This window comes from Salmo salar, chromosome ssa25, assembly GCF_905237065.1.
Source record: "Salmo salar chromosome ssa25, Ssal_v3.1, whole genome shotgun sequence".
Lineage (NCBI taxonomy): Eukaryota > Metazoa > Chordata > Actinopteri > Salmoniformes > Salmonidae > Salmo > Salmo salar.
In genome coordinates, this window is record NC_059466.1 from 3,969,191 (window position 1) to 4,257,548 (window position 288,358).

Genomic DNA, 288,358 nt, shown 5'->3' on the forward strand with positions numbered 1-288,358 from the left:
GTTGTTTGTTTTCATTTTTGGTTGGTGGTCTGTACAGGGTTTATTTTGTCCTTCCTGTTGTTAGGGTTTGCCCAACTATTTGTTTGCATAACCTATATAATATACCAAAAAAGCTATGCTATAATATTAAGTTTATACTCTATATGATAAGAGCATACTGCTGTGTGAGAGGAAGGGGCTCATGGGATGGTGAGTCATATGGAAAGAATGCAGATGCTGTAAATCAGGGATGTGGAAGAGCTTGTTAAAAGATAACGGCGAAATGTATATGCGGAGGGGTGTCGGGGTTTTAGAGAACTGTGCATAAGCGAAGTCACAAGATAAATCGACTGCCAAAGATAATAACTACGCCCGGCAACAGGAGGCGTCTCGAGGTTGGGACCAACCTGCACGCCAACGGTAGGATAAGTAAGTTTAAACCACGCTCATTCTCCCTCTGACAGGCCTGCAGTGATCGGGAACTATCTCTGTCAGAGTATTTAATGAGAAGCAAAGGATGTGTAACTCAGTTCTCTGTCTGCCCTGCGTGGTGACACAGCGACCCCGTATATACGAACATCATATTTACCATAAATGTGTTTGCATTAATTAAAGTACAAAGAAATCAGAAGTTACTATGTGCTGACTATTTTGTTCTGATACCAGATTCGAATTGACGCGACCTAACACTGTTGCTCTGGCTTCTACTCTCCTGTCACTTGGTCTCCATTTCTTTCTCTTAAATTGCTTCCAGGTACCGTGGGAATCCGATGGGCCTCTTACCTTTATAGTATTTTGTGTATGAACCTTTATTAGTTATGGTTTTTGACAAGGTGTATTGGTGTGGTTGTGGGTTTTGTTTTCAGGGCTTTGTTAGTTCCTGATTTTCATAGGATGGGGTGTTACACCCCCTCGGTTTCCTTGCCTCCTTCTCTGTGTTTGTGTTTATATTTGCAGATTGGGGACAGGTGGAGCTGATTGGGTCGTTATTAAGGTGACAAGTTGCACCTGGGTTTGGGATCAACTAGGTGATAAAAGGTCCTGATGCCCAGTCCTGCCTCTCTCTCTCTCTCTCTCCACAAGCACCATTTTGTTTTGTGATCTGGTTGATTGTTTTTGATTAGGTGCACCTTTAACACTTACACACATTTTACCTTCATCCATGCATTTCCATTACATCCCTCACATGCCTACATTCACAAGTTAGTTTTCTTGTTCAAATCTAGGCTAAGCACTATGCCTCACAACATCCCTTATTGTACAAGTAATATCCCTCCCAGGAACACTGTACGTCTGACTCAGATATGATACTCCCCATCGCTTTATTAACACGGTTAGCGCAAAATCTTATCAGTATTCCATAAACTTAAAGGCTTAAAATTTTCCAGCTTCTCCCTGCTCAATTTGTTTTATAATATTTAACGATCTTGTGGACAATGATTCTGGAACTACCTGTGCCCGTTCCATGTACACGTCCAACAATACAGGTGCTAAATTATCCACAAATTGATGATAACTCACTTTTCAGCCCATCTGACCCCAGACTTTTTTTTTCTCCCTATTACTGGCCAAGACAGCCTCCCGTATCTCAATCACCGTCATATCGTTGTCATACATTTTTCGTTCAGCATCAGATAATTTAGCATCAATAAAACCTAAAACCTCCACACTACAGCCTTGATCGCCACCCCCCATTGCCCCCATACATGCACTCTTTTCAAAGTTATGTACAGCAGCCTGAGCTTCCATAAAGCCTGCCACATCATAACCCTCCACCGTGTCGACTTTTTTCCAGCTCAATGTCAAGTCGTTTATTCAAAGCTATACGCTCCCTCTTTAAAATAAAATTTCTCTGTCTTGAATAGTCAACACTCAACCCTCTAATCTTCTCGTTTAGACCCTCCCACCACAATCCAATATAAACACGTTTAAAACAATCGTCAATCATATTAATATATATTTCTTTTTTAGTAGCTCAGCATTCAAACACCGTACACCACCCCCTCTAGTAGGCACACTATGACCCAGCAGGAACCCAAGAGAGGGGTGATCACTTAAAAAATTTAAATCATACCAAATCTTGTGAACATATTGCACCACATTTACAGCCGCTAAACAATAATCAATGCGGCTTTGCCTGAGACCGTTTTAAAACAACCTGCCTCCTTGAGAAAGCTCTCACCTGGATGTATACCCCGACATGCATCACTCAATGATCCTTCATTACCCCCAGCAAGACTAGCCTAGACGGATCAGAGCACAACAATGTACTCCTTGACGTGTCCAGTTTAGTCAAACGAATGTTAAAATCCCACAACCAATATACAGTTACACACACAATGTTGCTCAAGTGACTGAAAAATCACGGCTCGGTCAATCTCATTATTAGGTGCATAAACATTCAAAAGCCTACCCTTACCCGTGTGCACTTCCCTAATATTCTGCACACTATCCCGCTTAATTAAAATAGCAACCCGACACGTCCTCTCCCTACCATTTATTAAAATAAAGCAAATCCATCCACCGCTTTCTTACTCCATCCATCATACTGTCAGTCCAGTATCTCTTGAAGACATAAAATACCAGCCTGAAGTAGGCTTACTGTCTGGTCTAACTTTTCCATATGTCGTAGTCTCATTAATATTGACAGATAACGCTCACCATGAGTTGGAGTATGATGTTTATTGTACCCATCATACGGACTGCATCTGAAGCTGCTGTTTTGGCAGATGAGTACAGTTGAAGTCGGAAGTTTACATACACCTTAGGCAAATACATGTAAACCCAGTTTTTCACAATTTCTGACATTTAATCCTAGTAAAAATGTCTTTGGTCAGTTAGGATCACCACTTTATTTTAAGAATGTGAAATGTCAGAAAAAATAGTACAGATTCATTTCAGCTTTTATTTCTTTCATCACATTCCCAGTGGGTCAGAAGTTTACATACACTAAATTAGTGTTTGGTAGCATTGCCTTTAAATTGTTGAGGACAAACATTCCGCTAGCGGAACCCCGTTCCTGGTAATGGCACAGGGGTCTTGCTCCTTTCCCTTCCCTCACCTTCTTCATAATGTCATCATGCTTCTCCTCCACATGAAACATCACATCAAATGCTTTCTCCATCGGGTTTCCTTGAAGGCAGAAAACATCTTTGACCTGTAGTTTTAGGCACCCAATCAGGATATTTCTCCCAAACGTCTCTCTTCCCCACGGCTCCATCTCCTTTTCCGTCCATGAAAACCTCACCGTGTTGGCCAAACCAATCCCTGGTACTGCTCTGCTTGATTTTTCCTGCTTCATCTTTTTCCAAAAACAGCTCTCTTGCACAAGAAGCCAAAAAAATGGAAAATCGGAAAATCCGATTCCCTCCAAAAAATAATGAAAAAAAAATCCTCCCTCCTGCCTTCCTTCGACCTTCTGGCTCAGCGGGCTTTGGGGCACCTCGGTACCAAGCTTGATCTGAGCCAAAAGGCCGAGAAGCGATAACCCACAAATTGACCCCTGCACCCGCCGGGCCCCCGGGGGCCTCGGCAGACCTCATAGGTTTGGCAAAAGTTGGCTCCTCCTCACCCAACGCTTCCCTGGTGACAGGCGGGTGTGTTTTTTTTAAAAAGTCGCTAATGCGTCGTTAGGTCACTAGCTCTTTAATCCTAGTGCGACTATTTGTTCAATGCCCGGCAAATACACCAGTCATCGTCGGGCTTGAACTCAATTGCCCGAGCGACTACTTTGAGTGGAAAAAATACGCCGGTCGGTCAGCCGGCTTCAAGTCAAACGGCTGAGCAAAAAGTCTCGGCGTCATCTCTGTCAATTTCTCTTGAAACAAGATACCGGGCTCTGCCAGAAGCAAAGCCCTTCCAAAAATACGTTGAACTCGTAAGTATTCCTCTCCACGGAAGTCTTTAGTAAAAGGCGAAAGGCTTGTGCGTAATGAAGAGAAACCAGAGTCGTATGGAAGTCAGAGGTCGGGGCCCGAGACACACACGGTGCACTCTAGGCCGGGTCCCCGAACCCACTCTTCCAAGTTTTCGAGGGCTGTGGGTAAAAAGTCACAGACAGACAGACAATCCTGGTGAAGTGATTGTATTTTTTGGGGGGGCTCAAAAACACACACACACACACACACAATCCTGGTGAAGTGATTGTATTTTTGGGGGGGGCTCAAAAACACACACACACAATCCTGGCCAATCTATTTTTATAAAATGGCGGGAAAACGGGGGACCCCCATGAAGGGGGCTTCGCAATTGTTTCAGTTTGGATGATTCTTCTTTTTTCATTCCTTCTCTTCTTCTGCTAGCTGTTTTACATAGCTTGGTGTATTTCTTTTTCCTTGACAATGGGAGAAAAGTGTTGCACCGTTCCCGGAGGTACTGCAATACCGGGTCAATGCGTGGAGCGGACGGAGCAAGCCCCATTTCCGACTCCATGTTCGAAAAATCCATTTAATATGTAGTCCCCCGATGGGGGACGTATCAGATATTAAACTGATAAGAACAGATTTTTTAGATTTTTTTTATAAAATATATTTATTACGTTCAATGCCTTTCAATACAAAACCATATATCAATCAAAAATCATAACTAGGCATTTTACTTATAACACAATCCGGAAAACCCAAAACAATAAATCAGGGAAACATCTTCCCTCCCTTTCCTACTTACAAACCAAAACCATACCCACACCAAAAAATTCAAAGAAAAACTCACCCCATCCCGACCGACGGGGACGCCTTCTCCACTCCTGACGCTCCCCCGTCGGCCTCCATCCCCTCTCCCCTGGATACAGAAACAATGCCTGGTAGCCGCACACTCTGTGTCATTTGCCCCCCACTTAAATCCACCACCCTACTTTCTTCTGGACTCAGCCCCGAGCACCCCATGCCCCCAAACAGAAAACTTTCTCCTTCCTCCATCCCCCAACCCTGGCCATGCCTGGGAGGTCTAGCTCCGCAAGGGGTGTAAACGAACATGAAGGAGAGGGAGCCCACGAGGGCCCTAAAACCTCTCCCCCCTGCTCCCCCACACCCCCCTTTTTACCACCCTTCCTCCTCCTACTGTCCGGTCGCTCCCACTTCTTTGGCCTCTTTATAGGTGGAGGACGCAGCCAGGGAACATCCCTGTTTGCGTCCGACAGCGCCCCCCTCGCTTCGTTCATATTGTCCGGCAACCCCCCCACCATCTCCCTCAGCTCCTCCACCCGTGATCTCACCTCTTTACTGTCCCCCCACTCCTTCACTCCTTCTCCTACTGGTCCCGCCACCACTGCCTTCTCTTTCTCCTCCCTTTCTGTCTCTTTCTTCTCCACCACCTTCTTCCCTGTCTCCTTCCTTTCTGTCTCTTTCTCCTCCACCACCTTCTTCCCTGTCTCCTTCCTTTCTGTCTCTTTCTCCTCCACCACCTTCTTCCCTTTCTGTCTCTTTCTCCTCCACCACCTTCTTCCCTGTCTCCTTCCTTTCTATCTCTTTCTTCTCCACCGCCGTCTTCCCAGTCTCCTTCCTTTCTGTCTCTTTCTCCTCCACCACCTTCTTCCCTGTCTCCTTCCTTTCTGTCTCCTTCTTCTCCACCGCCTTCTTCTCTATCTCCTCCCTCTCTGTTTCCTTCTCCGTCTCCTTCTCCACCGCCTTCTTCTCCGACCCCTCCACTCTCTTATCTCCTTCCTCCTCCTGCTCCTTCTCTCCTTCAGCTTCCTGTTCCTCCTCTCCTTCATCCTCCCGCCCCTCCGATTCCACCATGTCCACTTCTTCCTTTTCCTCTTCTGCTCCTGCGGTCGCTCTTTCCTTCTCCCGCCGTGCGTCCCTTTCCTCCGTGCCTGTTCCTGGCTCTTTGTCCCCTCCTCTTCTACCCCCATCCCCGGCTCTCGCTCCCCCCCCAGCTGCAGACGCGTATGACCTCTGACGCGCCGGGCATTCACGCCACAGGTGCGTAAGCATGCCACACCCGTGACATGCCTTCGGCGCGTCACAGTCCCTTGCCTCGTGCTCCGTAGATCCACAATACCTACACTTCTTTGTGCTGCACGAGGCGAGGATATGACCATAGGCCATACAACGCCTGCAGAACGGGGGCTGACGTGCATAATACAACGTCCCCCTGTCAGCCCCCAGGGAGAACATCGCCGGAGGATGGAGGTATCCACCCAATCCTTCCGGGTCCTCTCTTAGGAGGGCCTGGAACCCCCTCCTCCCAGTCCAAAAGCCCAGGGAATCTTTGAGGTGCCTTCCTGAGGAGACACCATCCATGTATCTCCACAGAAAGGCCCTCACCTCCTCATCCTTAACGTAAGGGTTGTAAATATTTACATTTACAACCCGGAAATTACTCCTCGCCAAGCTGGTTACGACGTAGAGCGACATCGGCCTCTCCGCTTCCACTTCTCTCACTTTTCTTAAAATGTCATCGTGCTTCCCTTCTGTTTGCAGTGCCAACTCATACGCTCCTTCCAATGGGTTGTCTTGAAGGCAGAACACATCCTCCACCTTCAGTGCCAGGATCCCAATCACAATGTTCCTCCCAAATGCATCTCTGTCAAACGGCTCCATCGTCTTATCCCTCCAAGCAAAGCGTATCGTATTCGCCTGGCCTGTCCTAGGGACAGGCCTCCATGAAAGACTTTGCGCCATCTCCGCAAGGAGCTTGACGCACTCTACTCAGCTCTCGCTCTCTGAAAAAACTGAAAAGAGAGGCAAATAAAACCGACCGTAAAACAAACCAAAAACAATAAACTTTCCTCCCTCCGGCCTTCCTTCGACCTTTTGGCTCAGCGGGCTTTAAGACACCTCAGTGCCAAGCTTGTGCAATACCGGGTCGATGCGTGGAGCGGACGGAGCAAGCCCCATTTCCGACTCCCTGTTCGAAAAATCCATTTAATATGTAGTCCCCCGTATCAGATATTAAACTGATAAGAACAGATGATGATTAAAAGATTTTATTACTGTTCAAAAACATAAGCATAATGAACAAACCATCAACAATCATAATCATCACTTCCATTAAACTCAACACAAGGCATTTGAAATTTCAAAACAAATGAAACCCAAATTACAAATCAGGGGAGCATCTTCCCTCCCCCTCAACACCCACATAAACTAGATTCCTAAATCTCTATATCTCCCCATACCTATCTTATTCCTTTTCCCTATTCCCTTTACCACAGTCCTAAACCCCCCTTCCACCTCTCCCGGGCTGCATGCTGCCCCCACTTCCTCTCCTCCCTCTTCATCCTCCCCCTCACATTTTCTTCCACCCTCCTCACTATCCCCTCCACTCCCCAATCTCTCCCTGTCTTTACCATGTTCTGTCTGGCTTCCCACAGCCCCCGTTTAAAGAGGCTTATGAGAAGCCATAGTAGAAATCTGTCCCTTTCCGTCCCCCTCGCTCTCCCTACTCCTCTCTCTACCCGAGCCCACGACAAAATAAAATCCCCTCTTACCTTACCTAACAACACCCGTGCCCTAGCCCACACTACTCCGGCAAAGGCACAGTCCCAAAAGGCATGGCGCACTGTCTCCTCCCCACCACAAGATGGTCTTGGGCAGGTGGGGGATCGCGCCAAGCTATGCCGGTACATAATGGAACGCACCGGCAAACACTTATGGAGGCTCAACCAATTCAGGTCCTTGAGCCTGTTGTCCAGACCCCGCGCCTGCACTCCCTCCCAGACCACTTCCGGGATACCCGCAACTTCAACCTCGGGGTGCGCACGTAACCACTTGGCCGCGTGACCAAAGTGCCACGGCAGCTGTTCCGCCCGAGGACCCGTGTTAGACCACACCATTACGCTTCTCGCCTGGTATGAGAAGAACACCCGCAGGAGGTAACCGGACGGATGTACTACCGGATGAGCAAGCTCTGTCAACAAAAAAGAAACAAAAATTGAGTCCAGCTTGAGGGGGAAGTGTGGTACCCCCCTACCTCCCTCCCCGATGGGGCAAAGCATGCGTGCCCTGGCGACCCACTCGTACCTGCCACCCCACATGAACTGAAACACTAGCCTCACTAGAGGCCTCCTCAGACAAGCCAGCAATGGGTAGATGTACGCCAAATATAAAAGAGACGGCAATACATCCACCTTGAGGACCAGGACCTTGCCTACAAAAGACAACGACCTAGCCCTCCACATCGCTAGCTTCCTCTGTACCACTGCGATGCCCATGTTCCAGTTCAGCGTCGCTGAGCCGGAGGTCTCAAAATGAACCCCGAGAATCTTCAGGGCCCCGTTACAGAGAGAACCCCCCGGCACATCCGTCCTACCACGCCATCTTCCGAAAAACTTAACGGAAGACTTTGCGTGGTTAAGAACCGCTCCCGACGCTCGGGTGAAGTCCCCAATAATGGCAAGGGACCTTGTCAAGCACGAGTCCTTGCAAAGCAGCAAGGAAGTGTCGTCGGCGTACTGCGTCACCTTAACGCGCAGACCGCCACTTCCAGGGATTAACAAGCCTTCCACCCCTGTGACTGCCCTAATGGCAGCCCCCAGAGGCTCCATGTACAGAACGAAGAGGAGAGCCGAGAGCGGGCACCCCTGCCTGACCCCTGACGAGAGGTCAAAAACGTCACCCATGTGACCGTTTACGCTAACCCGGCACCCCGCTCCGACATATAAAGTACGGATCCATCCTATGAACTTTTCCCCAACTCCTAATCTACCTAACACTCTGAAAAGAAAATATCTATTCACGCGATCAAAGGCTTTCGCCTGATCAAGCGCTGCTACCATTAAAGGCAGACCTCTATCTTCTACCCAAGCGATGGAGTCCCTAATCAACTGCAGGTTCCACCTAATAGAGCGGCCCTCTACCCCGCACGTCTGATCCTCATGAACGACGTAGGGAAGGGCTGTGCGCAACCGATCCGCTAGGACCTTTGCAAGTAGCTTGTAGTCTACACACAGCATGGTCAATGGCCGCCAGTTGCCTAGGTCTGTGGCGTCCCCCTTCTTGTAAAGAAGTGACAGCACACCGACGGTCATCGATCCCCCCGGGAACCCCGTCTCGAGAATGGCCTTCAAGACTTCGAGGACCACCGGTCCAAGTATCCCCCAAAACTTGAGGTAAAACTCGGCCGGCAGCCCATCCATCCCAGGTACCTTCCCTTTTCCCATCCTCCTAAGGGCGCTCTCAACCTCTTCTAGGGAGATCTGAGCCTCCATCGCTTCTCTAATGTCCTCCGGCAATCGCCGGGACAAGTGTTCTAAAAACACATTTCCCTGCTCTACATCTACTTCCCTCTCCTTAAAGAAACTTCGGAAATGATCAGTTGTTACTCTGACCATCTCCTCCGGCTCTCTAGCTACACTACCATTTTCTTTCCTAACCCCGTACATTACCTTTCTACTCTGTCTATCCCTAACCGACTTAACCTCTCTCGAATTCGTCCCACCTACGTAACAGCCACGGCTATCCTGTGGCGCGATTTTCAAAACCTTAAAAATCCTATTACTTCAATTTCTCAAACATATGACTATTTTACAGCCATTTAAAGATAAGACTCTCGTTAATCTAACCACACTGTCCGATTTCAAAAAGGCTTTACAACGAAAGCAAAACATTAGATTATGTCAGCAGAGTACCAAGCCAGAAATAATCAGACACCCATTTTTCAAGCCAGCATATAATGTCACCAAAACCCAGAAGACAGCTAAATGCAGCACTCACCTTTGATGATCTTCATCAGATGACAACCCTAGGACATTATGTTATACAATACATGCATGTTTTGTTCAATCAAGTTCATATTTATATCAAAAACCAGCTTTTTACATTAGCATGTGACGTTCAGAACTAGCATACCCCCGCAAACTTCCGGGAATTCGCTAACATTTTACTAAATTACTCACGATAAACGTTCACAAAAAGCATAACAATTATTTTAAGAATTATAGATACAGACCTCCTCTATGCACTCGATATGTCCGATTTTAAAATAGCTTTTTGGTGAAAGCACATTTTGCAATATTCTAAGTACATAGCCCAGGCATCACGGGCTCGCTATTTAGACACCCGGCAAGTTTAGCACTCACCATAATCATATTTACTATTATAAAAATTTCATTACCTTTTGTTGTCTTCGTCAGAATACACACCCAGGACAGCTACTTCAATAACAAATGTTGGTTTGGTCCAAAATAATCCATCGTTATATCCGAATAGCGGCGTTTTGTTCGTGCGTTCCAGACACTATCCGAAATAAAGAAGTGTCACGCGCTTGGCGCAATTCGTGACAATAAAATTCTAAGTATTCCATTACCGTACTTCGAAGCATGTCAACCGCTGTTTAAAATCAATTTTTAGCATAAGCTAGTGTCTCTTGATGGGCCACTTGAGAAAGGCGATAATGTGTTTCAGCCTGGGGCTGGAATGACGACATTCTGTTTTTTCCCGGGCTCTGAGCGCCTATGGACGACGTGGGAAGTGTCACGTTAGAGCAGAGATCCTTAGTAAATGATAGAGATGGAAAAGAAGTTCAACAAATGGTCAGACAGGCCACTTCCTGTAAAGGAATCTCTCAGGTTTTGACCTGCCATTTGAGTTCTGTTATACTCACAGACACCATTCAAACAGTTTTAGAAAATTTAGGGTGTTTTCTATCCATATGTAATAAGTATATGCATATTCTAGTTACTGAGTAGGAGTGGTAACCAGATTAAATCGGGTATGTTTTTTATCCAGCCGTGTCAATGCTGCCCCCTAGCCCTAACAGGTTAAAGAACATTGTGGAACAAGTCTCGTTATGTTCTAAAAAGCCGCTATGCGCACGCTCCAGGAAAGCTCGAGCCTTCCGCTCCTGCAGCTCCCTGAGTTGCGCCTTCAGGGCAGTGGATCTCTCCCAGTCGACCGACCCGCCGAGGTTGCCTGCCTCGTACTCGAGTTCGAGCAACCTATGGATATGATCCACCTCCCTCCTTTCCTCCCTTTTTCTCCTCTTAATATCCTATAATAAAGATCCTAATCCTTACCTTGACTAAGTCCCACCACTCCAATACCCCCTCGCACATGGACCGGAGGCCCTCAAGCCCCCGAAACACACCAATAAAGGCATTAACAAAGGCTTGCTCATCCAGCACCTCCCGATCTAACTTCCAATACCCCCTACCGAAGAGGCAGACTGGAGAACTCACCTGCAGGAGCACCCCGTCGTGATCTGAAAAGAACACAGGCAACAGCCGACCAGACAACTGACCCAAGTACCTGGATAGAAAAATATAGTCAAGCCTCCGCGCAACCCCCCTGGAGTTGCGCCAAGTGGGACCGGCCATTTTCGGAGCAGTGTGCAGGCCACCATCAACCAGACCATGGCAAGCCATTAGCCCGGTGATGGCGCCTGCACTGCTGTCCCCCCTACCCCTAAATCTATATTAAAGTCCCCCCTATCACCAACTGCCTATTTGTGACACACAGGGGTGTCAGACAGTCCACCATCTCCCTCCTGTCTGCCGCCACCTGTGGTCCGTACACCCCAACTAATCTATACCTACAATCTCTTAATGTGACATCCACCCCCAAAACCCTCCTCTGCATAACAACAAAAGTATCTTCAACCTTTACCTCCCCTATTCCCAAACAAGATCCCTACCCCCGAAGAGTGAACCCCCCCTATACCCCAAACTGATTCCCCTTTATCCCACTCCCTCTTAAACCTCACAACATCCCCCCCATCCCTTAGGTGAACCTCCTGTAAAAAACAAAAATCAAACCCCACACCCTCTAAATAACTAAACACCGCCCTTCTTTTTATCCTATCCCTCAAACCCCTTACATTTAAACTAACAAAAGTAATTTTATCCATAATGAAAACATTAACAACAACCTACTAATAACAAAAAACAAAACAAGAGGCTCACCCGATGCTCCCCCGCTCCATCTCCTCCGACAGGGAAGCAAAAATGCTCCCCTCGTCCGAAGGATACAGATCCTCCTCAGATGAGCCCACCTGCTCGCACACAACTTGGGACACTCTGTCTCCCCCTTCCTCTAAGACCCCCAAGTCATCTGCCCATGAAGCCGGGAAAGGGTTGGGGATGGAGGTTTCTGGCATCTCTGAACAGCCTTGCGACCCTCCATCCCCAGGATGCAGAGATAGAGTAGAGGTCGTCATGTCCATTTCCTCTAGGGGTAAAGGGAGGGATGAGTCCTGTGAGGACAGGGGGGCCACTTCAGCGGCACTGTCTTTAACCCCCATCGCACGCTTGCCTGCCCCTTCCCCTATGTCTCCCACCTCTTTCTGCACATCACCCTTCCGCTTCGTCCTCTTCTTCTTGCCGACGTAGGGTTCCTGCTCCAGTTCCGGGATCACCCTCCCTACTGACGATTCCTTCCCATCCTGCCCGAGTTCGAGCGGCACACCAGAGTCTGAGGCCCACTCCCCTGCCCTTGACCCCAACACCGGAAGATTTTCCACCATTTCTACCAGGGCCCCAAGCCCCTCCACCCCATCAAGTAATGATCCCATGCTCTCCATTCCTCCACCCGCCTCCTCCACCTCCGGCTTCTGGATAGCGGACCCCTCACCTCCTTTCACTGACGGCCCTGATGCCACCTTATTCCCGGCCCTTGCACGTGGAGTGGGCGTTGGTGAGGATGGTCTCTCCTGCACCTTCTTCTCTGGGTCTTTCTTGCTAGACCCAGGGTCCCTTCTTTGCAGATGTTCCCCCACAGAGTCTCCTCCTTCCTTTCTGCCTGCCGTCGCCTCGGCATATGACTGCCGACGGGACGGACAGTCCCGGAACAGGTGCAGCCTACTACCACACCCGTGGCACTCCTTTGGCTCCCTACAGTCCTTTGCCTCATGCTCCCCCGATTTGCAAAACCTGCATCTACCTGTACTGCAGGCAGCTGTAACGTGCCCATACTCCCTACATTTCTTACAGAAAGGGGGTTGACGGGTGTAAAAGAGCATCCCCCTGTCCGAAAGCAGAGAAAAGACCGCCGGGGGATGTAGGAAGCCATCAAACCCTTCCTTATCCGGCCTAAGGAGCACCTGGAACTGACGGCGGCCATTCCAGAATCCCAAAGAGTCCTTCACATATCTTGCCCCTGACGTGACGTCACAAAAACGGCCCAGAAATGCCCCTATGGCGATATCCGTTACATGAGGATTGTACATATGTACATTAACCTCTATGGGCTAGGTGGGACGCTAGCGTGCCACCCGTGGTGCACTCCATCAACAGCAGGTGCATTTCAAGAGCGGCAAATTTGAATCCAAATAAATGTCAAAATTCAAATTTTTCAAACATACAACTATTTTACACCCTTTGAAAGATAAACATCTCCTTAATCTAACCACGTTTTACGATTTCAAAAAGGTTTTACGGCGAAAGCATAAATTTAGAGTATGTTAGGACAGTACATTTACAAGAGTTGTGTGTAATGTTTTGTCAATTCAAAGACAGGGTCACCAAAACCATAAAACCAGCTAAAATGATGCACTAACATTTTACAATCTCCATCAGATGACACTCCTAGGACATTATGTTAGACAATGCATGCATTTTTAGTTCTATCAAGTTCATATTTATATCCAAAAACAGCGTTTTACTATGGCATTGATGTTGAGGAAATCGTTTCCCTCCAATAACCGGCAGTCAAGTCAGCGTCACAAATTAAATAATTAAAATTAGAAAACATTGGTAAAATATTATATTGTCATTTAAAGAATTATAGATTTACATCTCTTGAACGCAATCAACTTGCCAGATTTAAAAATAACCTTACTGGGAAATCACACTTTGCAATAATCTGAGCACTGCGCCCAGAAAAATACGCGTTGCGATACAGACTAGACGTCATGTTGGGGAGATCTAAAATCGAAAATACTATGTAAATAATCCATTACCTTTGATTCTCTTCATCAGATGTCACTTCCAGGTATCACAGGTCCATAACGAATGTAGTTTTGTTCAAAAAAGCTCATCATTTATGTCCAAAAATCTCCGTCTTGTTAGCACATGATCTAAGCCAGCCGGACTTCTCGTCATGAACGAGGGGAAAAAATATATTTACGTTCGTTCAAACATGTCAAACGTTGTATAGCATAAATCATTAGGGCCTTTTTTAACCAGAACATGAATAATATTCAAGGTGGACGAATGCATACTCTTTTATAACGTATTGGAACGAGGGTACCCAACATGAACTCGCGCGCCAGGAGTCTAATGGGCCATCATCGTTCCATGGCTCTTGTTCGGTCAGATCTCCCTCCAGAAGACTCAAAACACTTTGTAAAGGCTGGTGACATCTAGTGGAAGCAATAGGAAGTGCCAAAATATTCCTCAGCCCCTGTGTTTTTCAATGGGATAGGTTTAAAGGTAATACAACACATCAGGTATCCACTTCCTGTCAGAAAATGTCTCAGGGTTTTGCCTGCCAAATGAGTTCTGTTATACTCACAGACACCATTCAAACATTTTTTGAAAATTTAGGGTGTTTTCTATCCATATGTAATAAGTATATGCATATTCTAGTTACTGGGTAGGAGTGGTAACCAGATTAAATCGGGTATGTTTTTTTATCCAGCCGTGTCAATACTGCCCCCTAGCCCTAACAGGTTAATAGTTCTGAAATTGGTCTTAGACAGACATGTTACATTGAAAAAGGACAATGGCTTCTCTCCAGCAGCCGCTTTGGCTCTGTCCATTATAATGTCGCACATACCTTCTGTATGAAAGGTCACGTCATATGCTTCCTCCATAGCATTTCCCTGCAGACACATAACCTCTGGGACTTTGACTTTCAGGGCCCCCATCAAAACGGTTCTTCCAATGGAATCTCTGGGCAAGCGTGTATCTTCTTCCTTCTTCCAAGCGAAACGGATTGTGTTCTTAAGTCCAGTCCTGGGGACCGACCCTGCGCTGCTGTTGTTCGCCATCTCCTCACGGAAAAAAACGAAAACCAAGTTGAAAAAAAAATAACTGGCTTTCCTTCTTACTCCCTCCGGCCTTCGACCTTCTGACTCAGCGGGCTTTGGGGCACCTCGGTACCAAGCTTGATCTGAGCCAAAAGGCCGAGAAGCGATAACCCACAAATTGACCCCTGCACCCGCCGGGCCCCCGGGGGCCTCGGCAGACCTCATCGGTTTGGCAAAAGTTGGCTCCTCCTCACCCAACGCTTCCCTGGTGACAGGCGGTTGTGTTTTTTTTTAAAGTCGCTAATGCGTCGTTAGGTCACTAGCTATTTAATCCTAGTGCGACTATTTGTTCAATGCCCGGCAAATACACCAGTCATCGTCGGGCTTGAACTCAATTGCCCGAGCGACTACTTTGAGTGGAAAAAATACGCCGGTCGGTCAGCCGGCTTCAAGTCAAACGCCTGAGCAAAAAGTCTCGGCGTCATCTCTGTCAATTTCTCTTGAAACAAGATACCGGGCTCTGCCAGAAGCAAAGCCCTTCCAAAAATACGTTGAACTCGTAAGTGTTCCTCTCCACGGAAGTCTTTAGTAAAAGGCGAAAGGCTTGTGCGTAATGAAGAGAAACCAGAGTCGTATGGAAGTCAGAGGTCGGGGCCCGAGACACACACGGTGCACTCTAGGCCGGGTCCCCAAACCCACTCTTCCAAGTTTTCGAGGGCTGTGGGTAAAAAGTCACAGACAGACAGACAGACAATCCTGGTGAAGTGATTGTATTTTTTGGGGGGGGGCTCAAAAACACACACACACACACACAATCCTGGTGAAGTGATTGTATTTTTGGGGGGCTCAAAAACACACACACACACACACACACACACACAATCCTGGTGAAGTGATTGTATTTTTGGGGGGGCTCACAAACACACACACACACACAATCCTGGTAAAGTGATTGTATTTTTGGGGGGGGCTCAAAAACACACACACACACACACACACACACACACACACACAATCCTGGTGAAGTGATTGTATTTTTTGGGGGGGCTCAAAAACACACACACACACACACACACACACACACACACAATCCTGGTGAAGTGATTGTATTTTTGGGGGGGGCTCAAAAACACACACACACACACACAATCCTGGCCAATGTTTTTTTTTTTTTAAGTAAAATGGCGGGAAAACGGGGGACCCCCATGAAGGGGGCTTCGCACTTGTTTCAGTTTGGATGATTCTTCTTTTTTCATTCCTTCTCTTCTTCTGCTAGCTGTTTTACATAGCTTGGTGTATTTCTTTTTCCTTGACAATGGGAGAAAAGTGTTGCACCATTCCCGGAGGTACTGCAATACCGGGTCGATGCGTGGAGCGGACGGAGCAAGCCCCATTTCCGACTCCCTGTTCGAAAAATCCATTTAATATGTAGTCCCCCGATGGGGGACGTATCAGATATTAAACTGATAAGAACAGATATTTTTTTTAGAAAAAATAATTTATTACATTCAATGCCATTCATTCTTACAAAATCATACATTCATTCAAATTCAAATCGTACTGGCATTTTTAAATTATAATGTAATCCAAAACAAAAACTCAGGGGAGCATCGTCCCTCCCCGTCATCCTACACACTAACCTTCCCTATCTCCCCGTCCCTAATCTAAAATATCCCCAGCCCTAATCCCCCCTTCCATCTCTCCCGGGCAGCGTGCTGCCCCCACTTCGTCTCCTCCCTCTTCATCCTCCCTCTCAAATCTCCTTCCACCCTCCTCACTATTCCTTCCACCCCCCAATCTCTCCCTGTCGTGACCATGTTCTGCCTGGCTTCCCACAGCCCCCGCTTAAAGAGGCTCATGAGAAGCCAGAGCAGAAACCTATCCCTATCCGTCCCCCTCGCTCTCCCTACACCTCTCTCTAACCTAGCCCAAGTCGGTACAAAATCCCCTCTAACCCTTCCTAACAACACCCGTGCCTTCGCCCATACTACTCCGGCAATGGCACAGTCCCAAAAGACATGGCGCACAGTCTCCTCCCTGCCACAAGAAGGTCTTGGGCAGGTGGGGGATCGCGCCAAGCCATGCCGGTACATGGTGGAGCGCACCGGCAAACACTTGTGGAGGCTCAACCAATTCAGGTCCTTGAGCCTGTTGTCTAGACCCCACGCCTGGACTCCTTCCAAGACCACCGCCGGGATGCCCACCACAGGTGCCGGACTTACTGCCCGTCTGACCTCCTCGTACAGGTGCCTGTGATCTAAACCTACTCGGGCGACTTCAACCTCGGGGTGTGCACGCAACCACTTGGCCGTATGGCCAAAGTGCCACGGCAGCTGTTCCGCCCGAGGACCCGTGTTAGACCACACCATTACGCTTCTCGCCTGATACGAGAAGAACACTCGCAGGAGGTAACCGGACGGGTGTAGTACTGGCTGAGCAAGCTCCGTCAACAGAAAAGAAACAAAAATTGCGTCCAGCTTGAGGGGGAGATGTGGTACCCCCCTACCTCCCTCCCCGATGGGACAGATCATGCGTGCCCTGGCGACCCACTCGTAACTGCCACCCCACATGAACTGAAACACCAGCCTCACTAGAGGCCTCCTCAGACAAGCCGGCAATGGGTAGATGTACGCCAAGTACAATAGAGATGGCAATACATCCACCTTGAGAACCAGGACCTTGCCCAAAAAGGACAAAGACCTAGCCTTCCACATCGCTAGCTTCCTCTGTACCACTGCGATACGCATGTTCCAGTTCAGCGTCGCTGAGCCGGAGGTCTCAAAATGGACCCCGAGAATCCTCAGGGCCCCGTTACAGAGAGACAACCCTCCGGGCACATCTGTCCTACCACTCCATCTTCCGAAAAACTTAACGGAAGACTTCGCATGGTTAAGAACCGCCCCGGACGCTCTGGTGAAGTCCCCAATGATGGCAAGGGACCTTGTCAGGCACGAGTCTTTGCAAAGCAGCAAGGATGTGTCGTCGGCGTACTGCGTCAACTTGACACGGTGACCGCCACTTCCAGGTATAAGCAAGCCCTCCACCCCTGTGTCTGCCCTAATGACAGCCCCCAGAGGCTCCATGTACAGAACGAAGAGGAGAGCCGAGAGCGGGCATCCCTGCCTGACCACAGACGAGAGGTCAAAAACGTCACCTAAGTGACTATTTACGCTAACCAGGCACCCCGCTCCGACATATAATGTACGGATCCACCCTATAAACTTCTCCCCAAATCCTAATCTACCTAACACCCTGAATAGAAAGGATCTATTCACGCGATCAAAGGCTTTCGCCTGATCCAGCGCTGCTACCATTAAAGGCAGCCCTCTGTCTTCTACCCAAGCGATGGAGTCCCTGATCAACTGTAGGTTCCACCTAATAGAGCGGCCCTCTACCCCGCACGTCTGATCCTCATGGACGACGTAGGGAAGGGCAGTGCGCAACCGGTCCGCTAAGACCTTTGCTAACAACTTATAGTCTACGCACAGCATGGTCAACGGCCGCCAGTTGCTAAGGTCTGTTACTTCCCCCTTCTTGTAAAGAAGTGACAGCACACCAACAGCCATTGATCCCCCCGGGACCCCCGTCTCAAGGATGGCCTTCAAGACTTCGAGGACCACTGGTCCAAGTATACCCCAAAACTTGAGGTAAAACTCGGACGGCAGCCCATCCATCCCAGGCACCTTCCCTTTTCCCATCCTCCTGAGAGCGCTCTCAACCTCTTCGAGGGAGATCTGAGCCTCCATCACATCTCTAATGTCCTCCGGCAATCGCCGGGACAGGTGTTCTAAAAACACATTTCCCTGCTCTACATCTATTACCCTCTCCTTAACCTCTTGGGGCTAGGTGGGACGCTAGCGTGCCACCTGTGGTGCACTCCATCAACAGCAGGTGCATTTCAAGAGCGGCAAATTTGAATCCAAATAAATGTCAAAATTCAAATTTTTCAAAAATACAACTATGTTACACCATTTGAAAGATAAACATCTCCTTAATCTAACCACGTTTTACGATTTCAAAAAGGTTTTACGGCGAAAGCATAAATTTAGAGTATGTTAGGACAGTACATTTACAAGAGTTGTGTGTAATGTTTTGTCAAGTCAAAGACAGGGTCACCAAAACCATAAAACCAGCTAAAATGATACACTAACCTTTTACAATCTCCATCAGATGACACTCCTAGGACATTATGTTAGACAATGCATGCATTTTTAGTTCTATCAAGTTCATATTTATATACAAAAACAGCGTTTTACTATGGCATTGATGTTGAGGAAATCGTTTCCCTCCAATAACCGGCAGTCAAGTCAGCGTCACAAATTAAATAATTAAAATTAGAAAACATTGGTAAAATATTATATTGTCATTTAAAGAATTATAGATTTACATCTTTTGAACGCAATCAACTTGCCAGATTTAAAAATAACCTTACTGGGAAATCACACTTTGCAATAATCTGAGCACTGTGCCCAGAAAAATACGCGTTCGCGATACAGACTAGACGTCATGTTGGGGAGATCTAAAATCGAAAATACTATGTAAATAATCCATTACCTTTGATTCTCTTCATCAGATGTCACTTCCAGGTATCACAGGTCCATAACGAATGTAGTTTTGTTCAAAAAAGCTCATCATTTATGTCCAAAAATCTCCGTCTCGTTAGCACATGATGTAAGCCAGCCGGACTTCTCGTCATGAACGAGGGGAAAAATATATTTCCGTTCGTTCAAACATGTCAAACGTTGTATAGCATAAATCATTAGGGCCTTTTTAACCAGAACATGAATAATATTCAAGGTGGACGAATGCATAGCCTTTTATAACGTATTGGAACGAGGGTACCCAACATGAAGTAGCGCGCCAGGTGTCTAATGGGACATCACCGTTCCATGGCTCTTGTTCGGTCAGATCTCCCTCCAGAAGACTCAAAACACTTTGTAAAGGCTGGTGACATCTAGTGGAAGCAATAGGAAGTGCCAAAATATTCCTAAACCCCTGTGTTTTTCAATGGGATAGGTTTAAAATCAATACAACACATCAGGTATCCACTTCCTGTCAGAAAATGTCTCAGGGTTTTGCCTGCCAAATGAGTTCTGTTATACTCACAGACACCATTCAAACAGTTTTGGAAACTTTAGAGTGTTTTCTATCCATATATAATAAGTATATGCATATTCTAGTTACTGGGTAGGATTAGTAACCAGATTAAATCGGGTACATTTTTTTTATCCAGACGTGCAAATGCTGCCCCCTAGACCCAACAGGTTAAATAAACCTCGGAAATGATCAGTTGTCACCCTGACCATCTCCTCCGGCTTTCTTACTATACTGCCATTTTCTTCCCTAACCCCATGCATTACCTTCCTACTCTGTCTGCCCCTAACTGACTTAAAGAACATAGCGGAACAAGTCTCATTGTGTTCTAAAAAGCCATTATGCGCACGCTCCAGGAAAGCTCGAGCCTTCCGCTCCTGCAGCTCCCTGAGCTGCGCCTTCAGGGCTGTGGATCTCTCCCAGTCAATCGACCCACCGAGGTTGCCTGCCTCATACTCAAGTTCAATCAACCTTTGGATACGATCCACCTCCCTCCTTTCCTCCCTTTTTTCCCTCTTGCAATATCCTATTATAAAGGCCTTAATCCTTACCTTAACTAAATCCCACCACTCTAACACCCCCTCGCACATGGACCGGAGGCCTTCAAGCCCCCGAAAGAAACCAAAAAAGGCGTCGACGAAAGCTTGCTCCTCCAGCACATCCCGATCTAACTTCCAGTACCCCCTACCGAAGAGGCAGACTGGCGACCCCACCTGCAGGAGCACCCCGTCGTGATCTGAGAAGAACACAGGCAGCAGCCGCCCAGACAACTGACCCAAAGACCTAGATAGAAAAATATAGTCGAGCCTCCGCGCAACCCCCCGGGAGTTGCGCCATGTGGGACCAGCCATTGTCGGAGTAGAGTGCAGGCCTCCATCAACCAGACCATGGCAAGCCATTAGCCCGGTGATGGCGCCTGCACTACTATCATCCACTAACCCTAAATCTATGTTGAAATCCCCTCCTATCACCAAGTGCCTATTTGTGACACACAGGGGCGCCAGACAGTCCACCATCTCCCTCCTGTCTGCCGCCACCTGTGGCCCGTACACCCCAATTAACCTATATCTACCCTCCCTAAATGTTACATCTATCCCTAAAACCCTCCCCTGCATTATGACAAAAGTGCTCTCAATTTTAATTTCCCTATTCCCACACAAAATTCCTACCCCTGTTGAGTGCACCCCTCCTATACCCCAATACGAATCTCCCTTATCCCACTCCCTCCTAAATCTATTTACATCCCCTCCATCCCTCAGGTGAACCTCCTGTAAAAAACAGAAATCAAACCCCACACCCTCTAAATAACTAAAAACCGCCCTCCTCTTAACAAAATCCCTTAATCCCCTTACATTTAAACTAAGAAAAGTAACAGAAAGATTTATTTATAAATAAAACAAAGAAACCCTCACCCCCAAAACACACAAAAATAAAAAGGAGGCTCACCCGATGCTCCCCTGCTCCATCTCATCCAGCGGGGACGTCCTCTCCTTTCCTGACGCCCCCCCGTCTTCCTCCATCTCCCCAATCCAGGATGCAGGAATGGTGTTGGCCACCCAAATCCTCCATTTCCCCTGCCTCCCCGCTGGCTGGGCAGAAAAAAGGGGACCCTTCATCACCAAAAAGGGACCACAGCACCCCAGTCCGCAGCTCCTGAGCCCCTCCCGGGAGATCCAGTTCCCCCAGCGGTCCAGTGACAGTGAAATCCAATGAGGAAGCTGAGGTTTCCCCCTCCTTCCCTCCTTTTTTTCCCATTGCTCTCTTGGCCTCCCCTTCCCCCCCCCAGTGCTCTCCTTCTTGTCTTCCATGGCACGCCTCTTCCCTTTCTTCTTCGGTGTGGGTGGCAAAGGGGAGACATCGCCCCCCCTCCCCCCCAGCTTCTCCACCATGCCCCTCATCTCCTCCACCAGGGCACTTGACATATCACTGTCTCCCCACTCCTTCCCTCCACCCCCCTCCAAATCCCCCCTCTGGGCCTGTCTCCGTGTCCTTCTCCACCTCCTCTCTCACCGTTGTCTTCGTCTCCTGCCTCTCCACTCTCTGGCCTACTTCCTCTTTGTGACCCTCCTCCCCATCTGCTCCGGCCTTCTCGCTCCTTTGCCCCTCTTCTCTAGGGGCCACCTTCTCCTCCCGTGCTGTCTCTCCATCCTGGCCCGCTCCGTCGTCCTTGTCCTCTCTACCCCCATCCCCTGCTCTCCCTCCAGCTGCAGACGCGTATGACCTATGACGAGCCGGCAATCCCGCCACAGGTGTGCCGACGAGCCACACCCGTGGCAAGCCTTAGGCTCGTCACAGTCCTTGGCCTCATGCTCAGCTGATCCGCAGAATCTGCACTTCCTAGTGCTGCACGAGGCCACGGTATGACCGTAGGCCATACAACGCCTGCAGAATGGAGGCTGACGGGCATAAAATAACTGTCAGCCCCCAGGGAGAACATTGCAGGGGGATGGAGGTAGCCTCCCAAACCCTTAGGGTCCTCCCTGAGCAAGGCCTGGAATCCTCTCCTCCCATTCCAGAAGCCCAGGGAGTCCCTGAAGAGCCTTGCTGAGGATACACTGTCCATATATCTCCCCAGAAAGGCCCTCACCTCTTCGTCCTTGACATGCGGGTTGTAGAGGTTAACAGTCACCACCCTGAAGTTGTTCCTTGCCAGGCTTGATACTTCGTAATGGCACATCGGATGATCTCCTCCCAACTCTTTCACTTTTTTCAAAACCTCGTCGTGTCTTAGCTCAGTGTAGAAGGTCACGTCAAAAGCTCCCTCCATCGGGTTCCCCTGGAGGCAGAAAACGTCTTTCACGGCCAGCTTCAATGCTCCCATCAGTACAGTCCTTCCGAAGGTTTCTCTCCCGGCTGGCTCCTGCTCCTTATTCCTCCACGCAAACCGAATCGTATTTGCCAGTCCCATCCCTGGGACTGACCTGCTGGCTGGATTGCGCGCCATCTCCTCCTCGACAATGGCGCGCTCAAAAGAATTTGTTGGAAAAGTTTCCAAACAAAACTTACCGCCCACCAGCCTTCGGCTTTTGACTAAGGGGTTACGGCACCGCAGTACCAAACTTGAACTTAGCCAAAAGGCCGACAAGCGATAACCCACAAATTGACCCCTGCACCCGCCCGGGCCCCGGGGCCTCGGCAGACCTCATCGGTTTGGCAAAAGTTGGCTCCTCCTCACCCAACGCTTCCCTGGTGACAGGCGGGTGTGTTTTTTTTTTAAAGTCGCTAATGCATCGTTAGGTCACTAGCTCTTTAATCCTAGTGCGACTATTAGTTCAATGCCCGGCAAATACACCAGTCATCGTCGGGCTTGAACTCAATTGCCCGAGCGACTACTTTGAGTGGAAAAAATACGCAGGTCGGTCAGCCGGCTTCAAGTCAAACGCCTGAGCAAAAGTCTCGGCGTCATCTCTGTCAATTTCTCTTGAAACAAGATACCGGGCTCTGCCAGAAGCAAAGCCCTTCCAAAAATACGTTGAACTCGTAAGTGTTCCTCTCCACGGAAGTCTTTAGTAAAAGGCGAAAGGCTTGTGCGTAATGAAGAGAAACCAGAGTCGTATGGAAGTCAGAGGTCGGGGCCCGAGACACACACGGTGCACTCTAGGCCGGGTCCCCGCGGGTGGTCCCCGAACCCACTCTTCCAAGTTTTCGAGGGCTGTGGGTAAAAAGTCACAGACAGACAGACAGACAGACAGATAGACAATCCTGGTGAAGTGATTGTATTTTGGGGGGGCTCAAAACACACACACACACACAATCCTGGTGAAGTGATTGTATTTTTTTGGGGGGCTCAAAAACACACACACACACACACACACACACACACACACACACACACACACACAATCCTGGTGAAGTGATTGTATTTTTTGGTGGGGGCTCAAAAACACACACACACACACACACTCCTGGCCAATGTTTTTTTTTTTTTAAGTAAAATGGCGGGAAAACGGGGACCCCCATGAAGGGGGCTTCGCACTTGTTTCAGTTTGGATGATTCTTCTTTTTCATTCCTTCTCTTCTTCTGCTAGCTGTTTTACATAGCTTGGTGTATTTCTTTTCCTTGACAATGGGAGAAAAGTGTTGCACCGTTCCCGGAGGTACTGCAATACCGGGTCGATGCGTGGAGCGGACGGAGCAAGCCCCATTTCCGACTCCCTGTTCGAAAAATCCATTTAATATGTAGTCCCCCGATGGGGGACGTATCAGATATTAAACTGATAAGAACAGATTTTTTTTCTTTTGGAAAAGTTTTATTGTCACAGTTCCTTTAAAAACAGCTCATATTTATATTTTTACATCATTTATACACAAACAAACAGCATGGAGGCATAAAACACAGCATTTGAATTACATTTGAATTTGTTAAAAAGTACATGTTGTTTACACCAATAAAAACAACCATTAATGAAAGTACTTTTCGTTGTATAAAACATCAAATCTGTAAAAGCCATTTAAAATGTGTACAAATGATTTAAAAAAGAAAAACATTTTTAAGACATAAAAATGTATTTAAAAAGTCACTTGTTAAAAAGCTGTCTTCGGTCCCTTGTACAGGAGCGGGGTGAGTCCTTATCAAACTTGCCTCCTCCTGCTCTTCCGAATCGATCACCGTCCCGTCCTTCGGGGCCCAGAGGAGATACCTCCCCTAGGTGCATCGCCCTAGGCGCCGCAGCGCTGTCAGGCCGTGGCCGCAGGGACCTTGGGTGTTGTGGGGGACCCTTCGCCTGGGGTCGAGGCCCCCTTCCTTCTGTACCACCCCAGGGCTTCTGTGGCTACCATGGCCACTGCCTGGGGGTGGTGTTGACCTGTTTCGCTACCAGCAGATTGCGGGAGGACCACAGTGCTGCCTTCAGACACGTGAGGGTGGGCCAGAGCTTGGTGAAGGCCTTTGGTGGAATAGGGGCCTACTTCCTTCCAGTTCTGCACTCCCAGAGCAAGTGCCTCACCGACTCCTCTTGGCCACAGCCTGGTCGGGGCACGCGGATGTCCTCGCCATGCCCCGGGAGTGCATGACGGCCCTGACCGGGAGGATCTCATGGGCGACCATCCAGGACAGGTCCCGGTGCTGATTCAGGAGAGCAGGATGGGCCACATTACGCCAAACCGTTGTGGGCTCGCCTATAGCAAGCCCGCGCACTGGACACACTGGTTCCCGATCCTGCACAAGAGAGAGAAGAGAGCGATGTTTAGTTAAAACTGTGACTGCTTCTTTTTCCAATTTAAAATGTCTTAAAAACTTCTGGAGCTGGGCGTAGTGTGTGGGAAGCAGGAAAGAGACTGGGGCTCGCAGGTCGACTGGGATCAGCCTCAGAGACCTGAGGTAAGATCCCAGCCAGAACCTTGCGAGGGCCTGGGTCTTATTGGTGGCCGGGGAGGTGGCAAGAGTAAGATGTAACGCTGTGTAGCGGCTGCCCAGGAACAAGTAGAGGTCAGGCAAGCCTTTCCTCCCCTTGGACCTGGGCCTCTTGACCACCTCCCTCCTCAGCCTCTCCCACTTGCACCCCCCACAAGAAGTAAAACAGCATCCGCTCCAGGGCTAAAAGAGTTCTCCTAGGGGGATAAAAACAGAACTGATTAATAAAAGCACAGGTAAAATCACTGCTTTAATGATTAAAACCTTGCCCTCAAAAGTCAGCTGTCGTAGTCCCCAAAATCCCAGTCTCTGTCTTACTGTCCCCAGGATCCCACTCCAATTACCTCTCCCTCCTCCCTCCCTGTCAAACTTTACCCCGAGTACCCTTATGTCCGTCGTTTTCACAGTCAGTGGTAGTCTGGTCAAGTCTGGGTCTGCCCACGGTCCGAAAAATTGGGCCTCTGTCTTGTCTCTGTTCAGTCTCGCCCCAGAGGCTCGTCCGTACCAGTCAGTCCTGTCCAGGGTCCTGTCGACGGATAAAAGGTCGGTGCATAAAATGTTGACGTCGTCCATGTAAAAACGCACTTGGCGGTCATCCCCCACTCCCCGGGATACCCACCCCACTGATCCGTTGGTCCCTTCTCAAGACCTGTGCCAGTGGTTCAATGCCGGCCACAAACAGAAGGGGAGATAACGGACAGCCCTGACGGACGCCGCAGTGTACTCCCACTGCTTTTGACAGATGCCCATTTACAAGGATTTTGCTGGTGATATCCCCGTACAGCAGTCCCACCCAAGCTAAAAACCTGTCCGGAAACCCATTTTTGCAGTACCTTAAAGAGGTACTGGTGCGAGACCCGATCAAAGGCTTTTTCAAAATCTAAATTTAGGACTACAAGCCGCATGTTTCTGTCTCTCGCATAACAGATGGCATCTCGGATCAGTATCAGGCTGTCCGTGATCTTCCTTCCGGGAATGGCACAGGTTTGATCCGGGTGGATCACCTCCCCTAAGACAGAAGACATTCTGAGTGTTAAAACCTTGGTAAAAAGTTTACAATCAAAATTTAAAAGGGTTATCGGTCTCCAGTTCTTCAGGTCCGTCCTGTCGTTTTTCTTATATAAAAGAGTCACGATCCCCACTCTAAAACTGTCAGGTAGTCTGTCGAGGTATTCAAAGTCAGTAAAAACAGTCAGAAGTTCATCGGCTAAAACATCCCAAAAGGTCAGATAAAACTCCAAAGGGAGGCCGTCCTCCCCGGTGATTTACCCCTCTTAAAATGTTTCAGTCCTTGGTCAATTTCTGTCCTCGTCAAGTCTTTTGTCAGGTCGTCTGTGTTGGGTAAAATCTTGTCAATGTATGTTAAAACGTCCCCCATGGTTTCCTCACATACAACTTTTTCCCCAAACAGTTCCCCATAAAAATCCTCGACTACTTCTTTCATTCCCTCTGTGTCTGTTTTTAAAAACCCATCTTTATTTTTTTAAACCTGTCATTGTCCTACCCTTACTAACTATTTTCTTAAAAAGTACCTTGTACACTTCTCCCCCTCTTCTAATTCCCTCTCCTTACTTCTTAAAATAACCCCCTTACTTTTCTGTTCAGCTAAAAGTGCCATTTCCTTTTTACTTCTTTAATTTCATAGTTAAAATCAAAGCCCTGTTGGCCAAGGTTAAAATATCTTTCCAGTCGCTTTTGCAGTCCCACCATGCGTCTATCTTTTTCTTTGCTTTTCTTCTTTCCTATCTCTCTAAAGAAAGTCCTCGTCCTACCCTTCACCATTTCCCACCATTGTGCTCGTGTGTCAAAGAAGTCCTGTAGCGTCTGCCACTGGCTGAACTGCTCCCTGTACTGGCTAACTACTCTATCATCTTCTAAAAGGGAACAGTTCAATTTCCAGGGCCCTCTTCCCACAGTCACACCCGAAGTTAGTGAAAGGGTGCACGTCAGCATTACGTGATCTGAGAAAAAGGCAGGGGTTATTCTAGCATCAGTTGGGGGGCAGTCCCGGGTAAACAGATAGTCAATGCGAGAGGCTCTGGTGCCGTCACCACTGGTCCAGGTGAAGCCCTCCTCTCTTGGATGCAGGGTTTTAAAACAGTCAGTCAGTTTAAAATCCCTGCACAGCCCTTGCAATAAAACACTTGACCTATCTACCTTAAAATCCTCTCCCGCCCCTCTCCTGTCTGCTCTATTTAAAACACAATTAAAATCCCCCCCCACCACTAGAGGATCCCTCCCTAGCATGTGGGACTGCAAGTCTTCTAAAAGTGCGCACCGGTCATGTTTATCGTTAAAACCATACACATTTAGCATGTTAAAATCCCTCCCCATAAAAGTACAATTGGCTAAAAGAGCGCGCCAACCTACCACCACCGTGCTCCCCCTCACCACCACATGTGGGGTCTTGATTAAAATGGCAACACCGTCATTTTTATTAAAATTTGAGCCACTCCAAATGGAGGGCCCATGCTGCCACTTGTCCTCCCATTTCCTATAAGAGGATAAAAAGGGTAGACCACACTCCTGTAATAAAAACACATCTGAATTAAACCTTTCTAAAAAGGATAAAACCGACTGTGCTCTTATTTCTGTTTTTATACTTCTCACATTTATAGTGGTGATGTTAAAAGCCATAAAAGGGTGAGTAAAAACAATGCTAAATGAAAAGGCATTTAAACAGTTGAAAGGAGGTTATTTTTCTGGTACTTCCTCTCTCTCCCGCCGGGGTAACGGGGGATGGCAGGGAGAGGAGGTTAAAACCGGACTTAAAAAGGAGATTGTGTTGGGGGAGTTGGGGGGGAAGGTTCTGTGTTCTTCCTCCCCCTGGGAGCTCTCCCATTCCACCTTGCCCTTTTTCTCATCGCCTTGTTCGGGGTCGGAGAGCTCCTCCGCATTTCTTTTTCGTGGGGGGAGGTGTTCCTCCAGAATCTCCACCCCCTCTCCCATATCTCTTTCCGACACAGTCTCCATACTGTCTGACCCACTTGGGGAGTTCTCACTCAAGATCTCTCCGGGGCCGTCTTTCTCGGCCCTTTCTCCTTCAGGGGTCACATTAATCTGGGGCAGGGGGATTGGGGGGGGTTGTCCTCTCCTCCCACTTTTTCCACCACTGCACCTTCCGCGCCCTCCACTACCACCAGCTCCACCACTACATTCTCAACCACCACCGGCTCCACCACCACCTCCTCGGCAACTGCCGTTCCCTCCCCTTGGCGCTCAGAAGTCCGGTCCGCGGCCGCCGTCTCCCTCTCCCTCCTTTCGGCCCTGACCTTATTGGCCCAGGAGAAGGGGCAGCCGCGGATGAGGTGGGACCGCTCGCCACAGAGGTTGCACGACCTTCCGTTCGTGCACTCCTCATAGCGGTGGCCCACCTCCCGGCACTTCATGCAGACGACCTTTTTACAGGCCTCTGCCAGGTGGCCATGTTCACCACACTTACGGCACAGCTTGGGCTGGTCCTGGTAGTGAACATGGCCTCTATTCTCTCCGAGGACTATGGTGGATGGGATGGCTTTCAACCCACCATAGCCCCCAGGGTCCTCCCTCTGCTGGACAGTCACCCTCCAGGCCCCTGTCCAGATCCCATCGGGATCCTTCACCTGGACCAAGGGCCCCTTCACGTTGCAGTACCTGCCCAGCCATACTGCAACGTCCTCCGGCTGTACGGTTTCATTGTACATACGGATAATAACGGTTTTAATGCTATTATCCGTCAGCTTGGTCACCTCAAACATGGCTGTGAGGGACCCCTGGATGTTCAGGGAGTTCTGGAGTTGCCCCCAGAACTCCCGCAGGAAGCTGGCGTTGGCAAAACTGACATCGAAGCCCTTCCCATAGGGAAGGGCTAAGATGCAGTTTACCTGCGAGGAATTTTCTGGAGAAATCCAATCGGGATAACTCCATTATTTTCCCTCCCTTTAAGAGGAGGCGCACTGCATGGTGCCTCCTCATGCCAACCTGTGCTGCTGACATGATGGAGGCCCACTCCCTTTACAGCCCAACACCGGTAAAAAAGGGGGGGAGGGGAAGGGAAAAAAGGGAGGGAAAGGAAGGGGGGGGGGGGGGTTGGGAGTGGGGGTTGGGAAGAAGGAAAGGGGTGTAAGACACCCGAGAAAGCTGGCGGGCTCGGCCAGACTAAGCTAACCGGGCCTACCAGCACCACGGGACACACAACAACCTATCTAGCACAGCACCAAACTAATCTTATTAACAATGGGAAGGAACACTAGGAGGGGAATTTTTTGTTTTATATTTTCCACAAGAGGGGGAGGCACAAAAGGGAGAGACAAAAATAAACCACACAACCAAACTAAGGCTAGAAAGCTAGCAGGCCCCGCCAGCAGGCCAGGCTAAGCCTACCAGCTGGCAGGCCCACCAGCCAAGAGGCCTTACAACAAAAACAAACACGGCACACCAACCAAAAGGGAAGACAAACTAGGGGGTAAGACTAACAATGCACAAGACTAACAAAACAAATTAATTAAAGTAAAAGGGGAACAAGGGGGGTAAGGGAGAAAAAAGGACACACTGACTAACAAACACCTGCCCAAACTTGAGGGACACGAAGGCTAGCAGGCCTCACCAGCAGGCCAGGCTATGCTAACCAGCTAGCAGGCTAGCCAGCAAAAGGTCCCTCAGTTGGCAACACAAATAACAAGAAACAGAAAAAAACTAAGGATACAAAGGGGATGGGGGTAAAGAAAAAAAAAAACAGTCAAACAATGCCTGCCACGCCTAAGGGGCCGGGAGGCTAGCAGGCCAAGCTAAAGCTAGCAGGCCGACAAGCCAGAAAGCCACCCCAGCTAGCAGACAACACACAACTGAAGACAATGGGAGGAGCTAAGGAGGGGACTATAGGATACACAGGGGAGGAGAGATGCAAAACAGGACAAGCAGGGGAAAAACACAAATAAATTAAATAACTAAGGAAAAAAGACCAGAGGGCCTTTAAACTCACCCTACAGGTGCTGGTGCACCTGTAGTCCACCACCAAAACCACCACCTAACCCAGGACAAAGAATAAACAAGGGTGAGACAAAAAAAACAACAATAATGACAATAAATAATGATTTGACAAAAATAAATAACACAATTTCCCGGGCGCCCTCCGGCCTACGATCGCTTCTCTGATCAAGTGCAGCACTGACAAGGTAACTACACTTGATCTGAGCCAAAAGGCCGAGAAGCGATAACCCACAAATTGACCCCTGCACCCGCCGGGCCCCCGGGGGCCTCGGCAGACCTCATCGGTTTGGCAAAAGTTGGCTCCTCCTCACCCAACGCTTCCCTGGTGACAGGCGGGTGTGTTTTTTTTTTAAAGTCGCTAATGCATCGTTAGGTCACTAGCTCTTTAATCCTAGTGCGACTATTAGTTCAATGCCCGGCAAATACACCAGTCATCGTCGGGCTTGAACTCAATTGCCCGAGCGACTACTTTGAGTGGAAAAAATACGCAGGTCGGTCAGCCGGCTTCAAGTCAAACGCCTGAGCAAAAAGTCTCGGCGTCATCTCTGTCAATTTCTCTTGAAACAAGATACCGGGCTCTGCCAGAAGCAAAGCCCTTCCAAAAATACGTTGAACTCGTAAGTGTTCCTCTCCACGGAAGTCTTTAGTAAAAGGCGAAAGGCTTGTGCGTAATGAAGAGAAACCAGAGTCGTATGGAAGTCAGAGGTCGGGGCCCGAGACACACACGGTGCACTCTAGGCCGGGTCCCCGGGTGGTCCCCGAACCCACTCTTCCAAGTTTTCGAGGGCTGTGGGTAAAAAGTCACAGACAGACAGACAGACAGACAGACAGACAGACAGACAGATAGACAATCCTGGTGAAGTGATTGTATTTTTGGGGGGGGCTCAAAACACACACACACACACACACAATCCTGGTGAAGTGATTGTATTTTTGGGGGGTCAAAAACACACACACACACACACACACACACACACACACACACACACACACACAATCCTGGTGAAGTGATTGTATTTTTTGGGGGGCTCAAAACACACACACACACACACACACACACACACAATCCTGGTGAAGTGATTGTATTTTTTGGGGGGCTCAAAAACACACACACACACACACACACACACACACAATCCTGGTGAAGTGATTGTATTTTTTGGGGGCTCAAAACACACACACACACACACACACACACACACACACACACACACACACACACACACACACACACACACTCCTGGCCAATGTATTTTTTTATTTTTTATTTTTTTAAAGTAAAATGGCGGGAAAACGGGGGACCCCCATGAAGGGGGCTTCGCACTTGTTTCAGTTTGGATGATTCTTCTTTTTTCATTCCTTCTCTTCTTCTGCTAGCTGTTTTACATAGCTTGGTGTATTTCTTTTTCCTTGACAATGGGAGAAAAGTGTTGCACCGTTCCCGGAGGTACTGCAATACCGGGTCGATGCGTGGAGCGGACGGAGCAAGCCCCATTTCCGACTCCCTGTTCGAAAAATCCATTTAATATGTAGTCCCCCGATGGGGGACGTATCAGATATTAAACTGATAAGAACAGATGATGATTAAAAGATTTTATTACTGTTCAAAAACATAAGCATAATAAACAAACCATCAACAATCATAATCATCACTTCCATTAAACTCAACACAAGGCATTTGAAATTTCAAAACAAATGAAACCCAAATTACAAATCAGGGGAGCATCTTCCCTCCCCCTCAACACCGACATAAACTAGATTCCTAAATCTCTATATTTCCCTATCTCCCCATACCTATCTTATTCCGTTTCCCTATTCCCTTTACCACAGTCCTAAACCCCCCTTCCACCTCTCCCGGGCTGCATGCTGCCCCCACTTCCTCTCCTCCCTCTTCATCCTCCCCCTCACATTTTCTTCCACCCTCCTCACTATCCCCTCCACTCCCCAATCTCTCCCTGTCTTTACCATGTTCTGTCTGGCTTCCCACAGCCCCCCGTTTAAAGAGGCTTATGAGAAGCCATAGTAGAAATCTGTCCCTTTCCGTCCCCCTCGCTCTCCCTACTCCTCTCTCTACCTGAGCCCACGACAAAATAAAATCCCCTCTTACCTTACCTAACAACACCCGTGCCCTAGCCCACACTACTCCGGCAAAGGCACAGTCCCAAAAGGCATGGCGCACTGTCTCCTCCCCGCCACAAGATGGTCTTGGGCAGGTGGGGGATCGCGCCAAGCTATGCCGGTACATAATGGAACGCACCGGCAAACACTTATGGAGGCTCAACCAATTCAGGTCCTTGAGCCTGTTGTCCAGACCCCGCGCCTGCACTCCCTCCCAGACCACTTCCGGGATACCCACCACAGGTGTCGGACACCCTCCCTGTCTGACCTCCTCGTACAGGTGCTTGTGGTCTAAACCTACTCGGGCAACTTCAACCTCGGGGTGCGCACGTAACCACTTGGCCGCGTGACCAAAGTGCCACGGCAGCTGTTCCGCCCGAGGACCCGTGTTAGACCACACCATTACGCTTCTCGCCTGGTATGAGAAGAACACCCGCAGGAGGTAACCGGACGGATGTACTACCGGATGAGCAAGCTCTGTCAACAAAAAGAAACAAAAATTGAGTCCAGCTTGAGGGGGAAGTGTGGTACCCCCCCTACCTCCCTCCCCGATGGGGCAAAGCATGCGTGCCCTGGCGACCCACTCGTACCTGCCACCCCACATGAACTGAAACACTAGCCTCACTAGAGGCCTCCTCAGACAAGCCGGCAATGGGTAGATGTACGCCAAATATAAAAGAGACGGCAATACATCCACCTTGAGGACCAGGACCTTGCCTACAAAAGACAACGACCTAGCCCTCCACATCGCTAGCTTCCTCTGTACCACTGCGATGCCCATGTTCCAGTTCAGCGTCGCTGAGCCGGAGGTCTCAAAATGAACCCCGAGAATCTTCAGGGCCCCGTTACAGAGAGATAACCCCCCGGGCACATCCGTCCTACCACGCCATCTTCCGAAAAACTTAACGGAAGACTTTGCGTGGTTAAGAACCGCTCCCGACGCTCGGGTGAAGTCCCCAATAATGGCAAGGGACCTTGTCAAGCACGAGTCCTTGCAAAGCAGCAAGGAAGTGTCGTCGGCGTACTGCGTCACCTTAACGCGCAGACCGCCACTTCCAGGGATTAACAAGCCTTCCACCCCTGTGTCTGCCCTAATGGCAGCCCCCAGAGGCTCCATGTACAGTACGAAGAGGAGAGCCGAGAGCGGGCACCCCTGCCTGACCCCTGACGAGAGGTCAAAAACGTCACCCATGTGACCGTTTACGCTAACCCGGCACCCCGCTCCGACATATAAAGTACGGATCCATCCTATGAACTTTTCCCCAAATCCTAATCTACCTAATACTCTGAAAAGAAAAGATCTATTCACGCGATCAAAGGCTTTCGCCTGATCAAGCGCTGCTACCATTAACCTCTATGGGACCGGCGGGACGAATTCGTCCCACCTACGTAACATCCACTGCCAGCCTGTGGCGCGATTTTCAAAATCTTCAAAATCCTATTACTTCAATTTCTCAAACATATGACTATTTTACAGCCATTTAAAGATAAGACTCTCGTTAATCTAACCACACTGTCCGATTTCAAAAAGGCTTTACAACGAAAGCAAAACATTAGATTATGTCAGCAGAGTACCAAGCCAGAAATAATCAGACACCCATTTTTCAAGCCAGCATATAATGTCACCAAAACCCAGAAGACAGCTAAATGCAGCACTCACCTTTGATGATCTTCATCAGATGACAACCCTAGGACATTATGTTATACAATACATGCATGTTTTGTTCAATCAAGTTCATATTTATATCAAAAACCAGCTTTTTACATTAGCATGTGACGTTCAGAACTAGCATACCCCCGCAAACTTACGGGGAATTCGCTAACATTTTACTAAATTACTCACGATAAACGTTCACAAAAAGCATAACAATTATTTTAAGAATTATAGATACAGACCTCCTCTATGCACTCGATATGTCCGATTTTAAAATAGCTTTTGGTGAAAGCACATTTTGCAATATTCTAAGTATATAGCCCAGGCATCACGGGCTCGCTATTTAGACACCCGGCAAGTTTAGCACTCACCATAATCATATTTACTATTATAAAAATGTCATTACCTTTTGTTGTCTTCGTCAGAATGCACACCCAGGACGTCTACTTCAATAACAAATGTTGGTTTGGTCCAAAATAATCCATCGTTATATCCGAATAGCGGCGTTTTGTTCGTGCGTTCCAGACACTATCCGAAATAGTAAAGAAGTGTCGCGCGCTTGGCGCAATTCCTGACAATAAAATTCAAAGTATTCAATTGCCGTACGTCGAAGCATGTCAACCGCTGTTTAAAATCAATTTTTACGTCATTTTTCTCGTAGAAAAGCGGTAAAATTCCGACAGGGAATCTCCTTTTCGGCAAACAGAGGAAAAAATCCCAAAGGCGGGGCGGTCGGGGTCACGCGCATAAGCTAGTGTCTCTTGATGGGCCACTTGAGAAAGGCGATAATGTGTTTCAGCCTGGGGCTGGAATGACGACATTCTCTTTTTTCCCGGGCTATGAGAGCCTATGGACGACGTGGGAAGTGTCACGTTAGAGCAGAGATCCTTAGTAAATGATAGAGATGGCAAAGAAGTTCCAGAAATGGTCAGACAGGCCACTTCCTGTAAAGGAATCTCTCAGGTTTTGACCTGCCATTTGAGTTCTGTTATACTCACAGACACCATTCAAACAGTTTTAGAAAATTTAGGGTGTTTTCTATCCATATGTAATAAGTATATGCATATTCTAGTTACTGAGTAGGAGTGGTAACCAGATTAAATCGGGTATGTTTTTTATCCAGCCGTGTCAATGCTGCCCCCTAGCCCTAACAGGTTAAAGGCAGACCTCTATCTTCTACCCAAGCGATGGAGTCCCTAATCAACTGCAGGTTCCACCTGATAGAGCGGCCCTCTACCCCGCACGTCTGATCCTCATGAACGACGTAGGGAAGGGCTGTGCGCAACAGATCCGCTAGGACCTTTGCAAGTATCTTGTAGTCTACACACAGCATGGTCAATGGCCGCCAGTTGCCAAGGTCTGTGGCGTCCCCCTTCTTGTGAAGAAGTGACAGCACACCGACGGTCATTGATCCCCCGGGAACCCCGTCTCGAGAATGGCCTTCAAGACTTCGAGGACCACCGGTCCGAGTATCCCCCCAAAACTTGAGGTAAAACTCGGCCGGCAGCCCATCCATCCCAGGTACCTTCCCTTTTCCCATCCTCCTAAGGGCGCTCTCAACCTCTTCTAGGGAGATCTGAGCCTCCATCGCTTCTCTAATGTCCTCCGGCAATCGCCGGGACAAGTGTTCTAAAAACACATTTCCCTGCTCTACATCTACTTCCCTCTCCTTAAAGAAACTTCGGAAATGATCAGTTGTTACTCTGACCATCTCCTCCGGCTCTCTAGCTACACTACCATCTTCTTTCCTAACCCCGTACATTACCTTTCTACTCTGTCTATCCCTAACCGACTTAAAGAACATTGTGGAACAAGTCTCGTTATGTTCTAAAAAGCCGCTATGCGCACGCTCCAGGAAAGCTCGAGCCTTCCGCTCCTGCAGCTCCCTGAGTTGCGCCTTCAGGGCAGTGGATCTCTCCCAGTCGACCGACCCGCCGAGGTTGCCTGCCTCGTACTCGAGTTCGAGCAACCTATGGATATGATCCACCTCCCTCCTTTCCTCCCTTTTTCTCCTCTTAATATCCTATAATAAAGATCCTAATCCTTACCTTGACTAAGTCCCACCACTCCAATACCCCCTCGCACATGGACCGGAGGCCCTCAAGCCCCGAAACACACCAATAAAGGCATTAACAAAGGCTTGCTCATCCAGCACCTCCCGATCTAACTTCCAAAACCCCCTACCGAAGAGGCAGACTGGAGAACTCACCTGCAGGAGCACCCCGTCGTGATCTGAAAAGAACACAGGCAACAGCCGACCAGACAACTGACCCAAGGACCTGGATAGAAAAATATAGTCAAGCCTCCGCGCAACCCCCTGGAGTTGCGCCATGTGGAACCGGCCATTTTCGGAGCAGTGTGCAGGCCACCATCAACCAGACCATGGCAAGCCATTAGCCCGGTGATGGCGCCTGCACTGCTGTCCCCCCTACCCCTAAATCTATATTAAAGTCCCCCCTATCACCAACTGCCTATTTGTGACACACAGGGGCGTCAGACAGTCCACCATCTCCCTCCTGTCTGCCGCCACCTGTGGTCCGTACACCCCAACTAATCTATACCTACAATCTCTTAATGTGACATCCACCCCCAAAACCCTCCCCTGCATAACAACAAAAGTATCCTCAACCTTTACCTCCCTATTCCCAAACAAGATCCCTACCCCCGAAGAGTGAACCCCCCTATACCCCAAACTGATTCCCCTTTATCCCACTCCCTCTTAAACCTCACAACATCCCCCCCCATCCCTTAGGTGAACCTCCTGTAAAAAACAAAAATCAAATCCCACACCCTCTAAATAACTAAAAACCGCCCTTCTTTTTATCCTATCCCTCAAACCCCTTACATTTAAACTAACAAAAGTAATTTTATCCATAATGAAAACATTAACAACAACCTACTAATAACAAAAACAAAACAAGAGGCTCACCCGATGCTCCCCCTGCTCCATCTCCTCCGACAGGGAAACAAAAATGCTCCCCTCGTCCGAAGGATACAGGTCCTCCTCAGATGAGACCACCTGCTCGCACACAACTTGGGACACTCCGTTTCCCCCCTTCCTCTAAGACCCCCAAGTCATCTGCCCACGAAGCCGGGAAAGGGTTGGGGATGGAGGTTTCCGGCTTCTCTGAACAGCCTTGCGACCCTCCATCCCCAGGATGCAGAGAGAGAGTAGAGGCCGTCATGTCCATTTCCTCTAGGGGTAAAGGGAGGGATGAGCCCTGTGAGGACAGGGGGGCCACTTCAGCGGCACTGTCTTTAACCCCCATCGCACGCTTGCCTGTCCCTTCCCCTAAGCCTCCCACCTCTTTCTGCACATCACCCTTTCGCTTCGTCCTCTTCTTTTTGCCGATGTAGGGTTCCTGCTCCAGCTCCGGGATCACCCTCCCCTACTGATGGTTCCTTCCCATCCTGCCTGAGCTCCAGCAGCACCCCAGAGTCTGAGGCCCACTCCCCTGCCCTTGACCCCAACACAGGAAGGTTTTCAACCATTTCTACCAGGGCCCCAAGCCCCTCCACCCCATCAAGTGATGAGCCCATCTCCTCCATTCCGCCACCCGCCTCCACCTCCGGCTGCTTGATAGCGGACCCCTCACCTCCTTCCACTGACGGCCCTGATGCCACCTCTTTCCTGGCCCTGGCTCGTGGAGTGGGCGTTGGTGAGGACATTCTCTCCTGCTCCTTCCTCTCTGAGTCTTTCTCCCTAGACCCAGGGTCCTTTTTCTCCAGTTGTTCCTCCGCAGAATCCCCTCCTTCCTTCCTCCCCGCCGCCGCCTCGGCATATGACTGCCGACGGGACGGGCAGTCTCGGAACAGGTGCAGCCTACTACCACACCCGTGGCACTCCTTCGGCTCCCTACAGTCCTTTGCCTCATGCTCCCCCGATTTACAAAAACGGCATTTCCCCGTACTGCAGGCAGCCGTGACGTGTCCATACTCCCTACACTTCTTACAAAAAGGGGGTTGACGTGTGTAGAAAAGCATCCCCCTGTCTGAGCCCAGTGAAAAGACCGCCGGGGGATGGAGGAATCCGTCTAAACCTCCTTTATCTGGCCTCAGCAGAACCTGGAACTGGCGGCGACCATTCCAGAACCCCAACGAGTCCTTCACGTACCTCGCCCCAGACGTCACGTCACAAAACCTACTCAGGAAAGCCCCTATTGCTATGTCCGCAACATGCGGATTGTACATGTGTACATTGATTGTCCTGAAGTTTGTCTTTGCCAGGCATGTTATGTTAACCTCTTGGGGCTAGGTGGGACGCTAGCGTGCCACCTGTGGTGCACTCCATCAACAGCAGGTGCATTTCAAGAGCGGCAAATTTGAATCCAAATAAATGTCAAAATTCAAATTTTTCAAAAATACAACTATGTTACACCATTTGAAAGATAAACATCTCCTTAATCTAACCACGTTTTACGATTTCAAAAAGGTTTTACGGCGAAAGCATAAATTTAGAGTATGTTAGGACAGTACATTTACAAGAGTTGTGTGTAATGTTTTGTCAAGTCAAAGACAGGGTCACCAAAACCATAAAACCAGCTAAAATGATACACTAACCTTTTACAATCTCCATCAGATGACACTCCTAGGACATTATGTTAGACAATGCATGCATTTTTAGTTCTATCAAGTTCATATTTATATACAAAAACAGCGTTTTACTATGGCATTGATGTTGAGGAAATCGTTTCCCTCCAATAACCGGCAGTCAAGTCAGCGTCACAAATTAAATAATTAAAATTAGAAAACATTGGTAAAATATTATATTGTCATTTAAAGAATTATAGATTTACATCTTTTGAACGCAATCAACTTGCCAGATTTAAAAATAACCTTACTGGGAAATCACACTTTGCAATAATCTGAGCACTGTGCCCAGAAAAATACGCGTTGCGATACAGACTAGACGTCATGTTGGGGAGATCTAAAATCGAAAATACTATGTAAATAATCCATTACCTTTGATTCTCTTCATCAGATGTCACTTCCAGGTATCACAGGTCCATAACGAATGTAGTTTTGTTCAAAAAAGCTCATCATTTATGTCCAAAAATCTCCGTCTCGTTAGCACATGATGTAAGCCAGCCGGACTTCTCGTCATGAACGAGGGGAAAAAATATATTTCCGTTCGTTCAAACATGTCAAACGTTGTATAGCATAAATCATTAGGGCCTTTTTTAACCAGAACATGAATAATATTCAAGGTGGACGAATGCATAGCCTTTTATAACGTATTGGAACGAGGGTACCCAACATGAAGTAGCGCGCCAGGTGTCTAATGGGACATCACCGTTCCATGGCTCTTGTTCGGTCAGATCTCCCTCCAGAAGACTCAAAACACTTTGTAAAGGCTGGTGACATCTAGTGGAAGCAATAGGAAGTGCCAAAATATTCCTAAACCCCTGTGTTTTTCAATGGGATAGGTTTAAAGTCAATACAACACATCAGGTATCCACTTCCTGTCAGAAAATGTCTCAGGGTTTTGCCTGCCAAATGAGTTCTGTTATACTCACAGACACCATTCAAACAGTTTTGGAAACTTTAGAGTGTTTTCTATCCATATATAATAAGTATATGCATATTCTAGTTACTGGGTAGGATTAGTAACCAGATTAAATCGGGTACATTTCTTTTATCCAGACGTGCAAATGCTGCCCCCTAGACCCAACAGGTTAAAGGCAGCCCTCTGTCTTCTACCCACGCGATGGAGTCCCTGATCAACTGTAGGTTCCACCTAATAGAGCGGCCCTCTACCCCGCACGTCCGATCCTCATGGACGACGTAGGGAAGGGCTGTGCGCAACCGGTCCGCTAAGACCTTTTCTAACAACTTATAGTCTACGCACAGCATGGTCAACGGCCGCCAGTTGCTAAGGTCTGTTACTTCCCCCCTTCTTGTAAAGAAGTGACAGCACACCGACAGCCATTGATCCCCCCGGGACCCCCGTCTCAAGGATGGCCTTCAAGACTTCGAGGACCACTGGTCCAAGTATACCCCAAAACTTGAGGTAAAACTCGGCCGGCAGCCCATCCATCCCAGGCACCTTCCCTTTTCCCATCCTCCTGAGAGCGCTCTCAACCTCCTCGAGGGAGATCTGAGCCTCCATCACGTCTCTAATGTCCTCCGGCAAACGCCGGGACAAGTGTTCTAAAAACACATTTCCCTGCTCTACATCTATTACCCTCTCTTTAAATAAACCTCGGAAATTATCAGTTGTCACCCTGACCATCTCCTCCGGCTTTCTAACTATACTGCCATTTTCTTCCCTAACCCCATGCATTACCTTCCTACTCTGCCTGCCCCTAACTGACTTAAAGAACATAGCGGAACAAGTCTCATTGTGTTCTAAAAGCCATTATGCGCACGCTCCAGGAAAGCTCGAGCCTTCCGCTCCTGCAACTCCCTGAGCTGCGCCTTCAGGGCTGTGGATCTCTCCCAGTCAATCGACCCGCCGAGGTTGCCTGCCTCATACTCGAGTTCAATCAACCTTTGGATATGATCCACCTCCCTCCTTTCCTCCCTTTTTTCCTCCTGCAATACCCTATTATAAAAGCCCTAATCCTTACCTTAACTAAATCCCACCACTCTAACACCCCCTCGCACATGGACCGGAGGCCTTCAAGCCTCCGAAAGAAACCCAAAAAAGCGTCGACGAAAGCTTGCTCTTCCAGCACCTCCCGATCTAACTTCCAGTACCCCCTACCGAAGAGGCAGACTGGCGACCCCACCTGCAGGAGCACCCCGTCGTGGTCTGAGAAGAACACAGGCAACAGCCGCCCAGACAACCGACCCAAAGACCTTGATAGAAAAATATAGTCGAGCCTCCGCGCAACCCCCCGGGAGTTGCGCCATGTGGGACCAGCCATTGTCGGAGTAGTGTGCAGGCCTCCATCAACCAGACCATGGCAAGCCATTAGCCCAGTGATGGAGCCTGCACTACTATCCCCCCTACCCCTAAATCTATATTAAAATCCCCTCCTATCACTAAGTGCCTATTTGTAACACACAGGGGCGCCAGACAGTCCACCATCTCCCTTCTGTCTGCCGCCACCTGTGGCCCGTACACCACCACTAATCTAAATTTACAATCTCTTACAGTGACATCCACCCCCAACACCCTCCCCTGCATAACCACAAAATAACCCTCCACCTTTACCTCCCTATGCCCACACAAAATCCCTACCCCGATGAGTGCACCCCCTATACTCCAAACCGACTCCCCCTTGTCCCACTCCCTCCTAAACCTACTGATATCCCCTCCATCCCTCAGGTGAACCTCCTGCAAAAAACAAAAATCAAAACCCACACCTTCCAAATAACTAAAAACCGCCCTCCTCTTAACAAAATCCCTTAATCCCCTTACGTTTAAACTAACAAACGTAAAATTTAACCCCATGAATAATTATAATAAATAAAACAAATCAACCTTTACTCAAGAAAAAAACTAAACCCCAACAGAAAAACAAAAACAGGAGACTCACCCGATGCTCCCCTGCTCCATGTCTACCGGCGGGAACGCCCGTCCGTACACCCGACGTGTCCTCCATTTCACCAACCCAGGATGCAGGAATGGTGTTTGGCACCGGGGTGCCCTGCATCCTGGGTCTACCCGCACACTCCTCCCCCTCCCCAGCGCTATAGCTGGTCTGAAAGAGAATAGGGGAGACGGAGTCCCCAAACAAAAAACTCCCCACCTCCTCATCCACCCAGCCCTGGGCCTTGTTAGGTGGGTCCCCCCCCACCAGAAGTTGAGGGTTTGGGGAATCCAGCGGCAACCCAGAGGTCTCTCCCGCCCCCATCGGTCTCTTGGCCTCCCTCTCACTGTCAGCCAAACGCACCCTCCTCTTCGCCCTCTTCTTTGGTGATGGTGGTAGAGGAGAGATACCCCCCTCTGTCCCCGCCAGCTCCTCCACCATACCCCTCATCTCTTCCACCAGGGCACTTTCCCCCCACTCCCGCCTCCCCCCCTCCTCCTCCTCCTCCACTGGTCCTTCCACCGTCTCCTTCGCCACCACCCCCCCCTCGCGCTCTTCTCTCTCAGGCTCCTCCACTCTCTTGCATTCCTCCTCCTCCTCTCTTCCCAGTTCTTTTGCTCCCGTTCCTTCCTTGTCTGCCTCCACTCCTGTTGCCGCTCCTTGTTCCTCCTCCTTCCTTGTGGCCTTCCCCTCGGGGCCTGTGCTCACGTCCTGAGCCGGCCTTCCATCCCCTCCTCTTCTTCCCCCATCCCCCGCTCCTGCTCCCCCCCCAGCTGCAGACGCGTATGACCTCTGGCGAGCCGGGCACTCCCGCCACAGGTGTGCAGACGAGCCACACCCGTGGCACGCCCGGCACGTCGCAGTCCCTCGCCTCGTGCTCTCCAGATCCACAAAATCTGCACTTTTTTTGTACTGCACGAGGCGAGGGTATGGCCGGCCATACAACGCCTGCAAAACGGGGGCTGACGTGCATAAAACAACGTCCCCCTGTCAGCCCCCAGGGAGAACATAGCGGGGGATGGAGGTAGCCACCCTGTCCCTTTGGGTCCTCCCCTGAGTAGGGCCTGGAACCCTCTCCTCCCATTCCAAAACCCCAGGGAGTCCCTGAGGAGCCTTGCTGAGGATACCTTGTCCATATACCTCCCCAGAAAGGCCCTCACCTCTTCGTCCTTGACATGGGGGTTATAGATGTTTACGGTTACCACCCTGAAATTATTCCTCGCCAAGCTTGTGACCTCGTAATGGCACATCGGCCTTCCAGCTCCAACTTCTCTCACCTTCTGCATGATCTCATCATGTTTTTCTTCATTGTAAAAAGTCACATCATAAGCGGCTTCTGTGGGATTCCCCTGGAGGCAAAAAACGTCTTTAACCTGTTAGGGCTAGGGGGCAGCATTGACACGGCTGGATAAAAAACATACCCGATTTAATCTGGTTACCACTCCTACTCAGTAACTAGAATATGCATATACTTATTACATATGGATAGAAAACACCCTAAATTTTCTAAAACTGTTTGAATGGTGTCTGTGAGTATAACAGAACTCAAATGGCAGGTCAAAACCTGAGAGATTCCTTTACAGGAAGTGGCCTGTCTGACCATTTCTGGAACTTCTTTGCCATCTCTATCATTTACTAAGGATCTCTGCTCTAACGTGACACTTCCCACGTCGTCCATAGGCTCTCATAGCCCGGGAAAAAGAGAATGTCGTCATCCCAGCCCCAGGCTGAAACACATTATCGCCTTTCTCAAGTGGCCCATCAAGAGACACTAGCTTATGCGCGTGACCCCGACCGCCCCGCCTTTGGGATTTTTTTCCTCTGTTTGCCGAAAAGGAGATTCCCTGTCGGAATTTTACCGCTTTTCTACGAGAAAAATGACGTAAAAATTGATTTTAAACAGCGGTTGACATGCTTCGACGTACGGCAATTGAATACTTTGAATTTTATTGTCGGGAATTGCGCCAAGCGCGACACTTCTTTACTATTTCGGATAGTGTCTGGAACGCATACGAACAAAACGCCGCTATTCGGATATAACGATGGATTATTTTGGACCAAACCAACATTTGTTATTGAAGTAGACGTCCTGGGTGTGCATTCTGACGAAGACAACAAAAGGTAATGACATTTTTATAATAGTAAATATGATTATGGTGAGTGCTAAACTTGCCGGGTGTCTAAATAAGCGAGCCCGTGATGCCTGGGCTATATACTTAGAATATTGCAAAATGTGCTTTCACCAAAAGCTATTTTAAAATCGGACATATCGAGTGCATAGAGGAGGTCTGTATCTATAATTCTTAAAATAATTGTTATGCTTTTTTGTGAACGTTTATCGTGAGTAATTTAGTAAAATGTTAGCGAATTCCCCGTAAGTTTGCGGGGGTATGCTAGTTCTGAACGTCACATGCTAATGTAAAAAGCTGGTTTTTGATATAAATATGAACTTGATTGAACAAAACATGCATGTATTGTATAACATAATGTCCTAGGGTTGTCATCTGATGAAGATCATCAAAGGTGAGTGCTGCATTTAGCTGTCTTCTGGGTTTTGGTGACATTATATGCTGGCTTGAAAAATGGGTGTCTGATTATTTCTGGCTTGGTACTCTGCTGACATAATCTAATGTTTTGCTTTCGTTGTAAAGCCTTTTTGAAATCGGACAGTGTGGTTAGATTAACGAGAGTCTTATCTTTAAATGGCTGTAAAATAGTCATATGTTTGAGAAATTGAAGTAATAGGATTTTGAAGATTTTGAAAATCGCGCCACAGGCTGGCAGTGGATGTTACGTAGGTGGGACGAATTCGTCCCGCCGGTCCCTTAGAGGTTAAATGGCTGTAAAATAGTCATATGTTTGAGAAATTGAAGTAATATGATTTTGAAGATTTTGAAAATCGCGCCACAGGATGGCAGTGGCTGTTACGTAGGTGGGACGAATTCGTCCCGCCGGTCCCATAGAGGTTAACCGCCAGCTTCAATACCCCCATCAGGATCGTCCTCCCAAAGGTTTCTCTCCCGGCTGGCTCCAACTCCTTATCCCTCCATGCAAACCGTACTGTGTTTGCTAGAGCCATACCAGGAACCGACCTGCTGCTTGAATTCCGCGCCATTTTTCTTGATAAATGCGCTCAAAAAAAATTTGGAGGGAAAATTAAAAAAGTTTCCAACCCAAGAAAACTCTCCTCCCTACCACCTTCGACCTTCTGACTCAGCGAGCTCTGGGGCACCTCGGTACCAAGCTTGATCTGAGCCAAAAGGCCGAGAAGCGATAACCCACAAATTGACCCCTGCACCCGCCGGTCCCCGGGGCCTCGGCAGACCTCATCGGTTTGGCAAAAGTTGGCTCCTCCTCACCCAACGCTTCCCTGGTGACAGGCGGGTGTGTTTTTTTAAAAAGTCGCTAATGCGTCGTTAGGTCACTAGCTCTTTAATCCTAGTGCGACTATTTGTTCAATGCCCGGCAAATACACCAGTCATCGTCGGGCTTGAACTCAATTGCCCGAGCGACTACTTTGAGTGGAAAAAATACGCCGGTCGGTCAGCCGGCTTCAAGTCAAACGCCTGAGCAAAAAGTCTCGGCGTCATCTCTGTCAATTTCTCTTGAAACAAGATACCGGGCTCTGCCAGAAGCAAAGCCCTTCCAAAAATACGTTGAACTCGTAAGTGTTCCTCTCCACGGAAGTCTTTAGTAAAAGGCGAAAGGCTTGTGCGTAATGAAGAGAAACCAGAGTCGTATGGAAGTCAGAGGTCGGGGCCCGAGACACACACGGTGCACTCTAGGCCGGGTCCCCGCGGGTGGTCCCCGAACCCACTCTTCCAAGTTTTCGAGGGCTGTGGGTAAAAAGTCACAGACAGACAGACAGACAGACAGACAGACAGACAGATAGACAATCCTGGTGAAGTGATTGTATTTTTGGGGGGGGCTCAAAAACACACACACACACACACACACAATCCTGGTGAAGTGATTGTATTTTGGGGGGGGGCTCAAAAACACACACACACACACACACACACACAATCCTGGAGAAGTGATTGTATTTTTTGGGGGGGGGCTCAAAAACACACACACACACACACACACACACACACACACACACACACACACACACAATCCTGGTGAAGTGATTGTATTTTTGGGGGGCTCAAAAACACACACACACACACACACACACACACACACTCCTGGCCAATGTTATTTTTTTTACATTTTTTTAAAGTAAAATGGCGGGAAAACGGGGGACCCCCATGAAGGGGGCTTCGCACTTGTTTCAGTTTGGATGATTCTTCTTTTTTCATTACTTCTCTTCTTCTGCTAGCTGTTTTACATAGCTTGGTGTATTTCTTTTTCCTTGACAATGGGAGAAAAGTGTTGCACCGTTCCCGGAGGTACTGCAATACCGGGTCGGTGCGTGGAGCGGACGGAGCAAGCCCCATTTCCGACTCCCTGTTCGAAAAATCCATTTAATATGTAGTCCCCCGATGGGGGACGTATCAGATATTAAACTGATAAGAACAGAATTTTTTTTTTTTTTTTTTTTATTAATACAAAAATTTACAATTTACTGTGACATTCTTTTTCCATCAATACTTTCCCAGTTTCATGCAAGTTTTACACTTCCCCAAATTCCTTTACAAAAGTCTTCCCCATACACGTGTTTGTCCATTTCAATCACATTTCTTAACTTCCATACAAACAAATAAAAGGCATCTGCTGGTACCGTTGTATCTTTCTCCTTTTTAATACAAACATTTCTTTTTTCCCACAGTACCAGCTTCCCCAAACTGATCATACTCCACACTGCTCTAAACTCTTTCTTTGGCAATGTTAGGATCTCCTCTCCATACACAATATTCTTACCATTCAAAACAATATTGTTGCAGACCATGTTAATGAAAGGTGCGCACTTTCCCCAGAAATCTTTTGCAAAACCACACTCCCAGAATACATGCATTACTGTTTCGCTTTTTTGCACCTGGGGCACTCTGCGTTCACTGCACAGTTGTGTCTATACATCCTCTCCTTTACGGCCAACCTATTTAAAGCACACAGCCATCCCAAATCCTTGCACTCATTATCCATCCATTTTGGTTGTATCCCCTCCCAATTAACTGCTTTCAAATCAGCCTCATATCTCTGCTCCCAATTTTCCCTTATAATTTCATACATTTTCCTGTGGTCTAATAAGACCTCTCTTTCCATTTCCTTTATGTGTATTTTCAGAAATGATATGGCCTGCGTGTAATACTCAGGTTTTACCTCTGCATTCGGAACCCTGTTGTCCCAAGGTAACATCCCTCTTAAAGTAGACCCGAACCACATCCTAACAAAGAAAAATGATTTATGCTGTATTCCTTTCAACAAAGTTTTACACATCTGATTGAGGAAAAGACAATCCAGTTTCACCGACAAACATGGGATGTCTCTCCCTCCCTTTGATACTTTCCTATACATCATCTCTCTCTTTACGCTTTCATATGAGCCACCCCATATAAATGAAAATATCAACCTTGTCACAACGATTTTACTCCTGGCATTGATTGGGAACACCAGTGCCAGGTAAATTAAAGTTGGTAATATATCTGTTTTTATTGCCATAATCTTTCCGCTGATCGTTAACCTTCTGCTTTTCCACATGTTGAGTTTTACCTTTACTTTTTCAATCTTTCCTTCCCAATTTTCTTTTATTCCGTCCTTTTGAAAGAAATACACCCCTAATATTTTTAACCCATCTTTACAGACAGTTATGCCTCCCTTGCCCTCTGTTCTCCCTTCCCAGGCGCCACAGTACATCATAGAAGACTTCCCCAAATTAATTTTTGACCCCACTGCTTCTCCATAAGTTTTCAACAGTATGATCGCCCTGTCTATCGCCCGGTCAGAGCATAGGAACAAAGTGGTGTCGTCTGCATACTGGGCGATTCTAACCCTTTCTCCGTTACTCCCTGGGATATGCACCCCGTCTATACCTTTATCGTTCCTTATCACATTAGCTAGTGGTTCAGCAAATAGCACGTACAGTAGTGGTGACATTGGGCACCCCTGTCTCACCCCACCTTCTTGAAGTACCGGTTTGCTGAAAAACCCGTTGATTTGCACTCTACTGTATGCTTTATTATACATTGTCTTAATCCAATTAACAAAAATCGTGCCACAATTCATTCTTTCTAGAATTGAGAACAGGAAGTCATGACTGACCCTGTCGAAAGCCTTCTCCTGATCAACGTTCAACACACACAAAGGTAGGTTTCTGTCTTTGGCCCAAACGATCACATCCCTGGTTAACTGTAGGTTGTATGTTGCGGACCTATTCATAACCCCGCATGTCTGGTCTTCATTAACCAGGCTAGGCATCACCTCTTTCAGTCTATTTGTTATTACTTTCCCCAAGATTTTGTTGTCCACATTTAGCAAAGTAATGGGCCTCCAATTTTTAAGAGCTCTTTTTCTCCCTTCTTGTATATTAAGCTTACTACACCAGACCTCATAGATTCCGGCATCATCCCATCGACCAAGATCTCTCTATACACCTCCAGTAAGTCCTCACCTAGGATTCCCCAAAAACAACAGTAAAATTCTTTTGGTAATCCATCACACCCGGGAGTTTTATCAGCTTTCAGAGATTTCAATGCCTCCTCTATTTCCTTTTTGGATACTTCTCTTTCTAAATTTGTTCTTTCTTCATTATTTAGCTTTTTGCTTATATTATTTAATAATTCCTCCGCTCTTGCATTATCCACTTCTCTTTTCTTAAACAAAGCTTGATAGAACTCCTGAGCATGCGTCATTATATCTTCTTTTTGGTGACTTTCCCCCCTACCTGTTTCTAATTCAGAGATTGCACACCTTCTCTGTTTTTCTTTAATACTTTGAAAAAAAACTTGGAACATTTTTCATCTTGTTCTTTTTCTGTTATTTTGGCCAAAAATGCAAAGTTCTTGACCTTTGTTTCAATGTTATGCTCTATTTTCTTTTGGATGTTTCTGTATTCCTCCCCACACACCTGCTTACCCTCGTTTATTTCAGAATGTATAGCCTGTAATTCATCTTGCAATTCTTTCTCAAGATGCCGCTCTTCCTTTTTTTTCCTTTTGCTATAAATTTGACAAAAATACCTTATTTTGATTTTTACCGCCTCCCACCATTCAGCTGTATTTTTAAATGCCCATTTCATATCCCTCCATGAATTATAAAAGGTCGTAAACTCAGCTCTAAATTCCGCACACTCCAACTCCTTCATGTTTAACTTCCAAAATCCTCTTCCTATCTCCACCCCTTGAACTTGACAAGAAGCCCCAATTGTGTCATGATCTGAAAACCAGTTTGGATATATGAAGAAGCTCGAACTTTGGATGGTCTTGGATATAAACAGATAATCTAGTCTTTTGCTTGCTCCTCTTGAGTTTCTCCATGTATGCCCTATACCTTTTTTATTATGTCTCCTATATATGTCTGCCAAATTGTAGTCACCCAAAACGTTTTTTAAGTATTGTGCAGTAAAATCATATTCCCCCTCTAAGTAGGTGTTGAAATCTCCACCCATTATCACTATGCGATTTGTGCACAGAACATTAGGTAAATGCTTAAAGAAATCTAACCTTTCTCCTTTTAAAGCAGGAGCGTACACGTTTACTAGGCGAAGCTTGTTGTTGTTCAGCCTGCCATCTACATATACAAGCCTCCCTGGTATAATAATTCTTTCCTCCTCAATTACAAACCCAGTATCCTTAAATATTATCCCCACCCCGTCCGAGTGCACGTTGCCTATGCTCCATACTGAAGCACCTGCCTTCCAGTCCTTGCTGAACCTTTTGATGTCCTCTGTGTTCTTTAGGTGACACTCCTGAAGGAAGCACACCTGGAAGTCCAATGCCTTTAAGGAAAAAAACTAAGATGTCCTCTTGACAGTGTCTCTCAATCCCCTGGCATTAACTGACAGGACATTAAACATAATTTTCTTTTATGTTCCGTCTCTTTTCCCCTTGGTCAGAAACATTGTTGTTGACTTCAGGCTATCCACCATAGAGCCACTCGCAAACTCCGGCTGGGAATCCACGCTGCCCTCACTGTCCTCCTCTGATGGTGCGACCAACGGCACTGGTGGAGACTCTCCTGCTGAGGACAGCTCGGGACCCGGATCTCCTTGCTCTCTCGTCTCCTCATTCTCCAGAGCGTCGAACCTGCTGAAAGTCTCTATTACTTGTTTGTTTTTTTCGGTGTCCAACCTCTCCTCTGTTCCTTTCCGCTTTGCTGTTCTCTTCCCCTCTACTGTTTTCCAATCCATCTCTTTATCCTCTTCTGTTTCACCCCACTGTACTCTACTTTCCTCTGGGGTATCTGATATTATTATCCCCAGTGAAGATTCCTCTATTGCCACCTGTCCTGGTTGAGCAGAGGTTCCTGCCACCGGATTCCCGAAGCGTAGGGATCCGACACATCACCCGGAGTCTTTCTCAGAGAAGCCTCCGGAAGAGGCCTTGGGAGATTCTCCTGTGCGGGTGCATGGTCTCTCGAGATCTCGTCCAATACCACCTCAATGTTCCGCAGTGATTCTGCATAGGTTTTGTGTCTGTCTGGGCAGTCTTTGAACATGTGCTCAATTGAATCACACAGATTACACGATTTGGGTTTTTTACAATCTCTTGCCAAATGACCCGCCTCCAAACAGTTTCTACAGAATGTGTTCGGGCACAGTGCTGCGATGTGGCCCTCTTCTCCACATCTCCTACACGTTTTAGGCTGCCCATAGAAGTAGAGGTACCCCTTTACACCGCCAATGTAGAAGGACGCTGGGGGATACTCAATTCCTCCCGTCCGTGTTCTGAATCGGACAGCGTACTTTCTATTCCCATTCCACATACCATCATAATCCATTTCTTTTGTTCCAACCCCCAGTACATCACAGTATTTACCCAGGAAGGATCGTATATCCTGCTCTTTCACATACGGATTTTGCATGCAGACAGTTATGGTCCTTACCCGACTTGCGAACAGAGGCTCCACATTGAAGTTGGAAATCGGTGTTTCGTCCTTGTGTTCCAAGCACTTGTTCCAAGCTTCCTGACACAGGTAATCCCCCATGAAGGTGACCTCGAAAGCATTCCGTAGAGGAAAATATCTGTAGCAGTAGATTCGTTCTGTCGTCACTCCAAGAAATCCAAAGATGACATCTTTTGCGAAGCTCCTTCTTCCCATAGCGAACTGCATTCCGTCCATTTCCTTCCCGACAAACCGGATTGTATTCAAAAGTCGCGCCCGAAGGGGCCGACGTAAAGTCTCCCGTCGCCATCACCTTCTCTTTTCTTTCGTTGATCAAACTGCGGGCGTGCCACACGCTTGGTTTGAGCCAAAAGGCCGAGAAGCGATAACCCACAAATTGACCCCTGCACCCGCCGGGCCCCCGGGGGCCTCGGCAGACCTCATCGGTTTGGCAAAAGTTGACTCCTCCTCACCCAACGCTTCCCTGGTGACAGGCGGGTGTGTTTTTTTTTAAAAGTCGCTAATGCGTCGTTAGGTCACTAGCTCTTTAATCCTAGTGCGACTATTTGTTCAATGCCCGGCAAATACACCAGTCATCGTCGGGCTTGAACTCAATTGCCCGAGCGACTACTTTGAGTGGAAAAAATACGCAGGTCGGTCAGCCGGCTTCAAGTCAAACGCCTGAGCAAAAAGTCTCGGCGTCATCTCTGTCAATTTCTCTTGAAACAAGATACCGGGCTCTGCCAGAAGCAAAGCCCTTCCAAAAATAAGTTGAACTCGTAAGTGTTCCTCTCCACGGAAGTCTTTAGTAAAAGGCGAAAGGCTTGTGCGTAATGAAGAGAAACCAGAGTCGTATGGAAGTCAGAGGTCGGGGCCCGAGACACACACGGTGCACTCTAGGCCGGGTCCCCGCGGGTGGTCCCCGAACCCACTCTTCCAAGTTTTCGAGGGCTGTGGGTAAAAAGTCACAAACAGACAGACAGACAGACAGACAGATAGACAATCCTGGTGAAGTGATTGTATTTTTGGGGGGGGCTCAAAAACACACACACACACACACACACACACACACACACACACACACACACACACACAATCCTGGTGAAGTGATTGTATTTTTTTGGGGGGGCTCAAAAACACACACACACACACACACACACACACACACACTCCTGGCCAATGTTTTTTTTTTAAGTAAAATGGCGGGAAAACGGGGGACCCCCATGAAGGGGGCTTCGCACTTGTTTCAGTTTGGATGATTCTTCTTTTTTCATTCCTTCTCTTCTTCTGCTAGCTGTTTTACATAGCTTGGTGTATTTCTTTTTCCTTGACAATGGGAGAAAAGTGTTGCACCGTTCCCGGAGGTACTGCAATACCGGGTCGATGCGTGGAGCGGACGGAGCAAGCCCCATTTCCGACTCCCTGTTCGAAAAATCCATTTAATATGTAGTCCCCCGATGGGGGACGTATCAGATATTAAACTGATAAGAACAGATTTTTTTTTTTGAAAAATAATTTATTACTTTCAAATGCCATTCATACAATACAAAATTATAATTTTCATCCAAACATAGCTAATGGCATTTTTAATTAATAAACAAAACCACAAACAAAAACCTCAGGGGAGCATCGTCCCTCCCCATCATTCCTACAAAATACCTTTCCCTATCTACCCTTCCCTAATCTATCCCGTTACAATCCTAAATTAAACCCAGCCCTAAACCCCCCTTCCACCTCTCCCGGGCAGCATGCTGCCCCCACTTCCTCTCCTCCCTCTTCATCCTCCCCCTCAAATCTCCTTTCACAATGCCTTCCACCCCCCAATCTCTCCCTGCCGTGACCATGTTCTGTCTGGCTTCCCACAGCCCCGCTTAAAGAGGCTCATGAGAAGCCAGAGCAGAAACATATCCCTATCCGTCCCCCTCGCTCGCCCTACACCTCTCTCTAATCTAGCCCAAGTTAATACGAAATCCCCTCTAACCCTTCCTAACAACACCCGTGCCTTTGCCCATACTACTCCGGCAATGGCACAGTCCCAAAAGACATGGCGCACAGTCTCCTCCCTGCCACAAGAAGGTCTTGGGCAGGTGGGGGATCGCGCCAAGCTATGCCCGGTACATGGTGGAGCGCACCGGCAAACACTTGTGGAGGCTCAACCAATTCAGGTCCTTGAGCCTGTTGTCCAGACCCCGCGCCTGCACTCCTTCCCAGACCACTTCCGGGATGCCCACTATAGGTGCTGGACTTACTGCCCGTCTAACCTCCTCGTACAGGTGCCTGTGATCTAAACCTACTCGGGCGACTTCAACCTCGGGGTGCGCACGCAACCACTTGGCCGCATGGCCAAAATGCCACGGCAGCTGTTCCGCCCGAGGACCCGTGTTAGACCACACCATTACGCTTCTCGCCTGATACGAGAAGAACACCCGCAGGAGGTAACCGGACGGGTGTAGTACTGGCTGAGCAAACTCCGCTAACAGAAAAGAAACAAAAATTGCGTCCAGCTTGAGGGGTAGATGTGGTACCCCCTACCTCCCTCCCCGATGGGACAGATCATGCGTGCCCTGGCGACCCACTCGTACCTGCCACCCCACATGAACTGAAACACTAGCCTCACTAGAGGCCTCCTCAGACAAGCCGGCAATGGGTAGATGTATGCCAAATACAAAAGAGATGGCAATACATCCACCTTGAGGACCAGGACCTTGCCCAAAAAGACAAAGACCTAGCCCTCCACATCGCTAGCTTCCTCTGTACCACTGCGATGCCCATGTTCCAGTTCAGCGTCGCTGAGCCGGAGGTCTCAAAATGGACCCCGAGAATCCTCAGGGCCCCGTTACAGAGAGATAACCCTCCGGGCACATCCGTCCTACCACTCCATCTTCCGAAAAATTTAACGGAAGACTTCGCGTGGTTCAGAACCGCCCCCGACGCTCGGGTGAAATCCCCAAAAATGGCAAGGGACCTTATCAAGCACGAGTCCTTGCATAGCAGCAAGGAGGTGTCGTCGGCGTACTGTGTCAACTTGACACGGAGACCGCCACTTCCAGGGATCAGCAAGCCCTCCACCCCTGTGTCTGCCCTAATGGCAGCCCCCAGAGGCTCCATGTACAGAACGAAAAGGAGTGCCGAGAGCGGGCATCCCTGCCTGACCCCAGACGAGAGGTCAAAAACGTCCCCTAAGTGACTGTTAACGCTAACCCGGCACCCCGCTCCGACATATAAAGTACGGATCCATCCTATAAACTTTTCCCCAAATCCTAATCTACCTAACACCCTGAATAGAAATGATCTATTCACGCGATCAAAGGCTTTCGCCTGATCAAGCGCTGCTACCATTAAAGGCAGCCCTCTATCTTCTACCCAAGCGATGGAGTCCCTGATCAACTGTAGGTTCCACCTAATAGAGCGTCCCTCTACCCCACACGTCTGATCCTCGTGGACGACGTAGGGAAGGGCTGTGCGCAACCGGTCTGCTAAGACCTTTGCTAAGAGTTTATAGTCTACACACAGCATGGTCAACGGCCGCCAGTTGCCAAGGTCGGTTGCTTCCCCCTTCTTATAAAGAAGTGACAGCACACCGACAGCCATTGATCCCCCCGGGACCCCCGTCTCCAGGATGGCCTTCAAGACTTCTAGGACCACCGGTCCAAGTATACCCCAAAACTTGAGATAAAACTCGGCCGGTAGCCCATCCATCCCAGGCACCTTCCCTTTTCCCATCCTCCTGAGAGCGCTCTCAACCTCCTCGAGGGAGATCTGAGCCTCCATCACATCTCTAATGCCCTCCGGCAATTGCAGGGACAAGTGTTCTAAAAACACATTTCCCTGCTCTACATCTATTTCCCTCTCCTTAAATAAACCTCGGAAATGATCAGTTGTTACCCTGACCATTTCCTCCGGTTTTCTAACTATGCTACCATCTTCTTTCCTCACCCCATACATTATCTTCCTACTCTGTCTGCCCCTAACCGACTTAAAGAACATAGCGGAACAAGTCTCATTGTGTTCTAAAAGCCATTATGTGCTCGCTCCAGGAAAACTCGAGCCTTCCGCTCCTGCAGCTCCCTGAGCTGCGCCTTCAGGGCTGTGGATCTCTCCCAGTCAAACGACCCGCCGAGGTTGCCTGCCTCGTACTCGAGTTCGAGCAACCTTTGGATACGATCCACCTCCCTCCTTTCCTCCCTTTTTGTCCTTTTACAATAACCTATTATAAAAGCCCTAATCCTCACCTTAACTAAATCCCACCACTCTAAAACCCCCTCGCACATGGACCGGAGGCCTTCAAGCCCCGAAAGAAACCAAAAAGGCGTCAACGAAAGCTTGCTCCTCCAGCACATCCCGATCTAATTTCCAGTACCCCTACCGAAGAGGCAGACTGGCGACCCCACCTGCAGGAGCACCCGTCGTGATCTGAAAAGAACACAGGCAACAGCCGCCCAGACAACTGACCCAAAGACCTGGATAGGAAAATATAGTCGAGCCTCCGCGCAACCCCCCGGGAGTTGCGCCATGTGGGACCCGCCATTGTCGGAGTAGTGTGCAGGCCTCCATCAACCAGACCATGGCAAGCCATTAGCCCGGTGATGGCGCCTGCACTTCTATCCCCCACTAACCCTAAATCTATGTTAAAATCCCCTCCTATCACCAAGTGCCTATTTGTAACACACAGGGGCGTCAGACAGTCCACCATCTCCCTCCTGTCTGCCGCCACCTGTGGCCCGTACACCCCCACTAATCTAAACCTACAATCCCTTAGCGTGACATCCACCCCCAAAACCCTCCCCTGCATAACCACAAAAGAACCCTCCACCTTTACCTCCCTGTGCCCACACAAAATTCCCACCCCCGTTGAATGTACCCCGCCTATACCCCAAAATGACTCCCCCTTATCCCACTCCCTCTTAAACCTATTCACATCCCCTCCATCCCTCAGGTGAACCTCCTGTAAAAAACAAAAATCAAAACCCACACCCTCCAAATAACTAAAAACCGCCCTCCTCTTAACAAAATCCCTTAAACCCCTTACATTTAAACTAACGAACGTAAAATTAGACCCCATGAATAAAAATTAAAAACAAAACAACATCCTACACCCAACTACTAAACACAAACAGAAAACAAAAACAGGAGGCTCACCCGATGCTCCCCTGCTTCATCTCCACCGGCAGGAACGTCATCTCCTCTCCCGACGTCCCCCGTCTTCCTCCATTTCCCCAATCCAGGATGCCGGAATGGTATTAGGCACCCGAGTGCCCTGCATCCTGGATTGTCCATCCAAACCCTCCATTTCATCTGCCCCACATCTTGCTGGGCAAAGAATATTTGAGTCCGTGTCTCCAAACAGGGATTGTGATTCTCCCCCCTGCTGCCCAACCCTGAGCCACGACCGGGGAATCCAAAACCACCAGTAGTTCAGCACCTGGGGGAGCCAGCGAGGACATAGATGATTCCTCACCTCCTTTTTTCACCCATTGGCCTCTTGGCCTCCCCCCTCCTCACCGCTCTCCCTCTTGCTTTCTGTGGCGTGCACCCTCCTCCTTCCTTTCCTCTTCAGTGTAGGCGGTAGAGGCAGCACATGGGAGACATCTCCCCCCCTCTCCGCCAGCTCCTCCACCATCCCCCTCATTTCTTCCACCAATGCACTAGCCACCCCCCCTTCCCCCCAATCCTTCCCTTCATCTCCCCTCTCCTCCTCTCCCTCTGGTCCTGTCGCTGCTCCTTTCACCACTTCCTCTTTCTCCGCCGTCACCGTCTCCTGCCTCTCCACTCCCTCTGCTCCTGTCGCTTTCTGCCCCTCCTCTCCTTCTGCCCCATCCTTCTCAACCCTTTGCTCCTCTCCTCCCTGTGCCTCCTTTCTTCCTTCCTCCTCCCGTGTAGATCCTTCTTCTGGGCCTGTCCTGGTGTCCGGGCCCCCTCTTCCTCCACCCCTGCTCCCCCCCGGCTGCAGACGCGTGTGACCTCTGACGAGCCCGGCAATCCCGCCACAGGTGTGCTGATGAGCCACACCCATGGCACGCCTTAGGCTCGTCGCATTCCTTAGCCTCGTGCTCACCTGATCCGCAGAATCTACACTTCCTGATGCCTCCGCACGAGGCCAAGGTATGTCCTTAGGCCATACAACGCCTGCAGAACGGAGGCTGACGGGCATAGTACAATGTCCCCTGTCAGCCCCCAGGGAGAACATTGCAGGGGGATGGAGGTATCCTCCCAGGCCCTTTGGGTCTTCTTTAAGGAGAGCCTGGAAGCTTCTTCTCCCATTCCAGAATCCGAGAGAGTCCTTGAGGTGCCTTGCTGAGGAGATATTCTCCATATACCGCCCCAGGAAGGCCCTCACATCTTCGTCCTTAACGTGTGGGTTATACATATTTACAGTCACCACTCGGAAATTGTTTTTCGCCAGGCTGGTGACTGCATAATGGCCCAACGGCTTTGCCTCTCCCACTTCTTTTACCTTCTTCATTGTCTCCTCATGCTGCTCCTCAGTATAGAGGGTCACATCGAATGCCCCCTCCATCAGGTTCCCTTGAAGACAGAATACTTCCTTCACCGTAAGCTTCAGGACTCCCATCAGGATCGTTCTCCCGAAGCTCTCTCTCCCAATCGGCTCCATTCCTTTCTCCTTCCATGTAAAACGTATGGAGTTCGCCTGGCCGATCCCGGGGACCATCCTGCTCGCTGTATTTCGTGCCATTTCTCCCCTGTAAATGGCGTACTTGAATAAACAAACAAAAAACGTCTCTCTTCAAAAAAAAGAAACCGTTAAGAAAATTTGTTTTGGAAAACAGAAAAAATACCTGGTTCAACCAAAACTTCGTACGCCCTCCGGCCTTCGGCTTCCAGCTAAGCGAGCTTTGGGGCACCGCAGTACCAAGCTTGATCTTAGCCGGAAGGCCGAGAAGCGATAAACCACAAATTGACCCCTGCACCCGCCGGGCCCCCGGGGGCCTCGGCAGACCTCATCGGTTTGGCAAAAGTTGGCTCCTCCTCACCCAACGCTTCCCTGGTGACAGGCGGGTGTGTTTTTTTTTAAAAGTCGCTAATGCGTCGTTAGGTCACTAGCTCTTTAATCCTAGTGCGACTATTTGTTCAATGCCCGGCAAATACACCAGTCATCGTCGGGCTTGAACTCAATTGCCCGAGCGACTACTTTGAGTGGAAAAAATACGCAGGTCGGTCAGCCGGCTTCAAGTCAAACGCCTGAGCAAAAAGTCTCGGCGTCATCTCTGTCAATTTCTCTTGAAACAAGATACCGGGCTCTGCCAGAAGCAAAGCCCTTCCAAAAATAAGTTGAACTCGTAAGTGTTCCTCTCCACGGAAGTCTTTAGTAAAAGGCGAAAGGCTTGTGCGTAATGAAGAGAAACCAGAGTCGTATGGAAGTCAGAGGTCGGGGCCCGAGACACACACGGTGCACTCTAGGCCGGGTCCCCGCGGGTGGTCCCCGAACCCACTCTTCCAAGTTTTCGAGGGCTGTGGGTAAAAAGTCACAGACAGACAGACAGACAGACAGACAGATAGACAATCCTGGTGAAGTGATTGTATTTTTGGGGGGGGCTCAAAAACACACACACACACACACACACACACACACACACACACACACACACAATCCTGGTGAAGTGATTGTATTTTTTGGGGGGCTCAAAACACACACACACACACACACACACACACACACACACACACACACACACACACACTCCTGGCCAATGTTTTTTTTTAAAGTAAAATGGCGGGAAAACGGGGGACCCCCATGAAGGGGGCTTCGCACTTGTTTCAGTTTGGATGATTCTTCTTTTTTCATTCCTTCTCTTCTTCTGCTAGCTGTTTTACATAGCTTGGTGTATTTCTTTTTCCTTGACAATGGGAGAAAAGTGTTGCACCGTTCCCGGAGGTACTGCAATACCGGGTCGATGCGTGGAGCGGACGGAGCAAGCCCCATTTCCGACTCCCTGTTCGAAAAATCCATTTAATATGTAGTCCCCCGATGGGGACGTATCAGATATTAAACTGATAAGAACAGATTTTTTTTTTGAAAAATAATTTATTACTTTCAAATGCCATTCATACAATACAAAATTATAATTTTCATCCAAACATAGCTAATGGCATTTTTAATTAATAAACAAAACCACAAACAAAAACCTCAGGGGAGCATCGTCCCTCCCCATCATTCCTACAAAATACCTTTCCCTATCTACCCTTCCTAATCTATCCCGTTACAATCCTAAATTAAACCCAGCCCTAAACCCCCCTTCCACCTCTCCCCGGGCAGCATGCTGCCCCCACTTCCCTCTCCTCCCTCTTCATCCTCCCCCTCAAATCTCCTTTCACAATGCCTTCCACCCCCAATCTCTCCCTGCCGTGACCATGTTCTGTCTGGCTTCCCACAGCCCCCGCTTAAAGAGGCTCATGAGAAGCCAGAGCAGAAACCTATCCCTATCCGTCCCCCTCGCTCGCCCTACACCTCTCTCTAATCTAGCCCAAGTTAATACGAAATCCCCTCTAACCCTTCCTAACAACACCCGTGCCTTTGCCCATACTACTCCGGCAATGGCACAGTCCCAAAAGACATGGCGCACAGTCTCCTCCCTGCCACAAGAAGGTCTTGGGCAGGTGGGGGATCGCGCCAAGCTATGCCGGTACATGGTGGAGCGCACCGGCAAACACTTGTGGAGGCTCAACCAATTCAGGTCCTTGAGCCTGTTGTCCAGACCCCGCGCCTGCACTCCTTCCCAGACCACTTCCGGGATGCCCACTACAGGTGCTGGACTTACTGCCCGTCTAACCTCCTCGTACAGGTGCCTGTGATCTAAACCTACTCGGGCGACTTCAACCTCGGGGTGCGCACGCAACCACTTGGCCGCATGGCCAAAATGCCACGGCAGCTGTTCCGCCCGAGGACCCGTGTTAGACCACACCATTACGCTTCTCACCTGATACGAGAAGAACACCCGCAGGAGGTAACCGGACGGGTGTAGTACTGGCTGAGCAAACTCCGCTAACAGAAAAGAAACAAAAATTGCGTCCAGCTTGAGGGGTAGATGTGGTACCCCCCTACCTCCCTCCCCGATGGGACAGATCATGCGTGCCCTGGCGACCCACTCGTACCTGCCACCCCACATGAACTGAAACACTAGCCTCACTAGAGGCCTCCTCAGACAAGCCGGCAATGGGTAGATGTACGCCAAATACAAAAGAGATGGCAATACATCCACCTTGAGGACCAGGACCTTGCCCAAAAAGACAAAGACCTAGCCCTCCACATCGCTAGCTTCCTCTGTACCACTGCGATGCCCATGTTCCAGTTCAGCGTCGCTGAGCCGGGAGGTCTCAAAATGGACCCCGAGAATCCTCAGGGCCCCGTTACAGAGAGATAACCCTCCGGGCACATCCGTCCTACCACTCCATCTTCCGAAAAATTTAACGGAAGACTTCGCGTGGTTCAGAACCGCCCCCCGACGCTCGGGTGAAATCCCCAAAAATGGCAAGGGACCTTATCAAGCACGAGTCCTTGCATAGCAGCAAGGAGGTGTCGTCGGCGTACTGTGTCAACTTGACACGGAGACCGCCACTTCCAGGGATCAGCAAGCCCTCCACCCCTGTGTCTGCCCTAATGGCAGCCCCCAGAGGCTCCATGTACAGAACGAAAAGGAGTGCCGAGAGCGGGCATCCCTGCCTGACCCCAGACGAGAGGTCAAAACGTCCCCTAAGTGACTGTTAACGCTAACCCGGCACCCGCTCCGACATATAAAGTACGGATCCATCCTATAAACTTTTCCCCAAATCCTAATCTACCTAACACCCTGAATAGAAATGATCTATTCACGCGATCAAAGGCTTTCGCCTGATCAAGCGCTGCTACCATTAAAGGCAGCCCTCTATCTTCTACCCAAGCGATGGAGTCCCTGATCAACTGTAGGTTCCACCTAATAGAGCGTCCCTCTACCCCACACGTCTGATCCTCGTGGACGACGTAGGGAAGGGCTGTGCGCAACCGGTCTGCTAAGACCTTTGCTAAGAGTTTATAGTCTACACACAGCATGGTCAACGGCCGCCAGTTGCCAAGGTCGGTTGCTTCCCCCTTCTTATAAAGAAGTGACAGCACACCGACAGCCATTGATCCCCGGGACCCCCGTCTCCAGGATGGCCTTCAAGACTTCTAGGACCACCGGTCCAAGTATACCCCAAAACTTGAGATAAAACTCGGCCGGTAGCCCATCCATCCCAGGCACCTTCCCTTTTCCCATCCTCCTGAGAGCGCTCTCAACCTCCTCGAGGGAGATCTGAGCCTCCATCACATCTCTAATGCCCTCCGGCAATTGCAGGGACAAGTGTTCTAAAAACACATTTCCCTGCTCTACATCTATTTCCCTCTCCTTAAATAAACCTCGGAAATGATCAGTTGTTACCCTGACCATTTCCTCCGGTTTTCTAACTATGCTACCATCTTCTTTCCTCACCCCATACATTATCTTCCTACTCTGTCTGCCCCTAACCGACTTAAAGAACATAGCGGAACAAGTCTCATTGTGTTCTAAAAAGCCATTATGTGCTCGCTCCAGGAAAACTCGAGCCTTCCGCTCCTGCAGCTCCCTGAGCTGCGCCTTCAGGGCTGTGGATCTCTCCCAGTCAAACGACCCGCCGAGGTTGCCTGCCTCGTACTCGAGTTCGAGCAACCTTTGGATACGATCCACCTCCCTCCTTTCCTCCCTTTTTGTCCTTTTACAATAACCTATTATAAAAGCCCTAATCCTCACCTTAACTAAATCCCACCACTCTAAAACCCCCTCGCACATGGACCGGAGGCCTTCAAGCCCCGAAAGAAACCAAAAAGGCGTCAACGAAAGCTTGCTCCTCCAGCACATCCCGATCTAATTTCCAGTACCCCCCTACCGAAGAGGCAGACTGGCGACCCCACCTGCAGGAGCACCCCGTCGTGATCTGAAAAGAACACAGGCAACAGCCGCCCAGACAACTGACCCAAAGACCTGGATAGGAAAATATAGTCGAGCCTCCGCGCAACCCCCGGGAGTTGCGCCATGTGGGACCCGCCATTGTCGGAGTAGTGTGCAGGCCTCCATCAACCAGACCATGGCAAGCCATTAGCCCGGTGATGGCGCCTGCACTTCTATCCCCCACTAACCCTAAATCTATGTTAAAATCCCCTCCTATCACCAAGTGCCTATTTGTAACACACAGGGGCGTCAGACAGTCCACCATCTCCCTCCTGTCTGCCGCCACCTGTGGCCCGTACACCCCACTAATCTAAACCTACAATCCCTTAGCGTGACATCCACCCCCCAAAACCCTCCCCTGCATAACCACAAAAGAACCCTCCACCTTTACCTCCCTGTGCCCACACAAAATTCCCACCCCCGTTGAATGTACCCCGCCTATACCCCAAAATGACTCCCCCCTTATCCCACTCCCTCTTAAACCTATTCACATCCCCTCCATCCCTCAGGTGAACCTCCTGTAAAAAACAAAAATCAAAACCCACACCCTCCAAATAACTAAAAACCGCCCTCCTCTTAACAAAATCCCTTAAACCCCTTACATTTAAACTAACGAACGTAAAATTAGACCCCATGAATAAAAATTAAAAACAAAACAACATCCTACACCCAACTACTAAACACAAACAGAAAACAAAAACAGGAGGCTCACCCGATGCTCCCCTGCTTCATCTCCACCGGCAGGAACGTCATCTCCTCTCCCGACGTCCCCCGTCTTCCTCCATTTCCCCAATCCAGGATGCCGGAATGGTATTAGGCACCGAGTGCCCTGCATCCTGGATTGTCCATCCAAACCCTCCATTTCATCTGCCCCACATCTTGCTGGGCAAAGAATATTTGAGTCCGTGTCTCCAAACAGGGATTGTGATTCTCCCCCTGCTGCCCAACCCTGAGCCACGACCGGGGAATCCAAAACCACCAGTAGTTCAGCACCTGGGGGAGCCAGCGAGGACATAGATGATTCCTCACCTCCTTTTTCACCCATTGGCCTCTTGGCCTCCCCCTCCTCACCGCTCTCCCTCTTGCTTTCTGTGGCGTGCACCCTCCTCCTTCCTTTCCTCTTCAGTGTAGGCGGTAGAGGCAGCACATGGGAGACATCTCCCCCCCTCTCCGCCAGCTCCTCCACCATCCCCCTCATTTCTTCCACCAATGCACTAGCCACCCCCCTTCCCCCCCAATCCTTCCCTTCATCTCCCCTCTCCTCCTCTCCCTCTGGTCCTGTCGCTGCTCCTTTCACCACTTCCTCTTTCTCCGCCGTCACCGTCTCCTGCCTCTCCACTCCCTCTGCTCCTGTCGCTTTCTGCCCCTCCTCTCCTTCTGCCCCATCCTTCTCAACCCTTTGCTCCTCTCCTCCCTGTGCCTCCTTTCTTCCTTCCTCCTCCCGTGTAGATCCTTCTTCTGGGCCTGTCCTGGTGTCCGGGCCCCCTCTTCCTCCACCCCCTGCTCCCCCCCCGGCTGCAGACGCGTATGACCTCTGACGAGCCCGGCAATCCCGCCACAGGTGTGCTGATGAGCCACACCCATGGCACGCCTTAGGCTCGTCGCATTCCTTAGCCTCGTGCTCACCTGATCCGCAGAATCTACACTTCCTGATGCCTCCGCACGAGGCCAAGGTATGTCCTTAGGCCATACAACGCCTGCAGAACGGAGGCTGACGGGCATAGTACAATGTCCCCCCTGTCAGCCCCCCAGGAGAACATTGCAGGGGGATGGAGGTATCCTCCCAGGCCCTTTGGGTCTTCTTTAAGGAGAGCCTGGAAGCTTCTTCTCCCATTCCAGAATCCGAGAGAGTCCTTGAGGTGCCTTGCTGAGGAGATATTCTCCATATACCGCCCCAGGAAGGCCCTCACATCTTCGTCCTTAACGTGTGGGTTATACATATTTACAGTCACCACTCGGAAATTGTTTTTCGCCAGGCTGGTGACTGCATAATGGCCCAACGGCTTTGCCTCTCCCACTTCTTTTACCTTCTTCATTGTCTCCTCATGCTGCTCCTCAGTATAGAGGGTCACATCGAATGCCCCCCTCCATCAGGTTCCCTTGAAGACAGAATACTTCCTTCACCGTAAGCTTCAGGACTCCCATCAGGATCGTTCTCCCGAAGCTCTCTCTCCCAATCGGCTCCATTCCTTTCTCCTTCCATGTAAAACGTATGGAGTTCGCCTGGCCGATCCCGGGGACCATCCTGCTCGCTGTATTTCGTGCCATTTCTCCCCTGTAAATGGCGTACTTGAATAAACAAACAAAAAACGTCTCTCTTCAAAAAAAGAAACCGTTAAGAAAATTTGTTTTGGAAAACAGAAAAAATACCTGGTTCAACCAAAACTTCGTACGCCCTCCGGCCTTCGGCTTCCAGCTAAGCGAGCTTTGGGGCACCGCAGTACCAAGCTTGATCTTAGCCGGAAGGCCGAGAAGCGATAAACCACAAATTGACCCCTGCACCCGCCGGTCCCCGGGGGCCTCGGCAGACCTCATCGGTTTGGCAAAAGTTGGCTCCTCCTCACCCAACGCTTCCCTGGTGACAGGCGGGTGTGTTTTTTTTAAAAGTCGCTAATGCGTCGTTAGGTCACTAGCTCTTTAATCCTAGTGCGACTATTTGTTCAATGCCCGGCAAATACACCAGTCATCGTCGGGCTTGAACTCAATTGCCCGAGCGACTACTTTGAGTGGAAAAATACGCAGGTCGGTCAGCCGGCTTCAAGTCAAACGCCTGAGCAAAAAGTCTCGGCGTCATCTCTGTCAATTTCTCTTGAAACAAGATACCGGGCTCTGCCAGAAGCAAAGCCCTTCCAAAAATAAGTTGAACTCGTAAGTGTTCCTCTCCACGGAAGTCTTTAGTAAAAGGCGAAAGGCTTGTGCGTAATGAAGAGAAACCAGAGTCGTATGGAAGTCAGAGGTCGGGGCCCGAGACACACACGGTGCACTCTAGGCCGGGTCCCCGCGGGTGGTCCCCGAACCCACTCTTCCAAGTTTTCGAGGGCTGTGGGTAAAAAGTCACAGACAGACAGACAGACAGACAGACAGATAGACAATCCTGGTGAAGTGATTGTATTTTTGGGGGGGGCTCAAAAACACACACACACACACACACACACACACACACACACACACAATCCTGGTGAAGTGATTGTATTTTTTGGGGGGGCTCAAAAACACACACACACACACACACACACACACACACACACACACACACACTCCTGGCCAATGTTTTTTTTTAAAGTAAAATGGCGGGAAAACGGGGGACCCCCATGAAGGGGGCTTCGCACTTGTTTCAGTTTGGATGATTCTTCTTTTTTCATTCCTTCTCTTCTTCTGCTAGCTGTTTTACATAGCTTGGTGTATTTCTTTTTCCTTGACAATGGGAGAAAAGTGTTGCACCGTTCCCGGAGGTACTGCAATACCGGGTCGATGCGTGGAGCGGACGGAGCAAGCCCCATTTCCGACTCCCTGTTCGAAAAATCCATTTAATATGTAGTCCCCCGATGGGGGACGTATCAGATATTAAACTGATAAGAACAGATTTTTTTTTTTTTTGAAAAATAATTTATTACTTTCAAATGCCATTCATACAATACAAAATTATAATTTTCATCCAAACATAGCTAATGGCATTTTTAATTAATAAACAAAACCACAAACAAAAACCTCAGGGGAGCATCGTCCCTCCCCATCATTCCTACAAAATACCTTTCCCTATCTACCCTTCCCTAATCTATCCCGTTACAATCCTAAATTAAACCCAGCCCTAAACCCCCCTTCCACCTCTCCCGGGCAGCATGCTGCCCCACTTCCTCTCCTCCCTCTTCATCCTCCCCCTCAAATCTCCTTTCACAATGCCTTCCACCCCCAATCTCTCCCTGCCGTGACCATGTTCTGTCTGGCTTCCCACAGCCCCCGCTTAAAGAGGCTCATGAGAAGCCAGAGCAGAAACCTATCCCTATCCGTCCCCTCGCTCGCCCTACACCTCTCTCTAATCTAGCCCAAGTTAATACGAAATCCCCTCTAACCCTTCCTAACAACACCCGTGCCTTTGCCCATACTACTCCGGCAATGGCACAGTCCCAAAAGACATGGCGCACAGTCTCCTCCCTGCCACAAGAAGGTCTTGGGCAGGTGGGGATCGCGCCAAGCTATGCCGGTACATGGTGGAGCGCACCGGCAAACACTTGTGGAGGCTCAACCAATTCAGGTCCTTGAGCCTGTTGTCCAGACCCCGCGCCTGCACTCCTTCCCAGACCACTTCCGGGATGCCCACTACAGGTGCTGGACTTACTGCCCGTCTAACCTCCTCGTACAGGTGCCTGTGATCTAAACCTACTCGGGCGACTTCAACCTCGGGTGCGCACGCAACCACTTGGCCGCATGGCCAAAATGCCACGGCAGCTGTTCCGCCCGAGGACCCGTGTTAGACCACACCATTACGCTTCTCGCCTGATACGAGAAGAACACCCGCAGGAGGTAACCGGACGGGTGTAGTACTGGCTGAGCAAACTCCGCTAACAGAAAAGAAACAAAAATTGCGTCCAGCTTGAGGGGTAGATGTGGTACCCCCCTACCTCCCTCCCCGATGGGACAGATCATGCGTGCCCTGGCGACCCACTCGTACCTGCCACCCCACATGAACTGAAAAACTAGCCTCACTAGAGGCCTCCTCAGACAAGCCGGCAATGGGTAGATGTACGCCAAATACAAAAGAGATGGCAATACATCCACCTTGAGGACCAGGACCTTGCCCAAAAAAGACAAAGACCTAGCCCTCCACATCGCTAGCTTCCTCTGTACCACTGCGATGCCCATGTTCCAGTTCAGCGTCGCTGAGCCGGAGGTCTCAAAATGGACCCCGAGAATCCTCAGGGCCCCGTTACAGAGAGATAACCCTCCGGGCACATCCGTCCTACCACTCCATCTTCCGAAAAATTTAACGGAAGACTTCGCGTGGTTCAGAACCGCCCCCGACGCTCGGGTGAAATCCCCAAAAATGGCAAGGGACCTTATCAAGCACGAGTCCTTGCATAGCAGCAAGGAGGTGTCGTCGGCGTACTGTGTCAACTTGACACGGAGACCGCCACTTCCAGGGATCAGCAAGCCCTCCACCCCTGTGTCTGCCCTAATGGCAGCCCCCAGAGGCTCCATGTACAGAACGAAAAGGAGTGCCGAGAGCGGGCATCCCTGCCTGACCCCAGACGAGAGGTCAAAAACGTCCCCTAAGTGACTGTTAACGCTAACCCGGCACCCCGCTCCGACATATAAAGTACGGATCCATCCTATAAACTTTTCCCCAAATCCTAATCTACCTAACACCCTGAATAGAAATGATCTATTCACGCGATCAAAGGCTTTCGCCTGATCAAGCGCTGCTACCATTAAAGGCAGCCCTCTATCTTCTACCCAAGCGATGGAGTCCCTGATCAACTGTAGGTTCCACCTAATAGAGCGTCCCTCTACCCCACACGTCTGATCCTCGTGGACGACGTAGGGGAAGGGCTGTGCGCAACCGGTCTGCTAAGACCTTTGCTAAGAGTTTATAGTCTACACACAGCATGGTCAACGGCCGCCAGTTGCCAAGGTCGGTTGCTTCCCCTTCTTATAAAGAAGTGACAGCACACCGACAGCCATTGATCCCCCGGGACCCCCGTCTCCAGGATGGCCTTCAAGACTTCTAGGACCACCGGTCCAAGTATACCCCAAAACTTGAGATAAAACTCGGCCGGTAGCCCATCCATCCCAGGCACCTTCCCTTTTCCCATCCTCCTGAGAGCGCTCTCAACCTCCTCGAGGGAGATCTGAGCCTCCATCACATCTCTAATGCCCTCCGGCAATTGCAGGGACAAGTGTTCTAAAAACACATTTCCCTGCTCTACATCTATTTCCCTCTCCTTAAATAAACCTCGGAAATGATCAGTTGTTACCCTGACCATTTCCTCCGGTTTTCTAACTATGCTACCATCTTCTTTCCTCACCCCATACATTATCTTCCTACTCTGTCTGCCCCTAACCGACTTAAAGAACATAGCGGAACAAGTCTCATTGTGTTCTAAAAAGCCATTATGTGCTCGCTCCAGGAAAACTCGAGCCTTCCGCTCCTGCAGCTCCCTGAGCTGCGCCTTCAGGGCTGTGGATCTCTCCCAGTCAAACGACCCGCCGAGGTTGCCTGCCTCGTACTCGAGTTCGAGCAACCTTTGGATACGATCCACCTCCCTCCTTTCCTCCCTTTTTGTCCTTTTACAATAACCTATTATAAAAGCCCTAATCCTCACCTTAACTAAATCCCACCACTCTAAAACCCCTCGCACATGGACCGGAGGCCTTCAAGCCCCGAAAGAAACCAAAAAGGCGTCAACGAAAGCTTGCTCCTCCAGCACATCCCGATCTAATTTCCAGTACCCCCTACCGAAGAGGCAGACTGGCGACCCCACCTGCAGGAGCACCCCGTCGTGATCTGAAAAGAACACAGGCAACAGCCGCCCAGACAACTGACCCAAAGACCTGGATAGGAAAATATAGTCGAGCCTCCGCGCAACCCCCCGGGAGTTGCGCCATGTGGGACCCGCCATTGTCGGAGTAGTGTGCAGGCCTCCATCAACCAGACCATGGCAAGCCATTAGCCCGGTGATGGCGCCTGCACTTCTATCCCCCACTAACCCTAAATCTATGTTAAAATCCCCTCCTATCACCAAGTGCCTATTTGTAACACACAGGGGCGCCAGACAGTCCACCATCTCCCTCCTGTCTGCCGCCACCTGTGGCCCGTACACCCCCACTAATCTAAACCTACAATCCCTTAGCGTGACATCCACCCCCAAAACCCTCCCCTGCATAACCACAAAAGAACCCTCCACCTTTACCTCCCTGTGCCCACACAAAATTCCCACCCCGTTGAATGTACCCCGCCTATACCCCAAAATGACTCCCCCTTATCCCACTCCCTCTTAAACCTATTCACATCCCCTCCATCCCTCAGGTGAACCTCCTGTAAAAACAAAATCAAAACCCACACCCTCCAAATAACTAAAACCGCCCTCCTCTTAACAAAATCCCTTAAACCCCTTACATTTAAACTAACGAACGTAAAATTAGACCCCATGAATAAAAATTAAAAACAAAACAACATCCTACACCCAACTACTAAACACAAACAGAAAACAAAAACAGGAGGCTCACCCGATGCTCCCCTGCTTCATCTCCACCGGCAGGAACGTCATCTCCTCTCCCGACGTCCCCCCGTCTTCCTCCATTTCCCCAATCCAGGATGCCGGAATGGTATTAGGCACCCGAGTGCCCTGCATCCTGGATTGTCCATCCAAACCCTCCATTTCATCTGCCCCACATCTTGCTGGGCAAAGAATATTTGAGTCCGTGTCTCCAAACAGGGATTGTGATTCTCCCCCTGCTGCCCAACCCTGAGCCACGACCGGGGAATCCAAAACCACCAGTAGTTCAGCACCTGGGGGAGCCAGCGAGGACATAGATGATTCCTCACCTCCTTTTTCACCCATTGGCCTCTTGGCCTCCCCCTCCTCACCGCTCTCCCTCTTGCTTTCTGTGGCGTGCACCCTCCTCCTTCCTTTCCTCTTCAGTGTAGGCGGTAGAGGCAGCACATGGGAGACATCTCCCCCCTCTCCGCCAGCTCCTCCACCATCCCCCTCATTTCTTCCACCAATGCACTAGCCACCCCCCCTTCCCCCCAATCCTTCCCTTCATCTCCCCTCTCCTCCTCTCCCTCTGGTCCTGTCGCTGCTCCTTTCACCACTTCCTCTTTCTCCGCCGTCACCGTCTCCTGCCTCTCCACTCCCTCTGCTCCTGTCGCTTTCTGCCCCTCCTCTCCTTCTGCCCCATCCTTCTCAACCCTTTGCTCCTCTCCTCCCTGTGCCTCCTTTCTTCCTTCCTCCTCCCGTGTAGATCCTTCTTCTGGGCCTGTCCTGGTGTCCGGGCCCCCTCTTCCTCCACCCCTGCTCCCCCCCCGGCTGCAGACGCGTATGACCTCTGACGAGCCCGGCAATCCCGCCACAGGTGTGCTGATGAGCCACACCCATGGCACGCCTTAGGCTCGTCGCATTCCTTAGCCTCGTGCTCACCTGATCCGCAGAATCTACACTTCCTGATGCCTCCGCACGAGGCCAAGGTATGTCCTTAGGCCATACAACGCCTGCAGAACGGAGGCTGACGGGCATAGTACAATGTCCCCCTGTCAGCCCCCCAGGGAGAACATTGCAGGGGGATGGAGGTATCCTCCCAGGCCCTTTGGGTCTTCTTTAAGGAGAGCCTGGAAGCTTCTTCTCCCATTCCAGAATCCGAGAGAGTCCTTGAGGTGCCTTGCTGAGGAGATATTCTCCATATACCGCCCCAGGAAGGCCCTCACATCTTCGTCCTTAACGTGTGGGTTATACATATTTACAGTCACCACTCGGAAATTGTTTTTCGCCAGGCTGGTGACTGCATAATGGCCCAACGGCTTTGCCTCTCCCACTTCTTTTACCTTCTTCATTGTCTCCTCATGCTGCTCCTCAGTATAGAGGGTCACATCGAATGCCCCCCTCCATCAGGTTCCCTTGAAGACAGAATACTTCCTTCACCGTAAGCTTCAGGACTCCCATCAGGATCGTTCTCCCGAAGCTCTCTCTCCCAATCGGCTCCATTCCTTTCTCCTTCCATGTAAAACGTATGGAGTTCGCCTGGCCGATCCCGGGGACCATCCTGCTCGCTGTATTTCGTGCCATTTCTCCCCTGTAAATGGCGTACTTGAATAAACAAAAAAACGTCTCTCTTCAAAAAAAAGAAACCGTTAAGAAAATTTGTTTTGGAAAACAGAAAAAATACCTGGTTCAACCAAAACTTCGTACGCCCTCCGGCCTTCGGCTTCCAGCTAAGCGAGCTTTGGGGCACCGCAGTACCAAGCTTGATCTTAGCCGGAAGGCCGAGAAGCGATAAACCACAAATTGACCCCTGCACCCGCCGGCCCCGGGGCCTCGGCAGACCTCATCGGTTTGGCAAAAGTTGGCTCCTCCTCACCCAACGCTTCCCTGGTGACAGGCGGGTGTGTTTTTTTTTAAAAGTCGCTAATGCGTCGTTAGGTCACTAGCTCTTTAATCCTAGTGCGACTATTTGTTCAATGCCCGGCAAATACACCAGTCATCGTCGGGCTTGAACTCAATTGCCCGAGCGACTACTTTGAGTGGAAAAAATACGCAGGTCGGTCAGCCGGCTTCAAGTCAAACGCCTGAGCAAAAAGTCTCGGCGTCATCTCTGTCAATTTCTCTTGAAACAAGATACCGGGCTCTGCCAGAAGCAAAGCCCTTCCAAAAATACGTTGAACTCGTAAGTGTTCCTCTCCACGGAAGTCTTTAGTAAAAGGCGAAAGGCTTGTGCGTAATGAAGAGAAACCAGAGTCGTATGGAAGTCAGAGGTCGGGGCCCGAGACACACACGGTGCACTCTAGGCCGGGTCCCCGCGGGTGGTCCCCGAACCCACTCTTCCAAGTTTTCGAGGGCTGTGGGTAAAAAGTCACAGACAGACAGACAGACAGACAGACAGACAGACAGACAGACAGATAGACAATCCTGGTGAAGTGATTGTATTTTTGGGGGGGGCTCAAAAACACACACACACACACACACAATCCTGGTGAAGTGATTGTATTTTTTGGGGGGGGCTCAAAAACACACACACACACACACACACACACACACACACACACACAATCCTGGTGAAGTGATTGTATTTTTTGGGGGGGCTCAAAAACACACACACACACTCCTGGCCAATGTTATTTATTTTTTTAAGTAAAATGGCGGGAAAACGGGGACCCCCATGAAGGGGCTTCGCACTTGTTTCAGTTTGGATGATTCTTCTTTTTCATTCCTTCTCTTCTTCTGCTAGCTGTTTTACATAGCTTGGTGTATTTCTTTTCCTTGACAATGGGAGAAAAGTGTTGCACCGTTCCCGGAGGTACTGCAATACCGGTCGATGCGTGGAGCGGACGGAGCAAGCCCCATTTCCGACTCCCTGTTCGAAAAATCCATTTAATATGTAGTCCCCCGATGGGGGACGTATCAGATATTAAACTGATAAGAACAGATTTTTTTTTTGAAAAAATAATTTATTACATTCAATGCCATTCATACAATACAAAACAATACAAACTCATATATTCCATCCAAACACAAATAATAATGGCATTTTTAATTCAAAACCAAACGAAAACCCAAAACAAAAACTCAGGGGAGCATCATCCCTCCCCGTCATCCTAAACACTAACTTTCCCTATCTTCCCGTCCCTAATCTAAAATAACCCCAGCCCTAATCCCCCTTCCATCTCTCCCGGGCAGCATGCTGCCCCCACTTCCTCTCCTCCCTCTTCATCCTCCCTCTCAAATCTCCTTCCACCCTCCTCACTATTCCTTCCACCCCCCAATCTTTCCCTGTCTTAACCATGTTCTGCCTGGCTTCCCACAGCCCCCGCTTAAAGAGGCTCATGAGAAGCCAGAGCAGAAACCTATCCCTATCCGTCCCCCTCGCTCTCCCTACACCTCTCTCTAGCCTAGCCCAAGTCAAAACAAAATCCCCTCTAACCCTTCCTAACAACACCCGTGCCTTTGCCCACACTACTCCGGCAATGGCACAGTCCCAAAAGACATGGCGCACAGTCTCCTCCCTGCCACAAGAAAGCCTTGGGCAGGTGGGGGATCGCGCCAAGCTATGCCGGTACATGGTGGAGCGTACCGGCAAACACTTGTGGAGGCTCAACCAATTCAGGTCCTTGAGCCTGTTGTCTAGACCCCGCGCCTGCACTCCCTCCCAGACCACCGCTGGGATGCCCACTACAGGTGCCGGACTTACTGCCCGTCTGACCTCCTCGTACAGGTGCCTGTGGTCTAAACCTACTCGGGCAACTTCAACCTCGGGGTGTGCACGCAGCCACTTGGCCCCATGACCAAAGTGCCACGGCAGCTGTTCCGCCCGAGGACCCGTGTTAGACCACACCATTACGCTTCTCGCCTGATACGAGAAGAACACCCGCAGGAGGTAACCGGACGGGTGTAGTACTGGCTGAGCAAGCTCCGTCAACAGAAAGGAAACAAAAATTGCGTCCAGCTTGAGGGGGAGATGTGGTACCCCCCTACCTCCCTCCCCCGATGGGACAGATCATGCGTGCCCTGGCGACCCACTCGTACCTGCCACCCCACATGAACTGAAACACCAGCCTCACTAGATGCCTCCTCAGACAAGCCGGCAATGGGTAGATGTACGCCAAGTACAATAGAGATGGCAATACATCCACCTTGAGAACCAGGACCTTGCCTAAAAAGGACAACGACCTAGCCCTCCACATTGCTAGCTTCTTCTGTACCACTGCGATGCCCATGTTCCAGTTCAGCGTCGCTGAGCCGGGAGGTCTCAAAATGGACCCCGAGTATCCTCAGGGCCCCGTTACAGAGAGATAACCCTCCGGGCACATCCGTCCTACCACTCCATCTTCCGAAAAACTTAACGGAAGACTTCGCGTGGTTAAGAACCGCCCCCGACGCTCGGGTGAAGTCCCCAATGATGGCAAGGGACCTTGTCAGGCACAAGTCCTTGCAAAGCAGCAAGGAGGTGTCGTCGGCGTACTGTGTCAACTTTACACGGAGACCGCCACTTCCAGGAATCAGCAAGCCTTCCACCCCTGTGTCTGCCCTAATGGCAGCCCCCCAGAGGCTCCATGTACAGAACGAAAAGGAGTGCCGAGAGCGGGCATCCCTGCCTGACCCCAGACGAGAGGTCAAAACGTCACCTAAGTGACTGTTTACACTAACTCGGCACCCTGCTCCGACATATAATGTACGGATCCATCCTATAAACTTCTCCCCAAATCCTAATCTACCTAACACCCTGAATAGAAAGGATCTATTCACGCGATCAAAGGCTTTCGCCTGATCTAGCGCTGCTACCATTAAAGGCAGCCCCCTATCTTCTACCCAAGCGATGGAGTCCCTGATCAACTGTAGGTTCCATCTGATCGAGCGACCCTCTACCCCGCACGTCTGATCCTCATGGACGACGTAGGGAAGGGCTGTGCGTAACCGGTCCGCTAAAACCTTTGCAAGTAGCTTGTAATCTACGCACAGCATGGTCAACGGCCGCCAGTTGCCAAGGTCAGTTGCTTCCCCCTTCTTATAAAGAAGTGACAGCACACCGACCGCCATTGATCCCCCCGGGACCCCCGTCTCAAGGATGGCCTTCAAGACTTCGAGAACCACTGGTCCAAGTACACCCCAAAACTTGAGGTAAAACTCGGCCGGCAGCCCATCCATCCCAGGCACCTTCCCTTTTCCCATCCTCCTGAGAGCGCTCTCAACCTCCTCGAGGGAGATCTGAGCCTCCATCGCATCTCTAATGTCCTCCGGCAATCGCCGGGACAAGTGTTCTAAAAACACATTTCCCTGCTCTACATCTATTACCCTCTCTTTAAATAAACCTCGGAAATGATCAGTTGTCACCCTGACCATTTCCTCCGGTTTTCTAACTATGCTATCATCTTCTTTCCTCACCCCATGCATTATCTTCCTACTCTGTCTGCCCCTAACCGACTTAAAGAACATAGCGGAACAAGTCTCATTATGTTCTAGAAAGCCATTATGCGCACGCTCCAGGAAAGCTCGAGCCTTCCGCTCCTGCAGCTCCCTGAGCTGCGCCTTCAGGTCAGTGGATCTCTCCCAGTCAATCGACCCGCCGAGGTTGCCTGCCTCGTACTCGAGTTCGAGCAACCTTTGGATACGATCCACCTCCCTCCTTTCCTCCCTTTTTTCCTCTTACAATATCCTATTATAAAAGCCCTAATCCTTACCTTAACTAAATCCCACCACTCTAACACCCCTCGCACATGGACCGGAGGCCTTCAAGCCCCGAAAGAAACCAAAAAGGTGTCAACGAAAGCTTGCTCCTCCAGCACATCCCGATCTAATTTCCAGTACCCCCTACCGAAGAGGCAGACTGGCGACCCCACCTGCAGGAGCACCCCGTCGTGGTCTGAAAAGAACACAGGCAACAGCCGCCCAGACAACCGACCCAAAGACCTAGATAGGAAAATGTAGTCGAGCCTCCGCGCAACCCCCTGGAGTTGCGCCATGTGGGACCAGCCATTGTCGGAGTAGTGTGCAGGCCTCCATCAACCAGACCATGGCAAGCCATTAGTCCGGTGATGGCGCCTGCACTGCTATCCCCCACTAATCCTAAATCTATATTAAAATCCCCTCCTATCACCAAGTGCCTATTTGTGACACACAGGGGCGCCAGACAGTCCACCATCTCCCTCCTGTCTGCCGCCACCTGTGGCCCGTACACCCCACTAATCTAAACCTACAATCCCTTAGCGTGACATCCACCCCCAAAACCCTCCCCTGCATAACCACAAATGATCCCTCCACCTTTACCTCCCTGTGCCCACACAAAATTCCTACCCCTGTCGAATGTACCCCGCCTATACCCCAAACTGATTCCCCCTTATCCCACTCCCTCTTAAACCTATCAACATCCCCTCCATCCCTCAGGTTAACCTCCTGTAAAAAACAGAAATCAAAACCCACACCCTCCAAATAACTAAACACCGCCCTCCTCTTAACAGAATCCCTCAAACCCCTCACATTTAAACTAACAAAAATAATAGATGGCTCCATAACACGAAAATTATTAAATAAAATCCATAACCATCACCCATCTACTAAACCCACAAAGAAAATAAAAACAGGAGGCTCACCCGATGCTCCCCTGCTCCCTCTCCACCGGCAGGGACGTCATCTCTCCTCCCAACGTCCCCCGTCTTCCTCCATCTGTCCAACCCAGGATGCAGGAATGGTGTTAGGCTCCCGAGTGCCCTGCATCCTGGGCTGACCACCCACCTCCTCCATTTCCCCTGCTCCATAGCTGGCTGGGCAGAGAACAAGGGACCCCGTGTCCCCAAACAGGGACTGCGATCCTCCCCCAGATGACCAACCCTGAGCCACGCTTGGGGGGTCCAGCTCCACCATCAGTTGAGGGGTTTGGGAAACCAGCGAGCACACAGAGGTTTTTGCCGCTCCACCTCCCTTGTCCTCCATCACCCTCTTGGCCACCCCTCCCCCCCCACCACTCTCCCTCTTTCTGACCGTTGGGCTCCCCCTCGTCTTTCCTCTTTTCTTCGGTGTAGGCGGCGAAGGCGAAAGCTCTTCCCCCCTCCCCGCCAGCTCCTCCACCATCCCCCTCATTTCTTCCACCAAGGCGCTCGACATAAGGCTGTCTCCCCACTCCTTTGCTCCATCTCCCCCCTCCTCCTCTCCTTCATGTCGTTCGGGTCCTGTTACCAACTCCTTCTCAGTCCCCTCTCCTTCCGTTTTTGCCGTTTCTGTATCCCCCGCTCCCTTGCCTCCTTCTGCGTCTTTCCCCTCCTCTTCTTCCAGCTCTGCTGCTTCCGTCGCACTCCTGTCCTCCTCTCCTCCCACTGCTGCTTTCGGATCCTCCTCCTTCCGAGCAGCTGTTCCCTCTGGGCCCGAGCTTGTGTCTGTGCCTCCTCCTCTTCTTCCCCCATCCGCCGCTCTCGCTCCCCCCCCGGCTGCAGACGCGTATGACCTCTGACGAGCCGGGCAGTCCCGCCACAGGTGTGCTGACGAGCCACACCCGTGGCACGCCTTAGGCTCGTCAGATTCCTTAGCCTCGTGCTCACTTGATCCGCAGAATCGACATCTTCTTGTGCTGCACGAGGCCAGGATATGGCCGTAGGCCATACAACGCCTGCAAAAAGGAGGCTGACGGGCATAATATAACGTCCCCCTGTCAGCCCCCAGGGAGAACATAGCTGGAGGATGGAGGTAGCCACCCAACCCCTTTGGGTCCTCCCTGAGCAATCCTTGGAAACCTCTTCTCCCATTCCAAAAGCCCAGGGAGTCCCTGAGAAGCCTCGCTGAGGAGACATTGTTCATATACCGCCCCAGAAAGGCTCTCACTTCCTCGTCCTTGACATGTGGATTGTAAATATTTACAGTCACCACCCTGAAATTATTTTTAGCCAAACTTGTAACCTCATAGTTGCACATGGGCCTCGTAACTTCCACCGCCTTCACCTTCTTCATGATTTCTTCATGTTTATCCTCCGTGTAGAATGTTACGTCGTAGGCTTTCTCATTCGGGTTACCTTGGAGGCAGAGAACATCTTTAACGGCTAGTTTCAGGATGCCCATCAGGATGGTTCTCCCGAACGTCTCTCTTCCGAAAGGCTCCATCTCCTTGTTTTTCCATGCAAATCTTACGGTATTTGCTAACCCGCTCCCAGGAACCGACCTGTTTGGTGTGTTTTGCGCCATCTTGCCAAAAAAAAGCTCTCTTAACAAAGAAGCCAATGGAAAAAAGAAACCGGAAAACTGAAAAGTACCGATTACTGAAAACAACAAAATTTCCTCCCTCCTGCCTTCCTTCGACCTTTTGGCTCAGCGGGCTTTGGGGCACCTCGGTACCAAGCTTGATCTGAGCCAAAAGGCCGAGAAGCGATAACCCACAAATTGACCCCTGCACCCGCCGGGCCCCCGGGGGCCTCGGCAGACCTCATCGGTTTGGCAAAAGTTGGCTCCTCCTCACCCAACGCTTCCCTGGTGACAGGCGGGTGTGTTTTTTTTAAAAAGTCGCTAATGCGTCGTTAGGTCACTAGCTCTTTAATCCTAGTGCGACTATTTGTTCAATGCCCGGCAAATACACCAGTCATCGTCGGGCTTGAACTCAATTGCCCGAGCGACTACTTTGAGTGGAAAAAATACGCCGGTCGGTCAGCCGGCTTCAAGTCAAACGCCTGAGCAAAAGTCTCGGCGTCATCTCTGTCAATTTCTCTTGAAACAAGATACCGGGCTCTGCTAGAAACAAAGCCCTTCCAAAATACGTTGAACTCGTAAGTGTTCCTCTCCACGGAAGTCTTTAGTAAAAGGCGAAAGGCTTGTGCGTAATGAAGAGAAACCAGAGTCGTATGGAAGTCAGAGGTCGGGGCCCGAGACACACACGGTGCACTCTAGGCCGGGTCCCCGGGGTGGTCCCCGAACCCACTCTTCCAAGTTTTTGAGGGCTGTGGGTAAAAAGTCACAGACAGACAGACAGACAGACAGACAGATAGACAATCCTGGTGAAGTGATTGTATTTTTGGGGGGCTCAAAACACACACACACACAATCCTGGTGAAGTGATTGTATTTTTGGGGGGGGCTCAAAAACACACACACACACACACACACACACACACACAATCCTGGTGAAGTGATTGTATTTTTGGGGGGGGCTCAAAAACACACACACACACACACACACAATCCTGGTGAAGTGATTGTATTTTTTTTGGGGGGGCTCAAAAACACACACACACACACACACACTCCTGGCCAATGTATTTTTTTTTTTTTGTTTTTTTTAAAGTAAAATGGCGGAAAACGGGGACCCCCATGAAGGGGGCTTCGCACTTGTTTCAGTTTGGATGATTCTTCTTTTTCATTCCTTCTCTTCTTCTGCTAGCTGTTTTACATAGCTTGGTGTATTTCTTTTTCCTTGACAATGGGAGAAAAGTGTTGCACCGTTCCCGGAGGTACTGCAATACCGGGTCGATGCGTGGAGCGGACGGAGCAAGCCCCATTTCCGACTCCCTGTTCGAAAAATCCATTTAATATGTAGTCCCCCGATGGGGGACGTATCAGATATTAAACTGATAAGAACAGATTTTTTTTTTTTTTTACATAAAATATATTTATTACGTTCAATGCCTTTCAATACAAAACCATTTATCAATCAAAAATCATATCTAGGCATTTTTAAACTATAACACAAACACTAAACCCCAAAACAAAGACTCGTCTTCCCTTCCCACCTACAAACCAAAACCCATACCCACATCAAATACCCAAAGAAACTCACCCTATACTCCCGACCGACGGGGACGCCTCCTCCAGTCCTGACGCTCCTCCGTCGGCCACCATCCCCTCTCCCCTGGAAACACCACCAATACCCGGCACACCCACACTCTGTGTCTTGTGCCCCCCACTCAAATCCACCACCCCCTCCTCCGGGCTCCGGCTCGAGCACCCCATGTCCCCAAACAGGAAACTTTCTCCTTCCTCCATTCCCCATTCCTTGGCCATGCCTGGTAGGTCCAGCTCTGCCAGGGGTGTAAACGAACATGAAGGAGAGGGAGCCCACGAGGGCCCTAAAACCTCTCCCCCCTGCTCCCCCACACCCCCTTTTTTACCACCCTTCCTCCTCCTACTGTCCGGTCGCTCCCACGTCTTTGGCCTCTTTATAGGTGGAGGACGCAGCCAGGAACATCCCTGTCTGCGTCCGACAGCCCCCTCGCTTCGTTCATATTGTCCGGCAGCCCCCCACCATCTCCCTCAGCTCCTCCACCCGTGATCTCACCTCTTTACTGTCCCCCCACTCCTTCACTCCTTCTCCTACTGGTCCCGCCACCACTGCCTTCTCTTTCTCCTCCCTTTCTGTCTCTTTCTTCTCCACCACCTTCTTCCCTGTCTCCTTCCTTTCTGTCTCTTTCTTCTCCACCACCTTCTTCCCTGTCTCCTTCCTTTCTGTCTCTTTCTCCTCCACCACCTTCTTCCGTCTCCTTCCTTTCTGTCTCTTTCTCCTCCACCACCTTCTTCCCAGTCTCCTTCCTTTCTGTCTCTTTCTCCTCCACCACCTTCTTCCCTCTCTCCTTCCTTTCTGTCTCTTTCTCCTCCACCACCTTCTTCCCTGTCTCCTTCCTTTCTATCTCTTTCTTCTCCACCGCCGTCTTCCCAGTCTCCTTCCTTTCTGTCTCTTTCTTCTCCACCACCTTCTTCCCTGTCTCCTTCCTTTCTGTCTCTTTCTTCTCCACCGCCGTCTTCTCTATCTTCTCCCTCTCTGTTTCCTTCTCCGTCGCCTTCTCCACCGCCGTCTTCTCCGACCCCTCCACTCTCTTATCTCCTTCCTCCTCCTGCTCCTTCTCTCCTTCAGCCGCCTGCTCCTCCTCTCCTTCAGCCTCCCGCCCCTCCGATTCCACCATGTCCACTTCTTCCTTTTCCTCTTCTGCTCCTGCTGTCGTTCTTTCCTTCTCCCGCCGTGCGTCCCTTTCCTCCGTTCCTGTTCCTGGCTCTTTGTCCCCTCCTCTTCTTCCCCCATCCCCGGCTCTCGCTCCCCCCCCAGCTGCAGACGCGTATGACCTCTGACGCGCCGGGCATTCACGCCACAGGTGTGTTAGCATGCCACACCCGTGACATGCCTTAGGCGCGTCACAGTCCCCCGCCCCGTGCTCCGCAGATCCACAATACCTGCACTTCTTTGTGCTGCAAGAGGCGAGGATATGACCGTAGGCCATACAACGCCTGCAGAACGGGGGCTGACGTGCATAATACAACGTCCCCCTGTCAGCCCCCAGGGAGAACATCGCCGGCGGATGGAGGTAGCCCCCCAACCCCCCAGGGTCCTCCCTGAGCAACGCCTGGAATCCTCTCTTCCCATCCCAGAAGCCCAGGGAGTCCCTGAGGAGCCTCGCCGAGGAGACATTGTCCATGTAACGCCCAAGGAACGTCCTCACCTCATCGTCCTGCACATGAGGGTTGTACATAGTAACCGTGACCACCCGGAAATTGGTTTTTCCCAGGCTGGTCACCTCGTAATGACACATTGGTCCATCCTTTCCCACTTCTCTCGCCCTCCTCATCACCTCCTCGTACTTGTCTTCTTTGTGAAGCGTCACGTCAAAAGCCACCTCCAGTGGGTTCGCCTGGAGGCACAACACTTCCCCCACCTGCAACTTTAGGATCCCAATCAATATTGTTCTCCCAAAGGTCTCCCTCCCAAACGGCTCCATCTCCTTGTTCCTCCAGGCGAACCTCACCGTGTTCGCTATGCCAATTCCAGGTATCTTGTTGGTACCATATCGAGCCATCTTCAAAACAAAAACAAAGGTTCCACTCCCTCGAAAAAGGCTCGCTTAAAATAAAGCCACTAGAAAAAATTCTTTTTACTGAAAATGGGGTGGGAAAAAACGTTTCCCACACTCCAAACCTTTCCTCCCCTCCGGCCTTCCTTCGACCTTTTGGCTCAGCGGGCTTTAGGGCACCTTGGTACCAAGCTTGTATCTGAGCCAAAAGGCCGAGAAGCGATAACCCACAAATTGACCCCTGCACCCAAGTACGAAGAAGAAAAAAAAAAGAAAGAAAAAAAAATAATAAATAAAATTGTATGAAAATGAAATGTATGCATTCACTACTGTAAGTCGCTCTGGATAAGAGCGTCTGCTAAATGACTAAAATGTAAAATGTAAATGTAATGCACCCGCCGGGCCCCCGGGGGCCTCGGCAGACCTCATCGGTTTGGCAAAAGTTGGCTCCTCCTCACCCAACGCTTCCCTGGTGACAGGCGGGTGTGTTTTTTTTTAAAAGTCGCTAATGCGTCGTTAGGTCACTAGCTCTGTTGGGGATCTTATCCCGATATCGGGATTCATTGTCAAGAGACCAGGGCGGGAAATTCAAAAACTGCAAGAATCTAATAATTTCAATTTCTCAAACAATCAACTATTTCTCACAATTTGAAAGATAAACATCTCCTAAATCCAACCACATTGTCCGATTTCAAAGAGGCTTTACGGCGAAAGCATGAAGTTAGGTTATGTTAGGAGAGTACATTGAAAATAGCTGTGTGTAATGTTTTGTCAATTCAAAGACAGGCGTCACCATAAGCGGATAACCAGCTAGAATTATGCACCAACCTTTGACAATCTTCCTCAGATGACACTCCTAAGACATTATGTTACACAATACATGCATTTTTTGTTCCATCAAGTTCATATTTATATCCAAAAACAGCATTTTACCGAAGCGGTGAAAATCAGATTTTTTTTTCTCTCAAATGCTTCCGGTGAACAACGTTACAAATCACAAAATTACTATTCGATAACATTGGTAAATTATATTATTGTCATTCAAATATTCATAGTTTAACATTTCGTAAATGCTACTGCAATGCCAGATTTCAAAATAACTTTACTGGGAAATCACAATTTGCAATAAACCGGGTGCTGTGCTAAGAACAATAGGCTAGGATATACAGGTTAGCACCATCTTGTACCCATGTAATATCAAAATTACTATTGTCAATATTCCCTTACCTTTGATTCTCTTCATCCATTGGCAATTCCACGCATCCCAGGTCCACTGCAAATGTGGTTTCTTTCAACAAAGTTCATAATTGATGTCCAAATAACTCCAAGTTGTTCCATGTTGTTAGCGCTTGGTAGGCTACTAAAAAGTAGCGGGGAAGTCACGGCGAAAAGTAAAAAAAATAATCTATTTACATTGTTCAAACATGTCAAACGTTGTTTAGCATCAATCTTTAGAGCCATTTTTAACCTCTTGGGGCTAGGTGGGACGCTAGCGTGCCACCTGTGGTGCACTCCATCAACAGCAGGTGCATTTCAAGAGCGGCAAATTTGAATCCAAATAAATGTCAAAATTCAAATTTTTCAAAAATACAACTATGTTACACCATTTGAAAGATAAACATCTCCTTAATCTAACCACGTTTTACGATTTCAAAAAGGTTTTACGGCGAAAGCATAAATTTAGAGTATGTTAGGACAGTACATTTACAAGAGTTGTGTGTAATGTTTTGTCAAGTCAAAGACAGGGTCACCAAAACCATAAAACCAGCTAAAATGATACACTAACCTTTTACAATCTCCATCAGATGACACTCCTAGGACATTATGTTAGACAATGCATGCATTTTTAGTTCTATCAAGTTCATATTTATATACAAAAACAGCGTTTTACTATGGCATTGATGTTGAGGAAATCGTTTCCCCCAATAACCGGCAGTCAAGTCAGCGTCAGAAATTAAATAATTAAAATTAGAAAACATTGTTAAAATATTATATTGTCATTTAAAGAATTATAGATTTACATCTTTTGAACGCAATCAACTTGCCAGATTTAAAAATAACCTTACTGGGAAATCACACTTTGCAATAATCTGAGCACTGTGCCCAGAAAAATACGCGTTTCGATACAGACTAGACGTCATGTTGGGGAGATCTAAAATCGAAAATACTATGTAAATAATCCATTACCTTTGATTCTCTTCATCAGATGTCACTTCCAGGTATCACAGGTCCATAACGAATGTAGTTTTGTTCAAAAAAGCTCATCATTTATGTCCAAAAATCTCCGTCTCGTTAGCACATGATGTAAGCCAGCCGGACTTCTCGTCATGAACGAGGGGAAAAAATATATTTCCGTTCGTTCAAACATGTCAAACGTTGTATAGCATAAATCATTAGGGCCTTTTTAACCAGAACATGAATAATATTCAAGGTGGACGAATGCATAGCCTTTTATAACGTATTGGAACGAGGGTACCCAACATGAAGTAGCGCGCCAGGTGTCTAATGGGACATCACCGTTCCATGGCTCTTGTTCGGTCAGATCTCCCTCCAGAAGACTCAAAACACTTTGTAAAGGCTGGTGACATCTAGTGGAAGCAATAGGAAGTGCCAAAATATTCCTAAACCCCTGTGTCTTTCAATGGGATAGCTTTAAAGTCAATACAACACATCAGGTATCCACTTCCTGTCAGAAAATGTCTCAGGGTTTTGCCTGCCAAATGAGTTCTGTTATACTCACAGACACCATTCAAACAGTTTTGGAAACTTTAGAGTGTTTTCTATCCATATATAATAAGTATATGCATATTCTAGTTACTGGGTAGGATTAGTAACCAGATTAAATCGGGTACATTTTTTTTATCCAGACGTGCAAATGCTGCCCCCTAGACCCAACAGGTTAACGTGAAACATCAGTAATGTTTCAACCCGACCTCTCCTGTGTCTTGAAAAACGTATCGCATCACATGATTGCGCAGGTGCAGCCAATAATGAAGTGACGACATCCCAGGGAGGTCAACTTCTCTTCCTTGCCATCCGGTCTCTGTTCATCATAGACGCTTCAAACAACTTTATAAAGATCGTTGACATCTAGTGGAAGCCGTAGGAGTTGCGAAATGAATCCTTTCTCACTATGGTATCTATAAAACAATGACACTAAATAGTACAGTCACAAAATTCAATTTTTTTTTGATCTATTTTTCACAGGTTTTTGCCTGCAATATGAGTTTTGTTATACTTACAGACACCATTCAAACTGTTTTAGAAAATTCAGAGTGTTTTCTATCCGAATGTGTTAATAATATGCATATCCTAGCTTCTGAGTTGGTGTAGGAGGCAGTTAAAAATGGGCACATATTTTTTTCAAAATTTCTCAATACTGCCCCCGAGCCCCAACAGGTTAATCCTAGTGCGACTATTTGTTCAATGCCCGGCAAATACACCAGTCATCGTCGGGCTTGAACTCAATTGCCCGAGCGACTACTTTGAGTGGAAAAAATACGCCGGTCGGTCAGCCGGCTTCAAGTCAAACGCCTGAGCAAAAAGTCTCGGCGTCATCTCTGTCAATTTCTCTTGAAACAAGATACCGGGCTCTGCCAGAAGCAAAGCCCTTCCAAAAATACGTTGAACTCGTAAGTGTTCCTCTCCACGGAAGTCTTTAGTAAAAGGCGAAAGGCTTGTGCGTAATGAAGAGAAACCAGAGTCGTATGGAAGTCAGAGGTCGGGGCCCGAGACACACACGGTGCACTCTAGGCCGGGTCCCCGAACCCACTCTTCCAAGTTTTCGAGGGCTGTGGGTAAAAAGTCACAGACAGACAATCCTGGTGAAGTGATTGTATTTTTGGGGGGGCTCAAAAACACACACACACACACACACACAATCCTGGTGAAGTGATTGTATTTTTTGGGGGGGGCTCAAAAACACACACACACACACACACACACACACACAATCCTGGTGAAGTGATTGTATTTTTTTGGGGGGGCTCAAAAACACACACACACACACACACTCCTGGCCAATGTTATTATTTTTTTTTTTTTAAGTAAAATGGCGGGAAAACGGGGGACCCCCATGAAGGGGGCTTCGCACTTGTTTCAGTTTGGATGATTCTTCTTTTTCATTCCTTCTCTTCTTCTGCTAGCTGTTTTACATAGCTTGGTGTATTTCTTTTCCTTGACAATGGGAGAAAAGTGTTGCACCGTTCCCGGAGGTACTGCAATACCGGGTCGATGCGTGGAGCGGACGGAGCAAGCCCCATTTCCGACTCCCTGTTCGAAAAATCCATTTAATATGTAGTCCCCCGATGGGGACGTATCAGATATTAAACTGATAAGAACAGATGATGATTAAAAGATTTTATTACTGTTCAAAAACATAAGCATAATAAACAAACCATCAACAATCATAATCATCACTTCCATTAAACTCAACACAAGGCATTTGAAATTTCAAAACAAATGAAACCCAAATTACAAATCAGGGGAGCATCTTCCCTCCCCCTCAACACCGACATAAACTAGATTCCTAAATCTCTATATTTCCCTATCTCCCCATACCTATCTTATTCCGTTTCCCTATTCCCTTTACCACAGTCCTAAACCCCCCTTCCACCTCTCCCGGGCTGCATGCTGCCCCCACTTCCTCTCCTCCCTCTTCATCCTCCCCCTCACATTTTCTTCCACCCTCCTCACTATCCCCTCCACTCCCCAATCTCTCCCTGTCTTTACCATGTTCTGTCTGGCTTCCCACAGCCCCCCGTTTAAAGAGGCTTATGAGAAGCCATAGTAGAAATCTGTCCCTTTCCGTCCCCCTCGCTCTCCCTACTCCTCTCTCTACCCGAGCCCACGACAAAATAAAATCCCCTCTTACCTTACCTAACAACACCCGTGCCCTAGCCCACACTACTCCGGCAAAGGCACAGTCCCAAAAGGCATGGCGCACTGTCTCCTCCCCGCCACAAGATGGTCTTGGGCAGGTGGGGGATCGCGCCAAGCTATGCCGGTACATAATGGAACGCACCGGCAAACACTTATGGAGGCTCAACCAATTCAGGTCCTTGAGCCTGTTGTCCAGACCCCGCGCCTGCACTCCCTCCCAGACCACTTCCGGGATACCCACCACAGGTGTCGGACACCCTCCCTGTCTGACCTCCTCGTACAGGTGCTTGTGGTCTAAACCTACTCGGGCAACTTCAACCTCGGGGTGCGCACGTAACCACTTGGCCGCGTGACCAAAGTGCCACGGCAGCTGTTCCGCCCGAGGACCCGTGTTAGACCACACCATTACGCTTCTCGCCTGGTATGAGAAGAACACCCGCAGGAGGTAACCGGACGGATGTACTACCGGATGAGCAAGCTCTGTCAACAAAAAGAAACAAAAATTGAGTCCAGCTTGAGGGGGAAGTGTGGTACCCCCCTACCTCCCTCCCCCGATGGGGCAAAGCATGCGTGCCCTGGCGACCCACTCGTACCTGCCACCCCACATGAACTGAAACACTAGCCTCACTAGAGGCCTCCTCAGACAAGCCGGCAATGGGTAGATGTACGCCAAATATAAAAGAGACGGCAATACATCCACCTTGAGGACCAGGACCTTGCCTACAAAAGACAACGACCTAGCCCTCCACATCGCTAGCTTCCTCTGTACCACTGCGATGCCCATGTTCCAGTTCAGCGTCGCTGAGCCGGAGGTCTCAAAATGAACCCCGAGAATCTTCAGGGCCCCGTTACAGAGAGATAACCCCCCGGGCACATCCGTCCTACCACGCCATCTTCCGAAAAACTTAACGGAAGACTTTGCGTGGTTAAGAACCGCTCCCGACGCTCGGGTGAAGTCCCCAATAATGGCAAGGGACCTTGTCAAGCACGAGTCCTTGCAAAGCAGCAAGGAAGTGTCGTCGGCGTACTGCGTCACCTTAACGCGCAGACCGCCACTTCCAGGGATTAACAAGCCTTCCACCCCTGTGTCTGCCCTAATGGCAGCCCCCAGAGGCTCCATGTACAGTACGAAGAGGAGAGCCGAGAGCGGGCACCCCTGCCTGACCCCTGACGAGAGGTCAAAAACGTCACCCATGTGACCGTTTACGCTAACCCGGCACCCCGCTCCGACATATAAAGTACGGATCCATCCTATGAACTTTTCCCCAAATCCTAATCTACCTAATACTCTGAAAAGAAAAGATCTATTCACGCGATCAAAGGCTTTCGCCTGATCAAGCGCTGCTACCATTAAAGGCAGACCTCTATCTTCTACCCAAGCGATGGAGTCCCTAATCAACTGCAGGTTCCACCTGATAGAGCGGCCCTCTACCCCGCACGTCTGATCCTCATGAACGACGTAGGGAAGGGCTGTGCGCAACAGATCCGCTAGGACCTTTGCAAGTATCTTGTAGTCTACACACAGCATGGTCAATGGCCGCCAGTTGCCAAGGTCTGTGGCGTCCCCCCTTCTTGTGAAGAAGTGACAGCACACCGACGGTCATTGATCCCCCCGGGAACCCCGTCTCGAGAATGGCCTTCAAGACTTCGAGGACCACCGGTCCGAGTATCCCCAAAACTTGAGGTAAAACTCGGCCGGCAGCCCATCCATCCCAGGTACCTTCCCTTTTCCCATCCTCCTAAGGGCGCTCTCAACCTCTTCTAGGGAGATCTGAGCCTCCATCGCTTCTCTAATGTCCTCCGGCAATCGCCGGGACAAGTGTTCTAAAAACACATTTCCCTGCTCTACATCTACTTCCCTCTCCTTAAAGAAACTTCGGAAATGATCAGTTGTTACTCTGACCATCTCCTCCGGCTCTCTAGCTACACTACCATCTTCTTTCCTAACCCCGTACATTACCTTTCTACTCTGTCTATCCCTAACCGACTTAAAGAACATTGTGGAACAAGTCTCGTTATGTTCTAAAAAAGCCGCTATGCGCACGCTCCAGGAAAGCTCGAGCCTTCCGCTCCTGCAGCTCCCTGAGTTGCGCCTTCAGGGCAGTGGATCTCTCCCAGTCGACCGACCCGCCGAGGTTGCCTGCCTCGTACTCGAGTTCGAGCAACCTATGGATATGATCCACCTCCCTCCTTTCCTCCCTTTTTCTCCTCTTAATATCCTATAATAAAGATCCTAATCCTTACCTTGACTAAGTCCCACCACTCCAATACCCCTCGCACATGGACCGGAGGCCCTCAAGCCCCCGAAACACACCAATAAAGGCATTAACAAAGGCTTGCTCATCCAGCACCTCCCGATCTAACTTCCAAAACCCCCTACCGAAGAGGCAGACTGGAGAACTCACCTGCAGGAGCACCCCGTCGTGATCTGAAAAGAACACAGGCAACAGCCGACCAGACAACTGACCCAAGGACCTGGATAGAAAAATATAGTCAAGCCTCCGCGCAACCCCCCTGGAGTTGCGCCATGTGGGACCGGCCATTTTCGGAGCAGTGTGCAGGCCACCATCAACCAGACCATGGCAAGCCATTAGCCCGGTGATGGCGCCTGCACTGCTGTCCCCCCCTACCCCTAAATCTATATTAAAGTCCCCCCCTATCACCAACTGCCTATTTGTGACACACAGGGGCGTCAGACAGTCCACCATCTCCCTCCTGTCTGCCGCCACCTGTGGTCCGTACACCCCAACTAATCTATACCTACAATCTCTTAATGTGACATCCACCCCCAAAACCCTCCCCTGCATAACAACAAAAGTATCCTCAACCTTTACCTCCCTATTCCCAAACAAAATCCCTACCCCCGAAGAGTGAACCCCCCTATACCCCAAACTGATTCCCCCTTATCCCACTCCCTCTTAAACCTCACTACATCCCCCCATCCCTTAGGTGAACCTCCTGTAAAAAACAAAAATCAAATCCCACACCCTCTAAATAACTAAAAACCGCCCTTCTTTTTATCCTATCCCTCAAACCCCTTACATTTAAACTAACAAAAGTAATTTTATCCATAATGAAAACATTAACAACAACCTACTAATAACAAAAACAAAACAAGAGGCTCACCCGATGCTCCCCTGCTCCATCTCCTCCGACAGGGAAACAAAATGCTCCCCTCGTCCGAAGGATACAGGTCCTCCTCAGATGAGACCACCTGCTCGCACACAACTTGGGACACTCCGTTTCCCCCTTCCTCTAAGACCCCCAAGTCATCTGCCCACGAAGCCGGGAAAGGGTTGGGGATGGAGGTTTCCGGCTTCTCTGAACAGCCTTGCGACCCTCCATCCCCAGGATGCAGAGCGAGAGTAGAGGCCGTCATGTCCATTTCCTCTAGGGGTAAAGGGAGGGATGAGCCCTGTGAGGACAGGGGGGCCACTTCAGCGGCACTGTCTTTAACCCCCATCGCACGCTTGCCTGTCCCTTCCCCTAAGCCTCCCACCTCTTTCTGCACATCACCCTTTCGCTTCGTCCTCTTCTTTTTGCCGATGTAGGGTTCCTGCTCCAGCTCCGGGATCACCCTCCCTACTGATGGTTCCTTCCCATCCTGCCTGAGCTCCAGCAGCACCCCAGAGTCTGAGGCCCACTCCCCTGCCCTTGACCCCAACACAGGAAGGTTTTCAACCATTTCTACCAGGGCCCCAAGCCCCTCCACCCCATCAAGTGATGAGCCCATCTCCTCCATTCCGCCACCCGCCTCCACCTCCGGCTGCTTGATAGCGGACCCCTCACCTCCTTCCACTGACGGCCCTGATGCCACCTCTTTCCTGGCCCTGGCTCGTGGAGTGGGCGTTGGTGAGGACATTCTCTCCTGCTCCTTCCTCTCTGAGTCTTTCTCCCTAGACCCAGGGTCCTTTTTCTCCAGTTGTTCCTCCGCAGAATCCCCTCCTTCCTTCCTCCCCGCCGCCTCGGCATATGACTGCCGACGGGACGGGCAGTCTCGAACAGGTGCAGCCTACTACCACACCCGTGGCACTCCTTCGGCTCCCTACAGTCCTTTGCCTCATGCTCCCCCGATTTACAAAAACGGCATTTCCCGTACTGCAGGCAGCCGTGACGTGTCCATACTCCCTACACTTCTTACAAAAAGGGGGTTGACGTGTGTAGAAAAGCATCCCCTGTCTGAGCCCAGTGAAAAGACCGCCGGGGATGGAGGAATCCGTCTAAACCTCCTTTATCTGGCCTCAGCAGAACCTGGAACTGGCGGCGACCATTCCAGAACCCCAACGAGTCCTTCACGTACCTCGCCCCAGACGTCACGTCACAAAACCTACTCAGGAAAGCCCCTATTGCTATGTCCGCAACATGCGGATTGTACATGTGTACATTGATTGTCCTGAAGTTTGTCTTTGCCAGGCATGTTATGTTAAAAAAGGACAATGGCCTCTCCTCAGCCGCCACCTTGACTCTATCCATTACGACGTCACACATACCTTCTGTGTGTAAAGTAACGTCGTAGGCCTCCTCCATTGCGTTTCCCTGCAGGCACATCACTTCAGACACTCTTAGCTTCAGGGCCCCCATCAGCACGGTTCTTCCAAACGAATCCCTTGGCATTCTCATTTCCTCTTCCTTCTTCCACGCAAATCAGATCGTATTCTTCAGTCCAGTCCTGGGGACCGACCCTGCGCTGCTATTAGTGGCCATATCCTCACGGAAAAATGGCCGTAAATCCACGTTCTCACCGCAACAATAGAACTGGATTCTCTCTTACGCCCTCCGGCCTTCGGCTTTTGACCCAGCGAGCTTTGAGGCACCGCAGTACCGAGCTTGTATCTGAGCCAAAAGGCCGAGGCGATAACCCACAAATTGACCCCTGCACCCGCCGGTCCCCGGGGGCCTCGGCAGACCTCATCGGTTTGGCAAAAGTTGGCTCCTCCTCACCCAACGCTTCCCTGGTGACAGGCGGGTGTGTTTTTTTAAAAAGTCGCTAATGCGTCGTTAGGTCACTAGCTCTTTAATCCTAGTGCGACTATTTGTTCAATGCCCAGCAAATACACCAGTCATCGTCGGGCTTGAACTCAATTGCCCGAGCGACTACTTTGAGTGGAAAAAATACGCCGGTCGGTCAGCCGGCTTCAAGTCAAACGCCTGAGCAAAAAGTCTCGGCGTCATCTCTGTCAATTTCTCTTGAAACAAGATACCGGGCTCTGCCAGAAGCAAAGCCCTTCCAAAAATACGTTGAACTCGTAAGTGTTCCTCTCCACGGAAGTCTTTAGTAAAAGGCGAAAGGCTTGTGCGTAATGAAGAGAAACCAGAGTCGTATGGAAGTCAGAGGTCGGGGCCCGAGACACACACGGTGCACTCTAGGCCGGGTCCCCGCGGGTGGTCCCCGAACCCACTCTTCCAAGTTTTCGAGGGCTGTGGGTAAAAAGTCACAGACAGACAGACAGACAGACAGACAGACAGACAGACAGACAGACAGACAGATAGACAATCCTGGTGAAGTGATTGTATTTTTGGGGGGGGCTCAAAAACACACACACACACACACACAATCCTGGTGAAGTGATTGTATTTTTTTTGGGGGGCTCAAAACCACACACACACACACACACACACACACACACACACACACACACACAATCCTGGTGAAGTGATTGTATTTTTGGGGGGCTCAAAACACACACACACACACACACACACACACACACACACACACACACACACACACACACACACACAATCCTGGTGAAGTGATTGTATTTTTTGGGGGGGCTCAAAAACACACACACACACACACACACACACACACACACACCCACTCCTGGCCAATGTTTTTTTTTTTTTTTAAGTAAAATGGCGGGAAAACGGGGACCCCCATGAAGGGGGCTTCGCACTTGTTTCAGTTTGGATGATTCTTCTTTTTTCATTCCTTCTCTTCTTCTGCTAGCTGTTTTACATAGCTTGGTGTATTTCTTTTTCCTTGACAATGGGAGAAAAGTGTTGCACCGTTCCCGGAGGTACTGCAATACCGGGTCGATGTGTGGAGCGGACGGAGCAAGCCCCATTTCCGACTCCCTGTTTGAAAAATCCATTTAATATGTAGTACGTATCAGATATTAAACTGATAAGAACAGATTTTTTTTTTTTTTTTAAGAAAAAATAATTTATTACAATCAATACCATTCATACCATACAAATCAAAATTTTCATTCAAACTAAATCAATCATGGTATTTTTAATTCACAAAACAAATGAAACCCCAAACAAAAACTCAGGGGAGCATCATCCCTCCCCGTCATCCTAAACACTAACTTTCCCTATCTTCCCGTCCCTAATCTAAAATAACCCCAGCCCTAATCCCCCCTTCCATCTCTCCCGGGCAGCATGCTGCCCCCACTTCGTCTCCTCCCTCTTCATCCTCCCCCTCAAATCTCCTTCCACCCTCCTCACTATTCCTTCCACCCCCCAATCTCTCCCTGTCTTGACCATGTTCTGCCTGGCTTCCCACAGCCCTCGCTTAAAGAGGCTCATGAGAAGCCAGAGCAGAAACCTATCCCTATCCGTCCCCCTCGCTCTCCCTACACCTCTCTCTAACCTAGCCCAAGTCAAAACAAAATCCCCTCTAACCCTTCCTAACAACACCCGTGCCTTTGCCCATACTACTCCGGCAATGGCACAGTCCCAAAAGACATGGCGCACAGTCTCCTCCCTGCCACAAGAAAGTCTTGGACAGGTGGGGGATCGCGCCAAGCTATGCCGGTACATGGTGGAGCGTACCGGCAAACACTTGTGGAGGCTCAACCAATTCAGGTCCTTGAGCCTGTTGTCTAGACCCCGCGCCTGCACTCCCTCCCAGACCACCGCCGGGATGCCCACCACAGGTGCTGGACTTACTGCCCGCCTGACCTCCTCGTACAGGTGCCTGTGGTCTAAACCTACTCGGGCGACTTCAACCTCGGGGTGTGCACGCAGCCACTTGGCCGCATGGCCAAAGTGCCACGGCAGCTGTTCCGCCCGAGGACCCGTGTTAGACCACACCATTACGCTTCTCGCCTGATACGAGAAGAACACCCGCAGGAGGTAACCGGACGGGTGTAGTACTGGCTGAGCAAGCTCCGTCAACAGAAAAGAAACAAAAATTGCGTCCAGCTTGAGGGGGAGATGTGGTACCCCCCTACCTCCCTCCCCGATGGGACAGATCATGCGTGCCCTGGCGACCCACTCGTACCTGCCACCCCACATGAACTGAAACACCAGCCTCACTAGATGCCTCCGAAGACAAGCCGGCAATGGGTAGATGTACGCCAAGTACAATAGAGATGGCAATACATCCACCTTGAGAACCAGGACCTTGCCTAAAAAGGACAACGACCTAGCCCTCCACATCGCTAGCTTCCTCTGTACCACTGCGATGCCCATGTTCCAGTTCAGCGTCGCTGAGCCGGAGGTCTCAAAATGGACCCCGAGTATCCTCAGGGCCCCGTTACAGAGAGATAACCCTCCGGGCACATCCGTCCTACCACTCCATCTTCCGAAAAACTTAACGGAAGACTTCGCGTGGTTAAGAACCGCCCCCGACGCTCGGGTGAAATCCCCAATAATGGCAAGGGACCTTGTCAGGCACGAGTCCTTGCAAAGCAGCAAGGATGTGTCGTCGGCATACTGTGTCAACTTGACACGGAGACCGCCACTTCCAGGGATCAGCAAGCCCTCCACCCCTGTGTCTGCCCTAATGGCAGCCCCCAGAGGCTCCATGTACAGAACGAAGAGGAGAGCCGAGAGCGGGCATCCCTGCCTGACCCCAGACGAGAGGTCAAAAACGTCACCTAAGTGACTGTTTACGCTAACTCGGCACCCCGCTCCGACATATAAAGTACGGATCCATCCTATAAACTTTTCCCCAAATCCTAATCTACCTAACACCCTGAATAGAAAGGATCTATTCACGCGATCAAAGGCTTTCGCCTGATCTAGCGCTGCTACCATTAAAGGCAGCCCCCTATCTTCTACCCAAGCGATGGAGTCCCTGATCAACTGTAGGTTCCATCTGATCGAGCGACCCTCTACCCCGCACGTCTGATCCTCATGGACGACGTAGGGAAGGGCTGTGCGCAACCGGTCTGCTAAAACCTTTGCAAGTAGCTTGTAATCTACGCACAGCATGGTCAACGGCCGCCAGTTGCCAAGGTCAGTTGCTTCCCCCTTCTTATAAAGAAGTGACAGCACACCGACCGCCATTGATCCCCCCGGGACCCCCGTCTCAAGGATGGCCTTCAAGACTTCGAGGACCACTGGTCCAAGTATACCCCAAAACTTGAGGTAAAACTCGGCCGGCAGCCCATCCATCCCAGGCACCTTCCCTTTTCCCATCCTCCTGAGAGCACTCTCAACCTCCTCGAGGGAGATCTGAGCCTCCATCACATCTCTAATGTCCTCCGGCAATCGCCGGGACGAGTGTTCTAAAAACACATTTCCCTGCTCTACATCTATTACCCTCTCTTTAAATAAACCTCGGAAATGATCAGTTGTTACCCTGACCATTTCCTCCGGTTTTCTAACTATGCTACCATCTTCTTTCCTCACCCCATGCATTATCTTCCTACTCTGTCTGCCCCTAACCGACTTAAAGAACATAGCGGAACAAGTCTCATTATGTTCTAGAAAGCCATTATGCGCACGCTCCAGGAAAGCTTGAGCCTTCCGCTCCTGCAGCTCCCTGAGCTGCGCCTTCAGGTCAGTGGATCTCTCCCAGTCAATCGACCCGCCGAGGTTGCCTGCCTCGTACTCGAGTTCGAGCAACCTTTGGATACGATCCACCTCCCTCCTTTCCTCCCTTTTTTCCTCTTACAATATCCTATTATAAAAGCCCTAATCCTTACCTTAACTAAATCCCACCACTCTAACACCCCTCGCACATGGACCGGAGGCCTTCAAGCCCCGAAAGAAACCAAAAAAGGTGTCAACGAAAGCTTGCTCCTCCAGCACATCCCGATCTAATTTCCAGTACCCCCCTACCGAAGAGGCAGACTGGCGACCCCACCTGCAGGAGCACCCCGTCGTGATCTGAGAAGGACACAGGCAACAGCCGCCCAGACAACTGACCCAAAGACCTAGATAGGAAAATGTGGTCGAGCCTCCGCGCAACCCCCCGGGAGTTGCGCCATGTGGGACCAGCCATTGTCGGAGTAGAGTGCAGGCCTCCATCAACCAGACCATGGCAAGCCATTAGCCCGGTGATGGCGCCTGCACTACTATCTCCCCTACCCCTAAATCTATATTAAATCCCCCCTATCACTAAGTGCCTATTTGTAACACACAGGGGCGTCAGACAGTCCACCATCTCCCTCCTGTCTGCCGCCACCTGTGGCCCATACACCACCACTAACCTATACCTACTATCCCTAAAAGTGACATCCACCCCCAACACCCTCCCCTGCATTACACCAAAAGATCCCTCCACCTTCACCTCCCTATTCCCAAACAAAATCCCCACCCCTGTAGAATGCACCCCACCTATACCCCAAACTGACTCCCCCTTATCCCACTCCCTACTAAACCTGATGACATCCCCTCCATCCCTCAGGTGAACCTCCTGTAAAAAACAAACATCAAAACCCACCCCTTCCAAAAAACTGAAAACCGCCCTCCTCTTAACAAAATCCCTTAAACCCCTTACATTTAAACTAAAAATATTAACAGAAAATGTCATTTAAAATTAAAATAAAAACCTTACATCAATGAAATGAAACCCCAAAATAACAAAAAAACAGGAGACTCACCCGATGCTCCCCTGCTTCGACTCATCCGGCGGGACGTCTTCTCCTCTCCTGACGTCCCCCCGTCCTCCTCCATCTCTCCAACCCAGGATGCAGGTATGGTGTTAGGCCTTGGAGTGTCCTGCATCCTGGGTTCCCCACCAACACCCTTCGTTCCTCTCTCCCTGTAGGCTGCTGGACTGAGGTCGAGAGCAGGGGACCCCATCTCCCCAAGCAGGAGTTGAGATCCCCCTCAGACACCCAGCCCAGCGCCACGCCCTGGGAGTCACCCTCCACCAGCTGTTGAGGGGCTGAGGAAAACAGCGAGGACAGGGCCGTTCTTCCCTCCCCCATCCCACGCTTGGCCTCCCCTCCACACCCCCCTCCCTCTCACAGCATGCCGAGCCCCCCTCCTTTTCCCTTTCTTCTTAGGCGTTGGAGGCAGCGGAGAATCACCACTCCCCCTCTCCGCCAGCTCCTCCACCATTCCCCTTAACTCTTCAACGAGGGCGCTCGACATGCTGTCCCCCCACTCCTTCCCTCCTCTCTTCCCCGCTCCTTCTTCTGGTCCTGTCCTCGCTTCTCCCTCCATTTCCGTCACTGTTCCCTCCTCCACCTCCGCCTCCGCTCTCTCCACTGTTCCAGGCTTCTTCTCTGCTCCTTCACCTCCTTCCGCCTCCTTCCTCTCGCCCTCTTCCCGTCCAGTCTTCTCCCCTGTGCCATTACTGTCTTCCGCATCCTTCCTTTCTCTTCTTCCCCCATCCCCGCTCCCCCTCCAGCTGCAGACGCGTATGACCTTTGACGAGCCGGGCAATCACGCCACAGGTGTGTTGACGCGCCACACCCGTGGCAAGCCTTGGGCTCGTCACAGTCCTTGGCCTCGTGCTCTCCCGACCCACAGAACCTGCACTTCCTGGTGTTGCACGAGGCCAGGACATGACCGTAGGCCATACAACGCCTGCAGAACGGAGGCTGACGGGCATAAAACAATGTCCCCCTGTCAGCCCCCAGGGAGAACATTGCCGGGGGATGGAGGTAGCCACCCAATCCCTTCGGGTCCTCCCTGAGAAGGACCTGGAACCCTCTCCTTCCGTTCCAGAATCCCAGGGAGTCCCTGAGGTGCCTCGCTGAGGAGACGTTGTCAGCGTACCTCCCCAGAAAGGCCCTCACCTCCTCATCCTTCACATGCGGATTGTACATATTTATGGTGACCACCCTGAAATTGTTCTTAGCCAGGCTGGTCACCTCGTAATGGCACAGGGGTTTCTCTTTCCCAAGCTCTCTCGCCTTCTTCAACACTTCTTCGTGCTTCTCCTCCTTGTGCAGCGTCACATCGTACGCTCCCTCCATTGGATTCGCTTGGAGGCATAGCACGTCCTTCACCTCCAACTTCAGGATCCCCATAAGAATGGTTCTCCCAAAAGTCTCTCTTTCAAATTGCTCCATCTCTTTGTTCCTCCAAGCGAATCGCACTGTGTTCGCCAAACCGGTTCCTGGCATCCCCTTGCTGGAAGAGTTGCGTGCCATTTCCGCCCTGGACAATGACACTCTTCTCAATCAAAAACAAAATAACTCTCTTTTTTAAAGAAGCCAAAAAAAAATCCGGGACTGAGATGGAAAAGGATTTTCCCACTCAAAAATGTTACCGCTCTCCGTCTTCGACCTTCTGACTCAGCGAGCTCTGGGGCACCTCGGTACCAAGCTTGATCTGAGCCAAAAGGCCGAGAAGCGATAACCCACAAATTGACCCCTGCACCCGCCGGCCCCGGGGCCTCGGCAGACCTCATCGGTTTGGCAAAAGTTGGCTCCTCCTCACCCAACGCTTCCCTGGTGACAGGCGGGTGTGTTTTTTTTAAAAAGTCGCTAATGCGTCGTTAGGTCACTAGCTCTTTAATCCTAGTGCGACTATTTGTTCAATGCCCGGCAAATACACCAGTCATCGTCGGGCTTGAACTCAATTGCCCGAGCGACTACTTTGAGTGGAAAAAATACGTCGGTCGGTCAGCCGGCTTCAAGTCAAACGCCTGAGCAAAAAGTCTCGGCGTCATCTCTGTCAATTTCTCTTGAAACAAGATACCGGGCTCTGCCAGAAGCAAAGCCCTTCCAAAAATACGTTGAACTCGTAAGTGTTCCTCTCCACGGAAGTCTTTAGTAAAAGGCGAAAGGCTTGTGCGTAATGAAGAGAAACCAGAGTCGTATGGAAGTCAGAGGTCGGGGCCCGAGACACACACGGTGCACTCTAGGCCGGGTCCCCGCGGGTGGTCCCCGAACCCACTCTTCCAAGTTTTCGAGGGCTGTGGGTAAAAAGTCACAGACAGACAGACAGACAGACAGACAGATAGACAATCCTGGTGAAGTGATTGTATTTTTGGGGGGGCTCAAAACACACACACACACAATCCTGGTGAAGTGATTGTATTTTTTGGGGGGGCTCAAAAACACACACACACACACACACACACACACACACACACACACACACACACACACACACACACACACACACAATCCTGGTGAAGTGATTGTATTTTTTGGGGGGGCTCAAAACACACACACACACACACACACACACACACACACACACACACAATCCTGGTGAAGTGATTGTATTTTTGTGGGGGCTCAAAAACACACACACACACACACATCCTGGCCAATGTATTTTTTTGTTTTTTGTTTTTTTTAAAGTAAAATGGCGGGAAAACGGGGACCCCCATGAAGGGGGCTTCGCACTTGTTTCAGTTTGGATGATTCTTCTTTTTCATTCCTTCTCTTCTTCTGCTAGCTGTTTTACATAGCTTGGTGTATTTCTTTTTCCTTGACAATGGGAGAAAAGTGTTGCACCGTTCCCGGAGGTACTGCAATACCGGGTCGATGCGTGGAGCGGACGGAGCAAGCCCCATTTCCGACTCCCTGTTTGAAAAATCCATTTAATATGTAGTCCCCCGATGGGGGACGTATCGGATATTAAACTGATAAGAACAGATGATGATTCAAAGCTTTTATTCTAACTTTTCAAGCATTTACACAGTGAACAATTCATATGTCTTTTAACCTTTTAGTTGCCCCTATCCAAACAAAACTAGTAACAAAAAACAACCCATCAGTTTTTCAAAAACTCTGAAACCCTCTCTCTCTTGGAAGAGATGGGCAACCAACACCCTCCCACAACTTTTCTAGGCGGCTGCAGCAAAAAATCAAATACAAACACAAGCCATCAATAAACATAAGTAATCCAAAACCCCAAAAACCTACCAACCTGCCTTCTAAACCTTAACTACCTGACCAGCCCCAACCCCCTTTCCACCGCTCTAAGGCAGCATGGTGACCCCACTTCCTCTCCTCCCTTCTTATCCTCCCTCTCAAATCTCCCTCCACTCTCCTCACTATTCCCTCCACCCCCCAGTCTGCTCCTGACTTAACCAGGCCCTGCCTGGCATCCCACAGCCCTTTCTTAAAAAGACTGATAAGCAGCCACAACAGAAAACGATCCCTACCTACCCCCCCTGCTCTCCCCACCCCTCTCTCCACCCTCACCCATGTTAAAACAAAACCCTCCTTCACTCTCCCTAGCAACCCCTGAGCCCTGGCCCACACTACTCCTGCGAAAGCACAGTCCCAGTACATGTGGCGTATTGTCTCCTCCCCACCACAAGTTGGTCTCGGGCACTGGGGGACCGTGCCAAGCTATGCCGGTACATGATGGATCTTACCGGCAAGCACTTGTGGAGGCTTAACCAATTTAGATCCTTAAGACGATTGTCTAGGCCCCGCGCCTGTATGGTCTCCCAGACCACAGCAGGGGTACCCACCACAGGGGGCGCACAAACGGTCCGTCTGACCTCTTCGTACAGGCGTCTGTGGTCCAAACCTACTCGGGCGACTTCAACCTCGGGATGCGCACGTAGCCACTTTGCCGCATGGCTGAAGTGCCACGGCAGCTGTTCAGCCCGAGGACCCGTGTTGGACCACACCATTATGCTTCTCGCCTGGTACGAAAAACACCCGCAGGAAATAACCGGAGGGATGAATCACTGGATTAGCGAGCTCATTCAATAAAAACGAAACAAAAATCGAGTCCAGCTTGAGTGGGAAGTGTGGAACTCCTCTCCCTCCCTCCCCCGATGGTTGAGAGCATGCGAGCCCTGGCGACATACTCATACCTGCCCCCCACATGAACTGAAACACGAGCCTTACTAGCCCCCTCCTCATGCTCGCTGGCAAAGGATAGATGTATGCCAAGTACAGAAGGGAAGGCAGTACATCCACTTTCAGGACCAGGACCTTGCCCAAGAAAGACAAGGATCTGGCCTTCCACATTGCCATCTTCCTCTGTACCACAGCAACTCTCATGTTCCAGTTCAGTGTCGCGGAGCCGGAGGTCTCAAAAAGGACCCCAAGAATCCTCAGGGCCCCATTACAGAGAGATAGTCCCCCGGGCACGTCCGTCCTGCCCCGCCATCTGCCGAAATACTTAACAGACGACTTGGCGAGGTTAAGGACCGCTCCCGACGCGCGGGTAAAGTCTCCAATTATGGCCAGAGACCTTAGCAGGCATGAGTCCTTGCACAAAAGCAAGGTGGTGTCATCTGCGTACTGTGTCATCTTAACATGCAAACCGCCGCTTCCAGGGACCAGCAAGCCCTCCACCCCTGCGTCAGCCCTAATGGCAGCTGCCAGGGGCTCCATATAGAGCACGAAAAGGAGTGCCGAGAGCGGGCATCCCTGCCTGACCCCTGATGAGAGGCCAAACACGTCACTCAGATGGCTGTTTATGCTCACCCGGCACCCCGCTCCCACATACAAAATCTTGATCCACTTTATAAAGCGATCACTAAACCCTAACCTACCTAATACTCTGAAAAGAAAAGCCCTACTGACGCGATCAAAAGCCTTGGCCTGATCAAGCGCCGCTACCATCAGAGGTAGACTTCTATCCTCAACCCAGGCGATGGAGTCCCTGATCAGTTGGAGGTTCCACCTAATGGAACGGCCTTCCACCCCACACGTTTGATCCTCATGGACAACGTAGGGAAGGGCTGTGCGCAAACGGTCTGCCATGACCTTAGCTAGTATCTTGTAATCTACGCACAGCATGGTCAACGGCCGCCAGTTGCTAAGGTCGGCGGCGTCCCCCCTCTTGTAGAGGAGGGACAGCACACCTACAGCCATCGACCTGCCCGGGACTCCAGTCTCGAGAACGGCCGTCAGGACTTCGAGGACCACCGGTCCAAGCATACCCCAAAACTTGAGGTAAAACTCAGCCGGCAGCCCATCCATCCCAGGCACCTTCCCTTTCCCCATCCTCTTGAGGGCGCTCTCCACCTCCTCTAGTGTTATTGGGGCTTCCATCGCCTTTCTAATGTCCTCCGGCACACGCCGGGACAAGTGTTCTAAGAACACGGTACCCTGCTCTTTTCTACTACCCTCTCCTGGAAAAACCCCCGGAAATGGTCAGTTGCCACCCTGACCATCTGCTCCGGCTCCCTAACCACCCTACCCTGTCCATCCCTCACCCCATAAAAAACCTGTCTTATCTGCTTTTCCCTAACTGATTTGAAAAACACTGCAGAGCAGGTCTCATTCTGCTCTATAAACTCAGAGTGTGCGCGCTGCAGGAAAGCACGGGCCTTCCGCTCGTGCACCTCCCTGAGCTGAGCCTTGAGGCTGGTAGCGTGCTCAACGTCCATCGAAGTACCGAGGTTACCAGCCTCGTACTCAAGATCGAGTAAACGTTGGAGCTGCTCCACCTCCCTTCTCTCCTCTCTCCCCTTCCTCTTACAAAAACCAATAATAAATACCCTAATTCTTACCTTAACTACCTCCCACCATTCCAAAACCCCTCCGCACATTGGCCGGAGACCCTCAAGCCCCCGAAAAAAAACAGAAAAAACATTTACAAAAGCCCGCTCCTCCAGGATATCCCGGTCGAGCTTCCAGTACCCCCTACCGAAAAGGCAGACAGGCGCCTTGACCCGAAGGAGTACCCCGTCGTGATCCGAGAAAAACACAGGCAGCAGACGCCCAGACAAAAGCCCCAAGGATTTGGGTAGAAATACATAGTCCAGCCTCCGCTCGACCCCCCGAGAGTTACGCCACGTGGGACCTGCTAGCGCCGGAGTAGTGTTAAGGCCTCCATCCACCAGACCATGGCTTGCCATAAGTCCGGTGATGGCCCCCACGCTACTATCCCCTACCCCTCCTAATTCTACATTAAAATCCCCTCCCACTATCAAAACTCTGTTTGTGGCACACAGAGGTGCCAGACTCTCCACCATCTCCCTTCTCTCTGGCACCGTCTGTGGCCCGTATACCCCTATAATCCTAAGTCTAAAATCCCCTAACGTTATGTCCACCCCCAAAACCCTCCCCTGCATTGCAACGTACGTGCCTTCCACCTTCACCTCCCTAGTCCCAAACAAAATCCCAACCCCTGATGAGTGGACACCCCCCACACTCCACACCGACTTCCCTTTTACCCACTCTTTTTTAAACTGCTCTACATCCCCCCCATCCCTTAAATGTACCTCCTGCAAGAAACAAAAGGTAAAACATATGTTTGATAAACAACTAAAAACAGCAGTTCTCTTTACAGTGTCCCTTAGACCCCGAACATTCATAGTCATTATTTGAATGTTTGCCATGGTTGCACATTTAAAAAGAAAAATCAACCAGGTGCAGGGTTCAAGTACTCACTCTGTCTGGTGGGTAAAGGTCCTCATCGATCATGGACGCTGGACCAGCAGCCCCCGAGGCCCCCCCAACCCTCCCACCCCCCATACCGTCCTCCTGAGAACCCCATGACGCAGGGAAGGGGTTGGGGATGGGGTGTCCCGGCGTCCCAGAATTAACCTGAGACACCCCATCCCCATCTGGCAAAAACAGCCCCGGGGACGACAGGTCCGCGTCCATCCGGATGATTGGGAGAGATGGACCCCGCGAGGACAGGGAAGACACCTCGGCAGTACTGACCATCTCCCCAACACCTCGTACATCCACGGACAAAAACCCTTGACCCGCTACCTCTGAGGCCTCCCCATCCACTGCGTCCCCCCTCTGAGAAGCCCAAGATGCAGGTAAGGGGTTGGGGTTGTGGATGGGGGGGTCCCGGCGTCCCTGAAAAAGCCTGAGACACCCCATCACCATCGGGCATACACAGCGCAGGGGTCACCAGATCTATTTCCATCTGGGTGGGTGTGAGAGATGAGACCCGCGGTGACAGGGGAGTCACCTCTGTGGCACTGTCCCCAAATACCCTCCCCACCCCTTCCAGCCCACTCTGGCCCTCTCCCGTCTCGAGGGAAAGCCTCTTTTTCTTTTTCTTCCTCCGGGCCTCACCCGATTCCAATAACAGCCCTGACTCCTGCTGGGCCTGCTGTGCTGTGGATGCGTCCCTCTTCGTTCTTGGAGTGGCTGGCAATGGCGAGATGGACCCCCATTCCGCCATCCTCGTTTGTGAGACCTGGATCTCCTCCACCATCTCCCTCATCTCCCCCACGAGGGCCCCGAAAGCCTCTTCATCTATGAAGACTTCGTCGAGGGATGAGCCCAACTCTCCCGTTGCTCCACCAACCTCTCCCGGCGGCCTACTGATGGATTGAGTACACGTTGACACCTGGGTCTCCGGGACCACCTCCACCGATGACCTCTCCAAAACGACCTTACCCCCCGACGTTTGGAGCTGGCAAGGACCGGGCTTGCTTCTCCGGTTCCCCACTCACCATCCTCCTTGCTGCCTCTTCCAGCCTGTGACCTAGGTCCCCTTCTCCTAGCCTCCTCTTCTCCTCCACGCCCTTTCCTCCGGCCATCCTTCCCCCAGCAGCCGCTGCCGCGTATGTTTGTTGCCTCGCCGGGCACTCTCGAAACAGGTGCTGCTTACTGCCACACCCATGACATTCTTTTGGTGCCGTACAATTTTTGGCCTCATGTTCCTCCGACATGCAAAACCTGCATTTTACCAACCCACATGAAGCTGTTCCATGCCCGTACTCCCTGCATTTCCTGCAGAAAGGTGGCTGACGAGCATAGAACAGCATGCCTCTGTCCGACCCTAAAGAAAACACCGCAGGGGGATGCAAAAAGCCCTCAAACCCCCCCGGATCTTCCCTTAGGAGCACCTGGAATTGGCGGCGGCCGTTCCAGAAGCCCAGCGAGTCCTTTACATATCTGGCTCCCGATGTTACCTCGCAGTAGCGACCCAAAAAGGCTGCCACTGCCATATCCGTCACGTGTGGATTATACATATGTATATTTATTGTTCTAAAATTCCTTCTTGCCAGGCACACGATGTTGAAAAAGGACAGAGGTCTCTCCCCCTTTGCCTCCTTTACCTTCTCCATTACTTCATCACTCTTACTTTCCGTGTAGAAAGTTACATCGTATGCCTCCTCCATTGAGTTCCCCTGCAGGCACATCACATCTGGGACTTTCAGAGATAGCGCCCCCATCAACACGGTCCTCGCAAAGGTGTCCCTCGGCATCCTTACATCTCCTTCTTGCTTCCATGCAAATCTTACTGTGTTCTTTAGTCCGGCATTCGGAACCGACCCTGTGTTCCCACTACCCGCCATTTCGGTATGGCTGTATTTTAAATTTGTTTTGATTTTTCCCGCCAAAAATCTAAAACTCTCTCACCGCCCTCCGGCCATCGGCTTTTAACTCAGCGAGCTTTGAGGCACCGCAGTACCGAGCTTGATCTGAGCCAAAAGGCCGAGAAGCGATAACCCACAAATTGACCCCTGCACCCGCCGGGCCCCCGGGGGCCTCGGCAGACCTCATCGGTTTGGCAAAAGTTGGCTCCTCCTCACCCAACGCTTCCCTGGTGACAGGCGGGTGTGTTTTTTTTTTAAAAGTCGCTAATGCGTCGTTAGGTCACTAGCTCTTTAATCCTAGTGCGACTATTTGTTCAATGCCCGGCAAATACACCAGTCATCGTCGGGCTTGAACTCAATTGCCCGAGCGACTACTTTGAGTGGAAAAAATACGCCGGTCGGTCAGCCGGCTTCAAGTCAAACGCCTGAGCAAAAAGTCTCGGCGTCATCTCTGTCAATTTCTCTTGAAACAAGATACCGGGCTCTGCCAGAAGCAAAGCCCTTCCAAAAATACGTTGAACTCGTAAGTGTTCCTCTCCACGGAAGTCTTTAGTAAAAGGCGAAAGGCTTGTGCGTAATGAAGAGAAACCAGAGTCGTATGGAAGTCAGAGGTCGGGGCCCGAGACACACACGGTGCACTCTAGGCCGGGTCCCCGCGGGTGGTCCCCGAACCCACTCTTCCAAGTTTTCGAGGGCTGTGGGTAAAAAGTCACAGACAGACAGACAGACAGACAGATAGACAATCCTGGTGAAGTGATTGTATTTTTGGGGGGGCTCAAAAACACACACACACACACACACAATCCTGGTGAAGTGATTGTATTTTTGGGGGGGGCTCAAAAACAAACACACACACACACAGACACACACACACACACACACACACACACACACACAATCCTGGTGAAGTGATTGTATTTTTTTGGGGGGGCTCAAAAACACACACACACACACACACACACACACTCCTGGCCAATGTATTATTTTATTTTTTTTTAAATTTTTTAAAGTAAAATGGCGGGAAAACGGGGGACCCCCATGAAGGGGGCTTCGCACTTGTTTCAGTTTGGATGATTCTTCTTTTTTCATTCCTTCTCTTCTTCTGCTAGCTGTTTTACATAGCTTGGTGTATTTCTTTTTCCTTGACAATGGGAGAAAAGTGTTGCACCGTTCCCGGAGGTACTGCAATACCGGGTCGATGCGTGGAGCGGACGGAGCAAGCCCCATTTCCGACTCCCTGTTCGAAAAATCCATTTAATATGTAGTCCCCCGATGGGGGACGTATCAGATATTAAACTGATAAGAACAGATTTTTTTTTTAGAAAAAATAATTTATTACAATCAATGCCATTCATACAATACAAAACAATACAAACTCATACATTCCATCCAAACACAAATAATAATGGCATTTTTAAATTCAAAACCAAACGAAAACCCAAAACAAAAACTCAGGGGAGCATCATCCCTCCCCGTCATCCTAAACACTAACTTTCCCTATCTTCCCGTCCCTAATCTAAAATAACCCCAGCCCTAACCCCCCTTCCATCTCTCCCGGGCAGCATGCTGCCCCACTTCCTCTCCTCCCTCTTTATCCTCCCTCTCAAATCTCCTTCCACCCTCCTCACTATCCCTTCCACCCCCCAATCTTTCCCTGTCTTAACCATGTTCTGCCTGGCTTCCCACAGCCCCCGCTTAAAGAGGCTCATGAGAAGCCAGAGCAGAAACCTATCCCTATCCGTCCCCCTCGCTCTCCCTACACCTCTCTCTAACCTAGCCCACGTCAATACAAAATCACCTCTAACCCTTCCTAACAACACCCGTGCCTTTGCCCATACTACTCCGGCAATGGCACAGTCCCAAAAGACATGGCGCACAGTCTCCTCCCTGCCACAAGAAAGTCTTGGACAGGTGGGGGATCGCGCCAAGCTATGCCGGTACATGGTGGAGCGTACCGGCAAACACTTGTGGAGGCTCAACCAATTCAGGTCCTTGAGCCTGTTGTCCAGGCCCCGCGCCTGCACTCCCTCCCAGACCGCCGCCGGGATGCCCACTACAGGTGCCGGACTTACTGCCCGTCTAACCTCCTCGTACAGGTGCCTGTGATCTAAACCTACTCGGGCGACTTCAACCTCGGGGTGCGCACGCAGCCACTTGGCCGCATGGCCAAAGTGCCACGGCAGCTGTTCCGCCCGAGGACCCGTGTTAGACCACACCATTATGCTTCTCGCCTGATACGAGAAGAACACCCGCAGGAGGTAACCGGACGGGTGTAGTACTGGCTGAGCAAGCTCCGCCAACAGAAAAGAAACAAAAATTGCGTCCAGCTTGAGGGGGAGATGTGGTACCCCCCAACCTCCCTCCCCGATGGGACAGATCATGCGTGCCCTGGCGACCCACTCGTACCTGCCACCCCACATGAACTGAAACACCAGCCTCACTAGAGGCCTCCTCAGACAAGCCGGCAATGGGTAGATGTACGCCAAGTACAATAGAGATGGCAATCCATCCACCTTTAGAACCAGGACCTTGCCTAAAAAAGACAAAGACCTAGCCCTCCACATCGCTAGCTTCCTCTGTACCACTGCGATGCGCATGTTCCAGTTCAGCGTCGCTGAGCCGGAGGTCTCAAAATGGACCCCGAGAATCCTCAGGGCCCCGTTACAGAGAGATAACCCTCCGGGCACATCCGTCCTACCACTCCATCTTCCGAAAAACTTAATGGAAGACTTCACGTGGTTAAGAACCGCTCCCGACGCTTGGGTGAAGTCCCCAATGATGGCAAGGGACCTTGTCAGGCACGAGTCCTTGCAAAGCAGCAAGGAGGTGTCGTCGGCGTACTGCGTCAACTTGACACGGTGACCGCCACTTCCAGGTATCAGCAATCCCTCCACCCCTGTGTCTGCCCTAATGGCAGCCCCCAGAGTCTCCATGTACAGAACGAAAAGGAGAGCCGAGAGCGGGCATCCCTGCCTGACCCCAGACGAGAGGTCAAAAACGTCACCTAAGTGACTGTTTACGCTAACTCGGCACCCCGCTCCGACATATAAAGTACGGATCCATCCTATAAACTTTTCCCCAAATCCTAATCTACCTAACACCCTGAATAGAAAGGATCTATTCACGCGATCAAAGGCTTTCGCCTGATCTAGCGCTGCTACCATTAACCTCTTGGGGCTAGGTGGGACGCTAGCGTGCCACCTGTGGTGCACTCCATCAACAGCAGGTGCATTTCAAGAGCGGCAAATTTGAATCCAAATAAATGTCAAAATTCAAATTTTTCAAAAATACAACTATGTTACACCATTTGAAAGATAAACATCTCCTTAATCTAACCACGTTTTACGATTTCAAAAAGGTTTTACGGCGAAAGCATAAATTTAGAGTATGTTAGGACAGTACATTTACAAGAGTTGTGTGTAATGTTTTGTCAATTCAAAGACAGGGTCACCAAAACCATAAAACCAGCTAAAATGATGCACTAACCTTTTACAATCTCCATCAGATGACACTCCTAGGACATTATGTTAGACAATGCATGCATTTTTAGTTCTATCAAGTTCATATTTATATACAAAAACAGCGTTTTACTATGGCATTGATGTTGAGGAAATCGTTTCCCTCCAATAACCGGCAGTCAAGTCAGCGTCACAAATTAAATAATTAAAATTAGAAAACATTTGTAAAATATTATATTGTCATTTAAAGAATTATAGATTTACATCTTTTGAACGCAATCAACTTGCCAGATTTAAAAATAACCTTACTGGGAAATCACACTTTGCAATAATCTGAGCACTGTGCCCAGAAAAATACGCGTTGCGATACAGACTAGACGTCATGTTGGGGAGATCTAAAATCGAAAATACTATGTAAATAATCCATTACCTTTGATTCTCTTCATCAGATGTCACTTCCAGGTATCACAGGTCCATAACGAATGTAGTTTTGTTCAAAAAAGCTCATCATTTATGTCCAAAAATCTCCGTCTGCCAAATGAGTTCTGTTATACTCACAGACACCATTCAAACAGTTTTGGAAACTTTAGAGTGTTTTCTATCCATATATAATAAGTATATGCATATTCTAGTTACTGGGTAGGATTAGTAACCAGATTAAATCGGGTACAGTTTTTTTATCCAGACGTGCAAATGCTGCCCCCTAGACCCAACAGGTTAAAGGCAGCCCTCTGTCTTCTACCCACGCGATGGAGTCCCTGATCAACTGTAGGTTCCACCTAATAGAGCGGCCCTCTACCCCGCACGTCCGATCCTCATGGACGACGTAGGGAAGGGCTGTGCGCAACCGGTCCGCTAAGACCTTTTCTAACAACTTATAGTCTACGCACAGCATGGTCAACGGCCGCCAGTTGCTAAGGTCTGTTACTTCCCCCTTCTTGTAAAGAAGTGACAGCACACCGACAGCCATTGATCCCCCCGGGACCCCCGTCTCAAGGATGGCCTTCAAGACTTCGAGGACCACTGGTCCAAGTATACCCCAAAACTTGAGGTAAAACTCGGCCGGCAGCCCATCCATCCCAGGCACCTTCCCTTTTCCCATCCTCCTGAGAGCGCTCTCAACCTCCTCGAGGGAGATCTGAGCCTCCATCACGTCTCTAATGTCCTCCGGCAAACGCCGGGACAAGTGTTCTAAAAACACATTTCCCTGCTCTACATCTATTACCCTCTCTTTAAATAAACCTCGGAAATTATCAGTTGTCACCCTGACCATCTCCTCCGGCTTTCTAACTATACTGCCATTTTCTTCCCTAACCCCATGCATTACCTTCCTACTCTGCCTGCCCCTAACTGACTTAAAGAACATAGCGGAACAAGTCTCATTGTGTTCTAAAAAGCCATTATGCGCACGCTCCAGGAAAGCTCGAGCCTTCCGCTCCTGCAGCTCCCTGAGCTGCGCCTTCAGGGCTGTGGATCTCTCCCAGTCAATCGACCCGCCGAGGTTGCCTGCCTCATACTCGAGTTCAATCAACCTTTGGATATGATCCACCTCCCTCCTTTCCTCCCTTTTTTTCCTCCTGCAATACCCTATTATAAAAGCCCTAATCCTTACCTTAACTAAATCCCACCACTCTAACACCCCCTCGCACATGGACCGGAGGCCTTCAAGCCTCCGAAAGAAACCCAAAAAGCGTCGACGAAAGCTTGCTCTTCCAGCACCTCCCGATCTAACTTCCAGTACCCCCTACCGAAGAGGCAGACTGGCGACCCCACCTGCAGGAGCACCCCGTCGTGGTCTGAGAAGAACACAGGCAACAGCCGCCCAGACAACCGACCCAAAGACCTTGATAGAAAAATATAGTCGAGCCTCCGCGCAACCCCCCGGGAGTTGCGCCATGTGGGACCAGCCATTGTCGGAGTAGTGTGCAGGCCTCCATCAACCAGACCATGGCAAGCCATTAGCCCAGTGATGGAGCCTGCACTACTATCCCCCCCTACCCCTAAATCTATATTAAAATCCCCTCCTATCACTAAGTGCCTATTTGTAACACACAGGGGCGCCAGACAGTCCACCATCTCCCTTCTGTCTGCCGCCACCTGTGGCCCGTACACCACCACTAATCTAAATTTACAATCTCTTACAGTGACATCCACCCCCAACACCCTCCCCTGCATAACCACAAAATAACCCTCCACCTTTACCTCCCTATGCCCACACAAAATCCCTACCCCCGATGAGTGCACCCCCCCTATACTCCAAACCGACTCCCCCTTGTCCCACTCCCTCCTAAACCTACTGATATCCCCTCCATCCCTCAGGTGAACCTCCTGCAAAAAACAAAAATCAAAACCCACACCTTCCAAATAACTAAAAACCGCCCTCCTCTTAACAAAATTCCTTAATCCCCTTACGTTTAAACTAACAAACGTAAAATTTAACCCCATGAATAATTATAATAAATAAAACAAATCAACCTTTACTCAAGAAAAAAACTAAACCCCAACAGAAAAACAAAAAACAGGAGACTCACCCGATGCTCCCCTGCTCCATGTCTACCGGCGGGAACGCCGTCCGTACACCCGACGTGTCCTCCATTTCACCAACCCAGGATGCAGGAATGGTGTTTGGCACCGGGGTGCCCTGCATCCTGGGTCTACCCGCACACTCCTCCCCCTCCCCAGCGCTATAGCTGGTCTGAAAGAGAATAGGGGAGACGGAGTCCCCAAACAAAAAACTCCCCACCTCCTCATCCACCCAGCCCTGGGCCTTGTTAGGTGGGTCCCCCCCCACCAGAAGTTGAGGGTTTGGGGAATCCAGCGGCAACCCAGAGGTCTCTCCCGCCCCCATCGGTCTCTTGGCCTCCCTCTCACTGTCAGCCAAACGCACCCTCCTCTTCGCCCTCTTCTTTGGTGATGGTGGTAGAGGAGAGATACCCCCCTCTGTCCCCGCCAGCTCCTCCACCATACCCCTCATCTCTTCCACCAGGGCACTTTCCCCCCACTCCCGCCTCCCCCCCTCCTCCTCCTCCTCCACTGGTCCTTCCACCGTCTCCTTCGCCACCACCCCCCCTCGCGCTCTTCTCTCTCAGGCTCCTCCACTCTCTTGCATTCCTCCTCCTCCTCTCTTCCCAGTTCTTTTGCTCCCGTTCCTTCCTTGTCTGCCTCCACTCCTGTTGCCGCTCCTTGTTCCTCCTCCTTCCTTGTGGCCTTCCCCTCGGGGCCTGTGCTCACGTCCTGAGCCGGCCTTCCATCCCCTCCTCTTCTTCCCCCATCCCCCGCTCCTGCTCCCCCCCCAGCTGCAGACGCGTATGACCTCTGGCGAGCCGGGCACTCCCGCCACAGGTGTGCAGACGAGCCACACCCGTGGCACGCCTTCGGCACGTCGCAGTCCCTCGCCTCGTGCTCTCCAGATCCACAAAATCTGCACTTTTTTGTACTGCACGAGGCGAGGGTATGGCCGGCCATACAACGCCTGCAAAACGGGGGCTGACGTGCATAAAACAACGTCCCCTGTCAGCCCCCAGGGAGAACATAGCGGGGGATGGAGGTAGCCACCCTGTCCCTTTGGGTCCTCCCTGAGTAGGGCCTGGAACCCTCTCCTCCCATTCCAAAACCCCAGGGAGTCCCTGAGGAGCCTTGCTGAGGATACCTTGTCCATATACCTCCCCAGAAAGGCCCTCACCTCTTCGTCCTTGACATGGGGGTTATAGATGTTTACGGTTACCACCCTGAAATTATTCCTCGCCAAGCTTGTGACCTCGTAATGGCACATCGGCCTTCCAGCTCCAACTTCTCTCACCTTCTGCATGATCTCATCATGTTTTTCTTCATTGTAAAAAGTCACATCATAAGCGGCTTCTGTGGGATTCCCCTGGAGGCAAAAAACGTCTTTAACCTGTTAGGGCTAGGGGGCAGCATTGACACGGCTGGATAAAAAACATACCCGATTTAATCTGGTTACCACTCCTACTCAGTAACTAGAATATGCATATACTTATTACATATGGATAGAAAACACCCTAAATTTTCTAAAACTGTTTGAATGGTGTCTGTGAGTATAACAGAACTCAAATGGCAGGTCAAAACCTGAGAGATTCCTTTACAGGAAGTGGCCTGTCTGACCATTTCTGGAACTTCTTTGCCATCTCTATCATTTACTAAGGATCTCTGCTCTAACGTGACACTTCCCACGTCGTCCATAGGCTCTCAGAGCCCGGGAAAAAAGAGAATGTCGTCATTCCAGCCCCAGGCTGAAACACATTATCGCCTTTCTCAAGTGGCCCATCAAGAGACACTAGCTTATGCGCGTGACCCCGACCGCCCCCGCCTTTGGGATTTTTTCCTCTGTTTGCCGAAAAGGAGATTCCCTGTCGGAATTTTATCGCTTTTCTACGAGAAAAATGACGTAAAAATTGATTTTAAACAGCGGTTGACATGCTTCGACGTACGGCAATGGAATACTTTGAATTTTATTGTCAGGAATTGCGCCAAGCGCGCGACACTTCTTTACTATTTCGGATAGTGTCTGGAACGCACGAACAAAACGCCGCTATTCGGATATAACGATGGATTATTTTGGACCAAACCAACATTTGTTATTGAAGTAGACGTCCTGGGTGTGCATTCTGACGAAGACAACAAAAGGTAATGACATTTTTATAATAGTAAATATGATTATGGTGAGTGCTAAACTTGCCGGGTGTCTAAATAAGCGAGCCCGTGATGCCTGGGCTATGTACTTAGAATATTGCAAAATGTGCTTTCACCAAAAAGCTATTTTAAAATCGGACATATCGAGTGCATAGAGGAGGTCTGTATCTATAATTCTTAAAATAATTGTTATGCTTTTTGTGAACGTTTATCGTGAGTAATTTAGTAAAATGTTAGCGAATTCCCCGTAAGTTTGCGGGGGTATGCTAGTTCTGAACGTCACATGCTAATGTAAAAAGCTGGTTTTTGATATAAATATGAACTTGATTGAACAAAACATGCATGTATTGTATAACATAATGTCCTAGGGTTGTCATCTGATGAAGATCATCAAAGGTGAGTGCTGCATTTAGCTGTCTTCTGGGTTTTGGTGACATTATATGCTGGCTTGAAAAATGGGTGTGTGATTATTTCTGGCTTGGTACTCTGCTGACATAATCTAATGTTTTGCTTTCGTTGTAAAGCCTTTTTGAAATCGGACAGTGTGGTTAGATTAACGAGAGTCTTATCTTTAAAACCTGTTAGGGCTAGGGGGCAGCATTGACACGGCTGGATAAAAAACATACCCGATTTAATCTGGTTACCACTCCTACTCAGTAACTAGAATATGCATATACTTATTACATATGGATAGAAAACACCCTAAATTTTCTAAAACTGTTTGAATGGTGTCTGTGAGTATAACAGAACTCAAATGGCAGGTCAAAACCTGAGAGATTCCTTTACAGGAAGTGGCCTGTCTGACCATTTCTGGAACTTCTTTGCCATCTCTATCATTTACTAAGGATCTCTGCTCTAACGTGACACTTCCCACGTCGTCCATAGGCTCTCATAGCCCGGGAAAAAGAGAATGTCGTCATCCCAGCCCCAGGCTGAAACACATTATCGCCTTTCTCAAGTGGCCCATCAAGAGACACTAGCTTATGCGCGTGACCCCGACCGCCCCGCCTTTGGGATTTTTTCCTCTGTTTGCCGAAAAGGAGATTCCCTGTCGGAATTTTACCGCTTTTCTACGAGAAAAATGACGTAAAAATTGATTTTAAACAGCGGTTGACATGCTTCGACGTACGGCAATTGAATACTTTGAATTTTATTGTCAGGAATTGCGCCAAGCGCGCGACACTTCTTTACTATTTCGGATAGTGTCTGGAACGCATCGAACAAAACGCCGCTATTCGGATATAACGATGGATTATTTTGGACCAAACCAACATTTGTTATTGAAGTAGACGTCCTGGGTGTGCATTCTGACGAAGACAACAAAAGGTAATGACATTTTTATAATAGTAAATATGATTATGGTGAGTGCTAAACTTGCCGGGTGTCTAAATAGCGAGCCCGTGATGCCTGGGCTATATACTTAGAATATTGCAAAATGTGCTTTCACCAAAAAGCTATTTTAAAATCGGACATATCGAGTGCATAGAGGAGGTCTGTATCTATAATTCTTAAAATAATTGTTATGCTTTTTGTGAACGTTTATCGTGAGTAATTTAGTAAAATGTTAGCGAATTCCCGTAAGTTTGCGGGGGGTATGCTAGTTCTGAACGTCACATGCTAATGTAAAAAGATGGTTTTTGATATAAATATGAACTTGATTGAACAAAACATGCATGTATTGTATAACATAATGTCCTAGGGTTGTCATCTGATGAAGATCATCAAAGGTGAGTGCTGCATTTAGCTGTCTTCTGGGTTTTGGTGACATTATATGCTGGCTTGAAAAATGGGTGTCTGATTATTTCTGGCTTGGTACTCTGCTGACATAATCTAATGTTTTGCTTTCGTTGTAAAGCCTTTTTGAAATCGGACAGTGTGGTTAGATTAACGAGAGTCTTATTTTTAAATGGCTGTAAAATAGTCATATGTTTGAGAAATTGAAGTAATAGGATTTTGAAGATTTTGAAAATCGCGCCACAGGCTGGCAGTGGATGTTACGTAGGTGGGACGAATTCGTCCCGCCGGTCCCATAGAGGTTAAATGGCTGTAAAATAGTCATATGTTTGAGAAATTGAAGTAATATGATTTTGAAGATTTTGAAAATCGCGCCACAGGATGGCAGTGGCTGTTACGTAGGTGGGACGAATTCGTCCCGCCGGTCCCATAGAGGTTAACCGCCAGCTTCAATACCCCCATCAGGATCGTCCTCCCAAAGGTTTCTCTCCCGGCTGGCTCCAACTCCTTATCCCTCCATGCAAACCGTACTGTGTTTGCTAGAGCCATACCAGGAACCGACCTGCTGCTTGAATTCCGCGCCATTTTTCTTGATAAATGCGCTCAAAAAAAATTTGGAGGGAAAATTAAAAAAGTTTCCAACCCAAGAAAACTCTCCTCCCTACCACCTTCGACCTTCTGACTCAGCGAGCTCTGGGGCACCTCGGTACCAAGCTTGATCTGAGCCAAAAGGCCGAGAAGCGATAACCCACAAATTGACCCCTGCACCCGCCGGGCCCCCGGGGGCCTCGGCAGACCTCATCGGTTTGGCAAAAGTTGGCTCCTCCTCACCCAACGCTTCCCTGGTGACAGGCGGGTGTGTTTTTTTTAAAAAGTCGCTAATGCGTCGTTAGGTCACTAGCTCTTTAATCCTAGTGCGACTATTTGTTCAATGCCCGGCAAATACACCAGTCATCGTCGGGCTTGAACTCAATTGCCCGAGCGACTACTTTGAGTGGAAAAAATACGCCGGTCGGTCAGCCGGCTTCAAGTCAAACGCCTGAGCAAAAAGTCTCGGCGTCATCTCTGTCAATTTCTCTTGAAACAAGATACCGGGCTCTGCCAGAAGCAAAGCCCTTCCAAAAATACGTTGAACTCGTAAGTGTTCCTCTCCACGGAAGTCTTTAGTAAAAGGCGAAAGGCTTGTGCGTAATGAAGAGAAACCAGAGTCGTATGGAAGTCAGAGGTCGGGGCCCGAGACACACACGGTGCACTCTAGGCCGGGTCCCCGCGGGTGGTCCCCGAACCCACTCTTCCAAGTTTTCTAGGGCTGTGGGTAAAAAGTGACAGACAGACAGACAGACAATCCTGGTGAAGTGATTGTATTTTTTGGGGGGGCTCAAAAACACACACACACACACAATCCTGGTGAAGTGATTGTATTTTTTGGGGGGGCTCAAAAACACACACACACACACACACAATCCTGGCCAATGTTTTTTTTTTTTAAGTAAAATGGCGGGAAAACGGGGGACCCCCATGAATGGGGCTTCGCACTTGTTTCAGTTTGGATGATTCTTATTTTTTTCATTCCTTCTCTTCTTCTGCTAGCTGTTTTACATAGCTTGGTGTATTTCTTTTTCCTTGACAATGGGAGAAAAGTGTTGCACCGTTCCCGGAGGTACTGCAATACCGGGTCGATGCGTGGAGCGGACGGAGCAAGCCCCATTTCCGACTCCCTGTTCGAAAAATCCATTTAATATGTAGTCCCCCGATGGGGGACGTATCAGATATTAAACTGATAAGAACAGATTTTTTTTGATTTTTTTTAATAAAATATATTTATTACGTTCAATGCCTTTCAATACAAAACCATATATCAATCAAAAATCATAACTAGGCATTTTTAAACTATATCACAAACACTAAAACCCCAAAACAAAGACTCGTCTTCCCTTCCCACCTAAAAACCAAAACCCATACCCACATCAAATACCCAAAGAAACTCACCCTATACTCCCGACCGACGGGGACGCCTCCTCCACTCCTGACGCTCCTCCGTCGGCCACCATCCCCTCTCCCCTGGAAACAACACCAATACCCGGCACACCCACACTCTGTGTCTTGTGCCCCCCACTCAAATCCACCACCCCCCTCCTCCGGGCTCCGGCTCGAGCACCCCATGCCCCCAAACAGGAAACTTGCTCCTTCCTCCATCCCCCATTCCTGGGCCATGCCTGGTAGGTCCAGCTCTGCCAGGGGTATAAAAACACATGAAGAAGAGGGAGCCCACGAGAGCCCTGCAACCTCTCCCCCCTGCCCTTCCCCCACCACCACCCTTTTACCACCCTTCTTCCTCCTGCTGTCCGGGCGCTCCCCTTCTTCGGTCTCTTTATTGGTGGAGGGCGCAGCCAGGGAACATTCCTTTCCGCGTCCGTCAGCCCCCCCCTCGCTTCGTTCATATTGTCTGGCAGCCCCCCACCATCTCCCTTAGCTCCTCCACCCGTGATCTCACCTCTTTACTGTCCCCCCACTCCTTCACTCCTTCTCCTACTGGTCCCGCCAACACTGCCTTCTCTGTCTCCTCCCTTTCTGTCTCTTTCTTCTCCACCACCTTCTTCCCTGTCTCCTTCCTTTCTGTCTCTTTCTTCTCCACCACCTTCTTCCCGGTCTCCTTCCTTTCTGTCTCTTTTTTCTCCACCGCCTTCTTCCCAGTCTCCTCCCTCTCTGTTCCCTTCTCCGTCTCCTTCCTCTCCACCGCCGTCTTCTCCGGCCCCTCCACTCTCCTGTCTCCTTCCTCCTCTTTCTCTCCTTCAGCCTCCTGCCCTTCCGTTTCCACTATGCTGTAGTCTTCTTTTCCTTTTTTTCCTCCCGCTTCCGTTTTTAATTTATTACCGTCAATACCATTCATACTTTACAAAATCATAATTTTCATTCTAATTCAAATAATAATGGCATTTGTATTCCAAAAACAAAATAAAACCCAAACAAAAAACTCAGGGGAGCATCATCCCTCCCCGTCATCCTACACACTACCTTTCCCGTCCCTATTCTAAAATAACCCCAGCCCTAATCCCCCCTTCCATCTCTCCCGGGCAGCGTGCTGCCCCACTTCCTCTCCTCCCTCTTCATCCTCCCCCTCAAATCGCCTTCCATCCTCCTCACTATTCCTTCCACCCCCCAATCTCTCCCTGTCTTGACCATGTTCTGCCTGGCTTCCCACAGCCCCCACTTAAAGAGGCTCATGAGAAGCCAGAGCAGAAACCTATCCCTATCCGTCCCCCTCGCTCTCCCTACACCTCTCTCTAACCTAGCCCAAGTCAACACAAAATCACCTCTAACCCTTCCTAACAACACCCGTGCCTTCGCCCATACTACTCCGGCAATGGCACAGTCCCAAAAGACATGGCGCACAGTCTCCTCCCTGCCACAAGAAGTTCTTGGGCAGGTGGGGGATCGCGCCAAGCTATGCCGGTACATGGTGGAGCGCACCGGCAAACACTTGTGGAGGCTCAACCAATTCAGGTCCTTGAGCCTGTTGTCCAGACCCCGCGCCTGCACTCCCTCCCAGACCACTGCCGGGATGCCCACTACAGGTGCTGGACTTACTGCCCGTCTGACCTCCTCGTACAGGTGCCTGTGATCTAAACCTACTCGGGCGACTTCAACCTCGGGGTGCACACGCAGCCACTTGGCCGCATGGCCAAAGTGCCACGGCAGCTGTTCCGCCCGAAGACCCGTGTTAGACCACACCATTACGCTTCTCGCCTGATACGAGAAGAACACCCGCAGGAGGTAACCGGACGGGTGTATTACTGGCTGAGCAAGCTCCGTCAACAAAAAGAAACAAAAATTGCGTCCAGCTTGAGGGGGAGATGTGGTACCCCCCTACCTCCCTCCCCCGATGGGACAGAGCATGCGTGCCCTGGCGACCCACTCGTACCTGCCACCCCACATGAACTGAAACACCAGCCTCACTAGAGGCCTCCTCAGACTAGCCGGCAATGGGTAGATGTACGCCAAGTACAATAGAGATGGCAATACATCCACCTTGAGAACCAGGACCTTGCCTAAAAAGGACAAAGACCTAGCCCTCCACATCGCTAGCTTCCTCTGTACCACTGCGATGCCCATGTTCCAGTTCAGCGTCGCTGAGCCGGAGGTCTCAAAATGGACCCCGAGTATCCTCGGCCCCGTTACAGAGAGATAACCCTCCGGGCACATCCGTCCTACCACTCCATCTTCCGAAAAACTTAACGGAAGACTTCGCATGGTTAAGAACCGCCCCCGACGCTCGGGTGAAATCCCCACTGATGGCAAGGGACCTCATCAGGCACGAGTCCTTGCAAAGCAGCAAGGAGGTGTCGTCGGCGTACTGGGTCAACTTTACACGGAGACCGCCACTTCCAGGAATCAGCAAGCCCTCCACCCCTGTGTCTGCCCTAATGGCAGCCCCCAGAGGCTCCATGTACAGAAGAGGAGAGCCGAGAGCGGGCATCCCTGCCTGACCCCAGACGAGAGGTCAAAAAACGTCACCTAAGTGACTGTTAACGCTAACCCGGCACCCCGCTCCGACATATAAAGTACGGATCCATCCTATAAACTTTTCCCCAAAATCCTAATCTACCTAACACCCTGAATAGAAAAGATCTATTCACGCGATCAAAGGCTTTCGCCTGATCTAGCGCTGCTACCATTAAAGGCAGCCCTCTATCTTCTACCCAAGCGATGGAGTCCCTAATCAACTGTAGGTTCCATCTAATCGAGCGGCCCTCTACCCCGCACGTCTGATCCTCATGGACGACGTAGGGAAGGGCTGTGCGTAACCGGTCCGCTAAGACCTTTGCTAACAACTTATAGTCTACGCACAGCATGGTCAACGGCCGCCAGTTGCCAAGGTCAGTTACTTCCCCCTTCTTGTAAAGAAGTGACAGCACCCCAACAGCCATTGATCCCCCCCGGGACCCCCGTCTCAAGGATGGCCTTCAAGACTTCGAGGACCACTGGTCCAATTATACCCCAAAACTTGAGGTAAAACTCGGCCGGCAGCCCATCCATCCCAGGCACCTTCCCTTTTCCCATCCTCCTGAGAGCACTCTCAACCTCCTCGAGGGAGATCTGAGCCTCCATCACGTCTCTAATGTCCTCCGGCAATCGCCGGGACAAGTGTTCTAAAAACACATTTCCCTGCTCTACATCTATTACCCTCTCTTTAAATAAACCTCGGAAATGATCAGTTGTTACCCTGACCATTTCCTCCGGTTTTCTAACTATGCTACCATCTTCTTTCCTCACCCCATGCATTATCTTCCTACTCTGTCTGCCCCTAACCGACTTAAAGAACATAGCGGAACAAGTCTCATTATGTTCTAGAAAGCTATTATGCGCACGCTCCAGGAAAGCTCGAGCCTTCCGCTCCTGCAGCTCCCTGAGCTGCGCCTTCAGGTCAGTGGATCTCTCTCAGTCAATCGACCCGCCGAGGTTGCCTGCCTCGTACTCGAGTTCGAGCAACCTTTGGATACGATCCACCTCCCTCCTTTCCTCCCTTTTTTTTCCTCTTACAATATCCTATTATAAAAGCCCTAATCCTTACCTTAACTAAATCCCACCACTCTAACACCCCCTCGCACATGGACCGGAGGCCTTCAAGCCCCCGAAAGAAACCAAAAAAAGGTGTCGACGAAAGCTTGCTCCTCCAGCACATCCCGATCTAATTTCCAGTACCCCCTACCGAAGAGGCAGACTGGCGGCCCCACCTGCAGGAGCACCCCGTCGTGATCTGAGAAGAAAACAGGCAACAGCCGCCCAGACAACTGACCCAAAGACCTAGATAGAAAAATATAGTCGAGCCTCCGCGCAACCCCCCGAGAGTTGCGCCATGTGGGACCCGCCATTGTCGGAGTAGTGTGCAGGCCTCCATCAACCAGACCATGGCAAGCCATAAGCCCGGTGATGGAGCCTGCACTACTATCACCCCCTACCCCTAAATCTATATTAAAATCCCCCCCTATCACTAAGTGCCTATTTGTAACACACAGGGGCGTCAGACAGTCCACCATCTCCCTCCTGTCTGCCGCCACCTGTGGCCCATACACCACCACTAACCTATACCTACTATCCCTAAAAGTGACATCCATCCCCATAACCCTCCCCTGCATAACCACAAAAGAACCCTCCACCTTTACATCTCTGTGCCCACACAAAATCCTTACCCCCGATGAGTGCACTCCCCCGATCCCCCAAACCGACTCTCCCTTGTCCCACTCCCTTCTAAACCTATTGACATCCCCACCATCCCTCAGGTGAACTTCCTGTAGAAAACAGAAATCAAAACCCACCCCTTCTAGAAAACTAAACACCGCCCTCCTCTTAACAAAATCCCTTAACCCTCTTACATTTAAGCTAACAAAAGTAATCATCTTGAAAGAAAATTAAATTAAAATCAATACAAAACAACCTAACATCACCCAAATACTAAACCCAATGAAAACAAAAACAGGAGGCTCACCCGATGCTCCCCTGCTCCATCTCCACCGGCGGGGACTCCCTCCGCACTCCCGACGTCCCCCGTCTTCCTCCATCCCACCAATCCAGGATGATGGAATGGTGTTTGGCCGCTGAGTTTCCTGTACCCTGGGTTGACCCCCCCACCTCCTCCACTTCCCCCTCCTCGTAACTTGTTGGGAAGAGAGTGGGAGAGCCCATGTCCTCAATCAAGAACAGCGTCCCCCCCATCCTTGTTGGGTTGTTCCACAACCCCCTGGAGTTGAGGGGCTGGGGAAGCCAGCGAGGACACAGATTTTTCTCCCAGCCCCATCGCTCGCTTGGCCACCCCCTCCCCCCTCTCGCTGTCCTCCGAGCCCCCCTTCCTTTTTCCTTTCTTTTTTTCGGTGTTTGGTGTAGCGGGGAAACACCACCCCCCCTCCCCCCAGCTCCTCCACCATTCCCCTCATCTCCTCCACTAGGGCACTTGATGTTATGCTGTCCCCCCACTCCCTCCCTCCCACCCTCCCCGTCCTCCTCGTCTTCTGGTCCTTCCGCCGTCTCCTTCTTCCCCACCTCTTCCTCCTCTGCTGCTCTCTCTGGCTCCTCCACTTCCTTGCTTCTTCCTGCTTCCTTTCCTTTCTCTCCTCCTGGTTCTCCTGCTCCCTTGCCATCTCCATCTCTTCCTGCTGCCGCTCTTCCCTCCTCTGAGGCCTTCACCTCTGGGCCTGTAGTCGGGTCTTGTTCTTGGCCTCCTCCCCCTCCTCTTCTTCCCCCATCCCCCGCTCCTGTCCCCCCTCCAGCTGCAGACGCGTATGACCGCTGACGAGCCGGGCATCCCCGCCACAGGTGTGCGGATGAGCCACACCCGTGGCACGCCTTCGGCTCGTCACAGTCCCAAGACTCGTGCTCTCCAGATCCACAAAATCGGCATTTTCTCGTGCTGCACGAGGCTAGGATATGACCGTAGGCCATACAGCGCCTGCAAAACGGGGGCTGACGTGCATAAAATAATGTCCCCCTGTCAGCCCCCAGGGAGAACATTGCCGGGGGATGAAGGTAGCCACCCAGCCCCTTCGGGTCCTCCCTGAGGAGGGCCTGGAAACCCCTTCGGCCACTCCAAAATCCAAGTGAATCTTTGAGGGCCCTTGCTGAGGAGACATTATCCATATATCTCCCCAGAAAGGCCCTCACCTCCTCATCTTTGACATACGGATTGTACATGTTTACAGTTACAACCCTGTAATTATTCCTCGCAAGGCTGGTCACCTCATAATTGCACATTGGCTTCGTGCCTCCCACTGCTTTCGCCTTTCTTAGTACCTCCTTGTGTTTTTCTTCTGTGTGTAATGCCACGTCAAAAGCTCCTTCCAATTAGTTCCCTTGTAGGCAAAACACGTCCTTAACTGACAGCTTGAAGATTCCAATCAAGATAGTCCTTCCAAATGTTTCCCGTCCAAACGGATCCAACTCCTTGTTCTTCCACGAAAAACGAACCGTGTTTGCAAGCCCGATCACAGGGACCGACCTGTATGAAGTATTTTGCGCCATCTCTGCTAGGAGATTGGCGCCCTCGACTCCTCTCTTGCTTCCTTCTCAGAAAGGGAAAAAAAAACCTAAAAAGATAAACAAAGAACAAAATGGCCGAGATACAATACCCAAAAAATTAAAAAAAACTTACCGCTCTCCTGTCGTCGACCTTTTGACTCAGCGAGCTCTGGGGCACCTCGGTACCAAGCTTGATCTGAGCCAAAAGGCCGAGAAGCGATAACCCACAAATTGACCCCTGCACCCGCCGGGCCCCCGGGGGCCTCGGCAGACCTCATCGGTTTGGCAAAAGTTGGCTCCTCCTCACCCAACGCTTCCCTGGTGACAGGCGGGTGTGTTTTTTTTTAAAAGTCGCTAATGCGTCGTTAGGTCACTAGCTCTTTAATCCTAGTGCGACTATTTGTTCAATGCCCGGCAAATACACCAGTCATCGTCGGGCTTGAACTCAATTGCCCGAGCGACTACTTTGAGTGGAAAAAATACGCCGGTCGGTCAGCCGGCTTCAAGTCAAACGCCTGAGCAAAAAGTCTCGGCGTCATCTCTGTCAATTTCTCTTGAAACAAGATACCGGGCTCTGCCAGAAGCAAAGCCCTTCCAAAAATACGTTGAACTCGTAAGTGTTCCTCTCCACGGAAGTCTTTAGTAAAAGGCGAAAGGCTTGTGCGTAATGAAGAGAAACCAGAGTCGTATGGAAGTCAGAGGTCGGGGCCCGAGACACACACGGTGCACTCTAGGCCGGGTCCCCGCGGGTGGTCCCCGAACCCACTCTTCCAAGTTTTCGAGGGCTGTGGGTAAAAAGTCACAGACAGACAGACAGACAGACAGACAGACAGACAGACAGACAGACAGACAGACAGATAGACAATCCTGGTGAAGTGATTGTATTTTTGGGGGGGGCTCAAAAACACACACACACACACACACACAATCCTGGTGAAGTGATTGTATTTTTTTGGGGGGGGGCTCAAAAACACACACACACACACACACACACACACACACACACACACACACACACACACACACACACACACACACACACAATCCTGGTGAAGTGATTGTATTTTTTGGGGGCTCAAAAACACACACACACACACACACACACAATCCTGGCCAATGTTTTTTATTTTGTATATTTTTTTTTTTAAGTAAAATGGCGGGAAAACGGGGGACCCCCATGAAGGGGGCTTCGCACTTGTTTCAGTTTGGATGATTCTTCTTTTTTCATTCCTTCTCTTCTTCTGCTAGCTGTTTTACATAGCTTGGTGTATTTCTTTTTCCTTGACAATGGGAGAAAAGTGTTGCACCGTTCCCGGAGGTACTGCAATACCGGGTCGATGCGTGGAGCGGACGGAGCAAGCCCCATTTCCGACTCCCTGTTCGAAAAATCCATTTAATATGTAGTCCCCCGATGGGGACGTATCAGATATTAAACTGATAAGAACAGATTTTTTGTTATTTATTTTTAATTTTTTATTAATACAAAAATTTACAATTTACTGTGACATTCTTTTTCCATCAATACTTTCCCAGTTTCATGCAAGTTTTACACTTCCCCAAATGCCTTTACAAAAGTCTTCCCCATACACGTGTTTGTCCATTTCAATCACATTTCTTAACTTCCATACAAACAAATAAAAGGCATCTGCTGGTACCGTTGTATCTTTCTCCTTTTTAATACAAACATTTCTTTTTTCCCACAGTACCAGCTTCCCCAAACTGATCATACTCCACACTGCTCTAAACTCTTTCTTTGGCAATGTTAGGATCTCCTCTCCATACACAATATTCTTACCATTCAAAACAATATTGTTGCAGACCATGTTAATGAAAGGTGCGCACTTTCCCCAGAAATCTTTTGCAAAACCACACTCCCAGAATACATGCATTACTGTTTCGCTTTTTTTGCACCTGGGGCACTCTGCGTTCACTGCACAGTTGTGTCTATACATCCTCTCCTTTACGGCCAACCTATTTAAAGCACACAGCCATCCCAAATCCTTGCACTCATTATCCATCCATTTTGGTTGTATCCCCTCCCAATTAACTGCTTTCAAATCAGCCTCATATCTCTGCTCCCAATTTTCCCTTATAATTTCATTAATTTTCCTGTGGTCTAATAAGACCTCTCTTTCCATTTCCTTTATGTGTATTTTCAGAAATGATATGGCCTGCGTGTAATATTCAGGTTTTACCTCTGCATTCGGAACCCTGTTGTCCCAAGGTAACATCCCTCTTAAAGTAGACCCGAACCACATCCTAACAAAGAAAAATGATTTATGCTGTATTCCTTTCAACAAAGTTTTACACATCTGATTGAGGAAAAGACAATCCAGTTTCACCGACAAACATGGGATGTCTCTCCCTCCCTTTGATACTTGCCCATACATCATCTCTCTCTTTACGCTTTCATATGAGCCACCCCATATAAATGAAAATATCAACCTTGTCACAACGATTTTACTCCTGGCATTGATTGGGAACACCAGTGCCAGGTAAATTAAAGTTGGTAATATATCTGTTTTTATTGCCATAATCTTTCCGCTGATCGTTAACCTTCTGCTTTTCCACATGTTGAGTTTTACCTTTACTTTTTCAATCTTTCCTTCCCAATTTTCTTTTATTCCGTCCTTTTGAAAGAAATACACCCCTAATATTTTTAACCCATCTTTACAGACAGTTATGCCTCCCTTGCCCTCTGTTCTCCCTTCCCAGGCGCCACAGTACATCATAGAAGACTTCCCCAAATTAATTTTTGACCCCACTGCTTCTCCATAAGTTTTCAACAGTATGATCGCCCTGTCTATCGCCCGGTCAGAGCATAGGAACAAAGTGGTGTCGTCTGCATACTGGGCGATTCTAACCCTTTCTCCGTTACTCCCTGGGATATGCACCCCGTCTATACCTTTATCGTTCCTTATCACATTAGCTAGTGGTTCAGCAAATAGCACGTACAGTAGTGGTGACATTGGGCACCCCTGTCTCACCCCACCTTCTTGAAGTACCGGTTTGCTGAAAAACCCGTTGATTTGCACTCTACTGTATGCTTTATTATACATTGTCTTAATCCAATTAACAAAAATCGTGCCACAATTCATTCTTTCTAGAATTGAGAACAGGAAGTCATGACTGACCCTGTCGAAAGCCTTCTCCTGATCAACGTTCAACACACACAAAGGTAGGTTTCTGTCTTTGGCCCAAACGATCACATCCCTGGTTAACTGTAGGTTGTATGTTGCGGACCTATTCATAACCCCGCATGTCTGGTCTTCATTAACCAGGCTAGGCATCACCTCTTTCAGTCTATTTGTTATTACTTTCCCCAAGATTTTGTTGTCCACATTTAGCAAAGTAATGGGCCTCCAATTTTTTAAGAGCTCTTTTTCTCCCTTCTTGTATATTAAGCTTACTACACCAGACCTCATAGATTCCGGCATCATCCCATCGACCAAGATCTCTCTATACACCTCCAGTAAGTCCTCACCTAGGATTCCCCAAAAACAACAGTAAAATTCTTTTGGTAATCCATCACACCCGGGAGTTTTATCAGCTTTCAGAGATTTCAATGCCTCCTCTATTTCCTTTTTGGATACTTCTCTTTCTAAATTTGTTCTTTCTTCATTATTTAGCTTTTTGCTTATATTATTTAATAATTCCTCCGCTCTTGCATTATCCACTTCTCTTTTCTTAAACAAAGCTTGATAGAACTCCTGAGCATGCGTCATTATATCTTCTTTTTTGGTGACTTTCCCCCTACCTGTTTCTAATTCGGAGATTGCACACCTTCTCTGTTTTTCTTTAACCTGTTAGGGCTAGGGGGCAGCATTTGCACGTCTGGATAAAAAAAATGTACCCGATTTAATCTGGTTACTAATCCTACCCAGTAACTAGAATATGCATATACTTATTATATATGGATAGAAAACACTCTAAAGTTTCTAAAACTGTTTGAATGGTGTCTGTGAGTATAACAGAACTCATTTGGCAGGCAAAACCCTGAGACATTTTCTGACAGGAAGTGGATACCTGATGTGTTGTATTACCTTTAAACCTATCCCATTGAAAAACACAGGGGCTGAGGAATATTTTGGCACTTCCTATTGCTTCCACTAGATGTCACCAGCCTTTACAAAGTGTTTTGAGTCTTCTGGAGGGAGATCTGACCGAACAAGAGCCATGGAACGATGATGTCCCATTAGACACCTGGCGCGCGAGTTCATGTTGGGTACCCTCGTTCCAATACGTTATAAAAGAGTATGCATTCGTCCACCTTGAATATTATTCATGTTCTGGTTAAAAAGACCCTAATGATTTATGCTATACAACGTTTGACATGTTTGAACGAACGTAAATATATTTTTTCCCCTCGTTCATGACGAGAAGTCCGGCTGGCTTAGATCATGTGCTAACAAGACGGAGATTTTTGGACATAAATGATGAGCTTTTTTGAACAAAACTACATTCGTTATGGACCTGTGATACCTGGAAGTGACATCTGATGAAGAGAATCAAAGGTAATGGATTATTTACATAGTATTTTCGATTTTAGATCTCCCCAACATGACGTCTAGTCTGTATCGCAACGCGTATTTTTCTGGGCGCAGTGCTCAGATTATTGCAAAGTGTGATTTCCCAGTAAGGTTATTTTTAAATCTGGCAAGTTGATTGCGTTCAAGAGATGTAAATCTATAATTCTTTAAATGACAATATAATATTTTACCAATGTTTTCTAATTTTAATTATTTAATTTGTGACGCTGACTTGACTGCCGGTTATTGGAGGGAAACGATTTCCTCAACATCAATGCCATAGTAAAACGCTGTTTTTGGATATAAATATGAACTTGATAGAACTAAAAATGCATGCATTGTCTAACATAATGTCCTAGGAGTGTCATCTGATGGAGATTGTAAAAGGTTAGTGCATCATTTTAGCTGGTTTTATGGTTTTGGTGACCCTGTCTTTGAATTGACAAAACATTACACACAACTCTTGTAAATGTACTGTCCTAACATACTCTAAATTTATGCTTTCGCCGTAAAACCTTTTTGAAATCGTAAAACGTGGTTAGATTAAGGAGATGTTTATCTTTCAAAGGGTGTAAAATAGTTGTATGTTTGAAAAATTTGAATTTTGACATTTATTTGGATTCAAATTTGCCGCTCTTGAAATGCACCTGCTGTTGATGGAGTGCACCACGGGTGGCACGCTAGCCTCCCACCTAGCCCATAGAGGATAATAATTCTTTCCTCCTCAATTACAAACCCAGTATCCTTAAATATTATCCCCACCCCGTCCGAGTGCACGTTGCCTATGCTCCATACTGAAGCACCTGCCTTCCAGTCCTTGCTGAACCTTTTGATGTCCTCTGTGTTCTTTAGGTGACACTCCTGAGGGAAGCACACCTGGAAGTCCAATGCCTTTAAGGAAAAAAACAGAGATGTCCTCTTGACAGTGTCTCTCAATCCCCTGGCATTAACTGACAGGACATTAAACATAATTTTCTTTTATGTTCCGTCTCTTTTCCCCTTGGTCAGAAACATTGTTGTTGACTTCAGGCTATCCACCATAGAGCCACTCGCAAACTCCGGCTGGGAATCCACGCTGCCCTCACTGTCCTCCTCTGATGGTGCGACCAACGGCACTGGTGGAGACTCTCCTGCTGAGGACAGCTCGGGACCTGGATCTCCTTGCTCTCTCGTCTCCTCATTCTCCAGAGCGTCGAACCTGCTGAAAGTCTCTATTACTTTTTTTTTTTTCGGTGTCCAACCTCTCCTCTGTTCCTTTCCGCTTTGCTGTTCTCTTCCCCTCTACTGTTTTCCAATCCATCTCTTTATCCTCTTCTGTTTCACCCCACTGTACTCTACTTTCCTCTGGGGTATCTGATATTATTATCCCCAGTGAAGATTCCTCTATTGCCACCTGTCCTGGTTGAGCAGAGGTTCCTGCCACCGGATTCCCGAAAGCGTAGGGATCCGACACATCACCCGGAGTCTTTCTCAGAGAAGCCTCCGGAAGAGGCCTTGGGAGATTCTCCTGTGCGGGTGCATGGTCTCTCGAGATCTCGTCCAATACCACCTCAATGTTCCGCAGTGATTCTGCATAGGTTTTGTGTCTGTCTGGGCAGTCTTTGAACATGTGCTCAATTGAATCACACAGATTACACGATTTGGGTTTTTTACAATCTCTTGCCAAATGACCCGCCTCCAAACAGTTTCTACAGAATGTGTTCGGGCACAGTGCTGCGATGTGGCCTTCTTCTCCACATCTCCTACACGTTTTAGGCTGCCCATAGAAGTAGAGGTACCCCTTTACACCGCCAATGTAGAAGGACGCTGGGGGATACTCAATTCCTCCCGTCCGTGTTCTGAATCGGACAGCGTACTTTCTATTCCCATTCCACATACCATCATAATCCATTTCTTTTGTTCCAACCCCCAGTACATCACAGTATTTACCCAGGAAGGATCATATATCCTGCTCTTTCACATACGGATTTTGCATGCAGACAGTTATGGTCCTTACCCGACTTGCGAACAGAGGCTACACATTGAAGTTGGAGATCGGTGTTTCGTCCTTGTGTTCCAAGCACTTGTTCCAAGCTTCCTGACACAGGTAATCCCCCGTGAAGGTGACCTCGAAAGCATTCCGTAGAGGAAAATCTCTGTAGCAGTAGATTCGTTCTGTCGTCACTCCAAGAAATCCAAAGATGACATCTTTTGCGAAGCTCCTTCTTCCCATAGCGAACTGCATTCCGTCCATTTCCTTCCCGACAAACCGGATTGTATTCAAAAGTCGCGCCGAAGGGGCCGACGTAAAGTCTCCCGTCGCCATCACCTTCTCTTTTCTTTCGTTGATCAAACTGCGGGCGTGCCACACGCTTGGTTTGAGCCAAAAGGCCGAGAAGCGATAACCCACAAATTGACCCTTGCACCCGCCGGGCCCCCGGGGGCCTCGGCAGACCTCATCGGTTTGGCAAAAGTTGGCTCCTCCTCACCCAACGCTTCCCTGGTGACAGGCGGGTGTGTTTTTTTTAAAAAGTCGCTAATGCGTCGTTAGGTCACTAGCTCTTTAATCCTAGTGCGACTATTTGTTCAATGCCCGGCAAATACACCAGTCATCGTCGGGCTTGAACTCAATTGCCCGAGCGACTACTTTGAGTGGAAAAATACGCCGGTCGGTCAGCCGGCTTCAAGTCAAACGCCTGAGCAAAAAGTCTCGGCGTCATCTCTGTCAATTTCTCTTGAAACAAGATACCGGGCTCTGCCAGAAGCAAAGCCCTTCCAAAAATACGTTGAACTCGTAAGTGTTCCTCTCCACGGAAGTCTTTAGTAAAAGGCGAAAGGCTTGTGCGTAATGAAGAGAAACCAGAGTCGTATGGAAGTCAGAGGTCGGGGCCCGAGACACACACGGTGCACTCTAGGCCGGGTCCCCGCGGGTGGTCCCCGAACCCACTCTTCCAAGTTTTCGAGGGCTGTGGGTAAAAAGTCACAGACAGACAAACAGACAGACAGACAATCCTGGTGAAGTGATTGTATTTTTGGGGGGGACTCAAAAACACACACACACACACACACACACACACAATCCTGGTGAAGTGATTGTATTTTTGGAGGGGGCTCAAAAACACACACACACACACACACACACACACAATCCTGGCCAAAATGGCGGGAAAACGGGGGACCCCCATGAAGGGGGCTTCGCACTTGTTTCAGTTTGGATGATTCTTCTTTTTTCATTCCTTCTCTTCTTCTGCTAGCTGTTTTACATAGCTTGGTGTATTTCTTTTTCCTTGACAATGGGAGAAAAGTGTTGCACCGTTCCCGGAGGTACTGCAAAACCGGGTCGATGCGTGGAGCGGACGGAGCAAGCCCCATTTCCGACTCCCTGTTCGAAAAATCCATTTAATATGTAGTCCCCCGATGGGGGACGTATCAGATATTAAACTGATAAGAACAGATTTTTTTTTTTGAAAAAATCATTTATTACATTCAATACAAACTCATACATTCCATCCAAACACAAATAATAATGGCATTTTTAATTCAAAAACCCAAAACAAAAACTCAGGGGAGCGTCATCCTAAACACTAACTTTCCCTATCTTCCCGTCCCTAATCTAAAATAACCCCAGCCCTAATCCCCCCTTCCATCTCTCCCGGGCGGCATGCTGCCCCCACTTCCTCTCTTCCCTCTTCATCCTCCCTCTCAAATCTCCTTCCACCCTCCTCACTATCCCTTCCACCCCCCAATCTTCCCCTGTCTTAACCATGTTCTGCATGGCTTCCCACAGCCACCGCTTAAAGAGGCTCATGAGAAGCCAGAGCAGAAACCTATCCCTATCCGTCCCCCTCGCTCTCCCTACACCTCTATCTAGCCTAGCCCAAGTCAGTACAAAATCCCCTCTAACCCTTCCTAACAACACCCGTGCCTTCGCCCATACTACTCCGGCAATGGCACAGTCCCAAAAGACATGGCGCACAGTCTCCTCCCTGCCACAAGAAGATCTTGGGCAGGTGGGGGATCGCGCCAAGCTATGCCGGTACATGGTGGAGCGTACCGGCAAACACTTGTGGAGGCTCAACCAATTCAGGTCCTTGAGCCTGTTGTCCAGACCCCGCGCCTGCACTCCCTCCCAGACCACTGCCGGGATGCCCACTACAGGTGCCGGACTTACTGCCCGTCTGACCTCCTCGTACAGGTGCCTGTGATCTAAACCTACTCGGGCGACTTCAACCTCGGGGTGCGCACGCAGCCACTTGGCCGCATGGCCAAAGTGCCACGGCAGCTGTTCCGCTCGAGGACCCGTGTTAGACCACACCATTACGCTTCTCGCCTGATACAAGAAGAACACCCGCAGGAGGTAACCGGATGGGTGTAGTACTGGCTGAGCAAGCTCCGTCAACAGAAAAGAAACTGAAATTGCATCCAGCTTGAGGGGGAGATGTGGTACCCCCCTACCTCCCTCCCCGATGGGACAGATCATGCGTGCCCTGGCGACCCACTCGTACCTGCCACCCCACATGAACTGAAACACCAGCCTCACTAGAGGCCTCCTCAGACAAGCCGGCAATGGGTAGATGTACGCCAAGTACAATAGAGATTGCAATACATCCACCTTGAGAACCAGGACCTTGCCTAAAAAGGACAAAGACCTAGCCCTCCACATCTCTAACTTCCTCTGTACCACTGCGATACCCATGTTCCAGTTCAGCGTCGCTGAGCCGGAGGTCTCAAAATGGACCCCGAGAATCCTCAGGGCCCCGTTACAGAGAGAGAACCCTCCGGGCACATCCGTCCTACCACTCCATCTTCCGAAAAACTTAAGTTACACAATACATGCATGTTTTGTTCTTGCCCAACGCCACAGATTTGGTTAGTCCTGCCCTGCTCAACCCTGCCCAGTGAATTCGCTCACTGCATGATCATACTTGGTCTAAAATTACACTGGGTTCTCTCGTCAACACAGGGAAACTCACTAAACTAAAGCCGGTGTAGGCCCCAATACTAAGCCCAGAAATATAGTGATTTCCTATGACCATTCAACTGTGTTGATGATCTATGAGGGTGTCTCAATATTTTATACCACACACAAATTAGTCTTTTACCTCATTTCTTTGTCTTCAACTCAGACTGAGCCTTATCTAATGACTTCATATTAAGAATTCACACTGAGAATGTAATCCCACTCTATAACATCCCCGTAGCAACCTAAGAGAGTTCACCTCAGGATCAGGGTGTGAAGCACGTCTCTCTGGCTTCAGTCCCCACCACGGAGATACGTCAGGGGGACCAAGGTGTGAAGAGTGAAACCTGTATAAGAAAGGTCAGGCAGACATGATGGGTTCGGCAGCTTTGTCGCTTCAAAGTTCCTAATTTCACCTCTCAATTCAGGGAATGGGGTGTGCAACTGCGGCAACTGTGACTGCTTGGATGGCTGGACGGGGAAAGCCTGTGAGATCGGGTGGGAACTGAATACTAACATCACAGAACATTTCAGTAGCTACACAAAGAGACTGTTCTGTCAGAAAAGGACAGAGCAGGGAAGGCTGCTGTGAAACACCAAAGGGAGGAGAGAAATGCAGAGAGTGATGGAGAGTAGGAGAAAGGAGAAGCCATCTGAACTGGGATGTAATTCTTCATTCAGATTTCTGCATATCACTTGTATAACAGCATTCATTTGTATGCAAGAAAAAAACAACTGTGTAAGCAAAAAGCAGTCTTTATCTTTAGAAAACATTGCCATGTTATATGTTTCCAGTACAACTATATGTATGAACATTTTTATATTGGAATGCTTACTTTTTCCAGAAAGCTACACTTAATATAGATGCAGGTACATAAACAGAATCCAAACATTGAAAATGAAGAAGAAATATTTTATTATTAATATAATTGTTTTAATCCATAGTCTGTGTGAGGAGATGATAATTTCCATTTGGGGTATTTTCACCAGTGGTGTGTTTTTGGGGTTGAAAGTCCTTCATCACAAATTGGACACAAAGAATACCCTGCACTCATCAGGAGTATCGTTTGAGCATGTTCTTTTTTATATATATTAAAACATTGAATGTGCCATTTGACACAACATTTTTACCATAATCATACAGTATGTGGGTATAAATGTGCTATAACATTACATAACATGTCTCCAAGGGGCATCCTTGCAATTGTATATATTTTTATATAAATCATTTTAATAATGCCTATTCCATTCCATCGCTGAAAACAATCACAACCATCATAATATTCTACCACAAGTCAATGCATGGTAATTCCCCCTCACTTAACAATTCCAATTTCTTTTGAATGTCGTGTCAAGAAAAACAGAAAAAACGCACATAGCTCTATAGTGGCATGCTGGGTATTCATGTCACTTCAGAAGGTGGTTTCAGTGGACATGAGTTGTGTTTACTGGAGAATCCAACCTTTACCTGAAAACATGATTGATAGGAAGTAGTAAAGAAACCTTTAATGTAAAAAATTCTACTATGGCTTTTTCATGCTTTTTAGTACTAGCTAAACTCTCGTTTTTATTTATCCCATCAAAATTACAGGTGCAATGATATACTGCACACTATATTGCATTAATGTTACTGACATTAGTCACACCTTTATATAAATATTTTATTCAATATGTTGTATATGTGTATACAACAAACACAAACTTGTTGCATATATGTAAAATGTGCAGTACATACCAACAGTTCTTGATACACATAGCCTACTACATGCAGTTCATCAATGCCATCCTCTCCCCATGCAACAGATGAGACAACGGGCAAACTATGTGATTGAAAAACTAAACCAAAACACATGTAACAAACATCTCCTCCATCTACATTTCGACAAATTTGTTGACAGAGAGAAAAGGGAAAATATTTTTTGAGTGACAACTGTTTTGGAAGGATCAGGAAAACGACATCACACACGACCCGTATACAGTAGGATCAAAACAAACAAGATGGCGTCTAGAGCGATAAAACAGATGCATTTTTACACACATCAGTCATTTACAAAAATAAAGTTCCACCTTCGAAGAACAAGTCAACTGGTCTGCAGGGGCTTGGGTAGCCTAGCACGTAGAGTTCATTATGATGTGGGGAAATGACTGGCGCTACATCCCAAATGGCACCCTATTCCCTATTTAGTGCACTACTTTTGACCAGGGCCCATCTGGCTCTGGTCAAAAGTAGTGGACAAATGTAAAAAATAAGGTATCATTTGGGATGCGACATGGGTGTCATGTGGAAGAGGGACACCAGCCCTAAAGATAATTAAAATGATTTCAGCTCCTTTGTGTATAGTGCGACATTGTTATAATAGCATTAATGTAGCTTTGTACAGACAAGTGTTTTTAAGTCTAATTAACAATCTGTTTCAAAATCCCCTAGAAACTAGTATCTCAAAATCCCAATAAACTATATAGTCAAATGAATCTCTTAATATACTAGCAATTTTAGCAGCATACAGTAGCTTCAGTCTACTTATCAACATTCTAAATCGTCTATCAAAACTATTATGAAAATCCTTGAATCAAGACAAGTTTGTTAGCAATTTATCAGCTGATAAATTGCTAACAGTCATGATCAGATCAGGACTCTGAACTGAAAGTGCTGTGAAGTACTCTAGCTCCAGTGGAAGTAGGAATGTGCCTAACAACATGCTATTTCGAGTCACAAACAACTCCACACTCACAAGTAGGTCTGAACAGTACCTTTCCATTATCACACATTCCCTTGTAGAAAAACATGCATGCAAATGGTTCTAGGTATGCCGAAACATCGATTCATATGAACACGAGATCAATCAAGACCTTTCAGAGGTTCATCGAGAAGGCCAACAGAGAATTGATTAATCAATAGGATTATGTTTGTGAAAATTAACCATATGGTAAGTCACAGTAAAAAAAAATACACAAAACAGGAAAATCTAGTCAGAATCCGACTGCCGTCGGCTACTGTTGGCTATTGATCTACACAATAACAACTGTGGTATCGTAAGATGTTCTGACTTATTGGATACTTTGGTAACTTTATGAATCAATCTCTGTGGTCTGTGAAGGTTGTTGAGTGAATATGCTACTAGGTCTCTAATGGATGTGTTTGGTGGGTGAGGCACCTTAGACCCAGTCGTGACTGGATATATGTTTTTGCATGCCAGGGATTGAGGTCTAAACAGGGCACGTGACATGCCAAGATGAGCGACACTGGACTCTTCATGCTGAGCTAGGAGAAAATCCTCTGGTATTAAGTTGTTTAAAAAGTAGTTTTTTAAATATTTGTAATAATTTTTTGTATACTGTGAAAAGTTGTAATATAAGCCATCTCTTGCATTGCTGCTGCAAGAAAAAAAGAGAACACAATACTAACCTTTTATAGTTTGCTGAAAAGAATGGAGATGCACCCGATCAGTGGCACCCACACCCGTTCAGCCGCTTTCCAATCCAAACCTCGAGTAGAGTTGTATGTAAAATGGTTGATTATAAAATTGCTGCCTCTTTTGGGCTTGAAACATTTTTTCTGAGCCACTAGCCTAGCCTGTTTCTCAGAGAACTCAGTGAATGAGGGACAGAAGCCTACAAGGCCTATAGATATTCCTAGAGTCCACGCTCCAAAATAAGAATTAAGGAAAAATAGACCTTAGTTTCCTAGTTACCTACCAGACGAGGCAGAGCTTACCGCTGGTGGGATCGGATAGTGATATGTATACACCGCTTGTTAAAGCGCTCTCCCACACACACAAGCATTTGTGTGTCTATGTATGTTTGTGGGATCCTAGCATTGATTGCAATGGTGGTAATTAGCACTTCGTCAGCTATGATTGCAGGAGCTATCCACCAGGCTCCAGTGTTTTTTTTATCGAGCCGTAAACAAACAACTAGCAGCCTGAGATTCTGACTCTCCCCTTGATGTAGACGTTGTGTGAGAGTGTATGTATCTGCAGTGCTTCCCAAACACCAGTCTTCCTAAATGAGTCCCTGGAACCAAGCCACCGGTGGAATCTAATTTTGTGTATGTGTGTGTGGAAGAGTGTATTTCAGTGTCTGTGTGTATTATAAAACCACACACTGTCCCTGCAAAAAAGTTATTAGACAAAGAGAAAAGTGTGATAATAGAGATAGAAAGAGACGAGAACGTAATTGTAAAAAAATAGAGGATGACAATCCACATTTCCTTTTACTATATTTGTACAGCATTTACCCCAGACCATAGCTGGTGAACTGTGTTATAGGAAATAGACTCGCACAGACTCTGCTGCAACAGGACATAAAGTAGAGGGGTTGGTCTTGGGTTACTGGTATCCTATGTGGCCGTGTAACACACATCATTCTCATGGATTCTCACAGTTACGATTATAAAGGAATTCCATTATTTGGTCAGGCATTCCATGGTCAGAGTCACTCTTCCTTCCTTTTTAGTAGAGGGAGGGGGAAGTCGACGAACACCTTTCCGGATTGATCCACCATTGATGAGTTAAAGAGAGAGAAGATGAGGAGGAGAAGAAAGGAAGGAAAGAGGGATTGCCTGGATCTGATCCACAGAAGAAAGACAGTGCAGGTTCGGAGTCCAGTAGGGAGAATCCCTGCCTCCATCGTATTCCCCCACTTCACACCCTTCCCTGCACACACATGTAAGGTGAGGTGTGGCTATGTGTGAGGCCTAGCAGAAGTAGTTGTAGTAGCAGTAGTAGTACTCTTGCTGACTGGTTTGCCTCCATTCATCACTGGGGGCTCGGTTGTGTTTTTATTGGGAGGGACGGCGGTTTTGGGAGCTTTGGTCTCTCCTACGTCATGCAACGATGGCTCTCTGTACATAGCAACTGTGAGGGAGGGAGAAAAAGGAAGAGAGCAAGAAAGAGAAGTGAGGAGATAGGGAGAAAATGGTAGAAAGAGAGGATAAGAGAAAAAGGGAGAGATAGAAGAGGAAGAGAATGGAAGAGATAGGGAAAATCTTGTTAGTAAAACCCAGAGTAAAATAGGTTTACTTTCTCCTCTTTCATTAATGACTGCTAGCATGAATGATTTCATCAGTTGTAAGTCTCATTGATGCAGAGGCACCGATTTATTTTGGAAATTGTTCCAGACTGTACCAAAAGTGGAGAAAAGAGGGAGAAAAAGTCCCCAAAAAGAGTATAAGACAATCGTTAGCCCGTGGATGCTGACATCTCTCCTTCATACGGACCCCAATCTGAATGTGACCAAAGCCTTTGTGCAGTGGGAACATCCCAAATGATCCTGTACCTTATGCTCCCTGCACTGCAGTTGTGTCACAGTCACGACAGTGTACTACAGGGTTCTGGAGGCTTCCATGTTTAAATAATGGACACAAATCAGCTGGGGAGGGGAGGAGAGTGATGTGGGCATCTGTAGACGCACAATAAAGCATCAACATTTCATGACCGCAAAGACAGGTCTTGTCCCTTCCCCTCTGTGCTATACGCCAGTCTGTAAATTATGGATGGGGCTGATTACACGGCAAGGGGAAGATAACTGTACAGAATTCCCTGATCGGTGATTGCCCGCTAGTCCACCTCTATGGTCACGTGATGACAGATGGCTCAAATGCAGTCACCGTATGGTTGATTGTAGCATGTCGGATCAAACTAGACGGAAGTGGTTGAAGGGAGTTATTACAGGAGTTCAATTTTTTGTAACATGCAATAAGTAAAGGACCACTTAAAGGGAGGCTCTCTTATTGAGGTAAAGCGCCTCCAAATGACACGTGATGGGAAGAAGGTGGATAGCTTGTCAGTGCTACTAAACTATGAGGATCTGATTTTGCCTGGAAATGTAGGATTAGGTATATGAGTTACTATGTGCGAGCATATGTTCCAAAACCATTGCGTTGCTATAACTGTGAGTAAAGGCAAAAGGAGATGTGCAAAGTAGTGGGGGGGGGAACGTGCATATGGAGAATGTGGAGATGGGGTCCAATTAAAGTGCTGTAACTGTGGGGTCGCCCATAGTGTAGTGTATGGGGGTTGTTCAGTGATGAAAAGACAGATGGAAGTGCAGCAGGTGAGGAGTGAGCCTACTATCTCATATGCAGAAGCAATTGGGGCACATAGAAGAGTAGGTATTCCAGGGTAGATTGAGATGCAGGTTGGGCGTGATGGAGGGAGCAGAATGGGGGAGAACACAGACTGAGGAAGGTTGTTACATTTGTGACAGGAGCAATCAATGCAAAGAACAATTACAATCCAGGTCTAAGAAGATAAAGATCATAGTGGAGCAGGCAGTGATGTATCTTGGGATCACAGGACCGACATAGGAAAATGTACAGGATGACTTCAATAAGATTGAGAATCAGTCCAGCAAGGAATCATGTATTGGTTCATTTTCATTATGGTGTTAATCCTTCAATGGAATGCCAGAAGTTTTATGGCTAATGGGCAAGAGTTCAAACAGATTCTTGAGGAGTTACCAGCCACACCTGATGTGATATGTCTCCAGGAGACATGGATTAAACCTACTCTAGATTTTGTAATACAAATAAAATGTTATTGGTCACATACACATGTTTAGCAGATGTTATTGCGGATGTGGCGAAATGCTTGTGTTTCTAGCTCCAACAGTTCAGTAACATTTCACAATTTCACAACAACACACAAATCTAAGTAAAGGAATGGAATTAAGAATATATAAATATATAGACGAGCAATGTCAGAGCGACAAACTAAAATACAATAGAATACAGTATATACAAATGAGATGTATCAAATCAAACTTTATTTGTCACGTGCCGAATACAAGTGTAGACCTTACCGTGAAATGCTTACTTAGATGAGTAATGCAAAATATGTAAACATTATTAGTGACTTGTGTTCCATTTATTAAAGTGGCCAGTGATTTCAAGTCTATGTATATAGGCAGCAGCCTCTAATGTGCTAGTGATGGATATTTAACAGTCTGATGGCTTTGAGATAGAAGCTGTTTTTTCATTCTCTCGGTCCCAGTTTTGATGCACCTGTACTGACCTCGCCTTCTGGATGATATTAGGGTGAACAGGCAGTGGCTCGGGTAGTTGTTGTCCTTGATTATCTTTTTGGCCTTCCGTCAGGAAGTCCAGGACCCAGTTGCATAGTGCGGGGTTCAGACCCAGGGCCTCAAGATTAATGATGAGCTTGGAAGGCACTATGGTGTTGAATGCTGAGTTAAAGTCAATGAACAGCATTCTTACATAGGTATTCCTCTTGTCCAGATGGGATAGGGCAGTGTGCAGTGCGATGGCAATTGCATCATCTGTGGAACTATTGGGGTGTTAACCTCTCTGGGCCAGTGGGACGCTTGCGTCCCACCTACTCAACAGCCAGTGTACTCCCGTGGCGCGATATTCAAATACCTTAGAAATGCTATTACTTCAATTTCTCAAACATATGAATATTTTACACCATTTTAACCTGTTAGGGCTAGGGGGCAGCATTGACACGGCTGGATAAAAAACATATCCGATTTAATCTGGTTACCACTCCTACTCAGTAACTAGAATATGCATATACTTATTACATATGGATAGAAAACACCCTAAATCGGACAGTGTGGTTAGATTAACGAGAGTCTTATCTTTAAATGGCTGTAAAATAGTCATATGTTTGAGAAATTGAAGTAATAGGATTTTTAAGGTTTTGAAAATCGCGCCACAGGATAGCCGTGGCTGTTACGTAGGTGGGACGAATTCGTCCCGCCTAGCCTAGAGAGGTTAAAGACAAGACTCTCGTTAATCTAACCACACTGTCTGATTTCAAAAAGGCTTTACAACGAAAGCAAAACATTAGATTATGTCAGCAGAGTACCCAGCCAGAAATAATCAGACACCCATTTTTCAAGCTAGCATATAATGTCACAAAAACCCAAACCACAGCTAAATGCAGCACTAACCTTTGATGATCTTCATCAGATGACACACCTAGGACATTATGTTATACAATACATGCATGTTTTGTTCAATCAAGTTCATATTTATATCAAAAAACAGCTTTTTACATTAGCATGTGACGTTCAGAAAAAGCATACCCCCCGCAAACTTCCGGGGAATTTACTAACAGTTTGCTAAATTACTCACGATAAACGTTCACAAAAAGCATAACAATTATTTTAAGAATTATAGATACATTACTCCTCTATGCACTCGATATGTCCGATTTTAAAATAGCTTTTCGGATGAAGCACATTTTGCAATATTCTAAGTACATAGCCCAGCCATCACGGCTAGCTATTTAGACACCCGGCAAGATTAGCCTTCACCAAAATCCTATTTCCTATAAGGAAAATGTTCTTACCTTTCCTGTTCTTCGTCAGAATGCACTCCCAGGACTTCTACTTCAATAACAAATGTAGGTTTGGTCCCAAATAATCCATCGTTATATCCAAATATCCTCTGTTTTGTTCGTGTGTTCTAGACACTATACGAATGGTAAATAACGGTCGCGCGCATGGCGCATGGCGTGACAAAAAATGTCTAAATATTCCATTACCGTACTTCGAAGCATGTCAACCGCTGTTTAAAACCAATTTTTATGCCATTTATCTCGTAGAAAGCGATAATATTCCGACCGGGAATCTGCAATAAGCTAAACAGCCGAATGAAATTTCTCCACGGGGCGAATCGTGCACGCGCCTCATTCAATGGTCCTCTGATCGGCCACTTGGATAAGGCGATAATCTGTTTCAGCCAGAGGCTGCCTCGTCATCGTTCAGGTTTTTCCCGGGTTCTGAGAGCCTATTGGAGCCCTGGGAATTGTCACGTTACAGCTAAGATCCTTACTCTTCAATAAACAGATGCAAGACGCACGACTCCTTGTCAGACAGGCCACTTCCTGCATGAAACCTTGTCAGGGTTTTGCCTGCCATAGGAGTTCTGTTATACTCACAGACACCATTCAAACAGTTTTAGAAACTTTAGGGTGTTTTCTATCCAAACCTGAACAATGATATGCATATTCTAGCTTCTGAGTTGGTGTAGGAGGCAGTTAAAAATGGGCACATATTTTTTCCAAAATTCTCAATACTGCCCCCTAGCCCAAACAGGTTAAAATGCATGTTGATGAACTTTGTAAATGGCAAAAAAATCAAGCTAGGCTTCCTCTATAGAAACAGGACATTTTTGTCCTCTACAAATAGAAAACAAATTGTGCAAGCTACTTTTATTTCTGTTATAGATTATGGGGATATTATCTACATGCATGCTACGGCATCCACACTTAAATTGCTGGATGCTACAACATGCTCTCGTGTTTGTCTATAAAGCACTTCTGAATAAACTACCTTCTTATTTATCCTCACTCATCAACATTAGAATTATAATTCCTAAAACCAGGTCTCAAGCATGGATTACACTTGAGGCCCATGCGATTTCCACAGAGTTGGGTATGGCTGCCTTTTCCTGTTAGGCTCCTTGCCTATGGAATAGCCTGCAGACTAAACTTGAGACTCTTGTCCCCCTTTCCCATTTTAAACATTTATTGGAGGATTTTTATTTTTGTATTGCTTGTAACTGCTTCGGTTAATGCAAGTTCTTGTGCTGTTAGGGGAATAAACTGTGTGTAAATTTGACAATCTGCTGCTGTATTTGTTATTTGTGATCGTTTTGTTTGTCTTGTGTAGTTTCTTAATCATTGTACCTAAACTGTATGTATAAACATGTATACGCAGGGCCAAGCTGTAAAAGAGACCTTGGACTCAGTCTGTGTTCCTTGTTGAAATAAAGGTATACTAATAATTATGGGTCTTATCCCGTCTGTTAATCATCGTGCACTTGTTATTTATTCGAGGTACTCCTCGCTCTTTTGTTTGGGTTTCTACCCTGTATTTTGTTTAGTGTTTGTTTGATCTTCGTCCCCGTGTCTGCACGCGGTAATTTCGGTAAAATAAAAAACCCTATTACGCATTCCTGCGCCTGTCTCCTGAATCATTCATACCAACCATTAAGGAAGACAGCGGGAATGGCCCTCCGATGCCGCCGCAACTTGGCCTGTCCGACAACGACGCAACTTCGGCAGCTGCATCGGGTCCTGATCGACCCGCACTGCGTTCCTGTGATCACCCTCAAGGCCGGTGTCGTTGTGCTGCTGGTGCAGCGCGTCAGGGGGGGTGTACTGTCAGGGATCCCTCCGGAACTTTCATTATGCACACTTGGCCCCAATTCCCACTGATTAGCAATTGTATAGGTGTGCCCTTGATTTACCAGCATCCTGTCAATTATTGTTACAATGTCCGTTGGAGCGTGTGCTACCTGCGCTATGTGTTTTGGCTTTCATGCCATTGTGGATTGCGCAGATGATTATGGGTGTCGTCCCGTGTGTTAATCATTGTGCGCTTGTTTTTTTTTGGTTTCTACCCTGTGTTTTGTATAGAGTATGTTTGTTCTTCGTCCCCGTGCCTTTACACGGCACGCCGTAATTTGGGTGTAAATAAAACCCCTATTACGCATTCCTGCTCCTGTCTCACAAATCATTCATATCAACATGACACATTTGCTGGCACAGAAAGAAAGGAAAAGGGATAGCAGGGGAGAAGGAATATTCCCCTGGATTTCTAACCCGTTGATGTTCTTGTTGGATCTAATTTTAATAGCTAGCATTTGAATGGCCCTAATAAATAGATATGGAGACAATGGACAGCCTTGTTTTACTCCTATATCCTAATTATTATTATTACAAGTGTTCAACTATTAATTTGATTTGTATCACTGGCAAAACTCTCCAGAGTACTTACGGTTCTGTTATATTTACTGCTATATTTCATGGGATTGTAGTTAGCTGTGTAGGATGTGTAAGGTACAAGTATGTGAAATTGCTGTTGGAGTGACCTTCAGTGCTTAAACTCAGTTTTTCACAATTCCTGACATTTAATCCCAGTAAAAATTGTGGGGTGCAAAGGAGCAAAAAACATGGGGATGAGGTAGCTGGGTGGGCTATGTACAGTTGCAGTGATCTGCTCTGACAGCTGGTGCTTAAAGCTAGTGAGGGAGATATGTATCTCCAGCTTCAGTGATTTTTGCAGTTCGTTCCAGTCATTGGCAGCAGAGAACTGGAAGGAAAGGTGGCCAAAGTAGGAGTTGGCTTTGGGGGTGACTAGTGAGATATATCTGCTGGAGTGCGTGCTATGGGTGGGTGCTGTTATGGTGACCAGTGAGCTGAGATAAGGCGGGGCTTTACCTAGCAAAGACTTATCGATGACCTGGAGCCAGTGGGTTTGGTGACGAATATGAAGCGAGGGCCAGCCAACGAGAGCATACAGGTCGCAGTGGTGGGTAGTATATGGGGCTTTGGTGACAAAACGGATGGCACTGTGATAGACTGCATCCAATTTGTTGAGTAGAGTGTTTGAGGCTATTTTGTAAATGACATCGCCAAAGTCGAGGATCGGTAGGATGGTCAGTTTTACGAGGGTATGTTTGGCAGCATGAGTGAAGAATGCTTTGTTGCGAAATAGGAAGCCGATTCTAGATTTAATTTTGGATTGGAGATGCTTAACCAGCACAAAAACATCCTGTGGCTTCCTGCATTAGCATCGAATAGCCCCCGTGATATGGAACTTTTCAGGGAAGTTAACCTGTTAGGGCTAGGGGGCAGTATTGACACGGCTGGATAAAAAACATACCCGATTTAATCTGGTTACCACTCCTACCCAGTAACTAGAATATGCATATACTTATTACATATGGATAGAAAACACCCTAAATTTTCTAAAACTGTTTGAATGGTGTCTGTGAGTATAACAGAACTCAAATGGCAGGTCAAAACCTGAGAGATTCCTTTACAGGAAGTGGCCTGTCTGACCATTTGTTGAACCTCTTTTCCATCTCTATCATTTACTAAGGATCTCTGCTCTAACGTGACACTTCCCACGTCATCCATAGGCGCTCAGAGCCCGGGAAAAAACAGAATGTCGTCATTCCAGCCCCAGGCTGAAACACATTATCGCCTTTCTCAAGTGGCCGATCAAGGGACACTGGCTTATGCGCGTGACCCCGCCGCCCCCGCCTTTGGGATTTTTTCCTCTGTTTGCCGAAAAGGAGATTCCCTGTCGGAATATTATCGCTTTTCTACGAGAAAAATGGCGTAAAAATTGATTTTAAACAGCGGTTGACATGCTTCGAAGTACGGTAATGGAATATTTAGAATTTTATTGTCACGAATTGCGCATTGCGCGCGACACTTCTTTACCATTTCGGATAGTGTCTGGAACGCACGAACAAAACGCCGCTATTCGGATATAACGATAGATTATTTTGGACCAAACCAACATTTGTTATTGAAGTAGCAGTCCTGGGTGTGCATTCTGACGAAGACAACAAAAGGTAATCAAATTTTTATAATAGTAAATATGATTATGGTGAGTGCTAAACTTGCCGGGTGTCTAAATAGCGAGCCCGTGATGCCTGGGCTATGTACTTAGAATATTGCAAAATGTGCTTTCACCAAAAAGCTATTTTAAAATCGGACATATCGAGTGCATAGAGGAGGTCTGTATCTATAATTCTTAAAATAATTGTTATGCTTTTTGTGAACGTTTATCGTGAGTAATTTAGTAAAATGTTAGCGAATTCCCCGGAAGTTTGCGGGGGGTATGCTAGTTCTGAACGTCACATGCTAATGTAAAAAGCTGGTTTTTGATATAAATATGAACTTGATTGAACAAAACATGCATGTATTGTATAACATAATGTCCTAGGGTTGTCATCTGATGAAGATCATCAAAGGTGAGTGCTGCATTTAGCTGTCTTCTGGGTTTTGGTGACATTATATGCTGGCTTGAAAAATGGGTGTCTGATTATTTCTGGCTTGGTACTCTGCTGACATAATCTAATGTTTTGCTTTCGTTGTAAAGCCTTTTTGAAATCGGACAGTGTGGTTAGATTAACGAGAGTCTTGTCTTTAAATAGCTGTAAAATAGTCATATGTTTGAGAAATTGAAGTAATAGGATTTTTAAGGTTTTGAAAATCGCGCCACAGGCTGCAAGTGGCTGTTACGTAGGTGGGACGCAAGCGTCCCACCTAGCCCATAGAGGTTAACTCAGTACAACTTGGTTTGCCTTAGCTTGGTTCGGCTCTGTAGTGCCAACAGCCCTATTTATTTATTTGATTTTAGATTTTTTTATATACATATTTTTTTATTCTGTATTCAGTCTGTGGCCCAAACATGTAACAGTGTTAAGTTCCACTACGTGAAAATGAACATATTTATCTGATGCACAAAGAAGAAGATCCTAGTCGATTCATATTCTGACCTGCTTTAAACATGCTCCAATGTTCAGTATCAGTGGTGAGCTGTCATTCAACAATATAATGGCAGTCAGACTAGTTTAGTCTTGTTATGATAGTGTCATCATTAAAATGCATTAATGCCATATCATACCATATCTCACACCAAAGCCGCTCAAAACAGATGAATATTCTGTTAATTTGTGATAAAGCTAAACATCTTTATGAAAAGCTGTTGTCTACCACATGCTGCCAGTGTCAACCTCTAGTATTGCATTCACATCAGATTAATCTAATTTCTATTCAAATGTGACTGTACTGTCAGGGAAAGCAGTCAATTGCCTGGTTATGTAGTAGGTATCCGTTATATCCCAGCTTTCATCTTTGGAGAATAGGATTCTGAAAACTGAGTCTAACTCATGCTTCTATGGGCTGAAGATGAATGTTGACAGCCGCTGCGTGAGCGGGTTTGCATACCAGCGATATGTGTGTGTATGATTGCGTGCCTGTGTGTGCTTGTTTTCTTTCCTGTGTGTGCGCGTGTCTGTCTGAAACTCATTTGAGAGGACTTTGTCATCTTGTTAGAGGGATCAGACGGCTTTCCCCTGTCGAGATGACTGGCCGTTAAAGCTGGGATCTCAGTCTCTTGACACCACTCTGCCCTGGTGGTTGAATGAGACACACACACTTTGATCTTAGGGAGCAAGAGCTGTTTCAAATCCACTGATCCAGATCTAGGGGGGTGTGTGTGTGTGTGTGTGTATTTCTGTGTGTGCATGTGTCGTGTGAGAGGCTAGAATAGAAGACTATTTAGGATGAAGCATGGTTATATATAAAGACGGTCATTGTGAACATGAAAGGAAACAGAGTGCCTTTCCAAGTGCCATCTAGCAACAATATGTGTAGAATTTACTTTGTTCAAAAAGCAATTGTAGCGACACAGTAAGAAAAGCAAGTGTGACTATGTCAGTCACAGTGCAGGACTATTTTCTTAAAGAGTCTTTGAACCGCTATGATTTCCCCTTCCCTCTGTATTCGTCTAGGTTTCTGGCGCCATCAGTTGACCTTTGAACTATGAACCTGGTGGCGTACTCTGGGTCTTGGCCAGTTGCTCTCGACTTGTGTGTCTGTCTTTACTGAATAGATATTAGCCCTGTCCTGACACGTACCTGTCATGCAAAACTAGACACTGGAAAAAAAGATTATCAGGAGAAATTGAAAATAATTTTTATGAATTGGGACTGGAAAATTGTCTTGCACTCAAGCTGAAATTCTACTATTTGAACGTTTTAGTCAAATATTATTTGGCCTGTTTCATCCCATTACAATTGATTTGTCTTTTGCTAGGGAGACTTTACATTTTGATCATTTGTGACTCGTTTCAGGAAACTAGGCATATGTCGCACATCACTACTTCACAGGAGCAGCATTTGACATACATTTTTTTTATGTGAACTTTCATGTGCCTTAATTACAAGCTTGTATTCCATCCATAAATACAAATACAATTGTTAAATTACGAGCCTAGTGGGTTTAGCCATGGAAAAAGCCAGGAACCTTCCCACTAGCCATGATTGGCTGAGATAATGTATGGGATGGACATGCCAGGAGATCAGTTTGGATTGGTCTGCCATGTAGCACTGTTCTGTCTATAATGTGAGCTGTTCAGTATGTGTTGACAGTCCTACCGTGCCATTTTTTTTAAAGATATAACATTAGCCATTGAGAACTACAAAAGTTTTGCTACTTTTCTCAACAACATTTATGCCCTGAATTTAGCAGGCGCTATCGACAGATCAGTACGAAAAAGAGATGGGCTACTTTTTGCAAACGCCATGGTTAATGTGAACCGGAGTGACTTGACACAAAGCTGGTCAAACAAGATCTAGATACAAACAAAACGGAGTTAAATGGTTCCAGTCTGCCGTGAAGCGTCTTACCCGATGTATAGGGGTAAGACTCTAGCTACATTTTCCAGATATATAAGTTTCTAATTTTGACAAAGTCATTTTTATTGCAAGTTAAATCATGATGTTAGTTAGCTCGCAAACGTTAACTTTCTGTCTCGCTAGCTAAAGTTATGTGTATGATCTGTGTAGTAATATTTTTCAAAATAGAAAACGTTTGCATTGCTAGTTATAGTCTAATGTTAGCTAGCTAACATTGAACCTAGTTTGTTAGCTTTAGCTACATGCAGATTCATACTACAGCTATGACAATGCTTGTATTGGTAGTAGTATGAGTTCGGGTTATGCCGGTTCATTGTCTAAACAAAAAAGACTCCACTTCAGCCGGATTATTGCATGACCCATCAAATAAGCAGGTGTGTCTGGGGGTGATTACGGCCATCTATTGTATTTCATGAACATGTGTACATGTCTAGACAATAGTGACCCATCCACTTAGCTAGATATGGGCGAGGGGTGGTTATAGCATTTCCTTCACATGACACATCAATTTAGACAAGTGTGTCGGGTAAGCGTCATCTAACAGTAAAATATTTTTTCTGTTTTTGAAATTGATTCTATGCAAGTACTACCACTGTACTGTTTACACCTTCAGAATCCTGTGCATGTGACAAATAAACTTAGATTTTATTTGATATAGCGTGAGTTTACCACATGGGTGGGGATAATGCTTAAGAGGGTGTGAACAATGCTGAATGGGTGTAGACAAAGAAGAGCTCTCCAGTAGGTATACCAAAATATTCAAGGGCCATTTTCTCAAAAGTGGGGATACAACTTTATCAACTTTCAAAGCAGAATTACTTTCCCATTGTTCCTCAACTGTAGTATATAATATAACATTTTCTAGCAATGAGTCTCTTTTATCCAATGTAAAAACACAATTTCAAATGTTGCTACTTAAGACTGCTTCGAGTCAGTCAGTCATATCCAGCACAACTTACAGCAGTGAGTGCATACATTTTCGTACTAGTCTCCCATGGGAATTGAACTCACAACCCAGATGTCACAAGTGCCATGCTCTACCAACTGAGCCACCTGCATGTAATGAATGAGCTCTCATGTTGGGGTGGCTCATGCATTGGTCTTGGAAACTGTTCAAGCACTTTACTGTGGTGTTTCTCTTTCCTTGCTTTGGAGCTGGAGCACTTTTTAATTTATTTGTTTTAGTGAAGAATATAGTATTTTGAGTTATGCATCAAGAAAACATTAACATATGCCTGATCCAATTCAGTTTTCTTGAAAAGGGACACCCGACTGTTTACCATCAAGTCAGACATTGTCACAGCAAATCGTTGCAAGAGAAAGATCAGTGGAACTAAGACAGGTTGTCACAGCTGCACATGCCTCCAAACCCCTCCTCTCTCTCTCCTTCACGGGTCTGCTAAGACCATGGTCAAACTCAATGGAAGTTTAAATCTGATTGGAAACACAGTTAGCTAGCACTGCAGTGCATCAAATCTGGTGAGCAGTTGACTCAAAGAGAGAGCAAGACAAATGAATTTCTTCCAAAATGATGGAGAAGCAGCACAGCGAGATAGCTGTATTTTTCCCACTTTCATTTAGCTAGCTAATGCAGTCACCTATGAAACAGCTAGCTAATTTAACCTGCTCAAACAGAGAGGAATGCTATTTACGTTAGCTAGCTGGCTAAGGCTATCCAACACTGGAACTCTTCTAAGTCAATGTAAGCTTTCGGTTTTGTTCATTTATTGCCACTGGGTCACGCCATTGTAACTGCTAAACTGCTTGCTCTACACTGTACTGCGTGATTGTAGCGGGCTTACTAATGCGTTAGTTCTAGGAGCAATGATGGCTATGACATTAGCTAATATGGTGACAACAATGTAGGTTGTGTGTAGCAGTTAGCTAGGCAGTATTGAATGTGTCACTGTCACCTTGATTACTCCATTTGTCTCCCGACCTGTGCACCTACATTATAAACTTTCATTCGTAGGCCAGGGCGTAGCAAGCATTGGTGCGAAAAGTGCCAAATTGTCATACCTTAATTAAAGATACCTTAATAAAAAATTACTCTCGTAAAAGTCACTCCATAAAATACTACTTGAGTAAAAGTATTTATTTTTTAAATACACTTAAGTATATTTTAGCAAATACAGTAAGTATCAAAAGTAAATGTACGTTTTAATAGTAAAAGTACAATTTCAAATTGCTTTTTTAATGTATTTATGGATAGCCAGGGGCACACTCCAACACTTAGATATCATTTACAAATTAAGCATTTGTGTTTCCTGATTCCACCAAGTTAGCGGCAGTAGGGATGACCAGGGATGATAAGTGTGAATTTGACCATTGTCCTGTCCTGCTAAGCATTCAAAATGTAACGAGTTCTTTTGGGTGTCAGGGAAAATGTATGGAATAAAAAGTACACTACATTCCTAAAGAAAATGATGAAGTAAAAGTTGTGATTAATATAAATACCCCAAAAATATGAATGACAGTCATTCAATATGCTGTAGGAGAAATAAGACCATGCTCATAAATAAACAAGTTGTCCTCCCTGATCTTAAACAGCACCAACCACCACTGCTGTAGACCCATTGGATGAAATCTTTTCAGCCAGGACAGCCAAAAGGTATTCCAGCTGCATCAGAACCCAATAAAGTGTTGATTTCAACTTCTTGATTAAGTCATACCACAGATTCTCAATTGGATTGACGTCTGGGCTTTGACTAGGCCATTTCAAGACATTTAAATGTTTACCCTTAAATCACTTGAGTGTTGCTTTAGCAGTATAATTAGAGTCGTTGTCCTGCTGGAAGGTGAACCTCCATCCCAGGCTCAAATCTCTGGAAGACTGAAACAGGTTTCCCTCAAGAATTTCCTTGTATTTAGCTCCAAACATCATTCCTTCAATTCTGACCAGTTTCCCAGTCCCTGCCGATGAAAAACTTCCCCACAGCATGATGCTGTCACCACCATGCATCACTGTGGGGATTGGGTTCTTGGGGTGATGAGATGTGTTGGGTTTACGCCAGACATAGCGTTTATCTTGATGGCCAAAAACCTCAATTTTAGTCTAATCTGACCAGAGTACATTCTTCCATATGTTTTGGGAGTCTCGCACATGCCTTTTTGGTGTTTGCTTACTTTTTTCTTTAACTTCTTATGGCTTGAGGGCAGTATTTCGACGTCTGGATGAGATGTGTGCCCAAAGTAAACTGCGTGTTAGTCAGGCCCAGAAGCTAGGATATGTATATAATTGGTAGATAGAAAACACTCTAAACAAACTAAAGTTTCCAAAACTGTTAAAATAATGTCTGTGACTATAACAGAACTGATATGGCAGGCAAACACCTGTGGAAAGTCCATCCAGGAAGTGGGATTTTTTTATGTGGCTATTTTCAATTGAATGCATATACAGTGTCTAATGGGTTAGGACTCAGATTGCAGTTCCCATGGCTTCCACTAGATGTCAACAGTCTTTGGACATTGTTTCAGGCTTGTTTTCTGAAAAATGAAGAAGAATGAGACCTTTCTGTCAGTGGACTGTATAATCATGCAGTGCTGTTTTGCGCACGTGCCCGAGTGCGTGCCCTTCGTTGTTTATCCTTTATATTGAATACGCTATTGTCCGGATAATTATAAACATCGTTTGACATGTTTTGATGAACTTTACCGGTACTATTAGGATGTATTCGTCTGCATGTTTTGACCGCCTTTGAGCCAGTGGATTACTGAACAAAACGCTTGTCAACTATGTGTCTGTCTATCCCTGTTCTCTCCTCTCTGCACAGGCCATACAAACGCTTCACACCGCGTGGCCGCTGCCACTCTAACCTGGTGGTCCCAGCGCGCACGACCCACGTGGAGTTCCTGGTCTCCGGCAGCCTCTGGAACTGCAGGTCTGCAGCCAACAAGGCTGAGTTCATCTCAGCCTATGCTACCCTCCAGTCCCTAGACTTCCTGGCGCTGACGGAAACATGGATTACCACAGATAACACTGCTACTCCTACTGCTCTCTCTTCGTCTGCCCACGTGTTCTCGCATACCCCTAGAGCATCGAGCCAGCGGGGTGGTGGCACTGGAATCCTCATCTCTCCCAAGTGGACATTCTCTCTTTCTCCCCTGACCCATCTGTCTATCTCCTCATTTGAATTCCATGCTGTCACAGTTACCAGCCCTTTCAAGCTTAACATCCTTATCATTTATTGCCCTCCAGGTTCCCTTGGAGAGTTCATCAATGAGCTTGACGCCTTGATAAGTTCCTTTCCTGAGGATGGCTCACCTCTCACAGTTCTGGGTGACTTTAACCTGTTGGGTCTAGGGGGCAGCATTTGCACGTCTGGATAAAAAAAATGTACCCGATTTAATCTGGTTACTAATCCTACCCAGTAACTAGAATATGCATATACTTATTATATATGGATAGAAAACACTCTAAAGTTTCCAAAACTGTTTGAATGGTGTCTGTGAGTATAACAGAACTCATTTGGCAGGCAAAACCCTGAGACATTTTCTGACAGGAAGTGGATACCTGATGTGTTGTATTGACTTTAAACCTATCCCATTGAAAAACACAGGGGTTTAGGAATATTTTGGCACTTCCTATTGCTTCCACTAGATGTCACCAGCCTTTACAAAGTGTTTTGAGTCTTCTGGAGGGAGATCTGACCGAACAAGAGCCATGGAACGATGATGTCCCATTAGACACCTGGCGCGCGAGTTCATGTTGGGTACCCTCGTTCCAATACGTTATAAAAGAGTATGCATTCGTCCACCTTGAATATTATTCATGTTCTGGTTAAAAAGGCCCTAATGATTTATGCTATACAACGTTTGACATGTTTGAACGAACGGAAATATATTTTTTCCCCTCGTTCATGACGAGAAGTCCGGCTGGCTTACATCATGTGCTAACGAGACGGAGATTTTTGGACATAAATGATGAGCTTTTTTGAACAAAACTACATTCGTTATGGACCTGTGATACCTGGAAGTGACATCTGATGAAGAGAATCAAAGGTAATGGATTATTTACATAGTATTTTCGATTTTAGATCTCCCCAACATGACGTCTAGTCTGTATCGCAACGCGTATTTTTCTGGGCGCAGTGCTCAGATTATTGCAAAGTGTGATTTCCCAGTAAGGTTATTTTTAAATCTGGCAAGTTGATTGCGTTCAAGAGATGTAAATCTATAATTCTTTAAATGACAATATAATATTTTACCAATGTTTTCTAATTTTAATTATTTAATTTGTTACGCTGACTTGACTGCCGGTTATTGGAGGGAAACGATTTCCTCAACATCAATGCCATAGTAAAACGCTGTTTTTGGATATAAATATGAACTTGATAGAACTAAAAATGCATGCATTGTCTAACATAATGTCCTAGGAGTGTCATCTGATGGAGATTGTAAAAGGTTAGTGCATCATTTTAGCTGGTTTTATGGTTTTGGTGACCCTGTCTTTGACTTGACAAAACATTACACACAACTCTTGTAAATGTACTGTCCTAACATACTCTAAATTTATGCTTTCTCCGTAAAACCTTTTTGAAATCGTAAAACGTGGTTAGATTAAGGAGATGTTTATCTTTCAAATGGTGTAAAATAGTTGTATTTTTGAAAAATTTGAATTTTGACATTTATTTGGATTCAAATTTGCCGCTCTTGAAATGCACCTGCTGTTGATGGAGTGCACCACGGGTGGCACGCTAGCGTCCCACCTAGCCCCAAGAGGTTAACCTCCCCACGTCTACCTTTGACTCATTCTTCTCTGCCTCCTTCTTTCCACTCCTCTCCTCTTTTGACCTCACTCTCTCACCTTCCCCCCCTACTCACAAGGCAGGCAATACGCTTGACCTCATCTTTACTAGATGCTGTTCTTCCACTAATCTCATTGCAACTCCCCTCCAAATCTCCGACCACTACCTTGTATCCTTTTCCCTCTTGCTCTCATCCAACACTTCTCACTCTGCCCCTACTCGGATGGTATTGCGCCGTCCCAACCTTCGCTCTCTCTCTCTCCCGCTACTCTCTCCTCTTCCATCCTATCATCTATTCCCTCTGCTCAAACCTTCTCCAACTTATCTCCTGATTCTGCCTCCTCAACCCTCCTCTCCTCCCTTTCTGCATCCTTTGATTTTCTCTGTCCCCTATCCTCCAGGCCGGCTCGGTCCTCCCCTCCTGCTCCGTGGCTCGACGACTCACTACGAGCTCACAGAACAGGGCTCCGGGCAGCCGAGCGGAAATGGAGGAAAACTCGCCTCCCTGCGGACCTGGCATCCTTTCACTCCCTCCTCTCTACATTCTCCTCTTCTGTCTCTGCTGCTAAAGCCACTTTCTACCACTCTAAATTCCAAGCATCTGCCTCTAACCCTAGGAAGCTCTTTGCTACCTTCTCCTCCCTCCTGAATCCTCCTCCCCCTCCCCCCCTCCTCCCTCTCTGCGGATGACTTCGTCAACCATTTTGAAAAGAAGGTTGACGATATCCGATCCTCGTTTGCTAAGTCAAACGACACCGCTGGTCCTGCTCACACTGCCCTACCCTGTGCTTTGACCTCTTTCTCCCCTCTCTCTCCAGATGAAATCTCGCGTCTTGTGACGGCCGGCCGCCCAACAACCTGCCCACTTGACCCTATCCCCTCCTCTCTTCTCCAGACCATTTCCGGAGACCTTCTCCCCTTCCTCACCTCGCTCATCAACTCATCCTTGACCGCTGGCTACGTCCCTTCCGTCTTCAAGAGAGCGAGAGTTGCACCCCTTCTGAAAAAACCTACACTCGATCCCTCCGATGTCAACAACTACAGACCAGTATCCCTTCTTTTTTTTCTCTCCAAAACTCTTGAACGTGCCGTCCTTGGCCAGCTCTCCTGCTATCTCTCTCAGAATGACCTTCTTGATCCTAATCAGTCAGGTTTCAAGACTGGGCATTCAACTGAGACTGCTCTTCTCTGTGTCACGGAGGCTCTCCGCACTGCTAAAGCTAACTCTCTCTCCTCTGCTCTCATCCTTCTAGACCTATCTGCTGCCTTTGATACTGTGAACCATCAGATCCTCCTCTCCACCCTCTCCGAGTTGGGCATCTCCGGCGCGGCCCACGCTTGGATTGCGTCCTACCTGACAGGTCGCTCCTACCAGGTGGCGTGGCGAGAATCTGTCTCCGCACCATGCGCTCTCACCACTGGTGTCCCCCAGGGCTCTGTTCTAGGCCCTCTCCTATTCTCGCTATACACCAAGTCACTTGGCTCTGTCATATCCTCACATGGTCTCTCCTATTATTGCTATGCAGACGACACACAATTAATCTTCTCCTTTCCCCCTTCTGATAACCAGGCGGCGAATCGCATCTCTGCATGTCTGTCAGACATATCAGTGTGGATGACGGATCACCAGCTCAAGCTGAACCTCGGCAAGACGGAGCTGCTCTTCCTCCCGGGGAAGGACTGCCCGTTCCATGATCTCGCCATCACGGTTGACAACTCCCTTGTGTCCTCCTCCCAGAGTGCTAAGAACCTTGGCGTGATCCTGGACAACACCCTGTCGTTCTCCACTAACATCAAGGCGGTGACCCGATCCTGTAGGTTCATGCTCTACAACATTCGCAGAGTACGACCCTGCCTCACACAGGAAGCGGCGCAGGTCCTAATCCAGGCACTTGTCATCTCCCGTCTGTATTACTGCAACTCGCTGTTGGCTGGGCTCCCTGCCTGTGCCATTAAACCCCTACAACTCATCCAGAACGCCGCAGCCCGTCTGGTGTTCAACCTTCCCAAGTTCTCTCACGTCACCCCGCTCCTCCGCTCTCTCCACTGGCTTCCAGTTGAAGCTCGCATCCGCTACAAGACCATGGTGATTGCCTACGGAGCTGTGAAGGGAACGGCACCTCCATACCTTCAGGCTCTGATCAGGCCCTACACCCAAACAAGGGCACTGCGTTCATCCACCTCTGGCCTGCTGGCCCCCCTACCTCTGAGGAAGTTCCCACAGTTCCCGCTCAGCCCAGTCAAAACTGTTCGCTGCTCAGGCACCCCAATGGTGGAACAAGCTCCCTCACGACGCCAGGACAGCGGAGTCAATCACCACCTTCCGGAGACACCTGAAACCCCACCTCTTTAAGGAATACCGAGGATAGGATAAAGTAATCCTTCTAACCCCCCCCCTTAAAAGATTTAGATGCACTATTGTAAAGTGGTTGTTCCACTGGATATCATAAGGTGAATGCACCAATTTGTAAGTCGCTCTGGATAAGAGCGTCTGCTAAATGACTTAAATGTAAATGTAAAATGTAATAACATTTTTCTTATAGTAAATCTGACTTTGGTGAGTGCTAAACTTGCTGGGTGTCTAAATAGCTAGCCCTGTGATGCCGGGCTATCTACTTAGAATATTGCAAAATGTGCTTTCACCGAAAAGCTATTTTAAAATCGGACATATCGAGTGCATAGAGGAGTTGTGTATCTATAATTCTTTAAATAATTGTTATGTTTTTTGTGAACGTTTATCGTGAGTAATTTAGTAAATTCACCGTCAGTGTTCGGTCGGAATGCTAGTCACATGCTAATGTAAAAAGCTGTTTTTTGATATAAATATGAACTTGATTGAACAAAACATGCATGTATTGTATAACATAATGTCCTAGGGTTGTCATCTGATGAAGATCATCAAAGGTTAGTGCTGCATTTAGCTGTGGTTTGGGTTTATGTGACATTATATGCTAGCTTGAAAAATGGGTGTCTGATTATTTCTGGCTGGGTACTCTGCTGACATAATCTAATGTTTTGCTTTCGTTGTAAAGCCTTTTTGAAATCGGACAGTGTGGTTAGATTAATGAGAGTCTTGTCTTTAACCTGTTAGGGCTAGGGGGCAGTATTGACACGGCTGGATAAAAAACATACCCGATTTAATCTGGTTACCACTCCTACCCAGTAACTAGAATATGCATATACTTATTACATATGGATAGAAAACACCCTAAATTTTCTAAAACTGTTTGAATGGTGTCTGTGAGTATAACAGAACTCAAATGGCAGGTCAAAACCTGAGAGATTCCTTTACAGGAAGTGGCCTGTCTGACCATTTCTTGAACTTCTTTTCCATCTCTATCATTTACTAAGGATCTCTGCTCTAACGTGACACTTCCCACGTCGTCCATAGGCGCTCAGAGCCCGGGAAAAAACAGAATGTCGTCATTCCAGCCCCAGGCTGAAACACATTATCGCCTTTCTCAAGTGGCCGATCAAGGGACACTGGGCTTAGGCGCGTGACCCGACCGCCCCCGCCTTTGGGATTTTTTCCTCTGTTTGCCGAAAAGGAGATTCCCTGTCGGAATATTATCGCTTTTCTACGAGAAAAATGTCGTAAAAATTGATTTTAAACAGCGGTTGACATGCTTTGAAGTACGGTAATGGAATATTTAGAATTTTGTCACGAATTGCGCCATGCGCGCGACACTTCTTTACTATTTCGGATAGTGTCTGGAACGCACGAACAAAACGCCGCTATTCGGATATAACGATGGATTATTTTGGACCAAACCAACATTTGTTATTGAAGTAGCAGTCCTGGGTGTGCATTCTGACGAAGACAACAAAAGGTAATCAAACTTTTATAATAGTAAATATGATTATGGTGAGTGCTAAACTTGCCGGGTGTCTAAATAGCGAGCCCGTGATGCCTGGGCTATGTACTTAGAATATTGCAAAATGTGCTTTCACCAAAAAGCTATTTTAAAATCGGACATATCGAGTGCAAGCGTCCCACCTAGCCCATAGAGGTTAAAATGGTGTAAAATAGTCATATGTTTGAAAAATTGAAGTTTTTGCATTTTTGAGGTATTTCAATATCGCGCCACGGGATTACACTGGCTGTTGAGCAAGCGTCCCACCTAGCCCATAGAGGTTAACGCACGTGATGTTAGAACGTTCTCTCCATTCCAGAATGTGATTGTTACGCAACAGTACATTTAATCCGTGCTGCCCTCAAACCAAGGCACTTAGCCTGTTTTTATTTATAGGCTGTTTAAATTTAAATTTCAAATGATTTTCTAACAAGTTTTTATTTTCTAAGAACAGTTTGAATTGAGGTGTGTTCCGCCTCCTCATTCATTCACATAAATATAGTTGGTTTTATTTTTGGGACATTTCTGACCTGGACAAAATTCCCCAAGCACTTCCCAATTGTTTGTGCAGTTCAAGTTTGCAGACATTTGTGCATCTCCCGTCAGAACAGGATCTGCAAACATTTTCACATTTTCCGTCGGTTGAAAAGTGGTCAGAACTCCTTTTATGCAATCGCTATGTCCGATTTTAAAATAGCTTTTCGGCGAAAACACATTTTGCAATATTCTGAGTACATAGCTCGGCCATCACGGCTAGCTATTTTGACATCCGCCAACTTCGGGGTCACCTAAACTCAGAATTACTATTAGAAAAATTGGATTACCTTTGCTGTTCTTCGTCAGAATGCACTCCCAGGACTTCTACTTCAACAACAAATGTTGTTTTGGTTCCAAATAATCCATAGTTATATTCAAATACCTCCGTTTTGTTCATGCATTCAGGTCACTATCCGAAGGGTAACGGGCGAGCGCATTTCGTGACAAACAAATTCAAAATATTCCATTACCGTACTCCGAAGCATGTCAAACGCTGTTTAAAATACGTGTTTATGCAATTTTTCTCGTAAAATAGCAATAATATTCCAACCAGACGACGTTGTATTCATTCAAAGGCTGAAAAAAAAATGGAGAATTCTCATGAACGCGCATCTCCAGTGTCACTGTTTCCAGGCTGACCACTCACAAATTCTCCTGCTGTTCTTCGCCCAGCAGACACCCCATTACACTTTCTGCCGCCTTCTGAGAGCCAATGGAAGCCTTAGAAAATGTCACGTTACAGCAGAGATGCTGTATTTTCGATAGAGATGCAACTGACGGACAACAAATTTTCAGATAGGGCACTTCCTGTATGGAATCTTCTCAGGTTTTGGCCTGCCATATGAGTTCTGTTATACTCACAGACACCATTCAAACAGTTTTAGAAACTTTAGAGTGTTTTCTATCCAAATCTACTAATTATATGCATATTCTCGTTTCTGGGCAAGAGTAGTAACCAGTTTAAATCGGGTACGTTTTTTATCCGGCCGTGCAAATACTGCCCCCTAGACCCAACAGGTTAATAAGTATTGTGGTTAACCTTGAAAGAAGTCCAGCAAATGAACCCTACTTTTCAATTCAATATATTTCCTCTCATTACAAAACAAACTGTGGGGAATTCTCTAGCCGCTGAACTATTCTAATGCCTGTACTCTATACTACTCTAATGCCGCTGAAATGGTTATTTTCTAATGGACACAAATCGGACTCAGTGTGGCAATTGCTTACCTTCTAATGGCTTGGGCAGGAAGTGAGCAGCTGGTTTTGTTTTCTTCACTCGATTACCTTTCATGGCTTGGCCCTCTTTGTTGAGTCCCAGGAACCAAGCCCTCCCTGACTCCTGTTGCCTGTACAGCATCGACGAGTAGATCACATAGTAGTTTTCAAACACAGACTCTTTGAACTTGCATTCCAACGTAAAGAGTTCCTGCAAAGAAAGAAATACAGGTTAAGTATCAGGTCTGTGGCAGTGTGGTTCCTGCTCTCAATAGATGTACAACTGACCACTGGAAGCTGGGGTTTGATTACAGAATCTACCCTTCTAACTTTAGCTCCTCCTCACATGTATCCCCTTGAAAATACTTATTTTAAGTCTCGAGGCATACAGTAGGTCAAGGGGACACCTTATTCCCCATTGTTCACTACACCTCTGGTTAACTATCACAGAGCTCTGGGGGTAAAAGCAGTGCACTGTTTTTGTAGTAAGATGTTTTTTGTATTCTTTTTTTAACCTTTATTTAACTAGGCAAGTCAGTTAAGAACAAATTATTTTTTTCAGGAACAGTGGCAGAACAACATTTTTACCTTGGCAGCTCAGGGATTCGTACTTGCAACCTTTCGATTACTAGTCCAACGCTCTAACCACTAGGCTACCTGCCGACCCAAAGACACAAGATTTGTGCAATTGCAAAAATAACAGTGAAGCACAGGCTAAAAAGAGACGACATACTGCAACAACATCTGATTCATGTTTGAAAATGTAGCCATTTCCAGAGGTCAAATCTCACATTTGTTTCACGCTAGCAGATTACAAATGAGTGTTATGACAGAGATAAGTGCCTACCCAGGTAAAGTGTCACCCATATTTCCACAAGTGCTGCAGTGCCCTGAGGTAAATCAGCTAAATCAACCAGCAGATATTTAGCTCTCTAAAGTCATGTCTGATGTGTGGTGGTGGCAAAATGGCACACTCACTTTCTCCTTCACCTTACCCTTGACTTTGGGTGTGAAGGGGTTGCGCCTGAATACACCTTCTGCAAAGCTTTGACCTAATCACCCCAAAACCAGCACAATCCATGTCCCCACTTGACACATGCTACCCACTAGAAAGTGTACAAAAGTAGTTCAAATGACCTTGCCTGAAACTCTGAAGAATTATCCTACAAATGCCATATCTTAATTTGACAGTTTCTCAAAACAGGAAAATAATCCTGCAGGAAATGTTAATTATTATGTGGATTATAGTTAATGGAAATATTTCGTAACCCTAACCCTAATATATATTTTCGTTAGAGACATTTTGAAGAGGAAAAATCGAACTTTAGAAGCATTTACAAGTGCTTTCCCAAGTTCAATTTGTTACACTAGCTACAGTGCCTTGCAAAATTATTCATGCCTTTGTCATTTTTCCTATTTTGTTGCATTACAACCTGTAATTTAAACAGATTCTTATTTTCCGCAGTCATCCAGCCTCTTCAAAGGGGGTGACACTCTAGACCCAAACTGTTGTAGACCTATATCCATCCTGCCCTGCCTTTCTAAAGTCTTCGAAAGCCAAGTTAACCTGTTTAGGATAGGGGGCAGTATTTTCACGGCCGGATAAAAAACGAACTCGATTTAATCTGGTTATTACTCCTGCCCAGAAACTAGAATATGCATATAATTAAGTATAACAGAACTCATATGGCAGGCCAAAACCTGAGAAGATTGAATACAGGAAATTCCCTCTCTGACCATTTCTTGGCCTTCTATAGCCTCTTTATGGAAAATAGAGGATCTCTGCTGTAACGTGACATTTTCTAAGGCTCCCATAGGCTCTCTGAAGGCGCCAGAATGGGGAATGATGACTCTGCAGTCCCTGGGCGAAAAACAGTAGGGCATTTGGATAGTGGTTGATCTGAGAACAATGAAACGGGTGCTGCGTGCACGTGAAGAGTCCATTTTACATTTTCAGACTTTGAAGAAAAACGACGTCTCCCGGTCGGAATATTATCGCTATTTTACGAGAAAAATCGCATAAAAATTTATTTTAAACAGCGTTTGACATGCTTCGAAGTACGGTAATGGAATATTTTGAATTTTTTTGTCATAATATGCGCCGGCGTGTCACCCTTCGGATAGTGTCTTGAACGCAAGAACAAAATGCCGCTATTTGGATATAACTATGGATTATTTGCAACCAAAACAACATTGGGTGTAAACTAGAAGTCCTGGGAGTGCATTCTGACGAAGAACAGCAAAGGTAATCCAATTTTTTTTATAGTAAATCTGAGTTTGGTGGGTGTCAAAATAGCTAGCCGTGATGGCCGGGCTATCTACTCAAAATGTTGCAAAATGTGCTTTCACCGAAAAGCTAATTTAAAATCTGCATAAAGGAGTTCTGTATCTATAATTCTTAAAATAATTGTTATGTTTTTTGTGAAGGTTTATCGTGAGTAATTTAGTAAATTCACCGGAAGTGTTCGGTGGGTATGCTAGTTCTGAACGTCACATGCTAATGTAAAAAGCTGGTTTTTGATATAAATATGAACTTGATTGAACAAAACATGCATGTATTGTATAACAATGTCCTAGGAGTGTCATCTGATGAAGATCAAAGGTTAGTGCTGCATTTAGCTGTGGTTTTGGTTTTTGTGACAATATATCTTAGCTTGAAAAATGGGTGTGTGATTATTTCTGGCTGGGTACTCTCCTGACATAATCTAATGTTTTGCTTTCGTTGTAAAGCCTTTTTGAAATCGGACAATGTGGTTAGATAAAGGAGAGTCTTGTCTTTAAAATGGTGTACAATAGTTATGTGTTTGAAAAATGGAAGTTTTGGGATTTTTGAGGAGTTTGTAATTCGCGCCACGCCCTATCATTGGATATTGGAGCGGTGTTCCGCTAGCAGAACATCTAGATGTAAGAGGTTAATAAACAGATCACTGACCATTTCGAATCCCACCGTACCTTCTCCACTGTGCAATCTGGTTTCCGAGCTGGTCACGGGTGCACCTCAGCCACGCTCAAGGTACTAAATGATATCATTACCGCCAGCGATAAAAGACAGTACTGTGCAGCCGTCTTCATAGACCTGGCCAATGCTTTCGACTCTGTCAATCACCGTATTCTTATCGGCAGACACAATAGCCTTTGTTTTTCAAATGACTGCCGCGCCTGGTTCACTAACTACTTTGCAGACAGAGTTCAGTATGTCAAATCGGAGGGCCTGTTGTCCGGACCTCTGGCAGTCTCTATGGGGGTACCACAGGGTTCAATTCTCGGGCCGACTCTTTTCTCTGTATATATCAATGACTTTGCTCTTCCTGCGAGTGATTCCCTGATCCACCTCTATGCAGACGACACCATTCTGTATACATCTGGCCCTTCATTGGACACTAACTATCCTCCAAACAAGCTTCAATGCCATACAACAATCATTATGTGGCCTCCAACTGCTCTTAACCTCTATGGGCAAGGTGGGACGCTTGCGTCCCACCTACTCAACAGCCAGTGTAATCCCGTGGCGCGTTATTCAAATTCCTCAAAAATGCAAAAACTTCAATTTTTCAAACATATGACTATTTTACACCATTTTAAAGACAAGACTCGTTAATTTAACCACACTGTCCGATTTCAAAAAGGCTTTACAACGAAAGCAAAACATTAGATTATGTCAGGAGAGTACCCAGCCAGAAATAATCAGACACCCATTTTTCAAGCTAGCATATAATGTCACAAAAAACAAAACCACAGCTAAATTCAGCACTAACCTTTGATGATCTTCATCAGATGACACTCCTAGGACATTATGTTATACAATACATGCATGTTTTGTTCAATCAAGTTCATATATCAAAAACCAGCTTTTTACATTAGCATGTGACTAGCATGTGACTAGCATTCCCACCGAACACTGCCGGTGAATTTACTAAATTACTCACGATAAACGTTCACAAAAAGCACAACAATTATTTTAAGAATTATAGATACAGAACTCCTCTATGCACTCTGTCCGATTTTAAAATAGCTTTTCGGTGAAAGCACATTTTGCAATATTCTCAGTAGATAGCCCGGCATCACAGGGCTAGCTATTTAGACACCCAGCAAGTTTAGCACTCACCAAAGTCAGATTTACTATAAGAAAAATGTTATTACCTTTGCTGTCTTCGTCAGAATGCACTCCCAGGACTTCTACTTCAATAACAAATGTTGGTTTGGTTCAAAATAATCCATAGTTATATCCAAACAGCGGCGTTTTGTTCGTGCGTTCAAGACACTATCCGAAAGGGTAAATAAGGGTGACGAGCATGGCGCAATTCGTGACAAAAAAATTCTAAATATTCCATTACCGTACTTCGAAGCATCTCAACCGCTGTTTAAAATCAATTTTTATACCATTTTTCTCCTAAAAAAGCGATAATATTCCAACCGGGAATCTGCGTTTAAGTAAACAGACGAAAGAAAATAAAGCATTCGGTCGAATTGGGCACGCGCCTAAGCCCATAGTACTCTGATCGGCCACTTGCCAAACGCGATAAAGTGTTTCAGCCAGAGGCTGCCTCGATATCGTTCAGCTTTTTCCCGGGCTCTGAGAGCCTATGGGAGCCGTAGGAAGTGTCACGTTACAGCAAAGATCCTCAGTCTTCAATAAAAAGAGCCAAGATGAAACATAACTTGTCAGACAGGCCACTTCCTGCATGGAATCTTCTCAGGTTTTGGCATGCCATATGAGTTCTGTTATACTCACAGACACCATTCAAACAGTTTTAGAAACTTTAGGGTGTTTTCTATCCAAAGCCAATAATTATATGCATATTCTAGTTACTGGGCAGGAGTAGTAACCAGATTAAATCGGGTACGTTTTTTATCCGGCCGTGTCAATACTGCCCCCTAGCCCTAACAGGTTAACACTGTACAGGAGTTAACACCCCTACTCTTACAATAAGTTCCATGGTATTTTTAATGACTACAGAGAGTCAGGGCACCCGTTTTAATGTCCCATCTGAAAGACAGCACCCTACACAAGGCAATGTCCCCTTCACTTCCCTGGGGCATTGGGATCTCCTTAGACCAGAGGGAAGAGTGCCCCCTACTGGCCCTCCAACACCACCTCCAGCAGCATCTGAGGCAAGCCAGCAGTGGTATGCTGTCCCAAGGACTACTTGTGGCTGTCCTAACACTGCTCATTTGCACATTTCATTGCATTAGGGTCATTAATACAGAGTGCTGGCTGGGTGCGTAAAATTAATCCATGTCAATCCAAATTAATCCATGTTAAACCCATGTTCTTCTTCAGTTTATTTGTGGACAGGGAAAACAAGATGACATCCATATACCAATGATTTATTACAATATGACCTGAAAATTCTAATCACACTTTTACATAGGTGAGGAAATAATAAGAAAATGGTAAGAGTAGGGGGAGGTATATGCTTCCTCATCAACAATTCATGGTGTACCGAAGTTTAAAACATATCAAGCTCCAGTTCACCCGACCTGGGGCCTCATTTATAACCGCTGCGTATGTTTTACACTAAATATCTGCGTGCGCCATTTCTGAAAATACTGAGATTTATAAACTTGGCGCACGCTCATGTTACCTGTTGTAAAACTGTGCGCATGTGAATGAGCATTATAACTCCACCTGAAAAACACCCATCATTCATATTTTATGGTAACAATAACGCCCTTATTTGCTGAATAATTTGTGAGTATTGGAATTAGGCCAAGTTTATAAAGGAAATAGCAATGGTGAACTTGATCAAATATCTTTGAAGGTATTGGCAGAAAGTTTTCTTTTGCAGTAACAGTTGCTGTAGCCTATCTGATAATTTCTGAAAGACAAAAACAATTGAAAATTGTTATGGACCTGTAAACAGATCATTTGAATTCAATAATGTTTTGCATTTACTAGCACTGCCCACAAATTCTGAAACATTATCTACTCAGATTTTTTTTTAAACTACAATAGGCTATACTTACAGTGGTAGCCAAAAACACTTCAATGCAAAATATCAACTGTCTGTTCACCTTTTGTATATTATAAACCCCTCTCCCTTTTGCAGAGCAAAATGAAAAATTATAATAGCCTATCTAATAGGCCCAATTAAATGACAGATGTATGTGGTAATTTGTTGTATGGCTACTTCAGGAATATTAACTCAAAGGTGAGGAATTCTGCAATAGTTAAGATATACACAAAACACAGTGTACAGTATGTGGAGACCCCTTCAAATGAATGGATTTGGATATTTCAGCCACACCCATTCCTGACAGGTATATAAAATTGAGCACACAGCTATGTAATCTCCATGGACAAACATTGGCAGTAGAATGGCCTCGCTGAATGGCTCAGTGACTTTCAACGTGGCACCGTCATAGGATGCCACCTTTCGAACAAGTCAGTTTGTCAAATTTCTGTCCTGCTAGAGCTGCCCCGGTCAACTGTAAGGGCTGTTATTATGGAGTGGAAACGTTCTAGGAGCAACAACGGCTCAGCCACGAAGTGGCAGCAATGTTCCAACATCTAGAGGAAAGCCTTCCCAGAAGAGTGGAGGCTATTACAGCAGCAAACGGGGGACCAACTCCATATTAATGTCCATGATTTTGGAATGAGATGTTCGACGAGTAACTTTTAGTCTTGTATTGGATGTACAGTGCCTTGCGAAAGTATTCGACCTTTTGCCACATTTCAGGCTTCAAACATAAAGATATAAAACTGTAATTTTTTGTGAAGAATCAACAACAAGTGGGACACAATCATGAAGTGGAACGAAATTTATTCGATATTTCAAACTTTTTTAACAAATAAAAAACTGAAAAATTGGCCGTGCAAAATTATTCAGCCCCTTTACTTTCAGTGCAGCAAACTCTCTCCAGAAGTTCAGTGAGGATCTCTGAATGATCCAATGTTGATCTAAATGACTAATGATGATAAATAGAATCCACCTGTGTTTAATCAAGTCTCCGTATAAATGCACCTGCTCTGTGATAGTCTCAGAGGTCCGTTTAAAGCGCAGGTCCGAGATACTGTTGTGGAGAAGTTTAAAGCCGGATTTGGATACAAAAAGATTTCCCAAGCTTTAAACATCCCAAGGAGCACTGTGCAAGCGATAATATTGAAATGGCAGGAGTATTAGACCACTGCAAATCTACGAAGACCCGGCCGTCCCTCTAAACTTTCAGCTCATACAAGGAGAAGACTGATCAGAGATGCAGCCAAGAGGCCCATGATCACTCTGGATGAACTGCAGAGATCTACAGCTGAGGTGGGAGACTCTGTCCATAGGACAACAATCAGTCGTATACTGCACAAATCTGGCCTTTATGGAAGAGTGGCAAGAAGAAAGCCATTTCTTAAAGATATCCATAAAAAGTGTTGTTTAAAGTTTGCCACTAGCCACCTGGGAGACACACCAAACATGTGGAAGAAGGTGCTCTGGTCAGATGAAACCAAAATCGAACTTTTTGGCAACAATGCAAAATGTTATGTTTGGCGTAAAAGCAACACAGCTCATCACCCTGAACACACCATCCCCACTGTCAAACATGGTGGTGGCAGCATCATGGTTTGGGCCTGCTTTCTTTCAGCAGGGGCAGGGAAGATGGTTAAAATTGATGGGAAGATGGATGGAGCCAAATACAGGACCATTCTGGAAGAAAACCTGATGGAGTCTGAAAAAGACCTGAGACTGGGACGGAGATTTGTCTTCCAACAAGACAATGATCCAAAACATAAAGCAAAATCTACAATGGAATGGTTCACAAATAAACATATCCAGGTGTTAGAATGGCCAAGTCAAAGTCCAGACCTGAATCCAATCGAGAATCTGTGGAAAGAACTGAAAACTGCTGTTCACAAACACTCTCCATCCAACCTCACTGAGCTCGAGCTGTTTTGCAAGGAGGAATGGGCAAAAATGTCAGTCTCTGGATGTGCAAAACTGATAGAGACATACCCCAAGCGACTTACAGCTGTAATCGCAGCAAAAGGTGGCGCTACAAAGTATTAACTTAATGGGGCTGAATAATTTTGCACACCCAATTTTTCAGTTTTTTATTTGTTAAAAAAGTTTGAAATATCCAATAACTTTCGTTCCACTTCATGATTGTGTCCCACTTGTTGTTGATTCTTCACCAAAAAAATACAGTTTTATATCTTTATGTTTGAAGCCTGAAATGTGGCAAAAGGTCGAAAAGTTCAAGGGGGCCGAATACTTTCGCAAGGCACTGTATGTATTATGTTCATAAAAATATAATGTCTACTTTACAAATTTGGCATTATAGTATTCGGACATGGTCTTCAAACGTCAATGGAAAAGGTGAACCGTCTGTTCTACCGTTAAACTGTGCTTCGGATCGGAACGCATAGAGCAAAATACTTGAAAAGGCATATCTATTTACTAGGCTACTGTGAAGTGGGTCCAGTTAATAAATGAGCGATGGGACGAATGGTAGCCTATCCTAACTTATTGAAGGCCTACAGGCTATATCGCGAATATGAAGCCATCACGGTCAGAAAAGGTGAGGAATTTACTCAGCAATGATCATGGAAATTAACTAAATAATATTAAATGCCTATTTTTTATTATTTTAGAATGCAAAGATAAAAGAAATAGATTTTAGCTGTTCTCACTAATGGCAAATGATTGCATCTTGTTATATGTAGCTACCAGTTTTTTTGTTATGAATAAGAGTGTCATCCTATATTCCCCATTTGCACAAGCCTACTACTAGGATTTTGCCTTCTTGCAATGCAATATTTCAACCACTAGAAACAGTGCGTATGCATGGTCTAAAGTTTGCAGGAAGATAAGCACCTCACGTAAAGTTCAGTTATTAAAAATGCTAACTTTTGCGTGAAAACTGGTACACAAATGCTTTGGGGCATATTTTGAGCATATGTCATGTTAATAAATGAGGCCCCAGGAGTTTCTGACGCTAAAATTCAGACCCCACTATATGCCAAGGGAATTTGCGTGTTTCTTTATCACAACTGTGTACATACCGCCACAAGCAAACATCAAGGCGTCACTCAGCGAACAGTACAAAATTAGCCAGCAAGAATCCTCTCACCTAGAAACAGTCTTTCTCTTGGGTGATTTTAACCAAGCACATTTAAAATAAATTCTTCCAAAATATCACTAACATGTATCCTGCCCCAAGAGAGGAAACAACATTCTGGATAATGTATATACAAACATCTGTGAAACGTAAAAGCCATCCAAATGGGCACAGACGTCCATTCAACATTGGTTCAACGTAATTTCATTGAAATGACGTGGAAACAACGTTGATTGCTCCAGTGTGTGTCCAGTGGGACCCCTGGCCCCACTTTGGTCAATCAGATCCCGTCTCTTTGTTCCTATTCCCTGTCTACAAGCAGTAACTCAATAGGGAGCCACCAACACAGAGAATAGTGAGGCGCTGGACAGAGGAGGCAGACTCAATGCTGCAGGACTGTTTTGAGAACATGGATTGGAATATGTTCAAAGATTCATCCACCCAAGACTCATCCATCAACTCTGAGGAATATACATTGTCAGTCATGGGCTTCATAAGGACATGTGTTGATGTTGTACCCACAATAACAATCCGCACATACCCCAACCAAAAACCCTTGATGAACAGAGATATCCGTACCATGCTGAGAGACGGTATTGCAGCATTCAATGTCAGCAGAACAAACCCTGATTTAATTGGTGGCGTGTAAAAGGCAAACCGGTACGAGCTCCACAAATCCATAAGTGATGCAAAATGACAATACAGATGCGCAAACTTGAACCGATGTTCAACAACTCAGACTCACGACGCATGTAGCAAGGACTACAGACTATAACAGAAAACAAAGGCAAATCCAGGAAAGAATTTATGAAAGGACAACATAACGGGCCAAACAAGCTGCGCAAACTAAACGGAAATGACACAGGACATCTTATTTAATGAAAGGGGTTGCAGTCTGCGGGGAAGCTTTCATCCATGTATACGGGTAAGAATCTAGCCACAGTTTCAGATATTATACATTTCACATTTTCTCAGAAAGATGTTTTCATTGCAAGTTAAGGCTTGCTGTTAGCTAGCCAGCTGGAGTTTGATGGCTGGCTTGCAAGCTAACGTTAACATTCAACTTAACTTATTTGGTCAACCTGTCTGGGCTAGGGGGCAGTATTTTCACGGCCGGATAAAAAACGTACCCGATTTAATCTGGTTATTACTCCTGCCCAGAACTAGAATATGCATATAATTAGTAGATTTGGATAGAAAACACCCTAAAGTTTCTAAAACTGTTTGAATGGTGTCTGTGAGTATAGCAGGCCAAAACCTGCTACAGTACACTTGTGAAAAACAAGTGTTTTCAAAATGCTTCCAGCTGTCCATAACTATTATAAAAATACAGCATCTAAAGTGGTACAAATATATTACTGAATTCGCATTAAAAAGAAGCACATAATGCTTGTTTACATTCTTCATTGTAACCACGTCACAAATAATTGAACCCACACAACATGAGCAGATTAACTTGGTTAAAACAGTCAAAGCATTTTTCATTATGGAAAATCTGGTCTGTGAGAATATTGAAGTGGCTTTTATATAATTATAATGCAGGGTTAATTATAATAATAATAATCGTTGGATAACAGATCAGCTCTCGGAACTCATTAAGAGGCGGCTTCTATCTTCAATATGCTTTATTAATCCAAATGTAAAACTTTAGAGTACTTAATATATTGCAAGTTGCTTTTTTTAACACCTTCAGTAGTAAAGAGCTATTAGACTATCCTTTTGTAAAGGTTGAAGAGTCTATGGTCCTGCTAATAGCCCATCCTGGAAACGTTGTTTGCAGATTTCACAGCCTGCTACGCTTGTGAAAAACAAAATGCCTCCAGCTGTCCATCACAACTGTAAATAAAAACACAGAATATCTAAGGGGCTTTTATATAATTACAATGCAGGGTTAAAAATAATAATAATAATAATTGTGGAATAACAGATAGGCTCTCTGAACTCATTAAGAGGCAGCTTCTATCTTCTTTATAATCATTAATTCAGCAGGTTAAACCCGTAGGTTTTAGGCCTGCAGTAGGTTATAATAAACTGAAAATTGCATGTCAATCCATGTGCCATGGAATCGGTACATCGAAAATCTCTTCCCAACTATTTTGCAATCTATATGGCACAGCACTAAAAAATGTTGTCCTTAAATGAAACTGGTAAATCATTTTATTTATACATTTTCTTTAACCAATTTTTGTCTTTAATGCAGGTCCGACAGACAAGTTCCTTACTTCCCCCCCCCCCCCTTCCACTTGATAAAGGTTCCAATTGATGAAATAATTTCTAATTTCTGCCCTCCGAATTCATATTCATTATATAAATAGGCCCTTTTAATTTTGTCTGGCTTGCCATTCCAAATAAAATGGAATCTTTTTTTTGCTCATATAATTTAATCAGGTCACTAGGCTTAGGCAAAACCATAAGCAAATAGGTAAACTGTGATATGACTAAAGAGTTAATCAGGGTGATTTTTCCACAAATAGACAGGTATCTATTTTTGCTAACTTTCTATTAAAATTTATTGGAGTGAGATCATTTCTTTCTTTCGGGATATGAATACCAAGTATGTTCACATCCCCGTCAGTCCATTTTATTGGTAAACTACATGGTAATGTCAGAGTTATATAGTAAGTAAAAAAAAATACTTGCAACACGCATCTGAATATTCATTATGAATAGGATTTATTTTGTTTACATTCTTCATTGTAACGACAATGTCACAAATAATTGAACACACACGACAGCAGATTAACTTGGTCAAAACAATTATTTATTAAAGACTATAACACTGAAAACACCTCCATTCATTTACAAACAGATAGTACATTTGTGCCACAGTTCAGACTACCGATAGATCAGTGATATTTTGGAGATTAATTTGTTTTCAAATAACCGAAAGTGAGTGGAAAAAGTCCATTCTTGAACATGTAGTGAGACATTCTTACTAATTTGTAAATAAAGCCAGTTTGTTATTTAGAATGTTTTATTTCTGTTTTTAGAGGGAACCAAAACCAAAAGCCCACTGTGCCTATTTTTCAAAAACCGACAGTTTTTTGCTGTTGTTGCCTGATGCAGGACTCTAGTGCCAGAGAAGAGAGACTCTCAGACTTCATTAATTTACAAAAAGATAGTCAATTTGTGCCACAGTTTAGACTACCGATAGATCAGCGTTCTAACTCCCCCTTGTGATAGTGTGGTGCAATGACAGAATGCCTCCATCTACCACTAACGGTCGCGGCATAAGCTCGTAACTTTTAAAGGAAGAACCACTGTACCTGTTTGCTTTCTTTGCCGACCACAAGCATGTAGGTTAGATATGAGAGCATTACTTGGTTTTTAAAAAGTTTCAGTGTTGCTACAGTTTTCAAACACAGATCGACGCAAGATCCAACATGATCTGATACAGGGCTCTCCTGGAGAGTTACCATATTGTAGGTTTTCTCAACCCATAATCTAATGCACCTGATTCTAAAAACTAGCTGGTTGATAAGTTACTGGAGTGTAAACTCTCCAGGAGATCTGAACCTCCACCTAGTCCCCCCACCCTTTTCTCTTGTAACATCTCTCCCTTTTCTATAGTAGTCTTTGGTGATTGGACTGAGAAGGATGTAAACACAGACAGCTTGCAGCTACCACATTTAAAAATGTGTGATTCATTCACCATTACATCATCATTTAAAATAAAGTGAATAATCTTGGTTTCACATTGTTGTTTGTTTGTGCTAAAGATTTCCGGTAGTTTAATATGCATAGTACTAACGACTGTATTGCAATACTTTTGGTAAGTTGACTTGAATGAAATATCATTATGTTTTTTATATTTTGGTAATGCAATACCTTCTGTAACTGGTCTCATCACCTGCTGCTTTCATTGCAATAGCTAAGTTGTTTATGAATTACACAATAGTCAGAAAGTGAGGATAAATCAGGCTAAGATGCTGCCACACCAGCCAATCTTAGTGTAGAACAGCATTGCCTGGCCACATATGTATTATTTGGGGTGAGACTCAAAGTACTATTGTAGATATGGCCAAAGAGTAGCTAATACCAATGACCAGGTAAGAATATACATGGCTATAACTGTCACGTTTGTCGTAGGATGATGAAGCCGACCAAAGTGCAGCGTGTGTGTCGTTCCACATTTTATTTTCAGCGTGAAACTATGCGATACATACAAAATAAACTGAAAGAACAAAACCAACAAACCGTGATGCAGAGGTGAAACATACACTACTCAAAAACAAATCTCCCAAAAACCCAGGTGGAAAAAAACCCTACTTAAGTATGATCTCCAATTAGAGACAACGAGGACCAGCTGCCTCTAATTGGAGATTATCCCAAACAAAACCAACATAGAAATACAAAACTAGAACATGAACATAGAAATACAAAACATAGAAAAACACCCCCTGTCACGCCCTGACCTACTCTACCATAGAAAATAACATCTTACTATGGTCAGGACGTGACAATAACATTATAATTCTGTTTGATAAAACTGTTGCGGCATCATGCTATTGTATGTAATTTGAGCATTGGTTTGATTAGCTAACGTAGCTATGTTAGAGAGGTCGATTTGATGCAACAAAATGAATGGTTGTAGCGGATCTGAGCTCATACCTGTTTGATAGTTCAGCTGCCTTGAATTTAATTGTGAATATGGCTGAGATAATTTAACAAAATAAGTATGTTGAGGGATCAATGTTGTCAAGGTACAATGAGTTAGCTTGCCAGCGAGCCAATTTGTGCTATAGCTGGGCTGCTCGGACGAGACATGAACCCGGGGAGTCTGGCTAGCTAGCAACTAACGTTACAACGTCAACTAACGAAACATGCAATTTCGATAATGTAGGCTATCTGGTTTGAATTTAATTTTGAATATGGCTTAGATATATGGCTGAGAACAAAAATATAATGAGCGTCAATGTTGTCGGGATATCAAGTTAGCTAGCAAGCTAAAAACTAGCTGTTGCTAAGATATGAGCAAATGCCTTGGTAATTGCAAGAGTAAGGCTGAACAAATACAATCCACAGAAGACCCTTCGAATGGAAAAAATGACCGTTTTCAGCGTCTGAGCCCCACTTGTTTTCCTTATAGCCGATTAATTACAATAGTCACAACATTAAAAAAAAATCGTAACCATGTATTTTTGTCAGGCAGGACCCCAAAGCAACGAATTTACAGCAAATTTGACATTGAAAGTTGTCTATTAATCATCATAGATATTCATTGTTGATATTTCCACCTATTGTATCTGTGTTTACAGGTCTATATTCCCAAGGTGTATTAAGATATCCTAATACTGTTTATTTGTATATCTAGTGCAGACAGCTGACTACTTGTATTCCAAATTGTGTCAATATCAGAGCTTGCTATATTGGGTTACATGAGCATATGTGGGCCATGCCCCCTCCAGCCAGGCATCTTCTGCACTTTTTGGGTTTAGGGGGTGTGTCACAATATCTATCAATTCAACCACTTTTGCAGTAAAATATTTTTACACAACCATCCATTTCATAAATGGGAGATATAAGAGATGTGAAAAAAACATGGTTGTCTTTTGTTCTACCTCGGTAGGGGTATCTTAAAAAACTAAATATTTTTTTGAGGATTGGCCAATAGCCTAGAAGTGGCCAGCATGCCAGGCACGGTGGACACACTCAAATTTGCTTACCGCTCCAACATATTCACGGAAGATGCCATTCCCATTGGTATTCACACGTCCCTAACATCTGGACAAGACGAATACCTATGCTGTTCATTGACTACAGTTTAGCATTCAACACTATTGTTCCATCCAAGCTCGACACCAAGCTCAGAGTTCAGGGTCTGGACACGATCCTTTGCAACTGGATCCTGGACTTCCTGATGGGTAGACCACAGGCAACAACACCTCCTTCACACTGGCTCTTAACACAGGGGCCCCCCAGGGGTGTGTCCTCAGCCCTCTGCTGTACTCCCTATTCACCCACGACTGTGTGGCTTTGCACGACACCAACTCCATCATCAAGTTTGCTGACAACACCACAGTTGTAGGCCTGATAGCTACCAACGACGAGTTAGGGAGAAGGTAAGTGAACTGCCATTGTAGTGCCAGGACAAAACCTCTACCATAATGTCAGCGAAACAAAGGACTGCAGTAGAGGGGTGAGCAGTTTTCAGTTACTCTGCATCCAATTCACAGAGGGCATGACATGGACACCACCACTCTTGTCAAGAGGGCGCAACAGCATATCTACTTCCCAAGGCAGCTGAATAAATTTTGCATGCCACCACGGGTCCTCTCCAAATAGTACCACTGCACCATCGAGAGCGTCCTGACCGGTTGCATCATGGCCTGGTATGGGAATTGCTTCATCCACAACCACAAGGCCCTCCAGCGGTGATGAAGACAGTCCAGTATATCACTGGAACCGTGCTCCCACCCATCCAGGACATCTACTCTAAACTGTGTCTGAGGAAGGCCTGCAGTATCATCATGGACCCCACAAACCCCAGCCACGAGCTGTTCAGTCCCTTGCCATCGGGCAGACGGTATCGGAGCATGATGTCTGATACCAACAGGCTCAGAGATAGTTTATATCTACAAGCCATTAGACTGTTGAGTACTTGAACAGGACTAACCACCTGCACTGACTCTCCGCACCTTAGCACACATGCACTCACTCACGCACACACCCAAACAGATATACGCCCATCAACACACACACACACACTACAAACACACACATCGCAACTGCTGCTACCAGACTCTTATTATTATTGCTAAATACTGCACAATTCAAACACTTGCCCCCATATCCCCTCTTCCCCAAAACACATCTAAATATTGGACACTTAACTGCAACCATATACCTATTAGAATATATCTCACTCCAAAATGTTATTCCGTCAGGCATTTTGAATTCAGTCTTCTATAGTTGAGCAGATGTGATGATAAGGGATCACCTGACTTGAATGTAAATTATGGCTATGGTCCAATGTCCATACTTGCATAATACTAAGAATGAAACAATGTATGGGGCATTGATTCTAAGTAGTATTTTAGTGTGGAAATTGGAGCAGAGCCGATGTGTGCATGACTACTGCACATTGATTTCTACAGCCTTTATGGGGACCTTCAGAAGCCAGCTTTTCTACTGAATTCGCATGGCGCCCCATGGGCCATAACTCACTAGGTATAACTCACCAGGTAATCCCGACTGGTGTGTAAGCATTGGCAGAAAGTCCATGGGAAGGCGGAACCGATGTGAATGGATTAGGTGCTCCCTTATGGAAATAAGCCTCTCTTAAGATTGTCCTTTAAAGGTAATCATGGTGGGGGAGAGAGGATCAGTAATCTATCCACTGCAGAGGTGCCGTGTCTCTCTAAAGCGGGTGGGAATCAGACATGTTAGGGGATGAATTAGGCTATCAGGGGCAAACACACAAGACCAGTGTGTGTGACGAGTGGGAGAGTTAATGGCTCCTTGGCAAAATGGAATCACATTTCAGAAGAGAACAAGGTGGAGAAATGTTTTCCTTTGAAATTCATAGCTACTTTGGAAACGTGCAATGCGTAATACATTGAGAGATGTTGCTATGAAGAATTGTAATCTAAAAGCTATTGGTTTGGTTCAATGATTAATTATTAGTGTCCGTTGCTTAATGTGCACTGGCCCCTTACGCAGGCTTCTCCTTTGCACTATGAGAGCTATGGTCGAACAGGGTGGCGGGCTAAGGTTAGCTGCACCCATTATTATTTTGGCATTAGCTGCGCATTCCCCTTACAGACCTACCTAAGGGTTCCCCCTTCCCACTAATCAATTCGCTGCCCTTTCCTATTATCTGTCACCACCACGTCAGTTATTGCCCCAAATGCCACAATAAGGTTTCTGCTAACCACAATGTTTTTGGTGTGTGTACGTATGCTTGTTTTGGTCATCTGTCCATTTTCATAAAGAAGTAGGGGGAATCTCCCTGATGGACATTGCTGTGGCCAGTGTCTAAGCCTTGGTTGAATGATCAATGGATAGGTGATGGCCTCCATCAGAGAGTGATTGGGTGTCAATAGCCCCAATGCAGACCTATAGACAACATGGCGTGAAGATAAGCCAATTTGAAGAATCTCGGCTGGGGTCCATTCCATTAAATTGAATTCAATAATAAAATCTCAATTGATAGATTGGAAAATCCTCATAGAAAATATATATGTATCTTTTTTTAATTAACTGAATTAAAATTCATATACTGAACTGATTGGGGTTTAAATAATATAAAACCAAACCAATAATATCATTGATGTACAGTTTGTCCCTTTTAAGTCCAACATAAGACACACTATTCCAGGGTACATACAGCATTGACTACCAAGGCTCACGAAAAAAGGCTCAGAGATAAGGGTATTTTGAGAGTCTACTTCTGTAGAGGATAACGCCCACTTCATCTGCCATATTTACATGGTTGCGATAAGTGATCGTACAATATCCCTCTCCTCTCTGTCCTATCCATCACACATTCTTACTATTCCTCCTAGTCCATGCAGTCTCTCCATGCAGTGGTTGCATTCCAAATGGAACCCCATTATTCACTAGCTGGGGATTTTAACAACGCTAATCTGAAACAAGGCTCCCTAAATTTTATCAGAATATCGAATGCGCGACCCGGGCTGGGAAATTCTCGATCATTGTTACTCTAAGTTCCGCGACGCATACAAAGCCCTCCTTTCGGCACTTTTTTTTCTTCGTACAAAATTACTTGTTAGATATTACTGCATGGTTGAATCTAGAAGCACAAGCATTTCGCTACACTTACATTAACATCTGCTAACCATGTGTATGTGACCAATAAAATTTGATTTGATATGGACTGCATTCCAATTCTCCACCCCTCTCCCAAAGTGTACACTTGCACACTTCCCAATCATTTGTAGGCCATCATTGTAAATACGAATTTGTTCTTAAATGACTTGCCTAGTTAAACAAAGGTTAAATAAATATAAATAAATACATTTAACAATGGTGGAAACTCCCTTCAGCCAATGATTATGTAAAGGATGTCAAGCTGCTTAGTTAGAGTTTACCAGTTCACCCTGATTCAGCTCATACCGAGGCAAAAATTCTGGACTTCTGCCTAGTAAACACACACGACTGCCTTCCTGAAGCCTCACGGCTCATCCAGCTAATGAAAAAGGCCACCTTCAATTGCGCAAAGGGCAACACCTCAGGCTGAGGTGTGGGTTCCACAGATCCCCATCTGCTACACTTACATCGATCCAATTATTTTAAATCCATGACAGGGGAGTGTGCAAATGCACACTTTGGGAGAAGGGAGGAGAATTGGGACTAGCTCTTAGGAAACTTTGCAGTATTTTGTTTTTTATATGTTATTTCTTGTGTTATTACATACAGCCGGGAAGAACTTTGGTTATCAGAGCGTCGGAAACTCACCAGCATTACCAGCATTATGACAAGGAATGCAACGTTCCCGAATCGGATCCTTTGTTCGAACCCCCCCAGGGCAATTGAACTGATTCCAGACGCTGACCCAAAACACAGCTGGTGGAGGAGAGGTACTCGGAGTGGGGGCACACAACTCAGGGGGCACACACACCACCCACCGCTGCTGAGTATATTACTTGCTAATGTTCAGTCTCTGGATAATAAAGTTGACAAGCTCAGGGAGAGGATTTCCTTCCAGAGCGACATCAGGGATTGTAACATACTCTGTTCCATTGAAACATGGCTCTCTCGGGATATACTGTCTCAGTCCGTACAGCCAGTTGGGTTGTCAGTTCATCGCGCAGACAGAAATAAATAATTATCCGGGAAGAAGGGCGGGGGAGAATGTTTCATGATTAACTACTTATGGTGTGATTGGGATAGCATACACGAACTCAGGTCCTTTTGTTCATCTGACCTAGAATACCTCACAATCAAATGCAGACCGTATTACCTCCCAAGAGAATTCTCTTTGGCTATAGTCACAGCCGTGTATATTCCCCCTAAAGCCGATACCACGTCGGCCCTCAAAGAACTTCACTGGACTTTATGCAAACTGGAAACGACATATCCTGAGGCCGCATTTATTCTAGCTGGGGATTTTAACCTCTATGGGCTAGGTGGGACGCTTGCGTCCCACCTACGTAACAGCCACTGCCAGCATGTGGCGCGATTTTCAAAACCTTAAAAATCCTATTACTTCAATTTCTCAAACATATGACTATTTTACAGCCATTTAAAGACAAGACTCTCGTTAATCTAACCACACTGTCCGATTTCAAAAAGGCTTTACAACGAAAGCAAAACATTAGATTATGTCAGCAGAGTACCAAGCCAGAAATAATCAGACACCCATTTTTCAAGCCAGCATATAATGTCACCAAAACCCAGAAGACAGCTAAATGCAGCACTCACCTTTGATGATCTTCATCAGATGACAACCCTCGGACATTATGTTATACAATACATGCATGTTTTGTTCAATCAAGTTCATATTTATATCAAAAACCAGCTTTTTACATTAGCATGTGACGTTCAGAACTAGCATACCCCCGCAAACTTCCGGGAATTCGCTAACATTTTACTAAATTACTCACGATAAACGTTCACAAAAAGCATAACAATTATTTTAAGAATTATAGATACAGACCTCCTCTATGCACTCGATATGTCCGATTTTAAAATAGCTTTTTGGTGAAAGCACATTTTGCAATATTCTAAGTACATAGCCCAGGCATCACGGGCTCGCTATTTAGACACCCGGCAAGTTTAGCACTCACCATAATCATATTTACTATTATAAAAGTTTGATTACCTTTTGTTGTCTTCGTCAGAATGCACACCCAGGACTGCTACTTCAATAACAAATGTTGGTTTGGTCCAAAATAATCCATCGTTATATCCGAATAGCGGCGTTTTGTTCGATGCGTTCCAGACACTATCCGAAATAGTAAAGAAGTGTTGCGCGCATGGCGCAATTCGTGACAATAAAATTCTAAATATTCCATTACCGTACTTCGAAGCATGTCAACCGCTGATTAAAATCAATTTTTACGACATTTTTCTCGTAGGAAAGCGATAATATTCCGACAGGGAATCTCCTTTTCGGCAAACAGAGGAAAAAAATCCCAAAGGCGGGGCGGTCGGGGTCACGCGCATAAGCCCAGTGTCCCTTGATCGGCCACTTGAGAAAGGCGATAATGTGTTTCAGCCTGGGGCTGGAATGACGACATTCTGTTTTTTCCCGGGCTCTGAGCGCCTATGGACGACGTGGGAAGTGTCACGTTAGAGCAGAGATCCTTAGTAAATGATAGAGATGGAAAAGAAGTTCAAGAAATGGTCAGACAGGCCACTTCCTGTAAAGGAATGTCTCAGGTTTTGACCTGCCATTTGAGTTCTGTTATACTCACAGACACCATTCAAACAGTTTTAGAAAATGTAGGGTGTTTTCTATCCATATGTAATAAGTATATGCATATTCTAGTTACTGGGTAGGAGTGGTAACCAGATTAAATCGGGTATGTTTTTTATCCAGCCGTGTCAATACTGCCCCCTAGCCCTAACAGGTTAACAAAGCAAATTTGAGAAAAACGCTACAGAAGTTCGATCAACACAATGACTGTTGTACTCGTGCTGCTAAAACACTCGACCACTGCAACTCCAACTTCCGGGATGCCCACAAGGCCTTCCCTTTGGCTGAGTTTATCAGGAAATATATAGGAGATGTTGTACCCACTATGACTATTAAAACCTACCCTAACCAGAAACAGTGGATAGATGGCAGTATTCGTGCATTACTGAAATCGCAAACCATCACATTTAACCATGGAAAATTGACTGGGAATATGGTTGAATACAAACAGTGTTGTTATTCCCTCTGTAATGCAATCAAACAGGCAAAACATCAGTATAGAGACAAAGTGGAGCTGCAATTCAACAGCTCACGTATGTGGCAGGATCTACAGACAATCACAGACTACAAAGGGAAAACCAGCCACGTCGCGGACACCGACGTCTTGCTTGTGGACAAGCTATACACCTTCTTCGCCCACTTTGAGGGTAACACAGCGCCACCGATGCGGCCCGCAACCAAGGACTGTGGGCTCTCCTTCTCCATGGCCAACGTGAGTAAGACATTTAAGCGTGTTAACCCTCGCAAGGCTGCCGGCCCAGACGAAATCCCTAGCTGCGTCCTCAGAGCATGGGCAGACCAGCTGGCTGGTGTGTTTACAGATATATTCAATCTCTCCCTATCCCAGTCTGATGTCCCCACATGCTTCAAGATGTCCACCATTGTTCCTGTGCCCAAGAAAGTAAAGGTAAATTAACGACTATCGCCCCGTAGGGCTCACTTCTGTCATCATGAAGTGCTTTGAGAGACTAGTTAAGGATCATATCACCTTTACCTTACACCCTAGACCAGGCCTGGGCAATTCCAGTCCTCGGGGGCCTGATTGGTGTCACACTTTTCCCCCATCCCTAGCAAACACAGCTGATTTAAACTAATTGCATTTTAAACGGAAGATCATGATTAGTTGATTATTAGAGTCAGGGGTGTTAGCTGAGGCTGGGGCAAAAGTGTGACACCAATCAGGCCCCAGAGGACTGGAGTTGCCCAGGCCTGCCCTAGACCCACTTCACTTTGCTTACCGCCCCAATAGATCCACAGACGATGCAAACGCCATCGCACTGCACACTGCCCTATACCATCTGGATAAGTATGTAATAAAGCTGTTCATTGACTATAGCTCAGCATTCAACACCATAATACCCTCCAAGCTCATCATTAAGCTCGATGCCCTGGGTCTGAACCCCGCCTTGTGCAACTGGGTCCTAAACTCCCTGACGGGCTGTACCCAAGTGGTGAAGGTAGGAAATAACACCTCCACTTCGCTGATCCTCAACAGAGGGGCCCCACAAGAATGCGTGCTCAGCCCCCTCCTGTACTCCCTGTTCACCCATGACTGGGTTGCCACGCACACGTCCAACTCAATCATCAAGTTTGTAGACGACACAACAGTAGTAGGCCTGATTACCAATAATGACGAGACAGCCTACATGGAGGAGGTGAGGGCCCTGGGAGTGTGGTGCCAGGAAATTAATTTCTCACCCAATGTCAACAAAACAAAGGAGCTGATTGTGGACTTTAGGAAACGGTTCCTTCGCATACACATCACTGACAAACTGAAATGGTCCGTCCACACAGACAGTGTGATGAAGAAGGAGCAACAGCACCTCCTCAACCTCAGGAGGCTGAATAAATTTGTCTTGGCACCTAAAACCCTAACAAAACTTTACAGTTGCACTATTGAGAGCATCCTGTCGGGCTGTATCACCGCAACCGCAAGGCTCTCCAGAGGGTGGTGTGGTCTGCCCAAAGCATCATCGGGGGAAAACTACCTGCCCTCCAGGAAACCTACAGCACCCGATGTCACAGGAAGAACAAAAAGATCATTGAGGACAACAACCACCTGAGACACTGCCTGTTCACTCCACTATTATCCAGAAGGCGTGGTCAGTACAGTTGCTTCAAAGCTGAGACCGAGAGACTGAAAAGCAGCTTCTTTCTCAAGGCCATCAGAATGTTAAATAGCCATCACTAGCACATTAGAGGCTGCTGTCCTATATACATAGACTTGAAATCATCACTGGAACACTAGTCACTTTAATTAATAATGTTTACATATTTTTCATTACTCATCTCATATGTGTATATACTGTATTATATCCTTTTCTGCTGTATCTTAGTCTATGCTGCTCTGACATTGCAAGGCCAGATATTTATATATTCTTAATTCCATTCCTTTACTTTAGATTTGTGTGTATTGTGTATTGTTGTAAAATTGTTAGATATTACTTGTTAGATATTTCGCAGCACCCGCAATAACATCTGCTAAACATGTATCTGTGACAAATACAATTTCATTTGATTTGAATATGATTTGTTGTCACAAACGCAAATAAATTCATAAGAATAATCATTTTATAAAACCATGTTTTAATTGGTGATGGGGTGGACATTTGATACAGTAGAGAACTGTGATATTTTTTGCTAGGTAGTTATAAAGTTAGCTAGCGCTAGTCGGCTGTACTTGCACCAAAACTCTGGTATTTCTCCTTCTCTAGCTTGTTGTCCATCTTCTATTTAAATAGTGAGCCAACATTTTCAGCACTTTTATTTCCATGACATATCAAATCTTTTTTTCTTATGGCTCTCTCTTGTCCATCTGCAGCAGACATGGTGTGCAATATGTTGGAACATCTAATGAGGTGCATAGTGGGTTATGTCACATTTGATGTTGGTGGTTATGTCACCGTTATGCCACATTTATGAACCCTTTATAATGCCGGCCTCACAACCGCAGACCACGTGTAACCCCGCCAGCCCAGGACCTCTACATCCGGCTTCTTCACCTGCAGGATCGTCTGAGAGAAGTCACCCGGACAGCTGATGAAACTGGGGAGCTTCTCTCAGACGATCCTGCAGGTGAAGAAGCCGGATGTAGAGGTCCTGGGCTGGCGGGGTTACACGTGGTCTGTGGTTGTGAGACCGGCTTTCAAAGCAAGTTGATCAACTTTCAACTATTCCATTGTTCCTCAACTGCAGTGTATTATATACCCCTTTGTAGCTCTGAATCTGTACTTTAATCCAAAGTAAAACACACTATATAAAATGTTGCTACATATGACTGAATTGAAGTGGGGGTCACGTTTATAAGGCATTTATAAATTGTGTGTTCACCATTTATAAACCATTTACTAATCATTAGTAAAGTATTTTTGCAGTCCCTAATCTTTATAAATACTTTATAAATGTCTTGAGTGACCAGTCTAATTTCTCACAAAAAGATTGGCACTCAGTGTGTGTGTATATAGTCACAGTGCCTTCGGAAAGTATTCAGACCCCTTGGCTTTTTCCACATTTTGTTACGTTATAGCCTTATTCTAAAATTGATTAAATAAATAAAAATCGTCAACAATCTACACATAATACCACATAATGACAAAGCAAAAACAGGTTTTTAGAAATGTTAGCAAATTTATAAAAATTTAAAACAGAAATACCATATTTACATAAGCATTCAGACCCTTTGCTATGAGACTCGAAATTGATTTCAGGTGCATCCTGTTTCCATTGATCATCTTTGAGTTGTTTCTACAACATGATTGGATTCCACCTGTGGTAAATTCAATTGATTGGACAGGATTTGGAAAGGCACACACCTGTCTATATAAGGTCCCACAGTGCATGTCAGAGCAAAAAAACAAGCCATGAGTTCGAAGGAATAGTCCGATGAGCTCCAAGACAGGATTGTGTCGAGGCACAGATCTAAGGAAGGGAACCAACACATTTCTGCAGCATTGAAGGACCCCAAGAACACAGAAATTTGGATCCACCAAGACTATTACTAGAGCTGGCTGCCCGGGCAAGCTGGCCAATCGAGGGAGAAGGGCCTTAGTCAGGTAGCTGACAGAGCTCCAGAGTTCCTCTGTGGAGATGGGAGAACCTTCCAGAAGGACAACCGTCTCTGCAGCACTCCACCAATCAGTCCTTAATGGTAGAGTGGCCAGACGGAAGCTACTCCTCAGTAAAAGACACATGACAGGCCACTTGGAATTTGCCAAAAGGCACCTAAAGACTCTCAGACCAAGAGAAACAAGATTGTCTGGTCTGATGAAACCAAGATTGAATTCTTTGGCCTGGATACCAAGCGTCACGTCTTTAGGAAACCTGGCACCATAACTACGGTGAAGCTTGGTGGTGGCAGCATCATGCTGTGGAGTTGTTTTTCAGCGGCAGGGACTGGGAGACTAGTCAGGATCGAGGCAAAGATAAACAGAGAAAAGTACAGAGTGATCCTTGATGAAAACCTGCTGCAGAGCCCTTAGGACCTCAGACTGATGTGAAGGTTCACCTTCCAACAGGACAATGACCCTTAGCACACAGCCAAGACAACCCAGCAGTGGCTTCAGGACAAGTCTCTGAATGTTCTTGAGTGGCCTAGCCAAAGCCCCGACTTGAACCCGATCAAACATCTCTGGAAAGACCTAAAAATAACTGTGCAGCAACGTTCCTCATCCAACCTGACAGAGCTTGAGAGGATCTGCAGAGAAGAATGGGAGAAACTCCCCAAATACAGGTGTGCCAATCTTGTAGCGTCATACCCAAGAACACTCGATCCTGTAATCGCTGACAAAGGCGTTTCAACAAAGTACTGAGTAAATGGTCTGAATAATTATGTAAATGTGATATTTCCGATTTGTATATTTAATAAATTAGCAAAAATTTCTAAAAACCTGTTTTTGCTTTGTCATTATGGGCTATTGTGTGTAGATTGATGAGAAAAAAACGTTTTTGTCAATTTTAGAATAAGGCTGTAACTTAACTAAATGTGAAAAAAATCAAGGGGTCTGAATACTTTCCAAATGCACTGTGTGTATTAAATATATATATATATATATATATATATATATATATATATATATATATATAGCCCTGATTTACTTAGAATTTCAGATTTCTCGCAATACCTGGTAAAAGAATAAGGACAAAACACAGAATGTGTGAATAACTAGCTTACTAACATTTACAAATGTGGGAATAATTATTAATAAATGGTGAGCAAACAGTTTGTAAATTACTTAGAAATGCCTTATAAATGGTTTATTATGGACCTTTAAAATAAACTGGGAAGGGGGAACGAATGGGAGAGGAGAGGAGAGGAAGATCTGTCCTTGGATGAAGTGTTATCGTCTTCATGGCTTTTTGCCTTAAGGATGGCTAGTGTATTTTACAGAGAGAAAGTCAATAAAACCAGCTTCACTTTCAGTCATTGAAATGTGGCCAGGCCACTGACCCTGCTGTATACTACAACCGTCCATGAATAAGAGAAAGTAATTCATGACTACACAAAGTAGTTACCTTCAGAACACACTGTTTAAAAGGAGTTATAGACCAACTATACAAGTCAAGCTCTCAATGCTTAACAAACATTCATATCACTGCCCAGGAGCACTAACAACAGGTGATATGTAAATAATTTGCTGTACAGATGAACCAATATTGTGTTTCTATCAATTTCATTTCCCCAAGTGATCACCAAAGCATTAGGCTCTTTGGGCCAGATTTACCTAGCATTTGCACCAGATGAAAAATATATTTTTGTTTTTGTAAGGGACAATAAATGGTTGATTGACAGAATTGACACATCATATATCTTCTCTTTAGTTTTTTTTTACCATTTTGTTGTCTTCAATGTTTAATTCCATTTTGGAAAAAATATTTGCAACAAACTGCAAACACACCATAAAAATGTGCAATAAAATATAAATATATTATTCTACACAGTATGATGAACTGTCTGCCATTCATTACGTATGAAGATAGGTAGGCCGTCATTGTAAATAAGAATTTGTTCTTAACTGACTTACCTAGTTAAATAAAGGTTAAATAAAACATTTTTTTTTAAAGATGGCGCCAGAGGGGATGGCTGCCGTTTTATGGGCTCTTAACCAACCGTGACAAATACAATTTGATTTGATTTTGTTTTTCTTGATGCATACACTGAAAATATTATGTGATGTGATTCTGGAGGTATTTCATGTGATGAATACAAATCTATATGCATGGAGCTGTGTGTATTGGGATTTCTCATCTTTTCTGCAGAGCAATTAGCCTTGAGATACTGCAGTAAATAGTCTCAACACCAACATTGCTCTGCTGTAAAAAGTATTAACTCTGACACCGAAAACTCAGAGAAGGTCGACATTGTCCTGTTAGAATAAACATTGGGATATGATATTGTATGACTGTTTGTGTGAACGAACATGTGTGTACCCGTGCATCTCTAAAATTCGTAATATGAAATGATCACAAAGATGGCTGCATATCTTAGCAGGACCTATATTGCATTTAATGTGTATTGACTGTTTCTTGAGTTATTATAAGCATGAACTTTGTGTCCTGACTTTATGTCCCAAATGCTACGCAGGTTGATGTTTATTGTCATGAGTCTTGTCCTGGACGCAGAGCTGAGCGAATTCTCCTTAGGTTGGCCAGTCAAAATTGGCTATATTGTAAAAATTCATGAAAACAAAAATTAGCTTTTTGGTCTTAATTTAAGGTTAGGCATTAGGATTAGCAGTGTGGTTAAGATTAGCGTTAAGGTTGGCGTTAGGTTTAAAATCAGATTTTATGACTATGTGGCTGTGCCAGCTAGTGATCAGTCTGCAGAGCTGCCTCCAGAACAAGATTTCATGACGAAAAACGCTAACCTGCAAATGCAACACAAGCAGAAAATGCAATTGTTAGAATAAAAATGTCTAGAAACAACTAGAAACAGAATACAATAGAATAGACTGTTACTCACTGATGTGTACAGATGGCCCTCCCCGTTCATGGCGATGTATAACCCTGTCATCACGGACTGAATTGCAACAACTCGGATGCCCACAGGAATGAGGTTAAACAAAGCTGGAAAACAGTTAATGGAAATAGGGGCAGAGAGTCAGAGACAGACACATAGAGATAGAGCCAGAAAGAAAAACAGAGAGCCAGAGAGACAGACAGACCTTTATAGACCCCTTGCTGGGTATGTTGTGGTGGACTGTAATTACAATTACTTCACGGGAACATGGTAAAAATGAAGTTTGTAGTGTGGCTAGCCACTGGATGGCTCTGAATCCACTGGCAGCATGCAGTCAAAGCTACTAACCACTTTTGAAGCTAACTAGTGCTCTAAAAATGTATCCTGATGTCGACAGCAGATGAGTGTTATATATTCATAATAGCTAACTTACCTAACATACAGTACATCTGCAGAAAACAAGTCAGCTGCAGTGCCTTCGGAAAGTATTCATACCCCTTCACTTTTTCCACATTTTGTTACGTTAGTCTTATTCTATAATGGATTAAAATGAAATGAAAATCCTCAGCAATCTACACACAATATCCCATAATGAAAAAGCGAAAACAGGTTTATTCATATTTAAAAAAAACAGATACCTTACTTACACAAGTATTCAGATCCTTTGCTATGAGACTCAAATTTGAGCTCAGGTGCATTCTGTTTCCATTGATCATCAATGAGATGTTTGTACAACTTCAATGGAGTCCACTTGTGGTAAATTCAATTGATTGGACATGATTTGGAAAGGCACACACCTGTCTATATAAGGTCACACAGTTGACAGTGCATGTCAGAGCAAAAACCAAGCCATGAAGTCGAAGGAATTGTCCATAGAGCTCCAAGACAGGATTGTGTCGAGGCACATACCTGGGGAAGGGTACTAACACATTTCTGTATCATTGAATGTCCCCAAGAACACAGTAGCCTCCATCATTCTTAAATGGAAGAAATTTGGAACCACCAAGATACTTCCTAGAGCTGGTCGCTGGGTCAAATTGACCAATCGAGGTAGAAGGGCCTTGGTCATGTAGGTGACCAAGAAACCAATGGTCACTCTGACAGAGCTCCAGAGTTCCTCTGTGGAGATGGGAGAACTTTCCAGAAGGACAACCATCTCTGCAGCACTCCACCAATCAGGTCTTTATGGTAGAGTGGCCAGACGGAAGCCACTTCTCAGTAAAAGGCACTTGACAGCCCGTTTGAAATTTGCCAAAAGGCACCTAAAGACTCTCAGACCGTGAGAAACAAGATTCTAAGGTCTGATGAAACCAAGATTGAACTCATGCTGTGGGGATGTTTTTCAGCGGCAGGGACTGGGAGACTAGTCAGGATCGAGGCAAAGATGAATGGAGCAAAGTACAGAGAGGTCCTTGATGAAAACCTGCTTCAGAGCCCTCAGGACCCCAGACTGGGGCGAAGGTTCACCTTCCAACAGGACAACGAAATAGCACACAGCCAAGACAATGCAGGAGTGGCTTCAGGAAAAGTCTCTGAATGTCCTTGAATAGCCCGGCCAGAGCCTGGACTTGAACCCGATCGAACATCTCTGGAAAGACCTGAAAATAGTTGTGCAGCAACGCCCCCCCCCCCATCCAACCTGACAGAGCTTGAGAGGATCTGCAGAGAATAATTGGAGAAACTCCCCAAATACAGGTGTGCCAATCTTGTAGCGTCATACCCAAGAAGACTCGATGCTGTAATCACTGCCAAAGATGCAGGTAGCCATCTGTCGTTCTGCCCCTGAACAAGGCAGTTAACCCACTGTTCCTAGGCTGTCATTGTAAATAAGAATTTGTTCTTAACTGACTTGCCTAGTTAAATACAAATGAAAAAAGTGCTGAGTAAAGGGTCTGAAAACTTATGTAAATGTGATGTTTCCGTTTCCTAAAAACCTGTTTTTGCTTTGTCATTATGGGGTACTGTGTGTAGTTTGATCAGGAAAAAAAACGATTTAATCAATTTTAGAATAAGGCTGTAACGTAAGAAAATGTGGAAAATATCCAAGGGGTCTGAATACTGTTCGAATGCACTGTATATTTACTGGCTGTTAGCGTTAGCAACATTAGCCAACGAGAGCTTGCTAACCACCAATATCAAACATTGCAACAAAAGTATAATTTTGGATTCGAAAAATACTCACAACAGACTGCATTTTAGGAATAACAGTCACAAGTAGCCCTGGTGCACTGTTCCATTATTTAGCAATTTAGACAAATAACTTGATAAACTCAGATTTTTCTATTGCCCTCATTGGCTTCCATGCGTTTGAAACGTGAGCTTGTCCGAGGCGCCAGACTCCAGCTTGCTTAGACGCAATTACTATCCACCGGAGCACTGCAATTGGTTGCCAATAATTATGGGGCAGAGCTTAGCGAAGAGTCAAGTAGGTGCAGTTTGTCTTACGCCTGCCATATATCCACATCATCAACACATCAAAGCCTTCAATATACTCTAGGAATAGGGCAGAGATGAATTCAAAGGCATGTCGCAGTGCTGCGTGCTGCACTACCGACAATTGCACCTTCAAATGTAATGTACGCTTGAGCCGACGTCTGGAAAATTGTCAGTTGTTCAATGCCCAGTGCTGCCAAAGCACCTTTAAATTAATCCCAGCCTAGGTATCTATTTGATTAGGTAGTGATGCTTTGGGCACTGTGTTGCCAGCCTAGTATGGTCCTTGCCACAGGAATAAATGTGTGAATTTGCACTGGCGTAATTGGAGCCACCAATGGAGCGTGGCTGATTTAATAGGCCCTTTGTGGCTGTAGAACACACTTTGGGCCTGTTAGGTATTGGCCATTATATTGTTTGTACTGGTTGAGAAAGAGCAGGTGTAGCCTTGGCAGTGACACTAAGTCTACGCATCCCAAATAGCACCCTATATAGGGCCTGTTCAAAAGCAGTGCACTATATAGGGTGCTATTTTAGCCAGTGTGTGTATGGCTGATTTAGAAGCACAGTATTGAGCTTTCCTTACCATTTGAGTCAATTAGTACTGTATTGGTATGGATGTACAGTAAGTAGTACAGAGTAAGGGCTGTGAGACATGGGTATCGATACTTTTCTTCAAGCACTTGGACAACATGGGATGGTGCTTTTGGCTGATACTGTGGTCTGTAACTGTATTTACAATTACATTTTAGCAGACACTCATCCAGAGAGATATATATACTTATTTCCCTCATTAAAATGCAAATCAATTTATAACATTTTTGACATGTGTTTTTCTAGAATTTTTTGTTGTTATTCTGTCTCTCACTGTTCAAATAAACCTACCATTAAAATTATAGACTGATAATGTCTTTGTCAGTGGGCAGACGTACAAAATCAGCAGGCGATCAAATACTTTTTTCCCTCACTGTACAGTACACTTCCAGATACCAAAGAATATATCACTTTTCTCGGTGAACAATGTTCATGTTCATATACTCTATTAACCTTAGTGCTTAGAATAGCCAATTATATTTTCACCAACCATTTCATTTGTTTGGCTTCTTTTGAAGGCTTTAGGGTCAACTTGAGGGTTGAACTAATGAATTCTGGGAAATATAGTATTTTCCCATATGGAACAAAATGTAAGTGAATAATAAAATATATGAATAAAACATGTTCACATATAGGTTTTGTTTTCCTTGATCATTCATTTTAATGCTAAAATATGTAACTTGTTGGGCGACCCGACCAAATTCACAAAGACATTTGAGTTATAGATCTGTCATTCTCATTGAAAGCAAGTCTAAGAAGCGGTAGATCAGTTCTATGGGCATTATTTCTACGCTTTCCGTTCTTAAGTTTCGCTTTTGCGTCTTTTACTTTCGGTTTTGTATACCAGCTTCAAACAGCTAAAAATCCAATATATTTGATTACGGAAAATATATTTCAATGCGGTTTAGATATTAAAAGAATTCTCTACACTATACTTGTTTGTTTTGTCAAATAAAATAAAATTAGGCAAACTATTAGAATTTTAGCAACCATGAAATGGTTAGTGCATCTTTAAGAATTTGTTCTGAAAATCAATTGTTTAAACAATATTTCATGCATGTATACAACAACATGTTTGATGCTTTATGAACAAGATGCATATTTGTATTTACATCTAATATCAAATAGAAGAGGCATTTGAATTTCACTGAATTCAATTTCCTTTAATTCAAATTTGAATGCAAATTCTTTATCCTGTTTACTACTTCAATTAAAAAACTATTCAAATTCAAGAATTTAATTAGAATTTATGAGGCATTCTCAATTAAATTCTGGATTAAGCACAAACCTGATATCCATAAACAAGTGGCTCTTGGTCTATGGAAGTGACGTGTCATCTCTGCTCCTAGTCACAGACACACAGGGACAATTAACCGGCTAGCGTGGAGCGCTAAGGAAGCAGTGACAGTGTAAACCTAAGCATATTATCTTCTCCCTAGCCTACCCACACTGTTTATTTGTCCAAGTTCCCTCTCAGAGAGAATAACCCTCATTTGAGATAAGTACCTGCACAACAAAACAATATAATACAGGTTGGGTTAGGAGACTAACTCAATACAGTGCTTTCAGAAAGTATTCACACCCATGGAGTTTTTTCAAAATGTTGTTGTGTTTGAATTTAAAATTGATTACTTTTAGATTTTCTTGTCACTGGCCTACACACAATACCCCATAATGTCAAAGTTATTATGTTTTTTCTACAAATTCATAAAAAATGAAAAGCTGAAATGTTTTGAGTCAATGTGTATTCAACCCCTTTGTTATGGCAAGCCTAAGTAAGTTCAAGAGTGAACATTTGCTTAACAAGTCACATAATAAGTTGCATGGACTCACTCAGAGTGCAATAATAGTGTTTAACATGATTTGACAGAGCTTTCCACACCTGGATTGTGCAACACTTGCCCATTATTCTTTTCAAAAGTCTCAAAGCTCTGTCAAATGTGTTGATCATTGCTACACAATAATTTTCAGGTCTTAAAACTACTTGAAAATCTGTTAAGTCAAAACTGTAACTTGGCCACTCAGGAACATTCAGTGTGTTCTTGGTAGGCAACTCCTGGCCTTGTGTTTTAGGTTATTGTCCTGCTGAAAGGTGAATTCATATTCCAGTGTCTGGTGGAAAGCAGATTGAGACAGGTTTTCCTCTAGGATTTAGCCTGTGCTTAGCTCTATTCCATTTATTTTTATCCTAAATAACTCCCCAGTCCTTCACGATTACAAGCATACCCCTAACATGATGCAGCCACCAATATTCTTGAAAATAAGGAGAGTGATACTCAGTAATGTGTTGTATTGGATTTGACGCAAACATAACACTTTGTATTCAGGACAAAAAGTGAATTGCTTTGCCACATTCTATTCAGTATTACTTTAGTTCCTTGTTACAAACAGGATGCATGTTTTTTATTTATTCTATAGAGGCTTTCTTCTGTTCACTCTGTCCGTTAGGTTAGTATTGTGGATTTTTTTTTTTTTAACCAGGCAAGTCAATTAAGAACAAATTCTTATTTACAATGACAGCCTTGGAACAGTGGGTTAACTGCCTTGTTCAGAGGCAGAACAAAATATTTTTACCTTGTCAGCTCGGGGATTTGATCTAGCAACCTTCCAGTTACTGGCCCAACGATCTAACCACTAGGCTACCTGCCGCCCCTACAATGTTGATCCAGCCTCAGTTTCCTCCTATCACAGCCATTAAACTCTAACTATTTTAAAGTCACCATTGGCCTCATGGTGAAATCCCTGAGCCTGACCAGTTTCCTTCCTCTCCGGCAACTGTGTTAGGAAGGACGCCTGTATATTTGTAGTGACTGGGTATATTGATACACCATCCAAAGTGTAATAAATAACTTCACCATGCTCAAAGGGATACTCAATGTCTGCTTTTTTTAACCATATATGCCCTACCTTTGCAAGACATTGGAAAACCTGGTCTTTTTGGTTGAATCTGTGTTTGAAATTCACTGCTCGACTGAGGAACATTATGTGTGGAGTACAGAGATGAGGTAGTCAATTGAAAATCATTTTAAACACTATTATTGAGCAGAGTCCATGCAACTTATTATGTCACTTGTAAAGACAAATGTTACTCCTGAACTTACTTAGCCTTGCCATAACAAAGAGGTTAAATACTTATTGACTGAAGACATTTCAGCTTATCATTTTTAATTAGTTTGTAAACATTTTGAAAAACATAATTCCACTATGACATTATGGGATATTGTGTGTAGGCCAGTGACAAAACAAATATATTTATTCCATTTCAAATTCAAGCTGTAACACAACAAAATGTGGAAAAAGTCAAGGGGTGTGGATACTTTCTGAATTCTGATTTAGCAACCTCATCAACCTCAAGCCCATGCAAACAATTTACTATTATTTATCTTAAAGCTAGAATCCTTAGTTCCTACATACATTTTTGGACTTATTCATTAATGATATACACTCACTGGCCAGTTAATTAGGTACACCACCTCTTTCACGAAAATGGATAGCTCCTACAGACAGTGAGTCACGTGGCCGTGGCTAGCTGTATAAAGCAGGCAGAGAGGCATTCAGTTACTGTTTGATTGAATGTTAGAATGGGCAAAACGAGTGACCTGAGCATCTTTTTGCGTGGTATGATCGTCAGTGCCAGGCGTGCCGGAGCCAGTATCCCAGAAACGTCCGCCTTCTTGGGCTTTTCACGCACAACAGTGTCTAGGATTTACCGAGAATGGTGGATCAAACAAAAAACAGCCAGTCAGTAGCAGTCCTCTTGGCAAAAACAGCTTGTTGATGAGAGATCGAAGGAGAATGGCAAGGATCGTGCAAACTAACAAGCGGGCCACAAACAGACAATAACAGCGCAGTACATCAGTGGTGTGCGTAACGGCATCTCGGAATGCACAACTCGTCGGCCCTTGTCATGGATGGGCTGTTGCAGCAGACGACCACACCGGGTTCCACTCCTATCAGCTAAAAACAAGAAAAATCACCTTCTGTGGGCACGCGATCACCAACACTAGACAATTTAGGAGTGGAAAAACATTGCCTGTTCCAACAATTCCCGGCTCCTGTTGCGTCATGCTGATGGCAGAGTCAGGATTTGGCGTAAGCAGCATTAGTCCATGGACCCATCCTGTCTGCTGTCAACGGTACAGGCTGGTGGCAGTTGTGTACTGCTGTCCAATCTGCAGCAACTGTGTGATGCCATCTCGTCCGCATGGACCAACATCCCTTTGGAACGTTTATGACTTGTAGAACCCAATCCCCAAAGATTTCAGGCAGTTCTGGAGGCAAAGGGGGGTCCAACCCGGTACTAGATGGGTGTACCTAATAAAGTGTCTGGTGAGTGTATATACTAGGGCAGGATTTCCCAAACTCGGTCCTGGGGCCCCCACTGGGTGCACGTTTTGGTTTTTGCCCTAGAGATCGAAGGAGATGACAGAAAAAACAATAGATATGGAGTCAAAAGACAGAGCCCAATATTTCACAAGTCTACAACAAGAAACGACTGTAACAACATACAACGAATATGTTCACATATTTACTCCCCTCAAAAATTAACCGCCGCAGACAATGGCCAAATAATTTCAGACAGAGTAAATGCACAAGTGAAGTGGCATGATTCCAATATCGAATATGCCTAGCTTACATACATGGCTTATTAGCAATAATGCTTTCACTTTATAGAGCACTTTTATTGCGACGCTGGTGATATTAAGTTTCAAGGCTATGGCCTATTATGTTGTTTGTAGTAACCTATGTCACAATTGCAATGGTATGCCCATTCCATAGCCTATGTAGAATGAATAATAATTTGTTGAATTCATAGAGTGCTTTTCATGACAACACGGGCAACAATGTGTTCTATGTTAAATTGTAACACCATTGGAGTCACAGATAATCTGACAAAAGAAGAAAGGAAAATCATTGAATTTAATGACTGTTTCTGAAAATGATTTGTTTAGGTGAAAGTGTAGGCTACAGTATTCAATATCTACCTGTTTGTTTTTCTATTCACTTAGTCTCCTTCATTTGGTCCAGAGGGTCTTTGAATGGGGGATATGTGTCCCATCTATAGTACCAATGAAGTTTGGAAAATCTGCAGGATGAATTATGCTATTTATAATTTTTTACATGTTACCTAGGTTTATTAATTTGAGATTCGCAAAGCATCGCTGGCAGTCAACTGACCGCATCCTACTGTACCTGCAATTCTGTAAAAGACCTTGATAATATGGACAGTTTGATGGACAGGTAGTGCAACAAATCTCTTCAATGTGAGGTAGATTTCTTACGGCTCTACACACAGTTGCCTTGCCAAATAGCCCATATTGTACAGGAAACTTCCAGTGGCAAAAAATTGCTAAGCAATACACAGAGTTGGTATAGCAGTCAAAGCGAAACCGCGTTGGGTTACGTTTGCTATATATGGGTTGAGTACATTTAACAGATAAATGCGGAAAAATGATAATGTTCAAAAACAAATGATTCTGAATAATCTAAAGGACGTATTCAAGGTTCAATAATTTGTTCCCTTTGTAAAGCACGGGGAACAATGTAGGCTCCGATGTCAAGTAGATTTTCAAGGTCACAGGTCATGACTAACAAGAATCTAATTGGCGGAGAAGTGCTGTATTTCTTCACCAGGACAGGTTAAGATCAAGTTAACCTAGTAGGTTAGGACAAGGATGAGACAGCCTTGTCTCAGAGAACTGGCAGTGTGGTGCCAGGACAACAACCTCTCCCTCAATATGAACAAGGCAAAGGAGATGACTTGGACTACAAGAAAAGGAAGGCCGAACAGGCTCCCATTAACATCGATGGGTCTGTAGTGGAGCCGGCCGAGAGTTTCAAGTTCCTTGGTGTCCACATCACCAACAAACTATCATGGTCCAAACACACCAAGACAGTCATGAAGAGGGCACGACATCACCTTTCCCCCCTCAAGAGACTGAAAAGATTTGTCATGGGTCCTCAGATCCTCAAAAAGTTATACAGCTCCACCACTGAGAGCATCCTGACCGGTTGCATCACCGCCTAGTATGGCAACTGCTCGACATCCGACCATAAGGCGCTGCAGAGGGTAGTACGTACGGCTCAATAAATCACTTCCTGCCATCTAGGACCTATATACTAGGCGGTGTCAGAGGAAGGCCCAACAAATTGTCAAAGACCTCAGTCACCCAAGTCATAGATTGTTCTCTCTGCTACTGCACGGCAAGAGTTACCGGAGCGCCAAGTATAGGTCCAAAACGCTCCTTAAGATCAAGTTAACCTAGTAGGTTAGGACAAGGATGAGACAGCCTTGTCTCAGAGAACTGGCAGTGTGGTGCCAGGACAACAACCTCTCCCTCAATATGAACAAGGCAAAGGAGATGACTTGGACTACAAGAAAAGGAAGGCCGAACAGGCTCCCATTAACATCGATGGGTCTGTAGTGGAGCCGGCCGAGAGTTTCAAGTTCCTTGGTGTCCACATCACCAACAAACTATCATGGTCCAAACACACCAAGACAGTCATGAAGAGGGCACGACATCACCTTTCCCCCCTCAAGAGACTGAAAAGATTTGTCATGGGTCCTCAGATCCTCAAAAAGTTATACAGCTCCACCACTGAGAGCATCCTGACCGGTTGCATCACCGCCTAGTATGGCAACTGCTCGACATCCGACCATAAGGCGCTGCAGAGGGTAGTACGTACGGCTCAATAAATCACTTCCTGCCATCTAGGACCTATATACTAGGCGGTGTCAGAGGAAGGCCCAACAAATTGTCAAAGACCTCAGTCACCCAAGTCATAGATTGTTCTCTCTGCTACTGCACGGCAAGAGTTACCGGAGCGCCAAGTATAGGTCCAAAACGCTCCTTAACGCTCCCCAAGCTATAAGGCTGCTGAACAATTAATCAAATGGCCACCTGGACTATTTACGTAGTTCAACTGTCGTTCCCCATCAGAATCCAAAATATAAGCTTGTTAAATTCCATGTAAACAAACACCGTATAGCCTCAAAACATGATTAAAACTATAACTTTGATATTATGGATGGTCAGTCCTTGCATACATACTGTAGCTCTCACTTTGAATTTGAGAGGTTACATATTTCCAGGCCCATCCCTCAGCTTTTTACCAAAACATTGTTGTTTCAATTAAGGATTCCATCTTTAAATCATACATCACCTTAAATCATATCTTAATTTGCTGATTATGAGACACCATAGTAGACCTGCATACTACTTAGAAAAGAGAATTTGTCGAGAATACTAAACAGTTTCACACTACTGTATGCAAAGTGACAACTTGTTGACTCTGTAGCGGGATAGCGGACAAGAATGTATACTCACAGGAGTTACTGTTGTCATCCTTGGTCCCATCAAGAGAGCCATCTGAGTTCATTTGCAAGTAGTATCCCTGCCTGCAATATAACCTGGTCACTATACCCTTGAGTTTGGGATCTGAAACAGAGAGAGAGAGAGAGAGAGCAAAGGGAAGGAGGGAGAGAGAAATAGAGCAAGAGAGAGGGAGAGGTTAGCAAGAGTATACAAAGATTTAGCTCAAGATAATTAATTGTTTCAACCGGAGAAGAGAGAACAGGTCCCACACAAATGCTGAACCAAAAAAACACCTATACAGATGTAGGATCTTGATTTAAGCCAGTTTTCTACACAGAAAAAGTATCCTGCAGCAACAGGACATGTGAATTATGTCGATTATAATGGTCATTTTTTGTTATGGAAAATCAAGTCTGACATTTTAAAGTGGAAATTCCAAACTTTAGAAGCATCTTTAACCTTGAATATACTACAAGCCTGCATTTCCAGCTGTGCAGGAAAGTTACTGCAACAACAGGATGTTTATATTAAGATAAGGCATCGGTATACATAAACATAGAGCAAACATTTAAATCTCTATATCAACTGTAATGTACTGTAAGTGTAGAGAAGAAAGCTAAAGGATTGCAGAGTTAAGTTGCTTTTGGATATATTGTTCCGTAATCCGCTGTTTGTGTCTGGTTTTAAAACTGTCCCATAAAACAAAGCACCCTACTCTTTATGACAGTTTTATGACCATCGTGAATGAGGCAAACCATGTAGCCAAACTTTAACGCATATAAAACTGTGCTCAGAAAGGGACCCAATTAATCGTGGCTGAATTAATGAGAAAGTCTGTCTGATAGTGAACTCAACAGTACCCTTTTCGGTTCTCTATGAGGGGAAATAATGGTTGATGTCGCACTGTAAATTCATCACAGGATCGTCGTGAATTAGGGGATAAGATAAGTTACAGTATATTGTGTTGATAGAAGAAAGACTGCGGTTTATAGTCAATTTTATCATTCGTAATTACAGAGTTTGTCACGCGTGCTCCCTCTCTGTGCTTGAGGTCACCAGGCTGCTCGTAATGGCGCACACCTGTCACCATTGTCAGACTCACCTGGACTCCATCACTTCCTTGATTACCTGCCCTATATATGTTACTCCCTTTGGTTCCTCCGCCAGGCGTCATGGTTTCTGTTTCACGTCTGTGCGTTGGTCGAGGTTTTTGTTTTGTGTTATGTTACATTTATTTTATCAAAACACTCACTACCTAAACTTGCTTCCCGACTCTCAGCACACAGTTATTGTTCAAGTCCAAGCTCAAGTGGAAGGCATGGAATGTACTTAACTGTGGATGTTTGACTGAGATGTTTGTATTGGAACAGGCAGAGAGCTTTTAACCTAAGGAATCGTCCTAAATCGTAATAAGAACGGCTGCCACCCACCCAGAGGTCTTGCAGTGAATTCTTTATACGTGTACATTTTCTACAGAATAATAATTGCATCCACTAAGAAATGAAGTGTGTGTGTTTACTGTAGGTATCTTTCAAACTTGCCAATGCTGAATTCTACCTTGTGGGTATACAAACCAATAATGAAGGAGTGTAAACAGCATTCAAGACGAAAAGAAGTGAGGAGAAAATATTCCTCATTAAAAAAAATCAGGAAAGTCTCATTTAGCCTAATACCCACTGATGAAATATGACCCTCTTGACCCTCTACATATACATACCCCAACCAGAAGCCATGGATTACAGGCAACATCCGCACTAAGCTAAAGGGTAGGGCTGCAGCTTTCAAGGAGTGGGACTCTAACCCGGATGCTTATAAGAAATCTCGCTATGCCCTCCGACGAACCATCAAACAGGCAAAGTGTCAATACAGGACTAAGATTGAATCGTACTACACCGGCTCCGACGCTCATCAGATGTGGCAGGGCTTGAAAACTATTACAGACTACAAAGGGATGCACAGTTGTGAGCTGCCCAGTGACAGGAGCCTAGCAGACAAGCTAAATAACTTCTATGCTCTCTTCGAGGCAAGCAACACTGAAGCATGCATGAGAGCATCAGCTGTTCCGGACAACTGTGAGATCACCCTCTTCATAGCCGATGTGAGTAAGACCTTCAAACAGGTCAACATTCACAAAGCTGCAGGGCCAGATGGATTACCAGGACATGTACTCCGAGCATGCACTGACCAACTGGCAAGTGCCTTCACTGACATTTTCAACCTGTCCCTGACCGAGTCTGTAATACCAACATGTTTCAGACCACCATAGTCACTGTACCCAAGAACACTAAGGTAACCTGCCTAAATTACTACTGACCCGTAGCACTCATGTCTGTAGCCATGAAGTGCTTTGAAAGGCTTGTCATGGCTCACATTAACACCATTATCCCAGAAACCCTAGACCGACTTACATTTTGCATACCGCACAACAGATACAAGATGCAATCTCTATAGCATTCCACACTGCCCTTTCCCACCTGGACAAAATGAACACCTACGTGAGAATGTTATTAATTGACGACAGCTCAGCCTTCAACACCATAGAGCCCTCAAAGCTCATCACTAAGCTAAGAACCCTGGAACTAAACACCTCCCTCTGCAACTGGATCCTGGACTTCCTGATGGGTCGCCCCCAGGTGGTAAGGGTAGGTAACAACACATCTGCCACGCTGATCCTCCACACGGGGGCCCCTCAGGGGTGTGTACTCAGTCCCCTCTTGTACTCCCTGTCACCCATGAGTGCATGGCCAAGCACGACTCCAATACCATCATTACGTTTGCCGACGACACAACAGTGGTAAGCCTGATCACCGACAACGATGAGACAACCTATAGGGAGGAGGTCAGAGACCTGGCAGTGTGGTGCCAGGACAACAACCTCTCCCTCAATGTGATCAAGACAAAGGAGATGATTGTGGACTACAGGAAAAGGAGGACCGAGCATGCCCCCATTCTCATCGACGGGGCTGTAGTGGAGCAGGTTGAGAGCTTCAAGTTCCTTGGTGTCCACATCACCAACAAACGATCATGGTCCAAACACATCAAGACAGCACGACAAAGCCTATTCCCCCTCAGGAGACCGAAAAGATTTGTCATGGGTCCTCAGATCCTCAAAAAGTTATACCGCTGCACCTTCAGGAGCATCCTGACTGGTTGCATCACCGCCTGGTATGGCAACTGCTCGGCCTCCGACCGCAAGGCACTACAGAGGGTAATGCGTTCGGCCCAGTACATCACTGGGGCCAAGCTTCCTGCCATCCAGGACCTCTATACCAGGCGGTGTCAGATGAATGGCCTAAAAATTGCCAAGGACTCCACCCACCCTAGTCATAGACTGTTCTCTCTGCTACCGCAGTCTAGGTCCAAAAGGCTTCTTAACAGCTTCTACCCCGAAGCCTTAGGCGAATGCTAATCAAATGGCTACACAGACTATTTGCATTGTTGTCGTCCCCCAGACCCCCATTTTTACGCTGCTGCTACTCTGTTTGTTATCCATGCATAGTCACTTTACCTCTACGTACATGTACATATTACCTCAACTACCTTGACTATCCTGTGACCCCGCACATTGACTCTGTACCGATACCCTCTGTATATAGCCTCGCTACTGTTATTTTATTGTTGCTCCTTAATTATTTGTTATTTTTCAATTTATTTCTTTATTTTATTTGTAAAAATAATTTTGGGTTTTTACTTCAGTTTATTTTAGCAAATACTTTCTAAACACTTACTTTTCTTAAAACTGCATTGTTGGTTAATGGCTTATGTAAGTAGGCATTTCAATGTTTGGCGCATGTGACAAGTAACATTTGATTTTGATTTGACTAAAGAGAAAGAGAAAATTATAATCTCTGAATTCTGATGTTAATTCTCCACAATCTAAGGAAATCAGACTATTACCATGTAGTATGTCTTTATAATGCCAACCTATATCTATTATTAAGCACTAAATACATCTGGTTTTAGCAATAAAGAAGTGATTTTCATTGAACATCCAAGTTTCTTTCAGGAGTGGCTCATGGACATTCAGACTGTCTCCCAATGGCATACTCTTCCCTATGTAGTGGACTACTTTTGACCAGGGTTTGTAGGGTTCATTCTCCACTTCAGGCCCCTTGCTTGGACTATCACGCTTTCTTCCCATTCTTTTTATCAATCAATGGAACAAACCTTCGTCACATCAATAACGAAAGACTCTTTTTCCCATCATATGGTATTCTTCATTTGACAGACGCGGTGCCACAGGGTGACCTGGGAATCATACAAAATAGATCATCTCATGTGTGAATTGGCTAAAAATGCCAACCTTTCATTGTCCCATCAGCTGTCTGTCTGGCTTATTACTCTACCGCTTCAAAGCTCCATAAACCTTAAATATCAGGCTCACACACAAACAGACAGAGAGAGAGACTTACACACATACACATGGATTGAAACAAACACACACACGCATGGATGCACACAGAAACAAACACACATACACACACAGGCACACATACAGAACAAGGAAAAAGCCTTATGAGACTTCAAAAGAAAGGAATCCGAGTGCAAAGGAAGTGAATCACATTGGAAAGGACTCAGCAATGCAAATGGAACCAGACCATTAATGACATAGCTCTCTGTTTCTCTCTCTCTACGACTGTAGAGTATGGGACACTACCTTGGCAGCGTAGAGACTGCATTAGGATTTCCAGATGTCATGAATTTATATCTACATTTATGGAGACTTCATATGCCAGCACAAACCCTTAAGTGAGAACATGCAGGCGGACACACTAATGGCATCCTCCAATCAATTAAAGATTTTGATCAGCAGTGTTTAAAACAATCTGGGAGAGTGAGATTGATTCCTCAGACAGTTCAGCAGGGGTCGATCTGTAATAATTTAAATGGAAACTGGGAGCTCGCTGCGCAGAGGCGCACAGTATGTGTAAATGTGTGTACAGTATGTGTAAGCCTGATATTTAAGGTCAGTGCTCAGGGTGGGGACAGACAGCCAATCGTAGTATGGAATGCAGTTCACAATGCATGTAGACCGAGGTATCATCTCATCATGGTAACTTTTTTCTTGTGACAGGTAGGCCTACATTTGCTGCAGCCTAGCCTATTCTACAGTGATATAAAGACAGAATGGGCATCTAATTTCCACATCTCCATCTGGCTTTTGGGGTCCACCTTGTTTTTTAATTGTAAAGACTATTCTTTTTTTAATTGCATCTTTTAATTTCAGAGTTTTAAAACAGCCTATAGCTTGAATATCATTGCTTTAAATCAGTGCACAGGCGAGCACTCTCTCTTAGCACTTGGAGTTTCATGCAAGAAAAGCTAGACTAGAATAGCTTGCTGGACATATTTTATTTAGCATTTCTTATACAAATAGACTATTCGAAGAGGGATGCAAAGTTTTTTTTTGTTGGATGTTAAATACAGCAGCCAATACAAAGCATGGGTAGTTTGAAAGAACAGTGATCGGGCCATGGCGGAAGGCTATAGCAGTTATTTATTCAGACCCATAACCATTCAATCTTTGTGAAGAGAAGTGAAAGCCTTCTGCATCTAATTGTAGTCCTATATTATTCAAGTATGTCATTAGAATGATGAACGACAACAAAACTTATTTCATTTAACTATTGAAAGCGAGAAAGAAATTAAGCAACAGAGAAAGAGGTAGGCTAATAATATTAAGGGAAATATTATGAAATGTACAGTATAGTCTATGCATCAGCCTACTAGTTATACAAATTTGCCACACGTGCTGCACCAAAATCGCATGTTCTCTTCTGCTTTATCATGGTTTGAACGATGTGCGTATTTTCAGTCCCTATAATACAGTATAATACAATACAGTACGGTAATACAGTTCATACTCAAAAAGATTAGCCTACTGTAGCTAGTTTCCTTTATTTACCCAATAGAGCATATAGCTAGCTACATCTATGGGCTTTTATGTGTTTCTGTCATCCATAATGTGCGGTATCCCATATATATATCGGATAATGGCACAATCATTTGGACTTTTTTTGGGCATGGGCTCATTAAATGTTGTTAATGTAGGGCTCATAAAATGTATGTAAATATGACTCATCAGCCTCAGGAAGCATCAGATTTGAATTTTCATGCGGATCAAAGCTCTAATCAAATCCAGACATATTTATTTGCTTTACAGTGCTTTTGAATGGCACTTTTGGCGGGAAATACCAGGTTACTCAGGAGAAAAGTGTTTTATTCTCGGGATGGAACATTTGTAAAATACTGGGAAAATATTCAACCCTACTCTGGAGCTGAAATGTTGGGTTTTCTTTTACAATAGGGATATTCCTTATGTAATTGGAACTGTCACTGTAGACCTGTGATGCTGGGGTTTTTCTTTCTCTCTCACCCTTTCAAAAAAGGTAACTGTCAATAGGGTGGTGTGAGAGAAATCTGAGTTTGAGGAGAGAAATCTGAGAGTTTGTGGACTCAATGATACTCTGCCACTGGTCGGTTGCGGGCGACCTAGAGCCGTCCTGACACTGAATTGATCACAGTGGGGATTGGTGCGGTCTGTGGGGGTGAGGGGCCAGGGTGACTGTGTGTTCTGTGTGAAACATGGTACTTGGTGAAGCCCTGTTGGAAGAAGAACCATTCTGAAAATGTCTGTGTGACTGTCTAAGTGACCCTCAGAGGTGGTGAATTCCAATTATTTTAAATGTGCCAGATAATCAATAAGGCCAAGAAATGGTCAGACAGGGTACTTCCTGTACAGAATCTTCTCAGGTTTTGGCCTGCCAAATGAGTTCTGTTATACTCACAGACACCATTCAAACAGTTTTAGAAACGTTGGAGTGTTTTCTATCCAAAGCTAATAATTATATGCATATTCTAGTTTCTGGGCTGGAGTAATAATCAGATTAAATCGGGTACGTTTTTTATCCGGCCGTGAAAATACTGCCCCCTAGCCATAACAGGTTAACTGCAAGGCTATGACAAAGCCTCCCATGTCTAATGAAACTGTAAGGATTCAGGCCTCCCATTCAGAGAGCAGGTAACTTTGTCTCTGCCTGTCTCCTTTTGTGAGGAGAAGTGTCAACATCAATTTCTCTACTCTGACCACTGTCCTGTCAATCTGATGGGCAGGGACCTCCTGTGTAAACTGGGCATCAACATAACATGTGGCCGAACCGGTTTAACCATTATGCATGAGGAAGAGGAGGAAGGGGGGAGCAATTGATGTTAATGTCTGCGTTTTGTGACTGGTATTATGCATGGGATGTTGATGATGAGGTGCCCAATATTGCTCGTGTTTTCTCAATGGCTAAAACCCATTGGGGCCACGAGGGCAGTTTCATGTCTGAAGCAGGCTTACATTGCACCTCCCATTTTTCACCATTGACAAGAGATCTCCATTATGAGAAACAATGGCTGTGTGATACATTACAAAATGAGTCAGTGCAGTGTGAGGGTTTATACTGTAGCAGTGATTTCTGTGCTTTAGGGGTTAATCTAACCCATGCACAGAAAGACCTCTACCTGTTTGAGGATAGCGCACCACGTGTCCCTGGCAAAATCAGACAGAGTAGAATGGGTGGATACTGGAATTTGGATGAAATGCTTGGTTGATGCTACAGACTGGGAGATGCGCCCTGATGGGTCGACTTATTCACCCAGCACACTGACAAGTTGTTACCCACTCAGTTGGGAAACGCCAACTGAGAGGGGTGTGCATGGTGTTGATCAGGTTTCTTTTTCTACCAATATCATGTTGTTGAGTGAAGACTCACCCCTCCTGAGAGGGGTCCCTGAATGCCTTTGGGCAAGGGACAAATATGATTTTGGGAGAATAAAGGGAGCTGAGCCAATGGTGGTCACTCCTAAAGATACCAGGCGCCCATCTAGAGCACAGTATCCACTCAGTAGGGAGGCAAAAGCAGGTATTACTCCTGTTCATGCATCCCTGTTAGCTAATGGCGCTTTAATTCCCTGTCCAGAATCACCCTGTAACACCCCGATCTTGCCTGTTAGAAAACCTTCAGGTGATTGGAGATTGGTCCAGACTTAAGGCCTGTGAACGATGCAGTTTTTGCCCGTGCCCTGGTGGTTCCTAATGTTACTACTCTGTTGGGGGCGGTACCACCCACAGCAGAGTGGTTCTCTGTGATTGATTTGACGAATGCATTTTTCAGTATTCCTGTGGCACCAGAATCTCAGTTCTGGTTTACCTTCACGTTTCTAGGTAAGATATTTATGTGGACTGTGGCTCCTATGGGTTACGTGGAATCCTCCGCTATTTTTTCAGCAGCTTTAGCACAAAATCTGGAGGGTTTTATACCAGCTGAGGGCAGCACTCTGATTCAGTATGTGGATGATTTGTTGTTGTGCTCCAGCTCAATGGAAGTTTGTGAAACTGATACTCGGGCTCTGTTGATATTTCTCGCTGAGAATGGCCACAAGGTTTCAAAGAAGAAGTTACAGTTGGTTTCACAGACAGAAAAGTATCTGGGTCATGACATCTCTCCCAATGGCAGGCAGCTGGGTAAAGAGAGGATACAGGCTTTTCTCTCCATCCCACAGCCGGTTACTAAACAACACATGATGTCATTGTAGGGCCTGGTTACCTGACTATGCTGAGGTGGTGCAGCCACTTGCTGACCTTATTTATGGCCACAAAATGGCTATGAATGACAAAATTAAGTGGACACCAGAGGGACTGACTGCTCTGACCAGACTGAAACAACTCATGACTACTTCTCCCTGTTTGGGACTCCCTGACCATTCTAAACCTTTTAACCTCTTTGTTTGTCAGAAAAAATGGTTTTATGTCATCTGTTTTAACACAGGATCATGGAGGAAAGCAGCGCCCCGGTTGGGTATTATTCCAAACAGCTGGACAGTGTGGCCAGAGGTCTGGTTTATTGTTTGAGAGCTGTGGCTGCTGCTACTGAAGCTGTGTTGGCTTGTGCAGACATTGTTGCCATGTGTGAACTCACTGTACACGTTCTTCCTGCTGTACATGCTCTTATTTCACAGGCAAAGACGGCCCATCTCACACCAGCTCGACTGCTCCATTATCAGAATGTTCTTCTGACAATGTGTCATGAGACCCTGAAGAGGTGCACTGTGTTAAATCCTGCTACTTTGTTGCCCACTGAGGACGATGGAGAGCCGCATGACTGTGCTGCCCTGGTGGAGCTTGTCTCTGAACCAAGGTCGGATTTAACTGATGTCCCTTTGCAAAATGCACATATGGAACTGTTTGTAGATGGCTCTGCTCAGCGTTCTGAGAAAGGAGAACCATTGGTTGCGTATGCGGTTACTACTGCCTTAACCACACTGGAAAGTGCTAAATTACCCTCCCACCTTTCTGCTCAAGCAGCAGAACTCTTTGCACTCACTAGAGCTTGCATATTAGCTAAAGGCCAGTCTTCTAATATCTATACAGATAGCAGATATGCCTTTGGTGTGGTACATGATTTTGGTACTCTGTGGAAACAGCGAGGCTTCCTGACCTCCTCTGGTAAGACAATCTCTCATTCAAAACTTGTTGATAACTTGCTAAAGGCTATTTTGCTCCCTTCTGAAGTTGCTGTTTGTAAGTGCCTTGCTCATGCTAACTCTTCCGACCCTGTCTCCAAAGGTAATGCTATGGCTGACTTGGCAGCTAAGGCAGCAGCTGTATCCTTGGAGACCCCTGTGTTACAGATGGTTTTACTTCCTGATCATAACCTCTTCTCTCTCACTGATATCTCTGACTTGCAATCCTCTGTAGGTCCTGTTGAGTTGAGGAAGTGGAAACGACTATGTACATATGACCAAGTGCAGAAACTCTGGCTGGGCCCAGCTGGGCTACCAGTCTTACCACGTTCATGTTTCCCCTACTTAGCTAAGTTGTCACATGGTAGGGATCATGTGCCAAAGGGGGAGTTGTTGATTTTGTAAATACATTTTGGTTTGCACCTGGGTTTTCTGTGTTTGCTGAACAATTTTGTGCAAAATGTGTGATTTGTATGACTAACAACATGGGAAGAGGGATTCCGATGCCACTGTCGGCTCATCCAACCCCTGAAGGACCATTTGAACACATAATGATGGATTTTATTGAACTCTCTCCTTGTCAAGGTTACAAATATTGTCTGGTGATAGTGGATGCATTCTCCAAGTGGGTAGAGGCTTTCCCAAGTCGACATTCCAGTGCTATGGCAGTAGCCAAGAATCTCCTTAGGGAGATCATCCCAAAGTGGGGGTTACCATCTAAATTAACCAGCGACAATGGCTCCCACTTTGTGAACCTGGTGATACAGAACTTGTCTGAGAGTCTGCAGATAGACCTCAGGACCCATTGTAGCTATAGGCCGCAATCAGGCAGTTTAGTTGAACGCGCTAATCAGACCCTAAAATCTAAGATGGCGAAGCTTATGGCAGAGACAGGGCTTTCCTGGGTCACTGTGATGCCCCTGGCTCTGATGTACATGCGAGGGCGGCCCCACAGAACCACTGGATTAGCTCCTCATGAGGTTCTGACAGGTAGACCAATGAGGATGATCAATTCTCCCTTCCCACAGAACAAGCTGACACTGATGGGCTGTGACGATGACATGGTAAGTTATTGTACTGCTTAAGACAATGTTCTGAAGGCTATTTTCCCCAGGGTGAAAGCGGCTCTACCCCAGCCTCTGGTGGGGATCCTGCACAAACTGCAACCAGGTGACTGGGTGGTGGTGAAAGACCTGAGACGAAAGCATTGGAACCAGCAGAGGTGGACTGGACCATACCAGGTGATGCTGATTACCCCCACTGCTGTTCGCGTAGCTGAGAGGTCTACTTGGATCCATGCCAGCCACTGCCATACTGCCCACCAGACCCTGAGGATGGAGGACCAGAGACGCCAGAAGTCACCGACTAGATGGCCATGGGAGGATCAGGCCCAGACTCTACGCATCATGTTTCTTGCTCTTGTCTTGAGCCTTCTCATTACAGTTGTCATATGGACAGTGACTCAAGGACAACCGGTCCTGGAAAGACAACATGGTACGGACTTGACTGATGACCGTTCAGTCCCATGGCGGGACTAAAATAACAGCCACTCCAGCTCGAGCCAACGGCAGGCTCAGGACAGGAGTCCAGCAAACAATAGCCGCTCCCATATCGAAAGAAGAAGGTCAATGCATCCATTGGATGAGCACCACAGTAGGAATCACGAGGGAAACACTTGGTGGTCACTGCTTAACTATACAGTAATGACTGAACTGATGTTAGGAAATACCTCCTGTTATGTATGTAGCTTGTTTCCACATTCAGCGATCTCCCCATTCTTACATTATTCAGTAGAGGTCAGCATTAATGACACTATGTGCACTAGAAGTGCTCTTGTCCAATGAGAACAAAGGGGGTCAACCCTCACTAGGTAGAACACTGAGGGATAAATGCATTAATGGTAATTTGTCATCAACAAAAGATTTACGAGGGGGATTTGATTGTTCACATTGGTGCAGTAGAATCATCTTAGAACCAAGATCCCGTGTACCAGAACCTATTCAAGTCCAACCCCGGCGAACCCCATTTAGGACCTGTCATTGTCACAACCCAAGCAATATTTCCATACCACAATTTAATGAATCCTATCTGGGAATGTCAACATGTGTCAATTATAGTGTTTTCCCAATAGGATGTAGCTGGAAGAAGGGAACATGCAGCTCTGGAAACCCCATTAGACTGAGGGTGGGGCACACAATTATTGATGCGGAAACTGATGATCGTTCTCCTCATCAATTTGGCTTGGCAACATTTACTGATCATTATTGGATCTGTGGTGATAAAGCCTACCTCTACCTACCAACAAATTGGACAGGGTGCTGTATTTTTGGTAAACTAAACATCTCGCTTGTGGTAATGCATAAAACTAATTCCTCCATTCCAAGCAGGTTAAGACGAATTAAGAGGGGCATCTCGCAATCCAATTATGTCCCCAGTGACTCGTGACGATCCTCGAAATTGGAAAAGTTCTGGCGCGGTTTAATCCCCTGGTATGGGGCATCGGAGAATACACATGAGTTGGATAGGCTAGGATATCATTTGGAATCCCTGGTAAATTTAACCACTGCAGGGTTTTCTATGATAAGACCAGAGTTGCAAGCCACTCGACTCATGACAACCCAAAATAGGGTGGCACTTGACATGTTGCTAGCACGTGAAGGAGGGGTGTGTCAAATAATAGGAGATCACTGCTGTACATTCATACCCCAGGGAGATTAAAATTTGACTATTGTAGTGGAACATTTGAAAGAGCTTAGTGGTGTTCTCGAAAGGGAACACCAGCCTGACCAACTGGAATCCGTTAGGGTGGGTTCAGTCATTGTTTGGTGCTTCGAGAGCGACTATTTTCCACTGGCTCATCTATGGTCTAATATTACTGATTGCTCTGTTGCTAATTACCATTTGTGTGAAGAAATTGTTTAATAAAGTGGTTGATGTTGTTTTTACTATGCCCTTGCTTGCAAATGAAGTAGGTGTAGATGAAGAATCTGAGATTGATGGACGACAATCTGGTGAAGACAGTGTAATATTCTCACTGGACAGTGTAGATAGGGAGGGTTCACAGTATATGAATGATTTCCCTGACCTATTCCTTATTCCTGACTATATCTCTGATGGTGGGGAACCCAATTCTGAGCATGAGGACTCAGAGGGATGACTGTCCTATCTGTTGTGATGAGGACTGTGTTTAGACACGGGTTCTCCTGTAATTTAGGGAGCATTTATATGTTCTCTTGTTTTTTTATTTTACTCAACAATGTATTATTCTGTATGATTAAACATGTGCAAGTCTGTCTTGTTGTATAAAGGTTATTAACTCAGTTTCTGAAGGGAGAAAGCTTACATGGAAATAAGGTACTCGATATTGAAGGGATTTGATTCCCTATTTTCTTAAAATTTTTAACATGTATTTTTTTTTTTTTATAATTGATATACTCTGCAACTACTGTTAGTAAGGTACCATGTTACTGTTCTGATTCCCCAGAAGGGACGGAGTCCCTTGAGAAGGGAATGTGGCGGATTAATCAGAATTAGTTGGGTAACATAGATAATTAAGATGTTTTATTTGTATAATATGCTCATGTGAGATACTTGTCATTAGGATGGCGTGCCCTTTGGACTCTGGTGTTGAAAGTTGTACTTTTCCCTTAGCTAGGGCACAGTCACTTGGGGCCCAGAGAGGGGAGAAGTCAGAATGAAACATTGTCTTCATATGTGAATGTGTCTTTACCTATTCTTAAACCATGTGAAGGGATGGCGTGATTAATGGGGAACCAATTACTTGTCTCCACAATGTCTGTGCGCAAGTCACTCCCTCCTTTTCTATGTTGTGAGGAGGTGTATGGCAGTGTCTGGGACCATTGTATGTCCTCTCTCTAGATCTTGCACTTATCCTGGGATAGTGTATGACCTAGAGGCTCACTCCCCTCAGTGAGCTTGTCCAGGAGTGGGGTCAAGAGGGGGTTTGCTTGAGATGGGAGTATTTAGAGTTGACAATTGATATATGCCATTGGATGAGTTGGTGTTTTTGTACTATGACGTACCAGGAACGAGATTAGAAACCTCGTCAAGGGGACCAAACTCCTCTCTCAAGTAACAGTCTTTCTTTGTGAATCGTTCCTAACTATTTGTGGTTTGTCATGTCAAAGGGGGGTGGATCTTTGCTATAAAGATCTCAGTAGCCATTGTGTTGACACTCAACTGTTCATTAGAAATGGTGAATCGTTGAAAGTCAAGTACTAATGCAAAGCTCTTAATTAAAGATGTAGTTTAAGTATAACTCTGACTGGTGTGTGAAGTTTGTCTCTCCTCATTTGGTAATACAGAAATTAGCAACCACAGTGGAGACAAATGCTCAGCTGCACGCATACGCACACACATGACAGGGGTTTTTCCAGCCCACATTAGAAAAACCCTCTGCGCCTCTTTCTCCATATTGTCATGGAAGAAGCACATGAAAAAGCTAGTCCCAGATTTGTTCGTGTTTTCATGTTTGGCATGACAATAAATTGATATGATAGCACCAACAGATCTGGGACCTGCAGGTTACTAGAAAGCCACTTTCATTATTACTCTAGCTGTTTATAGTACTTATGTCAACAATACATATTCTGATATCAAATCAAAATCAAATCAAATTTATTTATATAGCCCTTCGTACATCAGCTGATATCTCAAAGTGCTGTACAGAAACCCAGCCTAAAACCCCAAACAGCAAGCAACGCATGTGAAAGAAGCACGGTGGCTAGGAAAAACTCCCTAGGAAAAACTCCCTAGAAAGGCCAAAAACCTAGGAAGAAACCTAGAGAGGAACCAGGCTATGAGGGGTGGCCAGTCCTCTTCTGGCTGTGCAGGGTGGATATTATAACAGAACATGGTCAAGATGTTAAAATGTTCATAAATGACCAGCATGGTCAAGTAATAATAATAATCATAGTAGTTGTCGAGGGTGCAACAAGCACGTCCGGTGAACAGGTCAGGGTTCCATAGCCGCAGGCAGAACAGTTGAAACTGGAGCAGCAGCACGGCCAGATATGGACATTATCCATTATCGAAACAATATGGAACGATCTCAATTCCGACTCAACATTTTTAATCCATCATCTATTCAAGTGATGTAGATCTTCATTGTAAAGGGTTTAAACACTGTTTCCCATGCTTGTTCAATGAACCATAAACAATTAATGAACCTGTGGAATGCTCGTTAAGACACTAACAGCTTACAGAAGGTAAGCAATTAAGGTCACAGTTATGAAAACATAGGACACTAAATAGGCCTTTCTACTGACTCTGAAAAACACCAAAAGAAAGATGCCCAGGGTCCCTGCTCATCTGCGTGAACGTGCCTTAGGCATGCTGCAAGGAGGTATGAGGACTGCAGATGTGGCCAGGGCAATAAATTGCAATGTCCGTACTGTGAGACGCCTAAAACAGTGCTACAGGGAGACAGGGCGGACAGCTGATCATCCTCGCAGTGGCAGACCACGTGTAACAACACCTGCACAGGATCGGTACATCCGAACATCACACCTGCGGGACAGATACAGGATGGCAACAACAACTGCCCGAGGTACACCAGGAACGCACAATCCCTCCATCAGTGCTCAGACTGTCAGCAATAGGCTGGACTGAGCGCTTGTAGGCCTGTTGTAAGGCAGGTCCTCACCAGACATCACCGGCAACAACGTTGCCTATGGGCACAAACCCACTGTTGCTGGACCAGACAGGACTGGCAAAAAGTGCTCTTCACTGACGAGTCACGGTTTTGTCTCACCAGGGGTGATGGCCGGATTTGCGTTTATCGTCAAAGGAATGAGCCTTACACCGAGGCCTGTACTCTGGAGCGGGATCGATTTGGAGGTGGAGGGTCTGCCCATGGTCTGGGGCGGTGTGTCACAGCATCATCAAACTGAGCTTGTTGTCAATGCAGGCAATCTCAATGCTGTGCGTTACAGGGAAGACATCCTCCATCTCATGTGGTACCGTTCCTGCAGGCTCATCCAGACATGACCCTCCAGCACGACAATGCCACCAGCCATTCTGCTCGTTCTGTGCGTGATTTCCTGCAAAACAGGAATGTCAGTGTTCTGCCATGGCCAGCGAAGAGCCTGTATCTCAATCCCATTGAGCACATTTGGGACCTGTTGGATTGGAGGGTGAAAGCTAAGGCCATTACCCCCAGAAATATCCAGGACCTTGCAGGTGCCTTGGTAGAAAAGTGTGGTAACATCTCACAGCAAGAACTGGCAAATCTGGTGCAGTTCATGAGGAGATACACTGCAGTACTTAATGCAGCTGGTGGCCACACCAGATACAGAGTGATACTTTTGATTTTGACCCCCCTTTGTTCAGGGACACATCATTCAATTTCTGTTAGTCACATGTCTGTGGAACTTGGTTCAGTTTATGTCTTAGTTGTTGAATCTTATGTACAAATATCTACACATGTTAAGTTAGCCGAAGATAAACGCAGTTGACAGTGAGGTTGTACAAAACATTAAGAACACCTTCCAAATATTGAGTTGTGCTTTCCATGACATAGACTGACCAGGTGAAAGCTATGATCCCTTATTGGTTTCACTTGTTAAATCCACTTTAATCAGTGAATCAGTCCACCAAATCCAAGCAGTTTTATCAGTCTACTCAGGCCTACTTGGAGTACATAGTGAGAGCATGCGTAATTTCCAAGGCAAGAAGACCAAGACGAATGGATGCACATGCTGTGTTAGCGCTGCTAAAAGATCTGAATGAAAACGACTCAGATGGCGGGGAAGAAATGAATCATGTCTCTGATTATTAGTCTGATTCTTAGCCTCAGCCTGAATAACCTACACCTCTGAGGCCAAAGCACAAAAAAAAAACTGAACAGTGCGCACCTTGCAGTTGACCACGCCACTACTAAATGAAACAGTGAGACAGGAGAGAGGAATGGCAGCGTTTAGTGTGCTTAGCTTCATTCCAATCTTTAATACCCTGAAAAACTCCCCAGTCCTTCACGATTACAAGCATACCCATAACATTATGCAGCCACCACTATGCTTGACAATATGAAGAGTGATACTCAGTAAAGTGTTGTATTGGATTTGTCTCAAACATAACACTTTGTATTCAGAACAAAATATTAATTGCTTTGCCAAATTTTTGCAGTATTACTTTAGTGCCTTGTTGCAAACAGGATGCATGTTTTGAAATATTTTTACACTACCAGTCAAAAGTCTTTGAAGGGTTTTTCTTTATTTTTACTATTTTCTACATTGTAGTGAAGACATCAAAACTATGAAATAACACATATGGAATCATGAAGTAACAATAAAAGTGTTTCTCTTTGTCACGGCTGTCAGATTGATCGGACCAACGCGCAGCATGGTTGTAGTTCCACATCTTTTTATTTATAGTGAAACGTTGCAATACACCAAATACTAGAAATACAAAAAAACAACAAACCGTGACGCAAAGATGAAAACACACTACTCAAAATTAACAACCCACAAACCCAAAAGGAAAAACCCACTACTTAAATATGATCTCCAGTCAGAGGCAACCAGGACCAGCTAACTCCAACTGGAGATCAACCCAAAAAAACAACATAGAAATAGAAAACAAGAAAACCAACCAAACACCCCGTCACGCCCTGACCCATCTACTATAGAAAATGACCTCTTACAAGGGTCAGGACGTGACAGTACCCCCCCCCCAAAGGTGCAGACTGCACACAAAAAACACCAACAAAACAACCACAAAAACACAAGGGGAGGGTAGGGAGGGTGACAAAAGTCTATGGCGGCTCTGGTGCTAATCCCAGAACCTTCCTATCCCTCCAATCCTCCAGCAACGGAGGTGGCTCCGGCTCCGGGCGTAACTCTTGTTCCGCCCACAGATCCCTCCGCTTCTGTAACGCCGACCTGTGGATCATTATTTAAAGAATCGGGCTGCAGGCCGTCGCTGGAGGCTCCGGACTGGGGAGCGTCGCTGGAGGCTCCGGACTGGGGAGCGTCGCTGGAGGCTCCGGACTGGGGAGCGTCGCTGGAGGCTCCGGACTGGGGAGCGTCGCTGGAGGCTCCGTACTGGTGAGCGTCGCTGGAGGCTCCGTACTGGTGAGCGTCGCTGGAGGCTCCGTACTGGTGAGCGTCGCTGGAGGCTACGGACTGAGGTCCGTCTCAGCAGTTTCCGGACTGAGGTCCGTCTCTGCAGTTTCCGGACTGAGGTCCGTCTCAGCAGTTTCCGGACTGAGGTCCGTCTCAGCAGTTTCCGGACTGAGGTCCGTCTCAGCAGTTTCCGGACTGAGGTCCGTCTCAGCAGTTTCCGGACTGAGGTCCGTCTCAGCAGTTTCCGGACTGTAGGCCGTCTCAGCAGGTTCCGGACTGTAGGCCGTCTCAGTAGGTTCCGGACTGAAAAACGTTGCCGGAAGCTCTGGACGGGGAACTGTCGCCGGAAGCTCTGGACGGGGAACTGTCGCCGGAAGCTCTCGACGGGGAACTGTCGCATGGAAGCTCTCGACGGGGAACTGTCGCCGGAAGCTCTCGACGGGGAACTGTCGCCGGAAGCTCTCGACGGGGAACTGTCGCCGGAAGCTCTCGACGGGGAACTGTCGCCGGAAGCTCTCGACGGGGAACTGTCGCCGGAAGCTCTGGACGGGGAACTGTCGCCGGAAGCTCTGGATGGGGAACTGTCGCCGGAAGCTCTGGACGGGGAACTGTCGCCGGAAGCTCTGGACTGGGAATGTGAACTGGAATCCTGATGCGTGGTTCTGGCATGGGTGGCACCAGACCGGTAACCCCCACCTCAGGACGAATGCAGGGAGCAGGAACAGGACACTCCGCACTGGGCATGCTCACTGGAGGTCAGATGCGTGGAACTGGCTTAGGTGGCGCCAGACTGGTAACACGCACCTCAGGACGAATGCAGGGAGCAGGAACAGGACACTCCGCACTGGGCATGCGCACTGGAGGTCTGATGCGTGGAACTGGCTTAGGTGGCACCAGACTGGTAACACACACACCTAAGGACTTGTGCAGGGAGCAGGAACAAGACGTATCGGGCTATGGAGGCGAACTGGAGACCGGGCATGCTGAGCAGGCCTACTCCTTTCTGGCTGAATGACCATCCTCGCCCTACACCGGTGAGGAGCTGGCACCGAGCGCACCGGGCTGTGAATGCGTATGGGCGATATATTGCGCATCACACCATAACCCATTGCTCGTTCATCCACTCGCTCCTCAGCACGCCCGCTCCGTAGTGCTCTTTCTGCCAGTACCTCTCTTCGGAATCTTGCGTCGAGCTCCGCGCTTGACTCCCTGACTGGCTCCTGTCTGCTCCACGGCTCTCTCCGATACGCACGGGAAGTTAGATCAGGTCTCCCCTCTGACGTCGCCAAACTCCCCGTATGCCCCCCCAAAAATATTTTTGGGGGCTGCCTCTCCGCCTTGCCTATTGGTGGATTAGCGCCTCGTAGTATCGTCGCTCCCTCTTTGCTTCTTCAATTTCCTCCTTCGGGCGTCGATACTCCCCAGCTGCCTCCAAAGTCCTTTTCCATCCAAAATTTCCTCCCAAGTCCATTCCTCCAGATACTCCTTACCATGCTGCTTGGTCCTTTAGTGGTGGGTTGTTCTGTCACGGCTGTCAGAATGATCAGACCAACGCGCAGCATGGTTGTAGTTCCACATCTTTTTATTAATAGTGAAACGTTGCAATACACCAAATACTAGAAATACAAAAAAAAAAAACGTGACGCAGAGAGGAAAACACACTACTCAAAATTAACAACCCACAAACCCAAAAGGAAAAACCCCCTACTTAAATATGATCTCCAATCAGAGGCAACGAGGACAAGCTGCCTCCAATTGGAGATCAACCCAAGAAAACAACATAGAAATAGAAAACCTAGAACACAAAACATAGAAATAGAAAACAAGAAAACCAACCAAACACCCCGTCACACCCTGACCCATCTACTATAGAAAATGACCTCTTACAAGGGTCAGTACGTGACACTCTTTACAAAACTGTTTCAGTTCAGCAATATTCTTGTGATGTCTGGTGTGAACTGTTCTCTTGAGATTATGCCACAGCATCTCAATTGGGTTGAGGTCAGAACTCTGACTGGGCCACTCCAGAAGGCATATTTTCTTCTGTTGAAGCTATTCTGTTGTTGATTTACTTCTGTGTTTTGGGTCGTTGTCCTGTTGCATCACCCAACTTCTGTTGAGCTTCAAATGGTAGATACTTTACAGTTGAGATGAGGTTTTGATGTTGGTGTGCTGTGCCTTCTTTTCTCCGCACATAGTGTGTGTGTTCCTTCCAAAAAACTCAACTGTAGTTTCATCTGTCCACAGAATATTTTGCCAGTAGCGCTGTGGAACATCCAGGTGATGAACATCAAGGCTTTTAGAGATACTTTTGTAACCCTTTCCAGCTTTATGCAAGTCAACAATTCATAATATTGGGTCTTCTGAGATCTCTTTTGTTTGATGCATGGTTTACATCAGGCAATGCTTCTTGTGAATAGCAAACTCAAATTTTGTTAGTGTTTTTTATAGGGCAAGGCAGCTCTAACCGACATCTCCAATCTCGTCTCGTTGATTGGACTCCAGGTTAGTTGAATCCTGACTCCAATTAGCTTTTGGAGAAGACATTAGCCTAGGGGTTCACATACTTTTTCCAACCTACACTGTGAATGGTTAAATTATGTACAGACAAGAAAAATATAATACTTTGTATGTTATTAGATTAAGCACACTATGTTTGTCTATTGTTGTGACTTAGATGAAGATCAGATCAAATTTGATGACCAAATTATGCAGAAATCCAGGTAATTCCAAAGGGTTCACATACTTTTTCTTGCCACTGTAGGTGTCTTGAGTATATCTGGAAAGAGAGAGTGATCACTACAATATTTTGTTTTGCTGTTATATTGATGTGTCTTTCTCATGGCTACCCATGTATTTCCATGGAAATATTAAGTTTATTTTGAAAGTATAACACATTTTCAAAAGCATTCATGATTTGCATAAATGTAATATTTTAACTATTACTCTTGTTAAACATATGAAATGGTATTACATTTGGTTTAGAGCTCATTATGACTTGTTTAGGACTCGAAATTCAAAGTTTAGGACTTGAGACTTGACACGGATTTGCCGGTCTTGACTTGGGACTTGACTTGCGACTTGAGTGCTAAGACTTGAGACTTACTTGTGACATGTAAAACAATGACTTCGTCCCACCTCCGCTGTATACTGTACAGGCTTCCTTCTTTTCACTCTGTCCATTAGGTTAGTATTGTGGAGTAACTACAATATTCATCCATCCTCCGTTTTCTCCTATCACAGTCATTAAACTCTGTAACTGTTTTAAAGTCACCTCCGGCATTTGAAATTCATTGCTCGACTCAGGGACACACCTCACAGATAATTCTATGTGTGGGGTACAGAAATGAGGTAGTCATTTAAAAATCATGTTAAACACTAGTCTTGCACAGTGAATCCAGGCAACTTATTTTGTGAATTATTAAGGACATTTTTACTCCTGAAATTATTTAGGCTTGCCATAAAGAGGTTGAATACTTATTGACTCAAAACATTTCAGCTTTTCATTAATAAAAAAAATTGTCTAAAGAAATTACTCCACTTTGAGATTATGGGGTATTGTGTGTAGGCCAGTGACACAAAATCTCAATTCAATACATTTTAAATTCAGGCTGTAGCACAGCAAAATGTGGAAAAAGTAAACGGGTGTGAATACTTTCTGTAGCAAATATTGCTTTTGTGCTGCATTTTAAATTCAGGCTGTAGCACAGCAAAATGTGGAAAAAGTAAACGGGTGTGAATACTTTCTGAAGCAAATATTGCTTATATAATGCAAATATTGCTTTTGTGCTGATTTTCACTATTTATCAAGCACACTTGGCACTTATAATGATGTTTAGGCTACTGATGTTTTAATCATTTGACCTCACATCTTGCTGACTGTGGGTCTTGGTGGTTGGGATATTTTTTTTATTTAGTCGTTATAAAAAGAAGCTGTTACCCTATTCCAACACACACTTTTTGTTTCATAGTTGTAACAAAGGCACTCCACGACTAAAATGTATTGAACACTTTTTTTTACATATAGCCTACAGTAACAAACTAATGAAAATGCTATTGTGTTAGTGACCTTAATTCATCAATCAAGTACAAGGGAGGAGCGAAAGCCTGCAGACACACGCCCCCACGACACCTTCCACAACACCTTGCCCCATTTCTACCCCGCATGGACTTGAAACCCCCCCACAAACCCCACTAAAATGATTTCATCCCTGTTTAGCTTTTGAGCTACGGATAGGCTAGGCAGTAGGCTTGTATTTGGGGTGATCTGTGAGGTGATAACATTTTATTTGCTTCGTGACTTTTCAAAAACTTTAAACAACTTGTCAAGTCATGTGCTACAGTTCTTGTATACACTGTAACAAGTACATCAAACATTTGTAGTATGCTGAAATGTTACCAAACTAAGTTAATATTTTTCAAGCAATGGGCGCAGCCATCTTTGACTGTTTATTTACGTCTTATAGTGAATGCCATTCTGGGGATAGGCAGTTTTCGCTTGTCAAACATTAAAAAAAACACGGCTTCCATCATAAATGATTTAGCTGCTATTAGCTTAGCTGACACACATCTCTTTTCTAAACAATATTACATTTCTCCCTTGTGCTCACCAGAGATGTGGTAAATTGTAAACAGCTCACTAACTTATGTTTTGTTTTTTGTCAGCGCAATCTGTTATTTAGACTGGTTAATGGAATCAGTTTGGCTGTGGATGTGTTCCGTGTGATTGCTTGGATGATGTTTGCATTCATCTTCCACAAAAGGTGAAATGGAGATAAAGTTATGAAGACCTTTATTTCCCATCAGTACAAAACATTGTTTAGATGCTTTTCAGTAACAATGCTGTTTAGACGTGTTTGTTGCATGATTTGTTCTGTTGCTACTGTTCCAATCACATATTTGCAATTGTACACTGCAGGGACCACTCAACAATGATCACAAATATGTGATCGTATGCATCAAAGGGTTAGAAGTGGCCTAATTTGATTGAGACTTGATAGAGATTCACCAGGTAAGTTGTTGGAAATGGAAGTTAACTATCTGCAATGTTCTGCCCATTTCACCTCATTGATTGTGAATACACCTATGTAGCCTGGGTGTCTGGTCCAGAAGGATACATGTAATTCAGTACTACTAAGAAATGCATTAGGGAGGGGGCATAAAGGCATTCTCTTTCAGATTCAGACATGGAAATTGTTGATCTGTTGTTTTTTCTAAATAAATGTAGTAGAATCATCAAAGTCAAATTAGGACAGTGTTCGTGAAAACATTTCCATAATAATATTATAAAATGGTGAATTTGCAAATGCTTTTACTAAAATATAGTCAAATGCAGGAATCCAGGACATATTCCTGTTCATTAGAGCTTGCAACGGTAAAAAAAAAAAAAAGTGTTTCTGATTGGACAGTTCCAAGTAGTCCCTCCCCTCCCAGTCGGTTTTCTTAAATGTTGTGCCTAATGAACATCACCCAGCACTATGCTCCATCCAATGGCGTCAACTGCTCCACATTAAAGAAAAGACTGGTTTCTTCAATGGAAAACACACTCAGTTTCAGTAAAACATATAATCTAGTAAGAAGCCCTGAAATGAAGACAACTGCTTTGTCCACCTGCGTTATACCGCTGCGTATGATTGGTGGAGCATTCAGCTTTATTTTCCTGGAAATGTCCTTCAAGAGAGGCCAGTATTGGATTAAGCACACTAAACAAGCCATTACTCTTAATTTAGCCTGTGTGTGTGTGTGTGTGTGTGTGTGTGTGTGTGTGTGTGTGTGTGTGTGTGTGTGTGTGTGTGTGTGTGTGTGTGTGTGTGTGTGTGTGTGTGTGTGTGTGTGAGAGAGAGAGAGAGCCCTATGGGCAGCATTTCACAACCATCCCCCTGTGAGCTCTGAAAACTGTGGCGGTGGTTGAAGATCACTAAAGATCTTCCCACTGGGCCAGTAATCACAAATGATACCAATGATGAAGCTGAGTGAGAAGCAAGGCTCTGTCCCAAATAGCACCCTATTCCCTGTATAGTGCACAAGTGCAAACATTATTACCAGGACACATAGGGCACTGGTCAAAATGAGTCAGGGATAGGATGCCATTTGGGAAGCGACCCAAGTGTTCGCCCTGTGGTCTGATTAGAACTATCACTCAGCAACCAGTCCGGACCTCGGTAATTGCTTCGAATAAAAAAAGAAACTTACTGTTGAGAGTTAAAATACACATGCTGCAATTTAGAAACTTGGTTGTGCATCAGCCATTTTCCTCTTGTTATACTCACTGTCACTCAATTAACCCATGTCAGTTAACCTTTTTTAAATAGGTAAAATAGTCTAGCCAGCTATCTGAACTTGAAGTAATCATGGCCGAATTACCCTGGAGGGGCCCTGACCTCCAGGGGGTCCCCACTGATCTTGTTAGTCACTCTCACTTAGATATCATAATAACATGGCATAAGTTATGGCAAAATGTGCAGAATTGCAGGAAACTGTCTTATAAAACTGAAAAAATGTTTCCCCACCCCATGGCAAAATGTGTATAATTGCAGGAAAAAAGCTGTAAAACTGCACACACAACAAAGTTAAATAAAGCAAACGCGTTTGTTAATAAAATACTTGTTTCTGCTAAAATAGATCCCTCTGTACATATTGACTAACAGTTTTTAATCCCGCTGCTGAGTTCATGAAGCAACAGCAACCAATGTGACAATGGCTGGGGTATTTTTTGCTTGTTTTTGCTGTTCTCCAAATAGCATTAAATTGTATAGAAGTTCAGTAAATTAGCTGACCACGGCCCTGAATGCTTCTCAGGGCACAGTCACTGAAAACTCATTGTCATTCTTTTAAAGGCTGAAACACTGATACATACCCACATACGCACGCACACACACACACCCTGAGTTGGGTATCGGCTCGCTAATAAAATGTCGGTGGCAGGAGTGTTGTTGTCAAGGCATTGTGGGGGTAATTTGTCAAGCGGGGTAAAGCTGGCATCGGCGTCTTTGACTATGGAATTTATTAGCAACAGATTCCCCCCGTAGGCATAGGTGGCAGGTACTTAGATATGTAGCCACACCACACAGTGCATATTATGGTTTTATCAGGCCCATTTTGGGGATTTCCACACTTAGGGGAAAACCTGAGCAGGTTCTGCAGATTTAAAAATGTACATGATAGAAGACATAAGCAGAATATTTTTTCATACCACACAAATGGCCAAAGGCAGGCTACTGTGCAACTTACTATTCAGGTAGGATGCAATTTTTGAACTTTATTTATATTTTGTATTTTTAATCATATTTTTGGAAAGGAAGTGGCCCACGGGTTCCATTCAATTATGTGAGTTTTTTTAAAGGTGTAACCTCTATGAGGGAAATATTGACCTTTTAGGTTGCACAGCAATGGATTTTCGTTGTTCGTTCTGGGGATGTGCAAGGCTTTGTTATATGCACTATACAGTTCAGCAGTGTGTATGTATGAGCTTCATAGCGGCAGGGCCGTTTCGAGCAATATGTGGTGACAGCTCAGTCTAGAGAATCACGCACTGCTCGTCTGTTACCTGTCATCTACCTTGCATGTAAATCAGGGGTAGACATATTTTTTCTCCCCTCTTCCTTCCTGCCTGTTAGGCACCAACAAACTGACCGCTATATAGTCAATCGTAAGAACCATGGTATTGCCCACCACATATTCAACATGCGTTTTTTTCTCCCTCTGTTCAACATTTAGCTACTCACGATCGGATAGACAGTGTAAATAGTAATACCATAATGGTTTATCCCATGATTGTAGTGAATTATTGATATTAAATCTATGTTATTGGACATATTTGTTTGCCTACTTCCCAGTGAGGGGTTACCCTAATGAATGATGTGTAGAAACAGGTTGACATTACTGCACAATACATTACCCACACAACAGGCACCTCACACACATCGTACACACAACTTCTCACACCTTGTCTCCGTAGTCTCCTCTTCTTCAGCCCGAAGATACGCACTTTGGAGAAGATGTCTACCAGGTTTCCATTGCAGAGCCCCTTGTTCTTACTGGGACTCTTCCTCCGCCTGTTCTGGGGTGGTCGGTCTACATGCTGCTCCCGTGCTTCCCTCTTCTTCCGGATCAGACCGCTGGCGATAGCCGCTGCCATAGCTCAATGTCTCAGTGCTGCTCAGGTCCGGTCCGCACTCCGTCCGCACACGAAGCACAGACCACATAAACAACCGCCTCTAGTCGCTCGCAGCTCAGGTCACAGTCCCATGGTGGTGGCTAGACGGTTCAGTCTGTGGTGTTGAATCAGGTAGGTATTTAAATACTACTTCTTGATAACAGTTTTTATTGTCCCGACACTACATTTTAGTGCTTGGGGAACATTTCGTTATCATTAATTGTACGATTCATAAGCATTATGAAAACGTTGTCATGAAAGTATTTAATTACACATTTTCATCAGGAGCTTAGTTGAAGAATTTGCTTGGCAAAAACTCACCCGAAAGAGAGAGCTCATCAGTCATATATGCGTATTGATTTTCAGTTAATTGGATGACTTTTTCACTTCCATCTCCTCCTAAATGTCCAGTGTATGTTGTAGCCTCCCCTTCCCACACTCCGACCTCTACTCTTTTTGTCTTCCTTCCCTCCCTCCTCTCCTCCTGGAGACCGGGGCTGGATTCAGAACTCAGCACCCTGGACAACGGCAGCCACACAGTGTTGAGTGTATGTGTCGCCAGCCGTCCAACAAACAAAAGCGATTCTGTGGGTGATTATCACTGTCGGGACGACGGACACTCTCACTAGAGTACAGCACAGGAGAACACAATGTATACGAAGACACATTAGCCGAGCTGACCATGTAATAGACTATGCAACACTGCTCCTGAAACGGCCATTCATCTTGGAGAGTCAAATATTAGACAATAAATGTCAGTAAGATCAATAGGCTACAACACCAAAAAGCAGGCTAAATATCAAACGTGTCTATATCTAATGAATAGCAATATAGGCTACCTATCTGACTGCATGGAATACATTTTCACTACGTCTTCTCCTTGTATATTCCCTTTCCCTTCACAGCTGGGCAGATGCGGAGGAGACAACACGGATGTCCGGATTTGCAAATTAAACCCATCATTCCTTGAAAAGACAGCAATCAGGAGCGTAATCAAAAAGACAGCATAGGAGACGCGGCTGCATAGACTATAGGCAACATTGTACACGCACACCTTTCCCGTGCAAAGGCGCATTTTCCATCAATCCCCGCACTGCAAGAGAAACTATGAGCAGGGAAGGGTGCCTCTTGCTTCAATCTATAGATCGACAATCTTCGACATCAACAAGTCTTAACGGCTCCTTTGAACTTGCCTCGAAGAGGATTCGACACTTCGAGGCGGCTTCAGCTTGCAGTTACGGAAGCCCTCGCTCTGAAGCCCTCGCTCCGAACGTGCTCGCAACTGAATTGCGATGGGCATTTCATAGGGTAGTTACATCTCGGCTGAGAATACATCTATTTGTATATGGTTTAATTAAGGTGCAGTCTATGGGACCGTTCACCATAAAAATCAATCCATGCATATTGCCCGGTAGCCTACGCATGACCCATGTCGGGGGGGGGAAGTGTGTGGTCTGAAGGAATAGCCTAACTGAACATAAAAATAAATCTGTAACTCAAGTACGCGATGATAGCCTATGGAGAAAGTATGAGTATTGATCAGTATTGCCATTTTATCTCATACAATAATATCACTGTATACGTGACTAATTGCAGATCATGAAACGGGGCGTGTCAAGAATAATGCTTTTAAGTTAAGCTTTTGCATCTTTTCTCAAGGCCTCCTCACTCACTCACTCACTCACTCACTCACTCACTCACTCACTCACTCACTAGGTGCTCATTGCTGGATGAAAAAACAGACACATTCATATATTTGATGTCCAGTTTTCTCATTAACTATCTGTTAACATGCTGGATTGGTGGTGCCAATACCATAAAAACACACCAACACAAAACATTAGATATGATTTCCAGAGACAACATTCACATACAGCGAATTAACCCTTTCACGTGTGAGTTCCAAATATCTTTAACGGTCGCCCCAGCGTGAGTTTTTTTATGCACGTGATGTTCGAACGTTATCTCCATTCCATGATGTGATTGTTACATAAACAACAACACTGAATGGCTCAGAGTGGGAGTGAGAGGTTACCGTGATTGACTGCCTAAACGCGCAATTTTGTATCAATAAATCACTATCAGAAAATGTTTTGTGTGGTATTATTGATATATTTACTATTTCATTTACGTTTTTCAATTACCCGTGATAAATCATGCGTTCCGATTTTTGCATAAATTGTAAAGGGCGCATAGTATGTGTGTAAAATAATGTTTTGAAGGTTGTACTGATTATGATGAGCTAAGCTAATTCCAGCTTTGTGTATGGGGCCATGTTTGTTGACATACAATGCATTCTGGGTTTCACTTGATCGTCTGTCGGACCAAAGATGCTATAACAAAATGAGGTGAGTAAGGGTTCACTCATTTTTTGAGAACTTCAGGAAGTGAATGTGGGATGTGAATGATGGTAGACCACACCCCTTCAACAACTCATCTTGTCTTCTCTTATTATCTTCGGTTTCTGTGAGGTAAAAAAGCATGGCTGCACGCTGAAACTAATCATCGGATTACTTTCGATTTCTAGAAAGTGTTTTACTCAATTATTTTGATCAACGGTGAGCTCACCCGTGATGTGATTAATTGTACATAGTAATTGCTATTAGCTAATTCATAGTGTAGTTTATGTCAGCCGAGAGTTAGAAAATATGACCGCTTGTGTTGCGTCAATCTTTCCTCAGCGCTAGGACAAATGTAGCCTACATTTTTCCGGTTAGGATTATTGTGTTATGCTATAGATACTTCTGTGAATATCTGAATATTGCATCCAAAAATAAACTGCTCACATTCTGGACATAACTTTGTAAGGACTGTGTTTGTGTAAATAGTTTCTGAAAAAAGTGTGGCCAGCTCAAATGTTGATTGTTGCGTCATTTGAAACTGGCCGTTCTAAATGAGCGTTCTAAATGAGTGTTCTAATCACACGGGGTGTGATCGTACGCTTCAGGGACCACTGTAGAACAAGCACACCCCGTGTGATGGTACGTGTGAAAGGGTTAAAAGCTCAAGAGAGCCATCTGGCGTCTGTCACTGCTATTAAACAACACTGTGAACATTTGGGGACAGTGGTGTCTCTGTTTGCTACGCTCTCTTTCTACACACGTTCATAGCCTCCATGATGTCATGTCAAGGCATACGGGGCTGAATTGCATTGCCAAACGCCATGCCAGGGCTTGGTGTGCATTCATTTGCTTTCTCTTTTACATTGCACCTAGCAACTTGGCAGCCGGTCAGATAAATTATTTGTATTTCCGGTCAGAGAAATTCTTTGTATTTATTATGGATCCCTATTAGCTGCTGCCAATGGGGTATGAAAAAAAAACGCATCACTGTATCATCTTATTTGTATTTGTTGGGGGGCAGGGCTAATGTGCCCTATTAGAAAGGGAGAGAGAGAAGGAGAGAGATTCCTGCAGGATGCTGTGTGTGTGAAAATCTCACCTTATTAAATCAAATGTATGTGCCATGCTGGTTGAGCAGCGTTTTCCCCCGGCCGCAGTAGGCCTACCCTTCTGATGTTGCGGGAATTAAATAATGTGTTAATTAACAGTGCAGTGCAGTTTGCATTGCAGCCAGTAGCAGACGCTGTTAGCCCAACAATGACTCTACACATAGGTACAGTACACCATCAGCACAGTGCAAGGACTGTATGAAATTATAGTCTGGCTATAATGTATTACAGAATATAAAGGTAAGTGAACACACTGTTTTGCAGTGAAGGTCTACATTAACTTTAGCAGCACTGTCTGGGCTAGCACCATGGTGTAGCCGGAGGACAGCTAGCTTCCATCCTCCTCTGGCTTCATTGACTTCAATACAAAACCTAGGAGCCCCCTTACATAGACATACATGGTAATTTATGACCACTTCCGGAGGACGTCCTCCAACCAATCAAAGCTTTTGCAGTATGAACTGACATGTTGTCCATTCAATCATAGATGTAGGATCAGAGAATGAACCTAGAGTGTTGTATTGGGATTGTGCCACAGAGCATTAAGGGGGTTCTATGTGTTGAGAAGCTTGGTGACATTGTTGGATAGAGATTAAGAATGAAAAGTGATAGTTGAGGATTTTTGGGACATTATTCAATTCAAATGAGTTTTTTCAAATGACAGGAGATGGAGGATGTATATGATACATTGTTTTCTTGGGTTTATAACTATATTTTTGTATCCAGATAGTGCAATTTATTTACATTTATTTACATTTTCCTCGCTAACTTCAGTAACTTCAGTTCAGTTTTCTCTGCCAGAATGGTAGAATGGCCAACGCTGCCAAAAATGTTGTAGACTTTTGGTTGAAGAATCCCTTTCAGTCTCTGGGGTACACGGAAAAGGTGTGAATTAAAAGTGAGGGTCGACCTCTGCCTGAGATCATGAAGAAGGATGAAAAGGTGAGGGCGTTCAATACCAACGGGTATCAAATGTATAGCTGGTTAACAGGGAGCTTATCACCAAGCCGCCTGTAATTGCACGTTAAGATTCTTTACATGTTGATCATCTTTTCTTGGATGTTGAAAACAATTCAGAATGATTTGATAGCTTCCATTGCGTCATCCATTAAAAGCTAGATTAAAGAGAGAGGTTGACGCAGCATATTTTTTCGTGTGTGCTCAAGTAGGCTTTGCACTTTCCTCCGGTATTTATTTAGCAAAGGTGATAACACATAATCACTCCGGACAGCAAGCAAAAGGTCATGACATATATGTTGATGACATATATGTTGCAGCAGTCTAGGCTACACCTAAACATTAGAAATCTGACATGCTGTATGGGGTGAAAACAATACTATTTTTCCATCTGATCAACTGTAGGCTATTAATAAGAGCAGCTGCATACAGCCTATGCGCCCTGTCCATCTGGTAAGGGTAACTAATTGGCAACGTTATGTACAGTGCCTTGCAAAAGTATTCACCCCCTTGGCATTTTTACTATTTTGTTGCCTTACAACCTGGAATTAAAAGTGATTTTTTGGGGGTTTGTATCATTTGATTTACACAACATGCCTACCACTTTGAAGATGTAAAATGTTTTTTTATTGTGAAACAAACAAGAAATAAGACAAAAAAACTGAAAACTTGAGCGTGCATAACTATTCACCCCCCCAAAGTCAATACGTTGTAGAGCCACCTTTTCAGCAATTACAGCTGCAAGTCTCTTGGGATATGTCTCTATAAGCTAGCCACTGGGATCTAGTCACTGGGATTTTTGCCCATTCTTCAAGGCAAAACTGCTCCAGCTCCTTGAAGTTGGATGGGTTTTTAAGTCATACCACAGATTCACAATTGGACTGAGGTCTGGGCTTTGACTAGGCCATTCCAAGGCATGTTTCCCCTTAAACCACTCGAGTGTTGCTTTAGCAGTATGCTTAGGGTCATTGTCCTGCTGGAAGGTGAACCTCCATCCCAGTCTCAAATCTCTGGAAGACTGAAACAGGTTTCCCTCAAGAATGTCCCTGTATTTAGTGCCATCCATCATTCCTTCAATTCTGACCAATTTCCAAGTCCCTGCTGATGAAAAACATACCCACAGCATGATGCTGCCACCACCATGCTTCACTGTGGGGATGGTATTCTCGGGGTGATGGGAGGTGTTGGGTTTGTGCAAGACATATCGTTTTCCTTGATGGCCAAAAAGCTAAATTGTAGTCTCATCTGACCAGAGTACCTTCTTCCATTTGTTTGGGGAGTCTCCAACATGCCTTTTGGCGAACACCAAACATGTTTACTTATTTTTTTTCTTTGATCAATGGCTTTTTTTCTGGCCACTCTTCCGTAAAGCCCAGCTCTGTGGAGAGTACAGCTTAAAGTGATCTCCGCTGCAGAGCTTTGAGCTTTCCTTCAGGGTTATCTTTGGTCTCTTTGTTGCCTCTGTTTAATGCCCTCCTTGTCTGGTCCGTGAGTTTTGGTGGGCTTGGCAGGTTTGTTGTGGTGCCATATTCTTTCCATTTTTTAACAATGGATTAAATGGTGCTCTGTGGGATGTTCAAAGTTTCATATTTTTTTATAACCCAACCCTGATCTGTATTCTCCACAACTTTGTCCCTGTTTGGAGAGCTCCTTGGTCTTCATGGTGCCACTTGCTTGGTGGTGCCCCTTTCAGAACAGGTGTATATATACTGAGATCATGTGACTTATCATGTGACACTTAGAATGCACACAGGTGGACTTTATTTAATTAATTATGTGACTTCTGAAGGTAATTGGTTGCACCAGATCTTATTTAGGGGCTTCATATCAAAGGGGGTGAGTAAATATGCACGCACCACTTTTCTGTTTTTAAATTTTTATAATTTTTTTAAACAAGTTATTTTTTTCATTTCACTTCAACAATTTGGACTATTTTGTGTATGTATGTCCATTACATGAAATCCAAATAAAAATCTATTTAAAAATTGCAGGTTGTAATGCAATAAAATAGGAAAAACGCCAAGGGGGTGAATACTTTTGCAAGGCACTGTATTTATAGTCAATTTGTGTGTCAGGAAAAAATGTGAATGTGATCAAATGTTGATTATATTCAAAATGGGGCTGGCTAGGCTGCCTATACGTTCTTAATCCAAAATTATTACCTGGAATGAATCAATCAACATAATTGTGATGGCAGATGTGAGTAATTTCTTTTTATAAGGCCTACAGTTGCATTGGCCTGCATGATGCAAACATGCATAAAGCAAGCTCAGCCCTGTGAGTTCAATTGTCTATCAGTTGTTGTCTATATGTCTGGGTAGAGGAAATCCCCCTCCTAATCTAGTCTGGGTAGAGGAAATCCACCTCCTAATCTAGTCTAAATATAATTTATATGAACAAATATAAGGTAGCTGCAGTTTGAATGGGTTCATCCCCCCCTGGAGTTTTTTTCAGGAGTTTTTTAAAACTATGTGACTTGATTAGGAAAAACTGGTTCCATCATAGCCCATATCAAACCTTTTAACAACTGATTAATCACTGTCATACTTTATACGGTCCAGACCTTTCCTAGTTAGGTTAACCTGTTAGGGCTAGGGGGCAGTATTGACACGGCCGGATAAAAAAACGTACCCGATTTAATCTGGTTACTACTCCTGCCCAGTAACTAGAATATGCATATAATTATTGGCTTTGGATAGAAAACACCCTAAAGTTTCTAAAACTGTTTGAATGGTGTCTGTGAGTATAGCAGAACTCATATGTCAGGCAAAAACCTGAGAAGATTCCTGTCTGACAAGTTCTTGTTCTTCTTGGCTCTGTTTATTGAAAACTGAGGATCTTTGCTGTGACACTTCCTACGGCTCCCATAGGCTCTCAGAACCCGGGAAAAAGCTGAATGATGTAATTCCAGCCTCTGGCTGAAAAACATTAGTGCGTTTGGATAGTGGCCGGTCAGAGTACTATGAGACTCAGGCGCGTGCACGAGTCGACCCCATGTTTTATTTTCTTTCGTCTTTGAACGTAAACATGCTTTCCCGGTCGGAATATTATCGCTTTTTTACGAGAAAAATAGCATAAAAATAGATTTTAAACAGCGTTTGACATGCTTCTAAGTACGCTAATGGATTATTTAGAATTTTTTGTCACGAAATGCGCTAAGCGCGTCACCCTTCGGATAGTGACCTGAACGCACGAACAAAACGGAGCTATTTGAATATAACTACAGATTATTTGGAACCAAAACAACATTTGTTGTTGAAGTAGAAGTCCTGGGAGTGCATTCTGACGAAGAACAGCAAAGGTAATCCAATTTTTCTAACAGTAATTCTGAGTTTAGTGAGCCCCAAACTTGGTGGGGGTCAAAATAGCTAGCCGTGATGGCCGAGCTATGTACTCAGAATATTGCAAAATGTGCTTTCGCCGAAAAGCTATTTTAAAATCTGACACCGCGATTGCATAAAGGAGTTCTGTATCTATAATTCTTAAAATAATTATGTATTTTGTGAACGTTTATCATGAGTAATTTAGTAAATTCACCGGAAGTTTGCGGTGGGTATGCTAGTTCTGAACATCACATGCTAATGTAAAAAGCTGCTTTTTGATTGAACAAAACATGCATGTATTGTATAACATAATGTCCTAGGAGTGTCATCTGATGAAGATCATCAAAGGTTAGTGCTGCATTTAGCTGTGGTTTAGGTTTTTGTGACATATATGCTTGCTTTGAAAATGGCTGTGTGATTATTTTATTTTTGGCAGGGTACTCTCCTGACATAATCGAATGTTTTGCTTTCGCTGTAAAGCCTTTTTGAAATTGGAGAATGTGGTTAGATTAACGAAAGTCTTGTCTTGAAAATGGTGTAAAATAGTCATATGTTTCAGAAATTGAAGTTATAGCATTTTTTTAGGTATTTGTATTACACGCCACGCGATTCCACTGGCTGTTGACTATGGTGGGACGCAAGCGTCCTAGCCCATAGAAGTTAACCCAGGCCCTGTAGCCCCCAGTACTACACCTATTCCCCAGGCGCTCTCATTTGTTGACTTCTGTAACTATAAAAGCCTTGGTTCCATGCATGTTAACATAAGAAGACTCCTCCCTAAGTTTGTTTTACTCACTGCTTTAGCACACTGCCAACTCTGATGTCCTAGCCGTGTCTGAATCCTGGTTTAGGAAGGCCACCAAAAATGCTGAAATTTCCATCCCCAACTACAACACTTTCCGTCAAGATAGAACTGCCAAAGGGGGCGGAGTTACAACCTACTGCAGAGATAGCTTGCAGAGTTCTGTCATACTATCCATGTCTGTGCCCAAACAGTTTGAGCTTCTAAGTCTCTCACTGTTGTTAACAGTTTCTATCCAAATCTACCAATTATATGCATGTCCTAGCTTCTGGGCCTGAGTAGCAGGCAGTTTAGTTTGGGTGTGCTTTTCATCCAAAATTCCGAATGCTTCCCCCTATGCTAGTGAAGTTAATCATCTCAGGACTAACAGTAAACATAGTGACGTACAGTCCCTGTGACATGTCTTATCACATTGGATGAACAACACGTAGTGTGAAAACTTTGCGATTCTCCTTCCACAAAGCTCAACTACTGTACCATAAACAAGCATATAATCTACTACAGCAATTCCCACTAGACCACGTGGCTTGTCATAAACTTTCCAATCAGGGTTCAATTATGAATTAAGAGCAACCCAAATCAGGTTACAGAGCACTCATCTCACTTAATGTCATTTCACCCGCGCTCACTTCCTAGAAAAATATATTTGGCATGTATCCCAAGTTACCGTAACACTATAAGAACAATTAGCTCAAGAGGCAACCACATATATCCATGTATGGCTCTGGATGTGTGACTGTCTCATAGAGGTCCTCTACACAGCATGTTCAACAGTTAACATACACAGCACAAACTCATTGCTTATACAGGTAGTAATACACACTGTGAAGAAAATGTAACTTAAAAAATGTCCATGAAGCTTAAATATCCAGGTTGGAAAAATCCACCCAAAGCCACTCTTTCCTATAATTTACAGTGTCACACAACACTAATATGTGAAAACAATATTTTTTTGTGAACAATTGTTTCATTATGTCGTTATAATAAGGTTGGTAGCAACAAATCGTTGTGGAAGTCTGTTGCAGCTCAAGTCGATTACAAAACCCACAATGTAAAGCTCTCTCTCTAGGTAACTAGCTACACACAATAATATCAAAGGCAATCGCCTAAACAAACTGCACTATCAATTTAGAGTCCACAATCTCACGATGTTCAACGAGCAGATTGATGTGCCTCAGAGTGGATTCTGACATTTGCAATGGCACCATTCAATGCACCCTGGACTGAAGAGGTAGACAAATGGGAGAAATGTGTTAGACCCTCTGTTAAATTACACATTTCTCGAGGTGGGAATATAGCAAAAATATGATCAATGGCTCATTCGAGAGAAGACAACTTACTGCGTTATGACATCGGACAGCATTGAAATCTGACATGTATGAGAGATGTTGTCGGGATCTAAAAGTCATATTCCTATTAACTTCCAGTGTAGTGAGAGCGGAGTTCTCAATGCTGCCTCATGCCGGACAAATTTCTGCCTGCTATCTCAAATACACATGAATTGACCCAGGGAATCGACAGAACATTGCTCAGAGATGCACAAAAACTATTTAACATTCAAAAATGGGTGAGTCTTTACTTTAAAATTGTGAAATTGGTGAGTTGACATGGAATACTCAATTAGCCCAATGATTTTACAATTTTAAAAACAATGTTGTGTATTAAATATTAAAGCTTGCATTTGCAACACTGAGCTGAGTTGATCACAGAGTTTAGTTTTCTGAGACCCGCAACTTATGGAAAGCTGTTTTAACATACAGTTGAAGTTGGAAGTTTACATACACTTAGGTTGGAGTCATTAAAACTAGTTTTTCAACCACTCCACAAATTTCGTGTTAACAAACTAGAGTTTTGGCAAGTCGGTTAGGACATCTACTTTGCGCATGGCACAAATAATTTTTCGAACAATTGTTTACAGACATTAGTTCACTTATAATTCACCGTATCACAACTCCAGTGGGTCAGAAGTTTACATACACTAAGTTGACTGTGCCTTTTAAACAGCTTGGAATATTCCAGAAAACGATGTCATGGCTTTAGGAGCTTCTGATAGGCTAATTGACATCATTTGAGTCAATTGGAGGTGTACCTGTGGATGTATTTCAAGGCCTACCTTCAAACTCAGTGTCTCTTTGCTTGACATCATGGGAAAATCAAAAGAAATCAGCCAAGACCTCAGAAAAAAAATTGTAGACCTCCACAAGTCTGGTTTATCCTTTCTAGCAATTTCCAAACGCCTGAAGGTATCACGTTCACTTGTACAAACAATAGTACGCAAATATGAACACCATGGGACCACGCAGCCGTCATACCGCTCAGGAAGGAGATGCGTTCTGTCTCCTTGAGATGAACGTACTTTGGTGCGAAAAGTGCAAATCAATCTCAGAACAACAGCAAAGGACCTTGTGAAGATGCTGGAGGAAACAGGTACAAAAGTATCTATATCCACAGTAAAACGAGTCCTATGTCGACATAACCTGAAAGGCCGCTCAGCAAGGAAGAAGCCACTGCTCCAAAACTGCCATAAGAAAGCCAGACTATGGTTTGCAACTGCACATGGGGACAAATATTGTACTTTTTGGAGAAATGTCCTCTGGTCTGATGAAACAAAAATAGAACTGTTTGGTCATAATGACCATCGTTATGTTTGGAGGAAAAAGGGGGATGCTTGCAAGCTGAAGAACACCATCCCAACCGTGAAGCACGGGGGTGGCAGCGTCATGTTGTGGAGGTGCTTTGCTGCAGGAGGGACTGGTGCACTTCACAAAATAGATGGCATCATGAGGTAAGGAAAATGATGTGGATATATTGAAGCAACATTTCAAGACATCAGTCAGGAAGTTAAAGCTTGGTCGCAAATGGGTCTTCCAAATGGACAATAACCCCAAGCATACTTTGGCAAAATGGCTTAAGGACAACAAAGTCGCAGTATTGGAGTGGCAATCACAAAGCCTTGACCTCAATCCTATCACAAATGTGTGGGCAGAATTGAAAAAGCCTGTGCGAGCAAGGAGACCTACAAACCTGACTCAGTTACACCAGCTCTGTCAGGAGGAATGGCCCAAAATGCTCCCAATTTATTGTGGGAAGCTTGTGGAAGGCTGCCCGAAACGTTTGACCCAAGTTAACCTTTCAGTGCACGGTCTAGTTTCCTGAATTTCCGCCTGTCTGATGTGCCCAAAGTAAACTGGCTGTTACTCAGGCCCAGAAGCTTGGATATGCATATAATTGCTATAATTGGATAGAAAACACTGAAGTTTCTAAAACTGTTAAAATAATGTCTGTGAGTATAACAGAACTGATGTGGCAGGTGAAACCCCGAGGAAAATCCATCCAGAATTCTTTTTTTTTAGCTCCCAGCCACTTCAAATGTGAAGCTATTGAAACCTATGACTTCCACCTCCCAGATTGCAGTTCCTATGGCTTCCACTAGATGTCAATAGTCTTTATACATGGTTTCAGGCTTGTTTTTGAAAAACCAATGAGGAATAGTAGTTTATCCAAGGGGATCACTAAGGCAAAAGTAGTCTCTTTGCGTTATTTTCCTTTCCTATTGAACATACTAGTCTTCGTATGAAATATTATAGTTTATTAGACTACCTGAGGATTAATTAGAAACGTCGTTTGACTTGTTTGGACGAACTATACCGGTAACTTATGGGACTTCTTTGTCTGCATGTTGAACGGGTGGATTACTGAACTCAATTGATATCAAAAATTATATTATTGATAAAAAAAAGACAATTATTGATATAAAACATTCAATGAATATATGTTAAAACAGCTTTCCATACGTAACTTAAAATATTGTCTCATTTAAGGGATAGTTCATGCAAATAATAAAAATGACACATTAGTTTCCTTACCCTGTAAGCCGTCAATGGACAAGGTATGACTTCAATCCATGCTTTAGTTTTATTTCCCTGGCACTGTTTCCAAATGCTCCAATTAAAATCATGGTACCGATATTAGCATTTTTTGGGCATCATGTCCAACTCATCAGAAAGTATCTAAAATTGATTGCGAAGGTCAACAAAGTCAAGCTCAACAGCTAATAAATAACTTGAACTTGAGGGGACTCAACTTTGGTAAATGTGTTCAGACAATTTATGAATGCATGTAAGCAGAACTTTAGGAAAAGTTGAATAAACTAGAAATCATATTGCTGCTGTTTGCCCTGATTTTTTTTAAGTTGACTCAACATCTTAATTTTTACAGTGCAGTTCTATTCTATTCGGTTATATTATATTTTGTACAAGTATAGGTAATATCACCAGTTTGACAAAGAAAAGATAGCCATTAATGGCTGTAACAAAGCAAAAACAGACAATATATTTTGGTTAAAAAATAAATATTTGTCACTTTTCCTCTAGAGTGCTGATCACTTAGTTTACTTCAGTAGTCATTACAGTTTTTCCCAACTGTTTACACACTAAAATTGGAACTTGAAACGCAATCACCGAAACCTGAAACTCATGTAGCAAATCCCTAAAGTATGTCTGCAAAATTGCAAGCACAATTCCTGCTTTACACTCAGTTTTCAATTCTAGATCACACTTTCTGCAAAACACTAGACAAAGTTCCCTACATTAGGCACAACATTCAAATTTAAAATCTCTTTAGATCCTTTGGAAAGCAACGCCAATCACAATGCCAAGCTCTATCCACCAATTGGCAACACCCACTCCTCAACACCCAATCCAAATTTGTTATTGTTGTACACATGAAAACCCTTTATCTTACTGAATGTTTTTCCTGCTTTTCTCCTGTTGGGTATGGAAAGTGTTACATACTAAACACAAGTGTTCAAAAATACTGAATTTTGGAAATAAATGACAAGGTGAAATACATTTAAAAAAAGCACGTGTTAACAATTGTAGAAAACTGTAAAATGTCTAATCTTAGAGTGTTGACTTCACAAATATTACCAATGAATGTAGCGATGCATTTTGTAGATACCCAATCTTCTAGTTATGATACAGAGAAGGAGTGGGGGACGCCCTAAGGACATTCAGCGATCCCATTTGGTCCCGTAAGGGTTTCGGTGCGATGTTATCCCACTGAAGTTCTGAGAACGTTCTAAGAACGTTGTGTGATCGTCGAAAGGAAATGCTCTCAGAGGGATCTTTGTCTCGTACGCTGTACGTTCCCAGGACGTCACCGAGGACCATGTCAGGACTTTTTTAGGACGTTCTCTGGACTTTCATTTTACTACTCCTTTTCATGACTTTACTTATTATGGGTTGGGGACACCTGTGAAAATCACAATAAGTGTGTGAACAGCTCATCTACTAATTTGCTAATATCTGATCAGACACATTTCACATGGTATGTAGCATAAATCAAGTGTATTATTGACTTGTGCAAAGGCAACACGAAAAGCCTGCAGAGATTGTGAAATATGAACACGAGACTCACATCTTTTTGAAAATATAGATTGCTATTATTTCCTGTGCATATCATGAAAGAAGATAGTCCTAATTGATCACGGTACGCCTGCTCCATACTAGGTGTAGAATCTATGCAACATTTGAAATTGTGTTTTTTTACATTGGATAAAAGTAGAGACTCAGACCTGCAAAATGGTATATCATACTGCATTTTTGAGGAACAATGGGAAAGTCATTCTGCTTTGAAAGTTGATTAACTTGTAAACTCACTTTTGAGAAAGAGCTCTTCTTTGACTACACCCATTCAGCATCGTTCACACGCTCTTAAGCTTTAACCCCACCCATCTTGTTTCGCCCTTGGAGCGTTCGAGCGCACACTTGACGCTCTGGCCGATGATTTGTTTACCTATGGATAACGTGAAAACAGCCTGACCAGCTCTGCTGGCAACAATTACATTACGCTTCTTTGCAGACGTTTACTGACACCGGCCATATTCAACGTGTGATGTACACTTTAGCTCAAGACATGTAGCTAGCTAGGTAAACAATTAACCTAGCTAGGTAAACAACGTGTAATGTTAGTTAACAAGCCAGCCAGCCAGCTAACGTTAGCTAGTTAAACAACAATGAACATAGTGCCAAATCATGTCGTTACTACACTTCATGAATATGCTTGGAACTAACATACCAGGTTCAATGTTAGCTAGCTAACATTAGGCTTTAACAAGCGAAGCAAACAGCTGTAGGATACCAATAATAACATCAGCCAGGGAGCCAGCCAGCTAACGTTAGCTAGCTAGCTAACAGTACACTTCAGCTAAAGACATGTAGTTAGCTAGATAAACAATGAACCTAGCTAGTGTAATAAATATATTTGATAAGCTGGTCTATTGCGCAACACTTATCTGCTGATACAAAAGACACATTCTGTGTTGAACTGATACTAGCTATACACGCACACCCAGAAACAGATTGGCCGAATTAGACCTTACACAGCACTGATAAAACAGGAAATGCCCTGATCACAGGGGCCAACGTCCAGTCTCGCAATAACATCTTGTGACTACAGAGAGACACAGACAATGACTCAGCACAAAATACACACGTACGCACACACACAAACCCATCCCAGAGGGCTGGGTCAGCGAAACAAAGAACACACTCATGGACCAATGGGGAGTCGACAGCGACCCGAGACCAGATCGTCACTCCACTCATCGACCAGTCAGGAGGACGAATCTACAAAACTCAACATACGTCATTACATTACAATCATGTTGTATAAAACATATGCACATTATGTTTCGGGGCTCTTCCGCTAGTTCCCTAAGAGCTAAACGAACGAGTCCGTGCACGTTTTGCCAAATATCTTTGTCTCTTAATAAAGCTGCCTTACTATAATTGAATCCACCCGGTCCAGCGTCTTGACTTGCTCTCCTTCTCAAGTAACTGATCATCAACAAAACTTGGTAGCAGAGGATGGTTTCATACTTCTGAATTCGGTCCATAAATGGTTGATGTGAGAGGAGACAAGTCCAGGACAATCTTGTAGGACGGGTGACCTGTCCGCAGGAGCCATCGGAGATTCTACTTGCCCCGGGAAACTGATCAACGAGCTCGACAAAAAAAAAAAGGTAAGCAGAGCCTGTTAAAACAAAATCTGCATATTGTATTATAGTCTTATCCACATTTTGATCAGAAGTACTGGGCGTGAGTATGAATTACTGTTAAAATTGTATGAAATTATATTGACAAACGTTAAGGCTGAGTACAAGGATATTTTTGGTAATAGGCCTGATACCAAGTAGCATCAGTAGAAACTGGGATTGGTACAAATGTATTCCGTGAGATTATGACCATCCACAGTGGCGTGTGGATAGGAGAAATTAATACAAAGTCGGGTACATAAGAGTGAAATAGAGAGATCGTGTGTGACTCCCCTGTTAAATTAAAAGCCTGTGTGGCGCAACATTGATAGAATATATCTGCTAACTAGGGAAGGCTTACTGGAATAGCTAACCAGAAGAGAACGCCCAGTTAAATGCGGATGGATAAAGTAAGATAACTTAATTTAATAACCCTGTTAATTTCATGGCCGACTGAGGCGGCGAGGAGTTTAGAGCATCCGACTATAGTGGGATGACTTGGGAAAATAATAACCTGTGATAACGTGTTTAGTTTCGTCCCGGACGTCTAAGATTTATTTTAGCCCGGTTGATATGTGGTAGGGAGGGACCCGTGCACAGCCAGTTCGTCTGAGACTTGTTCTCAGCCCTGTTGAGAGTGCTTGTTTGTACACAGCCCGTAAGTCTGAAGTGGCTTTCAGCCCGGGAGAGTGTTTTGTCTGTCTAGATAGGTGGATGACTGAGGTTAAACTCAGCCAGGAGGAGTGATTTTTGTTGGACATATGGTCCGTTCCATGAGACCCTGACTGTCGATTTGAGAACTAATTAGAACTGACTAAATTGTGGAAATATAATTTTGCAGCCGCCGTGCTGTTGGTATTGTCTTGGGGTATTTTACGCAGTTTATCAAATTACAATTTTAAAACTTTGTCTACGAGGGTGGGGCACCAGAGATAAGACTGTGCCAACACCGTGAATACATCGCTGGTTTTGACCAACAATGGGCTAAGTATACAAAAATAAAGGGACATTTATACAAAATAATAACATGGCAGCCACTCCACCAACCAAACTTAAATTTAGTGAATATTTGGAACAAAAAATACAGGATAGAGCTGGAGGAGAGGAACAATATAAAGCAATAAGAAAAGTGTGGGAGGAAGTGAAGTTGAGATGGACACAGGCGGGCTATTTTAGCGGGGGAGCTCCCACTAAAGGCCAGCTGATGGTGATGGAGGAAGGTTTGAAGGAGGCAGTTCAGAAAGGAATAGAAGGTGAGATAGAAGGTAACAGAAAGCATATGTTTAAGAAAAAAGGGACTAAGAACAGAGAAAAGGCAGAAGCAGAACTGAGAATAGGGGTTTGGGCAATAGAGGAAACCAGGAGGGCACTCCCATATAAAAAACCAGATATGATGGGGATTGTGACTTCCACAGCCGCCGACTCACATACAGACATATCAAAGGGAGAAGAGGCTACTCAGCCGTCGACTCGACTATACCCGGCACTGCCTACTGACCCACCACCATACTCTCAAGGACCCACAGAAGGGGGTAAGTCACGGAACCCCTTTAGAACGGGATCACCCACTCCGTCACCAGCTGTACAGGCCCCGGTGTTCGCAGTGAAGGGAGGCGAATTGACAGGGACTGTCAGCATGGGAGTGGATGGAGGACACCTGGTCTGCGAAGAAATACAAGAAGGAGGAACAGGAAGCGGGGGGCCCACCTCGCTCTCGGATATGGTGGGGGGAAGCAGAGCAAAGCACAGCTCTACCCCACTACAGTTCCCATTCAATCCGAACCCCGATCACTATCTGAGGTGCGGCTCCGTTTCCCCGGGGAGCAGTGGGCCCTCCAGCCAAATCATCCTAGCGAGAATGACGAAGGAGGAACCAGACACACCCCCAGGGATATGGAGTTCAGTCGCCTGCAAAGGCAGGTGAATGACTCCCTCACCCAGGCTAGATCCTACTCTAGAACGATCAGAACGAGAAGGGGGGGTGCGTTCCATATAGAGGGGGTGATGACTGGGAAAGTGACGGACCTGGTGGAACCAATCAGAAAATCAGTCAGGCTGCAGGGGCTTCGGGAACAGGGAATCCACTCTAGGAGAGACTGGGATCCAGAAGGGGGTTACAGCTCCGCCCTACAGCTACCACTCAGACCAGCCGCCGACCCACGATTTGAAGAGTATCTACCATGGAAGATGACGGATCTCACAACTCTGATGGAACAACTCCCGAGCCTGCATGGAGGGGCTTCCGCATGGTTGCTCCAGCTCCAAACGCTCACCTCTGGCTTATGTCTGTGTCTGGGGGACATGAAAACCCTATTGGCTAGTGCAACGGACCATGGGACCATGACCTCCCTTATAAAAGAGGCAGATCTGAAGCACGTACTCCCTACGGCACCCTTGGGAGACATCCGCCAGGCACTGTGGGAGGTGTTGCGTAGAACATACCCAACTGAGAGAAACCATGCGACCCTGTCCTCATTCACCATCACTCCAGGGGAGCAGCCTGCTGCCTACCTGGATAGGGCAAAAACAACGTGGAGAACAGTACATGAGGAACCATATGACCACACCGAAACAACACTCAGCATGTGGAAAGAGATGGTGGTTAACGGGTGTCCCGGGGAAGTGAAAGTCAAACTCAGGAACACTGTGGGCTTGATGGCGCTTCCCCTGCCACAATTCAACTCCCACACTCACCACCATCTCACCCAATATAACAAAGACAAAGGGGGAGCAGACACCCAAGTCCAGTCCCTCCAAGTTCAACTATTGAAATTACAATTGAAAGAAGCACAGAAGGGGGATAAACCCAAGAAACAGATGGTGGCAGAACAATCAGAGGACCTGTCCCAGGTCATTGAGAAGACAGTGACCCAGATGATGCGACAGCAACAGACACAGCAGGTTCCACTCCCATCCGGGGTGCCTCAGGTGATACCGCCCACGCCCAACCCATGCCTATGGCAGTCCCAGGCACCTTCCCTGCGACACCAATGAGTCATCCGACACCGTGGGTGCCTCATTCTCCTTACCAACCGCAGTGGAGGGGAGGCCTGTATAGAGGTGGGGGAATGCAGTGTTTCAACTGTGGGCTGCATGGGCACATGGCCAGGAACTGCCCGTATCCACCGACTTCACCGTCTCAGCCATGGGTGACTGGAAGGGGCGGCCCTCAATACATGGGAAGAGGAAGATACCGCCCACAACGCTATCCTGGACCCCAGGCACCACCTGCTTACAATCACCCTAACCCTGCTGATAATCAACAAGCGACTGGATTCCAGGGGATGGCGGACGAATACGCCCCCTGGCCCTGAAGTGGCCCACCACCACCGGACGGGGAAGGACGAGAACTATTTCCACTCCACACTGAGCCAACTGTGATATGTGGGGTGGAGGGAGTGCCTCATCAATTTCTAGTTGACACTGGTTGTACATACTCAGCCATCCGGACCCGTCAGCCGCTATCTTCGGACTCAATTCAGGTGGTGGGGGTGACAGGTAACCCCGAAGAACAACACAGAACTGTTCCCTTACGCTTTTCATGGGGTAAAACATCCATTACTCACCCTTTCCTGTACTGTCCTAACTGCCCAGTCAATCTATTGGGCAGAGATCTCCTGTGCAAATTAGAATGCTCCATTTACCTCACCCCAGACGGTGTGGAGGTCACCACGGGCCCTGTTCGCTCAACCACTGCCAGACCAGTCAAAATTCTCATGCTGCCACTCCTACCAGCTCCTGTACTATCACCTACACAGGAGATCTACTGGTTGAAGTGCAACCAAACTGGGGTGGGGACACCACACATACAGTTCCAATTCAACCTGCTGAAAAGACAGATCTATGCACTCCATCCTTACAAGACACCCCAAGCTGAGGTACATTGTACCATGAACGTCACGGAAAACGAAGATAATCCGTACACTGATGACTGGGATGAGAACATGATGCTAACAACTCCAACAATCAGATGCTGCACTATTGTCTGCGGACAAGAAGGGGTAGCTGCCCCGGTCATCCTTCAACCTTACCTTAAAGCTTGGTATCAACTGGGGGCTGAATCAGCTCCCCACGTTACACTTGCAGTTGGAAATGGGTTCGAGGCCAGGAGCTTGGGACCTATGATCAGACGAGCGTCAAAACTCCAATGGGAGCCGACCACCACGCAAGGAATCCACAAGGCAACGACCGAAAATATGTGGAGATTCATGCAGGTCGACACGGAGGAAGTTTGCACGCCTGAACGTTTGACTCTGCCCAGACATCATGGCAAACCCTATTCTGATCACCCGTCCTCCCCTGCATTGCTCTCATCAATTAATGATAAGATTTGGACAACCTCTCCGTTTGATGTGGGGACGCTCAAGGTACAGCCTGTTACTATTACCCTACAGGACCCCGGACAGCAACCAATCTTCCGTTCACAGTACCGATTGAAACCTGAACAGATTACCGGAATCAAACCCACCATTGAAGGACTACTGGGGGCTAGAGTAATTTATCTCACCGTTTCCGCGTGGAACACACCAATTCTACCAGTGCTAAAGGCAGGAGGGGAAACCCACCGGATGGTCCAGGACTTCCGTGCAGTAAATGAAGTTACCGTCCCTATTGACCTTCCTGTCCCAGATCCTCACATCACCCTGAGCAACCTGTCTCCGAAACACCAATACTTCACTGTGGTGGATCTGGCGAATGCTTTCTTCAGTATTCCGCTGGATGTGGCTTCCCAGCCACTTTTTGCCTTTACGTATGAAAACCAACAGTATACGTACTCCGTTCTACCACAAGGTTACAGGTGCTCACCCGGAATCTTCAACCACATCCTCAAAACTTACCTGGGGGAACTTACCATTCCAGAGGGGGTGGTTCTCATTCAATATGTGGATGACCTTCTCATAGCAGCTCCCACCTCGGATCTCTGCCTCCAAATCACGAAGAATCTGCTGGACTTTCTGGCAACAAAAGGCTACAAAGTCAAAAGAAGCAAAGTCCAGACCTGCCGTCGAACCGTTATATTTCTCGGACGTGAGATATCCGGTGAGGGGCAGGTCTTTCAAAAGCTCACAGAGACTCCATACTGCACCATCCCCGACCTCTGACAGTCTCGGGTATGCTATCATTCCTCGGCCTGACTGGATACAGTCGGACCCACATCCCCGACTACACGGCACGAACCGAGCCGATGCGTGAAATGGTCCGCACATCAGGGGCAAGAAATGTCCATGCTCCTCTGGCCTGGACGCCAGAAGCATCCGAGGCTTTTGCTCTTCTGAAAACTGATCTCTCTGTGGCCGCAGCTCTCACTGCCCCGGACTACCAGTCAAAATTCCATCTGGATGTTTCTGAAAAGGAAGGTTTTACATCGTCCGTCCTGTTTCAGAAACAAGAGGGGGAGAGGAGAGTGCTGATGTACCATTCCTCCAAACTGGACCACATCGAATTGGGACAAACAACATGCTCCAGGTATGTGGCAGCGGTGGCTAAAGCCATTGAGAAGACAGCCCACCTGGTAATGTGTCACCCATTGGAAATCCACACCCATCATGGAGTGGCATCTTACCTCATGAGCAAAGAATTCACGTTCAGCTCTGAAAGAAAAAACAAGATACAGAATAAGTGCACACAGTCACACATCACGTTTGTTAACACTGACAAAAACATGGCAGACGCGCTAAATGCAGAGGAAGGTTTACCTCACTCATGCACCAAAAGAGCAGCGCAAGAACTAAAGCTGAGACCTGACCTGGAAAACATGCCACATCAAAACCCTGATTTGTGGTTGTACACAGACGGATGCTGCTACAGAGGAGAAGAAGGTAACATAGCAGCCTACGCTGTGGTGCAACAATTATCAGATGGCTCACACATAACACTGGAAGCAGCCATCATTCCACAACCGGCATCCGCACAACTGGCCGAGATCATAGGCCTTAACACAAGCATTGAAAAAAGCAGAAGGAAAAACGGTGAACATTTATACCGATTCCGCCTATGCACACGGAGCCGTCCACATAGACGGACCACAATGGGTGAGAAGGAACTTTACTACCACAGGAAACCTCCCCATAATTTTTTAAATCTTAAATGCACCTGCTGTTGATGGGTCGGAGCTAACGCCCCAAAAACACAAGACACAAATGGAGAAACTGATTTCATCCGTCTCCCTGCCTGAAAAGGTATCTATAATGAAATGCAAGGGACATCAACGATCAAACAACAGAATCAGCGAAGGGAATGATGCTGCCGATAAAGCGGCGAAGAAAGCTGGAGGCTACACACCCAGACAGATGGTGATGCGGCCAGAAACATCACAGACCGAACTGACCCCACGAGACATCAAGGAGATGCAGCTTGGGGCAGGACCATACGAACACTCAGTATGGGCACAGAAGGGGGCGACCAAAGGACCTGATGAACTGTGGAGATGCCATGATGGCAGACTTGTAGCCCCCGCAAACCTGTGTCCTGAACTCATACGCGAGGCTCATGGGCCTACACATGAGGGAAAACTGAAAACATTTCAGAAGGTGTCATACGTCTGGTGGCATCCTCATATGAAGGACATGACAGACTTACACTGCGATGAGTGCGACATAAGTGGGAGTCACAATAAAAAAAAAAACCTATCAAACGCCCATGGGTTCTTAAATCAAATCAAATTTATTTTTATATAGCCCTTCGTACATCAGCTGATATTCTCAAAGTGCTGTACAGAAACCCAGCCTAAAACCCCAAACAGCAAGCAAAGCATGTGAAAGAAGCACGGTGGCTAGGAAAAACTCCCTAGGAAAAACTCCCTAGAAAGGCCAAAAACCTAGGAAGAAACCTAGAGAGGAACCAGGCTATGAGGGGTGGCCAGTCCTCTTCTGGCTGTGCAGGGTGGATATTAAAACAGAACATGGTCAAAATGTTAAAATGTTAAAATGTTCATAAATGACCAGCATGGTCAAATAATAATAATCATAGTAGTTGTCGAGGGTGCAACAAGCACGTCCGGTGAACAGGTCAGGGTTCCATAGCCGCAGGCAGAACAGTTGAAACTGGAGCAGCAGCACGGCCAGGTGGACTGGGGACAGCAAGGAGTCATCATACCAGGTAGTCCTGAGGCATGGTCCTAGGGCTCAGGTCCTCCGAGAGAAAGACAGAAAGAGAGAATTAGAGAGAGCATATTTAAATACACACAGGACACCGGATAAGACAAGAGAAATACTCCAGATGTAACAGACTGACCCTAGCCCCCGACACATAAACTACTGCAGCATAAATACTGGAGGCTGAGACAGGAGGGATCAGAAGACACTGTGGCCCCATCCGATGATACCCCGGACAGGGCCAAACAGGCAGGATATAACCCCACCCACTTTGCCAAAGCACAGCCCCCACACCACTAGAGGGATGTCTCCAACCACCAACTTACCGTCCTAAGACAAGGCCGAGTATAGCCCACAACGATCTCCGCCATGGCACAACCCAAGGGGGGCGCCAACCCAGACAGGAAGACCACGTCAGTGACTCAACCCACTCAAGTGACGCACCCCTCCCATGGACGGCATGGAAGAACACCAGTAGGCCAGTGACTCAGCCTCTGTAAAAGGGTTAGAGGCAGAGAATCCCAGTGGAAAGAGGGGAACCGGCAAGGCAGAGACAGCAAGGGCGGTTCGTTGCTCCAGCCTTTCCGTTCACCTTCACACTCCTGGGCCAGACTATACTTAATCATAGGACCTACTGAAGAGATAAGTCTTCAGTAAAGACTTAAAGGTTGAGACTGAGTCTGCGTCTCTCACATTGGTAGGCAGACCATCCCATAAAAATGGAGCTCTATAGGAGAAAGCCCTACCTCCAGCCGTTTGCTTAGAAATTCTAGGGACAATTAGGAGGCCTGCGTCTTGTGACCGTAGCGTACGTGTAGGTATGTACGGCAGGACCAAATCGGAAAGATAGGTAGGAGCAAGCCCATGTAATGCTTTGTAGGTTAGCAGTAAAACCTTGAAATCAGCCCTTGCCTTAACAGGAAGCCAGTGTAGGGAGGCTAACACTGGAGTAATATGATCAAATTTTTTGGTTCTAGTCAGGATTCTAGCAGCCGTATTTAGCACTAACTGAAGTTTATTTAGTGCTTTATCCGGGTAGCCGGAAAGTAGAGCATTGCAGTAGTCCAGCCTAGAAGTAACAAAAGCATGGATTAATTTTTCTGCGTCATTTTTGGACAGAAAATTTCTGATTTTTGCAATGTTACGTAGATGGAAAAAAGCTGTCCTTGAAACAGTCTTGATATGTTCTTCAAAAGAGAGATCAGGGTCCAGAGTAACGCCGAGGTCCTTCACAGTTTTATTTGAGACGACTGTACAACCATCCAGATTAATTGTCAGATTCTTACCCTGTCCCTAATGCATGCTTCCAGGACATTAGCATAGATTACACAGACATGGGGTCAGACAACATAGTGGGGGGGAAACGGTACCTACTGGTAATGGTGGACCGTTTCTCCAGGTGGGTAGAGGCAATACCAACAGCAAAGGAAGACGCAAAGTCAGTCATAAAATGGCTACAGACGGAGCTCATACCTAGGTATGGGGTTCCAAGACAAATTCGATCCGACAATGGGTCCCATTTCAGTAACAAACACCTGAGACAGGTGGAGGAGAGATTCGGGATTGTACACAAATTTGGGTCAGTGTACAGTCCCCAGTCACAGGGTCTTGTGGAGCGCGCTAACCAAACCCTGAAAGCTAAAATAGCTAAGGTATGTGCTGGTTCAAAGTTGACTTGGGTTGAGGCCCTGCCCCTGGCGTTGATGGCTATGAGAGCCTCTCCAGGAGCAGGGACCCATCTCTCTCCCCATGAGATAATGACTGGCAGAGTCATGCCTGGTCCACCAAGGGAGGGAGGTCATATGCCCGCCCTTGATGTACAACAAATTGCAATGTCTGACTATGTGAGAAAACTGACGGAACTTTCTGCAGCTCTCTCCACACAGATCCGCAAGGTCCAAGAGGGGGAGCTGTCGGGAGACTCGCCAACACTGAAGGTAAAAGTTGGGGACTGGGTGAGGGTCCGAGTCCACAAGAGAAAGTGGCTGGAACCCAGGTGGACTGGACCGTACGAAGTGAAGGAAGTTACTTCACACTCAGTCCAGGTCAAAGGTAAATCAGGCGCACCTTGGCACCACCTAACACATTGCACGCCAGCCCCAACTCCTTCCAGAACATTGACTGAAACCAGGGCCGACTTGATTCGACCCCAACCACTGACTCCTTGGACGAGGAAAATGGTGCCACCGCCCCCTTTTCCTCGCCCTAAGGCTCCTCAAGGAAGGGATCTCCCTCCCTGGGTGAGACTGGGGATATCTGCCCCACTGTTTCTCTTCTTTATAATTCTGATTGGGGTACTGTTTGGCACGCTCACATGGGGAGTACAACAACTCACGCACAGGAACACACCCAACAATACACTGTCTTACACTCAGATAACCACTGGTAACAGTACACAGCCGCACTCGACCCATAGGATCCATACTCGCTCCACGCCCTCAAATGACCAAGAATGCACCCCTGGTCAGGTTAGGAGCACCACACTATGCATACCTAGTAACATTTCCACTTCTGCGCTTATTTTATGGGATACCCTGGGAGGGTCACACCTCTCAGCTAAAAAGGAACATCAGCAGGATCCTATAGAGGATGGGATTGGTATATGACTGTAGGAGCCCAGCATGGTGACTGGACCTGGGATAATCTAGTGGCTGAGACCAGATATGACTGGTCCAGTTACACCTCAACCGGATTAGGTACTCAGTGGCGGCCTCGTTTGACTCTCGCCACTGAGCATACAGGATTGAAAGTTGGCATCCGTCCAGTGTCTTCCACGGGCTGTCAAGACTTTAGATTGGCTCCTTATGTAAGTTGCACCGCCACACCTGTATATTGGAAAATTCAGGTATGTGTGGTTACTAATTCTACGGCACATTCAATTACTGTAGGGATAAACCTCACTAGCCCAATTTTTGATTCCGTTACCATCCTTACAGCTCATTCTACACCTGATGGGGAGATCCTTACGGCCACTGGGATCTCCGGTTTCGGTAATAATTGGCTGCTGCTGGCTGAGGAAGCCGGTAAAACAACCAACCGGAGCTGTGTGGTATGTATGGGGCCACGGCCACTCCTTCGTATTGTGCCGGTGGTTATCCCTGCGGCGTGTGTACTTCCGGTAATGAAACATGATAACCCACATCCAAACTGCTCTAGTTGGGATAAAGTCTTCCCATTAGTAAAGGCATCTAGACGCAGCCCCTTGTTTTCTTCAACGGTTGCAAAAGCCGAATTTATGTGTGTAAATATGTCCCGAGGCCCACCTGATTTCGGTGGGGTGCCCTTAGCTTGGTGTAATCTTACTTATAATCCTAACATGGCTTTTAAACCTGTTTCCAGGGCGGACGTGTGGTGGTGGTGCGGCGGAACCCACCTGTACGATGGGTTTCCCGGAAACGCCACCGGACTTTGTGCCCTTGTTTCTCTTCTTCTCCCCATTTCAATTTACCCTGTTGAACTTCAGGACCTGTTGACCAGCATGGAGAACGAGGGGGGCCAATCCCGAGCTAAACGTTCCCTCGGCAGCTCCTCGGGGGACCCCACCTATATTGACGCCATAGGTGTCCCTAGGGGGGTTCCCGATGAATACAAGTTAGTAGATCAAGTGGCTGCCGGCTTCGAATCCTCTATATGCTGGTGGTGCACCATTAACCTGTTAGGGCTAGGGGGCAGTATTGACACGGCTGGATAAAAAACATACCCGATTTAATCTGGTTACCACTCCTACCCAGTAACTACAATATGCATATACTTATTACATATGGATAGAAAACACCCTAAATTTTCTAAAACTGTTTGAATGGTGTCTGTGAGTATAACAGAACTCAAATGGCAGGTCAACACCTGAGAGATTCCTTTACAGGAAGTGGCCTGTCTGACCATTTCTTGAACTTCTTTTCCATCTCTATCATTTACTAAGGATCTCTGCTCTAACGTGACACTTCCCACGTCGTCCATAGGCGCTCAGAGCCCGGGAAAAAACAGAATGTCGTCATTCCAGCCCCAGGCTGAAACACATTATCGCCTTTCTCAAGTGGCCGATCAAGGGACACTGGGCTTATGCGCGTGACCCCGACCGCCCCGCCTTTGGGATTTTTTCCTCTGTTTGCCGAAAAGGAGATTCCCTGTCGGAATATTATCGCTTTTCTACGAGAAAAATGTCGTAAAAATTGATTTTAAACAGCGGTTGACATGCTTCGAAGTACGGTAATGGAATATTTAGAATTTTATTGTCACGAATTGCGCCATGCGCGCGACACATCTTTACTATTTCGGATAGTGTCTGGAACGCATACGAACAAAACGCCGCTATTCGGATATAATGATGGATTATTTTGGACCAAACCAACATTTGTTATTGAAGTAGCAGTCCTGGGTGTGCATTCTGACGAAGACAACAAAAGGTAATCAAACTTTTATAATAGTAAATATGATTATGGTGAGTGCTAAACTTGCCGGGTGTCTAAATAAGCGAGCCCGTGATGCCTGGGCTATGTACTTAGAATATTGCAAAATGTGCTTTCACCGAAAAGCTATTTTAAAATCGGACATATCGAGTGCATAGAGGAGGTCTGTATCTATAATTCTTAAAATAATTGTTATGCTTTTTGTGAACGTTTATCGTGAGTAATTTAGTAAAATGTTAGCGAATTCCCCGGAAGTTTGCGGGAGGTATGCTAGTTCTGAACGTCACATGCTAATGTAAAAAGCTGGTTTTTGATATAAATATGAACTTGTTTGAACAAAACATGCATGTATTGTATAACATAATGTCCTAGGGTTGTCATCTGATCAAGATCATCAAAGGTGAGTGCTGCATTTAGCTGTCTTCTGGGTTTTTGTGACATTATATGCTAGCTTGAAAAATGGGTGTCTGATTATTTCTGGCTTGGTACTCTGCTGACATAATCTAATGTTTTGCTTTCGTTGTAAAGCCTTTTTAAAATCGGACAGTGTGGTTAGATTAACGAGAGTCTTATCTTTAAATGGCTGTAAAATAGTCATATGTTTGAGAAATTGAAGTAATAGGATTTTTAAGGTTTTGAAAATCGCGCCACAGGATAGCCGTGGCTGTTACGTAGGTGGGACGAATTCGTCCCGCCTAGCCTAGAGAGGTTAAGCAGTACAATAACTTACCATGTCATCGTCACAGCCCATCAGTGTCAGCTTGTTCTGTGGGAAGGGAGAATTGATCATCCTCATTGGTCTACCTGTCAGAACCTCATGAGGAGCTAATCCAGTGGTTCTGTGGGGCCGCCCTCGCATGTACATCAGAGCCAGGGGCATCACAGTGACCCAGGAAATCGGACAGTGTGGTTAGATTAACGAGAGTCTTGTCTTTAAATGGCTGTAAAATAGTCATATGTTTGAGAAATTGAAGTAATAGGATTTTTAACGTTTTGAAAATCGCGCCACAGGCTGGCAGTGGCTGTTACGTAGGTGGGACGCAAGTGTCCCACCTAGCCCATAGAGGTTAACAAAAATATCGATCGAATTAACTATATCCATTATAATGTCCAGAAATTGGGTAATCTTACTCAACAGGGTTTCGAGGCAATACATAGTCAGTTGTCTGCAACTTCCCTTATGGCTTACCAGAACCGCATAGCTGTTGACATGTTGTTGGCTGAAAAGGGTAGTGTTTGCTCAATCTTTGGGGAACAATGTTGCACTTTCATTCCCAACAACACGGCGCCGGATGGAAGCTTCTCCCTTGCCGTTGAGGGCCTTCGGACCCTTAACGGTAAAATGAAGCGGCACTCTGGGGTTGATACCTCTATGTGGGACTCCTGGATGGATGCCTTTGGTAAATATAAAACTCTGGTGTCTTCCATCCTGGTTTCTATTTCTGTCTTTGTTGCTATCCTAGTGCTATGCGGTTGCTGTTGTATTCCTTGTGCACGCACGTTGGCCAATAGATTAATTACTACTGCGATCTCCCCTAACCCTGCGGATGCGGCCCTAATGTACCCACTGCTTGACGCTGCTGATATAGATCCAGTCTGGATCCAAGACGATCCTCCGTAATTGTCACGTCTCTTAGGAGACGTGAAGAGGGGGACTCACAAAATTTGCCAGCTGCAAATTTCGGTTTCTATGGTTCACGTCTTTTAGACGTGAAGAGGGGGATTTGTAATAAATATATTTGATAAGCTGGTCTATTGCGCAACACTTATCTGCTGATACAAAAGACACATTCTGTGTTGAACTGATACTAGCTATACACGCACACCCAGAAACAGATTGGCCGAATTAGACCTTACACAGCACTGATAAAACAGGAAATGCCCTGATCACAGGGGCCAACGTCCAGTCTCGCAATAACATCTTGTGACTACAGAGAGACACAGACAATGACTCAGCACAAAATACACACGTACGCACACACACAAACCCATCCCAGAGGGCTGGGTCAGCGAAACAAAGAACACACTCATGGACCAATGGGGAGTCGACACCGACCCGAGACCAGATCGTCACTCCACTCATCGACCAGTCAGGAGGACGAATCTACAAAACTCAACATACGTCATTACATTACAATCATGTTGTATAAAACAGATGCACCTTATGTTTCGGGGCTCTTCCGCTAGTTCCCTAAGAGCTAAACGAACGAGTCCGTGCACGTTTTGCCAAATATCTTTGTCTCTTAATAAAGCTGCCTTACTATAATTGAATCCACCCGGTCCAGCGTCTTGACTTGGTCTCCTTCTCAAGTAACTGATCATCAACACTAGGTAACGTGTAAAATCACACACATCACGTAACGTTAGCTAACGAGCCAGCCAGCTAACATTAGCTAGTTAAATAACAATGAACATAGTGCCAAATCATGTCGTGCATGAATATGCTTGGACCTCACCAACCAGGTTCAATGTTAGCTAGCTAACATTAGGCTCTAACTAGCAAAGCAAACAGCTCTGGGATACAAATAATGTCAGCTAAGGAGCCAGCCAGCTAACATTAGCTAGCTAGCTAACAGTACACTTTAGCTTGAAATTAAACCACTTTCTGTCAAAATTAGAAACGTGTAATATCTGAAAATGTAGCTAGCTAATGCTAGACTATCTTACCTGTATACATCATCATGCATGATGGATGTGTCTCCCTGTCATGGATGCCATGCCATAGTTATCTCAGCCAATCATGGAAGCTACTTATTACTTTTTCTGTGGCTTAACCAACAAGGCTCGTAATTTAACAATTTTATTTTCGTATTTACAGATGGCATACAAGTTTGTTATTAAGGCACATGAAAATTCACATGTTCGAGAAGGCATTTCTGCCCAAAAATCTGTTTTACTTTCAAACGTCTCTCCTGTGAAGTCATGACTTGTGACATACGCCTAGTTTCCTGAATCGTGTCATATTTTACGTCGGACGCAGAGTTACAACCTACTGGTGCAACCGGCCCCAGGAAACCATGACACAATGTCACAACAATGTTCAGGGACTTTCAGGGGACCATGACACAAAGAAGAATGTCCTAAAAACATCCTCTGGGACATCCCCAGGACAAACCAGGAACTACACCAAACCTCCAGGGGAACATCCCAAAAACATCCTAAAAACATCCTTGGGTATGTCCCCGGGACCAACCGGGCACTAGATAAAACCACCATGGGACCATTACACAACGTCCTGACATAAGGCAACCATTTTGTTACATCCTGGGGATGTCCTAATGACTCATTATTGTTTGCAGGGATTCTGCCTCCCCAGTCAATTTGACACAATCTTTTACAGACATCATCTCTGAGAATTTACTCACAAGAAAAATGGGTTCGCTGAAGCAATCATGTTATGTGCATGCTCTAGTGCAGGGGTCACCAACACGGTGCCCGCGGGCACCAGGTCGCCCCCAGGGACCACATGAGTCGCCTGCAAGCCTGGTCTAAAAATAGCACAACTCACTAGTGAGCTGCGTCTGAAATTTAATTGTATTCTTTTGCTATTCTTTTTAAACACACTTGCATTTATATATATTTAAAAATGACAATATCTTAAAAATATTTTCATTATACATGAGTTTAGATAAGTTTAGGTGAACTCTGACCTACTCTAGTTCAAAGGTCAGTATTGTGCTCGTGAAAAAAACAGTGCTCGTGGAGAGTAAGCTAGCGGGCGCAGCGAAGATGGTAGCTGAATGCAGTTTCTTGCCCCAAAAACATGGCAGAAAAAAGGAAGAAAACATATCACTTTCACAACGATTGGGAGGAGGAATTCTTTTTTACGACTGTGAAAGAAACCTGCGTGTGTCTCATTTGTGGGGTGACTGTGGCGACGGCAAAGCGGCACAATGTGGAGAGACACTTCACTACGTGTCACAAAAGCTACCATGCTAACTTCCCACCGGGAAGTGCACTACGGGCAGAAAAAGCCTGTGAGCTAAAGGCAGCTTTGGGTAAGCAACAGTCTTTTTTCATGAGGACGGCGAAAAAGTCACAAAAAGCAACTGAAGCCTTGTTTAGAGCTACACATTTTCTGATCAAGAAGAAGAAGGCATTTTCAGACGGAGAAGTTGTCAAAGAAGCAATGATGATAATTGCTAACACTGTACTTAAAGACGAGAAAAATGGAACCGATCTAATCTCCACTCTCTCCGACGTCAAACTGGGTGAATCTACGATGGTTAGACGAGTGTCTGGTAACTTGGCCGATCAGCTGGACCGGGATCTGGCGAAGTACAGCTGGTTTAGCATCCAGTGCGATGAGTCTGTGGACAGCAGCAGTATAGCGCAGCTGTTAATTTTTATCCGGATGGTGTTTGAAGATTTCTCCACAAGAGAAGAACTCCTGGCACTACTGCCCTTAAAGACAACTACGAGGAGAGTTGACATTTATAACACGGTGAAGGAGTTTTCGTGCAGAAAAAGGTACCATTGGAAAAGCTGGTAGCGGTGACTACAGACGGGGCTCCTGCTATGATCGGCCGACATACAGGTTTCATCGCTCACTGTAAAAGTGACCCAGACTTCCCAACATTTCTGTATTACCACTGCATCATTCACCAGCAGGCGTTATGTGCAAAAGTGATCGGCTTTGAGCACGTGATGACTCCCGTTGTAAAAATCATAAACAACATCCGCTCCAAAGCAAAACAGCACAGGATTTTCAAGGTGCTATTGGAGGAGATGTCAGCTGAATATGGTGACCTGCTGCTACACACAGAAATCCGATGGCTCAGCAGCGGACGAGTTTTACTTCGTTTTGTGTCACTTTTGGGTGAAATCAAAGAGTTCAAGCAGTCCAAAGGCGAAGACATCTCACTGCTAGAGGACACAGAGTGGACACTTGACCTTGCATTTTTGACGGACATTACTGGGAAACTAAACGACTTGAACTGCAAGGCAAAGGTAAGACTGTTGTTGATCTAATAAGTGCTTTAAATGCATTTAAAGCCAAGATGAACATTTTCTCTGTGGATTTACAGAAAAAAAGATGCTGCACTTTCCCTCTGTGCAGTCGGTGCTGAAAGACAATGCTTCTGCATCTGAGACATTTGACAAAGTTGCAGAAAAGTACTGTGAAGTCATAAACAGACTTGGGCAAGAGTTTGAGAATAGGTTTTGTGACCTTCATCAGCTTGAGCCATGTGTGTCGTTCATTTCCAATCCTTTCATGAATGTGGACACAACATTCTTTGCTGAGCAACTAAGTGCAACGTTCAACTTGGATGCTGGACAGGTGGAGATTGAAATCATAACATTGCAAAATGACCTCCACCTCAAAGCCTACCAGGCTGCACCAAACTTTTGGTGCCTTGTTGACACAGAGAAGTACAGTGGAGTATGCACAGCAGCTATGAAGGTTGCTAGCCTGTTTGGTTCAACCTATCTCTTTGAATCAGCATTTTCTGACATGAACTTCATCAAGAACAAACACAGAACACGCCTCACTGATGCACATCTGAAAGACTCACTCACAATTGCAGTGTCAAGTTACACACCAGATTACAATACACTGGTGAACAGCATGCAATGCCAGTCTTCCCACTAACAAAGAAACAGATACCAGATGTTGTCAGTGGCAACATGGCAGTGCCATGGCGAAGTTGCATTAAAATATTGAAGAATTGTGTTCAATTTAAAGGTTATGTTAGGAGAGTACATTGAAAATAGCTGTGTGTAATGTTTTGTCAATTCAAAGACAGGCGTCACCATAAGCGGATAACCAGCTAGAATTATGCACCAACCTTTGACAATCTTCCTCAGATGACACTCCTAAGACATTATGTTACACAATACATGCATTTTTTGTTCCATCAAGTTCATATTTATATCCAAAAACAGCATTTTACCGAAGCGGTGAAAATCAGATTTTTTTTTTCTCTCAAATGCTTCCGGTGAACAACGTTACAAATCACAAAATTACTATTCGATAACATTGGTAAATTATATTATTGTCATTCAAATATTCATAGTTTAACATTTCGTAAATGCTACTGCAATGCCAGATTTCAAAATAACTTTACTGGGAAATCACAATTTGCAATAAACCGGGTGCTGTGCTAAGAACAATAGGCTAGGCTATACAGGTTAGCACCATCTTGTACCCATGTAATATCAAAATTACTATTGTCAATATTCCCTTACCTTTGATTCTCTTCATCCATTGGCAATTCCACGCATCCCAGGTCCACTGCAAATGTGGTTTCTTTCAACAAAGTTCATAATTGATGTCCAAATAACTCCAAGTTGTTCCATGTTGTTAGCGCTTCGGTAGGCTACTAAAAAGTAGCGCGGGGGAGTCACGGCGAAAAGTAAAAAAAATAATCTATTTACATTGTTCAAACATGTCAAACGTTGTTTAGCATCAATCTTTAGAGCCATTTTTAACGTGAAACATCAGTAATGTTTCAACCCGACCTCTCCTGTGTCTTGAAAAACGTATCGCATCACATGATTGCGCAGGTGCAGCCAATAATGAAGTGACGACATCCCAGGGAGGTCAACTTCTCTTCCTTGCCATCCGGTCTCTGTTCATCATAGACGCTTCAAACAACTTTATAAAGATCGTTGACATCTAGTGGAAGCCGTAGGAGTTGCGAAATGAATCCTTTCTCACTATGGTATCTATAAAACAATGACACTAAATAGTACAGTCACAAAATTCAATTTTTTTTGGATCTATTTTTCACAGGTTTTTGCCTGCAATATGAGTTTTGTTATACTTACAGACACCATTCAAACTGTTTTAGAAAATTCAGAGTGTTTTCTATCCGAATGTGTTAATAATATGCATATCCTAGCTTCTGAGTTGGTGTAGGAGGCAGTTAAAAATGGGCACATATTTTTTTCAAAATTTCTCAATACTGCCCCCGAGCCCCAACAGGTTTAAAAAATGCAGCAGATTTGGTCATTAGTTCAAAATGTGACAAGATTTATTTAAAAATAAGTTGATTTTTCTAACATTACATAATTGATAACTTTTTGAAACAGTGCAACATAGTTCATGATTTGTTAAAAGGGTTTGTCAGTGGCTAGTGAAAATGGGACATTTTTCCTATGAAATGTAGTGATGTAAGTGATCATCTGAAAATTTAACAATTACTGAGATTAAAGTGCTGAATATCAATATCTGTTTCCCACCTTATTGTCATTGTTGATAATTATTAAAGCGAACAAATGAAAGCGAACAGAACAAAATAGTGGTACCAAGTAGTAGGCCTAGTAAACAAAATATTAGAGCAATAAAAGGCATGATGCAATCTATATTTAGGCTACAGTGGTTCCACCTTTAAAAGTTGCGAGCTTACACCGTGGGACATAAGAGGTACCCAGTGCCAAAAAGTATGGTTTCCAAGGTTTTTATATGACCAATCATATTGTGTGGTTCCAATGACAGATTTGACGCGGAGCCACCCCTCCCTGTTGACTTTCTTCAGCAAAGATGGCTGACAAAACATTACGGGGAGGCAAATGTAAGTAGTTATAACGTCATAACGAGTCAAGCAAAAAAATGTACAATTGAGAGGAATATGTCAGTTAATGTAGAGACAAACGATTGTGCATATTTTTTGCCATGAAGTTAATTTACGAAAATCGCTATTTTGCAAGTTTTTTCTGTCATATCCAATACCCGGTGTATCAAACTCCATTCTGTAAATGATGCTGTTTCTGCATGTATGTATTATAATTATACCAAGTTTACCACTCCTGCTCCTGGGACATCAATGATTACACATTGTAACTATGCAATAGACTAGAAACATGATATTGTAATTCAGATATACAGAATAAAAAAACAGTACATCCTGCCAGCACGCCCACAAGCTTGCTGAATGACGCTTGGAAGATCTGTCTGTAAACAATTGTTGGAAAACATACTTGTGTCACGCACAAACTAGACGTCCTAACCGACTTGCCAAAACTATAGTTCGTTAATTAACAAGACATTTGTGGAGTGGTTGAAAAACGAGTTTTAATGACTCCAACCTAAGTGTATGTAAACTTCCGACTTCAGCTGTATCTACCTACACACGGTTAATGTTATGAAAAAAGAATTGGTCCAGTGGGTTTGGCCGTGGTAGGCTGGTGCTGAGGTAGGCTGGTGATGAAATTATAGCTATCTTGCTATGCAAGTGTTGTACACCAACAGACGGAGGAAACCTACACCAGTCGAGCAATTCATTTCAACAATAATCTTCATTTTAATTTGACTTTACAAACAACAACAGGGCTTAATTGGAGTCTATTTCTTCAGAGCCTAGACCTATATGAAATAACTTAGCCTACCTCAGCCTGTTATGAGGCTTTATTAGGCCTACTTACAATTGCAACTGGTCAAAACTTTAGCATCCTACATAAAACAATCACAAAAAAAAGTCTGTACGTTCGATCTAAACAATGTAACTAATAATTAAAAGCTCACATTTATAAATCCCAAACTCTAAAAGTCATTGGAAAGGTAGATACAAATTGTATGACACAAGAAAGAATGTAAACAAGATGTAAACAATATACTGTGTTTTAATTTATAGTAGTGATGGACAACTGGAGGCATTTTGAAAATAGATTTTCAATCACTTGTTTTTCACAACTGTAGCAGGTGTAGCCCATCATGCAAATGTTTCCTATTAGCAGGACAATAGACTTTTTATAATCCGGCTACTGTTGTGAAAATCCTCCAACTTGCAATGTATTCGATACCTCTTGGCGTTCCCCTAGGATAGGGGCGCTAAAGCGATTTTTGAAAAAAATTCGTGCCCATTTTAAACGGCCTCCTACTCAAACTCAGAAGCTAGGATATGCATATAATTAATACTTGTGGATAGAAAACACCCTAAAGTTTCTAAAACTGTTTGAATGGTGTCTGTGAGTATAACAGAACTCATATGGCAGTCAAAACCCCGAGACCGATCGTAACAGGATGTGGAATTCTGAATTGTGGACTCAACTTCACATCTTTACCTATTAATCACACCGTGAGCTATGGTTCATTGAGCACTTCCTATTGCTTCCACTAGATGTCCCCAGTCTTTACAAAGTGGTTTGAGTCTCCTACTGTAAAAACTGAATGAATGAGACGCTGTTGAAATTGGTCACATGAGGAGGGCCATCACCATTATGACGCCGGCGGCCCTGTCTACCCTCCCCTTTCGAAACGTTTTGAAACACAATGCAATCGTCCCCCTCGAATCTTATTGGCTCTCTTGTTGAAACAGGCCCTGAAGATTTATGTTATACAACGTTTGACATGTTTGAACGAACCTAAATGGAAAAAAAAAGCTTTTTCTCGAAATAGCTGTCCCGTGGCCGACGGAAGTTTTGGAGCAGCCTTCAGATGCGCTAACAAGAAAAAGCTCTTGGAACATAAAGGAGTAATTTTTTCGAACGAAAATGCATTTGTTGTGGACCTGGGATTCCTGGAAGTGCTTTCTGATGAAGACAACCAAAGGTAAGGGATTATTGACAATAGTATACAAGACTAGATGTGATATGCGATTGTTCCAAAATGGCGCAGACCTATATTTACTAGGTAATTTTCTGAGTATCGCATCCCCTTTTATCGCAAAGTGTGATTACCCAGTAAAGTTATTTTTAAATCTGGTATTACAGGTGCTTTCAAGAGATATTCATCTATAAATCTTAGAATGACAATATTACATTTTAAAAATGTTTTCGAATAGTAATTTAGTAAATTGTAGCACTGTTTCACCGGATGCATTTGAGGGAAAATAGTTAGTCAACGTTACGCACCAATGTAAAATGCTGTTTTTGTATATAAATATGAACTTTATCGAACAAAAGAATGCATGTATTGTGTAACATGATGTCCTAGGTGTGTCATCTGATGAAGATTGTCAAAGGTTAGTGCTGCATTTAGCTGTTTTTTGGTAATTTGTGATGCACGTGGTTGGTCGGAAAATGGCTATGTGGCTACTTTTACGATATACTCCTCTAACATAATCTAATGTTTTGCTTTTGCTGTAAAGCCTTTTTGAAATCGGACAACGTGGTTCGATTCAGGAGAGGTGTATCTATAAAACGATATAATTTGAATTTATTTTTTTTATTATTAAATTTTGTTATGCTAATGGCGATATGATTTTTCGCTGGATGTCCGTCCATATGGGACGGAGGCCGCTCAGGGGTTAAGTACTCTAAAGTGTTACATTTCTTGCTCAAAACAGCAGTACAGTATTTATTCAGCAACATCTTTGTGGTTTTGTTAAACTTCTTTGGGGTAGGGGGCAGTATTTTCATGTTCGGATGAAAAGCGTGCCCAGAGTAAACTGCCTGCTACTCAGGCCCAGAAGCTCGGATATGCATATTATTAGTGGATTTGCATAGAAAACACTCTGAAGTTTCTAAAACTGTTTGAATGATGTCTGTGAGTATAACAGAACTCATATGGCAGGCAAAAACCTGAGAAAAATCCAACCAGGAAGTGGGAAATCTGAGGTTTATAGTTTTTCAAGTGATTGCTTATCCAATATACAGTGTCTGTGGGGTCAGATTGAACTTCCTAAGGCTTCCACTAGATGTCAACAGTCTTTAGAACGTTGTTTCAGGCTTCTATTGTAAAAGGAAAGCGAATAAGACCACCTAGAGTAAGTGGACCAGCTGAAAGCTATGAGTTGTTTATCATGCGTGGCCGTGTGTACGAGCTCCGTTCCCTTTCCTTTTTAAAGACAAAGGAATTGTCCGGTTGGAATATTATTGAAGATTTATGATAAAAACATCCTAAAGATTGATTATATACATCGTTTGACATGTTTCTACAAACTGTAATAGAACTTTTTTGACTTTTCGTCTGGACTTAGTGCACGCGGCTTGTGCATTTGGAATAGTGAACTGAACGCGTGAACAAAATGGAGGTATTTGGACATAAAGATGAACTTTATCGAACAAAACAAACATTTATTGTGGAACTGGGAGTGCATTCCAATGAAGATCATCAAAGGTATGTGAATATTTATAACACTATTTCTGACTTTTATTGACTCCACAACATGGCGGGTATCTGTATGGCTTGTTTTGGTGGCTGAGCGCTGTACTCAGATTATCACACGGTGTGCTTTCACTGTAAATCTTTTTTGAAATCTGACACAGTGGTTGCATTAAGGAGAAGTGTATCTATAATCCTATGCATAACACTTGTATCTTTCATCAAAGTTTATGATGAGTATTTCTGTAAATTGATGTGGCTCTCTGCAAAATCACCGGATGTTTTTTAGAGGCAAAACATTACTGAACATAACGCACCCATGTAAACTGAGATTTTTGGATATAAATATGAACTTTATCGAACAAAACATACATGTATTGTGTAACATGAAGTCCTATGAGTGCCATCTGATGAAGATCATCAAAGGTTAGTGATTAATTTTATCTCTATTTCTGCTTTTTGTGACTCCTCTCTTTGGCTGGAAAATGGCTGTATGTTTTTTTGTGACTAGGCGCTGACCTAACATAATCATATGGTATGCTGTCGCCGTAAAGCCTTTTTGAAATCAGACACTGTGGCTGGATTCACGAGAAGTTTATCTTTATTAAAATGGTGTATAATACTTGTATGTTTGAGTAATTTTAATTATGAGATTTCTGTTGTTTTAAATTTGGCGCCCTGCAATTTCACTGGCTTTTGTCGAGTGGGACGCTAGCGTCCCACATACCCCAGAGAGGTTTTAATAAAATGGCACTTCTTTGGACACTGTGTTAACTAAACTCCAGACGAGCTTCAATGTCATACAACTCTCCTTCCATGGCCTCCAACTGCTCTTAAATGCAAGTAAAACTAAATGCATGCTCTTCAACTGATCATTGCCCACAAATGCCCGCCCGCCCAGCATCACTACTCTGGACGGTTCTGACTTAGAATATGTGGACAACTACAAATACCTAGGTGTCTGGTTAGACTGTAAACTATTCTTCCAGACTCACAATAAGCATCTCCAATCCAAAATTAAATCTAGAATCGGCTTCCTACTTCGCAACAAAGCATCCTTCACTCATGCTGCCAAACATACCCTCGTAAAACTGACTATCCTACCAATCCTTGACTTCGGTGATGTAATTTACAAAATAGCCTCAAACACTCTACTCAGCAAATTGGATGCAGTCTATCACAGTGCCATCCGTTTTGTCACCAAGTCCCGTATACTACCCACCATTGCGACCTGTATGCTCTCGTTGGCTGGCCCTCGCTTCATATTCGTCACCAAACCCACTGGCTCCAGGTCATCTATAAGTCTTTGATAGGTAAAGCCCGCCTTATCTCAGCTCACTGGTCACCATAACAGCACCCACCTGTAGCACGCGCTCCAGCAGGTATATTTCACTGGTCACCCCCAAAGCCAATTCCTCCTTTGGCCACCTTTCCTTCCAGTTCTCTGCTGCCAATGACTGGAACAAACTGCAAAAATCACTGAAGCTGGAGACTCATATCTCCCTCACTAGCTTTAAACATCAGCTGTCAGAGCAGCTCACAGATTACTCCACCTGTACATAGCCCATCTGTAATTAGCCCATCCAACTACCTCATCCCCATACTGTAATCTATTTTATTTATTTTTCTCCTTTGCACCCCAGTATCTCTACTTGTACGCTCATCTTCTGCACATCTATCATTCCAGTGTTTAATTGCTATATTGTAGTTATTTCACCACTATGGCCTATTTATTGCCTTACCTCCGTTATGTTACCCCATTTGCACACACTGTTTATAGACTATTTCTATTATATTATTGACTGTATGTTTGTTTATTCCATATGTAACTCTGTGTTGTTTGTGTTGCACTGCTTTGCTTTATCTTGGCCAGGTCGCAGTTGTAAATGAGAACTTGTTCTCAACTAGCCTACCTGGTTAAATAAAGGTGAAATAAAATAAAAAACAGAGTGGAGTCTAACATTCGCAATGGCAGGGAAATGTTGCCCATGCCTGGTGGATTCTGGGCGATTCTGGGACAAGGACCGCTCTTCCTCATAGAGGGGGTTAGGGTTATAATATACAATATCTCTGGCAAAGGTACCATGCAATGCACCCTGAACTAAAAAGGCAGACAATAGGAAAAATGTGCTAGACCCTCCTAGAAATTACACATTTCTCAAAGTAGGAATATAGCAAAAATATGATCAATGGCTCATTCAAGAGAAGACATTCTCCCTAGTTATCAAATCGGGCAGGAATGAATTCTGACAGGAATACTACTCTTAGACGGCGGACATGTCTATCAACTTCCCGTGTAGTGAGAGGGACTTTATCACAGTGCTACGTCATACTGGCCGGATTTCTGCCTGCTTGAACGCCAATAACTAAGATACACATCAAAACATAGGGAATCGATAGAAGATTACTCAGATATGCACAAAAAATATGCAACATTCAAAATGGGTGAACCTTTCCTTTAAGGGTTTATCATAGTCCAAAACGTGTACACACTGCAGTGTTCTAGAATATTGGACCGTTGGCTTTCATACTTTTCTAATTCTCAGTGCAGCTCAAGCAATTTCTCCAACTGTCAAAACATTCAAATGAATATACAACGAAGCACAGGAGACTCATTGGTTTGAAATTGTGGGAAGGTGTGCGTTTGGGCTGTGCATCACTTGGATGGTGGTCTGAGAGCCAGGTAGCTATGTCACAATGTGACACCGGACTATGATTTACGCTTTTTCAGAGGCTCAGTGAGCAACACAACAGTATTAGGGTTTGATCCCTCTGTCCATCAAAGCTGCTAACATATCAGATGTCTGGGCGCTATTTAAAAAGTTAGGAGATCATGCTTTGGTGTTGCAGGTGGCTTTTTCCTGTGTGTGTGTGTGTGTTTGTCTGTGCCCAACATGCCAGGGCTTGCCGATAGGCTATAACAGCTCTACGGGATAAGTTACCCCCCTTCCTCCACTGTATCCACTCGCTGCTCAAATATCATTGCAGATCTATCACCCTTTAGAACAAACACACACACAGTACAGCTCACCACTGCGAAAAGCAAAGAACACATAAGGCAAAGGGCTTACCTTCTGGGTTCTTGTTTTTCTTAAGACTCTTGCCACAAAGACACTGCAGCATATGTGTTCCTTTGCTGAAAATGTTCCAAAGAAACCACATTGATTTGGGCGAAGAGCAATCCAGTGGCTTAAACACCCAGATATAGATGAGATCCTTGCAGTTGCATAATAACAATTGTTTCATATAAAAATAGGTAATATCCAAGTCTTCATTCACTTGCGTTTTCATTCACGTGGTGAAAAGATTTCTCTAGGCTCTGTCAGACTTAGCAATAAATTAGTTTTTTTCTTCTGTCGTGTAAAGGAACCACTTCAGAGAGTCGGTAATAAAAAAACATACTCTATAAATTGCATATGTCGCACCGGGAGGAGAAGTACTGCACGAAAACAAACAGAACTGAACACAGCGGATTTCCTAGGAGAAAACCATTGTCTAGAAGTTCATCACTCTGAGGAGAAGGGGAAGGATCTGTACAGCACCAAACGCCAAGGGAGGATGCACAGACTGCAACTATAGTCCCAACAAAACAACACATTGCCAAATCAAGTCACTTCACTTGGTGGCGCTTCTTCCTCAAAAAATAGAGGGAGATGGGGTTGCAATTGAAAGATTGTCTTTCCATTCCATAAACACGTGGTTTTGGCCCCGTCATATAACGGAGCTTTCAGGAATTCTGTGAAGATATGTGTGTCAGTGACTTCTAAGCAGTCTATTGTACCAAACTGATTTTCTGCATTCAGTTGGGACTCATTCTGTCTGTCCCTTGCTCAAAAAATGCCTGCATCGTAACTGAACTATTAGGCTATAGCCTAACCATAGCCTATAAAAAACAGGCAAAAATATAATGTGTGCGGTTACAACACAATCTCACACACAATTTGTGCAGATATGTACAAAATGTATTTCAGCAGATTTCATGCGTTTTTGCATGGCTTAATTCATGTGAAAATACACACATTTTGCCTGATTTAATTTGTAGGAAAATACACAAATTTTTATGCGACCTCATTCATAGGAAAATACATTTTTTGGGGGGGGGGGCAAACGTCAGATCAATCTATTGAAAGTTATTAGAGCAATGCATGATGGACAATGGTGCTCTACATTGACTTTTTTGTGTCCCACATTTATTTATATAAAAAACAAATGTGTTAACAACCCACTATTGTTAATCAACCAGGTTGTCACCAAAATAATTATAATATAATAGTAGCCTTACATTGTTGTTGTTTTTTTATTAATGCCAATTCTGTTTTCTATGCTTGTTTTCACTTAATACTTTGGGATATTGGTGAACTTGTAGTTAGAAAAGCCCTGTTTTTGTGAAAGTCAACAGTAGGCCAACATGATTTTCTTCATAGCGCATTTCATATTTCGTGGAGCCTACATTACACAATTGTCTCGTGTAAGAAAGGCTCAAATTGTTTGTGTACATTACACCATTTCTTTCATAATGCATTTTATACAAGGCTATGTCGAATTTTATGAGGGTTGCCCGATTGGAGAAAATAAATACATTTTTGTGGTTTCGATGAAGGTATTTGATTGGTGAATCGGGATACATTTTTAGGATGGGAAATTATAATACACACATGTACACACACTCACTTTATTTGTACTCATGTTATAGCCAACTCTTGACTTTTGTAGGAATTATTTGTAATAAAATATTTGGATCTAGTTGTCATGTATTCATTATCTTTAACTGGTTAAATGTTTGAAATGTGCATGTTTCAGTAATTATTAACATCGTTAAATTGTCGTAAATCTCTGCTTGATTTAGCTTTTGGTATATTTGCCATTTTTATACATATTCTGTATTTGCATGGAAAAAAGCAATAATTAATCAACACACTACTGTAAATAAATGGACACTATCTGTTATAAAACAGAATTTTCTCTACGTAAATAAATGGTGAGAAATATTCAGTCTGAAGCCATTCGGCTATGGGTTTCACAACACTATAATAATGATACAAGTTATATCACCTTAAAAAGGGTTTATTTACAACCTGTCTGACATATAACTCCTAACTTGAGTTCAGTCTTCGCCAACGAGAACCAAGAGGGGCATAGCTTCGTCCTTCATGACTGGGAAAGGCCACAATTCTAGGCCGTAGAAAAGCCTACATCCATCTCATTAGATTAGAACAGGATGGATCAACAGTGATTCATATTACTGGTTTGCATCCTAAAAAAAGTATAGTTGTGTTTTGCTGCATAACACACATTATTTGTCTACCCATATGATATGGATCATTATCAGGTTATTAGATATATAAGCTTCATTAACAAAATAACACCTTGGATGTAATAACACTTTAAACAGTTTGTAAATGTGTAGAATGTATTTGCTATGGGTCCACACTGGTAAGTTAACTTATGTAAATTGGACAGTCACAAGGGATTTTCTTCTGAATAACTGGTCAAGGCATAGTACTTTTCATTTAGCTTCAGGCAACTTTGATGTAAGGCTTGATCACACCTGTAGTGACTACTTCTATCCGTCACGGCCATTGTTTCTTATTTATTGTTCACCAAATATATCAATTTAATTAACACAATGTTGAAAAACAGAATGCTTCCCACCACTAGATTACATAACTAGACATGAGCTGGACATGATCCCAATGTTGCCACCAGTGTAGCAGAAGAAAGTGAAAGCTGAAACAAGGACTCTAACCAGAGCTCATACCTGGTAAAGTGAGCCCTAATGGCCGGTGCCATGAAAGTCTAGTAGGCCTCTGGACAGAGGCATTGGTCTACAGTGCTGGCATGTGCTTTGTTACAATAGCCTAAGTTTGTAACATGATTGACACAACCATAATAATCATCATGAAATGGCCTTAGAAGTGCCATAAATCTATGCGAACATAATTCATTATTTTACATTAACCTGTTTATCTGCATTGATGTGGCTTGATTGATCATAGTCCAGACTCATTATAATTGCAAATACCATTCAGTTGCACCAAGGGAATTTAAACCTAACAGATTTTTTTTGTAGATTTTCTGTTTCCCCACATTTATTGATTAATTCATTTCCCATCATGAAAATGTATCTCCATTTTCCCAACCAAATACCTTCATCGATAACACCAAAAAACCAGACATCCAGCTTTTTACTACAATCTGGCAACCCCAAAAATGTAATTTCCTATGAATGAAGTCGCACAAAAGTGTCTATTTTCCTAAGAATTAAGTTGCTCAAAAACGCACGAAATCTGCTGAAATACTTTTTGTACATATTTGCACAAATTGAATGTGAGATTGTGTTGGCCTAATCCAGTAGATTCGGGAAACAATCGGGTGTTTGACACGGTCTCATGTTATGATTAATGGATTGTAGCCTGTGTGACAGCTGTGTTCCTTGAAGAAGTCACAGGTACTGGTACTGGCGGGGATGCTTGAGTGGAGTGGTGACAGGTTTGATCTAAGCAGAAGTGAACAAATACAGTATCGGCTGTAACCGCTGTTGTCAACATAAAGAGGACAGGTGGCATGCAACACAATGGACCAAGTGTAGTAGCTTGGCTGTACTGAGTTTCCCCCATAATGTGAAGTGCCTGGGAAAATACCCAACAAATCATAGTCTATTAGAAATGAACAGGAGAGGTGTATTGCAGTTTATGTGTGTAAATAGATGACAAGATAATGCCAGTAGTGTGTTGTCATATAGCATAAAATGAGAGTCTTGATAATACAGTGTGAATATAACATGGGAGTTGATAACTTTGTAATTAACAGTCAACTAAACTAAGTTACAAATGCCCTGATTTTCGCGTATACAGTTGCTTCGGAAAGTATTCACACCTTTTCCGCATCTTGTTGTGTTACAAAGTAGGATTGACATGGATTTAATTGTAATTTGTTTGGCAATGATCTACACAAAATAATAAGTAATGTCAAAGTGGAAGAAAACTTAAGATGTTTTTAGTTTTTTATTAATGGAAAATATAACACTAATATACCAGTGTCGGTAGGTGCCGTTTAAGATGAGGTAGGACAATTTTTGTTTTTATGAGCAGCGGCCTTATTTCTATTACAGAATATTGGATGACTGTCATTCATATTCCATTCACCCAGCTCAATGTAACATCAAAATATATACCCATCATGAGGTTGCTACAGCCTACCCTATGAATGAAAGTTTACAACGTAGGAGCACAGGCTGCAAAGCTCCCCAGCAGAGATTGGAGTATCTGTCCATAGGACCACTTTAAGCCGTACACTCCACAGAGCTGGGCTTTACGGAAGAGTGGCCAGAAAAAAATAAGCAAACACATTTGGTGTTCGCCAAAAGGCATGTGGGAGACTCCCCAAACATATGGAAGAAGGTACTCTGATCAGATGAGACTAAAATTGAGCTTTTTGGACATCAAGGAAAAACGCTACGTCTGGTGCAAACCCAACACCTCACATCACCCTGAGAACACCATCCCCACAGTGAAGCATGGTGGTGGCAGCATCGTGTTTTTCATTGGCAGGGACTGGGAAACTGGTCAGAATTGAAGGAATGATGGATGGCGCTAAATACACCAGCAGGAACCCATCCAACTTGAAGGAGCTGGAGCAGATGTGGCTAGATGTGCCAAGCTTATAGACATATCCCAAGAGACTTGCAGCTGTAATTTCTGCAAAAGGTGTCTCTACAAAGTATTGACTTTGGGGGGGGGGAATAGTTATGCACACTCAAGTTCAGTTTTTGTCTTATTTCTTGTTTGTTTCACAATAAAAAAATATTTTGCATCTTCAAAGTGGTAGGTATGTTGTGTAAATCAAATGATACAAACCCCCCAAAAATCAATTTTATTTGTAGGTTGTAAGGCAACAAAATAGGAAAAATGCCAAGTGGGGTGAATACTTTTGCAAGCCACTGTAATTAAAACATGCTGATAATGGATATTTGAGTACATAAAAAAAGGTCTGATATACCTCTGCTTGTATACTATCAAGCCCTGTTGTTTTTCCAGATTTAAAATATTTGATTGCCTCAAAGTTCCTTTTCTATAAGTTGGCCTTCACACCGGTTTTTCTCTGAATGGAAACACCATAATATTAATCAAATTAATTAAGCAACATTTCTTAAAATCAATCCCATATACTATGTTATTACAAAAAAAAGGTTTTAAATTCTCTGGTAATGCCAATACGGAATACTATCGAATGCTTCTCAAAGATGCCCCCTGGTGGTCAAACTAGCAATAAAAAAATACACAAAATCAATAACAAACAAAACAATCTCGGACAAGGACATGAGGGAAAACAGAGGGTTAAATACACAACATGTAATGAATGGGATTGGAAACAGGTGTGTAGGAAAACAAGACAAAACCAATGAAAAATGGATCAGTGATGGCTAGAAGACCGGTGACGTCGATCGCCAAGCACCACCCGAACAAGGAGGGGCATCGACTTCGGAAGAAGTCGTGACAGTACCCCCCCGACGCGCGGCTCCAGCAGCGCGTCGACACCGGCCTCGAGGACGACCCGGAGGACGAAGTGCAGAGCGATCCGGATGGAGACGATGGAACTCTCGCAGCAGGGAAGGATCTAACACATCCTCCACTGGAACCCAGCATCTCTCCTCCGGATCGTACCCTTCCCAGTCCACGAGGTACTGAAGGCCCCTTGCCTGACGTCTCGAATCCAGGATGGATCGAACGGAGTACGCCGGGGCCCCCTCAATGTCCAGAGGGGGCGGAGGAACCTCCCGCACCTTAGCCTCCTGGAGCGGGCCAGCCACCACCGGCCTGAAGAGAGACACATGGAACGAGGGGTTAATGCAGTAATGTGGGGGAAGCTTTAACCTATAACATACCTCGTTCACTCTCCTCAGGACTTTAAACGGCCCCACAAACCGCGGACTCAGCTTCCGGCAGGGCAGGCGGAGGGGCAGGTTTCTGGTCGAGAGCCAGACCCTGTCCCCTGGTGCGAACCCCGGGGCCTCTCTGCGGTGACGGTCTGTGCCAACTTTCTGGCGTCGTACGGCGTGCTGAAAGTGGATGTTAGGTCTCCTCCGCATGCCGGAACCAGTGGTCCACCGCAGGAGCCTCGGTCTGACTCTGATGCCAAGGGGCCAGAACCGGCTGATACCCCAACATGCACTGAAAAGGAGAGAGGTTAGTGGAGGAGTGGCGGAGGGAGTTCTGAGCCATCTCTGCCCAGGGCAAGAATGCCGCCCACTCCCCTGGCCGGTTCTGGCAATAAGACCTCAGAAACCTACCCACATCCTGGTTAACTCTCTCCACCTGCCCGTTCCTCTCAGGGTGAAAACCCGAGGTAAGGCAGACCGAGACCCCCAGACGCTACATGAACACCTTCCAGACCCTTGAGGTGAACTGGGGACCCTGATCAGACACTATATCCTCAGGCACCCCGTAGTACCGAAAGATGTGTGTAAACAGAGCCTCTGTAGTTTGTAGGGCCGTAGGGAGACCGGGCAAAGGGAGGAGACGACAGGACTTAGAAAAACGATCCACAACGACCAGGATCGTGGTGTTACCTTGTGAAGGTGGAAGATCGGTTATGAAATCCACTGACAAGTGCGACCCTGCCATTGTGGAACGGGTAAGGGTTGCAAGTTACCTCTGGGTAGGTGTCTAGGAGCCTTGCACTGGGCGCACACTGAGCAGGAGGAAACATAAACCCTCACGTCCTTAGCCAAAGTGGGCCACTAGTACTTCCCACTCAGACAGCGCACCGTCCGACTGATGCCTGGATGACCAGAGGAGTGTAACGTGTGAGCCCAGTAGATCAATCGGTCGCGGACAGCAGACGGAACATACAGATGCCCAGCTGGACACTGAGGGGGAACGGGCTCTGCACGTGACGCCCACTCAATGTCCGCGTCCAGCTCCCACACTACTGGTGCCACCAAACAAGAGGCTGGGATTATGGGAGTGGGATCCATGGACCACTCCTCTGTGTCATACAGCCGGGACAGTGTGTCTGCCTTAACGTGCTGGGAACCTGGTCTGTAAGAGAGGGTAAACACAAAACTGGTGAAAAACATGGCCCACCTTGCCTGGCGAGGATTTAGTCTCCTCGCCTTCCAGATGTACTCCAGATTGCGGTGGTCAGTCCAGATGAGAAAAGGGTGTTTAGCCCCCTCAAGCCAATGTCTCCACACCTTCAAGCCTTGTTGACAGCCAACAGCTCCCGGTCCCCCACATCATAGTTTCGCTCCGCCGGGCTGAGCTTCTTAGAGAAGAAGGCACAGTGGTGGAGCTTAGGTGGTGTACCCGAGCACTGGAGAGCACCGCTCCTATCCCAGCCTCAGACGTGTCCACCTCCACTATGAATTGCAAAGACGGATCCAGATGAGCCAACACAGGAACTGAGGTAAACAGAGCCTTCAGTTTCCTAATAGCCCTGTCCGCCCCAGTTGACCACTGCAAGCGCACCGGACCACCCTTCAGCAGTGAGGTAATGGGAGCAGCTACCTGACCAAAACCCCGGATAAACCTTCGGTAGTAATTGGCAACCCTAAAAATCGCTGCACCTCCTTTACCGGGGTGGGAGTTGGCCAATTACGCACGGCTGCAATGCGGTCACTCTCCATCTCCACTCCTGACGTGGATAGGCAATACCCTAAGAAGGAGACAGACTGTTGAAAGAACAGGCATTTCTCAGCCTTGACATACAGGTCATGCTCCAACAGGCGACCAAGCACTCTGCGCACCAGGGACACATGCTCGGCGCGTGTAGAGGAGTAGATCAGAAAGTCATCGATATACACCACTACACCCTGTGCGTGCAGGTCCCTGAAAATGTTGTTTACAAAAGATTGTAAGACTGATGGAGCATTCTTCAAACCGTACGGCCTGACGAGGTACTCATAATGCCCTGAGGTGGTACGAAATGCTGTCTTCCACTCGTCTCCATCTCGGATATGCACCAGGTTGTACGCACTCCTGAGATCCAGTTTAGTGAAGAAGCGCCCCGTGCATTAACTCAATCGCCGTGGCGATCAGAGGTAGCGGGTAACCGTACCCCACCGTAATTTTATTGAGACCTTGATAATCAATGCACGGGCGCAGACCTTCATCCTTCTTCTTCACAAAAAAGAAACTCGAGGAGATGGGTGAAATGGAGGGCCGAATGTACCCCTGACGCAGGGATTCGGAGACATATGTTTCCATAGCCACCGTCTCCGCTTGCGATAGGGGATACACGTGACTCCTGGGAAGTGCAGGGTCTACCATGAGATTTATCGCACAATCCCCCTGTCGATGGGGTGGTAATTGAGTCGTCAATACAGTGTGAGGCGAGAGCCAAATCGGCATATTCGGGGGGAATGCGCACAGTGGAGACCTGGTCTGGACTCTCCACCGTAGTAGCACCAACGGAAACCCCTACACACCTACCTGAGCACTCTCGCGACCACCCCGTGAGAGCCCTCTGTGGCCAAGAAAAAGTGGGGTTATGACAAATTAACCAAGGTAGACCCAGCACCACGGGATACGTAGGAGTGTCCATAAGGAAAATACACATTTTTTCCTTGTGACCCCCCTACGTCACCATACTCAAAGGAGCTGTGGCCTCCCTGGTTAACCCTGACCCTAATGGTCGACTATCTAAGGTGTGAACGGGGAAAGGCACATCCACGGGTACAATGGGGATCCCTAAACTATGAGCAAAAGCTTGATCAATAAAATTCCCAGCCACACCTGAATCTACTAGCGCCTTATGCTGGGAACGTGGGGAAAAATCAGGAAAAGTAACAGACACAAACATAAGTGCAACAGAGGGCTCTGGAGGAGAATGGTGCCTACTCACCTGGGGTTGCGCCAGAGCGCCCTGCCTGCTACCTCGATTCCCAGAGGAACCTACCCGGCACCGACCAGCAGTGTGACCTCTGCGGCCACAGATGGTGCGCGAGCGGGAACCCCCTCCGGTCTCCCTGGGTATAGGAGAGGGGGTGTGGGAGGATGGAACCACCTGACCCCGATCTGGAAGTCCGCGAGCAGCCAGCAGGTTGTCCAGCCAGATCCACCAGCAGGTCGAAGGTGAGGGTGGTGTCTCTGCAGGCCAGCTCCCGACGGACATCCTCACGCAGACTACAACGGTAATGGTCGATCAGGGCCCTGTGATTCCATCCCGCACCGGCTGCCAGGGTCCTAAACTCCAGGGCAAAATCCTGGACGCTCCTTGTCTCCTGCCTCAGATGGTAGAGGCGCTCATCCACCGCTCTGCCCTCAGGTGGATGGTCAAAGACTGACCAAAAACGGCAGGTGAACTCCTCAAAATGGTCCAACGCCGCATCATCTCCTCCACACACAGCGCTGGCCCACTCCAGGGCTCTCCCGGTGAGGCACGAGGCGAAGGCGAAACTCCTCTCACAATCAGATGGAACTGGGTGGACCGTGGCCAGGAAAAGGTCTAATTGTAGTAGGAAACCCCGGCAGGTGGCAGCACTTCCGTCGTACCCCTGAGGCATGGATAGACGGATGAGAAGGGGCGCTCAGGATAGACCCCGGTTGGGCTGGTGGAGGCGCTGGAAAAACTCCCTGTCTCTCCCAGCGGTCCATATTCTGGACAACGCGATCCATGGCGGTGCATAGATGGTGAAGCTTCTCCTCATTCTCCTGGACGCGCTCCTCCACCTCCATGTCCGGGGTACCCTCTCCTGCTGACTTCATACTTTGGTCCGAGATTCTGTCATCGTCGTGTGTGTAGGTGGCAAGGAAGTCAGGCGCAGGAGAAACCAACTTGGTGTAACTGGAGTTGTTTAATAAATAATAAACAAACACGAACTCCAAAACCAACGTACATAAAAATAACATGGGTACAAATACCCGTAGCTCACCAATACAAAAATACACAAAATCAATAACAAAACAAAACAATCTCAGACAAGGACATGAGGGACAACAGAGGGTTAAATACACAACATGTAATGAATGGGATTGGAAACAGGTGTGTAGGAAAACAAGAAAAAACCAATGGAAAATGAAAAATGGATAAGTGATGGCTAGAAGACCGGTGACGTCGATCGCCGAGCACCACCCGAACAAGGAGGGGCATCGACTTCGGCAGAAGTCGTGACATTGTCAGTCCAACTACCAGGGTAGTTACAAACAGCATAGCAATTAAATCATCAACATGTATTGATCACATCTTTACTATTTGCTTTAAAGCAGTATCCAAATCCGTAGGATGTAGTGATCGCAATATCATAGTCGTGTGATCAGGTGCCACAAAAAAGGACTTTGCAATTGCAATTGACTCAGAACAGGGCAGCACGGCTGGCCCTTGGATGTCCACAGAGAGCTAATATTAATAATATGCATGTCAATTTCTCCTGGCTGAAAGTGGAGGAGAGATTGACTTCATCACTACTTTTATTTATGAGAGGTATTGACATGTTGAATGCACCGAGCTGTCTGTCTAAACTGCTGGCACACAGCTCGGACACCCATGCATACCCCACAAGACATGCCACAAGTCCAGAACAGACTATGGGAGAATCACAGTACTACATAGAGCCATGACTACATGGAACTCTATTCCACATCAAGTAACTGACGCAAGCGGTAAAATTAGATTTAAAAACAGATTAAAAAACACCTTATGGAACAGCGGGGACTGTGAAGCAACACAAACATTGGCACAGACACGTGTATACACACACACACACACACACACACACGATAACATACACACTATAAAGACCGATGGATTTAGTACTGTAGATATGTGGTAGTGGTGGGCCTGAGGGCACACAGTGTGTTGTGAAATCTGTGAATGTATTGTAATGTTTTTAAATTTGTATAAACTGCCTTAATTTTGCTGGACCTCAGGAAGAGTAGCTGCTGCTTTGGCAGCAGCTAATGGGGATCCATAATAAACAAATACACTCACACACAATCAATGTTTCCTATATGTGTATTCATGCACCATCTCTCATCTCTCTCTGACAATCTTTTAAAAATGTTATTGTGATCATAATCATAATCTCTGGAATGTTGACCGGTGCGCCCGAGCAAGCAGACAACCTGCGCCTAGAGATCTATTACTGCGTGAGTCATAGATTCCAACCAAAGTTTTAGCTGGAACTCATATGCCTACTTCCTTATTTAGCTAGCTACTAAAATTAAAATAAAATGACAATGTTAATTGCCAAAAAAAGCTTTAGTGAAAATATGATACTCATATTTTCAGGGTCAAATTCAGGTGCAATAATTGCAATAAATATATGACTTTTGTAAATCCTGCTGGATTGTTGTGTGATGTTTAAATAAAAGACATAGGCCTACGAGCGTTTTTTAGTTAGTCATAATATTACTTCAAAACAGTATTCAGTGGAACAGAAGAAAATGTGCAGCACAATAAACAGTGCAATTATGCTAACACAGATAAAAGATGACCATTATAAGCCAACACACACAGCATTAAACAACCATTACTTCATTGTACTGCAGTTTTACTGCATTTTAATGGCAGTGCATTTTTGTAGGGTATCCTGTATTATTGTGCATGTTTATCTTACATGCTGGTAGCCTGGAACAAATGTTAAGGAGATGAATGTGCACTTTTCAATTGGGTGGACTGCAGGTACGAAAAACACTGCCATAGCCTGTAGTAAAAGCGAAAGCATTTATAGCATCAAAAATTCTCTAAATTAGGGACCATATCTGATAGCTGGCTGAATAGCTATTGGACTGCAGAGACTGTAACAAATGTTTGCTTTTAATGAACCAGCAAATTACATGACAGGGGTGAAATATATCACAATATATTATATTTCAACACCTACCGAATAAAATTAGAAAAAAAAAGAAACCCGCACACTGCTCGATAGTATCACTACTCTTTAATAAGCTTATGTATTGGCTGACCACCTGCCGAATAAAAACCTCTAATGCCCCTACTCCTGAAAAAGTTATTCAGGCCGGATAAACTGAAGTGGACTCAGCCCGGTAACATTAGCCGAGCCCAGAGCTCGGCCCGCATGACCCCCCCCCTTCCGAGTCCATGCCGAGTCCCCTGAGTCTCGGATTAGGCCCGAGCCCAGCATGTTGACTGGGTACAGTATGCCACGAGACCCTAACCCACTTTGGTGCGCTCTGCCAGCTGTTGTTTGCCAAGTGTGCTAAACTGAATCAAGCAAACCTTGCTGAAAAAGAACATAACTGAAATTTATACCCATGTTTATATAGATTGATGTCTATTAATTGAGTACCATTTAGATAACTGATCAGATTTTAAGCAAAAAAATCTAAAATGTCATCAAAAAGACATCTTTATCTGGTTGTGATCTGGTTATAAGATATCCTGACCAGATTTCAACCAACAAAAGACATCTTTATCACGTCGTATGCCCGCTAGGTAAGAGTTTTGCACACCTGGATTGTACAATATTTGACCATTATTCTTAAAAATAATTGTCAAGCTCTCTCAAGTTGGTTGTTGATCATTGCTAAATACAGGTGAAGTCAGAAGTTTACATACACTTAGGTTGGAGTCATTAAAACTCGTTTTTCAACCACTCCACAAATTTCTTGTTAACAAGCTATAGTTTTGGCAAGTCGATTAGGACATCTACTTTTTCCAACAATTGTTAGAAATTGTTTACAGACAGATTATTTCACTTATAATTCACTGTATCACAATTCCAGTGGGTCAGAAGTTTACATACACTAAGTTGACTGTACATTTAAACAGCTTGGAAAATTTCAGAAAACGATGTCATGGCTTTAGAAGCTTCTGATGGGCTAATTGACATCATTTGAGTCAATTGGAGGTGTACCTGTGGATGTATTTCAAGGCCTGCCTTCAAACTCTGTGCCTCTTTGCTTGACATCATGGGAAAATCCAAAGAAATTGTAGACCTCCACAAGTCTGGTTCATCCTTGGGAGCAATTTCCAAACGCCTGAAGGTACCACGTTCATCTGTATAAACAATAGTACGCAAGTATAAACACCACGGGACCACGCAGCTGTCTTGCAAGCCGAAGAACACCATCCCAACCGTGAAGCACGGGGGTGGCAGCATCATTTTGTGGGGGTGCTTGCTGCAGGAGGGACTGTTGCACTTCACAAAATAGATAGCATCATGAGGCGGGAAATTATGACCCCAAGCATACTTCCAAAGTTGTGTCAAAATGGCTTAAGGTCAACAAAGTCAAGGTATTGGAGTGGCTATCGCAAAGCCCTGACCTCAATCCTATAGAAAATGTGTGGAAAGAACTGAAAAAGCGTGTGCGAGCAAGGAGGCCTACAAACCTGACTCAGTTACACCAGCTCTGTCAGGAGGAATGGGCCAAAATTCATCCAATTTATTGTGGGAAACTTGTGGAAGGCTACCTGAAACTTTTGACCCAAGTTAACCAATTTAAAAGCAATGCTATCAAACACTAATTGAGTGTATGTAAACTTCTGACCTATTGGGAATGTGATAAAATAAATAAAAGCTGAAATAAATCCTTCTCTCTACTATTATTCTGACATTTCACATTCTTAAAGAAAAATGGTGATCCTAACTGACCTAAGATAGGGTATTTTTACTAGGATTAAACGTCAGGAATTGTGAAAACTGAGTTTAAATGTATTCGGCTAAGGTTTATGTAAACTTCTGACTTCAACTGTAGCTATTTTCAAGTCTTCCCATAGATTTTCAAGCCTATTTAAGTGAAAATCGTAACTAGGCCACTCAGGAACAGAAACAAGATTGTCTTGGTAAGCAACTCCTGTGTATATTTAAGGTTGTTGTCCTGCTGAAAGGTGGATTTGTCTCCCAGTGTCTGTTGAACCTAGGATTTTGCATTTGCTAAACTCTATTCCGATTATTTTTATCCTACAAATCTCCCTAGTCCTTGCCGATGACAAGCATACCAATACCATGATGCCGTCACCACCATGCTTGAAAACATGAAGAGTAGTAATCAGTGATGTGTTGTGTTGGATTTGCCCCAAACATAACGCTTTGGATTCAGGACAAAAAGTACATTTCTTTGCCACATTTTTTGCAGTATTACTTTAGTGCCTTATTGCAAACAGGATGCATGTTTTGGAATATTTATATTCTGTACAGACTTTCTTCTTTTCACTCTGTCATTTATTTACATAGTTTGGTTAGTATTGTGGAGTAACTATAATATAATGTTATTGATCCATCCTCAGTTTTCTCTTATAACAGCCATTCAACTCTGTAACAGTTTGAAAGTCCCTTAAGACACTGATGCCCTTTGCAACCATGTACCTATGTGAGAGTGGATTCTTGGCCCTCACTAGCATGAAAACTAAATAAAGGCACAGACTGTGTGTGGAAAATGATTTAAGACTGAGAATCTCTCCAATACAACCCAACATTGCAGAGCTATGCGCATCCTTTCAAGCACACCCTTCTTCTCATTAACCTGTGGTGAATGAATGTTCGAAGGGGTAAGGGACTATAAAAAGTTTGGGCACCACTGCTCTACAGGATCGGTGGGTCCCCCGCGGGACGGTTGAGCTAACATAGGCTAATGCTATTAGCATGAGGTTGTAAGTAACAAGAAAATTTTCCAGGACATAGACATATCTGATATTGGCAGAAAGCTTAAATTTTTGTTAATCTAACTGCACTGTCCAATTTACAGTTTACAGTAGCTATTACTTGAGGAGAGTGCAGAGTTATGAACTTGAAAAGTTATTAATACATAAGTATTCAGACCCTTTTCTATGAGACTCAAAATTGAGCTCCTGTTTCCATTGATCATCCTTGAGATGTTTCTACAACTTGATTGGAGTCCAGCTGTGGTAAATTCAGTTGATTGGACATGATTTGGAAAGACAGTGCATGTCAGAGCAAAAACCAAGCCATGAGGTCGAAGGAATTGTCCGTAGAGCTCCAAGACAGGATTGTGTCGAAGCTAAGATCTGGGGAAGGGTACCAAAACATTTATGCAGCATTGAAGGTCTCCAAGAACACAGTGGCCTCCATCATTCTTATATGGAAGACATTTGGAACCACCAAGACCCTTCCTAGAGCTGGCCGCCTGGCCAAGCTGAGCAATTGGGGGAGAAAGGACATGGTCAGGGAGGTAACCAAGAACCCGATGGTCACTCTGACAAAGCTCCAGAGTTCCTCTGTGGAGATGGGAGAACCTTCCAGAAGGACAAACTTCTCTGCAGCACTCCACCAATCAGGTCTTTATGGTAGAGACAGAAGCCACTCCTCAGTAAAAGGCACATAACAGTCTGATTGGTTTTCCAAAAGGTACCTGAAGAACTCTCAGACCATGAGAAATAAGATTCTCTGGTCTGATGAAACCAAGATTGAACTCTTTGGCCTGAATGCCAAGTGTCACGTCTGGAGGATCTTCAGAGAAAAATGAGAGATACTCCACAAATACAGGTGTGCCACGCCTGTAGCGTCATACCCAAGAAGACACGATGCTGTAATCACTGACAAAGGTCAACAACAAAAAAAAGAACTTATTAATTTATTTGTTCTAAAAAAAATGTTAGCAAAAAAAATAAAAGACGTTTTGCTTTGTCATTATGGGGTATTGTCTGTATATTGGTGTGGGAAAAAACTATTAAATACATTTTAGAATGAGGCTGTAACGTAACAAAATGTGGAAAAAGTGAAGGGGTCTGATTAATTTCCGAATGCATTGTAGGTAGGGATAATGTGACTAGGCAACAGGATAGATAAAGCAGTAACAACAGCGTATATGATGACTCAAAAAAGTTAGTGCAAAAAGGGTCAATGTAGATCGTTAAATAGTCTGGGTAGCTATTGGTTAACTAACTATTTAGCACTTATGGCTCTACAGGAATAATCTACAGCAATAAAAGTCTTTACAACAACTACAAAGTGCATTTCACAAGGTGTAGACCTACACACTGACAGCTAAATGTAACACTACCCCTGTTATTTTGTTTTCAGGCTCAGAGAATGTTTGTCAGATCAGCCTATGGGGATGCTGGGCCTGTTGGTGTTGCCTATGACAACAGTTTCTGGTGTACCAACACTTGTCTCTGAGGGTTGGATGGTTTTCCATCACAGACTAAATTGGAAAGGACAACAACTCTTTTTAAGCTTCAGCTCCAGGGGGAAGTTTCCCCTAGGTGCAGATCTAGGATCAGCTTCCCCACCCCCAATTATAACCTTAACCATAGTGGGGAAAATGCTAAACTGACCCAAGATTAGCGTCTACTTTATCTTCTGTTTTGGTTGTGTATCTGTGTTAAGGGGATGACATCAGTCAGAGTTTCAGTGGAACCGAACCTTTTCATAGCTATTAAATAAATAATTCAGAGTTTGTCCCAAATGGCACTCTATTCCCTATGTAGTGCACTACTTTTTACCAGAGGCCTATGGGATTGTCAAAAGTAGTGCGCTATATATGGAATAGGGTGTCATTCGGGACACAACCTCAGTCACCTTGAACAGGATCCTAAGGAAGATGAACGACTGTCATATGTGGCCCCAGTGAAAGATTAGGGTCCTATTATATTTTGTGTACATTTTCTATAACTCAGAAAGAGCATTAGTCCCTTATGTTGTCAGGCTAATCAATTTGTAATAATGAATTATAATAGGCAGTGACATACAGTAAATAAGCAGTATAATAAGCAGACAGTGCCATGCCCCACAATTGCTAAAATAATCTTGTATGTGTGTATACTTGCTTTGACCTGATAAATATCAAAACAAGTTTGACCTCCGCCTTAGTCAGAACATAAAACAGATACAGAGTGCATCCTTATTAGGAAACAGCAATCATCATAAAATATTTTAGAGAAATCTGTATTAAGCTATATGTCATTGCACTCAGTTTTCTTCCGAAACAGTACGACACAAACAGCAGACATTGCAACCCAGTTGATCAATGCAATAAACTATGTGTCTGTGTTTGTGTGTGTACAAAAATATATGTATACATAAATACACGGTACAGCGGATTAAACTGGTCGCAATGACATCAGTCTGTATACTGGTTGTAAAAGGATGTTTTTACATTTTGTGGGGGTCGCAATGAGGTACTTGGTTGTAATTTGGTTGTCACTTTAACCAGAAAATAACCAAAGTATGACATCTTTCCCTTGCATGCTTTCTCTCAGAATTACACCATAAATCCACTTTAATGACCTAGTTACTGTGGCACCCATGTCTTGTATGTGATGACTGAGTCTGCAGGAGGTGGGCCACTTAACAACAATGTTTCCTGATTGAATGTTCTTGCAGGAAAGCCCACAGAAAGCGACACAGTATATCACTAGAGGGGTTATACATGCTACACACAAACCTGGACCCCTGACTTGTACGTTTGTGCGTGAGTGTTTGCGTGCGTATTTCGTATGGATGTGGCAGGTGTACGTGCATGCATGTGTGTGTGTACACGGGTGTGCATACATGCGTGCGTGAAGGTCATTCAAAGCATGGTCTGACAGTGGTCTAATCACAACCCCTTGAGCTGTTCACTACAGGCTCCACAGCACTACCCTGTCCATACAGTCTTAGAAGAAAGGGTTCCAAAAGGGTTCTTCGGCTGTCCCCATAGGAGAACCATTTTTGGTTCCAGGTAGAATTATTTTGAGTTCCATGTAAAATCCTCTTGGGAAAGGGTTTTACCTGGAATCCAATAGGGCTCTACCTGGAACCAAAAGGGTTCTACCTGGAACCAAAAAGGGTTCTTCAAAAGGTTCTCCTATGGGGAGAGCCGAATAATCCTTTTAGATTCTAGAAAGCAGAGAGGCCTCTCATGTCAGCGCCCCTATCAATCTGTCTACTTTATGCAAAGAATCATTGCACCCTGGAGGATATCCCCTGTTTATTGTGTTGTCATCATTAGAATACCTGTTTTAGATTGCCTAGGCTGGAGCTGGGAGGCAGGGGGTCCCTGGTGGGATTTTATTGTAACATATTTCTCCCTGACGGGGAGAGAGAGAGAGAAAGAGAGAGAGCAAGCGTTCCAAAACTGGAGAGAGAGAGAGAGAGAGAGAGAGAGAAAGGTAAGGTGCAAGGAAATGGCCTAGGATAGATTGGTCTGTGTTTTACTGTTCGACTGTAAACATTGATGTATGGGGTAGTTTGAGGGCTATGCTCGTAAGTAATGTTTCTTTTCTTAGATATGCTTTTTGCAAACAAAATAGAAAGTGAGCAGAATATTTTTTGCACTGTTCTATCAACATACTGTAAGTCAATGGAGTTCTGGGGTTGAATTAATAAAAACTACATTCTCACCAGATTTCATTCTAAACAGACTTCAATCACAAATCAACAACAGGATTTCAAGGGATAGTTTATTTGAAAGTGAATTCACATTTGTTGACAACTCAATTAAACAGCCACCAAAATTAGAAGTTGATTTGATGTCCTAATCTTTTTTTCTGGTTGCTAAAATATACGTTAACTAAACATCCTTATTCAACCAGTATACAATCAGAACATTCCGTTATTGAATACATCATATCCCGCTGGGTAGTGATAACTATCATCAGTCTCTACTTTCTCTTAGTCCGATTTGGCCTTTGTAGAAAGTAAACTCTATACTGCTGATTACAAGGAAGAACAGACCAGGCCCACAGTGTGCCCCCGAAGAAGAAAACAAATGCTGTTAAAACCATCACCTCCCCTTCACCCCACAACTCAACCAGAATGCCTTTAGCCCAGCTCTCCACCAATAGGAGAGTGCCATGTATTTGGCACCGCTTGGACTGAGGAGCAACTAGCAGATGAAAGTCTGATACGAGTCGAGTCATAGGTGAAGGCTCCAGCGGGCCCACATACACACAAATAGGCAAACACACAGGCAAGCACACACACATGGCCAGCTTCCATCTACCCTGTTACGGAGGGCCTCTGCCAGCCTCACCCCCCAGGTTGTCCCCAGCCCAGCTGCTGATGTCCATGGACAAAGCTACAGGCCGGACCCACAGTCTGTGTCACCGCCACATGCCAAAACTGCAAGGCTACCAAATCAAATCAAAATGTTTTATCAAATTGTATTTGTCATATACTTCATAAACAACAGGTGTAGACTAACAGTGATTTGCTTAATTATGGGCCCTTCCCAACAATGCAGAGAGAAAAAATATGAGTAACGATAACATGGCTATATACACGGGGTATCAGTACTGAGTCAATGTGCAGGGGTACGAGGTAATTGAGGTAGATATGTGCATATAGGTAGGGGTAAAGTGACTAAGCAACAGGATAGATAATAAGCAGTAGCACCCGCATGTGTGAGGATTCAACACAGTTAGTCCAAAAGGGGGTCAATGCAGTTAGTCCAGGTAGCTACTTGGTTATGTAACACCCTGATCTGTTTCACCTGTCTTTGTGCTTGTCTCAACCCCCCTCCAGGTGTCGCCCATTATCCCCAGTGTATTTATACCTGTGTTCTGTTTGTCTGTTGCCAGTTCGTTTTGTTCGTCAAGCCTACCAGTGTTTTTCCCCTTGCTATTGTTTCTAGTTCCTGTTTTCTAGTTTTCCCTGGTTTTGACCATTCTGCCTGCCCTGAGCCTGCCTGCCATTCTGTACCTTGTCACACCACACTGGATTATTGACCTCTGCCTGCCCTGACCCTGCCTGCCGTTCTGTACCTTTTGGACTCTGATCTGGATTACTGACCTCTGCCTGCCTTTGACCTGCCGTTTTGCCTGCCCCCTGTTCTAGTAATAAACTTTTGTTACTTCGACACTGTCTGCATCTGGATCTTCCCTGAAACGTGATAGGTTAACTATTTAGCAGTCTTGTGGTTTGGGAGTAGAAACTGTTCAGGATCCTGTTGGTTCCAGACTTGGTATATTGGTACCACTTGCTGTGCGGTAGCAGAGAGAACAGTCTATGACTTGAGTGGCTGGAGGCTTTGACAATTTTTAGTGCCTTCCTCTTACACTGCCTAGTATAGAGCTCCAGGATGGCAGGGAGCTTGGCCCCAGTGATTTACTGGGCCGTACACACTTGAGGATCTGAGGGCCCATGCCAAATGTTTTCAGCCTCCTGAGCTGTTGTCGTGCCTTCTTCATGACTGTGTTAGTGTGTGTGGACCATGTTATTTCCTTAGTGATGTAGACACCGAGGATGTTGACGCTTGTGACCCACTCCACTATGGCCCTATCGATGTGGCCCTCCATTTCCTCTAGTCCACGATCAACTTCTTTGTCTTGCTGACAATGAGGGAGAGGTTGTTGACCTGGCACCAGACTACCAGGTCACTGACCTCCTCCCTATAGGCTGTCTTATTGTCATCAGCAAACAGGGAGTACAGGAAGGGACTAAGCACGCATCCCTGAGGGGTCCCTGTGTTGAGGGTCAGCAAGGTGGATGTGTTGTTGCCAACCCTCACCACTTGGGTGGCAGCCCATCAGGAATTCCAAGATCCAGTTGCAGATGGAGGTGTTCAGTGCCATGTTCCTGAGCTTAGTGATGAGCTTCGAGGGCACTATGGTGTTGAACGCTGAGCTGTAAACAATATTTTCAAATAGGTGTTCCTCTTGTCCAGGTGGGAGAGGGCAGTGTGAGGTGCAATAGAGATGAAGTCATCTGTGGATCTGTTGGAGCGGTATGCGAATTGGAGTGGGTCCAGGGTGTCTGGGATGACGGTGTAGATGTGAGCCATGGCTAGCCTTTCAAAGCATGTCATGGCTACAGATGTGAGTTCTATATGGGAAACAGTGTTTAAACCATTTACAATGAAGATCTGTAAAGTTATTTGGATTTTTACGAATAATCTTTGAAAGACAGGGTCCTGAAAAAGGGACGTTTATTTTTTTGCTGAGTTTTCATTTCTCCTAATGTCAAATTTTGAAGTGTTTTTTTAAAACCCTGGGTTGACTCCTGCTGCGCATCGCTCCGTTTCGCCAAAGGTTAATGGTTAAGGTTTTGGATATGGTTAAAACATTACGTTTATGCATTCATTCTGAATGGTTAAGTTAAGGGTTAAGGTTTGGGATAGCAGTTAAAACCCCCCCCCAAAATTTTTTTGCCTACAACTAAGATTGAACATTGGACTTTCAGATCTGGAGTCATGGGATTACACCTATCTGCCACCCCAATCCACAGTGTTTTTAACAAAACCCAAGTCTACATAATGGTAATAGAGCTCACTGTTACCACTAGTGGCTGGTTTTGAAGGCATTTCCCATCATCCTCAGGACATTGGACATGAAAACATGCAAAATAATCAAACCAATTACTTTATCTAACCTGTTATACAAAGACTCAGTTTGTGTAAGAAAAACATAAGGTTTCAATAAGTAACCAGGCTGACATGACAATCAGATTCTAGCTGCTTGTCTTAAGGACCTGTATACCTGATACTGTAGATGGCTGTCTGGGTGTTATCATATTTAACTGCTGTGTTGTTAAGTTGCTACTCAGAACAATCTCTGTGTCGGGGCCAAGAAAACAAACAACTGCTGTGTGATTTGTGCTGCTGATATCTTCATCAAAGAGCACATAGAACTCTGCTGTGTATAATAGGTCTTTAAAGAAATAAGGAGAGGGAAGGACAGAGCGAGATAAAGAGGGAGACCCACAAACAGATAACTGCCCATTTGTATTATACAAGGTTGTGAATTGGCTTTTTATGGTCGGTGGTACTGACAGAGCCTCTGGAATATGTTGTCTTATTGTGCAGAGGTTACTGGAGTTTGTGTCCCAGGTTGGGAAGAAAGAGACAGAACCCACTCTGTTGTGTGCAGAAACGCATGTCTCCCCTTACAAAACTAAGCAACAAACTGGATGGGAAAAATTTACTGCGCATAATTCATTCATGAGGGCTCCTTCAGCAGTGTAAGGCTGCAGTGGGGGGATAATTAATTGGCCCTGGTGGGTGTCCTAGACTTCTAATAAGAAATAAACATTTTCGTTTCCTGTTGTAAAATGTTTTCAAACATTTTCCTTGGCGTGCCCAAATGTTTAGCTGCGGAGGAGAATCTCAAGGAATATCCCTCATCTTTTTGATATGTTCACTGAGCATCTACAGTGACCTGGTGAAACTTCTGACATGACAATGTCATATTACTAGTATTTTATGTTATACATCCGATACACACTTGTGGTTGACTTTTATATTTCTAATGCTCAAGCATATTTTCACTTTCATGACGTTTTAAAGTAACTTTTATGCCATGCCTCTGAACTGAAGTTGTTTTAAACAGCGCCAATGGAAATAAGTCTGTTGACTTCGTGTTTTGAATCCTCAATTATTTTGTATGTGTGTATTGTTGTATTCGGCTGAGACAACTCTCTGTATTTAAAATTTGTCAAATAAGTAAATGTATTCATATTTGGTTCTGGTCTGACAGATTTTCATCTAATGAACAGTACAAACCCAAGTTCCACTTTTGACCAGCAGGTAGAGGTGCTGTGCTGTAAAAGTCCATTCATGACAGCTCATTTCTGAGCCTTAATGAGACGTTTTATCAATGTCTACATTCAGAAATCAGAGCATCAGCCCATTTACCATTTCGGTAAAACTTTCTATGAAGCCTATATGCATAATGCATTATACATGTACTCATAATGCACTTTGATAGCGTAATAATGCAGTAAAAGCAGAGGTATATAGACGCACGTGAAGACTTATAATTCTGTATACAAATCATAGTCACTTATAATATACAGCAACATAGTGCCTCATAATTGCTGGCATTATGCATATGGCCTTCATAGAAAGTGTTTCCATAAATGTACCACTTCACAACAATTATTTTATTTTAAAATAATGCCATGTGTTTTGGCCAGATATTGCCCCTTAATTAGAAGCCTACAGCAGTAAAGTTCAGTTTAAAATCAAGATTTGATCTGTGATTAATGACATCAATATCTCCCTGGGAGGCTTTTGTAAATTGGCTTTGTTTACTGGGGAGTGTTGGTGCAATGTTAGTTTCCAGGTAACTGTTACTAAGGGTATTAATTGTTGCTCTTCAGTAGAAAACTACATGAAAACGATGCAGTCTGTTTTTAATTTATAAGAGTGAGTGTGAAAATGGGTCAGTAACAATAACTTCAAAGTGAACATTCTGAAAAGTCACATTTTGGTGTTGAAAGATGTTATGACCTTAAACTGGTAATATCATGGCCTTGTTGGCAGTCCACTTGCTGCATACTTGCATGACACAGAAAAGCCAAGCAGAAATTGGTTGAATATTATATATATCTCCAATATTTGAAATACTTGCGTATTAATGCAGTTTTTGCACTATTCCATCGGTTCCATTGTACCTGACTAGCTAAATCAAGCGCACTTCAAGTATTTCAAACGATAGACATGTTGGCTCTTCGGGTCTGAATCCAAGGTCATAACACTAAAAAGGACAGTCTCTATATTAGGGAGAAATATAGATAGACCACGATGCATTTCTGCCCACAGACAGAGTAGGATCTTTATACTTTCTGTATTATATCATAACCATTTAACAGAAGACTTGCAATTAAGATATATCTTTTTTTTAATTGTGGAGAATCACTTCACAAGGCTCATGAAGACGTTTATATTCTCACTCTTTCAACAAGTCCTCGCCACACTAGTTATCTCATCCACTAATGCCTCTCCCTCCCTTTGTGGAACTTGTTAAGCAAGCAGAGTGTTTGAAGACGTTCATTCATCTCCACTCTATGCCGTTGCTGTCATGGCAACCTGGGTATGACAGGCTGAAAACAGACTGCAGTCTGTCTGAGCTTTGTATGCAGTGGCTAGACTTTAGCAAAGCAGAGAAGGCTGTGTGTGGGGCATCCGGCAGTGCTGCGCTGGAGGTAGGTTACAGTAAATTGACAGTCAGTGGTTCTACTAGCTAACAGAAGTTGTAGTTAACAGACTAAAAACAGACTGCACCTCTCCGAGCGAGCTCCATATGCAGTAGATAGAGAAGGCCACAGGGCACGGGTAACAGTGTAGGACAATTCTTAGGTTGACTGGAGGTTAGACTGGGACCAATAGTGCAGGTACTGCAGCCATGCAACACCTGTTGTACCAGCCACTGCTTCTCAATGGAAACAAATACCTGCAGCAGAAGTGGGACAAGGCCTCCTATGAAATGCATCTGAGAAAGGTAAACGAAAGCTGCTTTGATGCTAAAATCAAAGGCTATCAACAATGTTGGCAAAATCCTTAACATATTGACAATATTAATTTAACATTGTTATTAGCTGTTGTTTTTCAAAGTATTGTCATATTCCTGAGTCATCAATTGTCCTTTTTTGTGCTTCCACAAAACAAGCTGAGTAAAAATGTCCAGTGTTGTTGACCTTTACTGTGGTGTCTTTGTCAAGGTCAAATCAGCAAAAAACACCATCGACACAACTGCACCTAAAACCTATGGTCACCTTGCCCTCAAAATGAAGAAACAAAAGGTGATAAAGGATCTCTAAGTCATGTCATTTCACCATGTATCCAGCAAACAGTCCTTTTTCTTATCTTTTGAGCTGGCAAATGTGTCTTTTTAGAAAGCTCACCAATACGTCTGTCCCAGGCTTTCCTTGAACATTCCGTGTTGCATATTGCAACCTTAGCAGTTGTTACCTTGTATTTTGTTGTTGCTGTTTTGGTTGGCTTTACTTGTTTTTCTCTATTTCTTAATGTTTCCTCATTAAGTTTGAGGAGCAAAGCATGTCCAAAATTCAGAGGGAAAACAATATGCTGCTTGAGAAAATATCTCACATCATGAGGACTACTGGTCGCATCGACAACAGGAACGACTATGAAAACAAAAGGTATAGTGTTTACCTCTAGTCTCTTCAGGGGTGTGGCTTTAAATCCCACTGCTGACACCGAAAGATAACCAATTGTCATACTTGAGTAAAAGTAAAGATGCCGTAATAGAAAATGACTGTAAAAGTGAAAGTCACCTAGTAAAATACCACTTGAGTAAAAATCTAAAGATGTGGCTTTAAATATACTTAAGTATCGGAAGTAAAAGTATAAATCATTTCAAATTCCTTATGTTAAAGGAAAACTCCACCCAAAAATGATTTTGGTATTTGTTTCATTAGTTCGTTGTTGACATAGTCCCAAAAAGTTTTGCTTGTCAAAATGCATCATACGGGGATGATTTCTGTATTTTGGAAATATGTCAACAATGGACTAATGAAACGAAACAAATACCAAAATATTGTTTTGGGGTGGAATTGTCCTTTAAGCAACCCAGATAGTACCGTTTTCTTTTTCTTTTATGTACGGATAGCTAGGGGTACCCTCCAATACCCAGACATCATTCATAAACAAAGCATGTGTGTTTAGTGTGTCCACCAGATCAGAGGCAGTAGGGATGACTAGGGATGTTCTCTTGATAAGTGCGTGAATTGGTGAAAGTGCATTTTTCTGTCCTGCTAAGCATTCAAAATGTAACGAGTACATTTGGGTGTCAGGGAAAATGTATGGATTACAAAGTACATTATTTTCTTTAGGAATGTAGTCAAGTAAAAGTTGTCATATATAAATAGTAAAGTACAGATACCGCAAAAAAATACAACCTGTTGAGGACCCTATCGAGACAGGATCCCGTTAACGAGATTGATTTTGACAACAGCCAGTGGAAAATCAGAGCGCCAAATTCAAAACAGCTAAAATCTCATAATTCCATTTTCTCAAACAATCAACTATTTTACACCATTTTAAAGATAAGACTCTCGTTAATCCAACCACATTGTCCGATTTCAAAAAGGCTTTACGGCGAAAACATAAAATTAGATTATGTTAGGACATAAACTTCACAAGAAAAACCACAGCCATTTTCCAAGCAACTAGATGCATCACAAAAACCAAAAGTACAGCTAAAATATTCACTAACCTTTGATGATCTTCATCAGATGGCACTCATAGGACTTCATGTTACACAATACATGTATGTTTTGCTCGATAAAGTTCATATTTATATCAAAAAAAAACATTTTACATTGGCGCATAATGTTCAGAAATGTTTTCCCTCCAAACCCTCCGGTGAATGAGCAATGAGCACACATATTACAGAAATACTCATCATAAACTTTGATCAATATACAAGTGTTATGCACAGAATTATAGATAGACTTCTCCTAAATGCTACCGCTTTGTCAGATTTCAAAAAAGGTTCACGGCGAAAGCACAATTTGCAATAATCTGAGTACAGCCCAGAAGACACCAACAACTAGCAAACAGAAACCCGCCATCTTGGAGTCAATAAAACTAATAAATTACATTATAAATATTCACTTACCTTTTATTATCTTCATCAGAAGGCACTCCCAGGAACCCCAGCTCCACAATAAATGTTCGATAAAGTTCATATTTATGTCCAAATACATCCATTTTGTTCGCGCATTAGGTTCACTATCCAAACCCACAACGCGCGTCCTTAATT

The 288,358-nt window shown here is 45.5% G+C and overlaps 2 protein-coding genes, 20 non-coding genes and 15 pseudogenes across 22 annotated transcripts in view; 1 reads left to right on the forward strand and 36 right to left on the reverse strand.

Moving 5' to 3' along the window:
* Positions 1 to 3,813: 3,813 nt before the first annotated feature.
* On the reverse strand, positions 3,814 to 3,930 carry LOC123730657 (U5 spliceosomal RNA). The gene has a single exon (XR_006762092.1). It is a non-coding gene; the product is annotated as a U5 spliceosomal RNA (small nuclear RNA).
* Positions 3,931 to 4,328: 398 nt separating this feature from the next.
* Positions 4,329 to 4,509, reverse strand: LOC123730691 (uncharacterized; annotated as a pseudogene).
* A 2,240-nt stretch (positions 4,510 to 6,749) lies between these two features.
* On the reverse strand, positions 6,750 to 6,906 carry LOC123730599 (uncharacterized; annotated as a pseudogene).
* An 8,436-nt stretch (positions 6,907 to 15,342) lies between these two features.
* On the reverse strand, positions 15,343 to 15,459 carry LOC123730644 (U5 spliceosomal RNA). The gene has a single exon (XR_006762079.1). It is a non-coding gene; the product is annotated as a U5 spliceosomal RNA (small nuclear RNA).
* Positions 15,460 to 16,150: 691 nt separating this feature from the next.
* On the reverse strand, positions 16,151 to 16,325 carry LOC123730693 (uncharacterized; annotated as a pseudogene).
* A 7,032-nt stretch (positions 16,326 to 23,357) lies between these two features.
* Positions 23,358 to 23,474, reverse strand: LOC123730645 (U5 spliceosomal RNA). The gene has a single exon (XR_006762080.1). It is a non-coding gene; the product is annotated as a U5 spliceosomal RNA (small nuclear RNA).
* Positions 23,475 to 23,995: 521 nt separating this feature from the next.
* On the reverse strand, positions 23,996 to 24,172 carry LOC123730571 (uncharacterized; annotated as a pseudogene).
* A 6,643-nt stretch (positions 24,173 to 30,815) lies between these two features.
* LOC123730646 (U5 spliceosomal RNA) lies at positions 30,816 to 30,932 on the reverse strand. Its single transcript, XR_006762081.1, has one exon. It is a non-coding gene; the product is annotated as a U5 spliceosomal RNA (small nuclear RNA).
* A 734-nt stretch (positions 30,933 to 31,666) lies between these two features.
* Positions 31,667 to 31,834, reverse strand: LOC123730566 (uncharacterized; annotated as a pseudogene).
* Positions 31,835 to 45,112: 13,278 nt separating this feature from the next.
* LOC123730647 (U5 spliceosomal RNA) lies at positions 45,113 to 45,229 on the reverse strand. Its single transcript, XR_006762082.1, has one exon. It is a non-coding gene; the product is annotated as a U5 spliceosomal RNA (small nuclear RNA).
* Positions 45,230 to 45,863: 634 nt separating this feature from the next.
* LOC123730587 (U2 spliceosomal RNA) lies at positions 45,864 to 46,055 on the reverse strand. The gene has a single exon (XR_006762034.1). It is a non-coding gene; the product is annotated as a U2 spliceosomal RNA (small nuclear RNA).
* Positions 46,056 to 51,212: 5,157 nt separating this feature from the next.
* LOC123730607 (U5 spliceosomal RNA) lies at positions 51,213 to 51,329 on the reverse strand. The gene has a single exon (XR_006762042.1). It is a non-coding gene; the product is annotated as a U5 spliceosomal RNA (small nuclear RNA).
* Positions 51,330 to 51,818: 489 nt separating this feature from the next.
* On the reverse strand, positions 51,819 to 51,992 carry LOC123730705 (uncharacterized; annotated as a pseudogene).
* Positions 51,993 to 57,731: 5,739 nt separating this feature from the next.
* LOC123730608 (U5 spliceosomal RNA) lies at positions 57,732 to 57,848 on the reverse strand. Its single transcript, XR_006762043.1, has one exon. It is a non-coding gene; the product is annotated as a U5 spliceosomal RNA (small nuclear RNA).
* Positions 57,849 to 58,348: 500 nt separating this feature from the next.
* Positions 58,349 to 58,520, reverse strand: LOC123730583 (uncharacterized; annotated as a pseudogene).
* A 5,739-nt stretch (positions 58,521 to 64,259) lies between these two features.
* LOC123730609 (U5 spliceosomal RNA) lies at positions 64,260 to 64,376 on the reverse strand. Its single transcript, XR_006762044.1, has one exon. It is a non-coding gene; the product is annotated as a U5 spliceosomal RNA (small nuclear RNA).
* Positions 64,377 to 64,864: 488 nt separating this feature from the next.
* Positions 64,865 to 65,041, reverse strand: LOC123730702 (uncharacterized; annotated as a pseudogene).
* A 5,728-nt stretch (positions 65,042 to 70,769) lies between these two features.
* On the reverse strand, positions 70,770 to 70,886 carry LOC123730648 (U5 spliceosomal RNA). Its single transcript, XR_006762083.1, has one exon. It is a non-coding gene; the product is annotated as a U5 spliceosomal RNA (small nuclear RNA).
* Positions 70,887 to 71,420: 534 nt separating this feature from the next.
* LOC123730584 (uncharacterized) lies at positions 71,421 to 71,597 on the reverse strand (annotated as a pseudogene).
* Positions 71,598 to 77,341: 5,744 nt separating this feature from the next.
* Positions 77,342 to 77,457, reverse strand: LOC123730656 (U5 spliceosomal RNA). The gene has a single exon (XR_006762091.1). It is a non-coding gene; the product is annotated as a U5 spliceosomal RNA (small nuclear RNA).
* Positions 77,458 to 78,041: 584 nt separating this feature from the next.
* Positions 78,042 to 78,222, reverse strand: LOC123730699 (uncharacterized; annotated as a pseudogene).
* A 5,755-nt stretch (positions 78,223 to 83,977) lies between these two features.
* LOC123730649 (U5 spliceosomal RNA) lies at positions 83,978 to 84,094 on the reverse strand. Its single transcript, XR_006762084.1, has one exon. It is a non-coding gene; the product is annotated as a U5 spliceosomal RNA (small nuclear RNA).
* A 486-nt stretch (positions 84,095 to 84,580) lies between these two features.
* LOC123730588 (uncharacterized) lies at positions 84,581 to 84,747 on the reverse strand (annotated as a pseudogene).
* Positions 84,748 to 90,472: 5,725 nt separating this feature from the next.
* Positions 90,473 to 90,589, reverse strand: LOC123730650 (U5 spliceosomal RNA). The gene has a single exon (XR_006762085.1). It is a non-coding gene; the product is annotated as a U5 spliceosomal RNA (small nuclear RNA).
* Positions 90,590 to 91,267: 678 nt separating this feature from the next.
* On the reverse strand, positions 91,268 to 91,436 carry LOC123730597 (uncharacterized; annotated as a pseudogene).
* A 5,670-nt stretch (positions 91,437 to 97,106) lies between these two features.
* On the reverse strand, positions 97,107 to 97,223 carry LOC123730651 (U5 spliceosomal RNA). Its single transcript, XR_006762086.1, has one exon. It is a non-coding gene; the product is annotated as a U5 spliceosomal RNA (small nuclear RNA).
* A 637-nt stretch (positions 97,224 to 97,860) lies between these two features.
* On the reverse strand, positions 97,861 to 98,030 carry LOC123730586 (uncharacterized; annotated as a pseudogene).
* Positions 98,031 to 104,098: 6,068 nt separating this feature from the next.
* LOC123730652 (U5 spliceosomal RNA) lies at positions 104,099 to 104,215 on the reverse strand. Its single transcript, XR_006762087.1, has one exon. It is a non-coding gene; the product is annotated as a U5 spliceosomal RNA (small nuclear RNA).
* Positions 104,216 to 104,775: 560 nt separating this feature from the next.
* On the reverse strand, positions 104,776 to 104,950 carry LOC123730698 (uncharacterized; annotated as a pseudogene).
* A 9,604-nt stretch (positions 104,951 to 114,554) lies between these two features.
* On the reverse strand, positions 114,555 to 114,671 carry LOC123730653 (U5 spliceosomal RNA). Its single transcript, XR_006762088.1, has one exon. It is a non-coding gene; the product is annotated as a U5 spliceosomal RNA (small nuclear RNA).
* A 427-nt stretch (positions 114,672 to 115,098) lies between these two features.
* On the reverse strand, positions 115,099 to 115,281 carry LOC123730688 (U2 spliceosomal RNA). Its single transcript, XR_006762123.1, has one exon. It is a non-coding gene; the product is annotated as a U2 spliceosomal RNA (small nuclear RNA).
* A 6,759-nt stretch (positions 115,282 to 122,040) lies between these two features.
* On the reverse strand, positions 122,041 to 122,157 carry LOC123730654 (U5 spliceosomal RNA). Its single transcript, XR_006762089.1, has one exon. It is a non-coding gene; the product is annotated as a U5 spliceosomal RNA (small nuclear RNA).
* A 609-nt stretch (positions 122,158 to 122,766) lies between these two features.
* LOC123730590 (U2 spliceosomal RNA) lies at positions 122,767 to 122,959 on the reverse strand. The gene has a single exon (XR_006762036.1). It is a non-coding gene; the product is annotated as a U2 spliceosomal RNA (small nuclear RNA).
* Positions 122,960 to 128,729: 5,770 nt separating this feature from the next.
* Positions 128,730 to 128,846, reverse strand: LOC123730655 (U5 spliceosomal RNA). Its single transcript, XR_006762090.1, has one exon. It is a non-coding gene; the product is annotated as a U5 spliceosomal RNA (small nuclear RNA).
* Positions 128,847 to 129,280: 434 nt separating this feature from the next.
* Positions 129,281 to 129,455, reverse strand: LOC123730573 (uncharacterized; annotated as a pseudogene).
* A 2,433-nt stretch (positions 129,456 to 131,888) lies between these two features.
* On the reverse strand, positions 131,889 to 222,293 carry LOC106586029 (fibroblast growth factor 14-like). The gene is made up of 6 exons (XM_045707593.1): positions 221,278 to 222,293; positions 220,746 to 221,071; positions 195,223 to 195,333; positions 184,871 to 184,974; positions 157,494 to 157,692; positions 131,889 to 135,794 (listed from the first exon to the last, which is right to left on the reverse strand). Exons 2-6 carry the CDS (start codon positions 220,936 to 220,938, stop codon positions 135,622 to 135,624), a joined length of 780 nt encoding a protein of 259 aa, XP_045563549.1. The 5' UTR covers positions 220,939 to 221,071; positions 221,278 to 222,293; the 3' UTR covers positions 131,889 to 135,621.
* A 63,389-nt stretch (positions 222,294 to 285,682) lies between these two features.
* The window catches only part of LOC106586016 (uncharacterized protein CFAP97D2), a 4,785-nt gene continuing 2,109 nt past the window's right edge, over positions 285,683 to 288,358 (forward strand). The window contains exons 1-3 of the mRNA XM_014172795.2: positions 285,683 to 286,072; positions 286,293 to 286,373; positions 286,615 to 286,733. Of these exons, the coding sequence (XP_014028270.2) occupies positions 285,977 to 286,072; positions 286,293 to 286,373; positions 286,615 to 286,733 (296 nt within the window). The 5' untranslated portion in view covers positions 285,683 to 285,976. The remainder of the gene's footprint in view (positions 286,073 to 286,292; positions 286,374 to 286,614; positions 286,734 to 288,358) is intronic.

Bases quoted from the DNA above. Each gene is read 5' to 3' on its own strand.
- LOC106586029 (XM_045707593.1), bottom strand. From the start codon at position 220,938: ATGGCAGCGGCTATCGCCAGCGGTCTGATCCGGAAGAAGAGGGAAGCA. The intron at 195,334-220,745 runs GTGTGAGAAGTT...TCTCTGTTTCAG, and splicing joins GAGGAGACTACGGAGACAAG to ATCCCAAACTCAAGGGTATA. The intron at 135,795-157,493 runs GTAAGCAATTGC...CCTCCCTCACAG, and splicing joins CCTGCCCAAGCCATTAGAAG to TTGCTATGTACAGAGAGCCA.